General features: G+C 31.9%; 34 protein-coding genes, 3 long non-coding RNA genes, 1 other non-coding gene and 5 pseudogenes across 57 annotated transcripts; 13 read left to right on the top strand and 30 right to left on the bottom strand.

The window, feature by feature from the left end:
• Window positions 1-9,202: 9,202 nt before the first annotated feature.
• Window positions 9,203-12,426, bottom strand: LOC101244798 (uncharacterized). Its single transcript, XR_003247730.2, has 3 exons — window positions 11,036-12,426; window positions 9,674-9,769; window positions 9,203-9,584 (listed from the first exon to the last, which is right to left on the bottom strand). It is a non-coding gene; the product is annotated as an uncharacterized lncRNA (long non-coding RNA).
• A 3,236-nt stretch (window positions 12,427-15,662) lies between these two features.
• LOC101260750 (AT-hook motif nuclear-localized protein 1) lies at window positions 15,663-20,770 on the top strand. The gene is made up of 5 exons (XM_004245650.5): window positions 15,663-16,734; window positions 18,350-18,417; window positions 18,837-18,968; window positions 19,956-20,117; window positions 20,247-20,770. Exons 1-5 carry the CDS (start codon window positions 16,356-16,358, stop codon window positions 20,469-20,471), a joined length of 966 nt encoding a protein of 321 aa, XP_004245698.1. The 5' UTR covers window positions 15,663-16,355; the 3' UTR covers window positions 20,472-20,770.
• A 416-nt stretch (window positions 20,771-21,186) lies between these two features.
• LOC104648953 (uncharacterized) lies at window positions 21,187-21,835 on the top strand (annotated as a pseudogene).
• A 216-nt stretch (window positions 21,836-22,051) lies between these two features.
• Window positions 22,052-27,320, bottom strand: LOC101261350 (ATP-dependent Clp protease proteolytic subunit-related protein 2, chloroplastic). The gene is made up of 9 exons (XM_004245651.5): window positions 26,950-27,320; window positions 26,792-26,835; window positions 26,612-26,684; window positions 24,369-24,489; window positions 23,895-24,032; window positions 23,646-23,762; window positions 22,865-22,933; window positions 22,676-22,771; window positions 22,052-22,548 (listed from the first exon to the last, which is right to left on the bottom strand). The coding sequence occupies exons 1-9, from the start codon at window positions 27,021-27,023 to the stop codon at window positions 22,411-22,413; spliced, it is 870 nt and encodes a 289-aa protein (XP_004245699.1). The 5' UTR covers window positions 27,024-27,320; the 3' UTR covers window positions 22,052-22,410.
• A 160-nt stretch (window positions 27,321-27,480) lies between these two features.
• On the bottom strand, window positions 27,481-29,420 carry LOC101261645 (general transcription and DNA repair factor IIH subunit TFB5). 2 transcript variants are annotated; one of them, XR_742890.4, is made up of 3 exons: window positions 29,324-29,420; window positions 28,024-28,085; window positions 27,481-27,888 (listed from the first exon to the last, which is right to left on the bottom strand). It is a non-coding gene; the product is annotated as a general transcription and DNA repair factor IIH subunit TFB5 (long non-coding RNA). The 2 variants fall into 2 exon arrangements; XR_742891.4 differs by lacking the exon at window positions 29,324-29,420 and adding an exon at window positions 28,282-28,402.
• Window positions 29,421-29,822: 402 nt separating this feature from the next.
• On the bottom strand, window positions 29,823-31,412 carry LOC101261943 (uncharacterized). Its single transcript, XR_011211321.1, has 2 exons — window positions 30,792-31,412; window positions 29,823-30,109 (listed from the first exon to the last, which is right to left on the bottom strand). It is a non-coding gene; the product is annotated as an uncharacterized lncRNA (long non-coding RNA).
• Window positions 31,413-31,865: 453 nt separating this feature from the next.
• LOC101262236 (uncharacterized protein At4g22758) lies at window positions 31,866-34,709 on the bottom strand. 5 transcript variants are annotated; one of them, XR_011211320.1, is made up of 4 exons: window positions 34,174-34,640; window positions 33,254-33,464; window positions 32,469-32,562; window positions 32,273-32,343 (listed from the first exon to the last, which is right to left on the bottom strand). XR_011211320.1 is itself a non-coding variant. In XM_004245653.5 (3 exons), exons 1-3 carry the CDS (start codon window positions 34,501-34,503, stop codon window positions 32,120-32,122), a joined length of 768 nt encoding a protein of 255 aa, XP_004245701.1. In that variant the 5' UTR covers window positions 34,504-34,709; the 3' UTR covers window positions 31,866-32,119. The 5 variants fall into 5 exon arrangements, 3 of the variants coding, with proteins under 3 accessions (XP_004245701.1, XP_010325450.1, XP_025888205.1); XR_011211319.1 differs by having other exon boundaries at window positions 33,254-33,467; window positions 34,174-34,630; XM_004245653.5 differs by lacking the exon at window positions 32,469-32,562 and having other exon boundaries at window positions 31,866-32,343; window positions 33,254-33,467; window positions 34,174-34,709.
• Window positions 34,710-57,250: 22,541 nt separating this feature from the next.
• Window positions 57,251-61,930, top strand: SMO1 (sterol methyl oxidase 1). Its single transcript, NM_001366080.1, has 5 exons — window positions 57,251-57,757; window positions 58,304-58,626; window positions 61,088-61,235; window positions 61,329-61,361; window positions 61,613-61,930. The coding sequence occupies exons 1-5, from the start codon at window positions 57,428-57,430 to the stop codon at window positions 61,667-61,669; spliced, it is 891 nt and encodes a 296-aa protein (NP_001353009.1). The 5' UTR covers window positions 57,251-57,427; the 3' UTR covers window positions 61,670-61,930.
• A 1,156-nt stretch (window positions 61,931-63,086) lies between these two features.
• Window positions 63,087-63,159, top strand: TRNAK-CUU (transfer RNA lysine (anticodon CUU)). The gene has a single exon. It is a non-coding gene; the product is annotated as a tRNA-Lys (tRNA).
• Window positions 63,160-72,974: 9,815 nt separating this feature from the next.
• On the top strand, window positions 72,975-76,293 carry LOC101245086 (uncharacterized). The gene has a single exon (XM_004246091.5). It carries the CDS (start codon window positions 73,448-73,450, stop codon window positions 75,911-75,913), a length of 2,466 nt encoding a protein of 821 aa, XP_004246139.1. The 5' UTR covers window positions 72,975-73,447; the 3' UTR covers window positions 75,914-76,293.
• Window positions 76,287-77,867, top strand: LOC104648954 (uncharacterized). The gene is made up of 3 exons (XM_069288614.1): window positions 76,287-76,417; window positions 76,500-76,677; window positions 77,578-77,867. The coding sequence occupies exons 1-3, from the start codon at window positions 76,359-76,361 to the stop codon at window positions 77,677-77,679; spliced, it is 339 nt and encodes a 112-aa protein (XP_069144715.1). The 5' UTR covers window positions 76,287-76,358; the 3' UTR covers window positions 77,680-77,867.
• Window positions 77,868-86,457: 8,590 nt separating this feature from the next.
• Window positions 86,458-89,938, top strand: LOC101262840 (deoxyribodipyrimidine photo-lyase). Of its 2 annotated transcripts, none has more exons than XM_004245655.5 (9): window positions 86,458-86,911; window positions 87,431-87,771; window positions 87,855-88,095; window positions 88,295-88,452; window positions 88,653-88,689; window positions 88,879-88,937; window positions 89,089-89,170; window positions 89,254-89,325; window positions 89,608-89,938. In XM_004245655.5, exons 1-9 carry the CDS (start codon window positions 86,609-86,611, stop codon window positions 89,779-89,781), a joined length of 1,467 nt encoding a protein of 488 aa, XP_004245703.1. In that variant the 5' UTR covers window positions 86,458-86,608; the 3' UTR covers window positions 89,782-89,938. The 2 variants fall into 2 exon arrangements, with proteins under 2 accessions (XP_004245703.1, XP_010325452.1); XM_010327150.4 differs by having other exon boundaries at window positions 86,498-86,911; window positions 88,867-88,937.
• Window positions 89,939-90,327: 389 nt separating this feature from the next.
• Window positions 90,328-106,755, bottom strand: LOC101263140 (SNARE-interacting protein KEULE). The gene is made up of 21 exons (XM_004245656.5): window positions 106,465-106,755; window positions 101,503-101,561; window positions 101,017-101,098; window positions 99,664-99,742; window positions 97,640-97,690; window positions 96,745-96,841; window positions 96,613-96,645; window positions 96,194-96,319; window positions 95,926-96,117; window positions 95,755-95,838; window positions 95,577-95,675; window positions 95,422-95,498; window positions 94,636-94,732; window positions 93,183-93,308; window positions 93,012-93,107; window positions 92,531-92,650; window positions 92,370-92,447; window positions 91,796-91,992; window positions 91,598-91,688; window positions 91,351-91,440; window positions 90,328-90,674 (listed from the first exon to the last, which is right to left on the bottom strand). Exons 1-21 carry the CDS (start codon window positions 106,535-106,537, stop codon window positions 90,621-90,623), a joined length of 2,001 nt encoding a protein of 666 aa, XP_004245704.1. The 5' UTR covers window positions 106,538-106,755; the 3' UTR covers window positions 90,328-90,620.
• Window positions 106,756-110,790: 4,035 nt separating this feature from the next.
• LOC101263443 (IRK-interacting protein) lies at window positions 110,791-112,949 on the bottom strand. 4 transcript variants are annotated; one of them, XM_026032417.2, is made up of 3 exons: window positions 112,556-112,930; window positions 110,972-112,281; window positions 110,791-110,844 (listed from the first exon to the last, which is right to left on the bottom strand). In XM_026032417.2, exons 1-3 carry the CDS (start codon window positions 112,622-112,624, stop codon window positions 110,826-110,828), a joined length of 1,398 nt encoding a protein of 465 aa, XP_025888202.1. In that variant the 5' UTR covers window positions 112,625-112,930; the 3' UTR covers window positions 110,791-110,825. The 4 variants fall into 4 exon arrangements, with proteins under 4 accessions (XP_025888202.1, XP_069144720.1, XP_004245705.1 ...); XM_069288619.1 differs by having other exon boundaries at window positions 112,397-112,880; XM_004245657.3 differs by having other exon boundaries at window positions 110,791-112,281; window positions 112,556-112,949.
• Window positions 112,950-119,410: 6,461 nt separating this feature from the next.
• LOC101264144 (uncharacterized) lies at window positions 119,411-125,541 on the top strand. Of its 4 annotated transcripts, none has more exons than XM_010327153.4 (7): window positions 119,411-119,584; window positions 122,920-123,387; window positions 123,508-123,674; window positions 123,770-123,850; window positions 123,976-124,051; window positions 124,121-124,213; window positions 125,003-125,541. In XM_010327153.4, exons 2-7 carry the CDS (start codon window positions 122,934-122,936, stop codon window positions 125,224-125,226), a joined length of 1,095 nt encoding a protein of 364 aa, XP_010325455.1. In that variant the 5' UTR covers window positions 119,411-119,584; window positions 122,920-122,933; the 3' UTR covers window positions 125,227-125,541. The 4 variants fall into 4 exon arrangements, with proteins under 4 accessions (XP_010325455.1, XP_004245708.1, XP_069144719.1 ...); XM_004245660.5 differs by having other exon boundaries at window positions 119,415-119,584; window positions 123,505-123,674; XM_069288618.1 differs by having other exon boundaries at window positions 119,579-119,841.
• A 762-nt stretch (window positions 125,542-126,303) lies between these two features.
• LOC101264657 (uncharacterized) lies at window positions 126,304-130,006 on the top strand. Its single transcript, XM_004245662.5, has 7 exons — window positions 126,304-126,714; window positions 128,172-128,231; window positions 128,315-128,397; window positions 128,908-128,972; window positions 129,058-129,091; window positions 129,203-129,312; window positions 129,428-130,006. The coding sequence occupies exons 1-7, from the start codon at window positions 126,402-126,404 to the stop codon at window positions 129,516-129,518; spliced, it is 756 nt and encodes a 251-aa protein (XP_004245710.1). The 5' UTR covers window positions 126,304-126,401; the 3' UTR covers window positions 129,519-130,006.
• Window positions 130,007-131,044: 1,038 nt separating this feature from the next.
• LOC101265157 (uncharacterized) lies at window positions 131,045-132,308 on the bottom strand. Its single transcript, XM_004245664.5, has 2 exons — window positions 131,993-132,308; window positions 131,045-131,912 (listed from the first exon to the last, which is right to left on the bottom strand). Exons 1-2 carry the CDS (start codon window positions 132,050-132,052, stop codon window positions 131,313-131,315), a joined length of 660 nt encoding a protein of 219 aa, XP_004245712.1. The 5' UTR covers window positions 132,053-132,308; the 3' UTR covers window positions 131,045-131,312.
• Window positions 132,309-138,189: 5,881 nt separating this feature from the next.
• LOC101265463 (putative transferase At4g12130, mitochondrial) lies at window positions 138,190-143,714 on the top strand. 2 transcript variants are annotated; one of them, XM_004245665.5, is made up of 5 exons: window positions 138,190-138,948; window positions 141,978-142,225; window positions 142,524-142,622; window positions 142,918-143,076; window positions 143,157-143,714. In XM_004245665.5, exons 1-5 carry the CDS (start codon window positions 138,488-138,490, stop codon window positions 143,393-143,395), a joined length of 1,206 nt encoding a protein of 401 aa, XP_004245713.1. In that variant the 5' UTR covers window positions 138,190-138,487; the 3' UTR covers window positions 143,396-143,714. The 2 variants fall into 2 exon arrangements, with proteins under 2 accessions (XP_004245713.1, XP_010325456.1); XM_010327154.4 differs by having other exon boundaries at window positions 138,210-138,948; window positions 142,915-143,076.
• Window positions 143,715-144,062: 348 nt separating this feature from the next.
• On the bottom strand, window positions 144,063-148,710 carry LOC101265759 (probable LRR receptor-like serine/threonine-protein kinase At5g45780). The gene is made up of 4 exons (XM_004245666.5): window positions 147,980-148,710; window positions 146,857-147,117; window positions 145,864-146,736; window positions 144,063-144,846 (listed from the first exon to the last, which is right to left on the bottom strand). The coding sequence occupies exons 1-4, from the start codon at window positions 148,416-148,418 to the stop codon at window positions 144,368-144,370; spliced, it is 2,052 nt and encodes a 683-aa protein (XP_004245714.1). The 5' UTR covers window positions 148,419-148,710; the 3' UTR covers window positions 144,063-144,367.
• A 5,829-nt stretch (window positions 148,711-154,539) lies between these two features.
• On the bottom strand, window positions 154,540-166,454 carry LOC101266058 (uncharacterized). The gene is made up of 8 exons (XM_004245667.5): window positions 162,569-166,454; window positions 161,391-161,516; window positions 160,007-160,105; window positions 157,807-157,949; window positions 157,449-157,557; window positions 156,493-156,600; window positions 155,245-155,385; window positions 154,540-155,069 (listed from the first exon to the last, which is right to left on the bottom strand). Exons 1-8 carry the CDS (start codon window positions 162,641-162,643, stop codon window positions 154,653-154,655), a joined length of 1,218 nt encoding a protein of 405 aa, XP_004245715.1. The 5' UTR covers window positions 162,644-166,454; the 3' UTR covers window positions 154,540-154,652.
• On the bottom strand, window positions 164,838-166,448 carry LOC101266358 (UDP-glucuronate 4-epimerase 5). Its single transcript, XM_004245668.5, has one exon. It carries the CDS (start codon window positions 166,446-166,448, stop codon window positions 165,111-165,113), a length of 1,338 nt encoding a protein of 445 aa, XP_004245716.2. The 3' UTR covers window positions 164,838-165,110.
• Window positions 166,455-174,408: 7,954 nt separating the features above from the next.
• Window positions 174,409-178,669, top strand: cuAO (amine oxidase, copper containing). Its single transcript, NM_001310065.1, has 5 exons — window positions 174,409-175,152; window positions 175,232-175,911; window positions 176,179-176,292; window positions 177,622-178,172; window positions 178,293-178,669. The coding sequence occupies exons 1-5, from the start codon at window positions 174,543-174,545 to the stop codon at window positions 178,501-178,503; spliced, it is 2,166 nt and encodes a 721-aa protein (NP_001296994.1). The 5' UTR covers window positions 174,409-174,542; the 3' UTR covers window positions 178,504-178,669.
• Window positions 178,572-180,897, bottom strand: LOC101266963 (labd-13Z-ene-9,15,16-triol synthase, chloroplastic). The gene is made up of 2 exons (XM_004245670.5): window positions 179,775-180,897; window positions 178,572-179,329 (listed from the first exon to the last, which is right to left on the bottom strand). The coding sequence occupies exons 1-2, from the start codon at window positions 180,684-180,686 to the stop codon at window positions 178,703-178,705; spliced, it is 1,539 nt and encodes a 512-aa protein (XP_004245718.1). The 5' UTR covers window positions 180,687-180,897; the 3' UTR covers window positions 178,572-178,702.
• Window positions 180,898-183,080: 2,183 nt separating this feature from the next.
• Window positions 183,081-184,409, bottom strand: LOC112942072 (labd-13Z-ene-9,15,16-triol synthase, chloroplastic-like). Its single transcript, XM_026032647.2, has 2 exons — window positions 184,362-184,409; window positions 183,081-184,130 (listed from the first exon to the last, which is right to left on the bottom strand). The coding sequence occupies exons 1-2, from the start codon at window positions 184,407-184,409 to the stop codon at window positions 183,504-183,506; spliced, it is 675 nt and encodes a 224-aa protein (XP_025888432.1). The 3' UTR covers window positions 183,081-183,503.
• An 848-nt stretch (window positions 184,410-185,257) lies between these two features.
• Window positions 185,258-188,235, bottom strand: LOC101245389 (flavonoid 3'-monooxygenase CYP75B137-like; annotated as a pseudogene).
• Window positions 188,236-189,273: 1,038 nt separating this feature from the next.
• On the bottom strand, window positions 189,274-191,685 carry LOC101245978 (flavonoid 3'-monooxygenase CYP75B137-like). Its single transcript, XM_004246093.5, has 2 exons — window positions 190,696-191,685; window positions 189,274-190,008 (listed from the first exon to the last, which is right to left on the bottom strand). Exons 1-2 carry the CDS (start codon window positions 191,638-191,640, stop codon window positions 189,388-189,390), a joined length of 1,566 nt encoding a protein of 521 aa, XP_004246141.1. The 5' UTR covers window positions 191,641-191,685; the 3' UTR covers window positions 189,274-189,387.
• A 1,611-nt stretch (window positions 191,686-193,296) lies between these two features.
• LOC101246273 (flavonoid 3'-monooxygenase CYP75B137-like) lies at window positions 193,297-195,596 on the bottom strand. Its single transcript, XM_004246094.5, has 2 exons — window positions 194,634-195,596; window positions 193,297-194,058 (listed from the first exon to the last, which is right to left on the bottom strand). The coding sequence occupies exons 1-2, from the start codon at window positions 195,576-195,578 to the stop codon at window positions 193,438-193,440; spliced, it is 1,566 nt and encodes a 521-aa protein (XP_004246142.1). The 5' UTR covers window positions 195,579-195,596; the 3' UTR covers window positions 193,297-193,437.
• A 3,137-nt stretch (window positions 195,597-198,733) lies between these two features.
• Window positions 198,734-200,920, bottom strand: LOC101246558 (flavonoid 3'-monooxygenase CYP75B137-like). The gene is made up of 2 exons (XM_004246095.4): window positions 199,922-200,920; window positions 198,734-199,489 (listed from the first exon to the last, which is right to left on the bottom strand). The coding sequence occupies exons 1-2, from the start codon at window positions 200,864-200,866 to the stop codon at window positions 198,869-198,871; spliced, it is 1,566 nt and encodes a 521-aa protein (XP_004246143.1). The 5' UTR covers window positions 200,867-200,920; the 3' UTR covers window positions 198,734-198,868.
• A 1,982-nt stretch (window positions 200,921-202,902) lies between these two features.
• On the bottom strand, window positions 202,903-208,073 carry LOC101246851 (flavonoid 3'-monooxygenase CYP75B137-like; annotated as a pseudogene).
• Window positions 208,074-210,122: 2,049 nt separating this feature from the next.
• LOC101247150 (flavonoid 3'-monooxygenase-like) lies at window positions 210,123-212,265 on the bottom strand. Its single transcript, XM_004246096.5, has 2 exons — window positions 211,272-212,265; window positions 210,123-210,881 (listed from the first exon to the last, which is right to left on the bottom strand). The coding sequence occupies exons 1-2, from the start codon at window positions 212,229-212,231 to the stop codon at window positions 210,261-210,263; spliced, it is 1,581 nt and encodes a 526-aa protein (XP_004246144.1). The 5' UTR covers window positions 212,232-212,265; the 3' UTR covers window positions 210,123-210,260.
• A 1,746-nt stretch (window positions 212,266-214,011) lies between these two features.
• LOC101247452 (flavonoid 3'-monooxygenase CYP75B137-like) lies at window positions 214,012-216,104 on the bottom strand. The gene is made up of 2 exons (XM_004246097.4): window positions 215,119-216,104; window positions 214,012-214,744 (listed from the first exon to the last, which is right to left on the bottom strand). The coding sequence occupies exons 1-2, from the start codon at window positions 216,067-216,069 to the stop codon at window positions 214,124-214,126; spliced, it is 1,572 nt and encodes a 523-aa protein (XP_004246145.1). The 5' UTR covers window positions 216,070-216,104; the 3' UTR covers window positions 214,012-214,123.
• Window positions 216,105-217,687: 1,583 nt separating this feature from the next.
• On the bottom strand, window positions 217,688-219,847 carry LOC101247743 (flavonoid 3'-monooxygenase CYP75B137-like). The gene is made up of 2 exons (XM_010327157.4): window positions 218,882-219,847; window positions 217,688-218,451 (listed from the first exon to the last, which is right to left on the bottom strand). Exons 1-2 carry the CDS (start codon window positions 219,824-219,826, stop codon window positions 217,831-217,833), a joined length of 1,566 nt encoding a protein of 521 aa, XP_010325459.1. The 5' UTR covers window positions 219,827-219,847; the 3' UTR covers window positions 217,688-217,830.
• A 4,085-nt stretch (window positions 219,848-223,932) lies between these two features.
• Window positions 223,933-226,058, bottom strand: LOC101248034 (flavonoid 3'-monooxygenase CYP75B137-like). Its single transcript, XM_004246099.4, has 2 exons — window positions 225,064-226,058; window positions 223,933-224,676 (listed from the first exon to the last, which is right to left on the bottom strand). The coding sequence occupies exons 1-2, from the start codon at window positions 226,006-226,008 to the stop codon at window positions 224,056-224,058; spliced, it is 1,566 nt and encodes a 521-aa protein (XP_004246147.2). The 5' UTR covers window positions 226,009-226,058; the 3' UTR covers window positions 223,933-224,055.
• Window positions 226,059-227,239: 1,181 nt separating this feature from the next.
• LOC101248323 (flavonoid 3'-monooxygenase CYP75B137-like) lies at window positions 227,240-229,562 on the bottom strand (annotated as a pseudogene).
• A 225-nt stretch (window positions 229,563-229,787) lies between these two features.
• LOC101267256 (flavonoid 3'-monooxygenase CYP75B137-like) lies at window positions 229,788-231,866 on the bottom strand. 4 transcript variants are annotated; one of them, XM_026032416.2, is made up of 4 exons: window positions 231,232-231,792; window positions 231,016-231,132; window positions 230,728-230,925; window positions 229,788-230,625 (listed from the first exon to the last, which is right to left on the bottom strand). In XM_026032416.2, exons 1-4 carry the CDS (start codon window positions 231,652-231,654, stop codon window positions 230,005-230,007), a joined length of 1,359 nt encoding a protein of 452 aa, XP_025888201.2. In that variant the 5' UTR covers window positions 231,655-231,792; the 3' UTR covers window positions 229,788-230,004. The 4 variants fall into 4 exon arrangements, with proteins under 4 accessions (XP_025888201.2, XP_010325461.2, XP_010325462.2 ...); XM_010327159.4 differs by having other exon boundaries at window positions 231,016-231,814; XM_010327160.4 differs by having other exon boundaries at window positions 230,728-231,132; window positions 231,232-231,791.
• Window positions 231,867-237,750: 5,884 nt separating this feature from the next.
• LOC101267547 (flavonoid 3'-monooxygenase CYP75B137-like) lies at window positions 237,751-239,744 on the bottom strand. Its single transcript, XM_004245672.5, has 2 exons — window positions 238,654-239,744; window positions 237,751-238,542 (listed from the first exon to the last, which is right to left on the bottom strand). Exons 1-2 carry the CDS (start codon window positions 239,629-239,631, stop codon window positions 237,922-237,924), a joined length of 1,599 nt encoding a protein of 532 aa, XP_004245720.2. The 5' UTR covers window positions 239,632-239,744; the 3' UTR covers window positions 237,751-237,921.
• Window positions 239,745-240,274: 530 nt separating this feature from the next.
• Window positions 240,275-243,517, bottom strand: LOC112940056 (flavonoid 3'-monooxygenase CYP75B137-like; annotated as a pseudogene).
• A 253-nt stretch (window positions 243,518-243,770) lies between these two features.
• On the bottom strand, window positions 243,771-246,056 carry CYP706C2 (cytochrome P450 706C2). The gene is made up of 2 exons (XM_004245673.5): window positions 244,871-246,056; window positions 243,771-244,623 (listed from the first exon to the last, which is right to left on the bottom strand). The coding sequence occupies exons 1-2, from the start codon at window positions 245,822-245,824 to the stop codon at window positions 244,003-244,005; spliced, it is 1,575 nt and encodes a 524-aa protein (XP_004245721.1). The 5' UTR covers window positions 245,825-246,056; the 3' UTR covers window positions 243,771-244,002.
• Window positions 246,057-251,543: 5,487 nt separating this feature from the next.
• On the bottom strand, window positions 251,544-253,845 carry LOC101268127 (MYB-like transcription factor ODO1). Its single transcript, XM_004245674.5, has 2 exons — window positions 253,348-253,845; window positions 251,544-252,333 (listed from the first exon to the last, which is right to left on the bottom strand). The coding sequence occupies exons 1-2, from the start codon at window positions 253,608-253,610 to the stop codon at window positions 251,733-251,735; spliced, it is 864 nt and encodes a 287-aa protein (XP_004245722.1). The 5' UTR covers window positions 253,611-253,845; the 3' UTR covers window positions 251,544-251,732.
• A 7,344-nt stretch (window positions 253,846-261,189) lies between these two features.
• Window positions 261,190-266,587, bottom strand: LOC101268416 (FAM10 family protein At4g22670). 2 transcript variants are annotated; one of them, XM_004245675.5, is made up of 11 exons: window positions 266,271-266,587; window positions 266,045-266,096; window positions 264,548-264,712; window positions 264,371-264,458; window positions 264,193-264,273; window positions 264,018-264,082; window positions 263,315-263,455; window positions 263,033-263,149; window positions 262,656-262,949; window positions 262,392-262,449; window positions 261,190-261,520 (listed from the first exon to the last, which is right to left on the bottom strand). In XM_004245675.5, exons 1-11 carry the CDS (start codon window positions 266,378-266,380, stop codon window positions 261,423-261,425), a joined length of 1,269 nt encoding a protein of 422 aa, XP_004245723.2. In that variant the 5' UTR covers window positions 266,381-266,587; the 3' UTR covers window positions 261,190-261,422. The 2 variants fall into 2 exon arrangements, with proteins under 2 accessions (XP_004245723.2, XP_010325464.2); XM_010327162.4 differs by having other exon boundaries at window positions 264,548-264,709; window positions 266,271-266,583.
• Window positions 266,588-267,373: 786 nt separating this feature from the next.
• LOC101268708 (non-specific lipid transfer protein GPI-anchored 7) lies at window positions 267,374-273,458 on the bottom strand. 2 transcript variants are annotated; one of them, XM_069288616.1, is made up of 4 exons: window positions 273,062-273,458; window positions 270,110-272,906; window positions 269,751-269,795; window positions 267,374-267,663 (listed from the first exon to the last, which is right to left on the bottom strand). In XM_069288616.1, exons 2-4 carry the CDS (start codon window positions 270,417-270,419, stop codon window positions 267,563-267,565), a joined length of 456 nt encoding a protein of 151 aa, XP_069144717.1. In that variant the 5' UTR covers window positions 270,420-272,906; window positions 273,062-273,458; the 3' UTR covers window positions 267,374-267,562. The 2 variants fall into 2 exon arrangements, with proteins under 2 accessions (XP_069144717.1, XP_004245724.1); XM_004245676.5 differs by having other exon boundaries at window positions 272,862-272,906.
• Window positions 273,459-273,967: 509 nt separating this feature from the next.
• On the top strand, window positions 273,968-282,602 carry LOC101243917 (uncharacterized). 2 transcript variants are annotated; one of them, XR_742895.4, is made up of 9 exons: window positions 273,968-274,219; window positions 274,309-274,455; window positions 275,543-275,640; window positions 276,150-276,222; window positions 276,301-276,361; window positions 276,888-276,973; window positions 277,079-277,168; window positions 278,942-279,055; window positions 282,219-282,602. XR_742895.4 is itself a non-coding variant. In NM_001310014.1 (8 exons), exons 1-8 carry the CDS (start codon window positions 274,097-274,099, stop codon window positions 279,002-279,004), a joined length of 741 nt encoding a protein of 246 aa, NP_001296943.1. In that variant the 5' UTR covers window positions 273,972-274,096; the 3' UTR covers window positions 279,005-279,150. The 2 variants fall into 2 exon arrangements, 1 of the variants encoding a protein (NP_001296943.1); NM_001310014.1 differs by lacking the exon at window positions 282,219-282,602 and having other exon boundaries at window positions 273,972-274,219; window positions 278,942-279,150.
• Window positions 281,792-282,343, top strand: LOC101244214 (pectinesterase inhibitor 9). The gene has a single exon (XM_004245679.5). The coding sequence runs from the start codon at window positions 281,792-281,794 to the stop codon at window positions 282,341-282,343; it is 552 nt and encodes a 183-aa protein (XP_004245727.2).
• Window positions 282,603-283,026: the final 424 nt, after the last annotated feature.

Raw genomic sequence — 283,026 nt, 5'->3', positions numbered from 1 at the left:
AACACATAAAACATGCTATCCCCTTCGTTCATACGAATCAACCTCAAATAGGAAAGTGTCTAGGGTTTTATGAATTATTGAAGCGAACACATATAACTAAAGAAAATTACATAATTCACGTAGTTACTTAACTTAATTATCTAATAGATAAAAATGAAAATACACATAAAAAGTTTAAAATTTGAAACAACATATCTACTTAATAAACACTTTATTAGAAGTAAAAATGTTCAATCGAAATATAAATTAGTTCGATTAAATATATAAAATATTCTGATAAATTTAAGATGCTCGTTTATGTATTAAGCATGAAAAAAGGGTGTGCATTGGGGGGTGCCATGGTAGGCGTGGTATCGAAAAAATGGGAATAAGATCACATGCATGCAGATACAGTGAAAGAGAAAAAAAGGCAAAGTCAAAGCATCGATATATATGAAAACTATGTACTAAAAATATTTCATTAATAAATAGAGTAAATTAGAATTAATAAGAATACCTTTTTTCTCTGCTTTTGTTATGTTTTATAGCACAAAAAAAGGGATTTTTTTCATAGTAATGTGTAACTCTAAAAGCTACGTTTGTTTTCATTTGCTTTGTCTCGAGGTTTTCTTTAAGATTCATTCATGCATGCCTTAGCTTGTAATTTCTTTCTTATAAAATAATTTCGAAAAGACGTATTGCGTTTTTTAATTTGTTTCAGCTAACGTCTATATATATTCATTGTAATTCTGAATGCACAAATAGTATGCGCTTAAACTTGTATAAAATTAAATAAACAAACAAATGCGATACTATGAAAAATACAAATAAGTTTGACTGTATCTCTTCTGAGTTTTTATGCATAATGTATGTCTTACTTGTTCAAACGACTTATTGCACACCTAAGTTGTTATGTATAGTTTGATTTTTTTTCTCCAATTATCATTATAAAATTTTATTTGCACACAAACAATTAATATCATAACAAATACAAAATAGACAACACTATATAAGTTAAATCTTTATGAAAGGAAATCAAATAAGCACATGGATTTATGTCTAGAAAAAACCTTTTAAAAAAAATACCAAGAATGTATAAAGTAAGAAACAAATAAGCCAATAATATACAAAAAATTAAATTCTAATGCCTAACAATTTGGGGGAATATAATCTTTAATTGTCAACTCATGGACCATTTGTAAGAATTTTTTTAAGCATCTTTTTCTTTACTTTTGCATGTGAATTTCTTGGAAACAATATATATAATTAGTTAATTAAGATATTAGTAACAAATATTGTGATTATTTTGTATCTTTTTATGACAAAATTGAATCAAAACGAGCATGAAATGTTAATCTTCTAGATTGATTCTTGCAAATTAGAATAAAAATAAAGCATTTAACTTGAATATGACAATCATAAGAATAAATAAATTCCTTATTTGGCACTAACAAAAACTACAAAGAATCTTGATACACACTTTTTTTTGGCTACTTTTTTCCATTTTTAATTACTTTTTAGAGTGGAAAATACGGTTCTTTATTTTTGACTTCACATCATTTAGATTTTTATGTTATTACGATCTTGAAGAAAATGGTGTAAATTGATTCTACCAAAAAAGGAAAAAAGAAAAAAAAAGTGGATAATGAGCTCATACATGATATAACTCAAATTCTTGAGAAAAAAAAATCAAATTGCCACTAGCAATATTTTAAAATGATTAATTTGCCGAAAGATAATATCTATAGGGATTTTATTGACTTAAATTAATCGAATGGCAATGTGACACTTATCTTTCTTCAGGGAGTTCTCGGTATAGGAAAAAATATTTTTCAATTTTATCACGTTAAGTGAAAATTAAATTTTTAGAGATGAATTTTGAAGGTAATCTCTAGCCCGATTTCTGAGGATTCAAAATCTCATGAATACTTTATTTATAATGAACATGATTTGATATACCCCTAAATTTTGTCATTTGAAGCTGATATATCCCTCGTTATAAAAGTGGTTTATATATGCTCTTATCGTTATAACAAACAACTCACATATACCTCTGCCGTTACAAAATCAGCTCACATATATCCTTTATTTAACGGAAGTCAAAAAATTAGTTTTAAATTATTTTTTTTTACTTTTGATTTTTTTTTAAAAAATTATTTAGAGGTATATATGGTTATTCTATCAAAGTTCAAGGTATATTTTAATTTTTTTCATACATAAATTATTTTGACTTCTTTTATTATAATTATTTGAGTTCCTTAATCTTATTTTTTTTCTTTCATTCCTTAGTTTAAAGAAAAAAATTAATTTTTTTGTCTATATTGTAATTTGATTTTTTGTATTCGAAGAAAAAACTTTAGTTGTCTACAATAAGTTTTACAAGAATATCAGTGAAATATAAATAAATTTGATTATCAAAATAATAATTCTAGTCATTGAAACAAAAAAAAATCAAAAAAAAAATGTTTGATGAGGATTAAATTTACTCATATGGAATTATATATTTTAGAAAAAAATAATTAAAGATTAGATTAAATTTTTCTTTTTCTATTTCCGTTAGAGGAAAAAGGTATATGTGAGCCATTTGTTTATAAGTAGGGTATATATGTGCCACTTTCATAAAAAAAAGTATATCAGCTCTAAATGATAAAGTTGTGGAGTATATCAGATCTTTTTTCCTTATATATATATATAATAATTTCTTATCGAGCAGGCTCGAGTGAACACCCTCACCCCTACCCACACCCCTATCTTCTATAATAATTATCTAAATTATATATAAATATTTTAAAAGATAATAATTTTTACTACATATAAACTATAACCATCGATCACAATATTGATAAAAGTAATTCCACTTAATGGAATATTTTGAATCAAAAGATGCAACTTTGTTAATCCTTATTCTTACCGTACATATAGCATCTTTAACAATGTCTTCCATACTATATTAGCTAGCAATTAGCATAACAATAATTAAAGGAATCTAGTGGCGTAGACAAATTAACAAAGAGTCACGTTTAGCAAACTTTAACAAGAAATTCTAGAAATTAAAACACTTTACAGTTGTAAATATTCATCAAATAGAGAATATTATGCACAATATATACTATACTATGCTCTATATCTTCATTCACCTTTATAAATTAAAATTACTATTTTTCTTAGTTAATTATTCTCTTGTACATTACCCATTTTCTTGTTTTCAACTTTGTTACAAATACTCATTATTCTAATCCAAATATTATTTGTGACATGTAACCAAATGTCGAGCTAGCATATGACACCTGAGTTCACGTGAATTCATTCATTTTTAAAAATTATCTAAAATATATTCAAATGTAGACTTCATTGTGAATTGTAAAGTTATTTGTGTTATTCTCTTTAGTCCATATTATCTCTCCAGTTCATATTATGTGAATTGTCAGAGTATAACACATTCCTATCCCTCAAACTACGAGGGTCGAAATATTACACCAATAATTATCATATATGTATAATTTGTTATTTGTTGTCAACAAGGCCGAAAATAATGAATTGTTATATTTTCTATAAATTAGTTGTAATGTCAATTTTTAATTCCTAGGCAAACCATAAATCCATAGTATTGGTGAAGAAAACAGGTGGTATAGTCCAAAAAAATAAAACAATTTAGCAGTATGTAAACACAATGGGAAACAAGTGACTGAACTAATTTAATCTTGCTGTTAATATGTCATTTTCTCTAAAGTCATTTAATTATTTTTTTTTTCACATGCACCCACGTGGACGACAGCTATAAGAAATTTTTATTTTTTTGCAAATATTATTTCATTATGACTAAATTTTGACATTGTAAACCTTAGCTTTGACTAATATTTAGTAGACATATGTCTTTGTTCCTTTTGGTTGTTCTACCTAATAAGAAGGGATTTTGACCATTTTGATAATATCAGGAAATTCTGTTAATCAAAATTATAATAAATTAAAAAAATTATCTAATATTTTACTTCGATTTATTTCATTAATCAATTAATTATTTTTATGATGACGATATTAAATAATGACAATTATTTAGTAAATATACTTATATTTGCACATGTTTAATTTTGTTAGTTAGTACTTAGTATGAAATCTTATTCGTTGTTAATTTCTTGTTTTCTAATAGTGAAAATAATGTTCTCTAGTAAGAATAAGCGTATTTTACATTAGATATAATAATAATGCCAGTAATTTTAATCGAGAAAATATTTAATCCAATTTCGATGTGTGACATTAGCTCATATTCACAAAATAAAATGTCAATAGTTTGTTAATATAATTTTATGATGTTAAAGGACACTTTAAGCAACAACTTCCAAAAGTTTACTATTCTTGGGAAATTTCTTTTATTTCTAAGAATGTTTTTTTTTAAAAAAAATAAATTATATGGACCATGGTATTGGTAGCTTCCTAATCTTAAAAGGTGAAGGTACATTATATATTTTATATTGTTGAGGAAATTTCCTTTATTTGCTTCTAAAACATGGTATACGTAGTTTCCTAATCTTTAGGGGAGGAGGTACATTATATATTATATTGTCAAGGAAATTTCCTTTATTTGCTTTTTGAAAATTCATTTGTCTTTATTCATCAATATTATAGTTTCCAAAGCTAAACGGATCACGATAGTTAATATGAATTGTGGTATAGTGAGACTGTCTCATTCTTAGTTTGAGAGAAAGAATTCGAGCTCTAGGTATGGAGAAAATCATGTTGGGAGCGTCACCTCGAATGAGCCCTTGCAGTGTGTCATTCAAATTCAATCGAGACTTAATGTGAACTATAAACACAGAGTGAAAAGTAAAAAAAGATTAAAGAGATAGGCGTATTGCCAATGAAATTTCCTTTTAAAAACATTGATTTTATATTATATTATAAAATTTTAGTTTGAAAAAGATTTTGAGTAAATTCCTTTTCCCCCTCTAGCTCTGTCTCTGACCACCAGAATATTTTGTTTAAAGCTTAAAATGTAACTTTAATTCGCAAAAATTACTTTAGAGGAGATATTTAAATCATATTTATGAATTTAATATTGAGAAAATTACGCGGCTAAGTAAACTTATACTATTTAATTAGTCATCATAGCTATAGTTTGATATAATTATCAATTCGACTAACATTATACATTAATCATGTGGGATTACTTCGAGTTTGTATAATTAGTCATGTTTGTATATGTATAATTCGCCAGGATATACAAATATATATGTATAATATACAATTTTTTAACCTATATACATATAAAATTCACCTCTCTCCACTCTTTATCCTCTCTCGCTTGCCTCTCTCCTCCCTCTCTCAATCTCGCTCGCCTCTCTCCTCCCTCTCCCAACCCCGCGTGCCATTTATACAAATGTATATGTATAATATACAGTTATATACATTATATACATATACAATTCACCTCTCTCCCGCACTCTGCCCTCTCTCGCTCGCCTCTCCCAGTCTCGCTCACCTCTCTCCTCCCTCTCCCAATTTCTCTTGCCATATATACAAATACATATGTATAATATACAATTATCAAAAATCAATATACATATACATTTCATCTTTCTCCCACTCTTTCCCCCCTCTCTCACCTCTCTCCTCTCTCTCCCAGTCTCGCTCGCCTCTCTCCTCCATGTAACATGTAGCTATAAATTGTAATTATCAAACAATAGCTATGGAGAGAAATTAACTATTTTTAAATAGCTATATTTGAAAGTTTCCCAATATATTTACATATAAAATATAATATTCTTGATGTACGATCCTCCAAGAAAATAGGTGGTATATTGCTACAAAAGAAGTGGATAATTATCTGAAAATCGAAAGTAATATATTCTGTAGGCCACAAAAACATTTCAAAAAATTAATAATGGTCTAGATAATATTCTTAAGGGTCTTAATTAATTAATAACTTAATTGATTAGTATTCTCAAAGATTAAGCCACAATGATAAATCATAAATGTGACACTTATATTGCTTTTGTTTTAAGTTATACATATCTCTTTAATTGGATGATAATACTCCTTATGTGGATGGTTAATTTTACTACTAATAATTGCATCCTTTTCTTTTCTTCAAGTTAAAAATTGAAATAATAAAGTTATTCCACTATAGAATATTAACGAGAATATAATATATTTTTAAATTATGTTAAATGGAATATTTAGTTCAATCATTAAGAATTAGCTCAAAGTGGAATATATAGTGCTAGACAACAATGAGTCACGTTTGTGTAAAACTCAAACAAGAAAAATTAACTTCAAATATTTTTCATCTATAATATTATATAATATAGTAGTATTGAAGGGCAAAAGAGTTCATAATTTTGATCTAATAATATAGGTTATTTCCATGGAGTACGATGGAATAGATGAATTTTCTTTATTTTTATTCAAATATAAAATAAAGAAACTCTTGATATTCTACATATATAATACGATCATATAAATATTATACTAAAAATGATCTTTAATAGTATATTATAAATAACAATAGTTAATTGCCACTATTAAACTCTTTGTAAATGTCGTTAAAAGTCAATAAAGATTATAACATGTCATTTATCTCTAAGTTTGGTTCTTTCTTACATATGCAGCCTCATGGACAGCTATAGAAATCTACTTTAATTTGACCTTTCATAAACAACATTAAAATATATCATTATTGTGAGCCTTTGACCAAAATTTGGACCTTCAATATTATGTCTTTGTCCTCTAATCACTGTATTGTTCAAATTTCAAGGTTTCAGAATAAAATTATTTTCAATATAAATCGAAACTAGTTAGATCTCTCGAAATAAAAATAAAAAAATCGTCTTTGTCCTTTATTCCCAACCCTTTCACTTTCATATGTACCTAATTAGATTCTTCAGCGTTTTGTTTACTCTTATGATGTTGCTATATGTGTGGCACGATGTTCTTGTTCTTGAGCAATTAACAATATTTACATTATCAAGTTGCTTAAATAATTTACTTAATTACAAAAACTATCTGTGATAAAATGACACTACTATTTCATCTTAAGAAAAGTAAAATAAATAATAAATAAATTATATTATCAATTAATATACATCTTTATAATTAAATAAAATAAAGTACAGTACAATACAATACATGGTTCTAGTTAATGTGCTTTATCCTTTACTACCAAACATTATCTAACACACAATAAGCCAAACCTCATGATATAATTATGAAGCACTACCAAATAATATAATAAAATATAACTAATTAACTAACTACTACACTATTTCATATTTTCATTTGAAAATATAATTCGTCGAATATCCAATTTAAATTTAATTTGTCCTCTTTAAAAAATGTATTACTATATTCTTTTTTTTGGCTTTACCATAAGGCCAAAGAATTCATCATTTAATATAAGTTGTCAATTTTGCTAAGCTACACAAAAGGCCTTTTTTGTATTTTTGATACTTCCTCACCAATTAGAGGAAGATAAGATCGTGGTGTTCTTTTTTTAATTTTATGAAAACATTATTTTTCTAGAAAACACAACATAAAAAATTTCAATGATTTTTTTTGGTCATAATTTTCATGAATACAACAATTTTAGGGTTAAAAGATTAATAATGCCGGCTATGGCTATGCAAGCAATGTTTATTTGTTTGGTTTCATAAAACTTTCGCGTATAGCAAATAAAAAATTCATATTTGTATGCTATAGCAAAGTTTGCATAATTGCTCTCCATAGCAAACACAGAAACTGTATAATTCGCTATACATATACAGTTGAAGCAAATTGTATAAAACGAAGTGTATAAAACAAGAAAGAGAAAGACACTTGGGCAGAGAACTGTATAAAACGAAGTGTATAAAACGCATTGTATTATTATAAGTGTATAGAATTATTATATACAATTTGAATTTGTATAAAATGAGAAAGAGAGAAAGACAAAAGAGACTTGACAAGGAATATACAATTGAATCGAATTGTATAAAACGAGAAAGAGAGAAATTAGATACAATTTGAAAATTGTATAAAACGAGAAAGAGAGAAAAACAAAAGAAACTGGGCAGGGGAGTATTTTTATTGTATAATTATAAGTGTATAGGACGAAAATATATGTACTTGCATGTGTATATACAATTTTCTCACGCTTTATACAAACAGAAACGCAATTTATACATTTCGCTTCTGTTTGTATAAGTGAGAAAGGCGAGGGTGGCGAGCGAGATTTGGGAGAGTGGCGAGCGAGATCTGAAAGAGGGAACAAAATATATGTATTTATACATTTTTCTCTGTTTTATACAATTTAAAACAATTTTTATACTCTTGTGTTTGTATAAAAAGTGAGGAAGCGAGCGAGAGATTGGAGGAGAGTGGCGAGCGAGATATTTGGGAAAGAGGCGCTTGACAATTTTTTTGGAGCACAATTAAATCAAACCCTAACTACTCTATTTATTTTAGGTTATTAGTTTGCTATTATATGCAATTTTCCCTTTCTTCTAATAATTTTACAATTTAAAGGACACTTAGAAAAAATATTTAAATTTTCTTTTATAATGTTAACTAGAGGCAAATATAAAGATACCCTATTTATAGAATAATCGAAAGTTATTAACTCAAATTCAAACTTTTAGAAGTTCAGATCCTGCTCGATTTGAATTAGACAGTTCTATTTCATGGAAAAAAGAAGAAAAGTTAGATTATGGAAAAACGTCTTAACTAAAATTCAATAGCATGGAAATCAAGCCTCCTTTTATATTTTAATAATAAACCATTCAAATGACAATATGAAGTTGCCAATACTGACTAAATTTTAAATAGTGTATATCAAAATTGATTATATTTTAAATAATGTAATCACAAATGGCTACCTGGTGTCTTTCCTACCATATTATTATTGGCCCAACATGAAGGAAGGCAACAAAATTATTTTTCCCTTTTGTGTGACAAGAAAAGCAATGGAGTTGAAATCAATCATCATAAGGGGTTATAATATTTTTCTTTCTGGTGTTCCATATTTATATTAGGGCCGACTAAATTTGAAGTCATGGAAAACTCACATTACGACCCGAGATTTCAATTTTCAAAGCATGAGTTAGTTCACTAGTGTTGAAGGACATCCTGCAAAAACTACAACAAACATGCATCAATCCCAAACAAATTGAAATTAGCTATATGAATACTCATTGATCGTGTTTCTCCATTTTAGTTGAACTCATGTGATCATTATACTAACTAAAAGAAAAAGTAAATAAAAGGTTCAAAATAAAATAAATAGTAATATTGGAAGTTCTATACATAAATTTATCATAATGTCAAATACTCTTAGAAAAACAATAGGATTAAAATAGACATACGAAGAGTACTTTAAATCCAACTACTACTCATCTGGGCCTAACTCAACCCTAAAAGCTAGCTCACGAGGGGAGGTTTGTCCAAGTCCATACAAGGAAACCAATTTCCTATCCCTCTACCGATGTGGGACTTCTTAACAACATCATTAGCAGATGAGATAGGGAATACCATGAGCTCAAACATCTTGGTGCTATTTTCCTGTAAAGCTCTACTTTGCACCACTCTTAGACAAGGGCACAGCTTTAGACTAAAGAGAGGAACAATCAACAGGATGCCTGAGATCACAAAGGTATACAATTCGTTATATCTCAAATAAAAAGAAATATTATTCAGTAATTCACACCAAATGCATGAAGGAACTTACCATGATGTTTAGATGTTTCTGATGCTGACTTTCGATTCTAACACATTCTAAATTTCTCCTTTCTTAGCCCCCATAGTATCAAAGAAGCACAGACAACTGTATTTCAAATGAAGAAAACAGTAATAAGATGTTTAATTTATGCCCAAAGAATTTGAAATCTAAGACATGGGGTACCAGTTTAAAGGTTTGCGTAAAATTTCAAAGATATTCTGGTGGATTAACTTAGAGACGTTGTTAGGCATTGATCTACCATGTCTCTCTATAGCTAGCTCATCAAGTTAAGCTAACATGGTTAAAAGCTTGCTAATACAGTTCAATTCTATTACCTCCAGTGAAAAAAAATCTATCTACCAAAAGAAGGAAAGGTAACTTTGACAGTATCAAACTGTAAAATGGAAGTCCTTGCCAAAATCCACTATATTAAAAGTGAAAGTCTCAGCACAGAAGCAACATTTGACATAGAGTAGTCAGTTACTAGTTAAAGTTAACCACAAAACTTAGTATATTTGCTCTTACATACACATCAACTCGGACTAGTAGTGCAGATGGACAAATTGTCACATATACAAATATGATAAGAAAGTAACTAATTGAGCCAACTTATTTTCTTTTTTAAACTTAGAGAAGAAGATTGCTCAGATCAAATCAATCTTCTATTACTCACAACCACGACGATTTTAATAGCATGAAGATTTTAGATGGAATACAAAGCCGCTTACATAAGTCCCTGTTTACAGAAACAATGGGGCTTTGAAAGATGGACCACAAATAAAAAGGGTTTTAACACCTGCCCAGTGCAGACACCCCATCAACCAGGAATATATTCATATTTCACAAAAATAAATGATAGTCTTCAAGTATGAGTAAAATTATTTACCAAAAAATGGAATGTACTGCAACTAAGTTTAACAATAAAGGAAAATGATTTGTTAATGATGCCAAATGCAATCTTCCTTTAACGTAAAGAATTATTTGTAAAGTATACTGTTAAGTTCCCAGTCAATATAGTTTCAAGATGTAGGATAAACTTTGTGACCATGTATCATACGAGAACATTTGGAGTCATGCATCTAACAATGGATTTCCCTTAAAGGCAAGGGCTATTCCACATGTAAAATAAACAACACCAACTACAAGAGGAGGCGTCATCTGTGACACCGATAAGATCAGATGACCAGTAGAGATCAGTGTCATGCGATTCTTAAAATACCTTCCTTGATATGTTAATAACTAGAGGGCAAAATGATTATAAACCAAGAAGCCAATTGTACTACTGCATTGTCCTATTCAGTAAAATCATGATGGGAATCTCTCCACCTGTTTATACAAAAGATGTCTCTAACTAGAATCACACAAAGATACCTGCAATTTATGTCGCTATCATGTTGTGAACTAATTCTTTTAAGTTCTTTAAACTGCAACCTGGCACTCTTTCCATACTTCTCTTCTTGAACCTCTCCTTTGTTTGAGCTGCTTCATCCCAATGACTAGCTGTAGCATAGATGTTGACCAACAACAAATGACACCAAAATATCTCAGGATCTTGTTCAATCAACTTATTCGCAATTTGTTCTCCTAACATTACATCCCCTCTAAAACAAGCTAAGCCAAGCAATTCAGACCGCAACGAGGATGATAGTGGCAAATGCTCTCTATCGGAATGTTCTTTAGTTATTTTATTGCCTCTTGGCTCTTGCATTAGATCAACATGTGCTAGAAAATAAGCCATGCACCAATAATGTGCGAAATTGGGCTTTACACCAAGCAAATCACTCATATAGCCGAAGTATCTTCCTGCTTGTGTCACCAGTCCCTCATGGACACAAGCGCATAAGACACCAACAAAAGTGATTTCATCTGGAAGCACATGATCCCCTTCGCCTTGTTTCATGTTCTTAACCTAATTTATTTCTCCATCTTCTAAACTACAATTCACCAAGTCTGCACACAGATTAAGGCCATCTTTTGATTCCCATGAATGCAGTACCCCAAAATCATCGCATTCCAGCATACTATATTCCTGACCAACATCCTATCAAAAATTAGATGAGCAATGTCTTCTCTTCCGCTTCTACTATACATATGAATCAAAGTTGAACTAACAATCAAATTCAAACCTTTAGATACCTTAATAAGAGACCCATGAACAGATTTTTCTTCATTCATTCGAGCTGACCGAGCACAAGTAGAAAGAGCAACAACTATCGTCGCATTGTTACCATTCAATCCCCGCCTTGTCATTTCTTGGAACAACTTTAAGCACTTCCCAGGTTTATGAAAATCCAAATACCCAGTCATCATGACATTCCATCACGACAACTGATTCACCCACTTTCACATAAAACGCTATTCCAAGACACAACATCCCTCTCAGTCATTTCATCAAACACCTGCCTAGCAATACCAATAAACCCACAACGAGCATAGAAATGCACCAAAGAATTCAAAACCTGCAAACCCCATAACTATTTTGAACCTTTCAGCAATTTTTTGTCTCATTGTTTCTGCTCCACTACACATTCTTGCCGTTGATACTGGGAGCATTTTCCCTCTTTGTTCTTCACTGTTCGACTATGCCTGGAACTCCAAAAGAGGTATTTACAGAGAAAGATGAGAGCTTTAGAAAATCTGCATAATTTTTTTCAAGATTTTCATCAGATTAAGCAAAAACAATACATTCAAGCAAACAAAAATGGAGGCTGTCAATAGTTCCTACAGAGTCGGAGCAAATGAATGTGTATCAGTATTGCATATTTTTGTAAAATGACAAAATGGTCACCTATGTTTTATTGTTTGTTCAAAATAGTCTGTTAAGTATGCATTTAACAATTTTCTTTCTTTAAATTTGTTAAAATTAACATTTTTAGTCTTTTTAATTTTTTATCAAACTTTATTTTGTTAGATTTAACTAGTAGAGAATCTTTTATTATAAATATCAAAAGATCACACTAAATTACGTACCAAAAAGGATTAAATTTGTTTTTAACGATATGAAAAGTTATAAATTATGAAACGTGTGACATTATATGCTAATCTTTTATTATTTAAAAATATGTGTACGTTAGTTTATTTGAATAGCGAGGAGGGTATATGCAATAACTATTAACACAAGATAAATTCCTTTCATATAGTTCAAGAATTTTTTTTAACCCTTTTACGATTAAAAAGTTATATTTTTCTTCAATAATTTAAAAATAATAATAATACTACCATCGAATTATAATATCGAGCTACATATATCATTAGTGATATAACATCAATCCTCATACGTTCTTAAAATTATTAAGCATAACTCATATCTATATCTACTCTTTCTTCGTTAATCCCTATTCAAACTTATACATCAAATTCTCTTCTTTCACAAAATCATTGATATTTAGATTTTTTAGCCATTATTTTTTTATCGAATTATCGATAAATAAGTTTTACTTTAAAAAATAAAAAATGTATAAATGATTTGTGCTACTAACGATGATTACTGTGTTAATGACTTTGGGTAACAATGAAAAAAAGAGTTGATATAAAGAGCTAGCATGTCATTATTTAGTTAAAATAAATAGGTTGATATAATAATATTGAGTTTTTTTTTTAATTTTTGGAAACTATCTTGATTAATAGTATAACATTAAATTAAAAAATATATATAAACGTAAGTGTAACGCACAATAATATTATAAATTATCTTTTTCTTTTATAAATGAACAAATATGACTTTTTTTCTCTTTTATTTTAAGGGAGAAATTTGGCCCTTAGTGGTACCACAAAAGTTGACCAAGGCAATATATATATTTTTGGTAATAATTAGGCCCCTATTAAGGGGAAAAAATTGTTTCTAATAATTAGCTTTTAGATAATAACAATATTTCCTTCCAAAATTGTTAAGTAATTGTTTGATATTTTATCACAATTTATATAATTCATTTTTAATCAATAAAATAACATATTCTTATTATATCTTTAATGTATTGATTTATAACTATACAAATATCTATAACTTATTTCAAAATTATAATTTTTTTTTAAAAAATAATTTATATTTTAAATTTTGTAAAAATAAAATTAACTCATATAAAATACAACAAAAAATATAATATTTGCTGGTGAGTGGATGTAAAATTATTTAAGCTACCATCCATTTTCTTTCTCTCATTATTAAAAAAAAATAATTTTGTACATTTACAGGTGTAATGGCCCATATTTTAATTTCTTGTCCTTTTTCTTATTATTAATTTATTATTATTATTATTATTATTATTTTGGGTTATTGAACCTGGCTTGAAGTTTCTGCAATTTCCACATCATGGTTGCAAGTGGAAGGAAATATATAAATACAAAATTATTCTGATAAGTTTGATCATAACCTCCTACTTTTTTCAAAAAAAAAAATTAATTAAACACTTAATTATTACTTTGATTACCACTTGGCAATTTGGCATCCTTATGCTTCCACTAGAAATATATAAATTATACAATTAGTAATATTTTACACCATAAACTTAAAAATGACTTCTTAATTATTATTTTAAACCAACAACTCCCACAAAAAATACAAAGAAAATGATGGAATTCATAAGTCTCTGAATATTTTAGTGTGGGTTTCCCATTAGACAAGTAATTTATTTTTAAATAGATCACAATTTATTATTTTTTTAAATATAAATATTTAAATACGTGAAAGGTCTTTTACCTATTTCAAAAAAGAAAAATATTCTTTTCATCACCTTCGCAACTAATTTTTATCTATTCAAATAAATTAACCCAAAATATACTTATAGTATCATATGATATTATTTACGTTGAGTTAAATCATACGATTTTTTACAAAATAAAATAAAATTCACACTTTCAAATATCAGTCTGTATACTTTTATGTAGCTTTTTTCTTTATTGGTTATCAACGTGAAATTTTTTTTGCACACCTAATCATCTTCATCTCAAAGTCAGGTTCTACATGACTTGTCTTAAGATTAATTGTGACATCCGTTTCAATCGAGCATATATTCATGGTAGTCAAAAAATTTTAGGCTTTATTTTTGTATGTATAAAATAAATCAAATATTTTTTAAAATGTCGTGTGATATACTTTACTTTCGATGCATTCTCGATTCAAATAAAGTATATCAAAATCAAGTCTTATTAGAAAGTAAAGTAGTAAGAAGACACGTTAAAACTAAAAAGAAAAGAAAACAGTAACAACATTAGATAATACCAACTCAAAGAAAAAAAAATAATAAACAATAATGAAATCAACGAACAAGATGAATATAGTAAAAGAGTAAGAACAACAATACTAATAAGAAAATACAATTTATTATTAAATTGAATACTAATTTTTATTTTAATCTTCGATCTTTCTTTATATTTTTCTAATTAGAAACTGAAAAAAAGTAGTAATTTTTGGAATTACTTGTTGCACCTACAACTTTTATTACCAATCCAAATAGGTTTTATTAGCCAATTTATTTATATTTATTTATTGTTATAAGCTAAGGAGTATTGCTTTGCTTTGCTTAAAAGTCATATCCATTGGGTGATTATGCTAAACACTAATTTACACTTTAAAGATATGCTCACACTGTTATATCTTCATTATATTATAATAAATTAATTCTTTAAGAGAAAAAAAAATTAAAGAAAAAAATTAGTAAAGTAAATATTTTTATTTAACTCACTTTATATTACAGTTTTTTTAAATAACTCAATTTATATGGTGGTGGCAGTGTGGAGTCAAATGTTTTTTTAATTACAATTTCTCAATGATTTTTGAATATTTCGAATTGTGAAAAAGTATAATTTATCATAGATTTAACAAAAAATTAGAAAATAATTTTTAAGATAATTAAAAGGCAAAATTACATTTTCCTCTTATTTCACTTTTTTTTTTGCTTTTTCATGTTCGTACTATTTTGTCTGTATTATAAAAAGAAAAAGCATTTATTAATCACTGATAAGATTTGTTATTAATAAATACAGATGTAATGTTTATGTCATATACAATTTAAAATATATACTTTTATTTATTATTTTCAATACCTTTTTTTAATATTAAAAAAAAAAAGAGTAATGGTTGTCTTCATGCCTTGTAACCTAATTTCACTTTTCCCAACCACAATTTTTCTCTTTTTTTTTCTTCTGAATTTTCTTTTCCCAAACCGGACTCCAAACCATTTTCTTAAACAAAATACATAATTTTCCATCTTCAATATATTAATTATTCAATAAATTATTAATTAATTAACTTTTTTCATCATTATTATTTTCCTTTAATTACGATTCGGACATACTGAGGAAAGTTAGCAACCCCTAAATTAGTTTTTATTTTTATTCTTTTAATAACTTATCAAAAACTCCATATTTCACATTTTCTCAAGAATCTCATTACAATAAAGCCTAAAAATTCAATGTTTTCCCCATAATTTCATCTTTTAATTCTGAAAAAAATCTTAAAATTTTCAACAAAAAATTCTGATAATTTCCATCTTCATTTCTGTTTAACTTTCTTGTTTTCTTATAAGCTCTGTTTTTCTGCTAAACTCTGGTTAGACTTCAAAATTACCACTAATTAAGCTTTTTTTGAGAATTTTTTTTTCTTGGTTTCTTCATTGAAGGAAAATTATGGGGTTTTGAAGAAAAAAAGAGGGAAATTTTTTAATTTTTTTTGGTGATTTTTTTTTTTTGGGCTATGGAGGGGAGTAACAGTGGAGTTACAGTAGTGGGATCAGATGCTCCATCAGATTACCATGTGGCAGCAAGGACCACTGAGAATCCGACAACACAGACTGTGACATCCCAGATTGTTGTTGTTTCACCAACGCCGGCAATAGCTGTGTCTGTCGGCGCCGGCGCCGGCTTAACAGCTCTGAGTGTGAAAAAGAAGAGAGGGAGACCAAGAAAGTATGCACCAGATGGGTCTGTAAATGTTCTTTCTCCAAAGCCAATTTCATCATCTGTTCCGTCGCCGGTGATTGATTTTTCATCGTCGGAGAAAAGGGGGAAAATCCGGCCAGTTGGGTTAGTTAGTAAAGTACATCAGCAACCTAAAGTTGATTTAGAAACTCCAGGTAAAGATAACAACTTTGTGGATTAGTTAATCTTTATGCTGTTTTTTTTTTCTATTAGTTCAAAGCTCTAACCTTTTTCAAAACTGCTTGGAAATGCTTTATTTTATTTCGAGAGTTATCGAAAACAGCCTCTCTATTTGGAAGTACTGGTAAGGTTTGTGTAGACTCTATACTCCCTATACTTCAGTTATGGTCGTTGTTAAAGATCTAATCTTTTTTCACACGCAAGTCGATTAATTAAATGTGTTCTATAGATCTGTGTGCTTAGTTGAATTAATTAGGCTTTTTAATGAAGTGGGATGAGAATAATGAGAGATGAGCTCGGAGTAAAAAAAACACTAGGTTGTTAGGTTTTATTTGTCCAAGCTTTGCTGAGGCAAGGTTATCTCGTACTTGAACTGGTGAGAGATAACATGTATCTCATGAAATAGTTGGGATGTGCACAAGTTGGTCCGGACAACATCACGAAAGAAAAGTGTGATTTTGTAAAGTTATAGGAAAATAGTGTAGGATGTGTAAAGGTGGGGCCTACTGTGAATAGATGCTTTAAGTATGATCTTTGATGCCAATGGGCAGTTCTGTGTGTGAGGTGGTGCTTTTTGGTTGGTTTGGAGTTGAAGAATCTTATAAAACTTATATATGTCATTATGGGAATTTTTCATGGGAGTTATTTAGTAAGGAAAGTATTTTCCTGGATTTCCAGATATAATCTACTGCTTAATAAGGAAATGGTAGTGTGAATTTGTGCTCTTTAAGAACTGCTGCTACTGTTGGAATATTACGAAAGGAGTTATGTTAATAGCATCATTGACCACACCTAATTGCTGAGCTACTTCTATTTTTCCCAATGATGACACCGTAATTCACTATAGTTTTTTTTGGAGTTCCTAACTGGGAGTCTTGTCACATTTATGCTTTTGTTAGCATATCCGAATAGATGGATCTTCGTACTAAGCATACATGTGTATTCTCATGGGAAATTTTACTCTAGTTATTGTCACATATTCTGCTTTTTCCTGTTACTGTTCCATTGTTAGTGCCACAATCTCTTTGAACCTCAGCACTTAGCCCTCTCTTTTTTTCTGTTTTTTCCCCCCTTCTTCGGGTCTGGCTGTATATGTGCATTGAAGTGGTTTTTTCTCTTTTCCCGTCTCTCATTTTTGGCAGTTGAGAAGGTGGGAGTGGGGGGCACTACGTGCTAATGGATACTAACTGAGGGAAACACAGTATTTTTAAACTCGTGGTGATCATCCCCGACGTCTCTATGCAGTGTCCCCTTGTGAACTTCACAATACAAACTAACAGAACTTTGTCTACTTTATGCTTTTCTTTTTCTTTGGAGGAGGTTGGAGAGACTATTCTAGACTTCGATATAATCATCACATATTTGTGACTTGTCAAACAACATGTCATTAGTTATTAGTGTGAAAGTACTTGGAGACGCTTTTTTTAGAGAGGGGGAGGGGGGGGGGGGGTGCACCGTTGGTTATATATAAAATCATGATCTTTTTGTGTGATGAAGTTTCATGCCATATACATGAAATATGTTTCTGTAGTTGCATGCTTTATGTTAAGGTTTGTGTCAAATTACTAATAATTTAATTTTTATGTGTAGGCGAATGGGTTTCATGCTCTGTTGGTGCTAATTTTACACCTCATATTATTACTGTAAATACTGGAGAGGTAAATCTTAGCTTTACATATGAAAGTTTTATTTTTACAACGACTTAAACAAATCTGCGTAAATAAGTCTGTTGCTTGCATAACACCTGTGATAACAGACAGAATTTATCTTCTCTTTCTTTATACCTTAGCACCTCATCGGCTCAACCCATGAGTCGTGTGAATTAAACTAGATGATAGTTGCCAATTTAGAAATTTCTAAAAGTAGAGACCATAGTATATCATCCTCTCCACCCAAAAATCAAGAGAGAAGGGGGAATTTGCTGTCATGTACATATCTAAAGATTTTTTCTTAGTTTAGTAAATTTCGTAAATTGGCAGGATCTTCTCTTGGCAAATATAGACACAAGAATGTTTAAATGACTGTTTCATATTGAACTGAATGTGCATTGCTAATTGCTCTGTCGGTCTTCCTTTAGGATGTCACCATGAAGGTTATATCATTCTCTCAACAAGGGCCTCGAGCAATATGCATTCTTTCAGCAAATGGTGTAATTTCAAGTGTTACACTTCGTCAACCAGACTCCTCTGGTGGCACATTGACGTATGAGGTGCTTGGTTCTTCTCTCTTAAATAAGTATAGCTTATTGCATTCCTCATTTGCTTATCAGTTTACATCATCATGAAATTGGCCCAGAAGTTGCGTCTCCATTTACATGTAAAAGAAACCATAATGAATCATGCAAAAGAAACTAATTAGTGCGAAAATTTAGAAAAAAGAAAAAAAGATCAGTACATAAAAAGAGCTCAACAACAAATTGAATAAAAACCTAGCCTTTGTTTATGATTTGTCTTTTGGTGGTGACTTTTCCATGTCAGGAGAAAGAGATTTAGAATCCACTTTTATTTTTTCCTCGAAAAAACAATTTTCCATTCTCATGTCTTTACTCAATAAAGCCTTGATATTGGTGTATTTCTTCTTGAATGGATTGAAAATAAGAGAGTTAACTTGTACCTTCATAATGGTGCAACGGCAGCCTCGAATTGGAGGATAAGCTTATCATGTTTCTTGAGTAGTGTCAGTTCATAGGAGTAAGTCCACCTATGTTTGTCAATGTACTGAAAGATTGCAGCATCGTGATAGCAATCTTCACTCTACTTGACTTTGAATGAACGGCTAGGTGATACAAATCAATCGGAATAGTATATGCAGAAGACGGGTCAAGTAGAGTATGCACCAGATGGGTCTGATTAAGGCCTTTTATCTGATTTGTGCTTTTTCTCTTTTCTTTTTAAAGGAAGGTGCTTTTTAACTTAAATTTTGTATAGGTTTGGATTCGTCCTGCCTCTGTAGTGTTGGTCCATATGTCTTTTCTCGATTCATGTACAACACGGTGGCATCCCAACTTCTTGATGCCCTTATGTTAGTGATTAGCAGTGTCCATGAAACATGAATTCTTGATGGCACAGATTTGTATATGAACATCTGAAGCTAAACCCTTTATTACATGAAAATTGATGTTTGTGTGTTCTCTGTATGCATATATTGTTATTGATAGACATTTGTGTATGACACTCCCCTATCGCTGTTTCTTTAGGGACGGTTTGAGATACTGTCTTTGACTGGATCATTTATGCCATCAGAGACTGGAGGAATGAGAAACAGATCTGGCGGAATGAGTGTATCTCTAGCTAGTCCTGATGGGCGTGTTGTAGGAGGTGGAGTAGCCGGTCTATTAGTAGCTGCCAGTCCTGTGCAGGTATCAGTTTGCCTAAACATAGCTGTCCTGTTTATGCTTATACAAAAAAAAAGTAGTATCTTGTAGCGGCAAGCAATTAGTCGTTTGCATAATGACATTACGTCTTCTATCTTTGTTGTTGTTAATCAGATTGTTATAGGTAGCTTTCTTGCTGGAGATCAACATGAGCAGAGAACCAAGAAAAACAAACCAGAGCCCATTATTGCTGCTGTTCCTCTACCCGAGACGGAAGACCCTTATCAGTCCTCAGTAAAACAAACTACACCAACTTCCTCTTCTTTCCGCGTAGATAATTGGTCAGCTCCTGATTCTAGGAATAAGCCAGCTGAAATAAATGTATCTCTTCCAGCATAGGGTGAAATTTGAATGTGATTTTACTAGACCATAAGGACTACGCGTCTTTAACGAAGTTCATATTGATCCTTCTCACCTCCTATTTGATGTTTGTTTGAGGTCTGTGCAGTAAATCCAAACTAGTTTTAGATGTATGATGTTGTCATAACGCTTTGGTTACGAAGGTTACCATGTTCTAGGTTCTTAGTGTTTTAAGGGTTTATGTCTAGTTTTAACAGGCATATTCATCCTCTTAATTAAATGCTACATTTTGTACTTTGGACCATTTTATTGTGATTTTCAATTTAGATTTATCCCAATCCTTGATCCAATCTGTTCATTAATGAATCATTTCCCCTGAATTTCTAAGCACTCTAGAATATGAAATTTACTGATTCGACTAATTTGGTTTGAGAAATGCTCTCTATCACGAGTTCTTTCAGTTTTCAAAGGCTCGAAGCCGGATCCTCTGATTAATGATTGTGAAATTCCAATCATCTTATTACACTGGTTGGAAGGTTCCAAAAGAAGTTATTTCATACACTGGTTGGAAGGTTCCAAAAGAAGTTATTTTAAGAACGACTTTTTTTCTTTTTGACAATTCTTTATTTCAACTTTTATCGACATATTTGAGATTGTAAGATTAAATAACATTTTGATACATTTTTTAGGTTTAAGGGTATTTTATATGAAGAAAATCGCACCGTTCAAATGTTGACACACCTTGCAAGATCCCTTTTCGTCTCCATCAGTAACAATCTTTGTAGCCCATTTTCTCACATTTTTGGGTTCTTTATAAAGGGAAAGTTTCTGTTTCCTTTTTTCGAGTTGAAATCTCATGTTTCAAATAAATAACTCGAATGGTAGGAGAAGTGCAGAAGATGGTGACAGTAGGGCTTGTTTGGGGAGCCACAAATGCGCTGATGCGAAAAGGCGCAATCAAATGGGATGAAACCATTAAATCATTGCCACAACCAAACACACATCATGCGAACTCTCAAGAATTGGTTCAAACTTTTGTTGATATGGCAATATCCTTTGCCATTTTGTTGTAAAATTTATCAGCATCAGCTACATTTTTTCGCCATCCTTAAGTGATACACCAATTTCTTTAGCTGTTCCTGTTACTAATGCCACAACTTTTGCTGCTACTGCAGTTTTTGGAATGATTCTTGGTGAAGAAAATCTCGTTAGTCGTGCTTTGTTTGGTACATTTCTTATTGTTCTTGGTGTTTATATTTGTATTATGTAAATTGATTAATCTTGTTGGATATGATAGTAAGACTCAAAAATGGGATACTGATAGCAATATAATTTCTTTTGTATTAGTATTTTGTTTTGTTTTTGAATTTGAATGCATATAGAAAGTTCAGAATTTGCCCAGATTTGAAGAATGTTGATGTTTTTCCTGTCAATTTGGATTGTTAAATTTCTGTATCGGGTGACATCTAGGTCTCGATATGATATTATTTAAAATCAAATTGATTGAAAGTCGAAATTTTAATTTGTATATATTTGAATTCCTTAAGTTATATTTTTTCTCATAAACATAAAAACTATTTAACATATTGTTTTACAAGTACCAAATAAGCAAATCACAATTCATAAACAAGTTTTCGAATATCTTAAACCGACTTATTTGTGATTTACAAACTTTCAATTACACATAATTTTGTAAAGATTCACTAATTAACAATCTAATCCTTTTTTTTTATAACAAATAATGTCCAAATGCTGATTTGAAATCATAGTGTCTTAGCGATGCATTTGGAGTGAAAAATCGACAGAGACATATAACAGAACATTTTTTTTGTGAAAAATAAAATAATATGAAAGATTAAGCTTCAATTCTTTTACTTCAACAGCAATGCAAATTTTTGAATAAGTAGATCAAAAGCGTTCAATATGCAGATTAAACAATTTTCTTGCAGAACAACACTTGCAGCCAAGACTTATAGACTTAACCAAGACCTGCAGTGATATCCCTCGGCGGAGCATCTCCGTCAAGACGGTTAGGCCTAACTATACGGTCAATAAGACCGTATTCAAGAGCTTCTTTAGCAGTGAATCGCTTCACTCGACTCAAATCCTTGTGAACCTACATGGTTCCAGTTACCATGATCAATACTTTGAATATGCAGAGGTAAATTATTACTCGATATAAGGAGAGTCCGTTTAAGGTGGAAACTTATTTCGAATCATAGATTGGAAAAACAATGACATACCTTTTCAATAGGCTGGCCTGTCTTCTCAGACAACTCCTTGAAAAGGTAATTTCTAATTCTGAGAAGTTCTTCTGCTTCATTACGGATATCGTCAGCCTACCAAAGATGAAAATATAAGTGTATGTAGTCTCAGGAAGATTATCAGAAACAAACATTTAGACTTCCAAAATGTCATGGAGGCAAGCAAACCTGTCCGCGTGCAGCTCCAGCTGGAGATTCTAGTGCAATCCTTGCAAGAGGCATTGCACATCGATTGCCCTTCATGATGGAAAGTTAACCAAATTAACAAATACGCTTTAGTTTGCCTTTCCAAACAATCACATCATGATATAAGAAACTAAGCCAAAACAAAGAATCCCTTAATGTGAATATGCCTATCATTTGAGGTCTTTGCATTAACAGTTCTCATCACAAAAGCATTCCTCATTTAGGCTAGGAATGAACAAGTGCTTTAGCATAAGGTGAATCGTATGAATCACATATTTAATGTCAGTGATATACCTTCAGGAAAACAAGAATTGATCTAGACAGCCAAATGAAATCACATGTCAATTTATGACCAAGTTACCATTTTGAAAACTTATATCAAAAAAGGAAAAAAACAGAAAGTAGTCTGATTTCACATTACAAGATAGAATCACAACTTTCAGTGGAATCCTTCGAAGAGACACAAGACCAACTTATAAATTATAATCAGCTAAATACACCTCTAGGTTAATATAAGATAAATTAAATTCTCATAAAAAAGGTTCTTTGGGTTGTCATCACAAGGCCTGATACCGGCAAATTTCCATTCAAGTCAAATGCTGAAAAAAGAAAAGGAAAACTAGCCAAAATGTCCAGACAAGTCAATTGCATCTTTACATAAAATAATCAGCTACAAACAACTTGAACAGCTACTATAAGTAAGACATTGTAGATGAGCACAAGTTTTTAGTCACATTTCATCACTACGAGAGAAGTATCGTACCTTTTCTCCAGCAGCAAGAAGAAAAGCGGCAAGATTGTAGGCAAAGCCCACACAGTGGGTACCAACAGCACTTTTCAGACTTTGCATTGTGTCATAAATGGCCAGGGTTGGAGTTAGCTGTAATTAAAAGTAACTTTAAGCATAACAAGAAGAAAGAAACCGGTCTGAGTACAAATTTTAGAAGAAAAAGGAGGTGTTTCTATTTAAAAAGAAACTATGACAACAAAGCAAAATTGGTGAAGAACTCACATCACCACCAGGCCCATTGATAAACATGTAGAGCTTCTTGGAATTATCAATACTGTCAAGGTACAGCATTGTTGCCAATATCTGGTTGCTAAATTCTTCAGTAATCTCTTCTCCAATGAAAATAACACGTTCGCGGTACTGCATTTGAGAATTCAGTGATATTTTCCCAGATAAAACATATGAATTATTATCCAATTAGTCAAAGAAGAAATGAAGGCACTCTTCGATCAGGAAGTGATCCAGAGAATAATGTAAAGGGCTCTAGATCAAAGTTATCAAGCTTTGATTTAATAGACTTGGAAGTCATATTCAAATAGTGGTTCAGCCAATGAATGTGCTGGCTACAACCACTACTACGAAGAGAGACTGATCCTGGACCTTGACATTTTGAATTACCGCTAAAACGAATAAAATTCTTTATCCAGATAGCAATAATCTGCTAGCTTAACGAGAAACTGAAGGCATGTTACTTACAAGAGCATTCCATATATCAACCCATTGCCATGATGCGTCAACTGGATTTCTATAGGGCACCTTTGGTGTTCCAATGGGCATCATGGTAACTTGTGCACGTGTTGCTTTACCATCTTTAGTTCTGGAATTAGGAATTATGATTTATGGGTCAGGTTAGAAACACAAGCAGCAGCCAAAACTTGAGAAAATATATACAAACTAGATATATCCAAAGGGGAGTTGAGGTTCCACTCATAGAAGAGATGGGATATACTCAGACATGAACAACATGCACTTTGCACAAGCTTGTAAGTAACGATCAATTAAAAATGATGCAAGTGCTACACCTCATTCAGATCTGCTTGTTAGCGAGACACACCTCATCAGATCAACTGATATCCCTGTTTGGGGGGTGAGGGGATAGAATAGTTTAAATCTTCTCATTTGAACTACGCGATGATCTGTAATTTGATTGTAAACAAAGTATACTGACTTATGCTATATATAAGTTCCTTAAAAAAAAGGCAATGTTAATCATAAACTCACGTGAGGGAAAGATCAGAGAGGTATGGAGGAGGTGGGATCGAGGAGAGGAGTGTATGGTGATTTACACGTCATATTTGGAAGTGAAAGCAGTTTAGGAGATAAGTTGGGGATTTGAGCAGGAATTAAGTGAAGATAATCTGGCAAGCAAATCCAACAAGTATAGTTGGAAAACAATGACCAGGTCATTCAGATAGCATCAATGGAATAAGCAGATCAAGACGGCTCATCCAACTCTTTTTGTTGCAGATTTAGGTCAATGATACAGAGAAGTAATTCAGATGATTACAAGTAGAGATTGAGGGAAATGAAGGATTTTGGGGATATTTGGTACTTACGAAGAAGAGGGAGCAAGAGAATAAATCTGGAAGACTGAGAAAAGATGGCATGAGTTTTGGGAAAAAGAAAACCTTTTTAAAAAATTATTAGAAGCGAAAAAACATGAAAGAGAAAATAAGGCTGACAGGTTAGAAGGTTTGAGTTTTAGATTTAAATATTCAGCAGCAAGAAATGTGCAGAGTATGAAAAAAGCTCATCGAAGGGAAGAATAGCTCTGCACAAGTAATTGTTGAGTCATATTCTCTATGCCAATTTTTTATTTGTAAAGCGGTCAAGTCATATATATTTCCTGGTTGCTTGTATTCTGGGCACTCGGCCTTTCCAGCTTGCCTGTTGGGCATTTTCCATTAATAGTTTGAGGAAAAGGATAGAGGCTCTAAGATGAACTTGCACAGAACAACAAAGCTCATACTTCATAAATATCAACAGCTAGATATCAAGACAACTTTTCCCTTTTCAAAACCATTAAATTAAATTAGCCTGCAGCATCTTCCTCTCCCATGGAAAATATCCTCCGCTGGAACGGCCAGAAACTAAAAGAAAACTATGCATAGGTGAGAAAGGCAGATGGAAGAAAATACTACGCATTGAATAATAAGAAACTACACAACTACTAAATAACTCCCTACCTTTCCCACATAAAAAGCGGCAACACTTGACCACTAACTACCCTTCCACTCTAATCTCGACCCCCCAAATCTTCATATCTAGGGCCACATCCTCAATAAGTTGAAGTTGTTTCATGGCTTGTCTAATTACTTCCCCTTATTCTTTTTTGGCCTATCTTTGCCTCTCATAACGCCAACCTCTCACACCTCCTTCCCGGGCATCCACACACCTCTTATTCACATACCCAAACCATCTCAGTCCCACTTCTCTCATCTTGCCTGCTATGAAAGTCACTCCCACTTGACCCTGTATAACTTCATCCTAATCATATGTCTGCTAGTATGCCAACAAATCTATCTAAGCACCGTCATCTCCACTACCTTCATCTTCTAATCAACCAAGACCAAAATACTCGCTCAAAATTATAAAACCAAGAAGTCCATTCATCATATCTACATTCAAATCATCCATAATTCTCAGACATATTACAACTCAAGTCCAATTCTTTTCAATAGTTGGACATAGTGTATGAGCAACGAGTTCATCTGAATCTCATTTCCTTTGTCTCCTACACAAGAGAACATCCACTAGCATTGATGACTATTAGGAAAATCAACCTACTGCTCTAAATCCTCGATTCACCCCTACGGACCAAATACTCTAATTCTAACAAAACAGGTCATATATGCATACATAACAACAACACATCATTATTCAAGACAACAACTTTTTAGCTACAAAATTCACCCAATAATTAGAAAAAAAATAATTACCCGGATTTAATACTTTTATGAACTCTGTTGAAAAAATCAACATTTGAATTAGATGTCGCAACCCCATAAGAACCTGCCCAAAAATATATATATAAAAAAAGAAGCAAACAGTTATTATCCAATTAAAACAAGAGGAAAAAAAAACACAAATTAACATAACCACTATGTAATAAAACATACCTGGAGATTGGATTCTTAATCCGACATAAACTTTGCTGGAGCAGCTGAAAAACAATAGAAGAAGTTAAAAAAAATTACCAGAAAGAAACATTAATTTTGTGGAAAACAAGAAAATTGAATTGAGAAAAAGAAAAGAAGAAGAAGAGGGTAAATGGTACCTTAAAGAAGACTTAGGAATTTTAGTTTTAGAGTGTAGATACGAGGAAGAAGATGTTGGAAGAGCTACTGCCATTGATGCTGCTTTGGTGAAGCAACAAAGGTAGAAGAGTGTGAGAAGGAGTTGTCAATTTTTTTTTTTGACGAAGCACCTTGTTGTTTTTGGATAGGGAAGAGTTCCGGGTCCGGGTCAAAACCCAGATTAATATTTGACCCGTTAGAATAATTATGTATTTTTAAAAAAAAATCGATTTAGGGAGAATTTGCATTGTGTTTTTATTATTACTATTATTATTTTTAGTTTAATAGAGAGAACAAGGAAACAAGTGATAATAGAACTTTTTTCTTAGAGGGTATGGGTAATTTCTTGAATAGCTAGAAATTCATAACTTGAATCTAAGATATAAGAAAATAAAAGTTCCGTCAAAAACAATATTTTATTTATAATTTACATGCAAGGGGATTGTTGTACGACCCATAAACTCCGGATTGAGATAACTATAAAGAGAAAAATAAGTAAACAACAAAAGAGATGTCCAGAAATAGAATATGATATCACTTGTAGTTTTGCCAAATTGAAGGTTGAACTTCAAATCTAAAGCCATAAGTACATCTGTCAAAAGTGACGAATCAGTTCAGAACGAACAACAGGAGACATACTATATGTTCCTTTTTCCGAAAATGGTAAACTTCTTTACTAGGAATTATTTTACATGGTAACAAGGCACACACGGGATGGCTGAACTTCATCGATCAAACAGAACTAAGCAGGCTTCTCATATGTGTTAGCGTCTCTGAAATCTGAAATAGCACTACGAATCATTCCAGCCATATCAGATCGAACAAACAGATGTGTATTGTCCAAAACATGTATGATGAACTTTTGTGATTGTGGCAATGAAGCATTCATATTGATGATAAACTGAGCCATAGGTATATCACTGCAAAAAGAAGAAAGCAAACCTCAGCATCAAAGAAGCAGAAGAAAGATTGCCAAAGAAACTTGGCTGGGAAGTTCAGACCCTTTATTCTACCAACAAATATTGTCATTTGATTATCTTAAGATAGTACTTTACCATGATAGGTACAATCCTTTGACCGCATTCACCATCACGTATCAAAACTCTCCAAGCTTGAGCTGCAAAATAAATGATGAAACTAGCCAAAAAGTTATATGGCCATCCATATGCAAAGGCGTAATAAGTATGATTACAGCTGTATTGACTACTGAAACTTTCCTATTGTTCCAGACCATAATGCATTTCCGCAAACAGTTGTTGACTAATACAATGTTTTAACTTAAAGAAAGGAGAGTGATGAAGAGATCATCGAACCTAAAATAAGAAACCAGAGAGAGGCCGTTAACAGAATTGAGTAAAACTTTTGAGGTCCTTGCACATTCTTTGCCAAGTCCTTCAGATTTGCTGCCTTAACTTTGGAAAGATCGTTTTTGTTCACATTTCTTTTCATATTTTTTCTTCTAGAAGTTGGGAAAGTAAGAAGAGTGAACAAAGACCCCACGGAGTGCTATCATGATTCGTTTACAAGGAAATCTTCCCCCTTATCCATGAAATTGACATATAGTGAATGGACGAACCCCTTGAACTCGAGATTCAGACTTAAAACAGCTAAGACTGAAATTTGGGCCATCTTGCCTCATTTCAACTCTATCGAAGATAAGTCCAATTTCATGCAACTCAAGAAGGCATTGCAGATGTTTCATTTCTACGTGCTGAACACTTTGCTATAACTCGTGTTTTCAAAGGCGTGCTTAGGCCCTGAAGCAACGCACAAACCATGTCGAACATTTCACTATAGTCATCAAGTCTCTAAGGCTTACTTATTACTTGCCAACGAGCATAATCACGAAGAGACCACACTAAACAATTTATATCGATCTCAGTTTCCTTACTTTGTTATTCATGCATATAATTATTAGTCTTCAAGTACGCATACATATTTGCATTGTGCGCTTAAAATCCCCAACAAACCTTCGTCCTTGATCACATTGAATTTAACTAGCTATAATTCATAAATGTTATCACAGAGTTGATCCCTTCTAACAGAATGTTCCTAAAAGTTATGAAATTAAAAAATCAAAACAAAACGAAATCATGTCAACTCGAAAATTAGCTACAAATATAATAGTCTATTTCAGATCAGTCTATCAATAATACTGATTCAGTAATTTAACAAGAATTAATGTGCAAAATTTCATCAAAATTGCAAAAAAAAAAAAAAAAACAGGTATATATAAACTCATAATTTTATTCTAATAAATCATAGTTACAAAAGATTAAAAGAGAAAAACCAACAAAATCACAGTTTTAGGAAAATAAAAATAATAATGAAGGTGCGATTTGAAGTAGGGCTAACCTGGGGATGAATCGGAATGCGGTGAATGACAAAGAGGAGGTTTTTGGGTCTATTTTATGGCTGAATTTCCACATTGTCACCCTCAACTTTGTATAAATGACACATTGCATCTAAACTTAAGTCAAATACAAAACTAACCCTTATAGTACCTTTTCTTAGCGCAGAATCAGTCCCAATTATGTACGCTTTTTTAGTTTTTTGATATACTAACTACGTAAATTTTGATCAACGTTTTAATAATACATTTTTTTATCATATTGACATAATAATTTTATCAATTTTTTTAATTTAATATTTTAATATCTAAATTTTAATCTTAATATACTAAATTGATATGATTCAATTTAATTTTAAAAATTAGTATCGTCATATGCTTAGAAAAAGCAAAAGAATACTTTGGGACCCTTTAAGTTTGACACATTTATTCAACTTACTCCTAAATTAGTTTAGTTATAATTACTATTTGAATTTAGTAATTTGTTAATCTTGACAGTTGACATTTGGCACCTCAAATATAATTGAGTCAATATATTCATTATTTTAGCACATACATTAATTTCAACAAATAATCGAAAAGATGACATGTCACACGTACGTACATTCAATTGAAAATAAAAACACCAAAACCAAAAACAACTAGTTTAAAATGTGGATAAAAAGCTATAGAATGAAATCCATGAGCTTTGTAGATGGAAGTGAAATATCTTTGATGTTAAGTGCTTGGTTTTGGACAAACGAAGAAACTTCGACATCCCAAATTCACCAATTTCTCCTCTTTCCTCAAACCTGCATATTATAAGCTTGAATTTATAAATTACAAATTTTAAATAAATAAAATTTTATTAAGATTTTGATAATTTTTTTATACATATTAAATAAATTTTTAAATATATGAAATATATTTTGAATCAGAATTATTAAATTTGGTTGCATTACACTCCCACCCTCGATAACATAGCTAGTCAATTGTTTTCATTATATAATTGAGGTAGAAAAAAAAGGTTAGATTTGTTTAAAATATACTCCCTAGCAATAAAAATAGATGTCAAGTTTTATTTGATTAAAATTTCTATTCTAACCTTATATTAACTATATCATATTTTTAATGCACATTTGATATGAGTATAATAAACTTAAATTCATAGATAATTATGTCCTCTAACTTAGAGTGTGCACAGGTAGACACTTAAATTTGTAAAATATTAAATAAGTAGATACACTTGTTCTATATGACATAATACACATAGAACACCATATAAGATACAAAATTATCATGTAAGGTGTCATGTAGAACGATTGTGTCTATTTATTTAATTTTATACAAATTTTACTTGTTGCACATCTAAAATTAAAAGTCATAACTATCAAATGACACCAAGTTAAGAGTCAATGTTGCGTGTTAAAGTGAATATGAACGAACGAGCAAAAATAAACTTGAAAATTCAATAGGATGATATTTGAAACTTACTCTCCATACTAAATTGAGAATAATGAAGTTCATAACAAAGCGGATCACTACGACTCAACAACGGCCGCCGTTTCTCCTTGACGTAAATCTCAATCGCCGCCCTTATCAATTCTCCGACGGTATTCTCCGGCGACATCACCAAATTCACCGGGCCCAAACTATTCTGAATATTTACATTCACCAATAACTTCGTTAACTTTTGCTGCTTCTCACGAGCGTCGCTCGCGGTACCCATATTTCCGGCAGAAACATTTATAACGGCCGGATTTGTATGGGCGACCGCGAGTCTCGCTCTACTGCCGCCGTGCATGGAGCTACTAGATAGGTAAACTAATATTACAACGATTTTTATTTATTTTTAATTAATCTTGTCGAACAAAAGAGATGTATACTATTTTGTGTGTGTTGTGATGAATTGTTATATATTACGTAAGAAATAGAGGGGTTGGTGATAATGAATTTTTTGTCACATACTGAAATTATTTGAGTTTTTGTGCTATAGTGGTGGTGTGCGAAATTTCTAGGAAATAGCTGCTGCTGCTAACTCTCATGTCTCAACTTTTCTGTCCCCCCAAGTAGGTAGTACTCCTTTGTCATAATTTATCCGATATTTTTTGAATTTCAAAAGTTAACAATATTATTCATATATATTTAGCAGATAGCAAGCTAGTTATTCACTAAATGAGTAATAATGAAACAAGGTCGATTATAGTCTCTAGCCTTCCATGCTAAGGACAATGATATCTCATCAACACGTGTTGTTTGAAAAAAAATTGATTTTCTTTAACAACCTTTTTGACTATTTTCTACTTTTGCGTTGCTTTTGTATTAAAAAAAAAAGAAAGAAAACCTTTATTGTGTTTGATTTAGCGTACAATCTAGTCTAGATTTTTTAAGTATAAAATATGATATTAGTATATACGTTTTTCAACGTTTAGGTGGAGTGGGATAAATAAAACACGGAAGAAAAGATGCTTACTTGTAAATTAAGTAACTAAAATTGCTTAAACATTTGGGAACATAGTTCCATATTTCAAACTCAAATTAGGGAGAGTATTCATGCGCTTTTGTATCTTTTCAATCCCATGACATTTTGTATTCAAATATTTGATATATATATAAATCTATACAATATTTTGCTTTATAAATGAATGGATCTTACAGTAATCCATTACTGTTTGGAGGATAATGAAAATTACATGGAAGGATAATATCACCATGCAACATATCGTATAATAGGTTGATCGAATAGCAAATCTAATACTCATGCTACTCTATCATATAATAAAAAAAAAGTAAAATTCTAAATTCACCTTTGTTACGATGCGTCATTGCATGCAACCAAGGAATTTCCACAGCCTATATGTTCTTCTAAAGATTTTATTTATCTTGCGACGAAAGAATCCATCGAAGACAATGAGTGATTGGGAATTTGCTTTAACAGGAGCAATTTGATCTGAAGTTATTTCTGGATTACTTCCATTATTATTACTCTTTCGAAGATAAAAACTTCTGCTCCCAACATCTCCAATCACATCTGTGTTGCTCAAGCCTATATAAAATAATAAAATACAAAAATATAACGATCATATAATTGATCCTAACTTGAGACATAAAAAGCATAGTTGTTGTAATCATAGAATTTAAAATCTAATCCTTTCACAAATATATACTTACTTTAGAAAAGAAAAACAAAGGTTGAAATTTTGCAAATAGTGTATTAAACTTATTATTCAAATTGTCAAGTCTTGAAATACAACATGACATTCCCCTGACAGAACATAGGCAACTGTGTCAGACAAACATTTTCTTTTAATCTATGACCAAAAAACAACATTATCTTTGATAAAATAGTCAATATACCACAGACCAATCTAAATAATGTGATTAATTCCAGGGTGAGCCAGATATTAATATTTTAAGTTTCATCAGCTAACCTTACATCAAACACAAGAGAATTGACCTTTCAACAAAGAAAGGGTTTATACACCAAAATTATTTTAATACCAATGATTATATAATTAGATACATTCAATTTTAGTCGTAAAAATCATTAATAGTCCTAATCAACATTTGTTTACATAATAAATGCTTTTTTTAAGGATGGAAGTGCATACGTTAATGTAAAGTTGATAACATTAGCTCACAGAAAACATGATGTGTTTTGACCCGCTTATTAACTTAGCCTATTTGACCAGCTCAATTCAACTCATCTAATATATGGGAGGACTATGACCCGTTGCTTAGTCCATCTCGACTCAACCATCCTAACCGAGGTAACATTTAGAATGATCAATGATCGTTCATTTATTAACTCAGTCTAACCAAACCTGCAAAATTCAAGCTTAGCCCGCTCATTTCAACTTGTTTAATTTAACCCAACCTATACATTTGACACCTGTAATCACTATCTAATCTCCAAAACTAATTTGGATTTAGTAAAGTTGAGGTTTAGGACTTACTTTGAAGACTGAAGTGAGATTGGTACAATTGAAAAGATGAATCATCTCTGTTTTTATCAAGACGAGGAGTCCGGCCTTCTTCACTATATTTGTCAATCACAAGCCTTATTGTCTCATCAACACTTGATCCCAACTTCACCATTGTTCTTACCGCCCCTGGACTTCCTTCAACTGTCACATTAACCACAACTTTTGCATCCTTCTTGTACCCCTTCTGCACGAAATCCTTCAACATATTAGACATTAAAAATAAAAATACACCTTTCGTTTCAATTCCTTTGACCAATTTTGACTTGAAGTAGAGTTTAAAATGAAGGGAGTAATAGTAAGATACTCTCACTTTCAATAGATTGGTTAAATACGAAACACTGTTGATACGCAGAACTTCCTATAAGCAGTGTCGATATTTTAAAAAGTGATATAACCTTAGTTCTATAAGTACAATCATATATATATATATATCATCATGATTGGATTTTACAATGAGATGCAAATATTTGACTATTTCAAGTTGATTTAGCTGTGGTTAGTAAATTACTAGTCATTCACACAACAAAGAATGTGAAAACAAACACTATCAATTGGGCGATTGTTGATTTTCACACAATTGGCATGACTAAACTGCACTCTTTGACTTCGTAACATCATTATAGGTGAAGAAATATCTCCTACCAACACGACGATACTCGTAAAATTTAAATACTGAATCTAATTTTGTATAATTTGGGCAATAATGTTATTCCATTAATTCATTCATGCACCTAGTACAAGTTTCTAATTGAATATTAGTAATAGCATTTTCAAAACTCAAATACGATGAATTTACTCAAATAATGGAATTTCAACAAATAGCAAGCAAACAAACAATTCTCTAATATCCCAAAATTTCCCCAAAAAAATCCTAAAAGGAGAAAAATTACCTCAAAACTGGGCGGAGCTCCAGAAATCAGATAATCCGGCGACACAAATAAGTCCGAACAAGTTTGTGGCCGGAAAAGTATTTCCATCGACTGCGCCGTCGTATCCCGGGGATCGTCATCTTCAAAGTCAACAAATCCAATTTTCAAAACACAAGGCTCCGATTTGCTTCTCTCTAATGCCTTATAATTAGTATCCCTGTGCTGCTTCGATGACCGGCGATTCACCGGCACAGGCGTAAACCTCCGACGACCCGACGGCGACGGTTTTAGTGCTCTGCTGGAAGTTCTCCGGCTCACCGGAAATCTTCGCCGGATATTGTTATCTGACATACGTATAAATGAACTTGGTATTTAGAGTGTACTTAAATTAATTTTGCAGTTTGCTAATTAAAAGTGCGTATATATACAAGTACGTGAAGGCGTATGAATAGAATCAAAGTGAAATGTGTGAAAAATGCCAAAATTGGAAGTTGCCTGGAATTTCAAGGTGGTTAGTGGTGAAACCAAAGGCCGTTTATTCTTTATTCTTATATTCCTCATTCTTTTTTAGTCGCGTAATATTTTTAAGGGTTTAATTTGATTAATTATAAAAATAAAATTAAATTATATTTATTTAATATTTCTCTGTAGTTATTGTACTCTACTTTGGGAGAATTGATTAATTTTTAAATTTAAATTAAATTTATTAATTTATTATTTTTTTAAAAAATAAATATTTAAAAATTATATAAATTATTTTTATATCAATATATAATAAAATAACAGTAAAATTCCTTATGACAAATAGAAAAGAACAAAGTGGTGGTCATTGTTTGAAAATAGTTATAAGAAGATAAATTTTGAAAGTAGCTTAGTAGAATTGAACATTTACCTTATTAGCAATTTGACATAAGTTGAGTTTTTCACATTATAATTTTCTCTCTATTTCAACGCAAGGGGAAAAAATTGCATTTAATTTTTACGCAAATTCAATGATTACGGGTATTGACATATATACCACTCTTTATCACTAGATTTTAAAAGATTAAGATATCTATTAATTGAATCGAATTGAATACTAGCATATGTATTAAGATATGTAATTGAGATTATGATTTTGAATTTATATTTTTATTAAAAGATTTAAAGATACTATTTACTTTTTCTCAAACGTCTCTAAATTTATAAAAGTTAACTTTACTGAATTAATTAAACATAAATTCAAATAAGTTACATATTATATTTATATTTATATATTAAATTCAAATAAGTTACATATTATATTTATATTTATATATAATATAAAGCATTAAAAAATAAATTTATATGAGGATGATTGTGATATATGATTGCGGTTGTTAATGGTGATTAAGGATGTGTTGGTGATTATTTGGGTGAAAAGAATCATAGTCAACCAAGATTTTGAAAAAAAGAATTTACTACGTGTAAAAAATGAGAAAGAACTTAAAAATAATAATTGTTTCTAGTATGCAAATAAAAGGAAATTGAGAATTTTAGTTATATTTGTAATTTTTCTAAATAGTTGTAACATTTTTGATAATGTACAATAAATATTTATTCATACTATCTTTTATTTTTTATAAATAGAGAGATTTTTTCTCATTTTAAATCAACAAAAGTTCTGATCTTATTCTTGTACTTTCCTAAAATTAAATATTCGTATACTTTTTTCCTGTTGAGTGACTTAGTGACACCACTGTTTTTATATCAATAAGTTGGTGAATAAAATTGTTCCATTCAGAGAGGATGTTATTTGTTAAACCTCTGGTATTGGAGGGAAATAGTTTTTTTAAGAGGACATCATGCATTCAGTGGACTCGATTTTTCCCTTTTTGTTTTGTTTTGTTTTGTTTTTAAATATCCTAGTATGTTTTTTTACACTCATTAATTGTTGTTTTTGAATACATGTTTTTGACTCTGTTGTTTATGTTTCTGCAAAGTTATTGTCTCCGGTTATATTGAACACATAAACATATAGTAAGCATATTCATTGTGTAAAAAATACTTATTGTATTCAGTTCTATGAATTCATGTTTTGATACTCTATATGAAACATATACGAATTTTTAATATGTTTCTCCTAAGGCATATATTACAATTGTATCATCTATGCAATTTCAATGTTTCTTTTTATTACGAAATACGTTTGTACAATATTCTTTTTTTATTAGAAAGTTAAGATATAAGATTATTTTACTTGTATAGTCTATTTTATTATTATTGGTGTAATGATATTTCTCAAATAGTAATTATAATATTCTTTTTTCTTTATTATAGATTATCAACTCAAATAAAAAACATAATATAATTTCTATATATTATAGGTTTTCGATACAAAATTATCTATAAAATCATTAAAAGGAATTTAATTAGTAATAAAACTATAAAATTGAATATACATGAGACTATGCCCCATAGATCCATGGGACTTACGCCCCGTGTCTGGGGGGCTTACATCTCGTCCCATACTGTATAAAGCGTCTCGCCTCACGCCCCCACCTTTTAAAATACTGGTCCTACCTTTTGAGATTTCACACTAAAAAAATCATTGAAAGATGAAAATTTATTTTAGAAAACATACGACACAATCATGTAAATGCACATACAAAAAATATTTAAGTTAAATAAGATGAAAATTTTATTTCATGAATGATCAACTAAAATTTGCAAAGGAAATGTAAAAAAAAAAAAAAAACTAAATAAGGTGGAGAATATTTTTATGAGCAAACATCTTATTCTTAAAATTATGCGATCAATATAAATTTGAATATGATTAAACAAACTGCAATAAAAAATTAATCCGAACATAACTAATCAGTAATCACATTCTAACTTGTATTCAAACTAAAGACGCACTACTAATTTTAGTATTACTAATCTTAGCATAACTTATATTCAAACTAAACGACCCCTTATAATTAACCTTTTCTAGGTTTGGGCAGCAGTTGCTTTAGTTTTTACTAAATATCCTCCGCGATTGAATCACAAATATGAAATTTCAAAAAAAGGAGAAAAGTTACAGTGAATTGGTCCGAACTTCCGTACGATATACTTTGTTACGATAGCGAATCGAGTTACATGGTTTCGTTATATTTGGTGCCGTTTGTAAATCATGGGGAACTGCTGCTACCAAAGAAAATTTGGATTTTTCAGCTCCCAACTTCCGTTGCTTATGTTGTTTGCTAATGAACGTGATGATTATCGAGAATTTTACTCTATTTTCAAGAAGAAAGTTTCATACAGAGTTTTTCTCCCTGAAGCTAAAGGGCTAGATTGTTTTTCATGGCTTTGCACAGTAGGATATAAACGTAACACAGAGATGAAGTTATTGCATCCTTTCTCACGTGCCCAAATACAACTTGCTCCTCGTAATAGCTTGATCGAATATTCGGAAGATGAAAAGAATTCTTGTGATAATCAATCTGCTAATCCATCGTTAACATCCGATTATGTTGTAATGATAGCTTATCATTATAAGCTTAAATTTATTTGACAAAAATTGATATAGAAGGTTGTGGTATGCTCGAGGATATCAAATATTTCAAAGGACAGTTTTATACGATCACTAATCGCGGAGTTTGGGTTATTGATAATCATGATCCACCCCGCTTGCTTCTCAAGAAAAATTATGATTGTTCATACTTTACGCGGTACTATCTAGTCGAAGTATCAGGTGCATTATGGATTGTTAAACAATTTTGTGACTGTGTTGTACTATTTGAACGAAAATCTGGTGATTTTGAATTTCAAGTATGGCAACTAGATTTAATCGAAGGAGAAGCAAAAGAGATTAAAATCTTAGGAGATAACGCATTATTTTTGGGGCGTACTGCTTCAACTTCAACTGAACCTTCTATAGGCGTGAAGCCTAATCACATCTATTTTACTGGTAAACGCGGTGGCAATTATTATATAAGGGCTTACAATCTTGAAGATGGAAAAACTACTTGTTTTAATCCTGACATTCATGTTAGTCCTAAGTATCCGTCAACTTGGGTCATGCCGTCGATTTGATAGTTTAGAATCATTTAATTTTTGATTATGATAAAATTATTTTTGTTTTCCACGAAGATAAAGTTTAGGGAATTATTTATTAATCTCTTTCATTGTAATCTTGTTTTTACATATATCTAGTTTCTTTCTTTTGTTATTATATTTTGATTTTTGCATTAATTTGTTGTTGTTACTGTTCTTTTTTTTCCAATTCTTTTCCGAATGTTCTGTATATCGGAGATATCACATTCCACAAACTTAAGTTCTTGAAACTAACTAGTATACTTGGATATCTCAAAGTGGGATGCCCTAGCTTTGCAAATATTCTAATCAAAGGAGAGGCCAAAAGGATTAAATTATTGGGAGATAGAGCAATACTTTTGGGATATAATGCTTATACTTCGATTGACCCTTCTAAGATAAGAGGCGTGAAGTCGAATCACATCTATTTTATTACTGATGATATCAGATATATGTTCGCGGATAGTCTTGAAGATGGAAAATTCAATCTTTTGTTCAGACACAGTTGGTAAACTTTTGGTAGACCCTTTAATTTCACCTACAAACTTAGGTTATACAATCGTTCTTACATCTTAGCATTTTAGATTTAAAATGTTAGCTCTTGCTTTAATTTGCCATTGGCAATTCGTAAATCTCCACCAAATCACTAAATGTAATTTTTTGTACCAACAAAATCTCCACCAAATAATGTAATTTTTTGTGACGACTTTTAGGTGGCGACAGATATAGGTGCCACAAAATAGGAGCAGCTTTAGGGTCGACTTAAAATGGTTACTGGAGAAGGTGAGAGTTGACTGTCGACAATGCATAAGTCGTTACAAATATGAAATAGTTTTTCTAATAAAATATCAATGAGAAAAGTATTTATGGCAACTTATGATAAGTCGCTACAAAAGGTCTTCAGCAGCGACATTTGTTGCCACTAAAGGTGTAATTATTGTAGCATCCTTAAAGTCGCCAAAAAATCACCTTTATTTCATATATTAATTATATAATTTTGTATATAAAATTAAAATTTTCTGGTATAAAAGTAATCTAACCTATGTATCCTCTATTCGTTTTCCTTTTGTTAATATATATTAATTGAAGTAAAATCTCTATAATTACCAATAATAGGGCATTGAGATTTTTACCAAATATATGATACTTTAATAAGCTATATGACAAATAATTAATATTTATAGAATTGAGTCTCATAAATGAAAAAAAAAAATGTTAGTATTCGTTACCAAGTACAATTTTGTTAGTACATTTTTTTTTCCCACAAATTATTGTCCAAACTGGAACTATATAACTAATGCAGGTAAAAACAAATAAATTATTCTCTTTCTGCTATGGCGAATTGGTCCGAACTTCCGTACGATCTACTTGTTACCATCGCAAATCTTGTTACAAAGATGGAGGATTCGGTGTTGTCTGTAAATCATGGCGAACTGCTGCTACCAAAGAAAATTTTGATATGTCATGTCCTCAAGTTCCGTTACTTATGTTGGCTGCTGATAAAGACGATGATTATCGAGAATTTTACTCTCTTTCTGATAAGAAAATTACACGTAGAGTCTTTCTCCCTGAAGCTAAAGGGCTTTCAACACAAGGATGGCTTATATACAGGTATTGGAGATGTGACTTTATTGCATCCTTTTTCGCGCACCCAAATACATCTTCCTCCGGCGTCACAAGATAAGGATGCAGTCATCGACTTAGCTCAAAATCCTTCCCTAACATCAGACTATGTTCTCTTGATTTCGTATTTTGAACAATGTAACTATTATTTTGCTTTTTGGCGACCTGGAGACCAATGTTGGACTATAATTGCTTCTAAAAATTATGGTCCACTACTTTAATGGACAATTGTATTTGACTGCTCACCCTGGCATAATCTTTGTTCTGGACCCTGGAAATCCAGGGATACCGCGCTTGGTTATTGAAATGGAGGAATATGACATAATAGTTAGGCGGTATGGGACTTTGTTCCATCTAGTTGAAGTATCTGGTGCATTGTTATTTGTTACACAAGTTTGTGATTATGAGGATCCAGATGGACCTAATGGTCTCTTCTGAACAAGTCGTAGGAGTGAAGCCTAATCACATTTATTTTACTGATGGTTGGACGGAGAATATGAATGGTCGACTTGAAGGGGGTGGTGGTAGAGATATGGGGGTATACAGTCTTGAAGATGGAAAAATTTGATGGTACTTCTGTTAGTCGTATTTGTCCGCCAACTTGGGTAATACCGTCATTCTGATGACAAAAATGACTTTTTGGCATGATATGTGGAGTATGTTTTATTTATCTCTTTCATTGTAATCTTGTTTATTCTTGAAAATTTCAATCAATTCTAGTATTGACGGTATAATAGATGTGATGAGGCTTCACAATTATAAACTGAGAAGGTTCAGTCGAAGCTTCAACATAATTGTCTAACCTTTCTTCTAATTACTTTTAGTACTTTTTTAACAAATGCTTATTGAGCCTGAATTCCAAAAAATATACGTGATTAGGCTTCACGCCTATAAACTTACAAGGATCAATCGAAGTTGTAGCATTACACGCCATAAGTGTTTAATCACTTTTGCTTCTCATTTGATTACATCTAGTTCCCATACTTGAAATGAATAGGTTATATCTTCGACATCAGTTCCATTTCGTTTATAGTTGTTAGAATATTGTTCAACAAGTAACAGTGCCCCGATACTTCATCAACTAGATATAACCGTAAATGTGGACTAAAATTTAACTTAACAACCAAGTTGGACCCTTGATTACTATCCATAGGCCTAGCAACATCAATAACCCAAACTCCATCAAGTGTGATCATATAAAATTGTCCTTTTAAGTAGTGTATATTCCTAAATTCACCACATTTTTCAATATCAATTTTGTTCCATAAGAGATCTCCAGGTCGCCAACAAGCCAAATAACGTCCATGCTTATTATAATGACTAACTCATCACAACATAATCGGATGTGAAGGAAGGGTTAGCAGATAACACAACGTTGTTAATTATCACGTAATTATTATTTTCACGTATTGGAGGAAGATGGATTCGGGCACGTGAGAAAGGGTGCAACGTTATCCTACATGTTAAGACGCAAAGCCATCCTTGAGTTAAAAAACATACTTTTCCTCTAGCTTCGGGGAGAAATACTTGTGAAAATTTCTTCTTGGTAAGAGAGCAAAAATATTAAGTCCTTAGGTGCCAACATAAGTAACGGAATTTGAGATGATGACACCAAACAAAAACGGAATAACCATACATAGACGCTAGTACATAAACAATTCACAGAAAAATAATAGTAAATTCTATTAAGCAAAATAATAGTGAATTCTATTAAGCAATATCAGAATTATTATTACACGATCAAAGTGTTATTACACAATCAAAGTGTATCTAGCAATATTAGAATTATTATTATACGATCAAAGTGATTTAATTAAGAGAAAGTGTGAATATATCTTATGTGAGGTAGGAGAGTAAAAATTAAAGAAATGAATTTTGATGAAGTTGACTTAAGTCTCATTTGTCTATTCTCATTCCCATAGTATAAAATCATTAGAACTTTGTGGATGATGACATGATTAATCACAGAAATTTCACCTTTTAGTTTACTTATTACCGTTATCCCGTATAAGTTTTACAAATTTTTTAAAATTCTTCATTTTTCGCGCATCAAATTAGTGTATCTCGCGCATCAGATTAGTGTATCCCGCACATCAAATTAGTCTATCAGATATAAAATGTACATCAAATTAGTGTATCATGTATAAAATGTCATGTATCTTACCTAATAATTAATGTATCTCGCACATTAAATTAATGTATCAACACTTATATTATTATATCCGTTTTGAAAGATTTTATAATTATAAACTTCTAAGGGGGGATCTTTTGTAATTATAAACTTCTAATAGATAGATTGTAATATTACCTGAAAAAGTATGTGATATCTGTAATTTGCCCTATATAAATCACTAGATCATATCATTAAGTATCGTTGTTATTTATAGGACCAATTGTTAATATTTTTAATAATGTTTTTTCTCTCCTTCATATATTAACCACTCAAAAATACTTTCATCAAACATCATCTCTACTTTCAAATATCTATGCCAAATACAATGAGGTGTTTGGGGGAGAGGGAAGACAGGTATTATTTTTAAATTAAAGAAAGGAAAAGTATAATCGAAATTTGATTTTTTTAAAAAATTAAATTTAAAAATAAACATGTACCATATAGCAGAAAAACAAAAAACAAATAACCAAAACCAAATTAAAGCATATTCAATTTAAAATATGCTAGAACGATGGCATAACCCAAGCAATTGTTGGGTTAACAACAGGACTGACCGAATCATTGCTAGAACAAAAAAGTCGAAATTTTTTTTCTTCAAGATTATAAGACGACGTATGTTCGATACCCTTTCCTTCGATAGATAAAAACTCTCTAAAATTTTCAGTATAATATATGTGATTAGGCTTCACACCTATAAACTTAGAAGGTTCCATCGAAGTTGAAGCATTAAACCACAAAAATATTGCTCGATCTCTTAATAACTTAATTCTTTTCGCTTCTGCTTTGATTAGATCTAGTTCCCATACATGAATCGCAGTGGTCGTGTCATGTATAAGATTATGTCCATCTAATTTATAGTGTATAACAAGTAATAATGCACCTGATACTTCGACTAGATAGAACAGTTTTCTAAACGGCCAAGGTAGATCACGACTTTTTACCTTAACAACCAAACGGTGTTTTTGATTATTACTCTTAGTAAGATCAATAACCCTAACTCCATCAGATGTGATCATATAAAATTGTCCTTTAAAGCATTGTATATCCTCAAAATCACCACATCCTTTAATATTAATTTTGTTCCATAAGTGATCTCCAGATCGCAAAAAGGCTAAATAATGCTTCTCCCCATAATACGAAATCATAAGAACATAATGCGGAGTTTAAGGAAGGATTAGCAGATAAAACAACTTTGTGGATGACCACATTATCGTTATATTCACGTAGTGAAGGAATATGGATTTGGGCACGTGAAAAAGGGTGCAATAATGTTATCTTCACGATACATGCAATATATTTCAGGGTGCAAAGCCATCCTTGAGTTGAAAAACATACTGCCCCTTTGGCTTCGGGGAGAAATACTCGTGAAATTTTCTTTTTGGTAAGAGAGTAATATACATCATCTTCATTAGATGCTAGCATGAGTAACGGAATTTGAGGCGATGAAACATCAAAATTTTCTTTGGTAGCTGCAGTTCGCCATGATTTACAAACAGCACCAAATACAACGAAATCATCTATCACTGTAAAAAGCTTTGCGATCGTAACAAGTAGATCAATTTGCCATAGACAAAAGATTTAAAAGACAATAATTAAACAAGAATTAGGACTAGAAGAATAATACGTGCATAATTTATACTTTTTTTTTAGCTATGTGAGACCTAGTCCGATTAGATGTTGGTTTTATTTGGGGGCTTTTAGTATCGCTTTAAGTATTTTCACTTTTTTTTCGGATTTTTGTTTTATGTAGGAATTAAAAAGGAAACTATATAATACTAGGAATAATCATGGGATAATAAGGTAAAATTATGTTTATATTAATAATAAATAGATTAGTTAAATAATATTTGAATTAACTATATAGAATTAATTATAAAAGGTTTAATTATTTAAGTATTGATTATTTTTTGAGCAACTTTTCACATATAGCTAACACAAAATTTATATTTGTATGCTACAGAAAAGTTTGCATAAGTGCGCTCCATATCAAACATAAATATGTATATTTCGCTATACATATATAAAAAAAACAATTGTATAATTCTCTATACATATACAAAGAAACCAATTGTATAATTTGTTATACATATATAAAAGAAAGCAGTTGTATAAAAATCAATTGTATGATTTGTATATGTATAAAATGAGAAAGAGAGAAAGATAAATGTAAATTGGCCAGGAGAATATTTGTATTGTATAATTATATATAAGTGTATAAGACAAAGATATATTTATTTGCAAGTGTATATACAATTTTCTCTCACTTAAAACAAACAGAAACGCAATTTATACATTTCGTTTCTGTTTGTATAAGCGATAGAGGCGAGGGTGGCAAGAGCGATCTGGGAGAGTGGCAAGCGAAATTTGAAAGAGAGGAACGAAAATATATGTATATATACAATGTTTTCTCGTTTTATATAAATAGAAACGCATTTTACACATTTGTGTTTGTATAAAAGTGAGAGGGAGTGAGCGAGAGATGGAGAATGAGACGAAGAGTGGCAAGTGAGAGTTTGAGGGAGAGAGGTGACTGGCAAACAATATGCTATATTGTATAATTAAATTAAAGTGTGGTTATAGTATTTAATTGGATTTGTTAGTTTGTCATATATACAATTTTCCCTAATCTAAACTCCAACACTTGTAATAGTAAGGGCCCGTTTGGATGGGCTTAATAAAAGCAGCTTTAAAAAAGTACTTTTAAAAGTGCTGAAACTTATTTTTAAAATAAGCAGTTATGCATTTGGATAAAAGTGCTGAAATTGTTATGTCAAACGTGAAAAGGGAAAAATGGAAGAAAGAAATGTTAGGGTTATATGGGTAATTTGGAGATTGTACAAAAATATTAAGCACAAAAAGATAAAAATGTGGTCAACTTAAAACAGCTTATAAGCTAAAAAAAAAAAAAACACCCCTACCCCAGCTTTTAACTTTTGGCTTAAAATAAGTTTTTTTTAACTTAAAATAAGCTGTTTTGAGTATTGCCAAACAGCTAAATAAGTCAAAAACCAGCTTTTAAGTCAGTTTGACCAGCTTTTAAGCTGAGCCAAACAGGCTCTAAGTCATGAGATCAAATGCATGACATTATTTAAGGAAAAAATTGTATAAAATAGCAAGCAAATTATTAATTCAAATTGAATCTTATAGTTATAGTTTATTTAATTGTAATTAGCAGCAAATATCCCTTTTTTGCTATCTGATTCGCTATACAATTAGTTATTTTCGGTGTACAATTAATTATTTTATACATTTCGATATAAAATGTATAAATGTGTTAGTGTTGGTATAAAGCGAGAAAAAAAAATATACAAATACAAATACAAATACATATATTTTATCCAAATACACTTATAATTATCCAAATAGAAACCTTATTATATAAATTATAATGTATAAATGAATTTATACAAAACTGAACATTTATATAAAATTGATATTTATAGCGAATAATACAAATCAAAAGCTCCATAACAAATATTAAATTTGTTATGGAGCGAAATTATACAATCTATAACTATAATATACAAATATTATTTTTATATTTGTTATATATAAAGGTTGCTCATTATTTGACTATCTATTATGAGATGTTCTTTTGTAGAACAGATATGTATGTTTCAAATAAATAAGTCAAAGTAATTGGTTGATTTTGTTAGTTTTAAAAATTGGATATAAATTAAATCATATTTAGAAAAAGAATATTCATATTCTAAATAGTCTTTAAAAAAATAAGGTAAAACACAATTCAAACATATAATTATTTAAAAAAATGTATAGTCACTTGGATTAAATCTAGTGTGGGAATCAGATGTATAATCGAAGGATATTAAAGAACGGGAAGATAGAGATATCTTTTCGGAGCGTAATAATGATTCTTCTAAGGTTTTTGTTGAATATTTTTTGTGATTATGATGTTTAAATCACATATTTTAACAAAATTAACGAAATACAACATTGTACTAGGTAACTCTATGCTACTCAATTTCAAGATATATGACGATATCAAAAGGGTAAATATTACACTTACCATTGGCTAGCTATTTATGTTTTATTTATTCTCTTTCATTGTAATCTTGTTTAACAAATGTTTATTCTTCAAAATTTCAACTTACTTTTAATCAATTTTAACAGTACTATATACACTTCTGATATATATTATTTCAAAAAAAAAACACACATATGATTAAACAGGATTACAATGTATGGGAGATAATTTCATAAACAAGCAAAATATCTTAGAAAACAAAAACAAATATCCAAAGACAAGTTAGAGCAATAGCTAGCATTTTTAATCTAAAATATCATAATGATGGTATAATCCAAGTTGGTGGATTAACAATAGTACTATCAAAATAATTAATACTAGAATAAGTAGGTTTATTTGTTCCTTCTTTAAGATTATAAGACGACATTTCTTCAATACTCAGTCTGCTCAAAGTATAAAGCTCTTTATAATTATCAGTATAATAAATATGATTAGGCTTCACACCTATAAACTTAGAAGGTTCCATCGAAATTGAAGCATTACATCCCAAAAGTATAGCTCTATCTCTCAATAATTTAATCCTTTTTGCTTCTCCTTTGATTAGATCTAGTTCCCATACATGAAATAAATAGGTCCTATTATGTTGAAAATAAGATCCAACTAGTCTATCATCACCGGAATATTGTATAACAAATAATAGTGCAGCTGATACTTCGACTAGGTAAAATTGCTTTTTATATGGCCAATGTAGATCGCAATTTTTTACCTTAACAACCAATCGGGGTTTTTTGTTATTAAACCTAGCAACATCAATAACCCAAACTACATCACCTTCACCTGTGATCATATAAAATTGTCCTTTTAAGTAGTATATATTCAAAATTTGTTCCATAAGAGATCTATGGTAGCAGCAGTTCGCCATGATTTACATACAGCACCAAATATGAGGAAATCATCTATCACTGTAGCGATTTTAACAAGTAGATCATATGGAAGTTCAGACCAATTAGCCATAGCTAAAAGAGAGATTTAAACAAGAATTTGGAAAAGAATAATACTTGGTACTTTAAATTATACTATTAGGTTTTTATGTGAGACCTAGTTGGACACTGGGCCATGGGTTTACTTGCCCCTTCGACCCGGCCCACAGTTTTATATTTTTGGGGCTACGTGTGCCCTTCAACCCGGAATTATCCGGGTTTTTTTCGAAACCTAGGTATTCCCTATGTCCTATTTTATGTAGCACTATTCGTTTTTTGAGAATCAAATAGTTTAGTTTTGACCAGATATTTGCGTATGGAATGTTTAAATTTTTTGAAATGAAATTTATATATTTGTAACTACGTAAAGAGTACTATAAGTCACAATAATTGATAATTCAAAATATTAAACGGATCTATGAAAAAAATACGATCAAAGATAGATTTATTTGAATCTCGAAATGAAAAAAGTTTCACATAAAATGGAACGGAAGGAGTAATAATATTTGCCTTTTAAATTTACAAAAAAAAAAATTCTAATATTCATACATTAAAAATAACGGAAAAATAGGTTCTTAAAAAATATTAGAAATATTCCAACATGAATTTGATTATTTGTCATTATCACATAATTCAAGAACCTCTAATGAATGAATTACTCATGAAATAATAAATAATTGGTTCTTTATCAACATTAAAAGGAAAATAAAGAAAAAAATAAGAATATATATACAAAGACATTTCGTAATAAAAAAAAATATTTAAGTTGCATAAATTATACAATTGTGATATATCTCTTAGGAGAAAATTTAAAATTTTGTTAGTATATTCAAAAAAAAAATACGCTTGAACATGAAAGTAATTATAACTTTTATAATTTCATAATGCGTTTCTTTAATTGATAAATGAGAAATTTTATATTTATGTAAAAATAGATAATATGTAAGCTTATATATATTACTTTTAAGTTATAGAATTTAATATAAAATATCAAAACATGAATTCTTGAAATCGAGTACAATAATTATTTCTACACAATGAATATACGTACTATATTTGTATATGTTCAATATAACCGAATACAATAACTTACAGAAACATAAAAAATAAAGTTTAAGTACTCAAAAACAACAATTAATATCATAATCATAATTAATGAGTGTAAAAAAATATACTAGGGTATGTAAAAATAGAATGAAATAGAAGGGGGAAATCGAGTCCACTCAGGGGTCGTTTGATACAAAGATTAATAATGCAGGATTAGTAATGTTAGATTAATAATGGAGGGATTAGTAAAGCAAAGGTTATTTTTATCAAGTGTTTGATTCATTGTTTCCCACCTCATCTTGTGTTTGGATTAAAACTTTATAAAAAACTTCTTTCCAATTATACCCTTGAATTACTTATGCAATTGAGTTAAGGTAAATAATTGTTGGACAATATTTTCTCTATGGTCTTCTAACTAGCTACGAAAAGAACAATTTTGTTGTCATGTTGGTCTTTTTTTTACTTAAATTATTTGAGGATAAATAATTGTCATCTTAGTAAATGATCACTTACAAATGTCAATTTTCAATTTTAAAAAAAGATAAACTATCAAATTTTAAAATTGAAAAGACGATAAACAATAGTAAAGCTGAATAATCCATCTAGATTTACGCATAAAATTGAAAGTAATAATTTTAATATGTATTCATTTTTATAAAGTGTTCAAAATACAAATAATTAAAAAACTGTACAAATGTGTGTGTGTGTGTGTATATATATATATATATATATATATATATATAAAATTAAAATAAAATAATTAAAATGTTTTGAGGGATATTTTTGTCTTTAGTAGACTTATTTCATGGTTTTATATCTCATGTATTACTAATACCTCCAAATGGAAGGTATTAGTAATACATTATATAATACCATGTAGGATGTATAACTAATCCATAGACCCAATTTTCTACCAAATATAGTACTCCCTCCATCCTTTTTTATGTGACACCATATAGTTATATATTTACTTATATGATAAGTATTTAAATGTACAATTCCTCTTTTATCCTTGTTGGTTCCACTTAATTTTAAAGATAGTATTCTAATACATTTGTGATCAGGAGAGAGCAAAGTAAGTTTACTTTTTCGAAGGGTAATATGGTAAACATTTCAAAGACTACATTATTTCTTAAACTTCGTTGTCTGATCAAATGTTGCTACATAAAATGAGATGGAGGAAGTACTAAATAATATCATTCATAATACATGGACTATTTCGGCCTACCAAACGACCCCCTAATGCACAATGTCACCTTAACAAAACTATTTTCCCTTTAATACCATAGGTTTAAAGAATTATATTCTCTCAGGATTGAACAAATTTATTCACCAACTTATTGATACAAAAACAGTGGTGTTAGTAAATCACTCAACATAAGTAAAGTACACAAATATTTAATTTTGTGAAAGTAGAAGAAGAAGATCAATTTTTTTGTTGTTTTAAAATGAGAGAAATCTCACTATTTATAGACAACAAAATGTAGTGTGAACAAATCTTTATTGTGCCTTATCAGAAAAGTTACAACTATTTGGAAAAGTTCACAACCCTTCTGTAAAAATCACAATTTTTTATAAAAGTCGCAACTTTTTATAAATATCGCAACTTTTCATAAAAGTCACATCTTTTCATGAAAGAGGAAGACTATTTTTGAAAATAAATAAATTTAAAATGGAATTCTTGTTTGTGGGGGCCCCACGTAGGCGGAGTTAGGGTTCTCTTTTATATAAATATATGATTCTTATTGAATATTGCATTTTAAATTTAAAGTACACTCAATATGTTGTTTTCACTTTTTTTTATTCTATTTTACTTATACTAATTTTATTCTATTTTTTCATTCTTCAATAAAATGTTCAGGATGGATCTGATATACCCTTCAATTTTATTATATAGAGCTAATATACCTCTTATTATCTTAAATCAGTATTAAGGGTTGCTGGATTGGGGCTGAGTTTGGAAAGATAGAGAGGTTCATATAAATTACTATCAATAAAAAATTACACTATTTATCTATGTGATTTAAAAAGAAAATTCATGTAAATAATAAAGTTAAATACCATTTCTATTTTTCTTTTTTGTATTTCAACTTTTTCATATGAATCTCATTTAGTAAAAATCCTAACTCTACTGAATTTTATGTGTCTCCATAAAAATGAAGATTAATCCACTTAGTAAAGCCCAATAGCAAATTATGGCCGAACCTTTTAGTTTCTTCAACAGAGACGTGGGCTTGTGGCTCAAATTTTCTACAAAATGAACTATTTAATTAGACAAATATTTTTTGTATAACTATTAAATCTCACATTATTTTAAGAATAATTTTCACATATAGTACATATAAAATTATATTTATATGTTATAGTTATAGTTTACATAATTATGTTCCATATCAAATATAAATATGTATATTTCGCAATACATACACAAAAAAAGCACATGAATTCGCTATACATATATAAAACAAAACAGTTGTGTACAAAAGATCAATTGTTTAATCTGTGTATGTATAAAAAATGAGAAAGAGAGAAAGACAAAAAAAACTGAGCTTTGTATTGTATAATTATAAGTATATAGGACGAAGATATATGTATTTCATATGTATATACATTTTTTTCTCGCTTTATACAAACAGAATCGCAATTTACACATTTCGTTTTTATTTGTATAACGAGAGAGGCGAGGGCAGCGAGCGAGATCTGAGAGAGTGGCGACCGAGATTTAAGAGAGGGGAACAAAAATATATGTATACATACAATTTTCTCTCGCTGTATACAAACACATACGTATTTTATACATTTTTATTTGTATAAAAGCGAGAGACGAGCAATACTGCCACCAAAACAAGGGTGGCGAGTGAGATTCCACCGGGAAGAGAGGCAAAAATAACAGTAGTTTGCTATAGGGTACAATTAAATCAAACTATATTTATAAAATTTAATTCGAATTAATAATTTGTTATTAAATACAGTTTCACCTTTATTTTAAAATAATTACATAGCCACATGTTATTTTAAATTCCTTCATGAATTACATGAATACATTTCCTTTTATAGGCCGAATTAGTTGGGTAAATTAATAAAATAAGTGTGTTTTTAATTCCTCCAAACTAAACAAGCATGCCATGATTTTATAAATTATTTTTGTCAATCTTAGTTAAAATTAGAAGGAACAATCCCAATGACAAATTAAATTTGATAGATTCTCCCGCACAAAATAAATCAAATGTTATCATATCTCTTAAAAATATAATTGTGTTTTTTTACATATTTAGAAAATTTGTAAACATATAGAAAACACAGTCTGAACAAAAATTATTAAATTTACGTAAACTTGTTAAACATATAGAAAAAGTGTCTGAACAAAGATTATTAAATTCACATGAACCTGTTGCAATTGAACTTCAAACATGTTCATCTAAAGTTTTCACTGTTATAAGTGAATTGCAGACTCCATTAGTAAATCAAACCTATTTTTGAAATTTGCACTGTTATAAGTGAGTAGCAGACCCCATCGAAACAAGATTTTTATAAAAATCAAATAGTGTACAAAAAGACAAAAAAATAAAATAGTATTTCAATTCTTTCGTTTTAATTTGTTTGTCTTAACTATTTTTAGCCTGCTTTAAAAAGGTATCTTTTTTTTTTCTGTTACTCTTTAATTTCAACTTTCTATATGACATATTATTAATGTCACAAAATTAAAAAGAAATGAACTTTTTTTTAATTCGTGTTATGTCAAGTGGAAACCAGACAAACAAATAAAAAAAGAAAAGGCATGTCCATTAGTCTATATTGCAAATGATTAAGATGAATTACATCATCATCACAGAGGAAGTAGGAAGTTCACTTTTTTTTTTGGATGACTCTTTTTCACTTCTTCAAAATTATGATCTTATAAGTTGGCTCCACAACATGATTATTAAGATATCCTAATAATATCACACTATACATTTTTCAACTTTTCTATCTTTGGAGGAAAAAAGTGGACAGATTTTGTACAATTTTCTGAAAGAGATAAAGATGAAATCAAACATATGCCCTTTTTTCTAAAGAAAAAAAAGTCTACTCTCTTCCCCCCCTTAGCTTTTTTACATTTTTATGCAAATTTAGTTTTTCTGGTTCGATATTTATATTTATATTAGAATTCAGTTAAATTCAGAGTTGTATCGAAAAGTTTTAATATTGAAAGTAAAGCACTCCAAGTGACTTTAAAACTAAGGCTCCATTAAACTTGAATCTTTTTATTATAAATATATAAATATTTACAATTTTATCACGATCCTCGATAAGTGGAATAATTGAATATCATTATTATTACATTTTTCAACAGTCCAATTAGTTCACTTCAATCAATTTGAAAGGTCACTCCTACATTTAGGTGCTCTTCTAGTCAAGTCTCTTTCACCATACATTCTTTCGGATTTCGAAGATATATCTTTTGTAGAGTATCAGAAACTTATTCACACCTGATATTTATGTAAAACAAAAATAATTTAAATATAAGGTCACAAATTAGTGTTAGAGCACTACTTGATGACAGTATAACTATTGAAGTATCATATACCGTTAGATGAAGTTTATTTCTCATATTATCATTCAATTAACAATTATCATGATTAATTTACATGATAAAATCTAAATTAATCAAAACGTCAATGTCAATATTAGACATCAAATTACTAAGATAATTGAACATATTGTTATTCATGGTCCAACGGCTAATTTACATGGTGTAAGTCATGTCAAAAAATAAAAAGTGCATGCATGCTCCTTCACATTTAGAATATTGTAAATGATTAAACAGTCACTTAATATTAGTGCTTTTCTTTAATTATTTTGGATTCATTCATGCGTGTGATTAGTGGAAACATAGATATGATCTCTCTCTAATTAACTATATTATTTGATAAGACTGACTAACTAATACAAACATAAGAAACACTCGAAATAAAGTGGATATTCACATTTAATTTTGTATTATTAACTTATTGCACACATATATATACAAAATAGCATATGTCATAACTTATAAGATCAACATAATCGGTCCCCAAAATAATCGATTGAGACATAAAATGAGCCCAAACAATTGAATGGATACAAAAAAAATTTATATAGTTGATGTTAACAAATTTTTGAATCGAGCTATGGCTATTGATTTGCCCGATCTCAAACTCTAATTAAAAATAAAGAATTACGATAGATTAAAGGCCAATATAATTGAATTGATCAACTTTTGATAAGTATTCAACTGTACATGTTAGATCGATGTTTTAATTAAAAGAATTCATATAGTCAATTCTAATAAAATGAAAATGTAGTTTATGATTTTATTTATCTATTTATTTATTTTATTTCAGTCATATCATATGATTCATGATTTTATACACAGCATGCAATTGCCAATTGGAATGTGTTTTCACTTTGCAATAAAGTGTGGGACTCTTTTCTTATCTTTTTCATCTCCACCATATTCAAAATCTCATTATTATGTTTCACGGTGCAGTCAATGAAAGCTACCTCCTTTCATTGATGTTTTACACCCCTTTGTTTTACTTTAGTGTTCGCCATTCGCTATTCGTACTGGAATAAATTTGTGTCATATAACACTTATTTTAAGGAAAAAAACGTTCTTTAATAGCTTAAACATAAGACCTTTGATTTAAAATGGAGAAATTAATCATCTACTAATAGATTTGTTTATCCTTTTCAACTTCCCGTACATTCTTAATTAATTTTAATTAAAGTATGATCATTCAAGGAATCAAGTGCATTTTGATGAAAGATTTGGTTACAATTTTTAATTAATAAAGAGAGGTATTGTACTAATCTCCTATGTTACTACAAGATTATGGTCATCGAAGACCTATGGAGCTAGCATATTAATTAGGAGTAAATTATAATTTTTCAAACTAACCCTATTAGGAAATCTAACTGTATACTTATCATAACTGGGGACAGTTTGAGCATGAGTTTAGTGGAGCTAAGATACATGATTACGTAGAAATTAATAGGGATTTAGTGTCCTATTCAAATGAAAAAAAAATCAATTATCCAAATGATTATGCAGATAGTTTATTTTAAATCATGAGTTCCAAATGTCTTTTTTTTTTTGAAAAAAGAAAAAAGAATTTATGTCAAATTAAACGATATTATATAAATTGAAACGGAGAATATAAATTAGTGTCAATTGATAAATATGTATAGGAAAGATTAATGTCTTATATCAAAAACATGATTAGGAAAATGAGAAAATGGAATATTTGGGAAGGAAAATAAAATCATTTTACCATTTACGAAAAACGTATTATGATGATTTGGTATTAGGTAAGCATCAAGTGGTATTAGGTAAGCATCAAGGGCGGATATAATATAATGCCAATTATCAAGATGGTGAGTTAGCTTAGTTTGGAGCAACGATAAAGTTATTTTTATGTGATTTATAAATTAAACATTTGAGCTACAAAATCAATGTGTTAGTTTGAAGCAGCGATAAAATTATCTTTTTGTTAGATAAATTGTCTAAATTACACTTCCTCGAGAATTGCCTGGTAGAATGCATTATACAGTCTATTTGTATTATGTTATGCATAACTAAAGCATGTCAAATCATTATATTAGCAATGCAAGGAGTTTTCAAGTTTCAATATATGCATATTTATCATGGTTAAATACACAATTATCGCTTTAAACTTTTTTCAAATCCTTTCCAAATCAAACCGTGCACAAAAAATAATCTTATTATAACTAATAATAACATTATAAGTATATCGTATTCAATATTACTTTTATATACCTTATCAAATTAGACTATCCCTTAAAATACAACCTTTCTCCAATACTATGAGAAATATAAAATATTTGATGTATCGAACTGTCTATTATAATTGAGAAATAACTTGGAAAAACTGTGCCATACATTAGTATATGCTTCCAGCTAACACCATACTATATATACAGTTGAGCCTTGAAGTTTTTCCATGCTGTGCACAGTTGACCATCCTATACAGTTGAGCCTTGATCATTCGCAGCAAAAGATTTCTAAAATTTATTTATCTGATTAAATTTAGTATTATTATATTTCGTAGGATTTATGAAAAAAGAAAGTGTTCCATCAAAAACTCTTTTATTTTTCAATTTTAGAGCTTGAACGTGAAATATCTGATTAGAAGTGAAGGAAATTTATTTATTCCATTACACTTTTTATTGATCGGTTAAAAGTTGTATTTGGTATGCATAAAGATATTTTCTAAAGAAAACATTTTTTTTATGGTCTTTCTTACTCTCTCATTTTCTCTGTGCCGATAAATACAAAAAAATATATAATTATTTATATACAATCTAGATAAATATTTTCGAAGGTTGAAATGATCAGAATTGGGGTGTGGATGTCGAATTGGAGTGTCAGTTAGAGATGATACAATAAACATAAAATATTATTTACGAAATTTATTTTCATTATTCTTATTACGAAAGTCATTTTCATAATTTCTTAATAAAATTAAATTCCGAATAACTTTTAAAAATATTTTGAATAATTCATTCGAAAAAAGGTTTCCCTGCTACTGCACACCTAACTCATTTATTTTTGTCCCTAAAGATTCTCTCATGAGTCATGACCAATGTCTTTGATTTGATTTTAATTTTATAAAATGATATAATGAACAAAAGACAAAAACTTATTAATATATTATAATTGCTTCTTTTTTTCCATTCGATAGTTTTTATTAACTTTATTTTTTTGTTGTTACCATAGGAATCAACGAAAAAAATGTCTTTCATCCGTATGAATTGCGATGTAATTATGTAATTATTTTATTTTTAATTAAAAATTTTGAATTTGAATTTTAAAATTAACTTTTAATTTTTAAGTTTAATCGAATTTAGAAAAATAAAAATAAAGAAGAATGATGCGTTGCATGACACAATTTTTTTAATATCAAACAACTGGCATTAAAGAGAAAAAAAGTTAAAAATAAGTGGCATTATCACATGCTCTTCTTTGGACTAATATGGGAAGTAGGCCAACAGCCCAAACATGAAGCCCAACATTGCATGGCTTCCAAGTATGTTATTCTCTGGCTCTCCTCTGCAGATATCTTAGTTTGTTAGCATTATTATTACGGAATGTGTTCGGTAAAATTTAATAATTTTAATACAATTTTTTAAATATTTTAAATATATGTGAAGTTAGAACTGAAAATGAAGTTTTAAAATGTATTTGGTTGTGATTGTTTTAATATATTTCGCTTTTATAAGCTATAAGGATATATAATTGTACCAAACAAACATATATTAAAAAATCATCATTGACTATTCCACGAAGTCAATGAAATAAATTTTCGTACCAAACACACCCCCAAAAAATATTTTATTATTTCATTTATCGAGGGAAACTAAAATTGAATGGAGCTCTATTACTATTAAGCTTTTTTAAAACAAGGCTAAAATTTAAACATAATATTGAATATTTTATTTGTGTAAATTAAAAAGGCAAACTCGTTGTTCATCAAATTCTTAATCATGTGTATTATCTTGACAAAATGAAGTGTATCTAGGATAAGGATAAGGATAAGAATAATTAAGTATTGATGAAAGAATTACTTATTAGAAGAAAATGTGTAACAGACTTCTATAAACTCTTGAACAAGAGATCATGGCAAAAATATTATATTGGGAAATTTGGAAAATTCAAAGAGGTATAGTAATTATGACTATCGTATATGTATAAAAGTTATCGAGGTTAAAAGTGTTGTTTATAGGATGTATAAGGTTAGATCAAATAAGATTTTGTTGTAAAAAACATCGATGGAGCAAATATGAAGTGTCTGACTAAGATGTTAATATATACATTTATTTCGATAATCATGAAACTTATCATTTTTCAATATCAGATATACAATAACACAGTCTATTAAAATTATCATAATTTTCAATATACTTTATTAAACACTAAGCTATACCTTCAAATACATATTTCATTTTTGACAATCTAAGATATCTAATTTAATTTTACGAATACATATCACCTTTCAATAACAATAAATATAAGATAATTTTGTTCATTAAAACCGTCATAATTTTCAACTCATTTTCTTGAACACTAAGTCACACCCTGGAGTGCTTACTACACCCTATATTTTTTGCAATCCTTTATATTCCAATTTGTCCTATTTGCCCCCGCCAGATATGATTTCCATAAGCTCATAAAATAAAAGAATATAAGATACCAACAAAAAATATGGAGGACTTGTCTTGTACTATTTAGCTTATACACTTGTTCTCTTCAATTCTATTAAAAATCTCCCCTTTTTTTTTCTTCTTCCTCCCCTGTTCCTCCATAACCAAAATCCCCCTCAAAACCTTCACCAATTTCCAAGATTCAGCAACAATTCCATTTTCAACCCATTTTACTAGATACCCTTTTCAATGTTGCCCTTTAAAACTCTCCAAGAGGCAGAATCCGCCATTGGAAGATCTCTTACTACTGCAGAAACCATCTGGTTTAACTACTCTGCTAATAAATCTGATTACTATCTATACTGTCACAATATCCTTTTTCTATTCCTAATCTTCTCTTGTGTCCCTCTTTATTATATTTTCCTTGAAATTTTCTTCAGAAAATCAATCCAGACATATAAAATTCAACCAAAGGTCAATCTTTCTTTATCTGATGTGTTTAGGTGTTATAAAGTTGTTATGCGCATGTTCATCCTTGTTGTTGGTCCTCTTCAACTTGTTTCTTACCCCTCTGTAAAGGTACTTACTTTTCTCTTACTTTTAATGCTTTTTTTTAAAACAAAAAAAGGTGTTTTTTTGCAATGTGTTTGATTAGGTTTGTTGAATCTGAAAAGGTTTTTTTTTTTTGGTTTATTTTGTTGATCTTTGGATCGACGGTTTCAAATTTAAGATATCCATTTTGATCTTGTTTATTCTACTTTTGAAATTGGTTGTGCATTGTCCAGTGTGTTTGATTGAGTTGTAAGTAGACTAACATGTCATGCAGTGCGTGATCCGGATTTAGTAGCTCCAATGTAGGCACTGGACATCATGTGGGAAACCAAATAAGAAAAAGTAGACTAACACAGGGAACCCCTATTGACTATTGGAATCAAATAGGCTCAAATAGAGCTCAATGGATATTGAAGATTCAAATTCAACTAGTTTGGATTGATTTGTTGTTTGTTTTTATTTGAGTTTTTCACTTTTCAGTATGGAAGTTGTAATCTTTGTGTTAATTTTAGATCAATGATGTGAAATTGAGATACCCATTGTGATCAATTTTGTGAATTTTTTGCAATGTAGATGATTGGGATTAGAACAGGTTTGCCCTTGCCGTCGTTATGGGTAATTCTGTTGCAGTTGGGAACATACTTTATAGTGGAGGACTATACTAACTATTGGATCCATAGGTTCTTGCATTGTAAATGGGGTTATGAAAAGATTCACAAGGTTCATCATGAATATACAGCTCCAATAGGTTTTGCTGCGCCATATGCACACTGGTTAGAAATCTTGATCCTTGGGATCCCCTCGTTTCTTGGGCCCGCTATTGCGCCGGGTCATATGATTACATTCTGGTTGTGGATTGCATTCAGACAGATTGAGGCTATTGAAACTCACAGTGGGTATGCACGCGTGCTCTTTTGCTTTTGGATTTTTCACACTATGGTAGTAGTACTAAAAAGCTACTTTTTTGGTGATTAAGATTATCTTCTAGTATGATAATTTGACCAAATCATGGTTAACAGTAATAACTATCACTTTATCCCTTTTTTGTTCACTGTTTGCTTTTTTGATCTCTAAATGAATCTGTATGCAGTGAATGGAATTGCATGAGATCTCTTTTTAAGTGAAACAATAGCTTTTTCCATAGAAGGATTAAAAAGTTGTCTTCTTCTGTTCTTTTCTTTCTCAATTTCCACATAGGTCCTTCCCCCCATTGTCACTGTGCTATTTTCTATTGCTTTTGGTAGATGGGGTTGGTAAGGTCTGTGGCTAATGTCTAAATTTGAACTGCATCTTGCACATGTAAAATGGTGCTTATAGCATCTGGTTTTACTGTTAAGATGTTCTTTCACAGAAATAAAATGCAATCTCTCAGAGAGTCTAGATGTCGGTCACTCTCTGTGTTTTATGATATCTTTTATATCATATGATTAAAAAAATGTTAACTTTGAGGTCTCACGTTGAAAATCTCACAGATACAAAAAACACTAAGTGATTTCTTGCCATATCCTACAGCTTTGGTGAGCATAGTTGCCGGTCTGTGCTAATGGAATCTAGCAGGTACCTGGTGGAATAGTGGAGGATGGGCACAAGCTAGCCTGGACACCATTATCAAAAAAAAAGAAAAAAGAATAAAAGCATTGACTTAGTGTAAGATCCTATAGTCCTAGGCAGTAGCTTTGAGAATATTCTTAGGGGGTTTCTCATGCTATATTCCTGGATCAACAAACTAGATTAATTTTCTCTTGTGAGCCATCTTTTTTAGGTATGTGATACGTGCTAGTTACATCTGATTTTCGACATTCCAACCTTTGTCCTTTGGAAAAGATGTAGCATTTTGAAACCATGTCTTGCTTTCACTTTTCAATTTCTTCTCTGATAGCTGGTCCCATTTTTCACATCTTTGGCCTTGCAACAATAATTAATTAATCTGTGGAACTAAAGTTGGAGACAACACTTCATTTTGCTTAGAATGGGACAAGTAATAATATTTTGGTATCAAACTTGAAGATGCTGATAACTTAGTAAATCTGTACAAGCAAATGCTATATTTAGGTATAAAAACTACTAATTTCTTAGTCATAGAAGATGCATGCAGTATACGTATATATTGCAGAATGCACCTCCTTCCCCAATTGATGTTTTAAGAGAAATATTGTCCGACTGGCTATCATTGGATATGATCTAGACTGGACTTTCTTTAAAAAAAGAAAAGAAATTGATAAGGTTATGATCTACTAGTTGGCAAAGTTAAGCAAATTTTCTCGTTTTGAGGGATGGTGCTTGATACCACTTTATACGCCAACGATTTGCAAGTGTATGCTATGCATGTAATAACTACTAGCAGCTTGCTGTAGAATATGATAATAGTGTGTAGGAGTAGAAAAGATGACCTTTTTATGTCTGACTGTATCTCGATGACAATATCTTTGTTTGTTATTCAAATGTTATCTTCTTGCGATCGTTGATATTGCAAGATATAAGGCAATACTCTGAACCACAAGAGTTTTTTTTAAAACCTTATCACAGAAAACTGCTTCTCATTGAATCTTTGTTGGTCTGCCACAACTAAAAACATTGTGATGCTTATTGATATAATGTTTAAAGAATTACATTTATGTGTTGATCTCAATTTCAACAAGTTCTATTTAGTTGCAGCATCTGTAAATTGAATAAAATAGAACACTGAAGTGATGCTTATTTGTCAATACTAAATATTGGAAACTATTGACAGAGATAGTATGAGCTGAGAAGTGACAGGGACACTTCTCTTTTATGACAAGTCCATCGTAAATGTAATCAATTTTGAGCATTTCGGAAATGTGGGATGTGGTATAGTTTAGCATCATAGTCATGTTTGGTCATTCATGTACAGAGATCCAATTAGGATTAGCAGGTGAATTATTGCTAACTATGTTAGCTGGGATCATTTCTTTTCATATTAGCTTGTTTATTTCTTTACAAGATTATTTCTTTTTAACTGCTGGTGTTGGGAAATTGATGTACTCAAAAGCTTACACTTGAGTAATCGCTTAGAACTAAGGATTCCGCGACTAATCTAAATTTAACTTGTGCTGAGAACCAATTGAAGCAACTGGTCAATAAATTAATAATTTTTGAAATAGAGGCTTCGATCTACTGATTCATCTTGCTCGACTCTTTTTTACTGCTTTGATGCTAGTCAATGCTATATAGAGCTGACTGCTGAGAGTCTTTTTTGTCTTAAAAGATTTTCAACGATCTTTAATTGCTTAGTTTAGCTGTATGTAGAGACTTCTTTGACATTGCTCCTACTATACACATGAATTAGTATGGTGATCGAGGCATGTTTTAACTGATCTATTTTCGTCATTCTTTCAGATATGATCTTCCTTGGAGTCTCACAAAGTATGTACCTTTTTATGGTGGAGCAGATTACCATGACTACCATCACTATGTTGGTGGCCAAAGCCAGAGCAATTTTGCTTCAGTTTTCACCTACTGTGATTACATATATGGAACTGATAAGGTGATTTCGGTATTATGGATGTTTATTTTCGGGTTACAAGTTCCTTTTTGTAACCATACTGATTCTTACACTATGCTGTTTCTTATCTCACAGGGCTATCGCTATCAAAAGAAGGTCCTCCAGCAGGTATTGCTACTGTGACTGCTTTTCGTTCAGTAGTTTTAAGGAAAAATTGCTGCCTTCTTGGATGTTTCATTATATAAACACTATATTGCTACCTAACTAACGGTTGTTACTTGTCGTCAATAATGAAATTATTACGCCTTTTCCATATGGTTCAAGTCGATGAAGTTGTAGGTGTTAATGTTTATTTTTGAATCGTGCTTCTTTGCCATAATGATGTATGCCTTTTAGCTGATGATGTTGTGTTTCCGCAGTTAAAGGGTGCTTCAAATGCCAATGGAGGTTCAGCGACATTTGCAAAAGATGATTAAGTCCTAGATCTCGTAAGGCCTTATAGTGTAAAACACTCGGAAGCATCATTTGTTTTAGGTTGACCACATCTGCTGTTCAGATGTGTTAAAGCAGTAGGTAGGAAGTTTACTTCATGGTCGCTTACGAGTAACTACCTCTAGAGTAGTGACTCTTTGTTGTCCATGAGTAGTGTTTGGAACTCAAACTTTGTTTTGTATGCAAATAGTATTCATGGTTCCTTTTTAAGTTGTGAAATGAAGTTTAGCTGAGTGCTTGCATCACCAGTAGGAGGGTTGATTAGGCAAAGATTGCATGTAGGTTGGACTTGTTTTCTGCTGAAAGTGTTACTATGCAGTTCATTTTCTTTTCAAGTGTAACAAAGAATTGCATAATATCCTAATATGTTTTCGACACAATGCTATTCACTTATTTAACAAATGCAGTGTTCTTTTCGGATGGAGTGAAGAGTGACTCTCTCATTTAAGTTCTTATTCTGTTTCCCATCTAGTGTTCGATACTTATGTTGGAGCCCGACTAATCCTGATTCACGTACTGCATGACCCCTTTTTGGGGGTTGCAATCTTAGCAGGAACTTTTCTATTATGGGGCTCAAATATCAGATCTTTGGTTAAGAGCGAAGGAATTTCAATTATCCTTAGTTCAAAATGACTTCTATAGTAGGAGCGGGGAAAACAAGTTTCACACTACTAATTGATTTTGAATAGCTTTATCGAGATCAGCTTCTAACTCTGCGAATTGTGCTAGTGCTAATTTTAATTTACCAGCTATTGGTCTAATGACTTTTATTGAGTTGTGGACCCCACTCTAGGAATAAAGATACCCACATTAATAGCATGATTCCAGAATAGGTCGGCCGATAACAAGATTTGTGATGCAAATTATATTAGTAGGTATATAAGTCGAAATATCTCCAAATCGAGTTTCAAACTATTGGTAAGGATGCCATACTTTCTTCACCTAAAACTAGAACTCTGACATTTGCATATATTATATACAATTACTTTTTGTTTATATATTTGTCAAATACGAGAAATAAGTAAGAAAATCATTTATTTTTCGCAAAATATTTGCCGCGGAAAATATGTTCAAACACATCCTAAATTTGAACTTTTTTCTTTTAAATAGTGAAATATCAAAAGGCTTCATAAAACAATGCTACATCAAATTCCTATAATTATCCTAGGCTTTTATATCACCTTTCATAGGATTCATATAATCGATTTAATTTGAAATTGACGCATAATTAATTAATTGATGTTGTTGGCCTTCTCTCATTGGCACGACAAATGATAATAGTCTTTCCATGAAAATTTTATTTTACGAAATATTTACACTGTGAGAATTCATCACATTAATTATTATCATGAAGTTTTAAAATATCTATATTATTTAATGGTGAACACATTAAATCAAAAAGCCCGTCTAGCTCAGTTGGTAGAGCGCAAGGCTCTTAACCTTGTGGTCGTGGGTTCGAGCCCCACGGTGGGCGTTTTTCTTATAATTTTTTTTTTAATTTGAAAGATGAATTTTTCTTAATGGGCCGACCTAATTCCCATGCAACAACCTCACAAACTAAAGCCCAAATCGGTGGGTCAAATCCACAGCCCAAAACAAAAAGAGTCCGTTTCAATGTCTTTACTGGGCTGTTGTAAGAGATCTCTTTTTATTTATTTTGAACTATTCGATAATCTAATTTACAAAATATGTACAAAGAGTGTATGTACGGTATAGTTTACACTAAATATACATACACTATACTTACCTATATATAACATATCAGTGTATACGTTGTGTATACTTCGACCATATTGGTAAATTAGTTGGTCAAAGGGTACATATCAGTGTATACGTTGTGTATACTTTGACCATATTGGTAAATTAGCTGGTCAAAGGGTGTATATCCGTAACTTAAACCTTTTTTGTGTGTGTGTGAATTGAAGAATACTTACAAATACAAAACACAAAATGATTCTTGGTTTTTTCCTATTTGTTTTGAATCAAAGAGTTGGTTGATGTAGACTTGAATTAACTATTCTTTAACAAGTACAAGTATGGGGCTAATGTATTATTGAATTTTGTGCCATCCCCCCCCCCCCCCCAAACTCAACAATTTAAAAAAAAAAAAAAACTATAGTAAGTGAATAATAATAATAATAATAATAGTAGTAACCAAACCAATTATACAAGAGAGAGGGTGAGTTGCCTAGTGAACACAGGTTGCTAATAAAAGAGCAGACAAAATCAGCTTCAAATTTATTTTTGTTTAAGCCAATAAGATTGTATTGATGGGCCTATTTTTCAATTTTAGGTTCATTCATCAATCAACTCCAGTTTCACCTGCCTTTTCCATTCCATTTATGCACCTAAAAATGGTACACAAATGTCCCATTCCCAATTATTTACATGCCCAAACTCTAGACTTAGCTAAGTAGTAGCCCATGCTCACTTCAACTATGGGGGTTCCCTATAATAATTTATGAGGGTTTGTGATGGAGTTACAATATTAGGTACTCATAAAAATGAACCCAATAGATTTTGTTTAGATTCTGTATGGATTCAGAATTTGAAGTTTAATGGTTTCTGTAACGATTTTTATGTTGATAATTCAACAATACATAATAGCTAGATTTATAGTCAAATATTTATTGGCAATTCGTACTTGTTGAAGTTTAATCTCATCATGTACTTATCTGCATTTCTAAAAAAAATATTTACATGTCTTTGTTAGTTTGAATCATGATATACAAAAATTACTACATGTATTTATACCCATTCACTAAATTTACAAATACAACTAATTAACTTTATACGTTGTATACCTCTGAGATATACAATTTTACATAATTGTATACAATTTTACATAATTGTATATCGTGGAGGTATACAAGATGAAGAATAGGTGAATATATATATATATATCATAGTCATTATATTGTTTCACGACAATGACATGCAAATTGCAAATCATGCAGTGAATTGCTAATGTTTTCCAGGTGATGTTGTGTCTGTGGATTAGAATAAGTGATGTCATTTTCTATCATCTCGGAAAATACTAAAATTATAATTAGGATAATACAAACAATTCACGTGAACGTCAGTACTTAACTTTTATTCAAATTTTATATTTATATTAAAAGACTCATTAAATGTATAAATAAATATTTTGATTATGAATCGAGTATTATTATATACTATTAATTTGTAGTCACCATAAGAATTTATAAATTTTAAATCATAAATTCGGCTAAGAGACAATATTTTTGTATCATTAATTGATTTACTTAGTAATTTGTTTTAACGGTAAAGATTTAGTTTTAATATAATCTCTTGAAACAAGAGGCTTCGTGTCAATCACATTCATATTTATTGAGTCCAATTAGTAAGTTGATGTATAAATCTCATTTTACTATGTGACAAAAAGAAATTATAAAATAATTTGCGTAATAATCAACAAGAAAAGACATAATCTTTGGTGAGTTAATTTGTAGATATCTGATTAAAGAGATAATAATGCTTTCGATTCATTAATTATTTGACAAATCTAATTTTGCTAAATGGTGATATTCAACTTAGCGCATTTAGCTCCTAAGTACACTTTTTGATTCATCAACATCATTCACAAATGATTACTTAATTTTTATTTTTATTATATCAGAATTATTAAATAATATTTTTCTTAATTTTTCTAAAATATCATATAAAATCAGCAGAAAATAAATAAGAAATTTTCTATGATGTTTAGGTGAAGTTAAGTGGCATTTTGAATACTAAAAAGTACTTAGAAATTATTATGACACTAAGGCAAAATAAATAATCTTTAGTTAGAAAAAACATGATGTGATAAAATAACAATAATAATCGAGTATCATCTGTGAAATTACTTGTCAAAGTGACAAAATTTCATTGAAATTACATGTATGTAATCTTTTTTACTAAAGTTTTAGTTACAAGTATGTAGAAATTACTCAATCAATAAGCTTTTAATTAATCGTTTAAAACTCATACTATTGTTTTAACATACTTTACTTAAATTTGAAATTTTATCAAAAAATAAACTCTTTATTTTTATTAAATATGAATAAAGTTTGCATATACATTTATCTTATCAAATTCTAAGGAGTCATCTAATAGTTGGTTAAAATTATGCATGTATTACTAATATTGAGATTAATTATATATTAGTGAATCTATGTATTATTTTATGCAAGTATTAATTATGCACGAATAAATTATTCTACTTCTATCATACATAAAATAATCATAAACTTTCTTATAACCTATACATATATTAATTACACATATTTTTAAATTATTAATCAAACATCATATTACTTTTACACATTTCATATGTACCTATCAAACATCATATAAATTATATAAAAATTAATAGAGGAATGATTTACTCCTCATCCTGCTACCAAACAGCCTCCTAAGTCCCTAGCTATGAATTTTAAGTGCACATCAAATATATTGTTTTGTTGTTGTGGTAATAAACCATCAATACATCACACTACATATTATTATTATTGTTGTTATTATCATTATTATTATTTATTATTTTATTAAGGTGCAATAAAAGAAAGTGACATCCAGGTGGAAGCAAAAATATGAAAAGGGCTCATCAAGATTTTATTGTCCTAAAATCATGTGGTGATGGTTTTTCCCATTTTATTTTGCTTTCTTCACTCATTGGCCATTTCATCCTCTTTTTTTTTTTTTTTCCAATCTTACCTTTTAAAAAGTAAATAAAATTATACACATCCACATATACTATACTTTAATTATTATATTTTTTCATAATAATTTCTTAGGCTTTATTATTCTTTAGCTTTCCTTTTCTCTTTTTTCTTTTTTCTTCCTCTTGGGAGACATCTACAAAGAATGTTGTCATCTCAATCTTAACCATACACATAGTTTTATTAACATAGTATACCACCTATATCATTATCATATTTTTCTACTTTTACCCTACTAGGTAAAATAGCATTCATAGGTTGATTATACAGTTCTTTAATCATTTCAATATGTAATCATAATTGTTAGTTTAAAATACGTGGAGCAATATTGATTTTACTCATTTCCTATTATTTTATGTTACTTTTACAGGACTAAGTATGAAGTTCAAGTATTGACTAAATTTTAAAACTTCATAATACATGCATACTGAAATAATATATTAGAGTTGTTTGTAGTAGTTTATATTTTTTGGTGGGTAAAATGAAAAGAAGACTAAGATTGTCTAAATATGCGAAGAAGAAATTCACAAATAACCTAGTGAGAGGGCTTGAAAGAATGATTATTCGGGGAGATGTCATTAATTAGATACGATATAACATATTTGTAGCTTACTGATGAAATGACCTCAGATAGAGATTATGGAGGTTGAAGATCATATAGAAGATTTGTAGATAGTCAAGCGTTATAGCTATTCTCTTATTCTTCGATATTATTATTGCTCGTGTTCTTTGCTTTGGTTAACATATTAATTGTGTTGTAATTATTTTTTTTATTTTCAGCAAGACTTGATCATCACGATCGTATTCATTTTTTTAACTTGATTTTGAAAAAACTCTCAACCTTCACAAGATAGAGATACAACAATGTATACATACGATCTTCTGAAACCACAATAGTAAAAGTACAATAGATTTTTATTGTTTAGTATACAAGGAATGTATTTTGAGTCTTTTTTCTTCTATTCAAATTGCAATGACTCAATTCAATTATTTTCACAAAAGTTTGACTATTTAAATAGATATATGAATTCTATATCCAGATTTTCATTAAATAGAATAGGAAAAATACATAACTATCCTCTTAATCTATGTCCGAAATCTCAAAGACACACTTATAATATACTAAGATCTCATTACTTCTCTGAACTTATTTTATAAATAATTTTCTCCTCTTAATCTATGTCCGAAATCTCAAAGACACACTTATACTATACTAAGGTCTCATTACTTCTCTAAACTTATTTTATAAAGGGAAAAAGGTCTGATATACCACTCAACTTTGTCATTTAGAGTTGATATACCCCTTGTTATGAAAGTGGCTCATATATACCCTTACTTGTAAACAAATTTCTCACATATACCCTTTTCCTCTAACGGAAATGAAAAAAATATTTTTAATCTAAATTTTTATCATTTTTTTCTAAAAAATATAATCCCATATGAGTAAATTTAATCTTCGTCAAACATATTTTTTTTGACTTTTTTTTGTGTCTATGACTAATTTATAATTATTATTTTGATAATCAAATTTATTTATGTTTCACTAATATTCTTGTAAAACTTATTGTAGATGACCAAATTTTTTCTTCGAATACGAAATTAAATTACAATACACACAAAAAAGATAATTTTAATTTTTTTCTTTAAACTAAGGAATGAAAGACAAAAACAAAATAAGAATAAGACACTCAAATAATTATAATAAAAGAAGTCAAAAAATAATTTATGTATGAAAAAAATTAAAATATACCTTGAATTTTGATAGAAGAATCATATATACCTCTAAATAATTTTTTTTAAAAAAATCAGAAGTAATAAATATAAATTTAAAACTAATTTTTTAACTTTCGTTAAATAAAGGGTATATGTGAGTCATTTTGTAACGGCATGGGTATATGTGAGCCGTTTGTATAACGGTAAGGGCATATATGAGCCACTTTTATAACGAGGGGTATATCAGCTCCAAATGACAAAGTTGAGGGGTATGTCAGACCCTTTTCCCTTTTATAAATTTTTTCTTCCCCTTTTCGGCCTACGTGACACTATATTGTGGGCTCAATGTGTGTTGACAGTTTTCTTTAAGCTAGTGTCACGTAGGCCGAAAAGAAAATTTATTTATAAAATAAGTTCAGGAATTATTAGGACCTTAATATAGTATAAATGTGTCTCTAGGATATCAGACATAGATTAGAAATACTTATGTTTCCCAATAGAATATAAGCAAAATATACAAAATATATTGATGGCAAAATATCAAAAAATGTCACGTAAATGAAGCGAGTAATATTATTTTAATCATGGATTGATAATTATTAGGGGTGATCATTTAATACACGAATTAAATTATCTTAAAATTACAATTTTATAAAGTCATTTAACCTATACGGGAGATGGAATAAAATAATCTCAATATAGATATGATTAATTAGATAGATATTTCATATCATAATAAATTTATATTATCAATCAAATTCAATGTGAATTTTATCTTAAATTTAATTTTATAACATCTCATTTTATGTGAAGTACCAAACAACCCCAAGTGGGATATAACAGTACTGTATTATATGTGGAAAAAGTAGAGTTAATTATATCCCACCTAAAGTTAATTTGACTATTAGATGATTGAGGTTTCAAACAAATTTATATGTCACCCACAAAATAAAAATAAATAGACAGATTGTTTTATTTTGACTATGTAATTGAATTGAGTTTTCAGAAAATTTCTAACTCATTCAAATTTACATCATGACTACAAAAGAAAAGGTCAACAATATTGAATTTCCAAAATTTTGTATTCCAATGGAATTTAATTAAGATTGTAAATTTAGTTTATGAAAATATAGTAGCATATTTGATTTGGACGATATGACGAGTTAATGACTAATCATTTTATCAATTCAAATTTTATTTTGATTCATCTGAATTCAGCTTATTAGATATTATTAAATTAATTTCTACAAAGTATATGACATGTGAAAAACTTTGTTATTTTATACGGGCATAATACATAAAATGCAATCCTTGACTTGGCTTCAACGAATAACTATGCCTTCCAACTTTGAGTGTGCATAAGTAGGTACTTAAACTTGTACAAAATTGAACAAATAGCCACATTTGCCCTACATGACATAATATACGTAGGACGCCATGCTGAAAACAAAATTGTCACATAGGGTGTCATATAGGACAAATGTGTCTATTTGTTCAATTTTTTATTAGTTTAAGTACCTACTTGTGCACACCCAAAATTAAAAGTGATAATTATCAACTGACGTCAAGTTAAGGATCATGTTTATGTTTATATATTATGTCTTTATATATCAGATACAACTATAATACATAATAAAGCATTTGATTATGTCCACAATGAGGAGTCTTCTCAAAAGATATAAAGAAGAGCTAAGTTAATCAAGGGAGATAGGTGTTTCTCCATTTATGGGAGCAAAAAATTGATTTTGATGTAGACTTTGCACAAAAGTTATATTTGAAAATTCCCTAGTTGCTATAACCAAATGCTCAAGTCCAATGATGCTAAAGTTTGAAAAATAAGACTAAATAAATAAAACTTACCATTAATGTCAAACAAAAATTCTTTTAAATTTTAATAATTGAGAGTTAAAAGTCAAAATGAAATGACTCTTAATTTTTTTAAGGAAGAAGTGAAATGACTCTTAAATTTTTAACGAACGAAGATAATTTAGTTACATCTTTATAAAATATATACATTAATAATTGATATTAAACTGTCTTTTAATTTATGAAAAGTTAAAATATTAAATCAACAATAAGTCATACACGTGAATAAAAAATATCTACTTACCATATTTGCCAAATGATACAAATATCATTACATTGAGAATAAATTAAAAAAAAATTGTTTGAGATGAATGAAAATATTAAAAGAGACAAGTAAACCTACAATCACATCCTATCTTAATGTTGTTATGTTATCAAGAACATAAAACACCAAGTTGATTTAACATCTCAACACTAAGCTCAATAATCTCTTATTACTATAATAAAAATAATTTTTAACACTAGTTATAAAATATATATATTAACAGAGAGTGTTAGAGTTACAATTTAACATTAGTTAGTTATTATTAAATTTTGTATCATTATAAATTTTAAAATTTATTACAAAGAATACATATTTTTAGCGACAATTTAGAGTTACAATTTAACATTAGTTAGTTACTATTAAATTTTGTATCATTATAAATTTTAAAATTTATTACAAAAAATACATAAATTTAGCGACAATTAAACTATCACCTTTAATAAATTCCCACTAACAAGTAATGAACAAAATAAAAATTATTTTTCTCTTGAGAGCAAATGTATACATGTATTTTCTTTTTTTTAGCATAAGTAAGTCGATATTTGTAATATCGTCCATATAAAAAATCATTTTTCTTTTTACTCTTTTGCATGAGGGGAGGATGAAAACCTCTTATAATTAAATATATAAAGTAAATCATATAAAATATATATTCACTACACAAAGTCACCATTAAATTATATATAGCACTTGGGAAAAAAATACAATATTACATTAATAAGGACTAGAAGAATGTGTGTTTTTATATATTCATTTCAATAATTGGCTCCTCGTGTGTTAATTATTTCTTTATTTAATTTTTTTAAAAAAGGCATAAAGACCAAAAAAGCCAAACCCATTAAAACTAAATCAATTACCACTGTTTATGTCACCAACTTAAGTCTACTAGTCCTTCCGTCTATTTTATTTGTCATATTTTTTTATATTTTTAAAAATTAGTAATAAAAAAATAATTTTATTAATTTATTAATTTCAGTTTGATATCACTTATTCCTTCACCATATTAATCTTCATTCACATTTATCAAGTTAAAGCAAAGTTAGAAATTAATGTTTAATTATATTTTGATTTTCTTTTTTCTTAAGGAAAAACAACCAATTAACTAAATGAAAAAATAGCTTTTGAATTTCCCTTTTTTAAAAAAAATAAAAATAATGGTATTTATTGCAAGTTGATATGGTGAACTTTTTGCAAGGCACATTTTTTATTGTCTGATTTTGGTCAACACTGCTCCAAGAAAATGAATAATAATTGGTGGGAATTATTTACTAAATTAAATTCATTTTTCATGTATTATTTGTTTTTTTTTAATCAACACATGAGCAACAAGGCAAAAAAAAAAAAAAAGGAAGCCAAATTAGCTCACAGTAGAAATTTCTTTTTGTAGAAAAATATTGTATTTAAATTATTAAGACAATTTTTCTTCCCCATTAGATAATTTGAGGAAAAACAAACAAACAAACAACAAAAGGACTCTTCCTGGCCCACATGACCTTTTTCCCACTAAAAAAGGCCCATGACAGAGACCAGAAATAAATAATAGTAATGTTTTAAATGTTGATGAAATTAAAGTTGAGATATTTAAATATAATAAATGTATTAAATAGTAAAAAAAATGGAAGGAGGGGCATTCACCAAATCCACAAAATCAACGCGAATTCAAATTAATCAGATCTCATTATTTTATAATGAACGAACTCGATTCGATCTTACTCTACTCTATATATCACAACATGTTGGAATAAGGAGAAATATATTGAGCTTTAACTCTTTTTTGATTAAGGATATGCAATCTTATCTTTCGATAAATTTATAATTAATTAATTACGATAAAATAAAAAATTAAAATTTAGCAAATATTTAATCTAAATTCATCATTTTATGACGAGTTAGTATTAAAAATTTAAAACTGAACTCAATAAATTTAAATCTTGAATTTTAAAAGAATTCCACGAGAACTCCCAATTAATGGCATGAGATTCTTTTCACTTAATAAAATTTGCTAATAACATGCCATAATTCTTCAATTATGCACATATTTTTTGGTTTATTTCTTTATACAGAAAGAAAAAAAAGATATTCATGACTCCTCATTTTTAGTATCCTCTACATTAATGAAAATTTTCCTTATATAATATGAAAATTTTCAATTTTAGATTATAACTTATTACAACTCTTACACACTTTTTCCAAATTTTAAAAGAGTAATTCCCATCCAACAACTTTTTTTTTCTTTTTTGCATTTGGAACATAGTAAGTTTTAATTACCTTTTTAAGGGGACAATAATTCTTGTGGACGAATAATAAATTTTGTTAAAGTTATTAAATATATATGTATATAAGGTAAAACTTTTATGAATATCTTTTATACATGTCCAATATAGTTTCTGACGAAAAATGTTCGTTGTATATGACTATGTTATTAAATAAATTCCTTAATTTTAAATTAATAGTTGAAATTATAGTTATGTAAATACTGAAATTTTACTTTGAATTATTCAATTTTGTGTAATATTATATCTATTCTATTTTCATGAGTCACATTATATTTATGCTAAATATGAGTAGGAATTTCATGATAATTCCATGATGTTGAATTCATATAATTTGTTATTTGAATTTATCACAATTAAATTATTTTTATATAGTAATAATTAATAAAATAATTTTTTTTTAAAAAATAAACATTTAAGTGTTAAAACTTAGAAGTTTCCATTCGTTAAACAGTAAACAGGCGCCTTCTCTGTTAAGACCAAAGCCTATTCTCATCTTCTTCACTCTCTTTCTCTCACTATTTTTCACTCTCTCTATACTTCTCCGGCACCGTTTCCGGCGAAACTCCGGCCCGGAACTTTCTTCTTGTCTCTCTGAATCCTTAAACTCCTCGAAGTTTCCCATTAATAGGGGTGAAAAACGTGGCAAACACCAAACACTATGAGCTAGGACCACTACAATCCAAAAAAACTTTTCTCTTCCGATTCTACCGGAGTCTCTCATGGACCACCGGCCGTCACCCAATTTACCTCCTTTGCCGGCGACATTCCCCGGATGAAAATGCATGCCTAATGAATTCACAAAATGCCCCTTGAAAACACCAAATTTACATAAAGCTTTTGCATTTTGATTTCATAAGGATTCAGCTTAAAGAAAAATCATCATACATTAATAATTATAGGGGCTTTTTTGGTATTTAACAAATGGCGTCTGCACCAAATACAACTACTGCTTTAGCTACTGTGGAACCGACCGGCGGCGTTGGCGTTGGCGTTGGCGGCGGCTCAGCCGATGAACTTAATGCTAAGGCAGTGCATAAGAGATATGAAGGGTTGGTGATGGTACGGACTAAAGCTGTAAAAGGAAAAGGGGCTTGGTATTGGGCTCACCTTGAGCCGATTTTGGTTCAGAATTCTGATACTGGACTTCCTAAAGCCGTCAAGCTTCGTTGTTCTTTATGTGACGCTGTTTTCTCTGCTTCAAACCCTTCAAGAACTGCTTCTGAACATCTCAAAAGAGGGACTTGTCCCAATTTCAATTCTGTTGCAAAACCCATTTCGTCAGTGCCACCATCCCCATCAACTACCGTGGCCTTGTCGCCGGTGTCGCCAACTCCATCACATCAGCAGCAGCAGAATCATCGTAAACGGAGCTCTTCCGGTGGTGGGGGTGGGGTACGTGGGGGTAGTTCAAGTTGTGGCGGTAATGGTGGGGGTGGGGTTGGAGGGAGTGTGACGACGTCGTATCAAGTTCCACCTTTAGCAATTGTTGATCCATCACGATTTGCAGTAGAGTTAGCCTATTCTCCTGGTGTTTCAATGGCTACTTCAATTGTCACTGCCGCCGGTACTGGTGGCAGTACGCCGGGAAGTGGTGGTGGCGGTGCTGTGTATGGGCAGCAGCATTTGATGTTGTCAGGTGGTAAAGAGGATTTAGGAGCTTTAGCTATGTTGGAAGATAGTGTGAAGAAGCTAAAAAGTCCTAAAGCATCACCTGGTCCAACATTAAGCAAATCCCAAATTGATTCTGCACTAGATTATCTTGCTGATTGGGTGTATGAATGTTGTGGGTCGGTCTCGTTTTCGAGTCTTGAGCATCCAAAGTTTAAAGCTTTCTTAAACCAAGTTGGTTTGCCACCATTGTCAAGGAGGGATTTTGCTGGTTCAAGGCTAGATGGTAAGTACGAGGAAGCAAAGGTTGAATCTGAGGCGAAAATTAGAGATGCTATGTTCTTTCAGATTGCATCCGATGGTTGGAAGTCAAAGAATTATGGGCATGTTGGTGAAGAAAATTTGGTTAATTTGTCTGTGAATCTTCCCAATGGGACCAGTGTGTTCAGAAGAGCAGTGTTCACTAGTGGATACGTGCATTCGAAATACGCAGAGGAGATTTTTATGGAGACCATTTCTGAAATATGTGGGAACAATTTGCACCAATGTGTAGGTATAGTTGCAGACAAGTTTAAGGCCAAGGCTTTGAGGAACTTAGAGGATCAGCATCGTTGGATGGTTAACGTTTCTTGTCAGTATGAAGCCTTTAATAGTTTGGTTAAGGATTTTGGTAAGGAGCTTCCTTTGTTCAAGAATGTAACTGAGAATTGTTTAAAACTTGCGAATTTCGTTAATAATAAGTCTCAAGTTCGAAATAGTTTTCACAAATATCAGTTGCAGGAGTATGGGCATGCTGGTTTACTGAGAGTACCGTTGCGTGGTTATGAAAGATCAGATTTTGGACCCGTGTACACGTTAGTGGAGGATACTCTTAGCTCAGCACGAGCACTCCAATTAGTATTGTTGGATGAATCTTATAAGATATTGTGTATGGAAGAGCAAATTGCTAGGGATCTCGAAGAGATGATGAGGAGCCCACATTTTTGGAATGAACTGGAAGCAGTACATTCACTGGTAAAACTGATTAAGTCAATGGCACAAGATATCCAAACAGAGAAGCCGCGTGTAGGGCAGTGTCTTCCTCTTTGGGAGGAGCTTAGAGTGAAAGTGAAGGATTGGTGCTCGAAGTTTCACGTTGCAGAAGGACCTGTAGAGAAAGTAATTGAAAGGAGATTCAACAAGAATTATCATCCTGCCTGGGCTGCCGCATTTATACTTGATCCTCTCTATCTTATTAGAGATACTAGTGGCAAGTACTTGCCTCCGTTTAAATGTTTGACACCGGAGCAAGAGAAAGACGTGGACAAGCTCATTACCCGGCTTGTGTCTAGGGATGAAGCTCACATTGCATTAATGGAGCTTATGAAATGGAGAACTGAAGGACTTGATCCTGTGTATGCTCAGGCTGTACAATTGAAGCAAAGGGATCCCAGCACCGGAAAGATGAAGATTGCAAATCCACAAAGTAGTAGACTTGTGTGGGAAACTCACCTCACTGAATTTAAGTCACTCGGTAAAGTGGCAGTTAGGCTAATCTTCCTTCGTGCAAGTTCATGCGGTTTTAAGTGCAACTGGTCTGTCTTGAAATGGGTGAATGCCCATTCTCATTCAAGAGTGGGAATGGACAAGGCTCAGAAATTGATATTTATCGCCGCTCACTCAAAGCTTCAGAGGAGGGATTGTTCTAGTGATGAAGATAAAGACGCTGAGCTCTTTTCCCTGGCAAACAGTGAGGATGATGTGCTAAATGAGGTTTTTGTTGATACATCCTCTGTGTAGTGTTCCTTTTTCTTATTTATGACTACAACTGTAGGAATTTTTTCCTGGAGAAATGAAATTCTTTCCGCACTGTGATACGTGCTTTCCCTTTTTAATCTTAAGAAGAATTTTCGTAGTGCTCTTGGATACGGAGGACTATTGATTCTTGCTTGACCAGAGTTTCAGTCTTATAATCTGCGGTATGAATACAGTAGCTTCTTGCTTGGTAACACAAAGCTGATTGAGAGAAGTTGCATGACAGAAGTATTGTACTGCTTTTGTTCTTAGGTAGTTTTGGAATTCATAATATATGTGGAGGGGAAGGTTTTTGTTTCCCTTTCTTGTAAGATCAGAAATTTTACTCTTTGATAGATCCTATTAATTTGATGAAAGTTCGTTCAGTTTTTGCCTTAAAGCTTTACAGTCATTATTTAGTTATTTCCGGATTAGTTACCTCGAAGTAGTCATGACAGAAATTTGCACGACTTACTTCAATGGTAGAATTTGTCTAATGCTGAGCCGGAGGTTAGTTTTATACAAAACTAATCCTTTAAAATGATTCATTGATTGGTCTTATTCTCAAGATAAATTTGCATCCAATGGTCAGTTCTTCAGACTCCGTTGATAGATGTCAGCTGGTTAACAAAATGCAACATTGCATGGAGATTCTGTACTTGGAAGATTATTTCAGACGAGATTCTGCTGAAGGTTCTGTGCCTATACCATACCTCTCCGCTGCAATCTGGTGTCAATCCACGCTCTCAATATCATTCCGGCTAGGTCTGGTATGAGCAACAAGTGTTTTTCCCTAGTTGTTGAGATTCTACAGTAGTGAAGAGCTATTACTGTTGTCGTTAGCTTGTTAACATGCTATTTTAACCAGTTAGAACTTCTTATCATTTCGTATTTGTTTTCGACCTCTTTAGTATTCTTTACTTCTGCCCTCTTTTTTTTATTTGTGTTCTTGAATACTAGATACTTCTTTTTTATTCCGAGTAATAATCCAACTCAATACCCAAGGGTGTGGTCTAGTGGTTAATGAAGTGGGTTGAGAACTATTGAGGTCTCAGGTTCAAACTCTAGCAGAGACAAAAAAAAAAGAAAAACACTAGGAGATTTGTTTTCATTTGTCCTAGCCTTGGTGGACAGAGGTGATAGATATCTCTTGTCGAGATGCGTTCAAAGTCCGTCCCGAACTCCACCGTCATTAGAAAAAAGGAAGACTATTTCAACTCATTATTATTTACCAACTGAAGTATGACTTTTGTGCAATGCTTATTTCTTGATCCAGAAGCATTTGACAAGGTCCAGATGCTCTGAATAGACCAAGTAAGAAACTATTGGTTTGTTGGCATAAACGTTTGATCATAGATGGAGACGACTTCACCTTGAACATTTTCGGATAAAAGGGACTGAGGTTGTTTCAGTCTAATGTAACCTATGCAACTAAGGTTTTGGTAACTTTAGCAACAACCTCTTTTTGTCAAGGACATTTGATCAATCTTTATAGCTGTAAGAGCACTTTGAACAACTTACTCTTGGCAACCCCACCATGAAAGAAGTGGAAGTCTTTCGAAAAAATGGTTGTTGTTTTGGTATAAAGAAAAAGTTGATTGATTAAGTTAAATCACCTTTAGGTAACTTCTCACTTAAAACATTTTCTTAACTTTGTGATGTTCATGCAGGGTCATTGGATGATGCTCCCCCATCATTGTGAAAAAGTTGTGAGAGGACCCAAAGTTGAAGAATACTGTCGGCATGAAGCAACACAAGAGAGAGATGCTTGATAGCGACATGGCAACGAAGATTGACTAATTTTGCTGGTTACCTGATGACTTTCATTGATGAAAAAACATCATTACCTGGTAATAGTTCAAATTTTTTTATCCGTTTTTCACCGTTGTTTTTACTTTCAAATGATGCATTCATCATAATTTGGATATAGTCTAAAGTAATTTGGATGAATTTGATTTAACTTGACACCTCCCACATTTTTTCATTTGACTTCACTTTTACCAATTGTATTCATGAACAGTGAAAGAACCATATACTCCATGCTTGATATGTGACATTTACTTGCTTTCCATCTATAGTTTAAAGGCACTACAACCACAACAATATACCAAGTGTAGTCGCACACAGTGGGGTCTAAGGAGGGTAGAGTGTATGCAGACCTTACCTATACCTCAAAGGTGAGGTTGAGAGGTTGTTTCCTATAGACCCCCGACTCATAGTTCTTGGAAAGCTCTCGTTTTTCAAATAATCAAAGTGCTGGCATGTTTCAATGCCATCTTTCATGAAACCAGGCTCTTATTTTCTGATACCAACGTTTGGTATTATGTTATTCTATATTGAATATGGGATTATAATCTCGAATTAACCTGGTCCCTAACGATGTATAGATTACGATTAAGCTACCAAAAAGAGATTCTATGACCACATAATAACCGTTGTTAACACTTTTTATGGTGTTTATATGGAACTTATCTTCTTTATTTCTCATCTTAAACTTTAGTATGATAGCACTTATGTGAGAGAAGATAAAAAGGCATATTTCCTTTTTCTCCTTTTTTTTTTCACTATCATTTTTTGGTGGGGTTAAAAGGAGTCTGTTGATTGATTTTTGTACTAGGCTTCTTTTTCTATATATGCTTAGTACTTTTAACCACAGGCAACTAACTATATGGTAAAATCTTATACAATGATGTTTATACCATTTAAAGCAAAGTATGGAGAATGCAGCATAGTGTTCAAATTTCAATGTTTTGAAAAGAAAAATCCACAGTGATCACTATGTAATTGGTGTAAACATTCCGATTTACACAGTACTTGTGTTGGTGGGAGATAGTAGATACTTGATGAAAACAAGTGTATGTTGATCAAATTTAGATTACGTTGAATTGTATTGAATTTATTTAAAATCGAGCAGTTATCTTATAAAACTAAATTAGAATCTTTAGTAATCATGTCGTGAAGTATAACATGAATTTTAAATATACAAGTCAAGTGAAATTCAAATATCATATGATTAAATTCAATATTTTGACGATCTTGTTTATTAAATAAATGGCTAATCTACTTTAAAATCTTTCTATCCTCTAAATATTTGTTTATACAAAAATTATACAAGATAGATTAAATATCTAGGTCAAAAAACTCGAGTTTAAGCTTTATGAATGAAGAATTTTTCTGTAGAAAGTGTTTTTACTCTTGTCATCAGCTGTTTGGGATGAATTCAAAATTATCGAATCAGTAAAATTTGAATATCGTATAATTAACTCAAAGAAAAAGTTAGAAAAGTGGGGTGAGGAGTTAGCTAAAAAGGTGTATATAGTACTAGCTTTAATTTGTGGGGGTGGGGGTGGGGTATTAATTATTATTTTAATTAGTGATTAAAGATTTAAGTGGAGAGACAGAAATTCCTGTCGGCAAGGTTTAGTTAAGCTTTAGTCCAAATACTCTAAAACAGACTGCTCACCAAACTATATATTTTCTTTCGAACTTTTCTTTTTTGAATTTTAATGTTCGTATTAAAATTTGATTAAATCTAAATTCACATTTTGCATGATTCGTTCTTCAAAGCAATGCTTCAAAACCTTCTGAATAAAAATGACGGAATCTAATCACTTTATCACTACTCATGTTTAAACGTTTATTATGCTTCGCTCCACTTAAGCACTTATCTTTCTAATCCAAATATTTTTAAAAGATAAATAAAGTGAACCAAATAATAATAATAAAGAGGTATAATAATCATTGTTATAGGACGACAAATATTTCATCCCTTTTCTACAAGATTCTTTGCCTTTGTAATCATTTTTTTTTTCTCTTTTCCCTTTTAATCATTTCTTTCTCTACCTACCCTTTACACAAACATGTATCGTATTCTTTTGTATTTACTTAATTTTATTTTTTTCCATCGACAAAACGGCAAGTTTGAAAGGATTTTCTTTTTAATAATCACTTAAAATAATTTAATGTCGAAGCCTTTTCTTGTAGAGTCAAATGAATTAATTAAGGACGTTTCATTATTTTTCCGAAACTCCTAAAAGATGTTTGTCGGTATTTAATTAATTGAAAAGGAAAATATTTATTAGGAATAAGTAGCAAACGGTCGTTCAAAATGGTTTAATTAGTTTAGAGAAAAGTTATTCACACTAATAATTTGAAATCGATTCTTTTTTAATTGAATCTGTCACATCAAAAAATATAGCAATTGTGTATTATATTCCAAATTTATAAAATAATATAGTAGCAAACGGTTGTATACGATATGTGCAATGAATTAATAATAATAATAATAATAATAAATTGTAGGTTAAAAAAATGATATGAACTTATAAGTTAGAGATGATTATGAAGAAAAATTGATTTACACGTTACACCCTTTTTTTCCTCTCTTTTCCCCTTTCTGTTGGAAAATATTTTCTTAAGGAAAATAATTGACAACAAAAACAAAATATTTCTAAAAATATCTTTTTCGTCTTAATTGACAACAAAAGCAAAATATTCTTTCTTTGATTTCTTGAGAATTGTTTCGGTCAAATTTTTTAGGAATATAATTTTGCAACGAAAATAGAAAAAATAAGTTATAAATAGTATTTTACTTTCTTCATTTCAATTTGTTCGTTTGATTTTAATTTAACACAATAAATAAGAAAGTTAATGACACTTGTTAAATCTTCTGATTTTAAATATATCATATGAAAAATTAAAATAGTGATTTGTCAAAAAAGAAGAAGAAAAAGATACACTTTTTAAAACAAACTAAAAACGTAAAATAAACAAATTAAAGTATAAAATGTATTTTTACACTCCAAACTCAAAAAAATAAATAAGAAATTTGTTTATTTTATCGTAAAACATTTTCTTTAGTACCGAAAACACCCCTTACCTTAAAAGTTAGATATTTACCCATAAAAGAAGGATAAATTTGAGAATCACATGTCTTTTCTATCCATAGTGGTCCAAAAATTTATTTCCTAGTACAAAATAAGTAAATTTGTTTTGTGAGGTCATATTCATGGACATTTTGTGAGGACTTTTTTAAAATTAATTTCAATATAAAAATTTTAAAAAGGTATATATATATATATATATAAAAGAGGCAAAAAAGGATTACAGTGAGATAGATTCTTAAGGAAAAAAGAAAAGATACGGATAAATAGTACTACAATATACTTTATTATATATAAATAGTACTACAATATACTTTATTATATATAAGTTTAATTTTATACTGTAGTTTCACATGGTACAGTATTATTTGTGCCTTGTGACATTATTGGGACCAGCCATTTTCTTTCGTCTTCATTACGTTCCCAACTATAGTATTTATTTAAAAAGCTCTTTTTCTTTTCTACTACTTTTTGTTGCTTCTCTCATTTCACTTTTTTTTTTCCGGCTAAATTCAAATTCAAAGTCCTACATTAGGAGTATAGGAGTATAACACTTTATAAGTAAAGATGATTTTGTAATTATAAATATATAAACTCGTAAAACGTTCTTCATATTCATGAAGATTCAAATTCAAGACATCTAATTAATGACTAAGAAAATACTTATCAGACCACTCTGTCATAACTCTTGTTTGTTTGTCATTTTACTTTTATCTAGAAAAATACTTTTTATGATTAATGTAATTATTTTTTTTATGTTTGATATATAAGAAAAAATATTTATTTATAATCTTACAAAAAATGCTTAAAAGTGATGGTTGGAGGTAGATCTATGCGTGTCGCGAATGGGCGTTTACTAGACGGAATGAAGATAAAATGTGTTGGACGATACGGTCAGTTAGTAGGATATTGTGGAATTTATTTTTTTAATTGTACTAGAGAAGTTATTTATCTCTTTTATATATATATATATATATATATATATATTATCATTTTTATAATTTAATCTGAAAAGAAAGGGGAAAAGTAATTGGAGGGGCTTACAATATATATTTAAATTGCAGAATAATAAATTGAGATAAAAAGATTCAATCTATGGAATCTCACGTGTATAATATAATATGGCAGACCTACTACAGACAGTACTACTAAAAATGGTCCATATTTATGTATTTATTAAAGGCTGATAATATATTTTTGATAAGTAATGTGTTTATTCGATTTATATATAGAAAAATTAATTTTGGGGGAAAAAGAAACAACAGTTGAGTTTTGGATAATATAGCCTATGTCTTCGAATATTATAAATCACTTTATTTCTATTTAATCTAAACAAATATTAGAAAAAAATAGAGGTATAGGCATAGACATACATCTAGCTTTACAGATACATATTTAATTTAATTCATAGCTTTCGACGTGGAGCATAATTCAATACAAGTACAATATATACTATATATAAACCTATAATTAACTTTAAAATATAATGAGTTCAACGCTAAGAATCTTTAAAACGAACTCATAGAGTTGAACTTCAAAATCCACCTCGGGTAGGGATGACGAGTGGAGATGAGATGTGTTAGAGGGTGAATGTGACACAATTAACGCGAGAATATCACTTGTAGAACTTGTTTTTCCTACTTTTACTGAAAGAAGTCATTTTCTTCATTTTTAAAAGCTCGTATACATTCATTTAAAAAATATCTTTAAAAAAAATTTAAACAATCGTTCTCCGTATTAACCACACCTGACTTATTTTAAACTTTTACCTTTGTTAGCTACTGGGTATATACTAGGTGGTGGTTGAGGAGGACAAAGAAAACAAATTAGATGATACAACATCATTTCAAAATGGAATTGAATGGAAGAAGTCCATGTTATGTAATCTTAAAATTAAGGACAGTTCCAGGGTTCTGGGCATCATGATATCCTAAGTTTGATTGTGATTGAATAAACATTTACAACCTCAAAGTAAAAATAATACAAATCACATGTTGGACATTTGGGACCATAGATATACTATAACACTACACAATTCCACTAAGTTAAATGGTCCTTCACTACATTCATTTCTAGCTCTTCCGCGCAATAATTCGATCAAAGGTGATCCTATTACAGGAATAGCGTCAGGAACACCTGTTATTATTTTCTATCTTACATTACATTTGTGAGTACCCATCTTCCACCAACACTTTGAAAAAAAAAAGTAGTTATTGATAAATCGTTTGCTAGCTAATTTGGAGATACGTTAATTATATATTAAATTTTGTATAGAAAATATCATATTCAATAGTTGTTTAGGAGGTACGTTATTTATATATAAAAGAAATATTACGTTTGGTATATAATTTGAATATCTGTGCATAATTCTAATACATATATAAATTACGAGAAAATACTTTTATAAAAATATCAAACCACCCCGCCTAATTGAACAGTCAAAGAGATTTTGAGATGGCCATTACGTTTACATACTCATTTTACTTTCTAGTGATTAGTATATATAAAATCGAACTCAAAAATCATATTTATTATTTTATTATAATTTGTTAATATTTATGTGACTATATAAAAACATATATATTTTTAAACATGTCAAAAATACGTGTGTGACTATTTAAAATCCATTACTTGTGAAATTTTTCGTCAAATCACTTTATTCGAAATTGCCATCAAACCTATTTTTCAAAAAAAAAAACACAAAATTATTTCAATTTGTAAAGTTGGAACATCTATCAACCGCTCAATCATCTCTTCAAAAGATTATTTTTATTTTATTTTATTTGCTTGAACAAAATATAATTATAGAGGTGAACACTCCGTCTATATATTGACTTATTTATCCATATAAATATATAATCTGTAAAGTGATCAATTTTATGTTAATTTTTCTAATATTTAATCTCCTTAAAACAGAAGGAATAATATTATTATATTAAGTCAATATATTTATTATATTTACTATTTTATTATACGACGATAACTTTTACTGTTACGATGTAAAAGCATTTTTCTCCTAAAGAAATTAATAATATTTATGTAACGTACTGGAGGGAGACATACTCATAGAGGAACATGGTAGTTCAAAATTCAAAATACTAATTTTAGTTAAAATAGAGCTTTCACAGAACAACAGACCAAATTATTACTGCTATTTGGCCTATATTTAATTTCCTATCTAAGTTGCTATCATTATTGTAATTAATACTCCTACTAACACTTAAATTATTCATCTTCCTTTTTCTCCTAATTATACCCCACTCCACGTTCTTGATTAAACATTAATCATATTCTTTTTTAAACATTAATCAATGGATTTATTTCTTTTCTTGAGCAAGACAATTAATTAATTTTTGCTTGAATGGTCTGGGGGTTGGATCCAGAGGTCTGGCTACGAGTTCACGTTAATTCGAACAGGTCAACTTCTCTATATATGTATAGTAAATTTATTTATTGCATTTAAAAAAAAATCAAGAAATAATTTATTATTTTATATTTATTTTATCTTATTAGATATTAAGTACAGTATTAGTTTTAATTTATTTTCCAAATGAGTAAGATTACTTAAACTTTAATGAGTAGTTAAATATGAAGGATAAAATATAAGAATTCTGAAATACAATATAAAATATTAATAAATAAATACAAGAGAAAATATTAAAAGCTTTATTATACCATTTATTAATAAATTATGTATAGGTGCATAATTATACACGTAGAGTACTAACATGAGGCAAGTATTTATAGTGGGGTAGTACTCTATTTCAAAGCAAGCCATAAATAATAATGAAATTATCTTCGTATAATTAATATGTCACAAATTTAAGTGAACTAATTATTGATGCTTGTATTGATATATGTTATCTAAAGTAAATTTAGAAATAATTTCAAAGTTCATGGGATACGTGGAGTACAAAAAACCATTCAAAATAATATCTAATACTCTCTATTTCAAAAAAAATTACTTTTTTTTAACAATTTTCTACGTGGCATGTTTAATACCACAAGATTAAAGAATAATTTTATATATTTGACATAATTTTAATTTAGGATCACATGTATAAAAGTCTTCTTTATTTTCTTAAACTCCGTGTCAAGTCAAACTAAATTATTCTTTATAAAATGGAGAAAATAACCAATTAATCAAAAAGGAGAAAAAGAATGATACTTAGATTTACGTCTAGTGGAATTGAATCTAATAGATATCTCCAAAGACAAAGGATTTAATTATCGTACTAAACTTATATCGATGTCATTGGAGTTGAATATGTGTGATTAGTGTGTGTCGTGGCTAGATAGTTTGAGATTGTTACACACCATTAAATAAGTGCTAAAATACGTTATTTCAGACTAGTCAGGATTCATCGTAAATATTTAAAATCACAATGAAGTCTGAAGAGGTGATGTGTACGTAATCTTACCTCTATCTTAATTTATTTTTTTTTAAAAAAATATTTTTCATACATCGAAGTGAACTAATCAAATATTACATAGAAAATAATACAAAATATATAGATAAGAAATTATTTTTCGTACGTATATTTTATGTTTTAAACAACTCGTAGACAATTTGCTCAAGTAAAACACCTACTCAATCGAGCATGACAAGGCAAATTAAATTTTGTACGTACAATAAGAAGAAATGTAGGATGGCAAATTACATCATAATGTAATTTCAATAATTGTCTTTTTCATCAAGAAGATATTTAAAGGAGATTTGGTGTACAAATCCAAGATTTAGTGGGTTGCTAACCCCAAAAAGTAGTTGTCTGTATTTTAAGTTTAATTAGGTCCACATTATTTCCCTTAGCAGCCCACTTTTTCTATAGTATTCTTAATTATCAACATGTGACATTGTATTTGACCATAATATTACTCAATTAATAATTAATTAATTGTAGCAACTAGTTTGGGATTTGATGATTAATCTTTACGTTTGTGAGTAACTGAATAATAAATTAACATAACAGAAGAAGTTTAAAAGAGTCATAATTAATAAAATAATGGTTGATTAAGCGCTAAGAAAAGGAGAAAAGAAAAAAGAGTAGATAGCTTTTAGTCTTCATCATTTGTTTCAACTAATTGAAACGTGGTTCTCTTTAATTAATTTCTTATTCCCAACATTCATGTATCAAAACACTTATCCAATAGAGTTTAGGTTATACGTATTGACCGTGTATAAAAATATTTATATAATCACATCATTATTATTTAGTAAACTACTAATATTTTTTATAATATTAAATAATATTTTATAGCATGCTCAAGTCGTAGATTTGAACATCGTCCTAAGAATTTTGAAGTGCCAAAGATTATAACGGTAAGTAGAGTTGATGACAGATATAAAATAAAACTTATAATTTTATAAAATTCAATATACTTTTATTTATATCATATCATATCGTATATGTATTCATATATATAATAAGAAATTTACTAGTAAACACTTACTTGGTTATGGACTCGTCTTATCGTATTATAATTAGATATTAATATGTAGGCAACTGGAGAAACTCGTAAACTTTGAATCTTAAATCCGATTAAGAGGTTCAAATATTGGGCTACTCCTATGATATATGGCCCATTTTTTCTGATTTAATGGTTTTCAAACTGACCCGGCCCAAAATCCAACCAATCAGAAAACACTACGTGTCTCGTTCGAATACCACAACGGTTAACTGTTTCATTTTCCCTCCATTAATCCTCAACTGTACCTGTACGGAAACCAAAACACGAAGTTCTCCACTATACTCCGTTAACCTACGCATTTTCTCCGTCCGGCGCACGTTAGTACAGTTTTTGTTCGCCGAGTTCCGCCATGGCTTCTGCAATTCCAGTTGTTCAGTCGGGTCGGATCCGGGTTGTGAAGCAAGGATCAGGACCGTTGGTTGGACCGGTGGTGTATTGGATGTTTAGAGATCAACGGATAAGAGATAACTGGGCGTTGATCCACGCCGTTGATCAAGCTAACAAGGCAAATGTACCTGTAGCTATTGCTTTCAATTTGTTCGATCAGTTTTTAGGTGCTAAAGCTAGACAGTTAGGGTTTATGCTTAGAGGCCTTGAGAAGCTTCAGGGGAACCTCGAAAGTACTCTTCGAATTCCGTTTTTCCTATTTCAGGTAAACGAAAATTTGTATTTACATGTTCGAGCCAGCTTACATGCACAAATATGCATTGCTTATACAATGTTCATTTTGCACTTATATTTGTGTCGTTTACTCCTTCTGGTTCGATTTGTTTGTGTTACTTTAATATTTTGGTCCGTTTTAAAAAAGAATGCCTCTTTTAATTATTGAGCTTTCGACATGACATATATAAGATGAAATGAGTGTGGGCGGAATGGATATTGAAGATTCATATGGCTAAATACTCCAACTAATTTTGGGATTTACAGTTCCATAGATTTGGCTGATTGGTTATGATCAAATATGACATTGTGTTTCATTTCATTTTTCATTGCTCCATTTCAGATACGTATATGCTTGTAGACATAAATATTCCCATGATTTTGAGCTGAACTACTTAAGTAACTGTTGTATTGATCTCTATGATGGCACATTTTCAATATGTTTTCTTTCTTGTCCTTGTTTATTAGTAGTCCTTTTTAAGCTCATTATGCAATGGCTTGTCGTGAACAGGGAGAAGCAATAGACACAATTCCCAACTTTCTTAAAGAATGTGGAGCTTCTCTTCTAGTAACGGATTTCTCACCGTTGAGGGATGTTAGGAGTTGGAAAGAAAAAATTTGTGAGAGGGTTGATGAATCAGTGACAGTACATGAGGTTGATGCACACAACATTGTTCCTCTTTGGGTGGCATCAAATAAATTGGAATACAGTGCTAGAACGATACGTGGTAAAATAAATAAGCTGCTTCCTGAGTATCTGATTGAATTGCCTGCAATAGAGCCTCTTAAGATAAAGTGGTCTTCTTCAAACGCTCCAATAGATTGGCCAAAACTAGTTTCAGATGTTGTAAGGTAAGATAGTCTCGTTGGTCTAACAATCTTGTAATTTTTATATTTTTTAGACAACATATGCTATAAATTGATCACTGCACCAGGAAAGGAGCAGAAGTACCTGAACTTGAATGGTGTGAACCAGGTGAAGACGCTGCATTCGAAGTGTTAATGGGAAGTAAAAAAGGGTTCCTGACTACCAGGTTGAAGACTTATTCAACGGACCGGAACAACCCTCTGAAACCCCAAGCACTTTCTGGTCTCTCTCCTTATTTGCACTTTGGGCAGATATCTGCACAGAGATGTGCATTAGAAGCAAACAAAGTTCGGAAAAACTATACTCAGGTCGTTGAATCATATCTGTCTGTCTACATTTGTGCTATAATTCTGCTTAATATGAAATCCGGTCTTCAGTCTATAGAGTTAGTTGTTTGAACTTAGAATATCATCTTGATTTTCATTAGGTTTTATATTGCCTCGTGATTTACCATCCATTATCAGTATTCTGATGTAAAGCTTATATGGTTGATTGCTGCTTATGCAGGCAGTTGACACATTTCTGGAGGAAATGATTGTGCGCAGAGAGCTTTCTGATAACTTCTGCTATTATCAGCCTCAATATGATTCATTACTGGGTGCATGGGAATGGGCGCGTAAAACCTTAATGGAACATGCATCTGATAAACGAGAACATATATACACGTGAGTTAAATGCTTTCATTTGTTTTCTCAGTAGATCTACATTAACCAAGAAAAGAGTGAGATTCTTAACTATCTGTTCGTCAAATCTCTATCACTTCATAAGAATTTTCTTGAAGATGAAACATAAAGTTTGTTGTTAGATGCTAGTATTTACTCTTTATATGGTATTGAAGTTGGAAAGTGAATATGGTCTTTTGCAGCCGAGAGCAATTGGAGAAGGCACAGACTGCAGATGTTGTAAGTTACCTTTTCATCTAATTCTTACATAAACCAGAAATTTCAAAAGAGTGATAATATGAGTGAAGAGTTATAGATATTATTTGAAGACTTTAGCATGCCATGCTATTTCACCTGTTGCTCTTGGGTTTATAGCAGGATCCTCCTCACATATTTTCCAACTTGTTAATCGTTTAGTGTTTTGGTCAGCTTTGGAATGCTTCCCAATTAGAGATGGTTCATTATGGAAAAATGCATGGTTTTATGAGGCGAGTAATACTTCTCCATACTTCTGCATCATTTAACTTCTCTAGCAAACACGAATAAGGTCGCTAAATTTTACAGAACAGGCAAAAGGAAAAGACAGAAATTTATTGTGTATGTGTTTTCCTAAGTTCCAGATTGCAAATTTTTATGCAGGATGTATTGGGCTAAAAAGATACTCGAGTGGACAAATGGACCAGAAGAAGCTCTGGCCATCACAATATATTTAAATGATAAGGTAATGTAATCTCTCTGCACTAAAAGTTTTGCATTTTTTAGAAATGCATCAGAGTTCTGATCTGAAATCTTGTTGGTTTGCAGTATCATATAGATGGAAGAGACCCTAGTGGTTATGTTGGATGCATGTGGTCAATATGTGGCGTACACGACCAGGTTCTTACTACAACATGCTTAACTGTTGTTTGAACACTTCAAAAATGTTGACGGGTTTCCAAAAACAGTGCATTGCATTTTTGGATGACCCAACACGAGTACAGACAACATTTTTGATGAGGAATCTGATCTATAAAAAGCAGCACACTTTCCAAAATAAACAAATTTTAAGGTTTTGAAAGCTTGTAGCTTTGGGGAAAATTATGTTATACCACATTCTGTATGCTTGGATTCAGTAACTGCAACTGAGTTTTTTTTTTCTTTTTCGTGTTTGGCCTTTAGGGTTGGCGAGAACGCCCGGTATTTGGGAAAATCAGATACATGAACTATGCAGGTTGCAAGAAGAAGTTCAATGTAGACGGATATATTTCATACGTTAAGAGGCTAGTTGGTGAAAGCAAGAAAAGAAAAGCAGAAGTAATTTTGGACAAAAAGGCAAAAGAATTGCGTAATTAGTAATTTTATTGATAGACTTTACTCCTGGATTTTCCAGAGATTGATAAAAGCTTAGTAACTAACCTTTTTATTTCTTTTTTGTAAAACTTATGAATCTTTAGACCTCAGTATAAAGATCCCTTTTGAACAAATCATAATGTAGTTGTATTTGATCAAATTCTAATTGTTGTTTCTCTAGACAATTGAGACTTACGTTACTAAATGAACACATTATTGCATATGTTTTCAGTGATAAACTATGGTACTCCATAAGTTTTTTTTTCCGGTTTATAAATGTTTCAGTGATTAGTGTTTAAAACGACATAATAATCATGGATTAAGGCTAAGTGCTTTGGAGCACAGAAGCATAGAGTCCGAAGCCAAAAGAGTCACAGTTTGAATCTTTTCGTTGTACTTTGATACAAAGTTGGATGTCAAGTATCAATAGGAAACTGGACATCATGCTTCCTAACTCATTCATGATTAAGTAGTAAAAAAATAATCATTTTGGGTCCTGGGAAATTTTTGAGGAGGAAATCCTAAAAAAAGAAAAGAAGATATAGAATGTTTCTTCCAAATGGGGCCTCTACATTAACAGAAATTACATTACACACAATGGAAGTCTTGAATGGAACCTATAAAAATGATACAACACACCCAAACCCCTAATTTGTTGGCACATTGTAACGTTCTGGGGAATCTGAATGTTCCACCAACTTTGCATTTAACCTTTCAATGTACCAGATATCTACCAAAAGACTGTCAAAAATTGAAATGAATCAACGTAGTTTGGTATACAATTGGAATGCTAGCCTGGGAAATAAGAGATTTCGGTCGCCATCTTCCCCAGCAATTTGTTTCTAGATCTGCAAATCATCCAGCGAGAGCTCGTCTGCAGTCAGGAGCTTTAATTTCTGCAACACAATCGACCATCATAAGTCAATAAGGTGTGTGTATCTCTAACTAGAGGTGGGGATGTGGAGGTAGAGATGGGAGTGAAGATGATGTGTTTGGGAGGACACAATCAATGTGAAATGTCATTTTGTGGAACTTGTTTTCACTACTTCCACCAAGTCATTTTCCTCATCTTGAAGCAACTTTTTTCCAAAGAAAATACTTTCCACAAATTATGACCAACCGAAGATGAAAAAATTCGAAAAACAATTTTTCAGAAAATATTATCCCCTGTACAGAACACACCCTGATGCTATACAACCAGTTCTCCAACTAACAAATCAAGGAGTTCAAATGATTTTAAGATGCTATGGCTTTAATAAGAAAACATTGTTTGTGGTCCAAATAATGCAAACAGAAGCATAGATGCAAAAATATGTAAAACAAGATCCAGTTAGGACATGTTTTATTGACATTCTCATAAGGCATTCAATTATCAATAAAACGTCAACAGAGAAGCGATTGCCGTCCATTTCTTTAGAAGGCAGTAACATATTAATAATAACTAAAAAAAAGCTATCATTACTAACTGAAGAGATTAACTACAGTACACAAATATTACCTCATCTATAATGGCACCCCAAATGAGAAAAGATAAAAATGGAGATAGGGGAAGAAGCAGATGAAGTGTCATACCGTAATAAATTGTGGAGGGTCATCGATGCTGGATGAACCAAGAACTACCTCTCTCTTCAGCTTTGTAGATAACTTGTGACAAGCCCGCAACTGAAACGTACAAAGGAAAATGACTTTAAGATTACCATATATGACAAGTGAAGTTAGAACATCAACATGCTACCAAGGAAACCAAATATAAGCCAGAAATGGGAAGGGTAAGTTTATTCTTTTTTTAAAACCATAACGTTAAGTCTGAAAATAACACCTCTGATCGTGTAGCTCCACCAACTATAAATACAAAAATGCGTTGACCCATTTTCTTGAAATCGCTTGATGCATGCCTCAGAATTGAATCACTGCAAGAGAGTGAAGGAATTCAATCAGCATTTCCTTTAAAAGATTGCCTAGTGCTGGCACAGAAATGATATCATGACATATAATGGTGAGGTGCAATAATGTTAACCTAGAATATCCATCATCAGAATTTCGAGGGCGGGCCCATGTGGCTGTCCTTCTCGATCTCATTGAATGAGGAGTTGAAACTTGATTTGCTTGTATTGATGCAGACTGGGAAGTCCCATGGAAAGTTGGACTTGGATCATTCATGCAGGGATAATCATTCTTTGGTAATTCCCCTTTGTTGAGTTTTTCAACAAGTTCCTGCAAGATTAGAATAGATTTGATCAGTTAACCATCTCAAAGAAGTATCTTCGGGCCTCTGAGTCACCCCAACCCATCAACGTGATGAATTACAGTGACCCTGATATTCTATTCTATTCTTGATGTCGGAGCTAACAGTGGTGAACTACTTTTCTGAATTTCTTCAGAAAGCCTTAAGTTTGTTCTTTATCCCTGTTTGTTTGTTTTTCATTTGGAGGGAGGGGGTTGAATCTGGGAGAGAGAACATGGAAGGGACCTATATTGTCAAGTCCCTTGACATTGCTGGCTTTACATGTAGAATCATGACAACCAAAACATAATCAGAATCATCAGTTCATAGATATGATGTCATAACACCCCCCCCCCATGTAGCATACCTCTATCATTGGGTAAAAACGAGACAACTGCCACGTTGATGCTTGATCGGTACGGTCTTTTCTAGCAGCGTGCCTCTTCTGTTATTTAAAAAAAAGGACAATGAAATCTAATCAGAAGGAGCTTATCATGAATGCAAATAATTTTATAGCCAATCACGTACCTTGTGAACGTCAAACTTGAGAGAGAAAGGTCCCAGGGAGCTTTTCTTATGATCTGTTGATCCCTCCAGCAATCTCATATTGTACACGGCATTCATGTCATCTTGGGGCAATCTCGCTAACTAAAGGGGTACAAATGTGAGTGTTCATGTGTACAAAATGGTCTTCTACACAATGAGAGCAGCCTTGTCTACCATTCAGAATAGTACTAAAGTGAAGTTCAAAGTCGATGTAGTTGCAGATGACACAAATTAACATTAAAAAAGAATCAGAATTTAAACAATGCATTATGCCACAGATGAAAACTCAAGTCAAACAGCAAAATTGTGTTTTCGACCACTAGGAAGATCATAACATGCAGTAGCTATTTCTTTATTTAGATTTTCACACCGTTAGTAGTTTAACCAAGAATAAGAAAAACTCCAATATAAGGTGACACTTGTTCGACTCAAGATATTGATACAGCAATAACAAATCACTGACCTCCATTAACTTGGAAAGTTTGTCACTTTCAAACTTCTCAGGATGAATGGACGCATAAATCATCAATAAGCGTAACTTGCTTTCCCGTGTCACATCCTGCAGACCACAGCTAATTGCTCAAATAAACAAATCTAGACATTATGGAGGTTTAACAATCTATACAGTTTCTACCTGATGAACCCTCAGGAAATTGATCAAATCTTTAGTTCCTGCATCTCCGAAAACAAGGTCCTGCTCTAATTGGCCAATTTCTTTTAGACTTGACTCCCTGATAATTCTGTTTAGCTTCCCGGCAATCTTGATTAGGGGACAAATAGTCATCATAGTCAGTCTGATGACTTCTTCAATAAAAGATCTTATCCACCACACAATAAACTCTAAATTGATAGGAAACTGAAAATATCTATATTGAACATTTGCTCAGGTAAAACATGACCGGTAAATGTAATTCCACCAATACACAAAAAAAAAATGAAGTGATTATCTAGAGCTACTCAGAACGTCACTTCAACAGAGTCACAATCGCAATAAAACTCTCGCCACCAAAAATAAAATCACAGATCACACCAAATATTGTGTTAATCCAAGCAAAGCACTAGAAAAATACAGTATGTTCATCAATACTTGCAATTGTGCAAAGGTTCATGGACATTTTCAGCAACCTGTAGATCCTGGGTCCCAAAAACTGGATTCTCTCTATATTACATTTGTTCTCGAATTTGTCAGGGATATCTGGATGTGTGTCCTATATACTTCCCCCTCTCTTGTCTCGTACAACAAAGTTTGATTAGATATAAGAATTGAGACAGTCATAAATTGACTAGCATTGGTAAGCATAAGAACAAGAATTGTTTCTCCAAAAAAAATGATTAGAAGATAAAATCATCTTTTCTGGCACTTGTTTCAGAAGAAATAGATGTTGATCAAAAATATTTGGCCCCATTATTCATATCCTGTTTAGGATAGTTTCAACTATGAACTAAAATTGAGTTCTTTGATATTCATTTTATATTAAAAGTAGTATCAAAATAGTAGGAAAAATAATACGTCAGAGGGAAAAATATCTTAAATTTTGAAATGTTAGATAAATTTGAGTTCTTCAAGCCTGTGGAGATCATTTTTGATAAAGTACAAACTTTGTGAAAATCTAGAGAACATAATTATTATGGAAGCATTCCTAACGTTTTCAGAAACCTAAAATGTAGTCAATTGGGTTAGACAATAAGAATCCCAAATATATGATATCTTTTCATGAACAATTATAAGAAATACAGATGTGATTCAACTATTAATATTAACCATCTTCCTTTCAAATTAATCTTTGATGCCAGAACGATAGAAAAACTCTTAGATTTTAGCCTATCTTGCACACAAGAAGGATCAATATCATGCATATTTGAGTAACCTGCAGTTTGCCACAATACCAGAATAGCCATGATAAAATTACAATGCAAGTAAGAGTCTACAGCAGAATAAGGCCTAATGAATGACGTAAAACAGTGTCTCTTGACCAGAATAATAAATAAAGTAACATCTTTAGCTGCTTTACGTTCAAAGTGTAGATATAAAATCAAACTTAAGATTTCAAAGTGCAACCATCAAGGGAAATTATCAGAAGACTCACATCAACATGAAGGGAGAGCTTCTCAATTTGTTCACTGTATTGAGGTAAAGACTGAACCATCTTTTGCAAATCCCGAGTAGATAATTGACCACCGTCCCTACAATTTTGAGAAAAAAGTAGAGTAAACACATAAGTTATTAGAATCTAAAGAATGGAAAAAGAAAACGGTATGTGCTTCTAAGTCCAGACTTGCAGGTATTTCCAAGTTTACCCAAATAAAAAATGGCAACTCATTCTGCAATTAGTTCTATAATGTATAAGTAAATGGCTTAAGAGGTTTTCTAGTAAATGAGGATAGCCTATCGGAATCAGCCTCTCTACATCACCTCTGAGGTAGAGGTAAGGTATGCGTACACTTTACCCCCCCCCTCCCCAAACTGTGTGGAACTACACTGCGGCGTCTGTTGTTGTTGTTGAGAATAGCCTGGCCGGCATTTTAAAATAGAGTTCATGGATTTTAACTTTGTGCGGCTTCTCGTAGTTGATAATTGACACACCAATTCTTCCATAAAGAGAAACGGGCATCTTTACTAATAAGGAAACTACTTCAGCTGCACACTGGACGAGACCTGGAAAGGTTTTTCTTACTTGAGGGTCAACCTAACAGATCTCAGGTCAACCATTGTTTAAATCAATCACATCCCCAGATTCTTACATCCTATACATCTTCTCTTGCCAATTGCATTAATTTTCGATCGTATCATGACAAAGCATTTCCAAACACATATTCTAGTGGAATTTTTTAAGAAAAAAAGGTTTTGTGAATTGCAAAAAGAGCAGACTAACCTTGAACCTTGATGCATTTGTGCAGCTTTATTCTTTGACACAAAGTTTGTCATCTTCTCATGCAACCTTTCACTAGCCTGACAAACCAATTACTGGTTAGAGATAGCATAATCATGTCCTATTCCTAACTTATACTAGTTATGCACTAGACCTACATCAGCAATGTGTGCATGGCGGAGCTCTAACCAGATAGGATCATGATCCTCCAAAAGAACATCTTTCTTCTCCGGAGGGCCACCAGCTTTGCCAGGAACCTAGCCTTACATTAAAATGTCAATGTTATGGTAGATTCAACAGCATTTCCATTAGAGAGACTCAGAACACACAACTCACCTCATGCACATATTTATTCCCGTCCATGTTTAACAAGTCATGGCACATTGCATCATATGTCCACTCGTGTATAATGGGAGCAATCTGGAAAACAGAGGGAGATAGAGAAGCATGTCAAGGAAATAAGAAATAGACAAGACTACCTGGAGAATAGAGGAAACAAAGTTGAACCTGGTCTACTGATCTATCCACTATAAGCAACTCGCAAGTTTCTGTCTGTGGAAAGTGAGGAAGAGTAGATTTGTACTTTGTAAGAGAATTCCAAACACCAGCTGCAAGTTTTGTAGGAATTAAATCGCGAAAGGTTGTCATGGTGGTAGGATCAAGAGATTTTGCAGCGCGATAGCGCACCAAAGGAAATTCCTGTAGAAATTAATTTTAGCAAGGGTGTCTCTTGTCTCTATGCTTGAAAGCTCCAGATCAAGATCTAAATGCTTACCCGCAATGATGCAAAAACTGTAGCAATACGGTTCGCCATCTCATTCAAACACAAACTACCCTTCCGAGAACCTTCATCATCTCCATAAAGTTCTTCAAGCGCCCTCTCATTATCGGTGGTAAAACCCTATAGGGTAATATGAGATTGTTAGGAAGAGATAAATCAATACATTACTATTCTAGACAACCCCAGCGCAAAATCTGCTGGCAAAAAGTAAGCCATGTTTAAAGCTGTTGCATTGAACTTCTTACTAAAGAACGTTAAAGACAAGAAATTTTGATATATACAATATGATTCTCAGCTTCTCGCAGCATTAGCGATAAGAATTTTCACAGAATTACATTCTCCAATTAAGCACAGGAACTAAAGCAGAAAAATAACAAATTTCATGACTTTTTGGGTGATGCATCATCATATACCTGGCTGTCAATAGCAAAAAACTCCAAATTCATCTGCGCAATAAAACCCTCAATAAGAACAGTGACACAAATTAAAGCAATAAAAGTAAAATTTGCTCAAGAAAAAATTTCACAAAAAAGAAGGATAATAACTTCTCTCAAGGCACCAATGCGTGACAGAACACTTGAATCCTTCTTTATGTGATTAACCAACTCTTTAGCAATAGGTGAACTAAAGAAAACAAATGCCCTGAAAAGGAAATAAAGAGGAGCAGAGGATGAGTGAGAGAGGAAGAAAAAATAACCAAAGGAAATCAGACCCTGACATCTATGATACCTAAGATCCCTCTATCCTTTTGATGAAGTCAAGCTTCCCTAACTCATTGGAAGGGAATTGACCATCAGACTTTAGGATATAGAAGAATAGATCCAGTTGACACCAATAGCTGGCTTTGCATACCATGAATATTCATATGAGGATTGGGACTTTTGGTCAACGTGAAAGTACAGAGGTCTAAATCTGGGTGACTTAAAGGTCTTTTTTTCAGAATGCACTTATTAAACAGAGGTCTTCTCACTCAAATTGCATTTAGGTGGGACTGTACCTTCACAATGTTGGCTCGCATTCAGTAAAAGATGATGTGAAATTTCACATATAGCAAATCTAGCTTTAGGTTAATTACTGCAAGGTGGTCTTGATAGAATCTTTGTTCAGTCTAAATGCAAGCTCCGATATAAAAGACTCTCAGAGAGATTAGTATGGAGTTATATGAGAAAATGCTTTCTCAACTGATACTTGGGCAGCCTATCCTTCTCTCAAAATGTCCTCCACCTGTGTAACATTTTTTCTTTTCCGCCGAACACAAATGTCAATTAATTTCTTCTTTCAATAATATGAATCAGAACATTCATAGGCACAAGCGTACAACACGGGTAATACATTATTTCTATCAACAGAGGCTAGGTAACAATGCACAATTGTCAAAGAAAAATATGTGACCAAGACAAAAGGCATTCAGAATGGAAGTCAAGATATTTCTGGACGTACTTTCTGTACAAAGGTGATTTCCCAGCCATGTCAGATAGAAACATCAATACACTGCAAATAAAAGAAAAGGTTAACATCAAGTGTCTGTATGGATAAAGACATAGAATCTGCATATAGATATTTAGATATAAATAACAGCAAAATTGATATTACTAAGATAAACAAAGAGCCAGCATAATAATAATAACATTTATCAACAGAAGTTCCTGATAAAAAGAACACGTGTACCAGAAGTTCTGCTAATAGTATCACATCAACATATGGTTATAGTGGCAAGACAGCATAAAACCTTCCATATCGAAAGCTAAGTTGAAAAAATAATAGGAAAATTCCTGGATCACCCATAGAGAAGAACCAAAACAGAATGGTAAAACCTCTACTATAAATGGAGTTTCTGATAATAGTCATTAAACTAATTGCTTGTAATATCTGTGTGTTTTTCTCTAAACACAGCATAATAGTTTTGGTGTGAAGAAAATTCTTAGTCAAAATTACCTATTTAAACTATGAAAACTCATACAGAAGATACAGTGCCATACTCCTCCGCGATAAGAGTCAAAATTCATGATACTAAAACAAAAAATATCACATACTTAACAAACTGCAACCTCAAAAGTTTTAAGTGATTTCAGTTAAACTTCTATCATCCTACGATATGGTGAAGGATACCAAACTGAAAGTAGAATAGACAACATATTCATTCATATAGGAAAAAATGGACAAGTCCTCAAAAATCAGATGTTTAAGTCTAAGAAATTAGTATCTCCATCCCATTTCATGTGACATGAGTATGAGTGGATGGGATTATAATTGCTTATCTTACTGGTACATCATATTGGTCATAGTGCATGAGTTGATCAGAAAGCACTACAAGAATCCAACTCTGAGTGGTTCAGAAAGTTTGAATTTTAAACAATTTGTAAAAAGAAAAATTGATGGTTAAATTGTGTCAAACATAAACATTCCAAAATGGAAATGGGACAACCAAATGTAATCAGCTTAGTTAATAACCTTATTTTGTGTAATTTGCACCCTATCCTAATTATTTTATCATGTACTTCTTAATATCTTCATTTTGCTCAAATTTTGAGTTCTTTGAGTTGCTCTGTCAATATATGCCTTTTTCACCCTATCATATTTTTCTCCTCACTATTTACCCTGAGATCAGGGTAGTGCTTCTTTTCCTTTTCTCTATTTAATCAGTTAAGATAAGGATAATATTCCGTGAAAATAAGCATGATCTTTTTTTTTTTTAGTCTATATCATCAGTCTAGATTGTACCTCTCAGGAGAGTAATAGAATCTGAGGTATGTGTTGATATACAAACTCGCACAGCTGATCCCAAGAAGAGAGTTACTCACAGGAATAGGATCAAGTACTTAAGGATGGATGAAACAAGCTGTACAAATAGAGGCTCAAGTCCTAGCAACTATTTCGATTAGGAGTTGCTTGCATCAGTTGGTGTTAGCCATGCAACAAGGTGGGTGAAGATGTAGATTGTTTTCTTTTACAATGCAGCCAGGAGAAGGTGGTGGGATCTTATGAGATGGTTTGGCATGTCATGGGTGATGCCTAGATTTGTAAAGGACTTGTTGTTAAGCTGGAAGAAGCTAGAGAAAGAGCAGTGCATGGAATGTTGTTCCCTTACTTTGTTATGGATTATTTTAAGAGGGAAAATGAGAGCATTTGAAGGGGTAGAAATGAATGTTGGTCAGTTGAGAAGTGTCTCTGATCACTTATTTATTTTTGGTGCACTCATTTAGTTTCTGGTTATATAGATGAAAGAACTATTATCTTTTGGTAGGTTCTTTACCTTTTGGAATACCTCTTGCAGGTGGCCGATTCTGGCCCTTTTGATTAATGAAATCTTGTTTACTTAGATTGATAAAAACAAAAAAGATATGTTCAGGGTGCAAAATGGAAAGAACATAATTTATAACATAGAAGCATACACCTAGAAATGCTAGAGGATCTGAAAGAGTGAACTATGTAAGGAAGTCAAACAAAGAAATTAGCATTAGTACTTCTCTTTTGTTGGTTGGATGAAGTATATCGCATCCATTGATGGGAGCGGCTGCCGACGCTTGTATATGTCTTCAACCACTGCAGAAACATTGTAAACAATAGCTCTTTCAGTCATTCAAGATCAAGTTCATCAGCATTCAAATATCATCCACCCGAAAGACAATAGTGACCAATAAATCACAGGAACGGCACATGCTATGGTGTTGCCCCATGAAATTTCTCCTAATTGACCACTATATTCTAAGGAAATATGAATTTATTATATATTCAGGAACAAATACATGCTTCACCAGCCCAATTTTAGGTTTTGCTAATCTTCAACAGAAAAGGACAAAATCACCAGGAGACCAGTAAACGAGAATAGACTGCACTTGCACCTTAAGAGGAAAAGTTAATAATCCACACAAATGTCATTAATAAGACATGCAATTATTTCCAGGTAGAACTGGAAAATGTGGCCTGCTAAAATACAAAGGCACAAAAGAAAGGGAGTAACAAACAGTACATCCTATTCAGTAATGAAAAGATGAATGGGTTAAAGAGGTAAAGATTAATAATGTAATAGAAACGTCACCCAATACATGATATTACCAACACCACTTATGCACATTAATTCATTATGAGGGACCATCAGCATCATTTGGATACAAAGTTAAGATCACATAGAGGAAAACAAGATAATCTGCACATTCCAATGATATAACTAACACAGAGAGATATCTATTTAATTCAGATATGTACAATTTATGTTTTTGAAGAAGGTTGAAGATTATCATTGAATGGGCATCAGGAAGATGCCAAATTACAAAAGGTGTAATCAGTTAGCTCTAACACAAAGGACAATAAAACATTTCAGCACTAGTGCTAGTTGCCTAAGCTTTAGTTAAGGAGCTAACAAAATAAAAAAAGAAACATGTCGACTCTATCGACAGGTGAAAGAAAATTCCAACTGAACAGTATGTGAAAATCTATATACATATACATAAAGTATGTATCACATCTGAAAGCATGTATGTTAAAATTTATACACAACCATCAATGACTTGATTCAACAGTAAATCAAGATAGAAGTAAGAAATGAAAGGATGTGGCGTCCAAGGGTGTGGCCTAGTGGTTAATATGAAGTGGGGGGAGAACTATGTGCTCTCTAGTATACCTCCAAGGAGACAAAAAAAACTAGGTGAGATCTTCCCACCTGCCTAAGCATTGGTGTGCAGAGTTATCTAGTATATGTGCTGGTGTGGGAAGTAGCAAGTACCCAGTGGAATAGTCAAAGTGTCAACAAGCTGACACGGAAACCATTGTCATTAAAAAAGAATGAATATCCCTAAGAATGGTCTGTAAATACTTACATGAAACTCCTTCCTCTGTGATATCTGCCATCTTGCAAGCATATGACATTATTTTAACAGTTAGTTTATCCATGATGAGTACCTGCAGGATAGAGGATCAATAGAAGAACTATCTATGGGTTTCATCAACCTGCATTCTTGGAATTTAATAGAAGTATTTCAAGCCACTTCAACACAAGTGAAGGCATAACATTGTCGCAAATGGGTATATAATCTTCTTGAAAAAGTTCCAATTTATTTATTTTTGGGAAATCGCAAATGGGTTATAATCTTCTTGACAAAGTTCCAATTTATTATTTTTTGGGGAATAGTTCCTAAAGAATACTTATAAGCAACACAATTAGTTGCTATGAGTTTTAGACGTTATAGCATTGATTTGGTAAAGAAAAAGCTTTTCATCTAAAACCACATCACTTTTTTTTGTTGAAAGTACAAATTTACAAACAGAAGGATCTCTTCAAATTGTGAAACATAATGTAGTTGTACCTTCCATGCTGATTTTGAGTCTTTTGACTTGGCAGACCTGAGCATTTCATATAGTAATCCTACAAATATAGAAGGAAATGGCAACATATGAATAGAATATCAGACAACACACTTCATTGCAAGTGAAAATAAGTACACAGGAGTATATGGAAAATCAAGAATCAGTTGTGAATGTCTTAGGATCCCCTGTAATCTTTTGTCAAAGGAATGAAGATCTTCCTAATAATCGGTTAAAATTTGTAATTAGGAACCTGTAACATGTTGTGGCAGTTTTGATTTTTTGGAAATAGAAATACAAATTGTTACTATCTCAAAAAAAAAGAGGCAACGGAAGAACTCTTAAGTCAGAACTTGACATCATTATTAACTCCAAACGAACACATAATTCATCATGCATTTCTCAAATTACAGGAAAAGGCTGCATTAGTGCAACTAGAGCTCCATCTGTATTTATAGTACAAAACAACTAACTGGAAAGTTTAATAGCAGATCTTGGGGTGCATCAATCGGCGATATGCGGACATGAAAACAAAAGGGTGTCTTTATAAGGCGTCGGCAATCCGCCTACCTTTGAGCTGGGATTTGGGGTGTGAATTAGGCCCAAGACCTAATTTTATATGGTACCAGAGCAAGAGCCATCTCAACCAAAGGGTGTTGAAAGATGAAAAACGTCTCATATTGGTGATTAATAAGATGGGTGGTCTCTTTGTAAGACTTGGGCAATCCTCCTCCACTTTAGCGGTGTGAGTTAAGTGCAAGACCTAATTTTATAGGGAAGCAAGTAACTTTCAATATAAGAACCCTTTTCCCATCATTGCAATTTGCAAACTAGTTTCAATAGTTTATTTGCAATAACCTGATTACAAACATCATAATTAATCAAAAAAAAAAATTAAAAATAGTTTATATTCCAGTATGAATCTTGACAAAGTCCTCCCGTAGACACTCATCTAAAGCTTAGTCATATTTCAATGATTTGTTCTTTTAGCAACATATTTATTCAGTTAGAGTGTTGAGCTAAAAAGCAAACAAACAGGGATGTTGTTATCATAGACTCGGGCAATCAAGTTCACATGTATATCATCAGCGTAGATCCTTCTTTGCACTTCAGTTGCAAAGCACTTCTCTTTACTCCATGGGTATCAATATTTCTTCCTTCTTTTTTTAATGACTGATAAATACGTCTAGAACCAACTATTTGGGCCAACCACAAACTTTGAAACTTAGGAATGGTGGGTTTATCCTTCTACCCCTTCTCCACTTAAATACTGGATATAGTTCGCTTGGCACAGGGCTCGAACTTGTTACCAACGAAAAATTCCACCAACCTTAGTCAACTGAGCAAACCTTTTGGGGGCAATCTTCCTTTTATATGACAGAACCCCACCCTCCCCAACCTCGTGCGCTGTCAATAGTGGTCTCTCCCACTTCACTTACATGTTGACTTGAAATCCCAACCTGTTGATTGGAGCGTTCTTGTCACAATAGCAACCTAACTTGCCTATTCCTAAGGTGAAAAATTAGAGATATTCCCTTAGAATCTTAGTGCAACATAGGAAAACCAAATAATTCACCAAAAGGGATGTTAGAGCATTCATATAGTTGACCTGAACTAGTTTGAAACTAAGGCTAGTTAACTGACTCATTGTTACTTCAAAGTGTTATCTCAATGGAAGCTTTCTGTACACTTTTCTGGACAAAACAAGTGGTTCAGTGATTTTCAACTCCTTAAATGGGCATCCTCTCGTCATAACCTCATTATGCCTAGCAATTGTTTGTTTTCGCTCGGGACTTTGGATTGATGGCTGATGATCTCATGCCATTGCTAGGCAGTTATTTCTCTCTCGCTCTCCAAGATAGGGAAAAGAGAACGCTAGCCACGATTTCATATCCTAGACTACGGTCCACCTTACTTTGGTATCTACAAGTACTCTTGCGATCTTGCCCTACAACTCCAGCTAATGAGTTGACATTTAATTGCTGACAGTAATAGAACTCCACGCCTGTCGACTTCAATTCTAGATGCTTGAACCGATTGTAAATCCAGTCAGCAGAGCCACCCTCTAGCACATATTCAAGCCAACTCCGACTTCAAATTCTAGATTTTGCTGGAATTTGCAACTTGTGGTGCTAGATGAAAAAGAGAGATTCCTAGGTTTGGTTGGCTAGCAAGTCTGAATCTATATAGTCGTTTAAGTTAGTCCTGTAGCGGTAGTGCAATCGGGAGAAGGAATAGCTTTCGATATTGAATAGGAAATCCATTGTTCCACCTATTTGCATGTATTGCTTTGGTAGCATTGAAGGGTGTGACCGTGTGTGTCTTCAATAGATAACAGAAGAGAGACATTTCATTATGCAAAAGATGTGCTTTCTTCGCAGTACTTCTTCAGATAATAGCAACCATTTATTGTTACAGTGCAACTACTAGGCAGATTTGGTCTCTATTTATCAACCTGTTTGGAGAAAGCTAAGTAATGCCACAAGATAATAAGCAACTTGAATTATTTTGGGACAGAAAGAGAGTGGATAACAGATCCAGAAAGACTATCACTGTGTACATCATCTGGACTGTGTGCCTTGAAAGAGCCGGGAAATATTTTGAAGGAAGGAAAGAGAGTGGATAACAGATCCAGAAAGACTATCACTGTGCACATCATCTGGACTGTGTGCCTTGAAAGAGCCGGGAGATATTTTGAAGGAAGGACTGAGCATATTCTTTTGTCGAGCTTAAATGATTACAGAACTTATACTCTAGATGCAAAGGGAACACATTAGGAAGTATGTTACAGTTTTAGGAATTTTGGGACTCTTTTCAGTCAATAGAGAAAATTGAGTATACTGCTTCTTTTGTACCATATCCTGTACCTTCTTGATGCTGATACCAAAAAAATTACTCTTACCGTATCAAAGGAATGTTAGAGCCCTAGGTTGATAGGAGCAAAAACAGTGGAAAAAGAAATTTCAAGCTTGGGTTTGACGGCTTAATAATACGCTGTAAGTCATAAATTTGTTGGGGCTTAGGTGGTAAAAGTCCAAAGGGATAAAAATAAAGTGTGTTCTCAAAGATCACAAATACTGTCTTGGACCTGGGGATATCCTGCCTAAGGCATTACAGAAGGTCTAAAAAACAACAAGGTAGAACGAACTTGCACCAAAATCTAGAAGTCCAAAGTAGGGCAGTTGTTTGATCTAGAATAAGGCATCAGGTTAAACAATGCATTAAAGAGTTGGGTGTTTATTGCATTTTTTATGTTCCCTATTAACAATATACCATATTTAGAAATTATCTTACGCCAGAAGTTGTTTATCCAAGGATAAAAATCAAAATTGTATAGGATTAAAATCCAGAGATAATGTTACTGAAAAAGAATAGTCACGCATTGCAAAACGAATGCAATGCCGGTCTAAAGTGCCGTATGTCCTGAATTTATCCACACCTAACAAGAAATACATCATTCCAATATTATTTCGGTTTCTTATGACTAACAAGTAACAAGTATACGTCTATTATACCCGTTATACCTGATCTTATCAAAAAAATTATCCAATATTATCCCTGTTATACCTTATCTTATCAAAAAAAAATATCTTGTATTAGCCTAACCCCCATCAAAAAGAACCTCTTTTTGCATTTCCTGAAGAACACTTCATACGACATCTATAGCATCCCCACGCTTAAGAATGACATGCCCAGAGCTTAACTTCCGCATTTCCACGTGTATATTGACCACTACTTCCTACAAAATCCCATGTCAAAAACTGCTCTGATAGTATACTCCGTCCAGAATTTATGTCTAAATCAAGAGGTTGTGCATGTTATGATGTGTAGAATAATGTTGGTTTTAGGTTTATTCATTTTTAAAAAATCTGTTGACTAATTTAGATAGTTTCAATCATTTTCACTAATCTTTTGTTGAGGTGGAGTTGCAGAGTCAGTTTATGAGCTGTCAACCATCTGACAGAAAATATCCTACATCTTTTTTAGATAATCCAAAATAGTTGACCTCTTAGGCTGTTTCTATAAATGACAAAATTCCAGTTAGTGCTTCCTGGGTTTTGCAGAGTAAAAATTTCTCTGTTACATTCATTACAAGTACTCCAAAATATTTTCTTACCGTACACTAGAACAGATGGTATAATTCCATTCCAATGATGCTACTACAGTGAGCAACCAAGGAAAGTTACAGTGATCAATGCTCGAAAAAGTGGAAGATAAAAACTGCAACAGTTGCCTGGTAATTTAAAGGGATTTATACATAAACAAGAAACTCAACCATTTGCCAGGTAAGGAAACTCAACACCAAATATCCTGAGGTTCATATGTTCCCACAATATTACGCAACCCATCAGATAACAATAAAAATTTTATCTTTTTATAACCAAGAAATTCCCGTGGGATAGTAACTGCACGTTCAAAGCTCGAGGGGTAATAACGCCTCTCTCTACCCTTCTCCAATTAAATACCAAGCTTTAGTCTGCAGTAGGATTCAAAAATGCAATATCCGCCTAATTTTAGGTCACTAATAGTAAATATAACCTGATGACTTGATTTCACTCCAAACCATTTTGACAATTTATCCTCCACAAAAAAAAAAGCTAAAAGAATCACAAACTTTGATAATTAGATTACCAAATAATAATTCTCAAATGAACATCTCTATCTTTACGAGGTAGGAGTGAGGTCTCCATACACACAACCCTCCCCAAAACCTCACATTACATTGGGTATGTTGTTGTAATTCTCAAATGAACATACAGAAATTAGTACCAATCAATCAACTGACTATGTCAATCCCTAATATCCTGTCTACTTTATTCAGGCACATCTCATTAACAAAAAGCACAATTTACAAAATTGGATCAAGGAAAGTACATTTCTATTCTACTAACAGATTGATTAATACCCTAATAGTTTCAATCAAAGGCCAATTCCAAGCAAAAATGTGATTATAGAATACTTACTGTCACGTATAACTTGCCGGAAGTTCTTGTAATCGCTTCCCTGCGACGATGTATCGGAATCAGACATCGACATGATTGATTTTCCACCAAAAAGTAAAATATATTCCAATTTCCGTTTCTCTCTGTGTGTGTGGCCTTTAAATAATTGATCGATCACAGAGATCGTTGTGATCGAAAAATTGGAAATGAAAATTCTCAGTGGTTTAACAATTCACAGAGAGGGAATTAGTCGTAGTAATTTTCGCACGTTGACTGTTCAAAGGCACAAAGTTGAATTGTCTCCGACGATATGACTATGACCCGAAACCATTTCATCATTTTCCGGGTCGAACCAACCGTCCAAAGGTTCATACCCGGAAACTAATTTATTAACATTAAAAATAATCGAACATTGATTTATTTTGAAATTAGAAGTAAAATTATCCATAAATATCACATTACATACAATATTGATAGACATTTCAAAATAGTAATTATTGCTGAACTCAAGGAGTAATATATAGGATTGTTTCGTCCATAATAATTAAGAGTGTTATTCTTGAATGGAGTAATATTCAATACGAATTAAAACTAATCAAACTTTAATATAAATATTCAACTCTCGAAAAATGATTAAACAAGTTGAAGTCCAAATTCACTACCCGTTATCGCTTCCTTTTTCTGTATGTCTTTGGGCGAAGTTGTACGGAGCTTTTTTTTAATTAAGGAAAAAAAAATGTGTTTAAAAAGGAAAGTGTCAGGAATTTGTAGGGACCTAATTAGGAAATGTTACAAGAATTAGGATTAATTTGTTTGTCTAATTATTGGATTAATCACGGAAATCTCACATTTTAATTTACTTATTATTATTATTTCCTATAAGTTTTACAAATTTTAAAATTCCTTATTTTTTAGCATCACATTAATATATCTCGCACATCAAATTAGTGTATCTTGCACATCAAATTAGTATATCTTGTGCAACAGATTAGTGTATCATGTATAAAATGTACTTCGCGCATCAGATTTTTGTATCTTACGCATCAAACGACTATATCTCACGCATCAAATTAATGTATGTTTCGCATCAGATTAGTGTATCATATATAAACTGTACCTTGCGTAGCAAATTAGTATATCTATATCTCGCGCATCAAATTAATGTATCTCGCGCATTAGATTAATGTATCAATGTTTATATTATTATGTTCGTTTTGAGAGATTTTTATAAGTATAAACTTCTAATAGATATACTGTAATTTTACCTTAAAAGTATGTGATTTCTGAAATTTACTCTTAAATTTGCATTAAGTCATAACCATACAAAAAAATTAAAATGATGAAAGAAAAATATATCGATAAAAAATATGTACGCGTTTGATGTATATTAATTAATTTTTATAAACACGGTTAAGTTCAGCCTAATTCTAGAACAGTAGAATAATTCCAGTATACATATCAAATATATTACAGGGTGGAATTTTTTGTGACAAAAGATTAGCTTGAAAAGTAGTAAAATTTTGAATTTGACATTATTTTCTAGTCTTTAAGTTGGGGCAGAAGGTTTAAAATATGATGCATTTACATGTAAAAAAGAAAGCTCTAAGATAAATGTATTATTTCATATCAATATGTTATATCATTTTATTTATTTATCATATCATCATATTTAAATTAACAAGAAAAATTATACGTTATTATAAGTCAATTTAATTAATTAACTTGTGTGTCATACTGATGATGCAACTATTTAAATAGGTGATGATAAAATTATAAAGTTGACGTTGTTTGTCAACTTTTAAATTGACACACCTATTAAGTAAATAATAATTGATATAATAATTTTACTATTTTATTCATATTAATTATGAAGTAGATGAATTAAAAATTTAAGATTTTCATAAAATTCTATATTTTTCAAAGTAATAAATTGAGGGTATAATATAAAAAAAAGTTGTCCTTTCTTGATTAGTCAAAATGAACAAGTAATTAGAGACAAGTGAAAGTTAAGAAAAAATTACAAGTAATTAGAAACAGATGGAGTAATATCATTTTCCCCTCTTTATATTTATTATTAGGGAAAAAGAATTTGGCCAAAATGATATTTTATCTATGTTATTTTACTTTTTCAATATTTTTACCCTTTTAACTTTAGTATATTTTGATTAAAAATGGAAAAAATATGAGTTTATTTAGCATACTCATTATTATGAGAAACTTTCACATATAGCCACTAAAAAACAACCTGATTACTCTATATAGTTATAATTTGATAATTACAATTTTTACCTACATGTTACAGGGAGGATAGAGGCGAGCGAGACTGAGGAGAGGAGAGAGAGGTGAATTGTATATGTATATTAGTTAGATAATTATATATTATACATATGTATTTGCATATATGACAAGTGAGATTGGGTGAGAGGAGAGAGACCAGCGAGATTGGGAGAGGGAGGAGAGAGGCGAGTGAGATAGGGGCAGAGAGTGGGAAAGATGTAAATGTATATGTATATTGGTTAAATAATTGTATATTATACATATGCATTTGTATAAAAAGCAAGCGAGATTGAGAGAGAGAAGAAAAGCGAGCGAGAGTGGGCAGAGAGTGGGAGAGAGGTAGATTGTATATGCAAATTGATTAGATAATTGTATATTATACATATGTATTTGTATATTCTAGCAAATTATACATATACAAATATAGCTAATTATATAAACTCGAAGTCAACCTACATAATTAATGTATAATGTTAGTCGTGAGCGATAATTATAGCAAATTATAACTATGATGAGTAATTAAGTAGTATAAATTTGTTTAACCACATCATTTTCCATTTTAAGTCAAAATTAACATCCTAAATGTTATTTTGAGCTATGTGGGACCAAAAAAAAGCATGTCTTATTCATATGATGAAAGCAAACTATGTTGTACATATTATTTTATGTGAAAGTGGTCAACTATATTGTATCAGTTACAGAAAGTTATATTAGTAATCAAAATATATCAACTAGCTCTTGATGCTAACTTAAACCATTTTTAAAAATTATGTGTATAAATTATCACATAGGACAAATGTTTGTTTTTCAATGTAACATCACTCCTGAGGATAAAGATTATACTTTTAATACGTATTGGATTTCCAAAGGGTGAGAAAAAGTGTATAATGAAAACGTTTCCCCTTGACCGGTAGTGTTTGTTGTACATGCAAATCTAAGATGTCAAAATATATGAAGATAACTTCACTTAAATGACCTAGCGATTAATGAAATAGACGGAAATAATAAACAATAGAGATTCAAATTCTAACAAAAATAAAAATATTAGATTTTTTATTATAAAAGGTAGATAAAAATCCGAGGACAACTATCGTGATGGACATGAGGAGAGAGACTGACAATCATACGATGAAAGTCATAAAAATGTGTTTCATTGTTATAAAGCCATCCTCGATCTTCTTTATTTTTTATCTCAAAAACTATTTTCCTTTCCCGCACCCTTTTCGTCGTCGAGAAAAATACTCCCTTGTCTGAACTTTTGTGAGCATGGCGGAGGTGCTCAACATAGGCTCAAACATGTCTAAAGAGCTTTGTTAGTAAAATTATTCGATATTTGTATTAGTGAAAGATAGAAGTGTAAAGTATATGTTGTATATGTTGTATATATAAATATGATATGAAAATCTATGAAAGTGATTCTTTTAAAAACTAGTGAGTTGGACTTGTTGCATTGGTCCCAACAAGTACTCAATAAGACAAATTTGAAGGATGAGGAAACCTAGATGAGGGCTGTCAAAGACAATAACAACTCATATACACCAACAAGAAACTTTACTACTTTCTTGTATTGGCTTATATTGGCTTTGTTACCACAAGAAATAAAACTACTCAAAACAATTTTTTTTTAAAAAAAAACTACTCATTCATCACAACTTACAATAAATACATGTACCTTACTATATATCTAGTTGTACATAATAATGAGATTCCATAGGGAAGTTTTTGTCCTAGCTCTTTTTTTAAAGAAAAAAAATAATGGGTAAATCGAATCGAACTTCGCAATGAAAGTAAAGATTTTTTCATGTTCGATATTTAAATTGGGAGTCGCGATTAATCTGAACAATGAAGCCCTAAGCAATCTAGGTTAGCATTGCATACCATATCTGATAAAAAAAAAATTTCACTCGAAACATCTAATTAAGAGTGGGAAATGGGAATCATATCTATTAGACCATGGTACTCCATGGTCATTCCATAAGGATGTTAAGACTCAAATCTATCAAACAAGTAAAGTTTGACAAAGAAACTCACCAATTTGACCAAGTAATGAGTAAATCAATGCAAGAAAACTTACAACAACAAAACGCCAAATATTTCACTTTGCTTTAAAAAGTCCTCCAAAATCTAATAAGTACATAAAAGAAAAACAAAATTAAACTAAATATTTTTCACATGATGTGTATTTTTTGGTTATGTAGGTGATGGGGTTATTAAACCCTCATTGTTATTAATGCCAATATTATTATTATACCTGCAAAGTACCTTGCACTTGACCACATTGTCATAGACATAGAACCCTGGTGTAACCATGATCCTAACCATGTTAGGGACCAACTTCTTAGCCTTGTCTGCACCCATATCCTCCATGTAAATTGAGTCAAATTTCATCTCTTTATCCACTCTGAAAATAGGCAAAGTTGGGTGTAATGAGTTAGCCAATAAATGTACTAACCATACTGCTTTTGATGCACCAAAAAAAGCTTGCAAAAGTGGTTCAGGCCAAGCACGGTTCCATCCTAACATAGCAACAATTTCACTCATTTTCCTATCACAAAACTTGCTGAATTCTTCACTATAAAATCTTGTCCCTTTGCTTAAAACTTCCTCCCATGTTAAGTCCTTTAATCGATTGTACAAACCGAAATTCGATTCACAACGATCAATGGGGTTCAAGATTTGGTTACAACAACTCTTTTGATATCCAATAGATTCAAAATCATCATAAAAGGCCTTGTTTAACAAAGCTTCAAGATACACAAGTAAGCCTCTGGGGTTTCTTGATATTGAAATCTTGATTTCATATGGTTGGAGTAATAATGCAATTCGATCATATACTTTGCTACCAATCTGCCTAAGTTGAAGAGTCATCGATCGACTTAATATCCTAACAGATGATCTTGCCTCAGACACCATAACTAAGAAATGCTCAATTACTTTATCCTCTTCACCAAATTTCACTCTTTGAACCAAACTTAAAGAGGATTTGTTAGTCATCATAACTTTGTTGTTACTACAAACATCAAGACCAGACTTCAAATTATGACAGTAAATTTCAAGTTTGTTTAGCTTTTTCTCAAGCTCAACCATAGAAAACTTCAATCTTGATGCTTCTAAAACAGCCTCATCTCTTTTTCTAGTAGCTTGAATAAGCTTATGTGAAACCTCAGCTAATGCAATTTTCCATTGTTCCTCTTTTGTCGACACTCCACCAACAACAGAAGACTCAACTTCTGATGATGACAATGATAATCTTGGACTTTTTTTAACCAGATTAGAAAGAACAGATTTGAATAAACCACCATGTGGACTATTTAAAGAATTACCCTTGTTGTCTAATGGAACCACAGTGATTTTCTCCCTATTGCTTGGCCTGCACTTGTTACACAAAACTCCTTTATCATCATTTTCTTGCCTCTTTTTGTTACACACTTTGCCTTTATTCTCTGTTTTAGAGTGTAAAGGTGTTGGATGGTGTCTGTATTCACCTTCACTTGGAGTTGTTTCTGCTCTAAAACTGCCTCTCCCTTGTGAATACTCTTCTTCTTCATTCCCTTCTTCAATCTACAACCAAAAAACACAAACCAAAAATCATAAAAATTCAATCTTTTTGAGAAAAAAAAAACATCTAAACAGAGTTTGCTTCAATACCCATAAGAGAAAAAAGGGTGAAACTTACAGGAGTAAAAGGAGAAGATGAATTAGCCATGGAAATTGAATTAAACCAAAAGGGTATTGATTATAAACCAAAAAGATTGTTTCTTTATGTTCAAAATCTTAAAAACAATACAAATCAAGAATTTGCTTGAATACCCAAAAAGAGAAATGGTGAACTTACAGGAGTGAAAAGAGGAGGATGACGAGGAGAAATGGAGGATTTTGAGGAGGAAGAAGATGAATTAGCCATGGAAATTGAAGCTAAATGAAAAGGGTGTATGAGAGTATATAAGAAAAAAGATTGATTCTTTTTGTTGAGAAAAAAAAAAGAAAAAAAACTCAAAATTTGTTTTTTCGTCGGCTTGTAATCATGGTTTTGAATGAATCACAGAACAGATTTGCAGGTTCTTTTTTCTGAAATCTGAAATTATATTTCAGCTTCTTCTAACCTATATAACCCCCAACCCCTTTAGATAAATAAAAGTGGCCTAGTTAATGAGGTGGTTGTTTTTCTAATTCATTTAGAATTTAAGTTTTAGACATAAAAGTTTAATTTAAAAAGAGTGATTTGAAGTGAAGTTTTAGAAAATAAAGAAGAATTTCAAATTTTATGATTTTAAATTAAAATTATGTTAAATATATTAAATTATCCTTCAATTTTGTGGCTTTAAATATGACACATGACAAACTGAAATTAAATTGTTATAAAAAATAAAAAAATTATTTTTTAAAACGAATTAAAAAGGAAATGAGATAACTCTTTTTTAAACGAAGAAAGTAATTAATAAAGAGTATTTTTCTAAATAAGGTCCTATGTGAATTTGAAATAGACAGACTTTAATAATATATTGAAATGTTACACAAAGAATGAAATTGGTATTTTTTAAAACTAGCTTCAAATTTAAGCTCTAAATATAAAAAATTTTTGATAAAAAATACTTTTAATGATGTAATTCAAAACAATTACTCTATATATTCAAAATAATTAATCTATATCGAACATTGAATAATGAAAAAATATTTTATAAGAAAACGCCCCAAACCCCACCTCGTGGAGAAATCAGAAGAATCAGAATTTACCAAGGTCAGAATTATGGAGTCCACGCGCTATGTATTGTTTTAGGGGTTAATTATGGTCTACTATTACGTGACACATGGGTTCGTGAGTTACACGTTTTAATGTTGAGTATGGGTCTTCTTTATGACTTAATAAGTCAAATGTCAAATATAGTTTATTTCCATATAATTCTTTTTTTCTTAATCCTCCTTTTCTAAAAAATAAATGATGGAAAAAAATTTAAAGTAAAAATTTGTTTATCTATCTGCTTTTAGACTTACATTTGATATTATAGCCAATTATCCATTTTTGAAATATTATTGTATGTATAACTAATTTTTATGAACATTTTTTAGACTATAATTTGAAGATTTCGGCCGGGGGGCGGGGAGTGAAATTATAATTTTAAATTGTATAAGTTATTATGAATATTTGACGCAAATATTATATAATCCAAATAGTTACGCTAATTATATTTGTACGACATATAAAATAAGAACAAAATATTTATGTAAAATAATTAATTAATTTACAGTGTATATTACAAGAAAATATTTAACGAGGTTTTAAATTGAAATTCTAGTTAAGAATAAAAAAGGAATTTTATCTAATTTCTAATCTCACTCCATTTTTGTAAGTCTCTCATTCTTATTTGGATACCCATTTAAATGGAGAGAATTTAAATTTAATTTTTTGTTTATAAGAACTTGCAATTTTATACGTATAGAATAGGTAAATGTGTTAAATTAACCAATTACTATAAATTAACCATGATTTTTAAAATGGTTATAAATCATCAAGCGTGTTACATTTTACAATTATAAACATGAAGTAGAGAAATGAATCAATCAATATTTATTTTTTAAAATTATTTTTGTAATTATGTTTTTTGAACTTAGTTAAAGATTATAAGCTCGCAAAAATAAAAAATTCTTCTCTAAATATAATTTGAAAAAAAATCATATGATAATAAATTTATTTATAAACTAAAAAATTTGAATTTTTTTTTTAAAAAAAATCTATATTTGCAGCATTGATGAGTAGGTCCATATCATTGTCTAGAATAATTAAATAAGGACAGTGATCTCCCAAAAAATGGTCGATATTTTTTTTTGGATTTGTCTTTTAACCAGCTAGGCACTATATATATAGATAAAAATAAATATTATATGGTTATATGTTAAATTTCCACCATACTTATTTATACTTAGCCTGTTTGGTCAAATGGATTTTTATCTTTTTCCTTTTAAAACAGCCAAAAAAAAATCACAAAAAACTTTTGAGTTCCAAGAAGGACAATATAACATGATATAATAAATTATAAAATTAAATGAAGCCAAATAGAAACAAAAAAACATTATGTTTAAATTCTTTTTCTTTTGATAAAATTAGTAAATCTCTATGAATTGTCCTTTCTTCATTGTTTTGAAAATTCTAAAGTTTCACAAGTTGTCATTTTTCTTGTGTCACTGCCGTATAATGTCGACCATATTATATATGTACAAAAAAATTTCCTTTTCCCACCAGGTACGCTACTAAAATAAATAAATAAATAAATAAAATAGAATTTTAATTTATTTTTGGGAAATACCAACATCAAATGGGATGATGATTTTATTTTGGAAAATATCGACTTTTGAAGGTAAGTTTATCAGTAACATAATTATAAAATACATTATTCGAAAATCATGACTTCATGTCTTTATTATTTTTACGTTATATTTTTTATTTTTATTATTAGACTGAATATTTGTTGTCTTAATTAGATTTTGATTCTTTTATTTACATTCTTCAAAAAAAAAAATTGCGTTAGAAATCGACCTCCAGGAGACCACAGAGAACGATCAGATTTTTTTAAAAAAAATTTCGGCAATGAAAATGACATCTAGAAGTTGATTTTATTTAAAACATAATAACATTTATTTAGTCAAAAATCGACATTCACAAGTCAAATTTTCAAAAGAAAATTAAAAAAATTTCAAGGGTAGCGGAAGGAGTAGTGAAAGAAAGGATTATAAGGTAGAGAATGAAATTCTCCCAAAGACCGCAACAATGTAAATATATAAAAGTATTCAACCAATTGAACTATTAAAGTTCGCTTTCGATTTTTTTAAAAAAATTGATGTATATTTTATCCCAATTAATCTCAAATTAATGTCACAAAGTCCCATATATTAGGATAAAACTTGACTTAATAAAAATAATTTCGTATTTAAAAATTTAAAATCGAGACTCCTAAAGAAATATTTACCTTATTCACTACTGACCCAAGTTGATATTATGTACACACCATTTTGCAATACGTAAATGAAGACCAAATTAAAGATAGTAATTAATGACACAGTATCTTTTTTCATTCTGCATTTACTACCACCATATCGTACACCTAACAACCACTTTCTTGCATAATTTCTCCCTCTTTTAATTTTATTTTTATGAAATCATTTTCTATTAAAAGAAATTAATAATCAAAGATTGTTCTATTTAAAATCCTTAAGAAATCGTTCAATTTGAGAAATAAAGTATCTCAAAATTATAATACGGAGACTAATATTTAATGGATATATGATATATCCTTATTAAAAATCATTTTTAAAAACCTCTATATATTAATTCGTTTACCATAAAGCTAGTATTATCATGTTATCAAATTTTACAAGCGATTTTTTATTTTTTTTAATAAAAGTACCCCTAAACACTGAAAATGTTATATTTTTAAATTAAATTGTTTATCATATCCTTTTGAGTTCAACTTGATTCTGATAATTAATTAATTAGTTTAACTCACAAAAATAACATTTAAATACGATCACGAATATTCAATACTTCTAATATGAAGCTTAATTTATCAAACTTCCAATAAATATGACATTTGGAATCAAGACTACAAATCTTTTTAAAAATAAAACTCAATATAATATCCAGTTATGCTGAAATTTTCAATCACTTGTAATGAGAGAAATAGTTCACATCCCTAGACCATTTAATTAAAATCATGAAATAATCAGGAAAGAAGTCATGGAAAATTAAATGCTTCATTTAATTACGTACATTCTTGATTTGCATGAGAATCATAAAGACAAAAAAGAATGAAGTACCCATAAATAGTGAAATTAAATTAAATTAAATTAAATTTATCGCGTGAATGCAAAATAGAACCATTTGGAGGAGGACTTCAATCCCACCCTGCATTCGCGGAACCAACATTTATGGTACAACAAATAATAATAATAATAACAAATTAAAAAATTTACGTGTATATGCAAACATATACTAGATAATTAATTAATATAGCTATAATTTATCTTAATAACAACCCGCGACCTACTTTTAGTTATAGTAATATTGCAAAAATTTTTAGTTTTGTGTAATTCGCACGTTTATATAATTCAGAAGTTATATAGTATAATTTATAATAACTTTTGTATAATTATATAATTTGTATAACTGTTTATACTTCTGATATTTGTAATCATATAAAAATTCGTTATTTCAACTTAAATTATAGCTATATAAATTATATTTATGAAGCATAATAAAATTTATCATGAAGGCTATTCGCTAAAATTCTCTTAAAAGAACACATATGAGTTATAGAATATGTGTTTTTATTATAAATGTTAAAGTCTCAAATATTTGAAAATAAATATATCTTAATTAACAATCATTTTACTTTTATTATAGCATACACGAATTCAAACGTCGCTAAAAGGGCCTCATAAAAGTGGTCACCAACAGGTTAAAATCATCTCAAAGCTAAAATAAAATATTATTTTGCATTTTTCAACTATAATGTTGGCTATTAATTATAGAGTTCCATCCTAAATTTTACTTAATGTGTTTTATATATATTTTACTCAAAATCAATTTATGTACCATTTTATTTGCAGTCTCGACTACTTTTAGCATCTATATGAGTTTGTTGACTATTTGAATCAATCGAGCTAATAAACTTCCATATGATTAATTAAATCCAAAACTATTTATACGTATCATTTTGTAAATAAGTATTTATTTTACTTTTCATTAGTGAATCTACCTGTCATGAATCCATATTAATGGAGCTAATTGACTTTCAAAAATTGTATGGTTAAACCAAACAAAATGTTCTTACGTGTAACATTTTGAATTCTTTCCTACAAAATATATAGGAATAGTTAATATACATTCATATAATTCATTTATTTTTGTAAACTTTTCCTCAGCAATTTACACATACTTTGATTAGTTTCACAAAATATCTTTCATTTCCTATGAACAACAATTCAAGTACTTTCTTCGTTCGGTATTGTTTGTCTTAATTTCCATTTTTAAAGTAAAACTATAAAAACTTTGACTAACATTTTAAGATGTATTTTTCATTGGATCAATATGCAAAAATTTGCAATTTATAGTATTTTTCATATAGTTTTAGAATATCTAATTTTTTTATTTTAAATATCAAATTAATGTGATCTAATTCAACTTTAAAAATTAATCAAATTAACTTTCAAAAAGCGCAACATAATAATCAATACCAGACGGAGAAAGTAACTTTATTCACCAAAATTAAATAAATGGCAAGAAATCATCTTAGGACCTTGTGACATACCACTTCATCAATGATCACTAGGTCACACACGGTCGATGATAAGTAACATTCATATAACAACCCTTTCTCATGAAAACATCGAACTTTTAACTTTATCTTTGTTCTGATGATGAATTTACACAACTTTTTAAGTGAAAAAAAGAAAAATGTAGAGTGAAAGGTGTCATTCTCTTCACATTAAAGAATGGTAGGTATGTGTGTTGGTTGTGGTATTAAATATGAAAATGAATAGTAATACTGTCAATAGTAGTAGTATTAACTCCCCTCATCTACCATTCATTAAATTACATAGGCAAAGATGGACACATATCATTAATCAAACATCTTACATATACAGAAGCAAAGAAGGAATAGGGCATGTGAAAATAATAAATGATAGTAACACAATGGGAAAATAGATCCAACACTCATTGTGCACTATGTTTTCTTATGTGATTGTGATTGTCATCATGTGGTCCATCTTCATTTTTTTTTAAAAAAAAAAAATTAACAGGCGCTGACTATTTCTAGTACATCACGGGTATCTGTTTATTTTTTTAAAAAAAAATTAGACCAAAAATAAATATCTTTTTGTAACAAATTTGACGATAAATAGTTTACTAGATAATTGCTTAAGAAACTCTCGTGTACGTAAGTTATTGGTATAGTGGACACACATGGAACGAATTGGTGTCGTCCAAACACCGCCTAAAAAAAACGCGGTGAACGAAAGTAGCGTATATTACACATAACTAAAGAAACGTAAAGGAGAAGTGTATCAAAGGATATTTGTTACAATAACTGATACGTGTGTGTGGGGGTGGGTAGGAATGTGGTGAGTATGTTGTCGTTTTTTTTTCTTTTGAGACAACTGTTTAATAAATGTCCTTAATGTATGACCGTTTTAGATCACGTTCTTAAACATATTTTTCGAAGCAAACTGAAATATTACAAAAATATATCATACCATAATTTATAAGTTTGTGAGTTATTGCATATATTAAATGATAATTTACTGTTTTGTCTGTAAAATTCAATGTTATACATAAGCATAATTCTCAAAAGCTATATTTGCATAACAATTCAAAATAAGAATACAACCAACAACAACATATTCAATGAAAATCGCACAAAGTATGATCTGAGAAGAATAAAGGTATACAAATTTTAGTATTGCCTCGTGAAGGTGAAAAGGCTATTTCCGAAAGACAATATAAGAATACAACCATTTATCTTAAAAAAAAAAAAAGGGGACATTTTGTGTAAATCAACCCAAAACATAGGTTATTTTTTAAATGGTTGGTAGAGAGTACATGATAATAATACCCATAAAGTTGTTGGATTAGATATTGGTCTTCATCGCAAGAAGATTGGGCTTTATATTTCAGAAGCCCAGACCAGCCCAGCCCACTCACACTTTTGCTGACACGTACTAGAACATTCCTCGCGAAACCGTTGGTTAATTAACAAAAATCCGATATCCGTAAATCTATAATTTTCATCCGAATATCCAGAAAAAAAAAAAAAAATCCTTCTGCTCCGATTGAATTTTCGTAAAGTTTGTTAAATTCTAGATTTTGCAGGTATTGTCTCTTCAATTTTCTCTGATTAGGGTCAGATTTTCTTGTATCTACTGTAAAAAAAGATTTTTTTTGGTTTAATTTGAGGATCGATGATAGTTTTTATTGTCGGAACCCTAATTTATGGTTTGTATGGTTGGTGATCTTCTGTTATTGAAGAGTGTGATGAAATTGTTCTTTAAATTTTGAGATGATCGTGGCGATTAGATGAACCGGTGTATGCTTATAAATGACAAATTAGCTATCTTTTGGTTTTGTTGGTAATAGAAATGCAGCGTTTGGTTGATTTGCTCAAACAATTTTCTCCATGACTTTATTTATGTTATCTGTTATGTTGCAAGATCTGTTGTTATCTTAGTTTTTTGTTTTATCGGGTAGGGTTCGTTGGATAAGAATCTATACTAGCAAGGAGGAAGTAACCGCTTTATTTCTTGATGGTGGGGTTATGTACGCTGTATGTTGTATGACATAAGCGAGAATTTTGGTATACAATGTATTTGTGGTTGGACTTTTCATCCTCAAGTTAACATTTTGTGTGTTTGTTTGTTGTTAGCAATTTACTAGAGGTTTGGTTGAAGTTGCTTCCTCTATCCATTTTTATTTGTTCAGTATTGGTTTGGCACATTTCTTAGGAGCAATAATAAAATGACAATTTTACTATATTATTCTTTGAATATAATAAATATAATGTCTTGGAAAATGCATTGGAGAAATGGTTATAGTCAATATAATGTCTTAGAGAATTGCATTGGAGAAGTGGTTATAGTTAATGATAAGGGTAAATTATGAACCAAGCACTTAATCATCTCTTGACATTCAATTTTTAGTATAGTGTATAAACAAAGATGGATGGAGGGAGTAGTAATTTTCCCCTAAGATATTGGGACAAATGATATATTCTTAATTGGCGAGACCAACTAGGAAGTTGAACTCTCACCTCAAGGTGCTCAACTAAAATTAGACAGATTAGTTCCCGTTAGTGTGTCTAGCTTCCGGTTGGAAGAATGGAAGGAGAAGTGCGGTGAACGGTAGTGTTGTGCGAAATGCTAAATAACAAGTCAAGTATCTAGGTTTTATATTTCTATCTTTTAGAAGACTTGTTAACTTTATCAGAAGTGACATAAATAGAAGTAAGGTTGTTGGAGTTTGGAGCAATAAAAGGATGATGTGGAATAAGATCGTCCCATCCACAAGATGAATTTCATTAGAATAATATATGTTAAGACAAATGAACTATCATATAAGACCAGACAAGATTAGAGGGGATCACATTAGAAGTAGGAGAATCAACACATAAAAGGATAGAATGGGAGAAAAGCCACTTCAATAAGTTAATGAGATCGAAAATACGAAAAGGACAAGGTAAACCTACAACGTCTAGAAAGCAACACAAATTTATCGGAATAAGACTACAACAAACTATCCTGAAGGGTGGTCGAGTTGTTTGAGAAGGGAATCTCCCAAATGGGAGGTTTCAAGTTTGAAACGTATTGCATGCTTTCTTAGTCGAGCTCGGCACTCATGGCTTGCCTAGTCTGGTTTACTTCTTAGGTGTGATTTGTGGGCTATGGGCACTCCATGATCTTAATTAATGTGCTTTATTACTATTTTACATAATTACCATATGTTACCATGTTGTAAAACTTCTTAATTTGGATTTGGCTTTTTTTTTTTTTACCTTTTTACTTTAAGCATAAAATATCACTCTCCCCATAGCAATTAATGTGGCACATTCTCTTTTTTGACTATCCTATTGTTTTTCTCTAATTAGAAATAACTTTAATTTATAATTCTCCTTTTTCCTTCATGAAATAATATATAGTCATACAAATCACTGAAGTTTGTTTTAGACCTTCTCCAATTTTTCGTCTTTTTTGTTGTCAAAATGTTGAAACTCGACGCCGAGTTTCTCTAACTCCTTGTTCTATGAATGAAGAAAGAAATAGTTTAGTCTATAATTATTTAAATCTTATCAAGAATTTAAAAATTTACAAAATAAAATGCATCTTACCTTAAAGGACGACATGAAAACCATACTGAAACCTCATATGATTGTGTTGGTCTTTTTAGATTCGTATATTGTTGTGAGTCAATACTTTAACATAAGACTTTGTATATGTAAATTTTTGGCCACTTCATATTAGTCTGTTACATAGTGTGTGAAATATTTATAAATTCTTATGTCATCATTGAGTGCATTTAGACTAAGAAAATTCACCGAGTACAATTATAGAGGATATTATTAGAAGTTTTTTTTTCTTTGCACCAAATTAGAATTATTTATTTTCCGATTCATCTGTTTTATGAACCGAAAAGATGAATAACGGAACTGAATTCCGGAGTTCCTATTTATAAGGTAAAGATATAGGTTAAATATTTGATCAATTTAATCAACACGTCTGTTTAAAGGCAATATGACACCCGTAACCTTCAAATCTTGGATCCACCTCTAATTGTCCTCTTATATCAGTTTCTAAAAGGATGACTGATATTTAGAGAATCTTTGGTTTTTAAGACACCCAATTTGCCTCACAAGGGTAACTACTCAGCAGTAGTGGTTCCAAACTAAGCCTGAATGTAGCAGATTATGTAGCGGTGACCACAATTGTGAGATTAAGGCGCCGGAGATTTGTTGATTGATTAATTGGTGGGGAAGGCTTCAGTCTGGCTAGCTTGTGTCATAGTATTTACCCTTAAGAAAGGAGCAACACCTTATAATGGTCTCTTCTTACCACTGTACAGTCTGTACTCCCCAACTTTATCCAAATGTTTAATATCTTTTGATTTGAAACGACAGAAAATTAGTTGGGAGATTGTTTTCACTTGGATATGCAAAGCTATGATTGGTCAGATAGAAATGAGACACTAGTTAAAAGATTTGCATGCATAGTATAATATATAGAATGCAGTTTACATGCAAGTTGTCTGCCTAATGTAGCAGCAATACACTCTGTTATTATAGTCAAATAGCTGATTTATGTTTGAGCTTCAATGTACAAAGTAGCAAGGGATAGATGTTATAACTACATGGAGGGGAAGACAAATGGAGATTAGGGAACAAGAGTCATCAACCTCGAAAGTTTTCTCCGAGTCACAGTTCCCAGTAATTCTGGTTTCGGGAGAAGGGAGACCTATATAGCTTTTACTTTCATATTATTTCACAGTGGATTACATACTTTCTTGCTTCCATACATTTGAAATGATTGCTTGACTTGTTTGGGTTCAAACTCGTATCTCCAGACTTATTTCACCTTGTTTGCTGCCACCACTGTGCATGAAGATATTGTTGTTTATATAATACGTTTCATTGAGCGAAGCGATCCTTGGTTAATTTTCAGGCCACAAGTTGAAAATGCAGGGAGGCAGAGACCCCTTTTCCAATTTTGGTAATCCTTTTGGTAGTTTTGGTGGTTTTGCCGGATTTGGAAGTTCTGGCTTTTTTGGAGGCAGAGACCCGTTTGATGATCCTTTCTTCACAAACCCATTTGGAGGCATGTTTGGGTCGACCCCTTTTGGTCCTCGCGGAGGTCCATTCATGGGCTCGCACATGACTGGATTTCTGGAACAACAGCCTTCTGTCCCTTTCCAACAGTTCTCTGTCCCTTTCCAACAGCCTTCTGTTCCGTTCCAACAACATTCTGTCCCCTTCCAGCAGCCTAGATCTAGGGGTCCTGTTATTGAGGAGTTGGACTCTGATGATGAGAAGGAGGAAAATGATATTCCAAAAGAGAAGAAACAGAACACGAGAAAGCATGCTAGGTCAAGAACTGAGCCTTTTATTGAATATCCAGATGATGAAGCAGGAGGTGAGTATAGTTCCGTTATAATTATGTGTGTATGTGTGTATAGTTTAATTTCATTTCCAGGGTTGTAAGGTCTTTGCTTGTATAGATATTGATTGAAGAATGATATATTGCTTATAGCAGAGAGGAGTAGTAAGCAAATGGTATTCCAGAATGATTTCCAGAGAGCAAATAATGTTCAACAGCCTCAAGTTCGTAGCTTTAGCTTTCAGAGTTCCACCGTGTCCTATGGTGGTGCAAATGGAACCTATTACACTTCTTCCAAAACCAGGAGGAGCGGAAGTGATGGAGTAAGTGATTTTGATTATAGCATTTAACAGGGGACTATAGAGCTCGGGTTTGCTATGACCTTGCCATATCGTTCACTGTTTGTTTGTATTTGTAGCTGACTTTTGAGGAAAGTAAAGAAGCCAATTCCGCTACTGGGGAAGCAAGTCACAGGGTTTCAAGGGGAATACATAATAAGGTATGTTCTTCTCGCTGACAGTTAAGGTGGAACTACCTATTTATTTTCTTGATTCCTCAAGACCTTCCTCTTTTTTTCTTTTTTTTTTATGCTTTAAATGACTTGATGGAAGCTTGGTAATATAGGGTCATTCTTTGTCGCGCAAACTCGATTCAGATGGCAGGGTGGACACCATGCAGACATTGCACAACCTTAACGAAAGTAAGTGATTGCTAAACGAGATTCCTCATTAATTGGTTTCTGCTTCTGAATAATTGGTGTCTTTGGTAGATGAACTTGATGGATTTGAAGAAACCTGGAAAGGAAAAGCTAGAAATCAGCTACCTGGCCTGTATGGTGGGTTTAATTTACTAGGTGAAACTGGTAAGTATACCAGGATATGCATGTATATCATTGTGTTTGCTCTCCTAACTTTTAAACTCGTCACTATGCAAGTATGTTCTATACCATCCACTTGTGTAAAACATCTTTAAAACAGTGTTAATTAAAACATCCTAATACGTTCTGTAGGTTGGTGTTATGTTCCTCTACTTTTTTTTTTCCATGGAGATAATCGAATATCATCTACTAGTGAAGAATAGGTTTTAGACTTATTAGAGAACGTCAAATTTTGTTATTAGTTATTATAATAATAATTATTATTGTTATAGATATATGTAAACAGACGCATATTTTTTCTACACTAGCATTTTTTCTTAGTATGACTATATAAAATGAGCTTAAATGAACAAGTGGATTTATATATCCGCTCTGGACTTGTTTGGGACCGAGACTTAGTTGTTGTTTAAAGTCCAACTATTTCTCTCTTTTTCTTGGATTTGGTTGATACCGTGCCTGATATTTTTGGTTTTGGATGACGAGAATTCTTTTTCTTTTCCATAAATATAATTGAATATCAAACCAGTTCTCCTTCATCTTTTGTTCATATTGTGATAGAAATTGCATGATATAGCGACGGGTGTGATATTTTTGGTCTTGGAATACTTGGAGTCCTTTTCTTTTCCATTGAGATAATTGTATTGGTGGATAGCCGGATATGGATATGATATATGCAAACCAGTAACTGCCAAATGGTTGAGTTTCTTTTCAATTTGTGTTATATTAGACCCTCGTGCGTTCCATTATTCTAATGTCTCAACTTCTTTGTTCTAGGGTCTGGGAGCAGTGTCCATAATGGTGCAAATAGGGGTGGATGGGCACTTCCTTCGACGGAAGGCGCACATCATTCAGGGAGCCTCGGACCAGGTGTAGGTGGTAATGCTGCTGGCCCTTCCCATCCAATGCATTCACAGAGGGCAAAAGCAGATGCTAGGAATGTGAGGAGTTCTTCAAAGGGCACCACTGCCAGTAATATGGATCGATCTAAGAAATGTTGATGCATCTGTTGCAAAAGTCATTTGCTACTTCACAATGTGTAGTCATGAATAGTAGCTGCTCTAGCATCTTGTTATTCTGCTTTTCTTTTGCAGAAAGACGTCATGCCGTTATCCTTCCTGCATGCTACCGTTGAATAATCATTGTAGCAAGTTTGTGTAGCTGTTATAATGTGTGGCCGCTCCCGCTCCTTTAACTGGGTGGTATGAGAGAGAATGGTCAGGGATGTTTCGACATAGTCACATAATATTAGTACCTTATAATTTTGGTTAATTGAATATGTTTTGCAGCTTAATAAACATAGGTAGGTTATTCTTTGTCTTGCTCGTTCGATTATAGAATTGTGAACCATCTGCAGGCTCGATTCTGTGAAAATGATGTAAATCAACTTCCAAACAATTAAAAAAAAGAGAGGCTATTATACGGTTCTCTGCTTGTTTTCCTTAAACATTTCTAACATTTTGGCCACCCGCTTCATCATAATTGTCGTTTCAATTCTTTTTACGCCGATATAAAGAGTAATAATAATTATCTATAAGGTATGGTTTATCGAGTAGAATGACTGTTTTTTCTCTTAAATATATTTTTTCTTCGTCAGTGTATTAGAAAGTACAATAGAAAACAATAATCAAGTTTGTCATAGACCTTTAAAGGCATAATACGTATATTTGATAATAAACTTGGCTTCAAATTTTAATTTTGATCTCCAACTTTCATAATGTACAAACACACATTTTAACTATCCAAATTTAAATAAATAAACACGTGAGTCTTACATGACACAATACATGTAGGACAAAAAATGACATGTAGGATGACAAGTAGGACATGCGTGTATATTTGTTCAATTTTATACAAGTTTAAGTGTGTACTTGTGCACACCCAAAGTTAAAGGGCATAAATATCATAAAAATGTAATTCGAAGTCAAATTAAAGGGCATATTTATATATTATGTCGATTTTTAAATTGATAATAATCTTGGGATAAACTAGTCTTTTTATGTAGTATAATTTGTAGTGTGGTCAGGTGTGAATCAACTTTTAAACCAACATGATATCTCGAGTAACTTTCACGATTCCAAGTGGCTTCCTGTATGGGCCACATATTTTACAATTAGATCATGGGCTTCTAAGACTCACCATTATTAGGATTGGGCTTCAATTTTTGCACCGGAAAATGGCATCATTCAGAACTACGACAAGCTTTCTCGTCCGGGAAATTTTCCGTCCGTCAATACACTTCCCAAATGTTGTTCGCTTCATCCACATCTCGCCGGCACCGTACCTGGAGACGAACCTTGTTGTGAGTCATCGAATTTTATCACGGAGTCTCTCTTTTAGTCCGGTTAGGTGTGCGGCGGCGTCCAAAGGTGGTGCTGATGATGGAAAGAAGTCTCCGGCGCGGCTTGCTCAGGTTCAACAGCTGTTACATGAAGCTAAGGAGCGATCTCAAGCTGCGGGAAACGATCCTATTCCTAAGATTACTCTTGGTATTTCAAATGTCTCTCTATATGAATTTCCATCTCCAATTTTCATTGACTTCCACTGAAAATGCCTGGAATTTATTAATTGAAAACTTTACTTTTTCGGGACTTAGAATAGCATTGTATGGAACACCTTATCCTGTAAAATGTACATTTTTTTTGCAAGTGTTAAGAGTTTGTTTTGGTCTATTGGAAATGAAGGTCCATTTTTTAAATGCAGTAACTGTAGTTTAGTGGTACAGCCTTGAAGCAGATTAGGAACTTAAAATTAGTTAGTGTATCATCTCACATTGAGATTGTCCCAATGGCGTATCCAATTTATTCTGATGAAGATATAGTTGATCTTCACTTCCATTTCCATGTCAGGGTACTTGATAATTTCAGAGAGTCGAGCAAATGAAAATTGTTTACTGACTGATTGCATATGATATGGTATTCAAGAAATCAGCTGTGTGAATATATTGCCTTACAAGTAATGTAAAAATGGCTAAGCTATAGTGGGCGTTAGCTTGGAAGTTGTATTGTAATCGGTGTCATCAAATATTTTTATGTTGGGTTGAGAGTGCCACTTCTCCACCAGTGATTTCTTTTTTTAAAAAAAAATTGGGTTGGGGTCTAGAGTCTTTGTTTACTTGGTCTCAGAATTATTTGTGATTTTCACCAGAAAGATTTTGAAGAATTTCTATGTGAAGCACAGAGAGTAGGGAGTAGGAAAATTGTCTAGAGTAGCCACAAATGTTAAAATACTTTGGACTGGGACTGCTATTAAAAAGACTGCTAGAATATGTATAGCCTAAGCCTTAGTGAGTAGAGTTGCTGGATACTTGTATTGGTGGACAAAAGCAAGTACACGGTGGAATGAGTGAGGTGCACATAAACTGACCCAACACCACCTTCATTTGAAAAAGGAAAGAAAGAATGTGTATTGCTTGACATCATTGTCAAAGACTATGGGGATACTAATCAAATTTGCTCCACAGGTAGAGTAGGACTAAAGCGACTATTGCCAATTTAAACTTATTCTGGGTTTTCTTTTTAACTTCTTAGGACAGAAGTAGTTGGAACTCTACAGTATGAAATTGCTTAATATGGCTCTTCTGCTCAGTGAAAAGCCGAAAATCATTTGGAATATCTAATATTCATCAAAACCTTTCTTTTTCATGCATATTTTCTAAAGAAAGGCCAGGTTTCATACTGACCTATAAAAGATCTTTGTAACTTTTCTTTGAGAGGACACAAAGGGGGTGGGGATGTAGAAAAATGAGAATGGTTGATCTCTGGTATATTACATGCTCTCGTCTTTTATGTTCAATTCAATTTAGTTTTTCACATGGAAGAAGTGTTGCTTCTGATTAATTATTCAGCTTTTTGATCAGGATGTCTTGTATTTATTGAAATTATTGAACAAAGTAGAAAATTAAGTCTTTTGGTGGTGTTCTTCTTTGTCCTATTGTTTGGTCCAGATCACGTGACTGTCAACTTTGCAAGAAGTGGAGGTCCTGGAGGTCAAAATGTCAATAAAGGTCTGGTGCGGCTTGTTTCAGAAGATAAGATTGCCTTCTAAGTTTTCATTTCCTTCTTTTTCAAGAAATTTTTATCTTTACAGTAAATACCAAGGTGGATATGCGGTTCAATGTTGAAAATGCTTATTGGTTAAGTGACAGAGTCAGAGAGAAGATTTTGCAAATGGTGAGCGAAGACCTTTATTTTGCTCTTTATGCTTTCTTTAGAAAGATAACTCGGTGGACTTAAACAAGTAGTAGGTAAGTTTTCATTTCATCCAACTAGCTAATTTAAGTTGGTACAAGAATATTAAAGTCTATTTAATGGAGAGATACATCACGCTAGCTCGTTGCTAATTTACCATGAATGCTTATGGCGTAGTATGGAGTAAGTGCCTCATCTGTCGTGATTTCATGATGGTTTGAAGGGAAACTTTGCCACTGTTCTCTAAAAATGTATGCAATCATTTTTTACCATACGCTGATAACTTCCCTGTACACTTTTAGTTCCATAATTAGGTGATTGAAGATTTGAAGTATACTGATTAATGATGCTTGTTTTACACCTCTGCATATCTGATAACTGGGAAAGGCCATAATGCTTGTGCGTAATTTGCATTATAATTATTGTTATCTTTCTTTACTGCAAGTTTTAACTCACCTAACACTTGGGCTAAGTTTTTAATATTCTAAACAGGAAAAGAATCGGATAAATAAGGATGGAGAGCTTGTGATCTCTTCAACAAAGACGAGAACTCAGAAGTGAGCCTCTTCCATATATTCTTTTCTGTTTACTTAGACCTTTTTAAAGGCCACAAAGCTGAATGCGTTCTATGATTCTTTTCAGGGGTAACATCGAAGATGCTTTGAGTAAATTACAGGTGAACATTCATTTTATGACTGTTCCCACTTTCTATCAATTGGAATGGTACAAGTCCATCTCTGAGTGGCAGATGATGTTTCAATGAGTAGATTTGTTCCACAATATACAGGTCTATTATGAATTGCTCATTAATCTCCCAGTATCACAGGATATAATTGATGCTGCTTCTTATGTACCACCACCTCCATCTGAAGAGCAAGTGAAAAGAATAACAAAATTGTAAGCATTCTCAAACCAATAACCTATGTTATGCACTTTTTACTTACCAATTACATGTATTTTATGCCAACTTGTAATTTTCTGGAATAACCAATCTCATTTTCCTACTAAAAAGGGCTGCTATTGGGGAGCGCAAACGACTTGACAATAAGAAGGCCCAATCACAAAAGAAGGCTATGCGAAGAAGCAGAGATAGTTATGACTGATTCCAAGAGCTCAAGATGTCTAACACAGGCACTTTCCTATCAAGTTCTCCCAGCACTTTGATCATTTGCTTCATCCTACTTATAAACGACACGAAAATGTTTAGAGAATCCTCTGTAGGTCCTTCAGGTGACACCTTCTTGATATGACTTAACACACCATATTAGCTAAAAGAATGTAGACATTGGCCATCAAAGTATCTTGTACTTTCTGAAGATGTTGATATTGGACAGGTAAACTTAGGTCTTGGGTGAGTATTGCCTCTGTAGTTACAAAGAAAAGAATAACGCAGACGCCCATTTCTTTATGTACCGTATCGTGTGTGTGAGAGGCTGATTCAAGATTTTTATTGTACGAGTTCAACCTTTAAATTTCTTAGCACGGAATTCATTGTACTTTTATAACTATGTGTTCATATTTAGTGATATGTAAGAAACAACAAAAATACGTAAAAGTATCGAATACCATTAAATATTGTTGTAGCATTTAATGTTATTTGCCTTTCTCGAAGACGTGAACAAATTACGTAACGGAAGTTATTGAATCTGGTCAATTCTGATTTCTGTAACAACTATGAAATCTGTGTGCTATTTAATCCAAAAATTTATGATACCTATATACAAACTTCCATCATCAAGATAAAGCACACCTAATTTCACTGGAATGGTCATTTCCGATAGTACAAGATAAGCACTTTCAATCACCAATATAAGCACATCTAATTTCACTAGAACGATTGTCATATCTAATTTCAGTAAAACAATGGTTTTCTAATTTCACTAGAACGACTGTCATATCTAATTTCAGTAAAACAATGGTTTTCGACAGAACAAGATAAACACTTTTATCACCAAGATAAGTAGATCTAATTTCACTAGAACATAGTTTTCCATAGAACAAGATAAAGTACTTTCATCACCAAGATAAGCAGATCTAATTTCACTAGAACATAGTTTTCAATAGAACAAGATAAGTACTTCATCACCAAGATAAGTACATCTAATTTTACTAGAACGACTGTTTTTGATAAAATAAGATAAACACTTTTATCACCAAGATAAGCACATCTAATTTCACTAGAACATCATTTTCAATAGAACAAGATAAGCACTTTCATCACCAAGATAAGCATATCTAATTTCACTAGAACATAGTTTTCAATAGAACACGATAAGCACTGCATCACCAAGATAGACACATCTAGTTTCACTAGAACATCGTTTTCAATAGAACAAGATAAGCACTTTCATCACCAAGATAAGCACATCTAATTTCACTAGAACGACTGTTTTCGATAGAACAAGATAAACACTTTCATCACCAAGATAAGCACAACTAATTTCACTAGAACGACTGTTTTCAATAGAACACGATAAGCACTTTCATCACCAAGATAGACACTAGAACAACTGTTTTCGATAGAACAAGATAAACACTTTTATCACCAAGATAAGCACATCTGAACGATAGTTTTCAATAGAACAAGATAAGTACTTTTATCACCAAGATAAACACATCTGAACGATAGTTTTCAATAGAACAAGATAAGTACTTTCATTACTAAGATAAGTACATCTAATTTTACTTGAATAATTGTCTTTTGATAAAACAAGATAAACACTTTCATCGTCAAGATTAACACATCTAATTTCACTAGAAACATATTTTCAAAATTGGCAAATAACAGGAACCTGATTAGTTTTGTATCATCTAACTAATATACACAAAAACCTAAAAAAGAAAAATAACTAAACAAGAAAAAGAAAATCTCAACTAATTTTGAATTATGGACGTCATCACTTGCGTATCACAAATTCTTCCCCTGAATCTCTATCAAAATGTCTAATCCATCGACTTTCTGTCTTCCCGGAGCCACCCTTTTTTCCGCCGCCGGTCACGGTGGCTCCGATATGAGCAATATCCAAACCTTTACCTACCGGCAGAAAAACCGAGCGAACAATTCTTGATTTTCCGTCAAGAACACTCCGCCACCTGAAATCAGAAGCAATTCTTGAACTTGCATTTTTACAAATCAAAACTGCACCTCTATGTCCTAATTTAGCAACCCCCAAAATTCTACCGAAATCATTTCTTCTACAATCCACCACCAAAAAATCAATCCCAATCAACCCATCCATCGCTTCTTCCGGTTCTCCGATCACAACTTCCGGCGACATCCCTGCGTTTTCCATAGCTTCTACATACTCTGTTCTTGAATCTTCATCTGGTACTACACATATATGCCTACCACCTGTATGATAATTTGCCACAGCCAACCCAATACTTGTAGCCATAACCCCACCTCTCGACCATGTTTCTACAATCATCTGAGCATCCCATCCTGCAGCCATAGCCGATATCATCTCCGCTACACTCGATTCTCGAAAAATCTCACACTGTATCAAAATCAAGAAAATCAATAACTGGGAAAGAAAAAAACAAAAAGGGAATTTGTTGAAATTGTATATATACTTACAGATTTAACAGTATCAATATAAGCTTTAGATGCTTTTTCTGGAGACCAAACTAACTTCATTTTCTTTATCTCTGTTTTTCAAATTTGTTAATTGGTGTAAATGGGGTTTTGTAGTTGGTGAATTCTTGGTCTTTCTTTTTTTCTTTGAGGAGAAGTTTTTGAAAATGGGGATTTGCTTATTACAGTATATGTGATAACAATGGGAGATTTTATAGTGTGAGAGAGAGAGAGAAAAAACAAATCTCTAGAAAGCTAAAAAAAAAGAGGAAAAAGTCAATTTTTTTCGAAGAGAGTTGACATTAGGTTACCATGCAATTCCAACGTGGTGGTATTACCTTTTTTTCTCTGTGGATTTCTTTTGCCTTACTTCTCTTGTTTTAGTTTTTTTTTTTTTTTTTTTTTTGCCTTTCCACACCCTCGGATCGATTTTTCATATTTTTTTGACATCTTAAATATGTGTTAAATCAATCTAAAAATTATCATCGGTCACAATCACTACTCAACTTTATAGTCGCCATCGTCTATCACTAACTATAATCATAATCACATCGTTGCTAACTACTATTATGAGCTACTACAACACTTATCTTTTTCATTATTATGATTATAGCTATTGTCATTAGTTATCACGATCTCTGTCTCTGGAGTTGTCGTCACCTACACTATCAACTACTATAACCACTATAGTCAATTTCTATTATCAACAAACTCTACCATCTCAACTAGGATCGCTTTCAACTATTATTATATAGTTTTCGATCATTATCACTATATATTATAGGTCATGTGCAAAATTATTTTTTCAAAAAAAAGGAGATCTTTCATTACTTTTTTTAATGAAAAATCTATTTTAAAAGAATATTTCTTTTATTTATATTTATTTGACGTGAGTTTAAGAAATAATTTTAGAGATATATAATATAGTCTTTGTTAGAGAATGTTTTACGTCTCAACCTCAAATTTAGATTTAAAATATGTGTACTAAACATCTTGATGAGGAATCAAAGAAAAAGAAGATACTTTCAAGTTTCATTTCATCGAAGATAAGCTGGTGGTTGAAATATAAAAATTGATCATTCTTTTTAGAGGTAGATTAAAAATAAAAGTGAATCATATAATAGAAGTAACATATTTTTAATTTAAAAAAACAATTAGCTTACAATTATTATATTATCTCTAAGCAGAAGCTCACTGCTTAGTTTTTATGATCACACAAACAGTGTCCTAGTCATATATACAAGTAAAATGATACTCGAAATGATTAAATAACATATTTTAGATACCCTTAACATAATAAACTGTTATTTCCAAACAGTTTTAAAAAAATTTCTGACTCTATCACTGCACACGACAAAAACTATATTGATATAACCATGACAATATATTGGTATTTGTTGTCCTTTTCCTTCACCTTTGTCATCGCATACGCGGTGCAATCCCATTTTTCTCAAAAATAATTATTAGGATATGCTATACATCCTACTTATATGTTATCTACACTTGAATTTCTTTTTTTACGTTCACACAAAAGGCAAGATAAATGTTTTCCAAAAAGGAATTAAACAAAAAAAAAGTCTACAATCTTCTTAGTTTTATTTAATGTGACATATTTAGAAATGTCAAATTTGTGTTTTACTATCTGGATATGATGAGTTTGTGTGTTTGGTAGTTGGCGGAGTCAGTATTTTTATTTAAAAATTTTAATAAATGAAAAAATAGATATACAAAGTAATCGAAGGAGGTTTGACATATTTATCGTATATATTAATCACGTATAAATAATATAATTTCCTGCCAAAAGCTTCACCATTGCGTGATAGAGGGGGTGATGGTGCTAGAGGTTGAAGTAAACGTGAAGGTGACATGATATTCATATGTTGTCAATATCATATAAATTTAGACGTTTATCTTAAACAATCATAATACCTAACAACGAAAAACTATATATTTTAACCACTTAACATAAAGAATAAAAAATGTCAAATTGATATTTTTCACACAATAAATGACAATTTGAAATATTCTTTTAATACCATCACATAAATTACATTATACTGTGATTTGAAAGATATTTGGTGAGTGTGCCAAGTTTTTTAATATAAGTTTGTAGAAGCAAAAGTGTATACGGCAATTGATTTATAGTGAAAACAACAAATATTTTTGTGTACTTCCTATTAATACTCAACAGACGTAATAAAAGATGGCACGATATTTAACAACAGCACACTAGGTGGTACGTATGTACAGTAATATGTATAAGTAGGTTGGGGCTAAGTGGTTTAGAAGATGAAAGTAGCAAAAACGAAAATATTAAAATGTTGTGTAAGTATATTAAAAAAATAAGATTAAAAACGAAAATATTTAAGACATGATGAGAGTATTGACTTCAGTGGCGAACATAATAGGAGAAAGACGAATTTGTGATGGTCTAGACATGTTTAGGGTAGTTACCCGTATATATATATATATATATATATATCCTAGGAGTGAAAGTTGACTATTATGCGTCGAAGGAGATGTTAAAAAAGGATATGAAAGTTGAGAACGTGTAATAACCAGTTAGTTTTCCCTATTCATACTTTTATTAATATTACTCGATCTCCTGCTATCTTCGAATTCATTATTCATGTTGTTTTCTTTGCTCCGATTTTATCATATTACTTATTATTAACATTGTTCTTTTTTTCTATTATTTCCAATTTGACTTCTACTTCACTGCTATATCTTTTGTTCATATCGATTTTGATATGATTTACTTAAGTCAAGGTCCATGAAAAAAATAACCTCTCTGTATTTTCAAAATATGAACAAAATCGCATTTTCAGCAAACTCACTTATAAAATTATATATACTCGATAGATTGTTTTTATTGCAATATCTATTTTCGTACACGCTATACTTCATTGTTAAATACAATTAACTAAAGTCGAAGTCGAAGATAACGAATAGATACATTGAAATCAAAATTCTAGATCTCCATAAGACTTTAGTTATTAGTTAGATTTAATAAAACAGGATATACACATTTTTCATCGCATTTGCTAATTATATATGTAATCCATCCCTTTTGACTATTTCCAACTTATATTTGTAAATATATATATATATATTTTTTAAACAAAAAAATGTACTTTATTGTAGTAAAAGATAAATGACAATAATACCGTGTACGTATTCTTTTTTTTTAAAAAAAGAAAAATTAAATTAAAAAATATGACTCTATTTTAGCAGACAATTGCGTTGACTTCATCGTTGGATGGCTATATCACCACGTCATCGTTTGCCGTACTTTTCTCTTAATCTCTTCGTACTTCAAAGTCAACATGTATTATGAAAGAAAATAATTTCTTTAAATAAAATTGTATGTAGAAATTACAAATAGTAATTACAAAAATATTAAACAAAATTATAGTTAATTACTATGTCTTTATCGTATAATTCGCAAGTTATATTGAATTAGAAAAGCTTTTTCTTTAACTATATTATATTTTCAACATTCATTTTACGCATTTTTAATTCATCATTCTACTTTTTAACATATCCAACTAGTTCTTATATATTTCTCTGCCAAATTGAAATTACATAGTAGTATTTTTATTAATTAAATCGTTCCAAGTATTTTTGTTTGATTATTAGGTATGATAGTGAAATATTGTAAAGTCAACTGAAGTGAAAAAATAGAGATTTCAAGACATGTATCGAATCTTTTACGTATTAGCTATAGATAAAATTTTGTACTATCAAATCTTTTTATAATAGCATTGTTTGTCTCAATATTTTTTTAATAGATAGCGGAATGTCATTATGTAGAGCATATAATATAGTATAGCATAACATGAAACAACAATTAAGATAAAATTTAATTGATTGTTATAAAGCGGTCTTAATTATATAATGATAGATAAAGCTTATTAGTTTTTATATTAATTTAGAAGATAATCACCATTGTATTGTATACCTGAGTTTACACTTTAGTCTTTACACTCAACATATATACCATATGGTCAAAAGAGATATACAATACCGATTAATATTGATTATTGACATTTTATAATATGGATGCATTGGCGAAGCTATTTGTACTTACGGGGGTGTCAAATGATATATATCCGTCATCGAAAAATTATAATATAATATAATATATATATATTTTTTAATTTTTTTTATAAATTTAATTAATTATATTTTAAATTTTTTAGTGGAAATTTTTACTCTGACATTATATGAACAGAAAAGTATATATAAACATTTATGTTGTTCTAGTCACAAAAAATATGTCATGGCACCAATCACTTTGATAATTAAGTTGGACTTCGTTAAATATATCAATCTTTGACAAGTTGTATTTATGATTCTTTTTCCCCAAAGTTATATTGCTCTTTTTTTTCCCTTTATTTCTTACGTAGGTACTATAGTAATAAATTAAAATTCACACCAAAATTAATGTTAAACTAGTGCGTTCATATACATTCACTACAATCAAATGAAATGATAAAGTAACTTTTTATGACGAAAACAAAGAAGAAATATTTTAATATATAATTTTTAATAATTAAGAGATTACGTGCGTACGAAGTTTCTTCTATCCTTTAAAAAAAAATTGTGTGCGAACTAACTTTTAGGTCGATTTTTAGGTCATTAATCTTCCATAGCACTAATTAATCCCACTTGATCATGTCACTATAGGTTTCCAACTTCCTTCAAGCCTGTAATCATTAAAAATTGGGTTATTCTTTTTTAATCCTGTGATAAGATTATTAATTAATTAAGACTTTTTAGGTAAGGGTGACGGTGAATATAATCTAAACAAACATATCTCATAGTAATAATTGTTGGGTAGAGTTTGTTAAGTAGCCTATAATAAATTTATTAAAAGTAAATAATAATTAGATTACTGAATTTATCCGAAATGGACCTTATATTACAATAATATATAATAACAGTAACTGTAATCATTATTTTAGTTAATCGGATATGTACAAGCAAATGGACATGATGTAACTGGAAATTAGAGCCTAATTTGTTTAATTTACTATGGTTTCATTAATTATAAATTATTGAATTTTGGTTAGTTATTGGGTTGTTATACTCAACACCATAGTTGAAAATAAGTTAGTTGACTTAGAATTTAGAAAACATCTGGTTTGTTTTAGTACACGGATTTGTTAAAGCTTAAAAGATAATGGCAAATGCTAATTAAATAATTAATCTTAGTTTAGAAATTTAATCCTTCTTTGCCAGCAAGCAATTTGATTAGGACCCAACAAGTAGTTTCTAGTAGGCCAGGTCGTGTTGCACAAGTTAGAGATTTTCCTTTTGGATACGATGTATAATCGTGCATTAAAATAATATTTTCTTCGTTTAAAGAAGAATTATTTAATTTTTTAATCTATTTAAATAAAAAAAATTATAATATTTTAATTTTAATTTTTTCATGTGGTATGTTTAAATTCACAAGATTAAAAAGTATTTTATTACATTTGACATAATTTTAATTTATAACTATAAGATTAAGATATCTTATTTCTTTTCTTAAACTCTGTTCCAAATCAAACTAGGTTATTTTTTGGTAACAGAGGAAGTAGCTATTAACGATATAATTTTATGTATTTTGTCAATAAATTTGACTAATTTTTAAAATTAAATTAGATTATGTTAATTCGTTACTTTAAATAAAAAATTTAAATATTTAAAAACAATAAAAAAGTTACTATAAATTACAATTTTTTTTATATCAAGAAAAATATATTATAAATAATAAATCAAAGTTACTATAATTTAACTCTAAAAAAATCAAGATAAATGAAAATAAACCGAGAGAGAAATAAATAGATTGGATTTCTATTTTTTTTTTTAAAAAAAGAAGCTATTCCCCTAAAAGAAGATGTTTATGGTGTACTTTCCTTCTTTCATTTTTAATTGTCATAATTATAAAAATTTTAACAAACATTTTAAGATATATTTTTATCATATTATATATAAAAACTTATAATTTATAGTACTTTTATATAATTATTTAATATTTAAAATATTAAATTAATATAATTTAATTTAACTCTAAAAATTAATTTTTAAAAAGCAAAACATGATAAATAAAAATATACAAAGAAAATATCATGCACAATGTATCATGAATCAAAACAGTTGGAAACTAATTTTTCTTAGTTTTTTATTTCGTCAACTAAATTTAAATACATATAAGAAAATTAAGTAATACATTCTCTAACAAAAATATATATATTCATACAAGAGACGAGTAGTTACCGCCCCACCGCTCCTCCATTTAAGTTATTCGAAAGCTGTCTAATGTTTTCTCTGTGGGGAATTTCATCGAACACCTAACACCCAACATCTTTTTTTTTTTAATTATTCAACACCTAACAGCTAACTTCCTTCTTTATTCACCACGTAGCACCGTCTAAATCCACGTGTCCGTCAACCAATTTTCATATACCCGCCGTCTTCACCGCTCTGCAACCACCATCGCCGCCAGCAATGTACCGTTTGAAACGATCTCTTCATTTCTTCAAACCCAAAAATTCAACTTTTATCAATTCTTCCATACGCTTCTCTCATCAATCCCAGCTCGAAAATGCCGGCCCCATGGCTTCCCGTCTCAAGACCCGATCCGTTATCCGTTTTACAGGACCTGACACGGTTAAATTCCTTCAGGGTCTTGTTACCAATGATCTACGGAGGTTAGAAAATCCACAACCCGAAGATAGGACCACTTTGGCCACTACCAACGCGCCGTTTGTTTCGGTTTCTCCGGTGTATGCTGCTCTTTTGACTGCTCAAGGAAGGTTTTTGTATGATATGTTCTTGTATAGGCCGCCTCGAGCTGATGAGAAGCTTGATCGAACTGGTTCAGGGCCTGGCCCTGATTCTGGGGAGCTGGAATTGTTTGCTGATGTTGATGGTTCTGAATTGGACGAGCTTCTGCAGACACTGAAAAAGTGAGTTTCCAAGTTTTGAGCTTATGTAATTTTGCATATTAAATTGAAGTTAAATTGTGATAAAAGAAGTTGGATGAGCATATTTGTAAATGTAGCTGTGGGGTGTATCAGCATGGAATTGATTAATTGATTGTTGCTCAAGGATAAACATAGATGATTTGATGCATTCATATGAAGGTATAATAAGTAAAGTTGTTCTCCCCTGACAATGCAGGGCAGTGTAAGGTTGTCTACATAGTAGTTATGAAAAGGAAAACAACAGTGACGGAAACATAGCAACTAGTTAGAAAATAGTAACAACAACAAAATGGTGCGATAACGTAGACACAAGAAACAACAGTAGACAGTAGAAATGAAAAAACAAGACACTACAAGAATAAGGCTGGTACTATGAAAAGCACAATCCCAAACTCGTTGAAAAGCAAGACAATACTCCACTACCTACCAACCTTCTAAAGTAGTACGCACTACCGATGAATGTTCTATAGTAATATGCAATCTCCACACCCTCCTACCTAACATAGGGTTGAAGTAGCTAATGGACTTGACTCACCTCGACTTCTCTAACTCCTTCCTCTCAGATCAAATCCATGTTACAAACATTGCGATAATCAGGGAAACTATTGTAATGAGAATCTATGCAGAATTGGTATCTTCAGTGAGAGAGTCATAGGTATGTGATGGAGCAAGCTGAGTGAAAAAGAGATCCACTCCCTGAGCAAAAATGGAGTGGTTGACTTCAGCTTTATTGGTATAGCTTTTATGTTTCTAAAAGGCCTTCCACTTTAAGGGTATGTGTGGTATAAGCAGGGTAACCATCAAATCAGTATGAAGAACCAACCATTCATAATTACCTCAGATAGAAACCAGGATCAGAACAAAACTTCTGAGAAACCCGAATTAGTAAATGCTAGTCGAATGTTGTATTTATTATGCAGTTAGGTATATAGAGAAGCCTGAATGGACAAAACAGTTCTTCCAACCAGTATATGTTGGAAAGTAAGATGTAATCTGTCGAAGATGCTTCCCAGGAAAGATGTGAGGTAGACCTTAGTTTCTATCATCATTGGCACATTCATCAGAACATATTCAGATATCGTCAACGAAAAGTCTATGTGCAACCACTGGGAAGTATGTATATTATCTTGACACTTCTTTAACTAGAAAAAATGTGAGACAAATATATGTTTACATCACTTGAGTGAATCTACTTACTAGCTTGATTTTTTTTCTTTTGTTGATAAAGTAGCTTCAAAGTTCTCTGCCTACGAATCATTTTATATATCATTCTCAAAAAGTTCTTTGCCTACAAAAGAGGTTTTATGCATGCATATACCACACCTTCTGGCAAAGAACGAATTATTATAATGATGTAACTATGTAATACATGAACAAAAAGACATCTGGAACGGCTGGAGCTTACCCCCCCTTTTTATGCTAGAAAAACATATTGGAAACTTCTTCATTCTAGCAACGATGTAGTTTGACAAATTGTATTTGCTGCAATACAAGGTGCTCTAGCTAATAGTTAGTTAACCTTTGTTCCTTGCATACATTGGAGTGTTATACCTTGTGATGATTCTTTATTTTATGTAGGGATTGCATGAGATCCATCATGATGTCTTGGTGATGTAAAAAGTGATTTTGACTTCTCATACTGGCTGTACTAGTGAATCTAAAATGGTAGCTAGACTGTTGACTGTTGGGTGTCTGATCTGATTTTAGATATAAATGACAGCAAAGAAAGATGTCCCATATTAACTCGGTTTACTTGAATACTTTCAACTCAATCAAAATTAGAAACTGAACTCAAAGCTCCATAAAAAACAAAGCTTGAAGTTCTATGAGATCTTCTCTTCATCCGACAATGATGATGCAAGTGATGCAGGGCCTGATGGGTGAATAATGGATTTCTACCAAAGTTCTAGGAATTTCATCAGTTCAGTCATCATGGAAGCCCTACATCACTACCATCAACAATGTTAGATGGTGAGACAAGTAATGTTTCCTTCACTGCCTGGATTCCCAAGGAAGAAAAAAAAGGGACATTAGAGCTTATGGACTATAGACCAATTAATCTCATTGTGAGCCTTCGAAAAATTTCTCGAAAGTCCTAGAAGAGAGGCTTAAAGCAGTGATGGTGAAGTTGATCTTGGACACACAGAATGCTTTTCTTATGCCTCTTTGATTGTACAAAGTTCTAGACTGGAAATTGAGGAGGTGCAGGTACTCTGTGCAAGCTGGACATCCATAAAGACTTTGATCAGTTGAACTGTTCGTATCCCATTTCACTACTCAAAAAGCAGGGATTTGGACATAGTTGGATTAAATTTAACATCTCTACTGGCAAGTACTCTTTATCTTAGTAACTGAAGCCCTGTGGCTTTTTTTCTCCACAAAGAGCTGGAGTATTCGTACTGGCAAAGGAGGGCCTAAGCAGAATGCTGGATACTGCTGCTAAGCAAATGAAATGGATATGAAATTTATACAGTCTCAATCTCTTATTCTTCTCCCTCGAAATTTTTGAATATTTGGAAGTGTTTGTCTCGTTGTTGCAGTTCAAACAATCTTCAACCTTGGTGTTCAAACAATTTGCAAGTGTTTGTCTCGTTGTTGCAGTTCAAACAATCTTCAACCTCGGTATTTTTTTAACCAAAGGCCTACTTTGACATGGAAATGATCCATTGATTTGGTGACACCGATCCGTCCTCTTATGGGTGGAGATGTCAGTTACGAGGTGAAAGATCTGAGGATATGCAGTCGTGAAAGCTGCAATTCCTCATAGTTAGACTAATGGTGACTAGTGATTGGACCATAAGCCGATGTACCGTTATTTCTTTGGATAAGCTGCTGGAATGGTTCATCTAGAATGCATGCCTGTATTTCCTGGTTCTTAGAAAATAGTTGTTTGAGGGCTTGAAATAGCAAAATCCAGAAAATGTGTTCTTTGGGATACAGTTTCTTGTACTGTTATTATTGCATATTGGTTGACTCTTGTGAAATATGTGTGTATATTATTGGTTATGCAGGTATCGGTTGAGGTCTAAGGTTGAAATAGAGAGCGTGGTTGATGATTTCTCTTGCTGGCAGAGGTTTGGCCAATATTTAACTCAGAAGTCCTCTGAAGAGCCAGATGCTGCCTCCCTTGGATGGGGTGGTGGGTTTGATCGCTCTGGCCAGTCATCTTCACAAGGAAACAATTGTGGGTGGCTATGGTATAGAGATCCCAGATTAGATTGCCTTGGATTCAGGGGCATATTTCCATCTAACACAACTCGTAAGTCTTGGTTACTTCCCTTTCCAATGCTTCATCTCTTTCGTTTACCTTTAATGCTTTCATCTCTTTTGTTTCCTCATTTGTCTAGAAGAAGTTTGCACAGCCCCATATCCTGCTGATCAGTGTAGACTTTTTCTCTTCATCTTTATTGATACGCCTTTTTGATTCAGAAATTTTGACTTCGAACAAATTTAAGTTATAGTTGGTATATAAGCATTAACTTTTATGTCTTCTCAATATGTTATACTAGTCATAGATATTGTACATGATTGCTCATATATGCTCAAATTTGCTTCAGCACCTTTGGTTGAAGCAGACAAAGAGACAAATGAAGAGAATTATCTTCTGTGGAGGTTGGAGAAGGGAGTTGCAGAAGGCTCAGCTGAGATTCCTAAAGGTGTGCTTTGATTGATCTATATTATAGTCTCACTTTCTGCTCGAGTCTTTAGTCTCTCTGTATGCAATTATTCTGTGGGGAACAACAACTCGAGAGTCCGCAAGTATCTGAAATAGTAGCGGATGTAGGGAAATGAATCCTGAGAGAGCTACAGATATTGTAACCTATAACAAACTGAAGCCTTTCATTTATTCCTTCCGTTACTTCCTTCCCTTTTATCTTTCATTTGAAATCTCTACCTTCATTTGTTTGTGAAGTTCATGAATCACTTTCTGATCTATAAATTTGTTAGCAGGTGAAGCTGTGCCGCTTGAGTACAATCTTGCTGCTTTAAATGGAATAAGCTTTGATAAGGGATGCTATGTGGGCCAAGAACTCATTGCTCGCACACATCATCGTGGGGTCATCCGGAAACGGTTGCTTCCCCTTAAGTTTGTGAATGACAGCGGAGAAGGTAGCTTTCTTATTGTTTTCTGGAGTACTTCATAACTATTTCAGAACCATTGACGAGTGTCCCTTCTCCTTCTAAACCAGAGGTGGAACAAAAAGTTGCTCCAAGGTCGGAAGTAATTGATGCATCATCTGGAAAGAAAGCAGGAACTGTCACAACTGCCCTTGGAAGCCGGGGTTTGGGTCTTCTGCGCTTGGATGACGCCTTTAAAGGCTCGTTAACAATACGAGGTTCTGATGATGTAAAAGTCCAGGCAATTAAACCAGAGTGGTGGCCTGCTGAATGGTTATCAGATCAACAAGAACAGAGTGCAACTGCATAGAGTGAACCTCTATTTATCGACTGTCCATCACATCCTGCCAAAGTTGCCTACAACTCCCTTCATGTTTCGGAATTCCCTTTTTTGAGGATCATCAGTTCTTGGATACGAAGAATGGTAATAATCAGACGAGAGTTCTTTGAAATAGCAGTTGATGTTTTTGTTGTACAACTATGTTCTGTTTACTGATGTAATAATCAAACATGTCGAAGTTAGAATCACGTAGTATGTTGGCCGTGTGAGCGCTTACTCAAACTCAACTCATTTGGTAAATACTTTTTAATCTGTTCTCACAGCTTCAGTAAACTTGCTTTTCACTTTATTAGGTATTTTGCTATAACATTACATTCATAAGCCTGTACATTTCAATCATTCTATTTTAATATCATGTATTGACATGTCTATTATTTCTAGCATTTAGGCAGCACAGTCCTATCTTTATTTCTTACATGGGCTTGATATACAGTCACCTACCAGAGACAACATTAAAAAGAATCGATTCAATATATTTCTCATATAGCCATAGATACAATATTGGATTTTGATCACTCGATACTAAAATTCAAGAAAGATGGAACTTATCAAAACACTATATGCAGAATTGCTGTGTAAGTTTGACATTGTGGTATTACGTTACTACCAAATTTAGCCCGTGATTTTCATCAATATATGAGAGTAAAAAGAATGCATTCATCAGAATACAGAAAGACATTAAAGTACTGTCAAAAGATCAAATAATGGTATAAGTTCATTAGCTTCCTCTTATCACTTCTGAGCTAGAGCTACAACAATCAACAACACCAAGTGGTGTCCTTCAAACCATACAAAGAATTTGTTCAATCCGCCTCATTATGTACAGAAGCAAGTGATGTTGCATAATACAATAGATAGATAACTGCAACTCTATCGCTTTGGCACTTGTTTCCCTATGGTTAATAATCATCAACAGCTTTCAACGCGGACATGTTTCCTTTTTCAACCACCACTACATCTGTTCAATTCTTCATTTACTAAAACCATACTTGGCCTGCTATCTGGATCCTCGACAGTGCAACTTACTGCAAGTTTAGTTAGCATAGTTGCTTCACTTATGGGGAATGTATCCTTGATATTAGGGTCAATGAAGTTCTCAAAGTTACAAGATTCAGCTGCAAGTCTCATTGAGCAGTCCAGAAGTCCTTTACCAGAGAGTACTTGAAGGATAATTACTCCAAATGCATATACATCGCTCTTTTCTGTGAATCGTCCAGTTGTGATGTATTCAGGAGCCATATATCCAAGTGCAGCACTGACCTTAAGTGCTGAATAAACAACATCATCAGCAAGCAGTTTTAGTAGGCCACAGTCCAGTATTAGTGGAGTGAACTGTTGATCAAGGAGGACTTTTTCCACGGATATGTTGCGATGAATCATGGAAGGTTTGTCTGCTTCGGTGCTGTGCAGATATCCTAGTCCTGTTAGAAAGATGCATAACAATTGGTATCAGTCAAAAGGAAATATGAAGGAATCATGTTAAGATAGGATGCGAAAAACATGTATAAGTTTCCTTGACTCTCACAAAAACAATATAGTTCGTAAGTTGAAATCATTCGCCATCATAGTGTATAAAGATTTTATTCATTGGAGAGATGAGCTATACCAAAACTTAGCCCAAATATCTGTTGATAGAACAACTGAAGTTAATGCAGTGATGGTGCACCTGTGCTATTTCATCTTTAATCAAATCAAAAGGCACTGGTTTTGAAATAGTGAACATAGGAGAACTATTAAATGCAAATATTAATGAGGTTCTTGAGACATGTCCTACTGCTTTCCTTGATGGCAAGGGAACTTGAATTTTCAATTAAAGCAATAATTTGTACCTTTTTCTGGTTTTCTTTGAAGACACAACAATTATTGTCCCACAACTAAGTTTGAATGACAATAATTCCAGTCTCTCTGTATTCATATTACTCCCTCCGTCCCAAATAAGTGTCGCTTTAGCATAAAAGTTCATCCCTAAATAATTGTCTATTTAGAAGTCAAGACAAAAAATAGTACTACTCCTTGTTTCCAACTATACTTTTATATTAAAGAACTCCTCCTCCATCTAATAACTAGGGGTAACTTAGTAAACTGTGCCTTGCATTTATTACTTTTCTTCTTTATGGGCGTGAAAGGGTGTAGCTAGGTAGGTCGAGGGAGTCGGCAGAAAATTACATGGTTGATACATGGTCAATTATTCTTCATCTATACATTTGAACTTCGACTTCTTCATGTGTTTACTTTTTCATAAGTTGAACCCCCTTAATGAAAATCCTGACTCTACCATTAATTACCATGCAAATGGATCTACAGGCACGTACTGTTCCTGACTCCTGTGAGCACTTTAGTGGTAATAGACTGCCTATGCAATGGAACTTTAAAACATTCTGAGAAATTTGTAGAGAATGTTGAAGATGTAATGATGAACAAAAGCAAAGAAGACCAACCTTTTGCAATCCCCTTGATGATTGAAACTCTTTTGGACCAGTCTAGAACATGGTTGCTGTTTACTTCAACATCAAGATACTGAGAGAGGTTCCCTTTAGAGGCGAAATCATAGATTAAAAAGCACTCACCCCTTCCCTTTGAACAACAGAAACCTCTTAGCTTGACAAGGTTTTCATGCTTAAGGGAGGTTAATAAGCTCAACCCTTCCATGAACTCTGTCTCCTCCGACTTACAGCTTGTCACGCTGATGCTTTTTACAGCTACCATAGATCCATCTTTTAAAATTCCTTTATAGACGGCAGAGAAATTGCTCCGTCCCAATAGATTTATCTCTGTAAAATGCTGAGTTGCTGACTCAACCTCTTCCAAATTGAACTTGAATCCATTTAAGAAATCATTGAACATGCTATTGCAACTCTTTTCAGGGGTCATAGGGTCCCAACGATTTGAGTACTCAACAGTAAGTAGTGGAGAAGGGCTTCTCTTGTACATTTCCTTTGCCTGATCAGTGCTAAGCCTATCATCAGATGCATCACTTGTGTTCCCTACTCTTTGTTTTAGCCTTCTTCGTCTAAATATACCAAAAACTACTGCTACTACCAAAGTCAAAGTGACTGTAATCACAGAAGCAACGATAATTGCTTGAGGAAATTTTGATGATCTTGAACAATGAATTTGATTACAAGGCAACGGACTAATATGAGCAGCTCCTGGGACATCTATAGGATCACCGTTATTATTGGGTACATCAGAACCAACTTGATTCACATTGACATGATCCCAGGCAGTGCAAACTCTCAATGAAGTAAATCCAGTACCACATAAACCAGGATTGCTTTCACAATTGAATTTTTCATTTAATCTCCTTAGAGCTACAAATAAGTCCAGATAAAAAGGAGGAAAAAGAGGTTTAAATCAGAAATCAAAAGATATAACTTCAAGATAGGAAAAAAGGATTCATAAAAAGTTAAGAACTCAAAAAGGGAAACTACCTGGAGGAACAACTCCAGAGAGGGTGTTATTTTGTACTTCTAGAACCTCCAACTGGGGAGCAGCAGCTAATTTTGATGGAATCGGACCAGATAGCTGATTGAATCCCAAATATAGCTTTTTCAACGTCCCGGGGATTCCTAACTTCACTGGAATTTCACCTGTCAGCCTGTTATGTTGCAATTCAAGAACACTCAACTTCCTCAAGAACCCAATCTCTGTTGGTATACTCCCTGTCAACTGGTTACAACTCAAGTCCAGCACTGGAAGCACAAAATGCAACAAATATCTCAGAATACATATCATTGTAAAAAGGGCGGGGTTGGGGGGGGGGGGGGGGGGAGAGTTGTTCTTGCATTCCTATCATCACCTCATTTGGAAAAGAAATTTCAGTATGCTGTTCAGACCGAAAACGTAGTAATTAGCAAGAAGGAATAAAGACCAGAAAAGGAGGTGTGGGAGCAACTATGGCAGAAGTAGGAACTCTAACAAGGTATACTTGGAATTCCAATCTGCAACTTAAAGCAATTTTGAGCCACTTCTCTGTTGTCCTTAAAGCTTTCCTTATGTTTGGAAATTCAACAATTCATACATATACTAGTAACACTTTAATTTCTCTCAAACTTAAACTGTTTAATTTATGGATGAAGGAAGTCAAAAAAACTAGTAAACCATCAATCCCCACAAAGTCCTACGTTTACGCAACTGAAAAATCTGCATAGATCTCTAAGAAACTTTGCAACTTGTCTACTCTGTTACCTAAATTCATGTAGACTCATTAATCAGCAGCACACACACACACACAAAAAAAGAATGAAATAAGCAATTTCCCTGACAGCAGGGGTTGCTCAAGTTGTAAGCACCCTCTACCTCCAACTTTAAGGTTGTTAGTTCGAGTCACTAAAACAGGATGTTCAAGAACAATTACTATTAAAAGTAGAATGAGAAAAGGATAATTATTTTATCTTAAAACTTTTAAAATGACAAATCATTTAATACAACTATTTTTAGAAATCACCATAGACAATTCGAGTCACCAAAGCAGCAAAAAGGTGGGAGCTAAGGAAAAAAGAGAAACAATCTCCCTCAAAATTAAACAGAAAGATGTTTACAAAGGCAACAAACCTTGTAAACTTTCCATGTTTCCAAGTTCTGGTGGTATAATCCCAGAAAGATTGTTCACATTGAGATAAAGATCATTCAACTCAGTCAAATTCCCAAGTTCCTTTGGTATTTCCCCTGTTAAAGAATTATAATGCAAGAACAGACCAGACAGACACTTCAGCTCAGCAATTGCTGGTGACAACTTTCCAGTAAGTCCTTTATCTGTCAGAGTAATATTTGTTACTTTATGATGTTCATTACAAATCACTCCAAGAAAAGAACCACTACATGGATCACCATCACTTGTCCATGAAGAAAGTTTCTTGCTTTCTGGGTCCAAAGCTGATTTAATCTCCATTAAAGCTCTCACCTCAGCATTTCCACAAACAGGTTCTATGCAAGAAAATCCAAGAACAAACAGAGTAAAAATGAAAATAAAAACAAAATCATTAACCCCCATTTCTCTGATCTTTGTGAACTTTCAGATTTGAGTGAAAAGTTGAGTTTTTTATGAAGTATTAGTGAGCTTTTGCATTGGGATTTCAATGGTGCTTCACAGTGGAGAGACAGAAAAATGAGTTTATTGGTGTGAATTGTCAAAGGAGAAAAGAGAGTTAGTTAAAGAAAATACAGAAAGGAAGACTTTTGAGCATAGTGTCTGACACATGCATGCACATTCTTAAATATGCCAAGAGCTAGTGTTATATTACGATTCGATCGAATTTAATAGCTTTGATCGTAAATTTATATTTATAGAATTAAATAACTTTAATCGAATTTAATAGTTTTGACCGTAAATTTATATTATAAATTAAATAACTTTGACGCAAACTTATTTACTTAATATGTATAACTAATTATTAAGAATTCAATAACTTTATCAAATTTTATGAATTTTGAAATTCTAGCATATACTATAATTTTGAAAAGTTAATTCTCTAATTTTAGTATAAACAAATTTGATGTTTATGGAGTTATTCGGATAGAAAATATCCCTATTTTTGAGGAGAGGTTTAAAATAATAATAATAATTGATGTGTTACTAGTCAGAACCAAAACGTCTAATATATATTTTAGTATTTGGTAAATAAATAAAAATATATTATGCCAAGTTATTAAACATCATGAAACTTGTGGGAGATAATAAGTTTGAAGTCATTTATGAAATTTAATTTCTAATTTGATTTAATATTATTTTAATTTTAAAATAACTTATTTATTTTTTAAATTTTTTTTTTCTAAATCACATTTTGACCAACTAAACGTAAATATAATCCTCAAAACTTTAGTCTCTTTCCCATTTTCAGATCCATCTTAGTGCCTTTCACTTTCTCCAATTCAAACTTGTTTTAACTAATAAAATGTGAACAAGTTATCCGTTTTTGGTCGTACAAAACAAATGATACTGAATTCCATTTGCAATAATGTTTACACCATATAGTAAGAGTATTTAATTTATTCATGTGGAAATGAAAGCTTGTTATCGTCTAAAGAATAAAAATGTCCTAACATATCTGGTCTCATCCAAATGGAATTTATTTTAAATATATAAATAGCATATGATATGATATAAATTATAAAAGTATTCAACCACATGCATGTGGTTTTCAAGATTGAGCTAAACGCGGCTTTAAGCTTTTAACTTCTCCACTCACAATGTCGAAATCCAAACCCCCAGCATAAAATATTACTATATATGGTCAAAATTATTTTTTAGATATATATATATATATATATATATATAGAATCCCCTTCGAATAGTTTATATGTTTACTCCTTTGAATTTGGAACTCCTTATTGAGAATTTTGACTCCACCACTAAAAATAATAATAAAATTATCTTTGTGTTATTTATATATAGGTCATGAAGCGTACCATGTAAGTAACTATTAATATTTTTATAAGGATATATGGTCTACATCATACATTATGAGGGGTTTAAAACTGAAGTAACGATAAAATTATGTTTGTGCAACATAAATATAGGTCATGGTTCGAACCATATTGTAAGCAGCTATTCATATATATTTCATTATACACTTTCTAATCACATCTTTTGGGTGCAACCATTCCTCGAACTCTATTAATCTGGAATGTTATTTGTACCAAGAGTTCGAGATTGACCTTAGGATCAACACTATTTTGCAAAAGATTGTCTACATTATATTCTTTTCTCGAACTTTTCTAACGTTGATTACTTTAGGCATAATAATACATATATTGGATCCTAAAACTTGGTTTCAAATTTTAACTTTGACCTCCAACTTTCGTAATGCACAAACAAGCACTTTAACTATCTAACTTTTAAATAAATATACACATGAGTCCTACATGACACAATACACGCAAGACACTAATAGGACAAAAAATGACATGTAGGATAACATGTAGGAAGTGTGTATCTATTTGTTGAACTTTTTATAAATTTAAGTGTCTACTTGTGCACACCCAAAGTTGAAGGGCATAAATGTAATTCGAAACCAAGTTGAAGAGCACATTTATGTATTATGTCATTACTTTATGCACCGAAATGATCCTAGGGTCGAAGCTATTTCATAAATTTTTTTTTGTGTATATATAATAGGTGGACAAAACGGAGTGATCGGACTTTTGATACTCCTATTTAGAACATATTTAATTTTGATATTATTTTTATTATAGTGAACAAGTTATTAAAGATAAATCGAAGGAGTATAAGTTATTTTAAATATGAGACAACAATTTAATATTTTATCTATTAATATTGAGGAAATTAATGGACTTTGGGGCCATTTATTGGTGAAGCATAGCCAGGAAGTACTAAATGGCTTTAATTTGATGTTGAAATATCAGTTTTTTTCCACTACTATAATAATTATAACGCTCCTTTTCATTTTTTCAGATTTAATTTTCCTCACTTTCTCATTTATGTTTTTTCTTATAAATATAAATACAAAATAAATGTACCTGTGGTACATCCCATTCAAATTTTGAAAATTTTGACCCCCCAACACCTTCTCTAAAAAAAAAAAGGCACTATTTCAAAGGTAGTGGATTTCTTAATGATTAAAAATGATTAATATTTCAAAAAGTATGATTTTAATTAAACGGAGCCTATCTCATTTCATTATTTTTTTACTCGATATTAGGTTTTACTATCATATTATCTACATTGTAGATATTCAATATTAATTTTTAACTGTAGAGTGTTGAGTTTCGACAAAGGTGACGATGTGTTTATTCTTGAACAATTACCTCATGATGATGTTATCTCGTTAGCAAATTTTTGAGATAAAATTAGATTCCGGTTCATATCTATACAAACTATTATATCCGATAATTTTTTTAAAAAATATAGTATTGTTTTCAATTGTCAATGTAGGAAAAGTTTTGATCAAAAATTAATTTTTTGTCGATTACTTGAATACTTAATTCCTTCTACGATCACTAATCATGAAATACAAGTCAAATTTACGTGTTAAAATTTATATCCAGTCAAATATCATTTTATCTAAAATACACAAATTCTTTTGCTATGGAAAAAAAAACCAAAATATACAATTAAAACCAGAAAGAAATATATAAAAATTCATGAAAATTGAGGCCATTTTCATCATTTATTGGTTATTATTATTATTTTTTTTTTGGATGATTGAGTTGCAAGTCTAAGCTGAGGTCCAAATTAGATACCTAATTTTGACTTTAATAGTTTTGTCAACAAGTATGGTTGACTCCTTGAGCTCCCTAGCTGCTAGATAACTTTGAATAAGTATTTAATTTTTAAAATTATAGGCTGATATTACAACTGTTAAAATAATTCAATTATTAAATAAGCATGTTTTGGTGGTTTCTTAAATTTGTTTTCAATATATTAAAAGCATTTTTTGTCTTAATAGTTGATTGATTCTTTGCCAGACATATCTAATTTATATCATATTCTTTAACTTTGGATACCATATGATTAACCTTCTTTTTTCAAAGCGGAAATGTATAGTCTATAGCATGTTTGGTCAAAATTATAAAAGAAGTCTAAAGTATTTTTTATATAAAAAAATGTTTTACTTTAAAAGATTAAAATGTTTGGCCAACTTCTTAGAAAAAAAAAAGGTTTTGAATAACAATAGTCGGTTTTTGAAAAGACGAAAAAAAAATATATATTTGAGCTTTGTATATGAAAAAATCTTGTTGAGAACATCACCTCCGAATGAATCGTTCAATGCGCAATATGAATTTAGTCTGGCTTATAAACATAAGTCATTCATTTTATATGTAAATACACATTAATTCTATGTTTGTGTTGTTAGGTATATAAGTTATTTACCTCGTGATAAAAATATATACATCATAGTGATCTAATTCAAGAATTTATAACTAATAGATACAAATTTTCAATTATGTTTTAATCATAGTTTCCTAATCTAATTTCTAAGAAGAAAAAAAGAAATCAAAGAGTCACTCTAATCATGAATTCAAGATTTAATAAAACTGCTAAACCTCGTCTCATCATCTCAAAGCATATCATCATAAATATAACAATAGATATATTTTTACTTTCTAACAATATCAAGATTAAAGAAACTCAACTTTTTTTTAAAAAAGAAAAAGTAAAATAAAAAGTCCTTACCCTTTTTTTACTTTTTTATCAGAGGAATTTATCATGTTTCACTTTTTAAATTTTATTATTATTTACCTATTCACTTTAAAAGGAATATAAAAATTCGCAATGATGGAGATGTTGAAAGTAGATTATCAACTTGGTTATTAATAGTTATATTTTTTTCAATAATATCACCATCAATTGGTCCATTAATTAATTAAAGGTTACCATTATACAACCACCATCCAGCAATAACTTTTACATCAATTACTAATCAAAAGTTATTTTGAAAATGATTAAAAGTTAAAAATTCAATTTTAGTCATAATCATCATAAATATTAAAAGATGACGTGTTATAAAATATTAATTAATGTTTCTACAAATCTTCCCTCCACCACCATTCACGACTTGATTAGATATAAAGATCTAGAAAAAGAGAGATATGATATGTCAATAAGGTCATAAAATTTGTTTTGAAAAAGCCAATATGATTCTACCTAATGAAAGGTTAATCTCAACTAATTAATTATGTATTTTGATAGGAGTTTTCAAGCAACGATAAAGTTCATTTTATAATTTACAGATCATAAATTAAAACAGTGAAATCAGTCATTAATGTTTCTGTCATGAGAAGCTGTTTATAGAACAAACGCCTTGGGGTGTTGTGATCCCTCCCAAATCTCACATGCATGCGAAATAATTTGTTACTTTCAAGGGGAATTTCAAGGCAACGATAAAGTTTTCTATGTTTCTTATAGGTTATGAATTCAATTTTTGTTCGCACAATATAATTAATCGTTAATGCTTGTATCAGAAGAGACGGACTACGAAACACCCCCTCTCGAGGTAGTGCAATTCTTCTTGCGTAAATATGAAATAATTTGTATACCAGCCTGCTCTTTTTAATATTAATAATTCTATATTTTGATCCCAACTAGTTGTACTTGAATAGGTTTATAGACAATTTTCCACCATGTTAGGTAAATTTAGTGCCAGGATCATTTTTCCATATATGCAATTTTCGAAAGCTAGGTCAACACCTTACTATTGATCTAAAAGATTGAATTGGTGGAGTTTCACACTAAACTAGACATGGCTGGCATCTTTAGATTAACCTTTTAAAAGGCATTTAATCAGTCACTTCATTTCATAAAAAAAAAGTGTCTTTTAATAATGCTAGAAGCTAATAAGTAGGACAACTAAATTTGTCTCCACAAAGTTATACCTTTCTATTTTGGCATAGTACATAAACGTATCTTTTAATTTGACCTTATCTGGTATCTATTCCCTCTAACTTTAGATGTGTATTAATACGTAGAGACATATGAATTCCTACGTAGAACACTAGGTGATGAAAATGTATACAACTGTATTCCGGCCCGGTCCAATGTGAAACGAATTTATCATGAAATCGACTCGATCATATCCATATTGTATGGGGACATAATTATTGATTCTAGTTATTAAGAGGGATCTTATCAAAGTTTAGGTAGACCAAGAATTTGAACTTAATGAGATCAAACTCGAAATTCAGAAACAACTTCTATACCTCAACGAGGTAGTTGTAAAGTCTGCATACACTCTACCCTTCTCAGACCCCACTTATAGAATTCCTTTGGGTATGTTGTTGTTGAGTTTAAACTCGAAATTCTACCTCAACCAATATAATTTGAAGATAAAATTTCAAAGTCTGTGATCAAACGTTAGCTAATTTACCAGGTTCAAAACGAACCTGAAACTTCTTCACTAGTTCCGCTCCTATATCATGTAACAACTATGGGGGGAAAGCCCCCTAATAACGCATGCTGAGGCTGCAAAATCTGAAACAGTGAGTTTAGAAACTTCCCAGAAAAGTTACTAAGTTTTTGGAAAAATCTCCATCCATCAAACGAACAGTTTTCCCAAACTTATATTTGCTGAAACAAACATCACTTTACGTTAGATTATCGAATCCAACATTCTGGGACTATGAAAGATTTGCAACTGCTACATGGTATATAAAGATTTTCCAACACAAACTTGAGTCTTCAATTTCATAGTGTCTTTGCAATGACACTTTTCCAACCCATAATGTACAGAAAGAAACTGAGGAACAAAAATTCTATCCCATCAAGCGTCTACATTGCAGCTACATTTTCAGTTAATGTACAGTTCCCTAAGTAAAGGGACAGCATATTAAGAATAAAAATCTCACAAGTGATGTTTAGAATAGCTCTCGAGACTAGTAAGTTCTGCTTGTCACGGAAAAATGAATTTTCTGAAGGAGGTGTGACAGATTCACCTGTGTCATTGGAGAGTTTGGCCATCTTAAGGAGTTGGTTATCTAAATCGTGAGAACCGGTAGCTTCTGGAGCCAAGGGGGGCTCTGCACTTTCTGTAGGAGGAGTTTCTGAGTCTCTTTTATCATTTTCTGATGAATCATCAGCATCCTTTCTTCCGTTGTTTGGCTCTTTGGAACTTCCACCACTATCATCCTTTGGAACACCAGGGATCAAGTCAGGTCGAGCTTCAACACCAACACGTCTCAGGTGTAGCTGTTAAAATGAAAATACAACCAAGTACTTAGTTGCAACGTATTATTCTATCTTATAAATTACTCAACCTTGAAAAACTCTTCGTAGATAGTAGACCTGAATTCTAAAATGAGAAAAGAATAAAAAGAAATGAAAATGATGTTTGGATGAACAAGTAACAAGAAGTAGTTTATACCTGAAGATGAAGATTCACTTCATCAGGCCTAGATAGAAATGGAAAATCACCACCACTTTTCAAGTATGCCCTTCTCGCGCCAGGATACCTTTCACACACTTGATCTTTGAGTGATAGAGGGGTTGCACAATAGTCATTTGTCTTCACAAAACAAAAGTTACAATGCAATAGGAATCAGTCCATCAGACAATTTCTATTTTAGTGACTTTTGTAAGAAAGAAACTAGCGAAATAGCAAAAGGACAACAATATCAACCAATTATGCCTCAATCCCCAAACTAGTTTGCGGGTGGGGGGTTAATTATAAGAATCCTCGACATGCAGCTCTATTCTAATTTTGAACCCATTTCATTCCAACTCTTGCCAATTTCTTTTTAATCAAGTAAAGTTAAGAGGATTTTCAGGATGGTCATGACCTACATATGTATGCTAACATCTTTTTAGGGAAAACAAATCAAGCAGTAAATTAACTACAACTCAATTCCAGATCACTGGGGCTTTGGTTATATGAATCCTCTATATCCATTCAGCTTTGTTCAGGTCCATTTCCCTTGGAGTTAAGAGTTTCTTTTGCGCTCATGAAATCCTTACACACATGCAAAATAATTTAAATGATGACAATCAACCAGTTGATCCGAACTAAAAGATATGCTGAAATTATGTGGTAAGGTCTTGGATCAAACATTCCTATCCCATTAGGTGCGGAAGAAGTAAGTGGAACTCTCCTACCTAAAGCGAAAAATGTCAACTAGTGAGAAAAGATAACAAATAATAGTGAATGGAGAATTTCTTGATGTCTAGCAAGTATATGGTTTCCTTATTTTGATGATTAGTGAAGAGGTGAAAGACCAAAATCTCTACACCAAGAGCTACAGACTTCCCAAGGTCAAAATTTATACTCAGCAGTCTGTTTCCAAGCAAGAAGTGATCATCTGGGTTATCATGACTTTTGAAATAAGCAAGTCCCGGGGAAAGTTAAAAAACAAGTGCCGTCGCAAGAGCAACAGAATGCAGTTGTATCCAGTTAACTAAAATAATTAATGTCCTAAAATTCCAGCGAGGAAAAATGTAAATAAATACATGGTGTACTAACAGTATGATGTAGTTAAAATATATTTGTGTCGACTTATAGACAATACACTTAAAAAACCAAAACAATGAGAAAGTTGAGGCATGTTGACTGCGCATATAACAATTTATTTATTATCTAAAAAAAATCAGAAAACAACTTTGCAGATTAGACACATACATCCATTAAAGTGATGGAAGAATCTGGAAGAAGAAGAGGTCCAACTGATGCAGCATCAGCTGTTAATGTTAATCTGGAAGCCAAGTCTTCTCTCTCGAGAGTCTCAACCTGCATCCAAATCGAATTCACAAGTTATGAGAATAAGTGAGTCAACTTTTTCTATAAGCAAATAGCTTTGTTATCGAAAACATGGTGAACATGTGATGGTCTAGTTTATCAGTTGAATAACTGAAAGAAAATGGACAATAAGGATTAACAAAATCAGAGGACTATCAAGAACAAAAAACTAAGACCAGTTACACTTTGAACAGGGTACAGAAATGAAACATACAACAAAGATACATGAGTATCATTTCAAGATATTGTCATCAAGTATCTCATGGTGAAATAGTAGCATACGAAAGCATCACATGTTGTTCAACATATTAGGCAGCTTGAAACTACAAATCCAAATTCTAGATAGTCAAAGAAAGCAAGAGTGTTACGTAAACCAGATTAACTCAAAAGGTAGCAAAATGACACCATCTGACGGGATGTAATGGAAAATCTGCATCCAATTGATATTCTGGACAATAACTTAAAAGAGCTACGGAAAAGTTTTGGGAGAAAGAGAAGGTTAAATATGTTAGAATTGTCTGAAAAGTAATGCTTCTAGAGCTTCTTCTTATAATGTTTGAAAAAAGAGGAGAAAAAGGTGCAAAATGAAATACCATACAACTGCAATGAACAGTATATGTTAGAAGAATAAGATCGTTACACTTTTTCTTTTGAAAAAATAAATATTATGCATAAACATATATCTGGCCAACTCTGAAGCAGCAAAAGAAATATGGAAGAACCATAAGTTCAATATACTGCTAACAACTGCTTTCTGAAAATAGGAATTTTCCAAACAATTTGTGGTAAGAGTGACATAAAACCACTGTAATATATCAAAAAACTGAGCTTAACATTACCTGAGAAACAACAAAATCTACGGAGTCTGCAATAAAGGGTTCCTGGGGACTATCACGAATTCCACTTAGCACATGCCGTTTCAGTATAAAAGCAGGAGCCCAACCAACACTGCAGTAGGAAACCAACAATAGAAGAAAAACATCTTTTAAAATGTGAAGAGCTACACGGCTTAAATCATAAAAACAATGAGATGCAAGAATTATGATGTAGTACATATACAAAAAGATATTAGATCATCTATAACTTATCAAATAGATGTAGAAGTTATTAAGTATCGATACTGATCAGTCATATATGAGCTATAAAAGCAACTTAGCAGCTCTCATGGTATGCTAAATAAGTAAACTGAAAACTTACATACGAGCCCATGGCATTGAAGCTGAGAAACTAGTGGTCTCCACAAATGTATTTGAAAGTACCAAGGACCTAACACGCCGGGGACGATGCTGAGCAAAAAGTTGTGCTAAGAAGCCTCCAAGGGCTGTTCCATAGAGATGAATCTGCCGTAGGACAAGTTTAATACATCAGTTACTTCCTTTATCATGAACAAACTTAATCTCTGCTTTTATTCCAAATAAAAAAATTGAAATGCATGATTCAACACTATAATCAAACCAATATCAAACAAGTGACCAGACAAAAAGATAAAAACTTATAGATGTATCTTTATATGCACTTCTTTGCATACTATATCTAACTGCATATATAAATCAAGAAAGTCAATAGGTGCATCTTACTAATTCTAAATTGCTCATCTCGTAGATAAATAAGACTAGTCAGATTGCACACGTTACATGATAGCATCCATGGAGGCATAACTCCAAAAAAGGACTTGCATTGAGCTTGTAGGCTGAGGCATAACTCCAAAAAAGGACTTGGATTGAGCTTGTAGGCTAAGGAGATGCTTGACAAAGTTCAGGAACTTCAATGTGAGATCAAGAAGATGTTTATTGGTGCTATCGAAAGCGAAAAGAAACGCAAAAAAGCTCTACGGTCAGTTGGGGCTTTAATTGGAAAGCGCAAATAAAGTGTGGGCTATGATGAAAAAAGGTGCAAATATAAATATACATAAGCATGAACAACAAATATATGGACAAAGAAATTGAATTTTTTTACAATAAAGTGAAATACCATTTGTTTAGCGTCACCACTTCAGGAAATGCTCATTTGCAAGGAAAAGATTGTCGTAGAGCCTTTATGACGACACTGAAGCGCACATAAGCAAGGCGGAGAGCTTAACTTGTTTTGAGCCTTGCTTTAGGGCTTAAGCGCATCTTTGACAACACCGGTTTATCGTGAAAAAAGAGCTCTCGACTAGTAGGGGAAGATTTGACTAAGCGCTACACTTATCTCATGATCCAAGTCAAGTCCAAGATGGGGATGATTTTTTTTTTTTGAGAAAAAAAATACACACCAAAGAGGAGCCCAAAATTAAATACATGCTTCAAAGAGCTAACATACACGCCTACTTAGATGTGTGCTTGACCAAGATGGGCGTGTGCAATTCCATATCATCTGCTACTTCTCTCTTATTTTGTTAAGTAGTTTTGGAAATAAGTGTGACATTAATTTTACTTGTTTTCTTGGTCAAAGTTTCCTTATTTCTTAGAAAATTTTTACATGTTTTTTAGTTTCCTTGGCCAAGATCTCTTGATTTCTTTTTATTGTAGATTTACTAAATTTCTTTTTCCGAAAGGACTTGTTGCCCAAAGTAGTATTGGATTAATTTCCTAGCCTTTTTGGGAGGGTGTTGCATGCCCCTTAGCATATATTGTTTATTTATTTATAGATACATTATTGTCAATTGAATTGAGAGGATTTTTCCTTTGCACTCATGTTGTGAGTGCTCTTGAATTTTTTCAACCTTCAAGAATCAACTTAAAGGTGGTAAGTTTAATTCCTTCTTAAAACTAAGGTTACTTTTAGGTATTCAAGAAAGGTGACAAGTCTTTGCCTAATGTTGTTCTTGATACTCTAAAGGGGGGTGGGTTCCAAAACCTATTTTCTTGATTAATTCTCTATCAAAGGTGATTAGTTCTTTTAGGTTAATTGTTATTGTTAGGAATTAATTTATGACTTTACGCTCATCTTGACATTCTAGATTTCTTGATCCACTTTGAATTAAGGAACTCGTTCTTAAATTTGTCTATCTTTATCTTTCCGTTCATATTATATCTTTTAGCTTACACACATTCTTACTTTTATTGCTTTGATCATGGATCCCTAACATGATTGGTATCACTACATACTTAGGCTTATGTTATAGGGTGCACAAACCAAACTGCAAATTAAGACTGACAGAACAATCAAAGTCTGAACTAGTTTAGTTGATTTATTAGAACTTGATCCCTAACGTGAAATTACTACTACACATATATTGATTTATCAAAACTTTATCTATAACTCGAAACATTAAGATTGAAATAGTATTCACGTGCCAAAAAACCAAGCAAACTGATATAGTTGGTTTGGTTTGGTTTTGATAAAAACTGAACCAAACCGCCCCATGTACACCCCTTGTAGCCATCAAGTAAGCACTGACATAAAGGGAACATACATGATGAACATCAATAGCATCTAGAAACTTCTCAAATGCTTGAATCCACTCGTGGTTGTTCCATGCACGCGGAATATCAACGGAAATTACACGGTAACCCTGAGAAAGTAAACCAGAAGATGTTAGCTTCCTTCAATTGAATTTGGGGGTTGTCTTATAGAAAATTATCCAGTCGCTATATATCGTGGAAAGAGACATATATGCATAGGTTGTAACATGCAAAGAAAACCTTTCAGCCCCAACTAATGGAAATTGTCTTTAGTTAGATCCTAAAATTATGTTGCAAGAGATTCTAACATCATTCAGAAAATGGAAAATTCTATTTTGCTTTGTGTCATCACTTGACACGATAAGTCCATGTAAATACAGTTACCTCGTAAAAATAAAAAGAAGAATAAGGTTGTAATCCATGTAAATACATTTACCTTTAAAAAAAAAGATATTAGTCCATGTAGTACAGAGGGCAAGCCAATGGGGCAAGCGTTATCTATTTTCCAAGATTCAGTGCAGGCCAGTGCTTTCTCGGATCTTAGTTTGACCAGCAAAATCATTAAACAATGAGCAACCTCTGTTACAATTCATACACTGCAGTAGTTATCACTTACACTACTTGATGCATTACTGAGCTTTTATTGGAACATCTTTCCATGTTCTTATCAAAGACCACTTCCATTGTGAATAGAATTTTTCGTTTGCTGTTGAAAACTTTTCATCTAAGAGCAAAGAGATCAATCAAATAATTGATGTATTCCAGGTCCCTCTGTTGTTAGATCTACATCCCAATTTGGGAACTCATATTTAAGTAAGGTCTCAATCAAAAGGAGAGAGACAGAGACAGAGACAGAGACAGACTCATTCACAAGTGATACCTTCTAGTGATAATCCCTATCACTAGATATCATTATTATATTCCTTCCATCTTCTTAATGATAGATTTTAAGCTTTAGGCACTACTAAAGTGCATATTTTGCTCTAACCTATGTTGCTCAGACAGTCAGACTCTTCAAAAATGCCACATGGTGCATGTTGCATCCTCCAAAAGAAGTGCATTTTTAGAGGATCTGTGTGCAAGTTGCAACAAAATTTTTAAGAGAGTCCAAGCAACATAGGTTCTAACACAGTTCTAATCATTTGGAAACGCTCATTGGTACCTTTGACTAATTTTGGAAGTTACCATAGTAAGTAACATGGGAAAGACATAACAGGTGCAAGTTTAAGAGATTAACTGATCCTTTACATTCATATATATTTATGAATGGGTGAAACGATTACAACCACATATATGACCCGTTCTTCACTGTCATTTTCACTCTCAAAGAAGATACACAAAAATTCAGCAATAACTAGATAAAACAAGCAAAGAATCAGGAGTTTTCCTCATTACCTTCATAGACAATGACATTATCTGCTTGTAATATACATCAGCAGTACCAGCTATGCCAGGGAGGCAAATGAGTGGGGGAACTACTTTCGGGCCAAAATCATAATATCGCCACTGCTTTGATCCAATCTGCCCAACAGATCAAAGTGTTAAGAATAATAGTACATTTAACAAAGAGTAGACCAGTCCATTTATGCACCTCTACTACCTAAATAAAGAAGCAATAATCAAAGTCAAATGTGTAGAATCGAACATAATCTTTAGAATAACTGCAAGGACCTCCAAAAGAGGGCCGAAGAACTTAAGATCAATAGACAACATCAAATTCAAGAAAGTAGCCATCTTCTTCATCTGAAAAACGAAGGTAGTCTTCCAACTAGCAAAATTTTCGAAAAGTAAGCAAAAAGAGTAGAATGAAGTGCAGGACCAAATATTTAGAAAGAGAAGAATCTTAATATAAACTTAGATTTGCCATTCCACTGTGATTAGCACGAGACGTTTTTCCTATTTGATGGAAAACACATAAAACACTCCAACATTATTCACGCACAAACTAATCGACCAACTACAAGATAACAGGTTTTGCAAGATTTCCAAAAAAAGTGCAAATTCTATTGCGACTAACTAAATGGAAACTAACCTAATCTGCATAACAGGGAATTTGATAAGGCATCACTACAATTGCCATGATGCCAATTCAGGGCAAAGTTGTTTCAGAGTTAAAAATGATAACTATAGCAACTTAAAGAAATTCAGTTGATTTTTCAGGAACAAAAGCAGAGTCTTATCCAGTACTCACAAGGAACACACTTCATGTTTCCTATAAACAACAGCTATCATGCCAATTTACTTGTGATACTCATTGTCCACCTACCAGTCACATTCATGTTTCTATAAACAACAGCGATCATGCCAATTTACTTGGGATACTCATTGGCCACCTACCAGTCACAATAGATTCAAGCAAAATAGGAAGGAAAAAAAACACATCAGAAACGACTATCCAATTGGGCAAATCACAACATGATCATACATTCAGATTCATAGAAATTCAAGAAAACAAACAAAAACACAATCAAATAGAAAAAAGACACAGACCCATTTGAGAAACCAAACAGTTAAGCAAAATCGAAGAAAACCCAAATCAGAAAAAACTAAAAATTGATGGAATCAGGCATTACAGGGATCTTGTGAAGAGGAACTTGAGACTTGAAGTAGATGTAATCACCAGGAGCCGAAAGGACACCTCCTTTCATAGCTGATTTATTCACCTTTCACTGCATATACCCACCCATTAAAGTTCTTGAATTTGTTCTATAACAAGAAGAAAAAAAAAACTCATCTTCCTCAGAGAGGTGGCATTTTGGGTTTTTGGGTCTATAAAATTTCTTCGTAAAATCAGACAGAGGCGTAATGAGCTGTGTTATGTTGAATGGTGATTAACAATAATGAAACACAAACACGTGGATGGGTCCCTCTTTCTCCTTTGATATGTTTTTAGCCGTACGATTCAAGGATTTAACAAATATTTTCTTTTAATTTATATTTAAATAAAATTATTGAAATTAATAGTAATGAGCAATTGATATGTTTAATAAAAACAATATAACAATTAATTGTTTTCTTTCTTTAGCTAAAAGTAGATGTGTTGGTTCAATCCAACTCAAATTCTAACGAGCCAGAGAGTTAAATTGATTCGGACGGACAGATTCTTTTAATAAAAGGATCTATAAAATAGTAGCACAATCCAATTCTAAGCGAATCACAAATTAGGACATGTTGACCCTTCAATCAAGAAAAGGATAACATTTTTCGAATAGAATGGACACGAACGTTAATGTCCAAACCCCCTTTGACGGAAAATAATACTATATATACATGATTAAAAATATTACTATTATGTGTACATGATTTAAAAATTATAATTATAATATTAGTGATGTCCTCCACTAACTTACGCAATAATATTTGATATTGAAATCTTCAATTTATGGACTTGGATGTGAGCCTAGGAATAAAATTGGCTTTAATAGTGAAATTAACTATAGTCGAAAGCAACAAAAAATTAAGATCAAAAGCTGTTTAGAAACCTTGGTTTAGAATATAGATGATATAAGAGGAAAATAATCATAAATCTGCATATTTTCCACATGACAATTGAAATTCCAAAGTACGCAATAACTGATATTTACAACGAAAAAATCTGGCGATTAGTTCACAAATCATGTCAACTCCAAAAGCTGACTCATCAGATGAAAATTTGTCCAAAATTATGTAATACAACAACTCAGTTGCTCAACTAATGTAAAAACAATCTAACAATTCCTATGCAAAAAGACGAATATTTTCCTCTTTTTGTATCAATAAACGTAGAGTTAATTTGACTAATTTACAACATATATCTGAACAAGCAACCCAAACCAGAAGATTAGTGTCTCTATCCAATATAACTATCAATACTTAAAGCAGCACCAAAAACATACATCATCACCCCAGTTTCCGTAGGGAAAGAGCAGACAGACAATTCAGTATAGGACTAGCTAGTGTACACAGACCTTACCCTTATCTCGTGGAGAGGTAGAAGTTGTTTCCAAAAGACCCTCATCTCGAGTAACACATAACAAAGGCAGTTTAAAGAAGACAATAGACCATAAAAAGCAGAATAATGTGATGCCTAACTAGTTAAGAAGAGGAAAATACCATTAAAAGTACAAGTACAACTGAGAGAGATTACATCCTAAACAAGTACAAGGATCCTAAAATGTCCTTTCAGAATTGGCTATAAGAGCAGATTGTGCATCTGGCACAGCCCTCGCCCGTTCCGCCAAATAATTTTGTTCCTTAGAAACAAAATTCCAAGATTAGAGTCAGGCCCAGCACCTTCTTTGACGGTGACAAAACCAAATAAACAATGTCCATAGCTGTCAAGTCATGTAAACACATGAATGGGCTAAAAGACTACAACTTTTGTTGCTTTCTATCAACCAAAAAAGAAAATGAGAAAACAAAACAAAAGAGGCTAATGCTACCGTCTATAAAGACAGAACTTCCACTAAGATACATACAAAATTCTTTTTCCATAGAAAAACGGTATTAACAAGCTTGTGAATCCCAAAGATGGACGAAAATTGCACAGTAATACACAATTACTGGTGAGTTTAACAATATTTACCATAGGAAAAGCTAAATTTCCAAATTACAGACTATCTAAAGCAATGACATGAAAAATCTAAACTACTCTAATGGAGTCGAAGGGGAAGGTACAACTATAAAATGCAAGGATGAGGAAATAAATAATAAGAAATCCTAGCAAAGTAAATGGAGGAAACAAATGAAAAGTTATCAACTCCCGACTACATTAAAATTCCATCACAGCCTGTTTAATAACTTATTTTTATCATTCTTGAAGTTGAATATTAGTAAACTGATTAAGGACGAATAAAACTGAACTTAGAGGGAAACAGATATGTTTCTTTATAGCAGTTCTGACAAATCGAATAAACTAGAGCTTAATCCAAAGTATTATGAGTATGGTGATTAATGAAACATGAAACCACCATAAGAGGGTCGATAGATCAAACATGCTTTAGTAGTAGCAGTAGAGAATGTACAATGATCACCTACAAATAGAATACCTAAAACAATGTGGCAAATCAATGAAGAGGTATCATCAACGCACAGGAAACATTAGAGAGAAATAACACAACACCAAGTTTAAGAACTTCACCAAGAACTCTTCTTCTTCGATCCATAGTAACTAACATACCACTTCACAAACTTCTTTAACCCCATTTCCAAATCAGTAGTAGGCTTATATCCCAGCTCTGTATGTGCCAAAGTAATATTAGCATGCGTAAATGGCACATCCCCATTCCTCGGCATTTGGATAACCTTCTTCTTTGCCTTCACCTTCAACAACTTCTCCAAAATACTAACAAGTCTCCCAACAGGCACCGGCTTTGTATTACCTAAATTAAAAATCCTCAACTGAGCTGCACCCTTCTTCTTCCCCCCACTCCCTGTGCTCTTTTTCGCAGTATCCAGTGCTCCCAAACAACCCTTTACCACATCATCAACATAAGTAAAATCCCTAGCAACACTACCATGATCAGATGTCTCAAAAATCTTGATTTCCTTCCCTCTCAAAATATCTTTTGTAAAGAAAAAATACGCCATATCAGGCCTACCCCATGGACCATAAACTGTGAAAAACCGCAATCCAGTAATCGAAAGACCATATATATGGTTATATGTATGAGCAATTTCTTCACCAGCCTTTTTAGTGGCTGCATACAAACTAGCAGGCTGATCAGTTCTATCTTTTTCTGAAAAGGGTACTTTTGAATTCAATCCATAAACAGAACTTGATGAAGCCCAAACAATACTAGGTTGTGGATTAGCCATTTTACATGCTTCAAGCAAACTAACAAAACCAGCAATATTACTATGAACATAAGAACCTGGATTCTGCATTGCATATCTAACTCCAGCTTGAGCTGCCATATGCATGACATGTGTAAAAGCAACAGCATCAAACAGCTTCCTCAGCAAAACAGCATCATTAATATCACCCTTAACTACCATAATCCCAGAACGCTCAAGAAGGCTCTGTCGGGCTTTTTTCAGCCCGACATCATAATACTGATTAAAATTATCCAGCCCCAAAACGCCGTCTCCACGGCGTTTCAGGCCTAGAGACACATGGGTCCCCACAAAACCGGCAGCACCAGTAACTAGAACGGTAAAGCCCGTTTTAGACCTTGGTCGGGCCGAGGCCCGAACCCGACGTTCCCAGTTCGGGCCGAGCGCGGGAGATGGCGAAAGAGAGTTTTTCAGACTTCGGCGGCTGTTTCCGGCGGTGGGGTTGGAAGGAGATGAGAAAAAGATGAGCAAAACGATGAAAAAGATGAAAAAAAAGGACCAAAGAGTAAACCTGGGAAACAGAGTAGGGTGAAAACGGAGACGATAAAGATTATAGGGTGAAGATTTATCAGGCTTAAACTTTCCTGGGGTGGAAGGAATGGAATCCAAATGCATAAGAATGGGCTTCAATTGAGTCATTTTTTTCAGTGTGATCAAAATTCAAACAAGTCAACAAGTCGAGAAAATCCTTTCTGGTGTTTACATATATGAAAAACACAAAAAAAGATTGAAACTTTTTGGGTTTTTCCGATAGATTCAGCTTGAAAACTTCAATTGAAACTCAGAATTTTTGGATTTTTGACTCTTGAAAACAGAGTCTGATGGGGAGAACAGGTTCAGTGACTATGGGTTTTCGGGCCGGCGGGGTGCTGTAATGTTATTGGGAAAGTAAAAAGACCATAATATTACTCCCTCCTTACTATTTATCACTATATTTTAAAAAAATAAAATCTTTAATTTAAATTGTATATCTTAAAGTTAATTATTAATTTTATTTTTGATTTATTGCAACTTAAAAGATATTCTTCTTTTTGATTGACTAAATTATACTTAAATTCTTAAATGTCATATGATGTAACAAATGATTTTAAATTTTTATAAAAATATAAATTTTTAATAAAAAGCTGAGAAAAATATTAAAAATACTCAAAATTGTCGCAAGAGTGAAGGTATATTTAAATTTAATTAGTCTAATTAATTATTTTTTAAAATTATCAATAATTTTTTAAAAAAATTAATAATTTATATTAAATATAAAAGTGTTTTTCAATACTTCTCTTTTATAACAAAAACAAAAATTTGAAAATTAAAATATTTTAATTTTTTAAAATGATGTATTTTTTTTTTATCGAGTCTTGTAAAAGAGTGGTACTTTTTATTTATTTTCCTTAAAAAGATATGTAGAATGTGAATGTTTTATGGGATTATGTGTCAAATTTTTGTTTGGTTTAATGATAACGGGTCTCCCCTTTTTATTGACTTTTCATATGGAAAAAATATATTTGAAATAACGTGTAGAAATTGTGATCATATTGACTTTTTCATATGGAAAAAATATATTTAAATCCAGACAGTAGCTAGAAAAGATTTCTTTAATTGTGTGAATAATAAGAAATTAATGATACTTATTGTGTTGAGTTAAAAATCTCGTGAATTAAATGCTTAGTCATGTGTAAAATCAAAGTGATATATTTCATAAAATCATTGTTCTTATTTTTTATTAATCTATTAGATATGTTAATTATTATAACGTGATACAATATAATTTTATGTTAAATGTACGATACTTTTTCCCTCATTATATTAAATTAATGATAATAACTTTGTGGATACAAAAAAGCATTAGTTACTTAGGTTACTATTACAAATAAAATCTTCATAAGCTGGCAAAATTAAGATGTTAATTACACGATTAATGAACCTTTATTCCTATTTCAAGCTTTAAATCTCAAAAGTCGAAGAAAAATATACTATTTTTTAAAGGAGAGTATGAATAAAAAACGTATGAATTTGCCCAAAGATCTTATCTATTTATATATGCATGGATTTTGTTGTATCACAAATTACCAGACTAATTACTTGAGTAGAAAGTCTTTCGAAAATATTTTTTTTTAATTTTATTTTTAAAAGATGAGAATTATATTACTTTGAGTTGTTTTAAAAATTTTAAGGATATTAAATTATTTCCCAAGTAAAATGGATTTTTTTTTTCCTTTAACGTGCAATAGAAAAAGAAAAGGTCAAATAAGGCAGTTTATTATGTAAGCCACCAATTCCCTTTATAATTATGAAACAAATACAGTTACATGATATATATAGGCCTAATATATAGACCCAAAAATAGTTAATCTAGAAATTTATAACACAGAAAATTGACTAATTTTAATTACTTTTCAAATGAATCTAGGGCAGCTCGAACCGTCAAACACTTTGTGACCTAGAGTCAAAAATAAATGAGATCTTAATTTTTAAATAATATTTTTAAAATTCAAATTTTTTAAAAAAGAATGCAAAGTGGTAAATATATTTCTTAAAAAATTTCTTTGAGATGCAGATTTTTTTTTTATTTGTTCTATAAATAGTATTTTATTCAATATACTTTGTTTGATAAGGAGTTCGACATTTAATAAGAAAATAAAGAAAGAAATTTAATTTTATAAATGCTCTAAAGAATACTTAATAATAAAGAAAATAAGGAGGTTCAAATTTGAGGGTCTAAAGCAAATATATTCTTTTTCAAAGCATAAATTCGTTGATGAATGAATAGGGTTCTTGGGCCTTCTTATAAAAATTGTCTATTGTTTTTTAATTAAATTTAATTTTGAGGTATAAATTAAATACAAATTTAAGATCTAATTCGACATGAATGAAATACCTTTTAACTCATAAATATAGCACATAAAGTTATAAAATTAAAAAATATCAAATTAAATAAATATTTAAATTTAAATACGAAAATATAAATAGACTCAAGATCTAATTATTCAAGAATGTTTTTATAAAGAATATATAAACTATAAGTAGGATATTTGAAAAAATATTTTGTGATTACTTCCTAGTAATTTGTTGAATCGAAAAGCTAGTGTCATGTTTCTAGAATAATTGAAAATACCATTTTGTTGGTAGCATTATATTATATTAATAAAAATCAAAACAATAGAAGAGTTATATTAAAGTAAGTAAAGAAAATAATATGTAATTTTCAAATAAAAAAATTTCGATCTAGAGTTTGAGACTCTAGAGTCATGATTGAACGATTTTATCATGAATTAGGTTCCAAATTCTGAGTTAGGATTAATCAAATTTTGAATAAAAATTTTTAATATCGAATGAAATTTTTTTTAAAAAAGGCAAACACAATATTATATTTTTAAATTTTTTTATATAAATATATTCCGTTATACTAAATCAATTTAATCCACCTGATCCTCAGTGGAAAGTCTATTCCTTATACAGCATTGCTTATTTGACACGTTCTTAACTTGCAAGTTGCCATATTGATCAATGGTTTGTAATTATATTTTTTTCGTTTTATTTTATTTGTCTCGTTTTTTCAAAAGTATATTCTAAGAAAATATTGATATAAAAAAATTTATTTACTTTGATATATTGTTTAATGTTATTCTCGTTTTTTTTATCATATATTAATTTTTCTGCATATTTACTGGGTAAGCATAAAAGTGGGGAAAAAATAATTATTACTGCATTTTGCTTTATTTACTTTCATTATTTATTTTTATTTTTGTACAATTTCATAAATAGATTTTCATTTTTACTTGTTACTATAAACATATTAAAAAAGATAATTATTTTCTTTCGTGTTTTATCCTTAACGTTAATTACTTAATTTTCTAAAATATTTTTCAAAATTAATACTAAACATAAACTATAAAATTAGTGTGGTAAAATAGTCATAATAATTATTTTCTTCAGAAATGTGTTGAATTTAAAATGTGACAAATAAAAGTGAACGAAGAAAATAATATATTTCTATTTTAATAAGTAAAAGGATAAGTAAACATGAAAATTTATTGTGACAAATAAAAACAAATGGACTACAAAGAAAATATTTTAAACCATATAATTTTAGTAATTACGATAACTAATATGAACTAAAGAGAGTATAAGTTTAATTTTTTTTTCCTTTTTTATTCTTTCATAACTATTTCAAATTTCAAAGTTTTGATGATATCATATGCTCTAAATTAAGAATATTTAGCAAACGTAATGGATAGGGTTCTATATTTCAGTTTGGATGCAGTCAATCAAACCTCTGGTTACACATGTATTTTGTTAGGGTGCATTTATTGTTTAAATTTGATGAATTCTTTTTTTTTTTTTGTTAGTTTTGATAGGAAAATGATGTTATAAATTTAGATTTGATAAATCAAACTTCAAAGTAAAAATATTGAAAATTTATCAACAAGTTAAACTTCAGATGAATTATAATCAAACTTCAAATGTAGTTTTTTTAATAATAATTTTGATAGCACATATGATATATTACAATTTTTATAGATATTATAATTATGACTTAAATGATAATCTGCACATATGATATATTGCAATTTTTATAGATATTATAATTATGACTTAAATGATAATCTCAAAATCCGCTATATGTCCCCCACCCCATCCCCACCCAACAGCCTTGTCGATGTTTCCCGGAATTTTTTATCAAATTAAGTTACTATATAAAATGATTTATTAAAAAAATAAATTTTTAAAAAAATTACAAAACTAGTATAAACGTATTTCACAATGATGTTTTAGGATATATTTTATTTTTTAAAAGCTAACGGCGTTAGATTGATATGTGTTAGTGTGAGTAACGTTTTACTCCTAAAACGTTTTTTAAGAAATATTTTACTCCTAAAACGTTACTCGCAGTAACGTTTTGATAGTAAAATGTTACTCACAATAACTTTTTAGAGTAAAACATTACTATAAGTTACATACACCAATCTAAACGCCATCAGCTTTTAAAAATAAAATATATCCTAAAACATTGCTGTGAAATACGTTTATCCTAATTTTATAAAATTTTAAAAAAACATATTATTTTGATGAATTGCTTTATATAATGGCTTAGTTTGGTCAATACTTCATGTTTCCCAAGTCCATTCAACATGAAGCCCATTGAAGGTCTGATAAGTATTAAATTTCGGACACAAGCCCAAGAGGCCCAATGTCTATTGGATAATTTAAAGGCCCAACTCTTCAAATAAAAAATGGGCCAATGGTTGTCATTTTCCTCATCTTCCTATGTTCAAAGCAAAAAAAATAAAAAATAGACGATAAAATTTAGAGCAACTTTCACATGTAATAAACGTAAAAATTATATTTGTATGTTGTAGCTATAGTTTCCATAATTGCGCTCCATAGTAAATTATATATTTGCTACCCAGCTTTTAATTTATATAATTCACTAGATACATTCAATTTTATACGGATTGTTCAGTTTTGTATAGATTCATTTATACATTATAATTTGTATAAAAAGATTTGTATTTGTATAATAATAACTATACATGACGAAAATATATGTATTTGTGTATATGCTTTTCTCTCGCTTTATACAAATACAAAACACATTTTATATATTTGTATACCAAATGGTTAATTGTATATCGAAAATCGCTAATTGTATATCGAACCAGATGACAAAAAAATTGAGATATTTACTGCGAATTACAAATAAAATAAACTATGATTATATTATTTAATTTGAATTAATATAATATGCTATTTCCTACAATTTTCCCTAACAATTAAAGTTAGTTTTTAAAATTTAATACAGAACATATAGTCCATACTATAAAGTTTTTGAATTAACAAACTGATGACACTTTAATTTGAATAGTAATTTTTATTTTTACTATATAGTTTTTTTTTTTAATTTCTAAAAAATCTATTTATTAAATTTTTAATTTTTTCTCGAATACATTCTATTCCCTCTTAGATACATCCTCCTCTCTTTCCAATACCTCCCCATCCCCTTTTGAATACATTCCTCTCATCTCAGATACAAAATACATCTCTTTCATTAAGTAAATATATCATTCACAATTTGTAAGCTATGTATCTACAAATTTCTTGATATAACCAAGATCCTATAATTCTAAAGAATTTTTATAATTTGACAAAACATAGAAATAAAACATATTTACCCTATTATATTTATGTAATTTTTACTATTTGAAAAAACAGAATCCACATGAAATCACTAATTACAGACCACATTTGATAAATTTGATCCATAAATATTTACTAGTGTCAGAGTGTGCTATCAATGTGTCCCATGGTCACTTCATATTTCACGTGGATATGAATATTGATGGCCCAACTTAATTACATTTGAAAAGTATTTTTATAAAGCTGTTTTTATTAAGCCTATTCAAACGGGTTCTTAGACCTTCTTTAAGAAAAAAAATCCATCACAAAACAACACCAAGAAGAAAAAAAGAAGCTAAAAAGGGTATTTACAACTAGTTTACTTGATCTTTTGATGATCATATTAAAACATTATAACAGATATAAAAATATGTTATTCTTTTTTAATCATCATATCTAATTACAACTGCGATCATCTGAATCATCTCGACCCATCACTTGACTTTGGAATAAGGATGATGTTTTTGTTATTCAATAACTTTTACTAATAATTTTTTGAGCTAAAGTGACAGCTTAAATAGAACGGAGATGATAGCCTATGAAACATCTCATTTACTAATTTCATAAATATCTTTATCTTTATCAACCTTCTTTAATTTCCATTTATTAATGCATGGGTTTCCACAAATGGTGGAAATCGAGATGCAAGCTATTCATTTGTCAATGTATGTAGTAATTGGAATTTAGACACATCAAACATAGCTCAGATTCCATCATAGGACCCCACCATAAATATTCACTCCAAAAAAAGTTAAAAAAGTATTTTGGCTTCTACGAAATTTTATGTTCTTTTTAAAAGAACTTTTCAATAAAATATGATATATTAGTAATATAAAGCTTAGTTATTATATTGATATAATGATTTAGTTTGATATATTAAGAATTATATATATTTTATAACTTTTTTTAAAATACCTTTATATTTTTAAACTTATTTGTATACTTTTAAGATCAATTGTAATATTCGTTAATAACTTCGATATTACTAATAATATCATTGATTTATTGTGTATAAGTTGAAAAACTACACCTAACAAGAGATTAGTAATATGAAAACTAATTTTAATATTTATTATTTTATGTTTTCTATTTTCTATCAAACGATTCCTAAAAATACTTGTTTAAAATATTTTAATCTCTTGCATAAAATATTTTATCTTAATTAATGTATTAATTTAAATAAGTAAGGGTAAATGTGTTTTTTTAAAAATGAACGACTTCTTGCTTTTGTAAAACGTAATATTATATAGAACAAATCCTGCTTAACAAATGCCTAATATTTGAAACTAAAGATGCATTTGATATATCAAACAATTATTTTAGCTAAAAAAAATTTCTTACAAATGAAATATCCTTTTCCTTCATTATTATACGTGATAAAATATCTTTTTCTCTCTTTTTTTTAAGCGGTGATTAAAATTTCACATTGATAACGATATTAAAATTAGGTGGCAAAAATTGTATTAAGTGGAGAAATACAAAAGTTGATACTTTCCTTTCGCCCATTTAATATTAATATCAAATATGTAAGGATTGTGATGTATCTCAAAGATTCCCCACCTTAGTTTTCCTTTGTCATTTTTCATTACTTCTCCTTAAAATTTTAGAATAACAAAAGAGTTAGGTGTTGTATACTTTCTCTATATTTTATTCCAATATTATATAATCGTCCATCAAATTCATAACTTATATATAGCTAATAAATATAATTATTTTAATTAATAGATCAAGTTTATCTACATGAGTTAGATCGAAGTTTCATTTAAATACAACAAATTCAACTACTATAATAAAAAATTATAATCGTAGAATTATTTGTTTCTAATAACAACAAACTAAAAAGCTAACGGAAATTTAGATGTTATTATTTTTTCGATTCGATTTATTCCCCCCTCCCCCCTGCCTTTTCAATTTAATTCATTGTTTAATAATGGAGTACCAAAATATTAGTAAAGGTACATATGAATAAGGCTATAAATAATATTTTCATTATTATCAGAACTTCAATTATTTTGATGAAAACATGCACTAAGCTTTTATGATACAACAACGTTTCAAGATGAGATACATAAAGACAAAGACGTGGACCCATCTTTAGTACGGTGCATATATATACATTTTAACAAAATTAAAATATAATTAAAGATGCATTCGTGATGAATATAAATTTATTTTTAACTTTGAGTGCTAGTATAAGTCGAAAACTTTTAGTAAGCTCATTAAATTTGACTTTATACTACTAAAAATATGATAAGTTTAATTTTAGAAAAAAATTAAAAAATTATTCATTAATTTAAATTTATAAATTATGTTTTGATCAATATTTTATTATTTGAATTATGGTTCAAAATCAATTACACTATTTGTAATCGTTGATTAATTTTTTTTATGATTATAATAACTGATTAGAGTTATGCAAAATATCGTAGTCAGTTACCACACGCAAAGTTTGCACGTCACTTGATCTTCTCTACGTAGCTAGTAGCTCTGTGTATGTATTTAAACACCATAGCTCACACAGTCGCAGAATAACAAAAATTAAAACATCAATAGCCAGCCATGGAAGGAAGAAATCTCTTCTTCCTCATGAGTATAATTTTGCTCTTAATTTTCACTTTCTTAAACTTACCATCTCCGCTTTCTCACACAACGGATCAGCTATTCGACTGCACCACTTACTCCCCGTGGTGCAGTTCGAAAAAGCCCTTTTTCCTCCGGCAACCGGAAAATTCCAAAAATCACTACGCCGATTTCCCCAATCATCCTTTAGACCCACTGACAATCGGCGAAATTCAAAAAGTGAAGAAAATCGTTCATTCAATTGCGGAATTTAGGATTAAAGGTTGCGTTCTTCACTCTGTTGTACTTGAAGAGCCGGAGAAGGAGGTAGTGTTGAACTGGCGGAGAGGTCACCGGCTTCCACCGCGGAAGGCGGCCGTCGTTGCGCGTGCGCTCGGCGTCGTGCACGTGCTTTCAGTGGATATTGAAACGGGTCGTGTGACCCGACGTGAAACGGGTAGTTATTCGGGTTACCCGATCCTGACTATCGAGGATATGATCTCCGCCACTTCTGCCCCGTTTGCCAACTCTGATTTTAACCGTTCGATTATCCAGCGTGGCGTTGATTTGGCTGACCTGGCATGTCTACCCGTCGCTGCTGGTTGGTATGGTAAGTGTCCTTAATTCAGAAATGAGTTCATTATATTGGTTTTTTTTTTTGAATTTGACTAATTTAAATTTATATTCAGGAAAAATCGAGGAGAAACGAAGAGTGATTAAAGTACAGTCTTTTACATTGAAGGACACTATCAATTTCTATATGAGACCGATTGAAGGATTAACCGTACTTCTTGATTTAGACACTCAACAAGTTATTGAAATTTTCGATGAAGGAGAGAGTATACCAATACCAAAGGCCGCCAACACAGACTATCGCTACTCTCGTATTAAAAAAAACAAACAAAAAATAAACTTACTCAAACCAATATCAATCGAACAACCAAATGGTCCAAGTTTCACTATAGAAAACAATCATCTAGTTAAATGGGCAAATTGGGAATTTCACCTGAAGCCGGATCCGAGAGCCGGGGTGATTATATCCCGGGTCATGTTTGAGGATCCGGATACGGGGAAGATGAGGAATGTTATGTATAAAGGGTTTACGTCGGAGTTGTTTGTACCTTACATGGATCCATCAGATGCATGGTATTTTAAGACGTATATGGATGCAGGTGAATACGGGTTCGGGTTACAAGCGATGCCACTTGACCCGTTAAATGATTGTCCTCGTAATGCGTATTATATGGATGGTGTATTTGTGGCAGCTGATGGAACACCATATGTGCGATCCAATATGATTTGTGTGTTTGAAAGATATGCTGGTGATATTGGATGGCGACATGCTGAATGTCCAATTACTGGTTTACCGGTAAATAGTTTCACTTTTTTTTTTTTTTTTTTTTAATATAAAAACAGTATATAGTACACTCAACGTTATTCACGGTGGAAAAAGTAAATGATTTAAATTTGTGATACAGTATCGAGACTGTTTGCTAATCGGGGTTTTTGTTTTTGGATACAAAAACCAAGAAAAGTAATTTTTGTTATGTGTCAAATACATAACAAGTGTTGCATGACATTATTTTCTAGTTTGATAGAATTGATTTTTGTTGGTTTTGCATGCAACTTTGGACAGATACGAGAAGTAAGGCCAAAGGTGACGTTAGTGGTGAGAATGGCAGCGTCAGTAGCAAATTATGATTATATTGTCGATTGGGAGTTTCAGAACGATGGACTTATTCGACCTAAGGTTAGCACAGCATTCATTGTTCGTTTCAATTTACGTAAATGTTATTTTAAATTATTATTTTATTGGGATATTTGATCAAAAACAAATAATAGTAGACATTTTATAGGATTGTAAGTTAAATATTAATTTTTTTACTTAAATATAGAAAAATATTATTTCTATAAAAAATTGATTTAAAATAATTGATTGTCACATAATTTGGTTATCTATATTCGCACTGCATAGTTCTAATGATTAGTCCTTCCGTTTTATTTTACCCGACCATGTTGATTGATATTATTTTTAAGAAAGTATTAAATAAAAAATTATTAATTAAATTAGCTTTATTAATTATACTTTGAAAATAAAAGTTTAACTACTAATACTATATAAAATCATTTAATGGCAAGGTTAGTATGAGAAAGAAAATGATAAACTTCAATCGCTTTTCTAAATTGAATAAGTAGAATAAAATATCTGTTTTTAATATATAGGAATCAATTAGTTTGATACATTATTTTGTTTTTTTTGGCTTTTAGTAATTAATTTTTTATCTACTAGTGGAAGCATTTATTTTTTTATATTTATTAGATCTAACATCCAACAGCCGATCATTTATTTATTTTTTCAATTTCAAATTATTAACATAAATATTCCCACATGTTTGTTAAGTTAAACATAAATAAATCTTATTCTTCTTATTCTTTTATCTACTGCTTTTCAAATACAGTATACAAGTCGGATCCCACAAAGACTTGGGAACACGAGCCCGTAGAATATTTATAATTGGAAAGTGTTAAATGGCCACAAAATTAAAAAAATTATATTTTTTTATTTTGAAATAAATTAATTTTTTTCTTCATTTTTTAGTTAAAAAGATATTAAAATTAAAAGAATAATTTTTTTTTAAAGGTGAAATAACATAGAAAAAATATCATTCTGATCAAATTCTGACTAAATTTTCTTGCGGAAAAGATTCTTCCATAACAATAATCACCAATTCACATCAAGTTCTTTTTCCTCCTTGGAGGGGTTGGGGGTGGGGTTAGGGGTTGGTCATTAGTCACATTTCAATATCAATTCCAAGTTGAATTTTAGATTCTTGAGCTTATGCACATTGATTAATTTTTAAGGAGTGTTATTTTTTACCTCTCATAAGCACAGGAAACTAGTAATTTTGATCCACATGAGAAAGGTTAAATCGATAGAAATAAATTACATAATGTTTTTACTTCTACCTGAATTGAACATGATACCTCATGATTATTCAACTGACTTCATTTATCGTTAGTCTAAGATTCTTTTGACATTATTTCTAAAGATTCTTTTATTTGTTTTGTTGTTATATAGGTTGGACTAAGTGGAATATTGATGGTGAAAGGCTCTCCCTATGTGAACATGAATGAAGTAAACCAAAATGAGTATCTTTATGGCACTCTCTTATCTGAAAACATAGTAGGAGTCATCCATGATCACTATGTAACTTTCCATCTCGACATGGACATCGATGGTCCATCGAACAATTCCTTCGTGAAGGTGAATCTCCAGAAGGAGATGACTTCTTCTGGAGAATCACCGCGAAGAAGCTACTTAAAAGCTGTTAGAAATGTGGCTAAAACTGAAAAAGATGCACAAATTAAGCTCAAACTATATGATCCTTCAGAATTCCATGTAATTAATTCTAATAAGAAGTCTAGAGTTGGGAACCCTGTTGGTTACAAAGTTGTTCCTGGTGGAACTGCAGCTAGTTTACTTGACCATAATGATCCTCCTCAGAAAAGAGCTGCTTTTACTAATAACCAAATTTGGGTCACACCTTATAATGAATCTGAGCAATGGGCTGCTGGCTTGTTTGTTTATCAAAGTCAAGGTGATGATACTCTTGCTGTTTGGTCTGACAGGTAACTTCATCCGTTTTGATTTTGTTCGACTGGTTTTGACTTGATACAGAGTTTATTTTAAAAAAAATAAATAAGACTTCTAAATCTTATCGTTCTGTTTTTTTTTTTCTTTTTCTGCAGAGACAGGGCAATTGAGAATAAAGACATAGTGTTGTGGTATACATTAGGGTTCCATCATATTCCATGCCAAGAGGATTTCCCAATAATGCCAACAGTATCATCAAGCTTTGAGATAAAACCAGTTAATTTCTTTGAGAGCAACCCAATTCTCAATATTCCACCTAATTCTCCAAAGGACCTCCCAATTTGCAAAGCTGCAGCTTCTGCTTGATCATATATTAATTGTACTATATGTGTATGATATGTAAAAATAATAATGATAGCCGCGCTAGACTTGGATTTTTCGGGTACCTTAGTCTGTAATTTTCATGAATGAAATATAAAAGTTCACATATGTACTATCATTTTATTTTAAATAATACATTGTATACTAAATACACTCATGCTACTCCCCTTGTAGTTTCTTGATTTTACTGATATAGATCTAAATTTGGTAACTTGGGAGTAGGGATAGCAAATAGCCTCTTACTTTTCTTGATGACAAGTCCAAATCCCTCTGAAAGATCAACGTTTTCGCCCTCAGGGAGTTTCCAATCAAAGGAATGCAACAATGAAGCTAACATAAACATGATCATTTTCTCTGCTAAGGGAAGTCCAGCACAAATTCTTCTCCCTGAACCAAATGGAAGGTACTTCATGTTATTTCCAGCATAGTCTAAATTTGTCGAGCGATTCAAGAACCTTTCAGGCTGGAATTCTAGTGGACTTTCCCACGCATGAGGATCCCTATGAATTGCATAAACATTTAAGAATACTTTAGTTCCTTCAGGTATTGTGTATCCACCTACTATTGCAGATTGGCTTGGGCGCTTTGGGATAAGCAATGGTAATGCAGGGTGTAAACGTAACGTCTCCTTTATAACTGCATCAAGATAGTGCAGCTCTGGTAAGTGGGATTCTTCAACAATGTTGTTCATCCCTACTACATGTTTCAATTCCTGCTGCACCTTTGACATTGTCTCTGGATTATTCAGAAGCTCTGTCATTACCCACTCGATCGTTGTGATTGTAGAGTCAGTCCCACCTATAACAATGTCCTACAATGAAGAAACATACATAAAGATACCACTCGACATTCATTTTAGGTATGAGTATGTATATCTTCTTTTTAGGACTTAAAAAAAAAGGCAATCTGGTGCAAAAAACATCGCGTATTAGCAAAGTCCGGAGAGAGCCACACCCTTGGGTGTGATTAGACAATCTGATTGTTTCCATGACTCTGACCAATATGTGGTTAGAGAAATGATTAGAGTTCTTGATTAAGATGCTTGAATCAGATAATTAGCTAAATTAATCTTACAAAGTTTGTATGACTGTTAAATTGAAGTGTGTGACCATCTCATCTAAAAACTTAAGTTGTTAGAGAGAAACACACTTTTATTATTTAATTGTACTTTCAACAGTAATCTGATGGGATTCACAGGATAATAAGGTTAACGAGAGGACGACGATATAGAAAAAAAGAGGAACGATATAACTTACCACCAAGATAGCCTTTATTTTCACCAAGTCTAGTGATATACCAATGTCTTTCTGCTCCATCAGCTCTAACAGGATCTGTATAAAGTCTTTCTTCTCATTCCCCTGGATTTCACCTTCTCTTCTGTCTGAAAGCATCTTCAAGTGTTCATTTATGGCAGGGTCCAATATACTTTCAACCGACTTCAAAAGAGCCTCCGCGTCTTTCTGTATTCCTTGTAAATCAAACCTCGCAAGCATGGGGAAGAAGTCTGATATGTTTGGCCTTCCCAGTATTTGAGGATATTTTATCACTAATTCCCTAAATTCAGTTCCATGCTTCTCCATCTCCTCTACAAAATTGCTGCCAAAGATCATACTCATAATTACATTCATTTCAGTTACAAAGGCTAATTCACCAATATCAGTGAGGCTGCCAATCTTGGTATGCACATTTTTGATTGTCTTTCTGACCTCCTGTCTCCGAAGGCTATAACAGGATTCAAGGTTCCTGTTGCTTAGCATCTCCCTTACAAACAGTTTGCGCATATCACGCCAGTAGGAGCCATAGGGAGAAAATCCAATATCTAGTCCACCATATGTGGCCACTAATCCTGCAATTGGAGGGTCACGGTTGGCAAAAATGGAGTCTTGATCGCGAACAACTTCTTTGGCTAAGGATGGTGAATTCAACACAACACATAGTTTTCCTCCTAGCCAAAACTTGTATATTGGACCATACTGTTGAGACAACTCTGTGAGCTGGTGATGCAAATTGGCGCGGAGGAATGGTAAGAATCCCACAATCGGAAGGCCACGAGGCCCTGGTGGCAAGTTGGATTCCACCTTGTTCAATTTGTACCAAAGAATTGTAAGGAACACAATTGAAACAGTGAGGGCTGCAATCCATAGATCATTTAAAGGTGCAGAAGCCATATTTAATGTGAAGGACACCAATTTTTTTTTTTGGCCTCACAATGAAATAAATTGCTCTAAATTTTAGCTCAATATATCCCTGTCTTTGTTAAGTACTCATTCTCAGTGTCCAAAAGGTCTGTGTCAAGCTGGCAAAGTAAGAATGAAGTGGCTGGTCAATAAAAGGGGATTCCTAATGCAGGTAGCTCTGTGTATCAAGGTTTAGACACATGAAAAGAAATTATATAAAATTCAACATAATTTTGTACATTATTTAGTTAGCTGATAATGTGAATTAGTCGTTATAATCCTTGCATAACTTGTATATCAACCAGACGACTAGTAATGCTGGAATTTAAACCTGAAACCTCATAGTTCTCCTTTAACTTCATTTATCACTATGCCATATTTTTCCATCATTGAACCTGAAACCTCATAGTTCTCCTTTAACTTCATTTATCACTATGCCATATTTTTCTATCATTAGATTTAGATCTCACATCATAACTAATTAAAGATCAGACAGTGTGATCAGTATATAAGTCATTTTTCGCGACCATAAAGATAAGACCTATGTTGTTTGTACTCTCCAAAATGTTGTCCTTCCAGTGTTGGATCCTTGAAACAGGCATTACTTTTGGAGAATCCGATATGCACCAAGAAACATATATATTTGAAAAATCTAGAAACATTGGATAAGACATGAACGGTTAAAGTCAAATGCAACCTCATCACGACATCAACTCATCAATAATGGAGCAGTGACCAAAATTGGTTTGAATTTGAACTGGGAAAAGGAAAGGTTTCTTTGGTCATATTTGAACACCTTAAAAGTTAGAAGGGACCTACCAACATCATATATATGACATAAATAACATACCATAAGAGATTTTTGCCAAGGAAAACTCAATATTCTAACACCATATATACACACACACACACACACACACATTTATATATATATATATATATATATATCATATATTACAAAAAGCATGAACAAAAAAGTTAAAAGTTGAATTACGATTTTACCCTTTTTATAAATTAAATTATTATAAAATATTTAAATATTTGATTGTATAAATTTAATTAAATGTTAATGACTTTTAGACTTCCTAAGATTAATTCCTAATTAAATATCTAATCTATTAATATTTATCATCTATAATCTATATGTATATAATAATTATAACTTTTTTTAAAAAAATCTTTACCTAAATTTCTTTTCTTTTACTCTTCTTATAACTTTTTCCTTAACGCCTTTCATGAATAATATAATTGATGTGGATAAAGTATTATCTTTTATGATAAATAACGAAATTTAATAATTTAAGGTGCAAATCTACAAAATGGAGACGCACATTGATAATGTCCTCTTGATTATTATTAAATATTAATGCTTAATTGCATGATAAGAACTGTGGTTGTTCTTTTTACATGGTTTGCTCACTTTAATTTTTTTTTCATATTCTTCATTTATTTATTATTATTTTCTAATTACTTATTTAACTTTTATACTCTTAATATTCATAACTCTATCTTTTCATATTCATAACCTCCAAATATTTAAACTAAAACTTTAAGATATCTTTTGATATTCCTTTTATTCTATTTATATAAATTTAACTTCTTTATCTCATGAAACCCCTATCAAGATTAATAGGCTATTATTTTTATTCTATAGTAAAAATAGATGATGAAGACTCTTGAATTTTTATAGGATATGAAAGGAGTCGATAAAAACTCAGAGAGTTATGTACTAATTTTGTACTTATTTTTTCATCTATATATACATCAATCTTATAAGAATAATGTCTATATTGTATTTTTTTCTTAAATATTCTGTTTCTTTTTATCTTTTTTTCACTCTGTTAGACTTCTTAATTTAGTTTTCTATGAATGTTTTATTGCCGTAAGTCTTTGAATTTTGTAATTGATACATTTTATTATTCATTACAATTTACATATATATTTCCATTAGATTTTAGTCATTCTAACGTATCTATAAAAATTCACATGAAACACACGTGCGAAGCACGTCCTCAGAAACTAGTATATATGACTCTGCAGAAACACAATATGAATATGACTATACAGTATACCTCCCCAACCTTACTGGTGCTTCAAACTTCAAAGAAAAAACCAGTAAAATAGCTGTTGTTTCACAAATTTCCGAAAACAACCCTTTTTATCTTTTTCTTTCATTTCTTTTGGAGAAACAAAAATTAAAGTTTCTCGTATCTGTTAGATTGATAGTCTGTTTGACCAAGCTTTGGTGAAGCCAAAAGTGCTTATTCAGAGAGTTGAGTTGTCTGACCAAGCTTTTAGGATAAAAATAAGTATTTTCGATTAGTAGCATAAGTTGACAAAAATATTGATCAAACACAAATCAATGATATGGACAAACTGCTATATTCCAAAAAAAAGAAATAAATAACTTCATTCAATGAGCACTTCTAACAAAAAAATACTATTCAAAATAAACAGATTTTGGAAGCTTGACTAAACAGACTATTAGTCATCCTTCCTAAAATAAGGACAAGTCCAGTTTTACCCGCACTCATTATTTACAACAAACTAATGAATATTGTCATACCCGTATTGGATCCTCAGGACCTGACATGCACCAAGCTGACATTTTTGAGAAGTTCAAAAGATAAAAACGGGTAAATGCAACCTCGTCTCCTCAGACCTCAGCAATAATGCAGTAGTGACAACAACTAGTTTGAACTTTGAACAAGTGAAAGAAAGTGACCAACCAACAAATACGTACTCTGATATTATAAATACTACAACCTGTGGGAAAAATCGTGTCAAGGTCCTTAAAGTTTCTTGGTTTTACTGATATAGCTTCAAGTTCGGTAAACTGGGAGTAAGGATGACCAATAGCCTCTCACTTTTCTTGAGGGCGAGTCCAAATTCCTCCGAAATATCAACGTTTTCTCCCTCAGGGAGTTTCCAGTCAAAGGAATGAAGCAATGAAGCAAATATAAACATAAGCATTTTCTCTGCTAAAGGAATTCCAGCACAAATTCTTCTCCCTGATCCAAATGGAATGTACTTCATATTATTTCCAGCATAGTCTAAATTTGTCGAGGGACTCAAGAACCTTTCAGGTTGGAACTCTAGTGGACTTTCCCACACTTGAGGATCCCTATGAATTGCATAAACATTCAAGAATACTTTAGTTCCTTCAGGTATTTTGTATCCACCTACTATTGCAGATTGGCTCGGGCGCTTTGGGAGAAGTAATGGTAATGCAGGGTGTAAACGTAACGTCTCCTTTAAAACAACATCAAGATAATGCATATTTGGTAAATGGGATTCCTCAACAATGTTATTCATCCCTACAACATGTTTCGATTCCTGCTGCACCTTTGACATTATCTCCGGATTATTCAGAAGCTCAGACATTACCCACTCAACCGTCGTGATTGTAGTGTCAGTCCCACCAATCACAATGTCCTACAATGCAGAAACACATATGAAGATAGGGGAAATGAAATTACTTGTAGCAGGAATTTTGTAATGCTTGGTTCTACCTGTAGGCAGAGGTGGATCCAGAATTTTAAGTCTATGAGTTCTGAAACACAACTCTTTTTATTTATGGAGTTCTGGATAAATTATTTATACATATTAAGTGAATTTCTTACTATAAGTACATAGTTCAGGTCAAAGCTACTAGTTCTGCCAAACCTGTAACTTCTTGTGGTTCCACTCCGGTGTGTGTGTGGGGACATTCATGTTTAGTAGGAGTATGTATATATTTACAAGACTATAAATAACAGGACAGATTAGTGCATAAAGTATCCCGCATTAGAAGGGCCGCACTACAAGGGGTTTAATATAGACAACCTATCCTGATGCAAACATTAGTGACTGCTTCCACCGCTTGAATACGTGAGCAACATGTGATTGGAGAATGGATTTGAGTTCTTAACTTAGATGTTCAAATCACATAATTAGCTAAAGTAGTCTTAAAAAGTTTGTAGGACTGATAAATCAATATAGAAAAGATAAAGGAACGATATAACTTACCACCAAGATGGCCTTAATTTTCACTTAGTCCAGTGATATACCAATGTCTTTCTGTTCCATTAGCTCTAACAGGATCTGTATAAGATGTTTCTTCTCATTCCTCTGGATTTCACCCTCTCTTCGGTCCGAAAGCATCTTGACACATTCACTTATGGCAGGGTGGAAGTCTGATATGTTAGGCTTTCCCATCACTTTCTGTATTCCTTGTAAGTCAAGCACAGGGAAGAAGTCTGATATGTTAGGCTTTCCCATCACTTGACCATATTTCACCACCAATTCCCTGAATTCAGTTCCATCTTTACTACACTTCTCCATATTCTCGACAAATTTGCTGCCAAAGATAATACTAATGACTACATTTATTTCAGCTAGAAAGGCCAATTCACCAATGTCAACAGGGTTACCAATCTTGGTATGCACATTTCTGATTGTCTTTCTGACCTTGTGCCTCCGAAGGCTATAACAGGCCTCAAGGTTCCTGTTGCTTAGCATCTCCCTTAGGAACAGTTTGCGCACCTCACGCCAGTATGAGCCACAAGGGGAAAATCCAATATCTAGTCCACCATAGTACCTACTAATCCTGCAATTGGAGGGTCATGGTTAGCCAAAACAGAATCTTGATCACAAACAACTTCTTTGGCTAAGGATGGTGAATTCAACACAACACATAGTTTGCTTCCTAGCCAAAACTTGTAAATTGGACCATATTGTTGAGATAACTTCGTGAGCTGGTGATGCAAATTGGTCGGGAGGAATTGTAAGAATCCCACAATCGGAAGACCACGAGGTCCTGGTGGCAACCTCGATTCTTTCTTGTGTGATGCCAATTTGTACCACAGAATTGTAAGGAATACAATTGAAAGGGTGAAAGCTGCTAGAAAAAGTTCCTTTAAAGGTTCCATATTTAGTATTAAGACACTTTCAGCACTTCTAATACTTGTATCTGTAAGGACACCAGTTAGTTTCGTTCTTAAATTTCATATCAAGTCAAAATCAGACAAATAAGGTGGAAAAAATGGACATATTTTATTCTAAAAATAAAGACTTCTACATCAGTTTAACTAGTGATATCGGCTGCTCTTCTTGGCTTGTAATTTTTTTCCTTGTTCAAAGATTTCCACGTAAAATTCTTGATGTTATTATTTTTCCATTTTATCCCCATTATTTGGACTATGAATATCCTTGTGTTATCCTTCGTTTCCCGACAGAAGGGACCAATGAATAACACATCAAAAGAAAGTGACTTGTCCTATATAGTAGAAAATGCACATGTCACAATTGACATAACATACATAAGGTCCTTTTTGCCAAGAAAAACTCAATCCTTCAATACCATATATAAAAATAAAATATCCTAAAGAATAAAAATATGTTGGACAAGACAAAAAACTGAACATTGAAAGTGTGCAGAACCACACGATGAATAAGAACATACCTGCTCAACTTTACTGGTGCTTCAGCTTCAAAGCAGAACTGATGTGTCTAACTAAGGTTTAAAGAAAAAAAAATTGTTTTTTAGGATGTGATATTTTTACGCGTTATATGACCACTAAGTAAATAATTATCACTGACCATGACTGTAACAGAGCTCAGGCCTTTCATAAGGTTCTGAATTTACAGAATGAAATTGGGGCTTATTTTTATCTTACAAACAGGAGCTTCATGCCTGTATGTTGCCAAGACTCTGGAATAGACCTACTGAACTAGTGGTAATTCAAGCACACTGAATTGTAGGTTTTATATTCTTAATTTCATCACACAGAACACGACACTCTGCAAACACATTTTTATCTTACTCATACAGTGTTGGATTGGATAATCTTGGAGTAGGTATAGCCACCAGAGGTATTTTCTTCTTCAATAAAATACCAAACTTTTCTGTAAGGTCTAATGTCTCTCCTTCAGGCAATTTCCAGTCGAAAGAATGAATGAGTTAAGTCTTCACATATTATCTGATGCTAAATTTGCCGACTCTTTCTTTAATGCAGTCCAATAACATGGTAATAAATAAGCCAATTTTTCATCTATGACAACCTAACATGTAACGAAATGGACTATTTCAAGTAAAAACTTTGTAACCAGGACCACATGTAATGAAAGTAAATTTTCAAGCAGAAGAGCCCAACCAACAGCTCAGGACATGATTCTACAAATCGGATTCTTCTGAAATTCATTTCCCATATTCTTCTATAAATTAACAAGCCCACAATCAGTATCATTAGATTTTGATCCTTTTAATATAAAAAAAAGAGAAGATCTGCCATCATGATCAGTGTAAGCCAGTATGAATAGTGGAAGACAAATACAAACTTGATTCTAGGCTACTCATTAATAATGCAGAGATGACTATTATTAATTTGAAATTTGTGAATTGGGGAGAGGAAGATTTCCTTTAGATTCATTTGGAAAAAGCAAATTTAGTAGAATGCACAACTGATAAACATACCATAAGTAAGGCTTTGATTTCAGTCATGGTCAGGTATTTTGGAATCTGCTTCATCTTTCAACTTTAGCAAAACTTGCAAAAAGTCTTTGGTTTCTTGGTCAACACCATTTCTGTCCAATTTTTGTCTTTGATCAATTATGCTCTCAAATATCTTTGCCAACACCTTCATCTTCTTTGTAACACCCTGGAAATCAAACCAAGCCAAGCCTGGGTAAAAATCGGAAAGATTGGGAATACTGCACAACGCAGCTATCTCAGTCACAACATGCCTAAACTCAGCTCCGAGGCTAGCTCCTTCCTCACCCTTGACTGTGCCACCCCATAACATGCTTGTCATCACATTAAGCACAGTCAAGAACATCTGTTCACCAATATTCACTGGTAAACCCTTCTTATTATAGAAAGTAATTGATTGATTGTCTAAGCTCCTTTTTCCTTAGTGCATAAACAGAATCTAAAGTAGAAGAACTAAGTATATCGCGAACACAAATTTTCCTCAACATGCACCATTTCGGCCCATAAGGAGTCCAAAGTATGTTATTGCCACCATATGAAAATTCGCTTCCAGCAGCAGGGACATCTCTGTTAGCAAAAATGGTATCTTTACCCTTACGAACCTCACGAGCTAAAGCAGGAGAAGTAATAATAATCCCAAGTGTTTTACCAAGCCAGATTCTACAAATGGGGCCATAAGTTTGGGAAAGAGATGCAAAATAGGTGTGAAGTTGAGGATCAAGAGAATGAAGATTATCTATCAAGGGCAAAGCTTTAGGCCCTGGTGGCAATCTCTTGTTTGAGTTACTGATGAAACACCAGAGTAAAGCTAAAAACCCAAGAAAACAGGAGAAAAACACACCCTTTTGCTCAAGATTGAGTTCTTGAAGACGCCATGGGAAAGAATCCAAAAGGGGTTTGAAGAATTTGAGAGACATTACTTGAGGGAAATGAAAAAATTGGAAGAAGCAAAGCTTTTGCATACTTCAGGAAATTTTGCTCATACAATTAGATATTTTAGATCATGTTTGTTTGAGTTTAAGATGATTGAAAAATGTTTTTTCAAATCAGCTTATTTTTTTCAAATTTTAAAAAAATGACTTTCTTCCTAAAATTGAGGAAAACATATTCCAAAATTCTATTTTATCCTTTAATATTTTTTTAACCTATCCATACCCCGTACTCGACCATCCACTTTCAAAAAGAATTAAAAATTTTAAATTTTCTTATTTTTAAAATTTCAAATATATTTTTGCTCCTATCACCAAACCACCCCTACCCTACCCCCTACTTCGGGTGTCGGGGTCGTGTCCTAAATCAAATATCGGGTTTCAAATCAGAATTATTTTCCTAAAAAATATATTCTAGTCTCAAATCAAAAAATAAATGATATTTCCTGAAAAAATATTTTATTCACCAATCAAACATTAAAAAAAATATTTCAGAAAATATTTTTTACTCATCTGCCAAACATAAAAAGTTTAGAAATCCTTTTTTTTTTCAACTAAACATTTTCCTTCGTACTAAACACACCCTAAGACAAAAAACCAGTACTATGAAAATGAAGCACATTTACCTCCCTAGTCCCCACTCATACAGTGGGGTTCATCCCATTTACCAATTTAACTTGGCTAACTTCAATTTCCTTGGAGACATGGAAGAGATTAAAACTACTCCTGTAGCACACTAGAGAGAGGCATCACAAAGGAAAATAGTCCGTGAGGAAAAATATAGTGTGTAAGCGATATTGTAATGAGGTGGGAAAATGAAAAGCGGATTATTTGTTTTGAATATGTTGTGGTTTTTGAAGTTTATTACTGCAAATTTCATTTTTGTGACGGGTTTATTCCCAACATAGACAACATGTTGTGAATCTCACGGTGTTAATTTAAAGATATATCAAATATATTGAAATATCATTTAATTTTGTAGTTGGAATTTAAGTGTTGCTAAAAAGGGCATTTGTTAAATTAAATGAAAAGAAGAGTAGGACAAATATAGTAAAACGGAGGGAGTACTTTATTTGGTAGGATATTCATTTTGTGCAACCTGATTAGTAGAGCGAATAACTAATACATAGTCTGGTATTAGCAATACAAGTGCTATTAATACATGAATAAGTAGGTTAAAAACATAATTATTCTTAATACATCAAACCAAACAATAGATGATAATAATCTTAGATGATAATAATCTTAGCATAGCTAAGTCTAGTATCACTAATCCAAACATTTCTAATACATCTTACTCATAGAGTATTGGATCAGACAATCTTGGAGTAGGTATAGCCACCAGAGGCATTTTCTTCTTCAGAACAATCCCAAACTTCTCTGTGAGGTCTAACGTCTCTCCTTCTGGCAATTTCCAGTCGAAAGAATGAATGAGCGAAGCAAGTGAATACATGAACATCCTCTCTGCCATGCCTATCCCCGCGCACAGTCTTCTTCCAGAACCAAATGGGAGATAGTTGAAATCATTTCCACTACAATCGCATTTATCGTCCAAAAATCTCTCTGGACGGAACTCAGTTGGATTTTTCCATATAGAAGGATCTCTCTGTATAGCCCATACGTTTATGAAAATAGAACATCCTTTAGGAACAGTGTATCCTCCCACAGTACATGTTTCACTAGGAGAATGTGGTGCCAATAGTGGAGCAGGTGGATGTAAACGCAATACTTCTTTAAAAACTGCATAGAGATATGGTAATTGCTTAATATGAGACTCTTCCACAATATTATCCTTTCCCACAACTGTTTCTATTTCTTCTTGTAATTTCCTCAGGATGTCTGGTTTAATCATAATTTCAGCCATCGCAAACTCAATCGCGTTGGAGGTACTATCAGTTCCACCAACAATCATATCCTGTACATAGTATTTGTGAAGTTATTATCATGTACAACAATTTTTGTAATTGTAGAACTGTATATTGGAGTTCAGTTCAAGATTCACCGTCTTAATTTACAGTTAAGTCTTCACATATTTTTAGATGCTAAATTTGCGGACTCTTCTATAAAGGCAGTCCAATAACATGGTAGCATGCCACAATAATTCTTCAATACATTTATGATCCTAATTTTAACTTGTATTAGCATTTGATCCTCTTATTATGACAAATAACACTATAAACCAATTTTTCATCTGTTAACTACCTAACAGGTAAGCAGATGACTATTTAAAATAAAAAGCAAACTTTTTAGGGTATGTTTGGTAAGAAGGAAAATGTTTGGAAAAGATTGTTCGGAAAATATTTTCAAAACTTATTCATGAGATAATAGGAAAAGAATTTTCGGAAAATGTTTTCCTTCATACCAAACACACCCTTAATGAAAGTGAATTTTCCTAGCAGAAGAACGCAACCAACAGCTCAGGACATGAGTTTACAAAGCTGATTCTTCTGAAATTTTATATAAAAAAGAAAAGATGTTTCTGTCATCATGATCAGGGTAAGCTAATACTAATCCATATAGATAAGGCATCTTTGGTTGCATCAGGATGGTTTCTTTTTGGAAAAAAACAAGTTTTCGTAAAATGCACAACTGATAAACTTACCATAAGTAAGGCTTTGATTTCAGTCATGGTCATAGGCATTTTGGGATCTGCTTCATCTTTCAACTTCAGCAAAACTTGCAAAAAGTCTTTGATTTCTTGGCCAACACCATTTCTATCCAATTTTTTTCTTTCATCAATCATGCTATCAAATATCTTCTCAAATCTCTTTAACAGCAGCTTCATCTTCTTTGTAACACCCTGGAAATCAAACCAGGCCAAACCTGGGTAGAAATCGGAAAGATTGGGAATACTGCACAGCGCAGCCATCTCACTCACAACATACCTAAACTCTGCCCCAAGATTAGCTCTTTCCTCACCCTTCACTGTGCTACCCCATAACATGCTTGTAATCACATTAAACACAGTCAAGAACATCTGCTCACCAACGTTCACTGGTAAACCCTTCTTACTATAGAAGTAATTCATCGATTGTCTAAGCTCCCTTCGCCTTAGTGCACAAACAGAATCTAAAGTAGAACAACTAAGCATATCGCGAACACAAAGCTTTCTCATCATTCGCCATTGTGGTCCATAAGAATTCCAAAGTATGTCATTGCAACCATATGAAATTTCTACTGCAGCAGCAGGCACGTCTCTGTTAGCAAAAATAATATCTTTATCCTTTAGAACGTCGCGAGCTAATTCTGGTGAAGTAATAATAATCCCAAGTTTTTGACCAAGCCAGATTCTACAAATGGGGCCATAAATTTGGGACAGAGATGCAAAATAGGTGTGAAGTTCAGGATCAAGAGAATGGAGATTACCTATCAAGGGCAAAGCTTTAGGCCCTGGTGGCAGACCTTTGTTCGAGTTACTGATGAAAAACCAAAGTAAAGCTAAAAAACCAAGAAAACAGACGAAAAACATAGCCTGTTGCTCAACATTGAGTTGTTGAAGGGGCCATGGGAAAGAATCAAAAAGGGGTTTGAAGAATTTGAGAGACATCTCAAGTTTTTGCACCTCTGAAGGAATGAGATAACTTAGATGAATATAAAAGGAGCAGTGCCATGAAAACAAATCAGAGTCACCCCCTGAATCTCGTGATGTTAATTGAAACAGAAAAAGTAGTTTGTTTGGTATCATAAGAAACGTGAAAAGGAGCAAAGTATGTTTGGCATTTTGTTCATCATTGATTTTTCAGCAAAAAAGATGCTTTCTTTCTTTGGATTCCCAGTATTCTCCTGAATCTCGTGATGTTAATTGAAACGGAAAAAATACTTTGTTTTGTATTATAAGAAACATGGAAAGGAGAAAAATTTGTTTGGCATTTAGTTCAGCAAAAAAAAGATGCTTCCTTTCAAAATTAGCAGATTAAAACTAATTGTTAGGTTATTAGCATTTTAATATTAATATTTAATATATTAAATTGCTTTATTTTGGAGTTATAAGAATGATCATTGATAGACATTTGTGTTTTAAACTACCAATTTAATCATGCTATTCATTTTTGACTTGGTAGCCATGTAATGCCATTACTTTCGGCTTTATTGGCTGAATTCATTGTGAGATAAAGACATTCCAATAAACATTGGAATGGATAACTTCTACATCATCCATTAGCATTGGTTATCCATCACTTATTTCAATCTTAATTCCTCCATTACTCTTTGTAACATATGTAACTTCTATAGTAACCTTTGTAACCTATGAAAATCCTAAGACCATTATCTTCACTATTTACTAGCTCCATTATTTTCCTATTCATTGCTAGGAAGACTTCTTGTAGTATAGATAGTGATGGTATTCATTTGGTTTGGTACACACAAAACACAAGAGGATTAGTTGAAGGGAAGTGTTTTTTTTTGTGGAGCTTTGGACTCAATTCTTGTCCAGAGTTGTTGAGTTATACTTTGTGAAGGCTGTTGTATCCTGGAGGGGACAAGTCAAAGAGGACTACTGCTGGACCGGTGAAAACATTTGCTGCAGTGGGCTTGAATCTCCTTAAAGAGAGCGAGATATCTGCCCTCAGCCTGAAGAGATTAATTTTGTCATTTTATTTTCAATTGTAATCTTGCAATTTTATGATCTTGTAAGTTTTTTCACTAACACTAATTATAATCATAATAGAGTCAATTCAAGAACTTAGATCAAAAGTGATCTATACCCCTATTTCGAAGAAACTAGGGACAATAATTAACATAAGACTAATTATCCGAAGGAATGAGATATTTCTGATGAAGAAAAAAACTAATTTGGCGGATGCATACAATGAAAATGAAGCAGAGATATCTTTCCAGTCCCCACTCATACTGTTACAATGTTGATTCAATGGAAATCGATATTTAATCAAGACCAAGAGCCCAAAATATTTAAGACTAACTGTTGACGAATTTCTAGCAAAACCAAATTTTTTATTTATTTTTTCTTTTTAAAGGAATCACTAGTGAATGACTCGAAGAAAAGCAGTAGGCTGTTGCTTTAGCAGGTTTGCTGAATGAATGTTTCAAGTGGAGACAGAATTCCGAATTTACATGTCTAAAAATCTTCTATTTACACGCCTAAAGATATTAATTCTTGATATCTCCTACATATGAAAAGAAATTGAACTATCATTACGCAAATATTTAGAGTTATTAGATTTCAAGTTTAGAACTATTGGAATCTACTGAACATGCTAAGATATAGGAGTATTTGATGTTTATTTCCATAATTCATCATACAAAAGACAGAATCATTATTTTCTAAAAAAAAAAGACGGGAATCATCATACAGAACACGATTCTCTACAAGCACATTTTTATGTTACTCATACAGTTTTGGATTAGACAATCTTGGAGTAGGTATAGCCACCAAAGGCATTTTCTTGTTCATAACAATACCGAAATTCTCTGTCACTTCTACTGTCTCTCCTTCAGGCAATTTCCAGTCGAAAGAATGAATGAGTGAAGCAAGTGAATACATGACCATCTTCTCTGCCATGGCTATCCCCGCACAGATTCTTCTGCCAGAACCAAATGGGAAATAGTTGAAATCATTTCCACTATAATCCCATTTATTGTCCAAAAATCTCTTTGGAAGGAACTCTGTTGGATTTTCCCATATAGAAGGATCTCTATGTATAGCCCATACATCAATGAAAATACAAGATCCTTTAGGAACAGTGTATCCTCCGACAGTGCATGTTTCACTTGGACAACGCGGCACCAATAGTGGAGAAGTTGGATGTATGCGCAAGACTTCTTTCATAACTGCATAAAGATATGGTAATTTCTTAATATGAGACTCATCCACAATATTGTCTTTTCCCACAACTGTCTCCAGTTCTTCTTGTAATTTCCTCAGGACGTATGGTTTGTTCATAATTTCAGCCATCGCAAACTCAATCGTGTTGGAGGTACTGTCAGTTCCACCAAGAATCATATCCTGTCCATAGTATTTGTGAAATTATTATCATGTACAACAATTTTTAATTGAAGTTCAGTTCCGTCTTAATTCACGGTTAAGTCTTCACATATTATCTGATGCTAAATTTGCCAACTCTTTCCTTAAGGCAGTCCATTAACATGGTAGCAACTAACAGTTCTTCGGAACATGAATATATGAATCTAATATCTATTACACAATAATTCTTCAATACATTTGTGATCCCAATTTTATCTTTTATTAGCATTTGATCCTCATATTTTGACTGATATCACTATAAGCCAATTTTTCATCCGTTAACTGCCAACCAGGTAAGGAAATGGATCATTTCAAGTATAATGCAAACTTTATAACCAACACCACATGTTTCCTAGAAGAAGAACGCAACCATATGACACAATGATATTGATCCTTTAAATATAAAAAAATAAAAGATTCCATCATGATCAGTGTAAGCTAATAATTAATGCATAGTATGAATGGTTGATGACAAATCAATCTTGGCGAATAACAATTATTTTTGATTCATTTGAAAAAAAAAACGAATTTCGTAGAATGCACAACTGATAACATACCATAAGTAAGGCTTTGATTTCAATCATGGTTAGAGGCATATTGGGATCTGCTTCATCTTTCAGCTTTAGCAAAACTTGCAAGAAGTCTTTGCTTTCTTGGCCAACACCATTTCTGTCCAATTTTTGTCTTTGATTAATTATGCTCTCAAATATCTTATCAAATCTTTTTACCAGCACCTTCATCTTCTTTGCAACACCCTGGAAATCAAACCAGGCCAAGCCTGGGTAAAAATCGGAAAGATTGGGAACACTGCACAATGAAGCTATCTCAGTCACAACATACCTAAACTCAGCTCCAAGGCTAGCTCTTTCCTCACCCTTCACTGTACCACCCCATAACATGCTTGTAATCACATTAAGAATAGTCAAGAACATCTGTTCACCAACATTCACAGGGGATCCTGCCTTGTTATAAAAGTAACTGATCGATTGTCTAAGCTCCCTTTGCCTTAGTGCATAAACCGAATCTAAAGTAGAACAACTAAGCATATCGCGAACACAAACCTTCCTCAACATGCGCCATTTCGGTCCATAAGGTGTCCAAAGTATGCTATTACCACCATATGAAAATTCTCTTCCAGCATCAGGGACATCTCTGTTTGAAAAAATGATATCTTTATCCTTTAGAACCTCGCGAGCTAATTCTGGTGAAGTAATTATAATCCCAAGTTTTTTACCAAGCCAGATTCTACAAATGGGGCCATAAGTTTTGGACAGAGATGCAAAATAGGTGTGAAGTTCAGGATCAAGAGAATGGAGATTGCCTATCAAGGGCAAAGCTTTAGGCCCTGGTGGCAGACCCTTGTTCGAGTTACTGATGAAAAACCAAAGTAAAGCTAAAAAACCAAGAAAACAGAAGAAAAACACACCATTTTGCTCCACATTGAGTTGTTGAAGGAGCCATGGGAAAGAATCAAAAAGGGGTTTGAAGAATTTGAGAGACATCTAAAGCTTTTGCACTGCTAAAAGATGCTTTTTTTCTTCTTCTGATTTTGCTGAAAGAATGAGATAATTTATATGAAGAAAAAAAGAGCAGCAGGATGAAAAAAAGCAGAGTCACCTGCTGATACTCATGATGTTAATTGAAACGAAATTTTCATGTCGTTCATCATTCAATTTTCCGCAGCTTTCTTTCTTGGAAAATTTGTATACAATGACAACTAATAAATCAAATTAAATGTTATAACCACACTTTGCTTTAATTGTGCCATGTAGCAAACTGTTAGTCAGTCCATCTCTTTCCCTTTAACTCTCGCTTGCCACTCTATCTCTCTCACTCCCTCCCTCCCTCTCGCTTTTATACAAACACAAATGTATAAAATGTATTTGTGTTTGTATAAAGGAGAAAAAATTTATTTATACACATATTTTCGTTCCCTCTCTCCCCTCTCCCAGATATCGCTCGCCACCCTTGCCTCTATCGCTTATACAAACAAAAACGAAATGTATAAATTGCATTTCTGTTTGTATCAAGCGAAAGAAAATTCTACAAACACATGTAAATACATATATCTTCGTCCTATACTCAAATTATACAATTGATTTGTATACAACTGCTTTCTTTTGTATATATATAGCTAATTATATTATTGGTTTCTTTATATATGTATAACAAATTATATAACTGTTTCTTTTTGTATATGTATAGTATTTATTTTTGCTATGAAGCACAATTACGCAAACTTTGCTATAACATACAAATATGAATTTTGTATTTGCTATATGTGAAAGTTGCTCTTCTTTCTTTATTTCATCTTATTTTCGCATATTTGTGGGATGAACATAATGTACCTATGAAGCTAATATAATTTATTGTGATGTTATAGTAATCTTATACTAGTATTAATATAATTCAAGTTTTTCGCCTAATTAGTCTATGTAATAAAAATTGATCTTAATTTCATCTTCTTTTTTGTTCGTGAAGAGAAAGCAACAATTTGAGAGGATAACATCAACTTCACCAAACAAAGTTCAACGCAAAGTTATTGTAATACACAATGTTTATGTATCATTGTATATGAAAGTTTAGACACATATATTATTATTCCGGCATGCAATATTTTAATTTTAGCTTTCAAATACTTTTATTATACTTTTAGCCGTTGTTTCTACTTTATATGTTAAGAGAGAATTGATATGTGTTTTAGTTTCTTTATTTTAGTAAGAATAAGCTTGCATTTTTCAAAACCAATATATTTAACTATTATATACTCCATTCATCTCAATGAAAAAAATTGAACAAATTAATATGGAATACACGTGCACGTGTCTAGATATTAGTTATACTAAAAGTGAAAAGTCATAAAGGTAATACCATTTTACCCCTATCCTAATTCAAATTGTGATAGTATCTATAAATCAAGTATTAATTAATCAAAATATTTTACAACCTTTTTACCTCCTAACTTATTTGCAAACTAAAGAGTTATGAAGTGATCATATTCATATTTAAGTTACAAAGTGACCAATTGATTACCTATTTGATTATGGGAAAGATTATCTCATAAATGTTTGTAACAATAAAAACTTAGAGGACCAAATCAATGATATAGTCGGAATAGGAAAAGAGAATTTTTTATAAAATAAGTCATTATTAAAATTAATTCACAAGGATAATATGCTTTTTTGAAAGTTTACAAAACTAGTATCAACGTATTTCTCTAGAACTTTTTATGTTATATTTTATTCAAAAAAAATTGATCACAGAAAAACAAAAATTCGACAAAGTAAACAAACATAAAATATTATTGTCAGTAACATTTTATAATTTATTATTCTAAGGCACATTTTACAGCTAAAACGTGACACACAATAACATTTCTCTTGAATGACTTAAAATTAAAATTCAATTTTGTACATGCTTCATTCATTTGTCAATTTTTCCACTATTAAGATATATATATATATCTATATGTATTGTACATATATTCACTTGAAAAATATATCATTTTCTACTTCTCTCTCTTTTCATACATTGGCAATACTTTTTACAATAAAAGGAAAAAAAAATGAGCAAGTTTTGCACAGTTTGGAGTTTGTCTTGTATCCTTTTAATTTTAAAATTTATAAATAAATTATATGAGAAATCGTTTTCTAGCCTAGGGTACTATCCCTTTCAAATATTAGATTAATCAATTTCTTATGATTATTAAATATTAGATTATCGATACAAAGGCTATTGAATTAAAACAGATGCAACAACTAAGCAAAATAACTATTAAAAAAAATATAATGGCTACATCATTACAGAAGAAACAAAGGAATTAATTGATATTGTGGTAAAGCCTTCCTCACTCTCGTTTTTCTTGCAAAAGTATTGTTTATGTATGAAAAGGAAAACATGCCTTCGAGTAACGAATTATAAAACGTCAGTGACAATAATGTTATATGTCTATTTATTTTGTCATATCTTTATTTTTTTTGTAATTTAATTTTTTTTAATAAAATATAACCTAAGACGTTACTGAAAAATACATTTATACTAATTTTGTAAAATTTTGAAAAATATATTATTTTGATAAAATTGATTTTAATAATGACTTATTGTGATAAAAAATTCTAGACAAAGATAATATTCTAAATAATTAGTATTTATTATTTATAACATTATAAGTTTGTATGACCTACTGGAATAGTCATTAAGAAAATATGTAATGGTGTATTAATCTATTGGAATTATTGTCATTTAAGTGTAGTTAATTTATTTTATAGCCTTAACCCATAATTTATCCATAAATCTACACCTATACGACTTCAATTACATTTTTTAATTCCTATAACTTTCTTTTATCCGTACATAAAAGAGAAGAATTTAAAAACCTGCATTCAATATATTATTTTGTTAAATAACATAAACAAAATTCATGTGATAACTATCAAAATACATATAAAAAGTCATTGTTTACTACTATAAATATAGAAATTTATGAGAAAAGAGATGATAAAGACACAAAACGACCACTCATTAATGAAGATGAACCATGAAGACTCAGGGAATCAACTTTTTTAATTATGTTAGATAACTTAGTCCAAAATTTTAGCATCATCATAAAGCATGATATTAAGTTATTTCGGTCATAATTAGAAGAAAAGATCACTCATTATCTATAAGTAGGAAACTTAGAATTATTCAATGCTCATTAATATTAGTCTTTGAAAGACATTAGCACATAACACTGATACTTACACATTAGCACATAACACTTAACACTGATACTTTTTTTTTCTTTAAAATCTTACTCATACAATGTTGGATTGCATAATCTTGGAGTAGGTATAGCCACCAGAGGTATTTTCTTCTTCAAAGTAATACCAAACTTCTCTTTAAGGTCTAACGTCTCTCCTTCGGGTAATTTCCAATCGAAAGAATGGATGAGCGAAGCCAATGAATACATGAACATCCTCTCTGCCATGGCTGTCCCCGCACACATTCTTCTTCCAGAACCAAATGGGAAATAGTTGAAGTCATTACCACTATAATCCCATTTATTGTCCAAAAATCTCTCAGGACGGAACTCTGTTGGATTTTTCCAGATAGAAGGATCTCTGTGTATAGCCCATACATTTACGAAAATACAAGATCCTTTAGGAACAGTATATCCTCCAACAGTGACTGTCTCACTAGGAGAATGAGGAGCCAAGAGTGGGAGGGCTGGATGCATGCGCATCGCTTCTTTCATCACTGCATAGAGATACGGTAACTGTTGAATATGAGACTCTTCTACTATATTATCTTTTCCCACAACTGTATCTACTTCTTGTTGTACTTTCCTCAGGACGTCTGGTTTGTTCAAAATTTCAGCCAGGGCAAACTCAACCGCGTTGGAGGTTGTGTCAGTTCCAGCGACAACCATATCCTGTCCATAGTATTTGTGAATTTAGTATCATGTACAACAAGTTTTTATTCGTAGAACTGTACATTGGAGTTCAGTTCAAGGTACTCGGTCATAATTCACAGTTAAGTCTTCACATATTATCTGATGATGCTAAATTTGCCGACTCTATCCTTAAGTCAGTCCATTAACATGGTAGCAACTTACAGTTCAGAAAATGAATATACGAATCTAATATTTATTACACTATAATTGTTCAATAATATTAAAAAAAAAAGATCTGCCATCATGATCAGTGTAACTTTGTAAGCTAATAAATAATCCATATAGATAAGGTATGAATGGTTGCATCTTGGCTACTCAATAATAATGCAGTGATAACTGGGGAGAGGAAGATTTCTTTTTGGTTCATATGGATAAAACAAATCTAGTAGAATGCACAAATGATAAACATACCATAAGTAAGGCTTTGATTTCAGTCATGGTCAGAGGCATTTTGGCATCTGCTACATCTTTCAACTTCAGCAGAACTTGCAAAAAGTTTTTGCTTTCTCGGCCAACTCCATTTCTGTCCAATTTTTGTCTTTGATCAATCATGCTTTCAAATAGCTTATCAAATCTTTTTAGAACCACTTTCATCTTCTTTATAACACCCTGGAAATCAAACCAGGTCAAGCCCGGGTAAAAATCGGAAAGATTGGGAATACTGACCAAATCAACTATCTCAGTTACAACATTCCTAAACTCAGCTCCAAGACTAGCTCTTTCCTCACCCTTCATCGTCCCACCCCATAACATACTTGTTATCACATTAAGCAAAGTCAAGAACATCTGTTCACCGATATTCACTGGTAAACCCTTCTGACTATACAAGTAATTGATCGATTGTCTAAGCTCCCTTCTCCTTAGTCCATAAACAGAATCTATACTAGAAGAACTAAGCATATCGCGAACACAAAGCTTCCTCAACATTCGCCATTTCGGTCCATAAGGACTCCAAAGTAAGTCATTGATACCATATGAAAATTCTCTTCCAGCAGCAGACACATCTCTGTTTGCAAAAATAGTATCTTTATCCTTAAGAACCTCGCGAGCTAAAGCAGGCGAACTAATAATAATCCCAATTTTTTTACCAAGCCAGATTCTACAAATGGGGCCATATGTTTTGGACAGAGATGCAAAATAGGTGTGAAGTTCAGGATCAAGAGAATGGAGATTACCTATCAAGGGCAAAGCTTCAGGCCCTGGTGGCAATCCCTTGTTTGAGTTTCTGATGAAACACCAAAGTAAAGCTAAGAACCCAAGAAAACAGGAGAAAAACACACCCTTTTGCTCAACATTGAGTTGTTGTAGGGGCCATGGAAAAGAATCAAAAAGGGGTTTGAAGAATTTGAGAGACATCTGAAGCTTTTGCACAGCTAAAAGTTTTTTTTTTTTTGATTTTGCTGAAGGAATGAGATGAATATAAATAGATAAAAACGAAGCAGAGTCACCCCTTGAATCTCGTGATGTTAATTGAAACGGAAAAAGTAGTTTGTTTAGTATCAGAAGAAACGTGGAAAGGAGCAAAATTTGTTTGGCATTTTGTGATCAGTCAAATTCAGCAAAAAAATCGTTTCTTTTTTTGGATATATCCCCAGCAAAATTTGACCTCTTTCACAATCATGGCCCTCAAATATCCAATCAGATGCCCTTCATCTAGTTAACACCATATAATTTTTTTTTTACAGGGTTACTTGAATAAACAAAAAAAAATAATGTTCAGGCAAAATTATAAAGATTGAAGACAGAAATTGATAGATTATAAAATTTGAGGATAAAAGTGCTAAGAAACCTAATTGATCTGAATATTCAAAATTAGTCGCCTTAAAACTACTTCTAATCCTAATAGAATCAATTTAATAATTTAGATAACAAGTGATCTAGACTCCTATTTTGAAAAAGCTGGAGAAAAAAATTAGTATAAGACTAATTAACAGAAGGAATGAGATATTTAGAATGAAGATAAATCCATACTGTTAACTGTGTTGACGAATAGTTAACAAAACCAAACTTTCAATTTTTTTTAAAGGAATCACAGGTGAATGACTAAGAAATTGAACTATCATAAGTTTAGAGCGGAGTCGGAATTAGGAGAGGAAAAGAAATTGAACTATCATTAATTCAGAGGTGGAGTCAAAATTAAGAGTTTGAGGTTCTAAATTTTTGGATATAAAATTGATGATAGAGTTTGAACCCACAACACTAGTGTAAAAGACATATCTACGTCCCCTTCCTTACCACTGAGCTATTACAGGATATACATTACCACTGAGCTATTACAGGATACACAAAATAGCTAGTGAATTCGTCCAAACACACAAACGCTCACCTAGCTCCGCCTCTGATCATTGCACAAATATTTAGAGTTATTTCATTATTTAACTATTAGAATCTATCAAACATGCTAACGTATTGGAGAATTTGATGTTCATTTATTTGTACCATTGAACTGTCAGGAGAGCTGCAAGACATGTTTTAGAAGTTTGAAGCCATGTTTTGCAGGAAGACAGTTTAATTATTGAAGTGATTCACACTGCTTTTAACATCAAGCGTGAAATTGCTTAAATTTTTTTTTTGCTCAAACTTCCTCATCTCAGAAAGTTATGTACATACTATAAAATTAATAGTTGTTGTTAAATATACTTCTTATTGGATGCTATAATGACTCTAGCTAATCAGTGATCCCAAAAAAGTCATGGACTCATGGTCTTCGTAACACAGTGATCAGTTAATTATCTAGTTGATTATGATATTATGGATAAAAACTATGTCATAAATGTCACTCTTGTAACTTTAAAAACTTAGAGGACCAAATCAATGATATGTTAGGTAACTTCGTACAAAATTTTAGCATCATCATAAAATCTTTGTATATATGTTGTTGTAAGATAACTGATAAGTTTCAAGAGATCTTGATATAGTTGAGTTACAACCAATTAAGTATATATGTTAAGGTAAGCATTGCTAGACTAAAATGACTCTATAACTTAGTTTTTGTTCTTTTTATACGTTATCATTTTTAGTCCACAGCACAAAGAAAGTGATATAATATACTATATAAAATTTATATTTACAATTTAAGTTTTTGGAATAAACATGCAAAGCACGTTCTCAAAGCTAGTTCTATAAAAAGAGGCTCATTACTTCTAACTTGGTAGAATTTACAATATAATCCTAAGGGCTCTGAGAGTTTTATTTAGGGAGAGATTTTTGTGAGACACAAGTGGTACTTTATCACTAGTGTGAGCCTCTTTTTAAGTTGAGCTAATTTTGTGAGGTTATTTCTCTCGATATTTTATATCTTTATTTATATAGTGGATCCCGTTTTTATAATTCATAATACAAAAGATAAAATCATCATACAGAACACGGCTCTCTACTAACACATTTTTATCTTACTCATACAGTGTTGAATTGGACTATCTTGGAGTAGGTAAAGCCACCAGAGGTATTTTCTTCTTCAAAATACTACTGAACTTCTCCGTAACGTCCAATGTTTCTCCTTGGGGCAATTTCCAGTCGAAAGAATGAATGATCGAAGCCAGTGAATACGTGAACATCCTGTCTGCCATGGCTATCCCCGCACAGATTCTTCTTCCAGAACCAAATGGGAAATAGTTGAAATCATTTTCACTATAGTCCCATTTATTTTCCAAAAATCTCTCTGGACAGAACTCTGTTGGACTTTTCCAGATAGAAGTATCTCTCTGTATAGCCCAAACATTTATGAAAACACGAGATCCTTCAGGAACAGTGTATCCTCCAACAGTGACTGTCTCACTTGGACAATGTGGCACCAATAGTGGAGTAGCTGGATGCATGCGCAATACTTCTTTCATCACTGCATAGATACATGGTAATTGCTGAATATGAGACTCTTCTACAATATTATCTTTTCCCACAACTGTATCTACTTCTTGTTGTAATTTTCTCAGGACATCTGGTTTGTTCATAATTTCAGCCATGGCAAACTCAATTGTATTGGAGGTTGAGCCAGTTCCACCGAGAACCATTTCCTGTCCATAGTAGATGTGAAGTTATTATCATATTCAACAATTTTTTAACTGTAAAACTGTATATTGGAGTTCAGTTCAAAGTTCAGAGTCTTAATTCACAGTTAAGTCTTCACATATAATCTGATGCTAAATTTGCCGACTCTTTCTTTAATGCAGTCCAATAACATGGTAACTACTAACAGTTCAGGACATGAATATATTTATTACTAACAATAATTCTTCAATACATTTACAATCATCTTATTATGACTTATATCACTATATGCCAATTTCTGGAAAAAGAAAATTTAGTAGAATGAACAACTGATAAAACATACCATAAGTAAGGCTTTGATGTCAGTCATGGTCAGAGGTATTTTGGGATCTGCTTCATCTTTCAACTTTAACAAAACTTGCAAAAAAGTCTTTGCTATCTTGGCCAACACCATTTCTGTCCAATTTTTGTCTTTGATCAATTATTCCCTCAAATATCTTATCAAATCTCTTTGCCAACACCTTCATCTTCTTTGTAATACCTTGGAAATCAAACCAGGCCAAGCCCGGGTAAAAATCGGTAAGATTGGGAATACTGACCAACTGAGCTATCCCAGTCACAACATGCCTAAACTCAGCTCCAACGCTAGCTCTTTCCTCACCCTTCACTGTGCCACCCCATAACATGCTTGTCATCACATTAAGAATAGTCAAAAACGTCTGTTCACTAACATTCATTGGTAAACCCTTCTGACTATACAAGTATGTTATGAGGAATTCGAGATAATACGAGAAAATATAAATGCGAAAAACAAGACAACAGATTTACGTGGTTCACCAATAAATTGGCTACGTCCACAGGAAGAGGGGGAGCAGTTTTATTATGGAGAGGCAAAAAACAGAATTACAGAATAGGGTTTGCCATAACATCTATATATAGTGCTAAGCTACGCCCTAAAAGGCTTGGGCCCAAAATACAGAATTGACAGATAATTAAGGGCCCAAACTGACCCCCGTTCTTTCTGTTGTAACAGGTCCGATTCAAGGCATTCAACAAATCTCCACCTTGACTTGAATTCTCCAAACAGATTCTTCAGACGCACTATGATAGTGCCACGCCTCCCCTCTTCCTCAGAATTGCCCCGCAGGGCAATTAACAGCTTCTGATGTTGAGCATTCCCTTCACCCTTACAGAATTGATCAAATTTAGACCAGCAGAATTCCAGCCCATTATCAGTTCGCAACCTCTTGATCTTCTTCCCTGTTTGATTTTCCATCAAAATTTTCCACTCCTTGAACTTCTGAAAAGCTTCACTTTTATGCTTCTTCATGTACACCCAAGTCATCCTTGAGTAGTCATCAATAATGGACACAAAAAATCTGCAGCCTCCCAAAGACTCAACACGGCATGGACCCCAGCAATCAGAATGAATATAATCAAGTGTGCCTTTTGTTCTATGAATGGCCTTTGGAAACTTGTTGCGATGTAGTTTTCCAAAGACACAATGTTCACAAAACTCTAGGCTCTTAACCTTATGACCAGCAAGAAGATCCTCCTTTGACAAAATTTGCATCCCTCTTTCACCCATATGACCAAGTCTCATGTGCCATAACTTAGTCATATCCTTCTGGTGAACTTTTGACGATGCAACATAGGCTGAACCTGTAACCGTGGAACCTTGTAGAAAATACAAAGTACCACGCATGACACCTTTCAGAATCAGATTTGAACCCTTCCAAACCCGTAAGACTCCATCTTTTCCCGACCAACTGAATCCCTTGCTGTCCAAAAGACTGAGAGATATCAGATTTTTCGTCATCAATGGAACGTGCCTGACCTCGTTCAATGTGCAGAAGCTACCGTCATGTGTCCTTATCTTGATCGAGCCTGTCCCAACCACCTTGCAGACAGAACTGTTGGCCATCGAGATGCTGCCTCCGTTTACCTGCTCATAAGTCGTGAACCACTCTCTCTTAGGACAAATGTGATAGGATGCCCCAGAATCGAGAACCCACACATCTGAATAATGAGTGTGCTCATCCGCAACTAGGGCAATGTCTTCTTCAGAATTGGTGTCTTCTTCAGCAACAGCAGCAGAAACTGATTGTTTTTCTGATTGCTTCTTCTTCTTCGGACAATCAAATTTCAAATGTCCCTTCTCCTTGCAGTAATTACAAACATCATCCGGCTTTGCACCCTTTGACATCGGCTTATTTTTTCTTTCTGCCGTTTTTCCTTCCCTTTCCGCTACTGGTGAACAGACCGGAAGGCTGTATGTCCGTACTTGTGCCGTTAGCCTTATGCCGTAATTCCCTGCTATGAAGGGCCGATCTGACTTCTTCCAGCGACACAGTATTTTTCCCAACAATGAACGATTGAACAAAATTCTCAAACGACATTGGGAGAGATACTAACAGAATCAGGGCAGCATCTTCATCCTCGATCTTCACATCAATATTACGCAATTCTAATAACAAAGTATTCAATTGCTCTAAATGTTCCCTGAGTTGTGTACCTTCAGCTATTCGTAAACCGAATAGACGTTGTTTCAGAAGCAGCTTGTTGGTTAGAGATTTTGTCATGTACAAACTCTCCAGCTTCAACCACAGACCAGCAGCAGTCTCTTCATTCGAGACCTCCGTGATGACGTCATCCGCGAGACACAGCATGATCGTCGAGTGCGCCTTTTCCTCCAGAATCGCCATCTCAGGAGTAACGACGGCGTTCTTGTCTTTCGACAACGGCGCCCAGAAGCCTTGCTGTTTCAACAAAGCCCGCATCTTGATCTTCCATAAACTGAAACTGTTCCTCCTTGTGAATTTGTCGATTTTCACGTTCAAAGCAGACATCTCGAAATTCTCCAAGAACACCGATTAACCGAGAGGCTCTGATACCACTTGTTAGGACCGAAAATAAGCAGGTGTAAACGCTGAAGCTAGCAATACAAACCTTGAAAGACCACGAGTAAGAAGACAACGAGAAATATATCAAAAGACACAAAGATTTAACGTGGTTCGGTCAATCGACCTACGTCCATAAAGGAGATGAGCAATCCACTATAAATATGAGAGTACAAAATACAGAGAGAAACAACCTCAACCAATTCACTCAGAATACATGGGAGGTTCACACAAGTGATAACATATCAAGCTTGTGACCCACAGATTCTCCCTCTAACCAAAACTCTCAAAGCTTTTAAGACTACTTTGTGATATGTTGATTAAGTTAGAAGGAACATGCCTCTATTTATAGAGTCCTAAACCTTTTCCTACAAGAAAAGGATTAGTCAATCCAAAATCTTTTCCTACAAGGAAAACCTATTTATGGTAAGAAATTTAGGGCAAATAAAACCCAACAAATACTTGTTAGGACCGAAAATAAGCAAGTGTAAACGCGGAAGCTAGCAATACAAACCTCGAAAGACCACGAGTAAGAAGACAACGAGAAATATATCAAAAGACACAAAGATTTAACGTGGTTCGGTCAATCGACCTACGTCCACAAAGGAGATGAGCAATCCACTATAAATATGAGAGTACAAAATACAGAGAGAAACAACCTCAACCAATTCACTTAGAATACATGGGAGGTTCACACAAGTGATAACATATCAAGCTTGTGACCCACAGATTCTCCCTCTAACCAAAACTCTCAAAGCTTTTAAGACTACATTGTGAATGTTGATTAAGTTAAAAGGAACATGCCTCTATTTATAGAGTCCTAAACCTTTTCCTACAAGAAAAGGATTAGTCAATCCAAAATCTTTTCCTACAAGGAAAACCTATTTATGGTAAGAAATTTAGGGCAAATAAAACCCAACAAATCTCCCCCTTGGCCTGAATTTCTGACAAAATAAATTTGTCCACCTTCTTGACTTAATCTTCAACAACTTGCTTCTCCTCTCCATAATCTACTTTGCAAAATTTATGTCTCAACACAAAGAATCTCTCTGAAACGATTTCTCCAACAAAATCTTCATTACTGTCAAAAAGGTTACTGCTAGAACTACACCGCCAAGATGAACACATCTTTCTAACCTGGTTCAATCATCGATTATCAAACCACTGAACCTGACTTCGTCATTGAATCTGGCTCTGATACCAATTTGTTATGCGAAATTCGAGATAATACGAGAAAATATAAATGCGAAAAACAAGACAACAAATTTACGTGGTTCACCAATAAATTGGCTACGTCCACAGGAAGAGGGAAAGCAGTTTTATTATGGAGAGGCAAAAAACAGAATTTACAGAATAGGGTTTGCCATAGCGTCTATATATAGTGCTAAGCTACGCGCTAAAAGGCTTGGGCCCAAAATACAGAATTGACAGATAATTAAGGGCCCAAACTGACCCCCGTTCTTTCTGTTGTAACGGGTCCGATTCAAGGATTCAACAAAGTAATTGATCGATTGTCTAACCTCCCTTCTCCTTAGTGCATATACAGAATCTAAAGTAGAAGAACTAAGCATCTCGCAAACACAAACCTTCCTCAACATTCGCCATTTCGGTCCATAAGGATTCCAAAGTATGTTATTGCCACCATATGAAATTTCTATTCCAGCAGCAGTCAACATTGAGTTGTTGAAGGAGCCATGGGGAAGAATCAAAAAGGGTTTTGAAGAATTTGAGAGACATTTGAAGCTTTTGCACCGCTAATTTTTTTTTTTGCTAAAGAATGAGATGAATATAGAAAGAGCAGTAGGATGAAAACAAAGCAGAGTCACCCCTGAATTGAAATGGAAAAAGCACTTTGTTGGTATTATAAGAAACCTTGAAAGCATAATTTGTTTGGCATTTCGTTCATCATTCAATTTTCAGAAAAATAATGGTTTCTTTCTATGGATTTGTTGCCAGCAAAATTTGAAGTGTTTGACAATCATGTCCTCAGATACATTCATCTTCTTTACTGAAAAGAAAAGCTCAATATTTAACACCATATTTATAAAACATATTTTTATCTTATTTGTGTAGAGATGAAATTATAAGATTAAAGATATGTGAAATTTGAGAATAAAATTCCAAATTTCAAGAGAAGTGCTAATAACTCTATATAATTTTAGTATTCAAAACTAACATATCAATTCAAGAAGGTAGATCTCTCATAACGCGTAATATATTCAAAATTTTAAAATTCAAACTAGTTCAAGTAAATGGTCCATAATCCTTTTAACTTTGCTGCAGAAGTTCGTAATTTAGAAGAATATTCATCATGAAACTCTCAACGACATTTTGGAGTCTGGATGTCTGAAAATTACAAACGATACAGAAGCGATGAAATCATTGTTGGAGATAATATTTTTTTTTTTACGAAAATGAAATCAGCAATTACAGCTGAATTATAAATTGATGTATTGGGAAAAAATAGACATCAGGTATATACAGCATAGAACTATCTCCAAATACATTAGAACTTAAAGAGTTCAGATACATAACAAAATAACTAGAATCAAAATTTGGTAACTTTTTTTCAGATAAATAACAATAGGTGTATGCATCAGGTACTAAAATATAATGAAGGTTGTCATAGTTATGTATCCGGTACATAATTATAAACATGATTTATACTGATTGGGGTCTTAAATTGAGTTGACGATCAATAATTTGAAACTATCAAAATTCTGATATATTACAAGAAAAAAAAGATGATGAAGAAATTCTTCTATCTAGAATTTGGAATTGATGATAAGTTAACATGACGGTAATTCAAAAATGCTTAGTTGGAAGAAGTTGCTGATACATTGTTAATTAGTTAAACGCGTGATTTTTTCGGGAGTGAAGCGCGATGTAGGGAGAGTTAGAGAGATGTATCCCCATGTTAGTTAATAGAGAGACAGAAAAAGGAAATTTTTGTAATTAATTTAAATGGCAGGGAATTTAAGGTCATTTCTTTTGAATATTTAAATATCTTTGTAGTATATTACTCAGGCCTATACAGGGTAAAATACTCATCCTCTCAAATTGTTGTTTTTTCTGCAAAAACAAAGAAAAAGATAAATTGATAGATCAAATTTATGCATTTACATATGACATAAACACAAAATATATCGTGTCTTCAAACTTCTTATTGACAACAATTTCTTTGCGATTTTCTAAAAACAAAATCATAATCTAACGCAGTGAAAACCCTTAGTGGCAATGTTATGGTCTTTTATGGTGACTTTTGTCGCTGCTAAAAGTTTAATTTTTTTTAAGTAGTGAATATAGTTGGCAACGCTTGTGGAGGAGGGATTAGTCCCACGTGGCTTTTCACATCAATAAAAAAATTAGATTGTTAACTTTTGAGGGTGTTTATGGTCTATTAGAATAACGGCAGGAGCCTTTTTTATCACAAAAATGTAACGAAGGTATAAGGGTTTATTTTACATAGTTCAGAGGTAATTTTGACCCTTTTCCGTACATTTAATTGCTCGATGCGACTCTTCCAATTCTCCTATTCCCTATGGGATATGTCCCAATTTACTTGCCTATTTTTTACTTAGCTCAAAAATTAAGAAAATAATAATTGACATAGTAAGTTTATCATTTTACTCCTATTAATTAAGAATAGGACTAGTAATACCCGCAATCATTGTTTAAAAGAAACTAATGCAATTTCATCTCCTCAGACCTCAGCAATACTATAGTAGTGACCAAAGTTGGTTTAAACATTGAACAAGAGAGAGAAGAAAGTGACATTTCTTACATAGTAAAGAAAATGCACAGATTCGAGATAATACAGAATCATCATACAGAAGACGACTCTCAACAGATATATCTTTATCTTACTCATAGAGTGTTGGATTGGACAATCTTGGAGTAGGTATAGTCACCAGAGGAATTTTCTTCCTCAAAGTAATATCAAACATCTCTGTAAGGTCTGGTGTCTCTCCTTCAGGCAATTTCCAATCAAAAGAATGAATGAGCGAAGCCAGTGCATACATGAACATCCTCTCTGCCATGCCTATCCCCACACAGATTCTTCTGCCAGAACCAAATGGAAAATAGTTGAAATCATTTCCACTAAAATCCCATTTATTGTCCAAAAATCTCTCTGGACGGAACTCTGTTGGATTTCTCCAGATAGAAGGATCTCTTTGTATAGCCCATACATTTATGAAAACACGAGATCCTTTAGGAACAGTGTATCCTCCCACAGTGCATGTTTCACTTGGACAATGTGGCACCAATAGCGGAGTAGCTGGATGCATGCGCAATACTTCTTTCATCACTGCATAGAGATATGGTAATTGCTGAATATGAGACTCTTCTACAATATTATCTTTTCCCACAACTGTATCTACTTCTTGTTGTAATTTACTCAGGATATCCGGTTTGTGCATAATTTCAGCCAGGGCAAACTCAACTGTGTTGGCGGTAGTGGCAGTTCCACCGAGAACCATTTCCTGTCCATAGTACTTGTGAAGTTATTATCATGTACACCAATTTTTTAACTGTAAAACTGTATATTAGAGTTCAGCCTAAGGTTCACCATCTTAATTCACAGTTAAGTCTTCACATATAATCTGATGCTAAATTTGCCGACTCTTTCTTTAATGCAGTCCAATACCATGGTAGCAACTAACAATTTCAAGACATGGATATACGAATCTAATATTTATTACACAATAATTCTTCAATACATTTACAATCCTAATTTTAACTTGTATTAGCATTGATCCTCTTATTATGACTAACATCACTATAAGCCAATTTTTCATCCATTAACTACCTAACAGGTAAGGAGATGTACTATTTAAAGCAAATTTAGTAGAATACACAAGTGATAAACATACCATAAGTAAGGCTTTGATTTCAGTCATGGTCAGAGGTACTTTGGGATCTGCTTCATCTTTCAACTTCAGCAAAACTTGCAAAAAGTCTTTGCTTTCTTGGCCAACACCATATCCCATCTCAGCATTTCTATGCAATTTTTGTCTTTGATCAATCATGCTCTCAAACATCTTATCAAATCTCCTTGCCAACACCTTCATCTTTTTTGCAACACCTTGGAAATCAAACCAGGCCAAGCCCGGGTAAAAATCGGAATAATTGGGAATACTGACCAGCGCAGCCATTTCAGTGACAATATGCCTAAACTCAGCTCCAAGAGTAGCTCTTTCCTCACCCTTCACTGTGCCACCCCATAACATGCTTGTAATCACATTAAGTGAACTCAAGAACATCTGCTCACCAACATTTACTGGTAAACCCTTCTGACTGTAGAAGTAATTGATCGATTGTCTAAGCTCCCTTTTCCTTAGTGCATAAACAGAATCTAAAGTAGAATAACTAAGCATATTGCGAACGCAAACCTTCCTCAACATTCTCCATTTCGGTCCATAAGGAGTCCAAAGTATGCTATTGCCACCATATGATAATTCTTTTGCAGCAGCTGGGACATCTCTGTTAGCAAAAATGGTGTCTTTATCCTTAAGAACCTCACGAGCTAAGGTAGGTGAAGTAATAATAATCCCAACTTTTTTACCAAGCCAGAGTCTACAAATGGGGCCATAAGTTTGGGAAAGAGATGCAAAATAGGTGGGATCAAGAGAATAGAGATTACCTATCAAGGGCAAAGGTTTAGGCCCTGGTGGCAATCCCTTGTTTGAGTTACTGATGAAACACCAAAGTAAAGCTAAAAAACCAAGAAAACAGGAGAAAAATACAGCCTTATTCTCAGCATTGAGTTGTTGAAGGAGCCATGGGAAAGATTCAAAAAGGGGTTTGAAGAATTTGAGAGACATCTGAAGCATTTGCACCTCTAAAAGATTCTGATTTTGCTTAAAGAATGAGATGAATATAAATAGACCAAAATGAAGCAGAGTTACCCCTGAATCTCGTGATGTTAATTGAAACGGAGAAAGTACTTTGTTTGGTAGTATAAGAAACGTGAAAGAAGCAAAATTTTGTTTGGTAGCATATGAAACGTGAAAAGGAGCAAAGTTTATTTGGCATTTTGTTCATCATTCAATTTTCAGCAAAAAATCGTTTCTTTCTCTGGATTCATTGTCAGCAAAATTTGAAATTTTGCATATTCATGGCCTAAAATATCCAATCATATACCCTTCATCTTCTTTGACCAAGAAAAACTCAATATTTTAAACATCATATATATAAAAAATTATCAGTAAGAATTAAAGCTTTCAAAAAATTTCTCCTTTCGTTCCCCGGAAATCAAAGCAGAAGCTAATTTTTTTTTCTTTTCTGATAGCGTAGAGGGATGAAGCCCTTTCTTTTTGTTATTTCAACACGAGTAATGTGAATAATAATCTTATCATTATTTGTGTTTTATAAATTTCATGATTTATACATAGTTTATGAAGTGAATGATTTACCGAAATGTTTTGAACTTACATATAAGACAAGTCTTTTACTTGATATGATACCAAAATAGTTATTTGGGATGAACTCATTTTTATAAGATATAATTAATGGTACTTGATATGATTACTGCTATCAAAAGAGTTTAACATTTACTCGAGAAATAGTATTTTGACATATGTTTTGATTAAAGTGTTATATCCCATGATTTTGATAAGAACTTGAATGTCTTGTACCAGTTTGAATTGTTTCTACTAATTACAAAGAAAAATATAAATGGGAGTATACCTTGATGAATCACGTAGCTAACGGCGGGTTCGTTAGACCTGATGCACCTTTTAGTTATAGATTACCGATAAAGTTCTTGACAGTGGAAAGATAGAACTAGCATACTGTTATCGATATTTCTCGAATAGGGATCTACCGATATGAATATATAACTCCTTTACGAGGAGTTCACTATTATTGACTACTTCATATTGTAGTCAAGTAACTAGTTTAGAACTTTTTTTTCGTATTTGGAGATAAAATGAGTATTATCACGTTACAATTAGATCATTGATGAATACTATGTCTTAATTTGTAGTTTTTACTAGTTGTGTTGTGAATTTTGAGATAAAGAAAAATTTAGAATAGACCCAAAAACAAAAAAAAAACTCCAACCTATATAGGGTCATGACATTTAACCAAGACCCAGAGCCCTAAATGTTAGGACTAAGAATTAAAGCACTAGGCTCTGTTACTTTGTCAGGTTTGATGAATGAATTCTTCAAAGTGGAGAAAGAATTCTGATTTTTACACCTCTAAATATCTGCTATTCCTAAATGTTATATCTCTGAAAATATGCTACATTAATTCCTCATATCTCGTACCTATGGAAAGAAAATAAACTATCATTTCACAAATATTTAGAGTTATTACATTATAACTATTATAATCTATCAAACATACTAACATATAGGAGTATTTGATGTTCATTAATAGGAGAGCTGCAAGACATAGCTCGTTTTAGAGGTTCTGAAGCCATGTTTTGCAGGAAGATGGTTTGATTATTGAAGTGATTCACAGTGCTTTTAACATCAAACATGAAATTGCACATGTTGACCGAATCACGTTAAATATTTATGTCTGTTTTGAACTGTTTCTTATTTATCTTCTCTTCCGAATTTGATTTGCTAGCTTCCGAAAGATACTTGATTGTTTCGGTCTTAATTAAAAGAAAATATCACTCATTATCTATAATAGGAAATTTGGCAGAATTATTCAATGTTCAAAGTATTTGTCTTTGAAAGACATTAGCACATAACAGTGATACATTTTTATCTTACTCATACTGTGTTGGATTGGACAATCTTGGAGTAGGTATAGCCACCAGAGGCATTTTCTTCTTCAAAGCAATACAAAACTTCTCTTTAAGGTCTAACGTCTCTCCTTCAGGCAATTTCCAATCGAAAGAATGAATGAGTGAAGCCAGTGAATACATGAACATCCTCTCTGCCATGGCTATCCCCGCACACATTCTTCTGCCAGAACCAAATGGGAAATAGTTGAAATCATTTCCACTATAATTCCATTTATTATCCAAAAATCTCTCTGGACAGAACTCTGTTGGATTTTTCCACATAGAAGGATCTCTGTGTATAGCCCATACATTTACAAAAACACGAGACCCTTTAGGAACAGTGTATCCACCAACAGTGATTGTCTCACTAGGACAATGAGGAGCCAAGAGTGGGAGGGCTGGATGTATGCGCATGGCTTCTTTCATCACTGCATAGAGATATGGTAACTGTTGAATATGAGACTCTTCCACTATGTTATCTTTTCCCACAACTGTATCTACTTCTTGTTGTATTTTTCTCAGGATATCTGGTTTGTTCAAAATTTCAGCCATGGCAAACTCAACCGCGTTGGAAGTTGTGTCAGTTCCACCGACAACCAAATCCTGTCCATGGTATTTGTGAATTTATTATCATGTACAACAAGTTTTTATTTGTAGAACTGTATATTAGAGTTCAGTTCAAGGTTCACAGTCATAATTCACAGTGAGTCTTCACATATTATATGATGCTAAATTTGCCGACTCTTTCCTTAAGTTAGTCCAATAACATGTTAGCAACTAACAGTTCAGAACAAGAATATATGAATCTAATAATTATTCAATACATTTATAATCCTAATTTTAACTCTATTAGCATTTGATCCTCTCATTTTGACTGATATCACTATAACCCAAATTTTCATCTGTTAACTGCCTAACAAGTAAGGAGATGAACAGTTTAAAGCAAATTTAGTAGAATGCACAAATGATAAACATACCATAAGTAAGGCTTTGATTTCAGTCATGGTCAGAGGCATTTTGGCATCTGCTTCATCTTTCAACTTGAGCAAAACTTGCAAAAAGTCTTTGCTTTCTTGGCCAACACCATTTCTGTCTAATTTTTGTCTTTGATCAATCATGCTTTCAAATATCTTATCAAATCTCTTTAGCAACACCTTAATCTTCTTTATAACACCCTGGAAATCAAACCAGGCCAAGCCCGGGTAAAAATCAGAAAGATTGGGAATACTGATCAACTCAGCTATCTCAGTCACAACATGCCTAAACTCAGCTCCAAGAGTAGCTCTTTCCTCACCCTTCATCGTGCCTCCCCATAACATGCTTGTCATCACATTAAGCACAGTCAAGAACATCTGTTCACCAACATTCACTGGTAAACCCCTCTGACTATACAAGTAATTGATTGATCGTCTAAGCTCCCTTCTCCTTAGTGCATAAACAGAATCTATATTAGAAGAACTAAGCATATCGCGAACACAAACCTTCCTCAACATTCTCCATTTCAGTCCATAAGGACTCCAAATTAAGTCATTTACACCATATGAGAATTCTCTTCCAGCAGCAGACACTTCTCTATTTGCAAAAATGGTATCTTTATCCTTAAGAACCTCGCGAGCTAAATCAGAGGAAGTAATAATAATCCCAACTTTTAGACCAAGCCAGAGTCTACAAATGGGGCCATAAGTTTGTGATAGAGATGCAAAATAGATGTGAGTTTCTGAAGAAGCATCAAGAGAATGGAGATTACCTATCAAGGGCAAAGCTTTAGGCCCTGGTGGCAATCCCTTGTTTGAGTTTCTGATGAAACACCAAAGTAAAGCTAAGAACCCAAGAAAACAGGAGAAAAACACACCATTTTGCTCAACATTGAGTTCTTGAAGGGGCCATGGAAAAGAATCAAAAAGGGGTTTGAAGAATTTGAGAGACATCTGAAGCTTTTGCACCCCTAAAATTTTTACTTTGTTTTGACTTTGCAGAAAGAATGAGATGAATATAAACAGACCTTTTTTTAATTTAATGAATTTTGACCATTCTTTACTTTTGTACTTCTACTTCCAGCTAGACTTACGATGCAACAACACTTATTATTAGCAAGAAAACACTAACAATCTTTACATCTTACATGTACTATAAGTCAAAAGTTGAATTACACAAATATTTTTTAACTATTAATTTATTTTTTCCTGAAATTATTTAAAATATTATTTTTTCATTTGATATTTATTTTGATATTCAATGAATTTTTAACGGGTTCGTATTATGTTAATTAATACTCTTATTTTTAGCCAGACTTACAATTCAATACTCATTATTAAATTGTAAATTATTATTAGCAAGAAAAAATCAACAACCTTTACATCTTCCACATAGTAATAATGATGATTTTTCATAATTATAATTACCATGAATTTTCTAATTATTAGTCATAATGAATTTCATTACACATTTAATATATTTGAATTGTTTTACATATTTTATCCTTTAGATTACAATTTTACTTCTACATTACATTTAAATGTTATAAATTGTTTAATAAATTAAATAGCAAATAGTTAAAAGAAAATCATCATATTAGTATACATAATTTTTATTACCACCAACTCTTCATTATGTAAATATACGTATGTATCTCCCACTAATTATATACATTGTGATTTTTACTCTCATCTCTCGTCCATAATCTCAAATGGATTAATATCATATTCATGACAACTCGTGTTCTGCAATGTTATCCTATAAATAGGAACATTTGACACAATAATGTACACTTAAACCAATTATTGAAAAATATATATGTGAAAATCTTTGTGATCTCTTCTCTTATCTCTTTTTATTTGTTTGGTTTAACATTTATATTTCTTGCTTGTTGTTATTGTACAATTTTCTATTGTTGTGTTATTATTATTTATAATTTACCATGGTTTTTTGTTTTGTATACACTAGCCTAGCATGTGGTATTTTAGTATCTCTATTTGGATATTGAATTTGTGCAATAGCTAATTATTTTCATTTTTAGTCAATTTTATAATTAAAGATATATTCTTTTTATTAGGAAGAAATATGTAGCTCCTTCTTTTAATGAATAAAACCCAAGCGTCATTTTATAATTAAGAATCAAAAGAGTACATAAATCTGGAAAAGATAAAAAGGAACGAATAAACGGAAAACTAAGCAAATATTCCATAAAAGTAAAATAATTACAAACATATACCCATTTATATTTATATTCACTAAATAATTACACTATATACCCCAACTAATTTCGCTTATACTAAATTTATATAATATAATGTATTGGTATCATAAGGGTGATAATTTCGCTTAACGGATACTAATCAGTAACATATATTGTATTGTTATCATTAAGACTGATAATTTCGCTCAATTGATTATATTGGTATCATTAAAATTTCTTGTTCAAAAATGCAAAATAGATATGAAGTTCAGGTTGAAGACAATGGAGATTACCTATCAAGGGCAAACCTTTAGGCCCTGGTGGCAATCCCTTGTTTGAGTTAGGGCACAAACTGTATAGAAACCTTTGAATCAATTTAAAATGGATCCCATTTTCATAGTTCATCATACAAAAGACATTATTATCATACACTGAGCAAGAATGCTCTATTTATAAAATAATAATAATAATAATAATCATACAAAATGCGACTCTCTACAGACACATTTTTATCTTACTCATAGAGTGATGGATTGGACAATCTTGGAGTCGGTATAGCCACCAGAGGCATTTTCTTCTTCATAATAATACCAAACTTCTCTGTAACTTCTAATGTCTCTCCTTCAGGCAATTTCCAGTCGAAAGAATGAATGAGTGAAGCCAGTGAATACATGAACATCCTCTCTGCCATGTCTAGCCCCACACAGATTCTTCTGCCAGAACCAAACGGGAAATAGTTGAAATCATTTCCACTAAAATCCCATTTATTGTCCAAAAATCTCTCTGGACGGAACTCAGTTGGATTTTTCCAGATAGAAGGATCTCTGTGTATAGCCCATACATTTATGAAAACACAAGATCCTTTAGGAATAGTGTATCCTCCCACAGTGCATGTTTCACTTGGACAATGAGGCACCAATAGTGGAGCAGTTGGATGTATGCGCAAGGCTTCTTTCATCACTGCATAGAGATATGGTAATTGCTTAAGATGAGACTCTTCCACAATATTATCTTTTCCCACAACTGCTTCTACTTCTTCTTGTAATTTCCTCAAGACGTCTGGTCTGTTCATAATTTCAGCCATGGCAAACTCTATCGCGTTGGACGTTGAGCTAGCTCCACCGGTAACCATATCCTGTCCACAGTCATTATCATGTACAGCAGATTTTTAATTGTATAATTATATATTTGATTTCAGGTTCACAGTTTTAATTGACAGTAAAATGCAAACTTTTGTAACCAGCACAACATGTAATGAAAGTGAATTTTCCTAGCAGAAGAACGCAACCAACAGCTCAGGACATAAATTTATTAATCTGATTCTTCTGAAATTTATTTCCCATATGACACAATGAATTTTGATCCTTTTTAATATTAAAAAAAACAGATCTGCCATCATGATTAGTGTAACTGTGTAAGCTAATAAATAATCCATATAGATAAGGTATGAATGGTTGCATCTTGGCTACTCAATAATAATGCAGTGATAACTGGGGAGAGGAAGATTTCTTTTTGGTTCGTATGGATAAAACAAATTTAATAGAATGCACAAATGATAAACATACCATAAGTAAGGCTTTGATTTCAGTCATAGTCAGTGGCATTTTGGCATCTGCTTCATCTTTCAACTTCAGCAAAACTTGCAGAAAGTCTTTGCTTTCTTGGCCAAAACCGTTTCTGTCCAATTTTTGTCTTTGATCAATCATGCTTTCAAATATCTTATCGAATCTCTTAAGAACCACCTTCATCTTCTTTACAACACCCTGGAAATCAAACCAAGCCATGCCTGGGTAAAAATCGGAAAGATTGGGAATACTGATCAACTGAGCTATCTCAGTCACAACATGCCTAAACTCCGCTCCAACACTAGCTCTTTCCTCACCCTTCACTGTGCCACCCCATAACATGCTTGTAATCACATTAAGCACAGTCAAGAACATCTGTTCACCAACATTCACCGGTAAACCCTTCTGACTATACAAGTATTTGATCGATTGTCTAAGCTCCCTTTTCCTTAGTGCATAAACAGAATCTAATGTAGAACAACTAAGCATATCACGAACACAAACCTTCCTCAACATTCGCCATTTCGGTCCATAAGGAGTCCAAAGTAAGTCATTCACACCGTAGGAAAATTCTCTTCCAGCAGCAGGGACATCTCTGTTAGCAAAAATGGTATCTTTATCCTTAAGAACCTCGCGAGCTAAAGCAGGAGAAGCAATAACAATCCCAACTTTTTTACCAAGCCAGAGTCTACAAATAGGACCATAAGTTTGGGAAAGAGATGTAAAATAGGTATGAAGTTGAGGTTCAAGAGAATGAAGATTACCTATCAAGGGCAAAGGTTTAGGCCCTGGTGGCAATCCCTTGTTTGAGTTTCTGATGAAATACCAAAGTAAAGCTGAAAAACCAAGAAAACAGGAGAAAAACACAGCATTTTCCTCAACATTGAGTTGTTGAAGGAGCCATGGGGAAGAATCAAAAAGGGGTTTGAAGAATTTGAGAGACATCTGAAGCTTTTGCACCTCCAAAAGATTTTGATTTTGCTGAAAGAATGAGATGAATATAAATAGACCAAAATGAAGCAGAGTCACCTCCTGAGTCTCGTGATGTTAATTGAAACGGAAAAAGTAACTTTGTTGGTATTACAAGAAACGTGAAAAGCAAAATTTGTTTGGCATTTTGTTTATCATTCAATTTTCAGCGAAAAATCGTTTCTTTCTTTGGATTTATCGCCAGCAAAATTTGAAGTTTTTGACAGTCATGGCCTCAAATACCCAATCAGATACCGTTCATCTTCTTTAAGAAGAAAAACTAAATATTTAACACCAATAAAACATAATTTCAAGAAAAGTGATAAAAGCTCTGATCTTAATATTCAAAATTAACGGATTAAAATTAATTATTATTCTAATTGAGTCAATTGTAGAACTTAGATTCCTGGTAATGCGTAACATATTTAAAATTCAAACTAGTTCAAGCAAATCTTTCAAAATCCTTAACTCTGCTTCAAAATTTGGTAATTTGGAAGAAGATACATCATGAACATTAAGACATTTTGGAGTATGATGTTTAAAGTAAATTACGAACAATAAAAAAGCGATAAAATCGTTGTTGGAAACAATATTTCTTTTATGAATCTGAAATCGAAGCTGAATTATAAATTGATGAGTTGGAAAAAAAAATAGACATCAGATAGATACATCGTAAAACTGTCTCCAGATACATTAAAATGTAAAGAATTCATATACATAACAAAATAACTAGAATCACAATGAAAGTTGGTAGCCTTTTTCAGATAAATAGCAATAGGTGTATGAATCGGGTATTAAAATATAATGAAAGTTGTCATGGTTATGTACCAGATACATAACTATAAACATGATTTATACTAATTTCGGTTTGAAATAATTGGGGTTATACATATCAATCATAACATTTGTACTGTATACATTGTACACAAATAAAATTATAATGTATCTGATATACGGGTGTGCATTAGTTAGTTCAGTTCGATTTCGTGTATTATTGGTTCGATTTATCAGTGTTTTGTTTTTAAATATGTTGAACCAATAACATATCAATAATGTTATATTCTAGGTGTTTTGATGATCCTCACAAATGCGGGGACCTGGTTCCTGGCAGAGTGCTCTCGTCCAGATACAAATGGGGTACAGTCATAAAAGTTGATATGTTAGGTGGTAGGTGAAAAGTGCAGTATCCTACACCAATAAGAAGAGCGGACAAGATTGTATGTTTCAGAATCTCACAAATGCAGGGACCTAGTACCAGGCAGAGTTTCCTCCATCAGATACATAATTGGTTACAGCTGTAAAGTTGTCACGTCAGAGGTTAGTAAGATGTCAGTGTACTACACCAATCAGAATGGAGGAGGGTGTTTGTCCAATGGATAATAACTCTTTATATTTGATACTTTTAGCATGACAAACACCATATTATATTCATTTATCCAAAGAAGGAAGTCAGCCAGCAAGCCTTTTCAAGAACTCATATAGAAGTTTGCAAGGGACCTGGTTCCCAAAAGCAAGGGACCTGGTACCCGCAAGACTGTGACGTGAAAAGGACGAAAAGACAGCTGTCAGAAAAGCTGTCATCTCTGATGCGGTAGGTGCACAACTTTTCCAACAGCAGGCCAATGGGATGACTTCAACGAATTTGTGGGAAATTATATTATCTCTTTCCAACAAACATAAATTCAAGACTTGACAAATTAAACTTTGATTTTCTCTGAAAATTTAGAAGCTTGACTAGAAGGCCATCTTCAAGGAAGAACATTGCTCAACTCAACAGAAGGACCTGATAGAGTAAAAAAGAATCTTTGTTGTATTTAGAGCTTTGTGTCTATGTACTTACATTGTAAATCTGTTCCTAATCTATAAAGGATTCAGATATTTGTTTTGGGTTTGTAAAAGTCTAAATCAGTTAAGGTTAACTGATTTAGTGGGCAACATTTGTTTGTTGCTTAGTCAAATTCTAAGTCATCTAGAGTTAGGTGGTTTAGTGGGCGGTGTGGTATCCGCTTAGGCTCTTCAAGTAACAGGTAGATTACTTGATCGTGAGATTAATAACTTTTTCTCACATTGATTGTAACCGGGTTTCACTTTTGCTTGAGAAGATTAGTGAAGACGGTTGTAAATCTTGTGCAATAGGTCGTGGTTTTACTCCCTTGAGCAAGGAGGTTTCCACGTAAACTGCTTGTGTTGTGTTCTTCATATTGTTTAATCTTACGCACTGTTCTTATTGTGTCAAGGGACCTGGTCCGTTGACTGGTAGTGGACACACATATTCTAACAAATAAGATATTCTTTGGTTTTCTATTTATCGATTTTTGGTCATTAACGGTTTGGTTTTCGGTTTACCTAATAAGAAAATGCTAATAAAATAAATATATGATTTTCTTACTTCTCTAACAATTTAGCGCGATACAGTGAGACTAACAAATCAGATGTTAATGCTTTGATATAGTGAAACAAGAAATATAATGAAAAATTACATCAATAAGAGTAGATACAGTTGGAGGCTACAATTACATGTTACAACCAAAACATAATATGATTTTTTTTATGTGAAGTGGAAGTAATGTGAAGTGTATAGATCGTAGTGTAGAGTACTGATATAGTGTCTAGTTCTGTTAAGTTATTAATATTTGATATTTATGAAGGGTATAGTAGTAAATTATTATCGTCTTAATGGGTTATCAATTTATCTAATACTAAAAATCGATACCAAATCGATAACCTAATAATTTTTTTTTTTGAAAAAAACTATCTAAAACCCGCCAACCTAATAACCCAATAGCAATAACTCAATATATTTTTTGTTCCGTTTATTGATCAATAAATATGATACAAAGTAAATACACAATATCGACCATATACATTAGAAATTTGACCGTTGAATTTTCAAAATATTTCCGCCCACAATTTCTTCATCATTAAAGGATCTTTCTGGTGTTTGGATCTATTTTCAGCAAAATCATCATTATTCGAATCAAACTCACTAGGGAACAAGATGTTCCATTGAAGAACTAATTGAGTAAGACAATTCTAAATGATGGTAGTGAACCCACATTTATCGCTAAATTGAACTATTTTGATGCAAAATTCTGATATATTAAAAGCAAAATAGATGATGAATAATTTTTTTTACTTTTTTTAAAATTTGAAATTGATGATAAGTTCAAGAATAATACGATTGTAATTCATAAATGTTAAGTTGGAACGAATCGATGATTCATTGTTAAGTTATAGGCGTGATTTTGGGGGGATTTAAGCGCCATATGGGGAGAGGTAGAGAGATGTATCCGAAGGTTAATAGAGAGAGACGGAAAAAGGAACTTTTTTTAATTAATTTAAATGGTAGGAAATTCAATACATTATATTATCCGCATTTCCCAACCGAAGGGAACAACCAATATCACATCGAAAGTGACATAACATACCATAAGGGCCATTTTAGCCCAGAAAAACTCATGCTCGAGAGTCTTCGTACTATTTTTACAAGATCTGACACACACAATGCGGCATTTCTAAAAAGTCTAGAAGATAAAGAACAGGTAAATGCAATCTCCTCTTCTCAGCAATAATGCAGTAGTAACTAAAAAAATAGATTTGAACTTTGAACAAAGGAAAAGAAAGGTTATTTGCTTACATAGAACTGTTACAAGTTAGAAGGGACAAACCAATTCACATCCAAAGAAAGTGACTTTCACTCCCTGCGTCTCAATTTATGACACGAAGTTCAGGAAAAAAGAAAAGACTTTGAAACTTGTGGTATAAAACCAAATTTTAGACATCTGTGTGACTATTAATCATTTCATTTAGCTGGAACAGAGCCCCTAGTAAAAAGATTCACCTATATGATATACCAATATGGGGACTGTTCCCGTAGTGTTTTTTTCTTTTATTCGGAGAGACAAAAATTAAAGTATCTCGTTGGATATTGAGCTTTTTGAGAAGTCCAAATATTATATTTAGAAAGAAAATGCTTAGTTTCGAGAGTTGATGTGTTTAGTTAAGGGTTAAGGAAAGAAAAAAACATGAACCTCATCTCTAGCCATGAGGAAACCTGAATTCTTCCTTGAGAGAACTTTCACTAAGAGAGAATATAATAATGGTTCCTTTTACTGCATAGAAAGTTCAAATTAATTTCCATAATTCATCATACAAAAGACAGAATCATCATACGGAACACGACTCTCAACAGATACATTTTTATCTTACTCATACAGTGTTGGATTGGACAATCTTGGAGTAGGTATAGCCACCAGAGGAATTTTTTTCCTCAAATTAAGACCAAACGTCTCTGTAACGTCTGATGTCACTCCTTGGGGCAATTTCCAATCAAAAGAATGAACGAGTGAAGCCAGTGAATACATGAACATCCTCTCTGCCATGCCTATCCCTGCACAGATTCTTCTTCCAGAACCAAATGGGAAATAGTTCAAATCTTTTCCGCTATAATCCCATTTATTGTCCAAAAACCTCTCTGGACGGAACTCTGTTGGATTTTTCCAGATAGAAGCATCTCTGTGTATAGCCCAAACATTTATGAAAATACAAGATCCTTTAGGAACAGTGTAACCTCCCACAGTGCATGTTTCACTAGGACAATGTGGTATCAGTAGTGGAGCAGCTGGATGTAGGCGCAACACTTCTTTCATCACTGCATTGAGATATGGTAATTTCTGAATATGAGACTCTTCCACAATATTATTTTTTCCCACAACTGTATCTACTTCTTGTTGTAATTTCCTCAGGATATCCGGTTTATGCATAATTTCAGCCATGACAAACTCAATTGTGTTGACGGAAGTGTCAGTTCCACCAAGAACCATTTCCTGTCCATAGTACTTTTGAAGTTATTATCATGTTACAACAAACTGTATATTGGAGTTAAGTTCAAGACTCAGCGTCTTAATTCACAGTAAAGTCTCACATATAATCTGATCCTAAATAAGCCGACTCTTTCTTTAATCCAGTCCATAACAGGGTAGCAATTAACTGTTCAGGACATGAACGTATTAATATAATATTTATTACTCAATACATTTACAATCCTAATATGAACTTATATGGCATTTGATCCTTTTAATATAAAAAAAGAAAAGATCTGCCATCATGATCAGTGTAAGCCAGTGTGAATGGTGAAAGACAAATGCAATCTTGGCTGCTCAATAATAATGCAGTTATGAATATTTAGTAGAATGCACAATTGATAAACATACCATAAGTAAGGCTTTGATTTCAGTCATGGTCAGAGGCATTTCGGGATCTGCTTCATCTTTCAACTTTAGCAAAACTTGCAAAAAGTCTTTGATTTCTTGGCCAACACCATTTCTGTCCAATTTTTGTCTTTGATCAATCATGCTCTCAAATATCTTATCAAATCGCTTTGCCAACACCTTCATCTTCTTTATAACACCCTGGAAATCAAACCAAGCCAAGCCTGGGTAAAAATCGGAAAGATTGGGAATACTGACCAACTGAGCTATCCCAGTCACAACATGCCTAAACTCCGCTCCAATACTAGCTCTTTCCTCACCCTTCACTGTACCACCCCATAACATGCTTGTAATCACATTAAGAATAGTCAAGAACGTCTGTTCACCAACATTCACTGGTAAACCCTTCTGACTATACAAGTAATTGATCGATTGTCTAACCTCCCTTCTCCTTAGTGCATACACCGAATCTAAAGTAGAAGAACTAAGCATATCGCGAACACAAATTTTCCTCAACATGCGCCATTTCGGTCCATAAGGAGTCCAAAGTATGTTTTTGCCACCATATGAAAATTCGCTTCCAGCAGCAGGGACATCTCTGTTAGCAAAAATGGTATCTTTATCCTTAAGAACCTCGCGAGCTAAAGCAGGAGAAGTAATAATAATTCCAAGTTTTTTACCAAGCCAGATTCTACAAATGGGGCCATAAGTTTGGGACAGAGATGCAAAATAGGTGTGAAGTTGAGGATCAAGAGAATGAAGATTACCTATCAAGGGCAAAGCTTTAGGCCCTGGTGGCAATCCCTTGATTGAGTTTCTGATAAAAAACCAAAGCAAAGCTAAAAACCCAAGAAAACAGGAGAAAAACACACCCTTTTGCTCAACATTGAGTTGTTGAAGACGCCATGGGAAAGAATCAAAACGGGGTTTGAAGAATTCGAGAGACATCTCAAGCTAAAAGATTTTTTTTTGTTTTTATTTTTCTGAAAGAATGAAATGAATATAAATAGACCAAAACGAAGCAGACACCTCCTGAAACTCGTGATGTTACTTGGAACGGACCAAATTTGGCATTTTGTTCATCATTCAATTTTGGGCAACTTTCACATATAGCAAACAAAAAATTCATAATTGTATGCTATAGCAAACTTTGCATAATTGCGCTCCATAGCAAACATAAAAACTGTATAATTCGCTATACATATACAAGTGTATAATTCGCTGGCCTAAATTGTATAATTCGCTGGCCTATTTCCCTGCAATTGTATAATTAGCTTTGCATACAGTTGAATCGAATTAAAATGTATGTATATTGCATAATTATAAGTGTATAGCAAGAAGATATATGTTTTTCTCGCTTTATACAAAAACAGAAACACAAGATATACACTTCTGTTGTATAAAGCTAGAAAAAACTGTATTTCACTGCAATTATATAATTCACAATTGTATAATTCTTTGGCATTTTTCTCTGCAATATTTGAAGTAAAATGTTTGTAAATTATATAATTAAGCGTATAACACAAAGATATACATTTTTGCATGTGTATATACAATTTTCTCTCGCTTTATACAAAACAGAAACAGAAATTATACACTTCTGTGTATAAAGCGAGAGAGGCGAGAATGAGAGAGTGGCGAGCGAGACTTCTGGGAGAGAGACGCCTGGCAAATTTTTGCCAATGTTTGCTATGGAGCACAATTAAATCAAACCCTAGCTATTCTATTTAATTTAGATTATTAGTTTGCTATTATATACAATTTTCCCTTCAATTTTCAGCAAAAAAAAAGGCATTCCTTCTTTGACTGCTAAGAGTTGCTTATTTTATATCTTCATTCAACTAATACTAATTTCATACAAAGTCATTTAACTTTCTTTTATATCTCAAAGTCACTCAACTATTTTTAATATATTATTTAGAAAGTCACCCAAAAAATTAAAGGACCTTTTCACTAAATTATTTTGAAATATTTTTTTGTTTTAAAGTAATTTCTTTTTTTAAAAAAAAACATTTCATTTTAATTATTTTATTAAATTTTGTTTTAAACCATCTTTCTTTTTTGGGATAATTTATTTATTTGTGAGGTAAACAAGTTGTCAATGAACATTTTGATGGTGGATGGATCATTGAAGAAATGTGACTTTTGTTGGTTAACCTTGAAGTGTTGCTCATCAATCACAAAATAATAGTAAATAACTGACTATGACTTGAACATAAAACTGGAAATATCTTTTATCTTACAAACAGAAAATTCATTCTGATGTGCTAATTCAGGTACTCTTGAATTACATGTTTTATATTCTTAATGTGTACTAACTGGATCCAATTTCCACAATTCACCATTCAAAGACAGAATCATCATACAGAACACGATTCTTTACAGACACATATTTATCTTACTCATACAGTGTTCGGATTGAAAAATCTTGGGAGTAGGTATAGCCACCAGAGGTACTTTTTTCTTCAGAACAATCCCAAACTTCTCTGTAAGGTCTAATGTCTCTCCTTCGGGCAATTTCCAGTCGAAAGAATGAATGAGTGAAGCCAGTGAATACATGAAAATCCTCTCTGCCATGACTATCCCCGTGCAGATTCTCCTGCCAGAGCCAAATGGGAAGTAGTTGACATCATTTCCATTATCATCCCATTTATTGTCGAAAAATCTCTCTGGACAGAACTCTCTTGGATTTTTCCAGATAGAAGGATCTCTCTGTATAGCCCATACATTTACGAAAACACGAGATCCATTAGGAACAGTGTATCCTCCTACAGTACATGTCTCACTAGGACAATGTGGCACCAAGAGTGGAAGAGTTGGATGTAAACGCAAGGCTTCTTTCACAACTGCATAAAGATCTATATGGTAATTGCTGAATATGAGACTCTTTCACAATATTATCTTTTCCCACAACTACCTCTAGTTCTTGTTGTAACTTCCTCAGGACATATGGTTTGTTCATAATTTTAGCCATGGCAAACTAAACCGCGTTGGAGGTTGTGTCAGTTCCACCAACCACCATATCCTGTCCACAATATTTGTGAAGTTATTAACAAATACTGTATATTGGATTTCAGTTCATGGTTCACTGCCTTAATTCACAGTTATGTCTTCCTTAATGCAATCCAATAAAAAGGTAGCAATTAACAGTTCAGAACATGAATTAATATAAACCTGATTCATCTAATATATTTTACTCATCTGATGTAATAATTCTTCAGTACATTTACTATCCTATATTTCACTTTTATTTGCATTGATCCTCTTATTATGAATAACATCACTACAAACCAAATTTTTTTTCTGTAATAGGTAAGGAATTAGACTATTTGAAGTAAAATGCAAACTTTGAAACCAGCACCATATCAAATGAATGTGAATTTTCATAGAAGAAGAATGAAACAACAGCTCAGCTCACGACAAAACTTTACGAATAAAACATACCATAAGTAAGGCTTTGATTTCAATCATGGTCAGAGGCATTTTGGCATCTGATTCATCTTTTAACTTCAGCAAAACTTGCAAAAATTCCTTGCTTTCTTGGCCAACACCAGTTCCCATCTGATCAGCAATTCAATCCATTTTCTGTCTTTGATCAATCATGCTCTCAAATATCTTATCATATCTCTTTTCCAATACATTCATCTTCTTTGTTACACCCTTCAAATTGAACCTGGCCAAGCCCGGATAAAAATCGGAAATATTTGGAGTACCTAACAGCTCAGTCATATCAGCTACAACATGCTGCTCCAAGTCTAGAGCTTTCCTCACCCTTCACTGTCCCACCCCATAACATGCTTGTTATCACATTAAGCGCAGTCAAGAACATCTGTTCACCAATATTCACAGGCGATCCCGCCTGATTATAAAAGTAATTGATCGATTGCTAAGCTCCCTTTTCCTTAGTGCATAAACAGAATCTAAAGTTGAACCAATAAACATACGCCATTTCGGTCCGTAAGGATTCCAAACTATGTCCTTTCCACCATATGAAGATTCTTTACAAGCAGCAGGTACATCTCTGTTAGCAAAAATGGTATCTTGATTCTTAAGCACCTCGCAAGCTAAGGCAGGTGAAGTAACCAAGCCAGAGTCTACAAATGGGCCCATAAGTTTGGGAAAGAGATGCAAAATAGGTGTGAAGTTGGGGATCAAGAGAGTGGAGATTACCTAGCAAAGGCAAAGCTTTAGGCCCATAATGGCGGTTGTCCCTTTTTTGACTTGTTGATGTAAAAACAAAGAAACCATATTAAAGCTAAACTGCCAAGAACATAGGAGAAAAATACACCACTTTTCTCAATATTTTGTTCTTGCCAGGGCCATGGGAAAGAATCACACAAAGGTTTGAAGAATTTTAGTGACATTATATCAGCCTAAGAGAAAAATGAGAGAAATGGCAGAAACAGTGTGGTGGGAAGCCATTTTCCACTTCAACATTTATATTTAGTGATGAAGTCAATGGCCCCTTGTTGTTTAACACAAATGAATCTTCACTTTTTGATACCTTGTCTGTCCTGTTCACAAGACAAATAAGAAAATAGTATTAAATTAGGTATATATTGAGCACAAATATGCTCTTTAAAATCCTTTTCAGGATATCATAGCTTTTAGAAATAATTTCACACATCTTGCTCCAGGTTTTGCTTAGTAATAATAATTGCCCTTGTAAATTTAAGTATTATATCTCCATATATAGTTCATCAAACAAAAGATAGAAGCATAATCTCTACAATAAAGTCATACATGTACTATTATTTCAAATTCGATTCAGAATACAATATTTAAGAAGTCATGGAAACTAGGCATTTCACATGGAACATTGAGTTGCTCATAAGACCATTGCCAGGATAGAGCAACATCTTTCATTGATCACATTTCCATAGTTCATCACACAAAAGATAAAATCACCATGCAGAAGCGACTCTTTACAGACATATTTCTATCTTACTCATAGAGTGTTGGATTGGATAATCTTGGAGTAGGTATAGCCACCAGAGGCATTTTCTTCTTCAGAACGAGCACAAACTTCTCTGTAAAGTCTAATGTCTCTCCTTCAGGCAATTTCCAGTCAAAAGAATGAATAAGTGAAGCCAGTGAATACATGAACATCCTCTCTGCCATGGCTAACCCCACACAGATTCTTCTGCCAGAACCAAACGGGAAGTAGGTCAAATCATTTCCACTGAAGTCCCATTTATTCTCCATAAATCTTTCCGGATGGAACTCAGTTGGATTTTCCCAAATAGAAGGATCTCGATGTATAGCCCATACGTTTACGAAAACACTAGATCCTTTAGGAACAGCATATCCTCCAACAGTGACTGTCTCACTAGGACAATGAGGCACCAAGAGTGGGACAGCTGGATATAGACGCAAGACTTCTTTCATAACTGCATACAAATACGGCAAGTGTTGTATATGAGACTCTTCCACTATGTTATCTTTTCCCACAACTGTATCCACTTCTTGTTGTAATTTCCTCAAGACGTCTGGTTTGTTCATAATTTCAGTCATGGCAAACTCAACTGTGTTGGCACTAGTTTCAGTTCCACCAACAACCATATCCTGTCCATAGTATTAGTGAAGTTATTATCATGCACAACGATTTTTTATTTATGAAAATATAGTGTAAGCAGCAAATTTGAATGCACAATTAATAAAACATACCGTAAGTAAGGCTTTGAGTTCAGTCATGGTCAGAGGCATTTTGGGATCTGCTTCATCTTTCAACTTCAGCAAAACTTGCAAAAAGTCCTTGCTTTCTTGGCCAACCCCATTTCTATTCATTTTTTGTCTTTGATCAATCATGCTCTCAAATATGTTATCATATCTCTTTGCCAACACTTTCATCTTCTTTTTAACACCCTGCAAATCAAACCAGGCCAACCCCGGGTAAAAATCGGAAAGATTTGGAGTAACTAACAGCTCATTCATCTTAGTCACAACATCCCTAACCTCTGCCCCAAGAGTAGCTCTTTCCTCACCCTTCACTGTGCCACCCCATAACATGCTTGTAATCACATTAAGTGCAGTCAAAAACATCTGTTCACCAACATTCACAGGCGATCCTGTCTGATTATAAAAGTAATTAATCGATTGTCTAAGCTCCCTTCGCCTCAGTGCATAAAGAGAATCTAAAGTAGAAGCACTAAGCATTTCTTGAACACAAACCTTCCTCAACATACGCCACTTAGGTCCATAAGGAGTCCAAACTATGTCAGTTCCACCATATGTAACTTCTCTACCAGCAACACTCACATCTCTGTTAGCAAAAATGGTATCTTTATCCTTAAGAACCTCGCGAGCTAAGGCAGGGGAAGTAACAATAATCCCAAGTTTTTTACCAAGCCAGATTCTACAAATGGGGCCATAAATTTTGGAAAGAGATGCAAAATAGGTGTGAAGTTGAGGTTCAAGAGAATGGAGATTACCTATCAAGGGCAAAGGTTTAGGCCCTGGTGGCAGCCCCTTGTTTGAGTTGCTGATGAAACACCAAAGCAAAGCTAAAAGACAGGAGAAAAGCACCCCCTTTTGCTCAATATTGAGATCTTGCAGGGGCCATGAGAAAGAATCAAACATGAATTTGAGAGACATTATTTGTGGATAGTAAGTAGGAAATGGAAAATGGGAATAGCCTTTGAAGGAAAGAACCAAAGAGGATGCCCCACATACTGTTACATCATTTCATCATAGAGATAACTCTTGTGTTGCTGGCACTCCAGAATGTTTCTGCAATACTTTAAGATCCTCCAAATAAAAAATGTTAAGACACCAACTCCACAAGTGCTTACTAACTACACCAACATAGTGTCATAGTATAATTATACATATACTATTTGAATACATAACTCTAATAATAAAAAGTATATTAAGTTTTAGAAATAAACATGGCATAAGAACATACATTAATAAAAAATTACATGAAATCACATAAGTAAAAGCTGAGAATGATAAACAAATATAAAATAAACTCTTAAAAAAAGTTTAGAATAATAAAAATAAAAAATAAATCAAGAAAATAATAATTGATATTGAATTTATCATTTTACCCTATTAATAATTTAACACCACACACACACATATATATATATATATTAAGTGTTCGTGCCAGCGCGGCCCAGCGTATGATAATTATTTTCTTCCAATTTATGTGACATGAATGAAAATTGAAAAAAGAACTAATTTTTTATATGTGTTTTTTTACAAAATATTTTAAATTGTTAATGTATGTACCTTTTATGTCATTTTTAAATAATATATGTTATTCCATCTGTTTCATTTTATATGATACAAGTGATTTTAGGAAAGTCAATGAATTTCTTATATGATTCTCACATATTTTTAGTTGTCATTTTACTGTGATTCATAGTACTTATTAGTTCTTACTTCATTTTCAAACAATATATGCAATTTTCTTTTGTTTAGATAAAAATAAAGGAATCAACCAAATTTCATTAAGGTTTTTAATTATGTTTTTCTAAAAATATCTTGAGTTGTTACATTGATATGTTAAGCTTTTTTTTTAATTAAATTTTAAATATGCAACAAATTAGAAATTAAAACGAAGAATTAAAGTTTTCAAATCATTATATTTTTATATTAAAATATTCAAATCTTTAAAACTCCACATATATGCACAAATTAATAGAAGGAAACCAAAAGAATTTTTTTTAAAAAAAATATGAAAGCTCATTTTAATAATAACACAGATATATTTCATTTTTAATTTATGATCCCTCCTTTTCAATATATATGAACTTATTTTTTTATTTCATCTCAAAAAGAAAAAAACTTCTGAATTTTGATTTTTTTTATATCGCATAATTAAGATCACAAAATTTAAAAGTATTTTTAATACACAAAATTTAAATATACATATAAATTTTAGTTTTATTTTTGATTGATTTCATCTAATATTGTATTTGATATAGAATTATTAAGAGCTAATTGTAATCATAATTTATTTACTTTCATATAATGAATAAATATCACAATAATTCATTAAAAAAATGGAGAAATACCAAAAATGAGGTAATACTAATAAGGGAAAATTTTATATATGGCAAACTTATTAGATTAAATAACATTATATGGGTATAGTTTACCTAATTACATAATATAGGTATAGTTAAGTTATTAAAGGTGTCTTTAATTTTGTATATAAATTTTTTTATTATTATTTATACAATTCTATTTTAAAGAGTTGTTTGTAACTGAAGCATTAAATATGGTAACAATAAATCAAGATAATGCCACAATTTTAGGGAAACGTCCCTATTTTCAAGCCATACGTTCAAATTCAAAAAAAAAAATTCTGTTTATAATAAGTCATGTACAAATTAATTTCTGTATATACATACCTACTTATATATACAAAAAAAATCAAAAAAAAAAGTCATTCACAGATTATTTTCTATTTATATATATGAACTTACCTTTTTTGTATATGGTATATACTAGCACGTATTCAATGTCTTTTATTGTATATGCACATCCAATTAGATTGCAATAAATATACATATACAATCTTATTGAATAAATATATACATGTACAAAAATGCATTTTACAAATTTGTATAACAAGAGATATATGTTATTCAGGTTTTTAATTGTATATAATATATACTAACACTTATTCAATGTTTTTATTAATTGTATATGCATATTCAATACATTATATTCGATAATTTATATATAACTACTACAATATACAAAATTATAATCACATATGATATTTTCCCATCTATATACAATCCCTACTACCAGCTATTAAAACAGACATGTACATATCAATTTTTGTATATGTATGAAAACTTAATATATACTAACTTCAAAAATTTGTATATAACTAATAGAATATACAAATTCTAATCATATATTCAATTTTTCCATCTGTATAACTAAGTCCAATTACTATTTTGTATATATATACAAAAACAAAAAATAACATAAATATGCAATATACTATATACAATTACTCACATGGAACATACTATATACAATACTTAATTTAATGGTTTTTGTATATTGACAACTAATTAACAAAAAAATTGTATCTAAATTTGTGTTTTAAGACACTACCTCATGATTATGAAGTTCTTCAGATCCGACTTCACAATCATTTTCCTCTGATTCAAATAGTACAACTTTCCTCTTTCTTGTACCTTGTACAATTTTAATGCCTCTAGCTTTGGCATTTTTAATAACTTATTGAACTGCCATAGGGTCGTTTTTTTTCTTTGATTTCAGCTCTTCCATGGTTTGTTCTTGTATAAGTTATTTTGATTTTCCCAAATACCCTACATTAACCCCAAATTCTTGAGTTAGTCCCATTGAAAAGGATGGTAAAATGTCAACAACATTGACATGCAAAGGACTACCTCTGGTAATCCTCAAAGATGTAGACGATTCGTTCATTGTTTGACGAATTTTAGATCTATCAAGAACAAAAAAACGATTATTTCATCAAAATATATGAAGAAAAAAAAACAAAACACATATACAATTTTTAGATAAGTTAGAAAAAAAGGTAAACAACTAAAATTAAGGATAACTTACGAAATTGACTTCAACTTAGGGAGGAGACTTCAACTTCAGGAGAGATTACTGAAATTTTGGACAAAAATTCAAAATTCAAATCTGATATTGGAGTATTAAATGTAGGAGAAGACGTTAGAATAAGGAAAGGAGAGAGAAAATTAATTGTGAATAGGAGAGAGAAAATTAGATTGTGTATAATTATATACAAAATTAGAAAATAAGATTTTTATACAATTGGTTACATAATAGGTTGTGGGCCCCCATTAATTATAGCAAAATAAAATAAACTATAATTATATAATGTAAATAAATTAAACTATACCCCTAATATATAATTAGTTATGAATGTTTGCCATTTCATATAATTTTCCCTACTAATAATAATAACTAAAGATGTTTCTAGAACCATTTTAATTTTTTTGTTATTGGCAGATTTTGTTTGCATAGTTATATTTTTCTAACATTTGATCATCATTCACTTCATATATAGAAAGATGTTTCTAGAATTATTTATTTTGATAGATTTTTGTTAGAATGAAATTACATTTTAATTCTTAGTCGTCTTTAATACAAGTATATCATCCTATTCATTTTTATTTGTAAAATTACTTTTTAACATTTTTTTCTTTAATTTTAATCTAATATATTATTAATTTTTATCACACTTATTTTTTTTTCAAGTATATTAATTAGAGCCAAAATAAAGATGGAAATAATTAATTCATGATAAATTTTTATGTAAAAAGGAGGCATTTTTTGATAAGCATAATTAATAGAAAAAAATATTAAGAATTAAACAAAAGTAATAGCAAAATAGAGTAATAACAAAATAGATATCACAATAACTCATAAAGAAAAGATAGTGAAGTAATAACAATAACTTAAGATGTTTCACAACTATTTAATTTTCTTGTTATCATTCTAGGTAGAATTTTGTTAGTGCAAAATTATATTTTTACCCTTGATCATTATTCACTTTATATAAAGAAAGAGATTTCTAGAATTGTTTATTATCTTTCTTAATATATTTTTGTTGGAATAAGTTACATTTTTGCCCCTGGTCGTCCTTCCATTCTCTCTTCTATATAATAGAGAGAAAAAAAATATTAATAGAAAAATATTAACTATTCAAACACATTTTATTTTAATTAGTTCAAAATTTTCTTTCAAAAGTATATAAAAACAAGTTTAATATTCATTATTGTTTGTAAGAAGTTAATTAATAGAAACTCTTTATTTTAACAAAATTACAATAATATCCTTATGAGCCCAAAATAAAAATTAAGACATTTATGAATTATTTTAGATTTTTCATTTTGACCATAAATACACAATTATTATTTTGTCTTAAATGATGTTAAAATTATTAAAATGTTATTGATCGTCCTTCTCGTGGCTCTTCTCTATAGTAGTAATATAAAAAGGAAGTAAGCAAAACCACAATATGAACATACCTTCTCAATCCTAATGCTGCTTCAAACTTCAAAGGAGAGAACCCATGAAACAACTATTGGTTCCAATTTGTTTTTTTCAATTAGAGATTTTTTTAAACTAATACAAAAGTATATAATTTAACTAATCTGTCCTTTACGTATACTTTTTTCTACTTAGTTTCCTGAACGTGCGTTGCAGATACAATTATTATAAAGTTGAATTATTCTTAAAAAATATTGAACTTAAAATATTAGTTTTATCAATTTATATTTTATTCATTAAATAAAATTCATAATAATCGAATATTACATTGACCATCAAGCAAGAAATATGAGAAAATAATAATATTATTATAGCATCTAGTAATATGAATATATCTATATGACTAATCCTTAATAATCTCTCATTATCCTTCATATAGTTTACACAACTATGTATCTATTTAAAGAAACTATATCAATAAGGAAAGGATAAAATAAAAAACATATTATAAAAGTACATTTAAAAATGAATATAAAAGTCATAAATTAGTAATTTAGCACTAATAAAAATAGACTTATAATATTCATAATTTCATAGTAGATTAAATTAAATAAGTATAAATCGGTAAAGAATAAAAAAAAATTAAACAGATAAGAACAAATACAACATTCATATCTTTCTTAAGACTTTAATTATAACAATATATATCGTAAAAAGAATTACATAAAGAGTAGAGTTCTTGATGATACCTTCTTATGATACAAAATATCATTCTAATTAGGATCAAACAAATATTAATATTTAAAACAAAAAAAAGTACATGAAAATTGCCTAATGATTCATATAAACAAGAAGCAAGTGATAAAGAAAAAAAATATTTTTTCATGATACATACATATAGCTAAAGATTTATAAAATAAGATGAAAAGGTGAAGAGTTGTTTAAGTTTATTTTGAGAAGTTAGTGATCTTAGACATGGGGGAGAGGAAATGTTGATTGTTTTTACTAATAATTCAATACATTTAATTATACTTATTACATAGAAAGGATAACAAATTCAATCCATTTAACCACACTAATTATAGAGAAAGAATAGAGGACTTTTGTTATAAGAAGGTAATTCCTAACAATTTTCTATGAAATAATTTCTAACAATTTTCTATTAAATATTTTTGTATTCAAAGTTTGACTTTATACCTTCTTATTTTTGGTATTTAGTATAATATAATATAATTATTACTTATTACGTACTATTTAAATAATTAGAATTTGAACCATTGTGTCTAGATGCATGTATTTAAATATGATTATTTTAATGTTAAATTAATTATATATTAATATTTAAATTAGTCTAGAAATAAAATAAGGGTAAAATGGTAATTCAACTTTTAATTTAGGAGCTTCCAACTTATAATGATATATTCCCTCCGTTTAAAAAAGAATGACCGTATTTCCTCTTTAGTCTTTTAAAAAAAAATGACTCATTTCCTTTTTTGGCATCACTTTAACTTTAACTATCCACGTGGCATGTTTAAGACCACAAGATTAAAGGACATTTTGGTACATTTGACATAACTTTAATATAGAACCACAAGATTAAAAAATTTCTTTCTATTCTTAAACTCCGTTACAAATCAAATTAGGTCATCCTTTTTGATTGGGAGGGAGTATATGATACGATGATATGATGATTTAATAAATTTGGTAAACACCCTTTTTTTCAAGCAAATATTGTCAAGAGAACAAGGAAAACACCCTTCTTATATTTATTCATGATGTTTACAAACTATACAGAAAACTTCCAATCCATTTCAAGTAGATCCTATTTTCATGAAGCACATATCCATAGTTCATCATACAAAAGATAAATTCGTCATGCAGAAAGCGTCTCTCTACAGACATATCTTACTCATACAGTGTCGGATTGGATAATCTTGGAGTAGGTATAGCTACCAGAGGCATTTTCTTCTTCAGAACAATTCCAAACTTCTCTGTAAGGTCTAACGTCTCTCCTTCAGGCAATTTCCAGTCGAAAGAATGCACGAGTGAAGCCAGTGAATACATGAACATCCTCTCTGCCATGCCTATCCCCGCACAGATTCTTCTGCCAGAACCAAATGGGAAGTAGTTGAGATCATTTCCACTATAATCCCACTTATTGTCCAAAAATCTCTCTGGACGGAACTCTGTTGGATTTTCCCATATAGAAGGATCTCGCTGTATAGCCCATACATTTATGAAAACACGAGATCCTTTAGGAACAGTGTATCCTCCAACAGTGCTCGTCTCACTAGGACAATGAGGAACCAAGAGTGGAAGCGCTGGATGTAGACGCAAGACTTCTTTCATAACTGCATAGAAATATGTTAAGTGTTGAATATGAGACTCTTCTACTATGTTATCTTTACCCACAACTGTATCTACTTCTTCTTGTAATTTCCTCAGGACGTATGGTTTGTTCACAATTTCAGCCATGGCAAACTCAACCGTGTTGGAGGTTGTGTCAGTTCCACCGACAACCATATCCTGTTCACAGTATTTGTGAAGTTATTATCATGTATAACAAAATTCATACTACCAGTAGAGCTGGATACTGGATTTTTCCTGTAGTAGCATGCACAATTGAGAAAAACATACCATGAGTAAGGCTTTGAGTTCAGGCATGGTCAAAGGCATTTTGGCAGCTTCATCATCTTTCAGTTTCAGCAAAACTTGCAAAAAATCCTTATTTTCTTGGCCAACACCAGTTTCCATCCCACCATTTCTATCAATATCCTGTCTTTTATCAATCATGCTCTCGAATATCTTATCAAATCTCTTTGCCAATACTTTCATCTTCTTTGTAACACCCTGCAAATCAAACCTGGCCAAGCCCGGATAAAAATCAGAAAGATTTGGAGTACCTAACAGTTCAGTCATCTTAGTGACAACATGCCTAAACTCTGCCCCAAGAGTGGATCTTTCCTCACCCTTCACTGTGCCGCCCCATAACATGCTTGTAATCACATTAAGCACAGTCAAGAACATCTGTTCACCTATATTCACAGGCAATCCTTCCTGACTATAGAAGTAATTGATCGTTTGTCTAAGCTCCCGTCGCCTTAATGCATAAACAGAATCTAAAGTAGAACCACTAAGCATTTCGCGAACACAAACTTTTCTCAACATGCGCCATTTCGGTCCATAAGGAGTCCAAACTATATCAGTGCCACCATATGTAGCTTCTCTACCAGCAGCAGGCACATCTCTATTAGCGAAAATGGTATCTTGATCCTTAAGAACCTCACGAGCTAAGGCAGGCGAAGTAATAATAATCCCAACTTTTTTACCAAGCCAGAGTGTATAAATGGGGCCATAAGTTTGGGAAAGAGATGCAAAATAGGTGTGAAGTTGAGGATCAAGAGAATGGAGATTACCTATCAAAGGCAAAGCTTTAGGTCCCGGTGGCAATTGGGGTTGTCCCTTTTTTGACTTGTTTATGAAAAGCCAAAGAAACCATAGTAAAGCTACAATACCAAGAATATAGGAGAAAAATACACCCTTTTGCTCAATATTTGATTCTTGCCAAGAACATGAGTAAAAATCAAAGAGACGTTTGAAGAATTTGAGAGACATTATTTGAGCCTAAGAGGGATATGGAAATTGGCAGAACCAATGTTGTGGGAAGCTAACACCACTTGATAAATGAATGAGTATTCGGCAGATATATGATTCTTTCAAAACTATCAGCAATAAATTAATATATCTGTACCTTGGGTATTCAAATAAGTGAAGAAGTCAATGACCTTTGTTGGGTAGTGCAAATGAATCTTCAGATGTTGATACCTTCCAGCTAGAACTGGTGCATCTTCCTGTGCACAAGACAGATTAAGAGATAATATATAATTAGATATATATTGTCTTCTTGCCAATAGAAATATGCTCTTTAAGATCCTTTTTATTTACTTTCTTTTAGGAAAAATTTCACACACCTTTGCTTAAGGTTTTGCTTTGTAATACTAATTTCACTTGATCTTCTTTATTCCCGCAACTCTATAATAATCCTTGTAACCTTTTATACCATAATACACTTTGACTATTTTGTTTAATTGAATTTTATAAACATCTTTCCTTGAATGTTGGAATGTGGTCCTTCTCGAGTCTAAAAGGGTCTTGAGCCTTCTTGCACACTCTCTATGCTTTCTTATGAATCAAGATATGAATTCATGACAACTTTAATTTGACCTTTATAATATGTTTTTGTTTAATTAATTTTGTAAACTCAAGAAAATATTGTCAAGAGACCTAAGAAAACATACTTTATGTATTTATTCTTGATGTGTACAAACTTTATAGAAAACTTTGAATCAATTTTCATAGAGCACAAAAGACAGAATCATCATGCGGAATACAACACTCTACAGACACATTTTAATATTACTCATAGAGTGTTGGATTGGATAATCTTGGAGTTGGGATAGCCACCAGAGGCATTTTCTTCTTCAGAACAATCCCAAACATCTCTGTAAGGTCTAAATTCTCCCCTTCAGACATTGTCCAGTTGAAAGAATGAATGAGTGATGCCAGTAAAAACATGAACATCCTCTCTGCCATGGCTATCCCCGCACACATTCTTCTGCCAGAACCAAATGGGAAATAGTTCAAATCATTTCCACTATAATCACATTTATTGTCCAAAAATTTTTCTGGATGGAACTCAGTTGGATTTTCACATATAGAAGGATCTCTGTGAATAGCCCATACGTTTACGAAAACACAAGATCCTTTAGGAACAGTGTATCCTCCAACAATACCTGCCTCACTAGGAAAATGAGGAACCAAAAGTGGAAGTACTGGATGTAGGCGCAAGACTTCTTTCATAACTGCATAGAAATATGGTAACTGTTGAATATGAGACTCTTCCACTATGTTATCTTTTCCCACGACTGTATCTACTTCTTGTAATTTTCTCAGGATATCTCGTTTGTTCATAATTTCAGCCATGGCAAACTCAACCGTGTTGGAGGTCGTAGCAGTTCCACCGACAACCATATCCTGTTCACAGTATTTGTGAAGTTATTATCATGTACAACATTTTTTAATTTGTAGAACTGTACATATATATAGGTGTTCAGTTCAAGGTTCTCAATTAAGTCTGAATTAAGCTTTACATAATATTTGATGCTAAATGACTCTTTTCTTAGTACAGTCCAATAACAAGTTAGCAAACAACAGTTCAGACATCTAATGGAAACAATCAAAATGCGCACCGATAAAACATACCATAAGTAAGGCTTTGAGTTCAGTCATAGACAGAGGCATTTTGGAATCTGCTTCATCTTTCAACTTCAGCAAAACTTGCAAAAAGTCCTTGCTTTCTTGACCAACACCAGCTCCCATCTCAGTATTTCCATCCATTTTCTGTCTTTGATCAATCATGCTCTCAAATATCGTATCAAATCTCTTTGCCAACACTTTCATCTTCTTTGTAACACCCTGCAAATCGAACCAGTCCAAGCAAATCGGAAACATTTGGAGTACCTAACAGCTCAGTATTCCATACACAACATGCCTAAACTCTGCCCCAAGATTAGCTCTTTCCTCACCCTTCACTGTGCCACCCCATAACATGCTTGTAATCACGTTAAACATAGTCAAGAACATCTTTTCACCAACATTCACAGGCAATCCGGCCTGACTATAGAAGTAATTGATTCTGTCTAAGCTCCTTTTTCCTTAGTGCATAAACAGAATCTAAAGCAGAACCACCAAGCATATCACGAACACAAACAGTTCTCAACATACGCCATTTCGGTCCAAAAGGATTCCAAACCGCCATATGACATTTCTCTTCCAGCAGCAGGCACATCTCTGTAAGCAAATATGGTATCTTGTTCCTTAAGAACTTCGCGAGCTAAGGCAGGCGAAGTAATAATAATGCCAAGTTTTATACCAAGCCAGAGTCTACAAATGGGGCCATAAGTTTGGGAAAGAGAAGCAAAATAGGTGCGAAGTTGAGGTTCAACAGAATGGAGATTACCTAGTAAAGGTAAAGCTTTAGGCCCCGGTGGCAACGGGGGTTGTCCCTTTTTTGACTTGTTAGTGAAAAGCCAAAGAAACCATCGTAAACCTATAATACCAAGAACATAGGATAAAAATGCACCTTTTTTGCTCAATATTTGATTCTTGCCAGGGAAATGAGAAAGAATCAAACAGAGGTTTGGAGAATTTGAGAGACATTGTTTGAGCCTAAGAAGGAAATGGAAATTGGCAGAACCAATGTAGTGGGAAGCTCAAGGCTTTTTTGATTCAAGAAAGTTTTCTTCCTTTGTCAAAGATTTGGCAGCCATATATATTTAAATTTGGCAGCCATGAATGTTGAGATTTTGCACCCATAAAAGTTGAGATTTGGCAGCTATAATATAATTGATATATTTGGCAGTTAATAACCCAGATGGCCACTCAACTAATACTTCTTCTCATTCAACTTACCGTTTTAGTTTTTACCTCAAAGTCTTAGATTTTTTTCACAGAATTTCTAAAATCAAGTCACTCAACTATTGAGTTTTCATTTAGAAAGTCACCTAATTAATTTAAATAATTTTTTCATTAAATTTTGTTGAAATGCAAATTTTGAGTTAAACTAATGAAAAATAATTGTTGAAATGCCCCAAACATCATTATGAATGACATCAAAAACACTTGCAAAACAACTATCAAAATTAGGAAAAGGCTGAGTTTTATTTTTGCAAAACTTGCATGTGTAAGACAATCAAAGGTAGTTACTTAAAATTGATTTTTATTTCTCAAACAACCGAAAATTCCATAAATGGAACAAAACATTAGAACTTGGATGCCCTAGATGCTTATGCCAAACTTAGTCTTACTAGCTAGTTGTAGAAGTACAAACAAAAATAAAACACGAGGAATGAAAGAGTGTATGGGAAACAATCTTCCAACTTAAGGTCACTTCGCAATTATCATCTCCGACATGTGATTCTTTCATATCTTTCTTCACTTCGAATGTAGCCTAGTTGGAATCATGATTTTGCCATAACACCTTAACGAAGGCTATATCCACAGAGTCACCTATCAATTCTGAATTGTCTTAAGCCTTTCTTGAATATTATTACCTTTTTCTCGGGCTTCATGAACAAAATTGGGCCAATCAGCTGTACTCTACTCGGTTTGAACCAACCTATGGGCGATCTACATTGTTGTCTGTACAAAGGTCGCACACAACCATTTAGATGCTCGTCGGATAGCTGTTGTTCTTATTGAACTTTATCAACAGAAGGTGATCATCCCATTTACCTCATAAATCCATTAGATAAGATCGTAACATATCATCAAGCATTTGAATGGTCCTTCTGCTTGCACGTCTATCAGCTGGTGGAAAAATCATGCTAAGATTAACAAGTGTGCCCAAGCCTTTCTGGAACGACTGCTAGAAGTGAGTGGCGTACTGTACACCTCAGAAATGATCACCTCCGGATGCCATCTGGAACACAGAAACGACCATTGTGAACGAGGAAACTGTCAGCAGAAGAATAACTTGATTAGGTATTATAACTTGTGTTGAGAAGATTTCGGGAAGAAATAGAATCAAATACTGGGGATACAATCATTCAGGCAGACTGAGTTGCAGCTTTCATATTCTTGATGTGTATCAACTTTATAGAAACCATTGAATTAGTTAGAAATGGATCCAAGGATCCAAATTACAGGGAACGCGTCTCCATATATAATTCATCGTACAAAAGAGAGAAGTATAATCACTACAAACACATTTCAATAGTTATATAAAAAACACTAGCAAAAGGTAGGAAACAGGAGATAGCAAACCTCAATGAGAATAATTACAACCATATGTGCTCATTAAAACCATACTTTTATGGATACCTTACACCACAAATTAAAATATACAGATTTATCAATAAGCATATAATAATTACTGCAGTACTGATATATGTTATTGTCCATTTGGATAGAGCAACATGTTTTATTTTACTCATAGAGTGTTGGATTGGATAATCTTGGAGTAGGTATAGCCACCAGAGGCATCTTCTTCTTCAGAACAATCCCAAACTTCTCTGTGAGGTCTAATGTCTCTCCTTCAGGCAATTTCCAGTCGAAAGAATGCACGAGTGAAGCCAGTGAATACATGAACATCCTCTCTGCCATGCCTATCCCCGCACAGATTCTTCTGCCAGAACCAAATGGGAAATAGTTGAAATCATTTCCACTATAATCCCACTTATTGTCCAAAAATCTCTCTGGACGGAACTCAGTTGGATTTTCCCATATAGAAGGATCTCGCTGTATAGCCCATACATTTATAAATACACGAGATCCTTCAGGAATAGTGTATCCTCCAACAGTGACTGTCTCACTAGGACAATGTGGCACCAAGAGTGGAAGAGCTGGATGTAAACGCAAGGCTTCTTTCATAACTGCATAGAAATATGGCAACTGTTGAATATGAGACTCTTCCACTATGTTATCTTTTCCCACGACTGTATCTAGTTCTTGTTGTAATTTCCTCAAGATATCTCGTTTGTTCATAATCTCAGCCATGGCAAACTCAACTACGTTGGCGGTAGTGTCAGTTCCACCAACAACCATATCCTGTTCATGGTATTCGTAAAGTTATTATCATGTACAACAATTTTTTATTTGTACAACTGTATATAGGTGTTCAGCTTAAGGTTCTCACTTTAGTCTTCACATATTTTTGATATGATTAAAGCCTATATATTGTTTGATGCTAAATGACTCTTTCCTTAGTGCAGTCCAATAAATAGTTAGCAACCAACAGTTCAGTCATCTAATGGAAACAATCAAAATCGCATATACTGGAAGTAACAGATCATACCATGAGTAAGGCTTTGAGTTCAATCATAGTCAGAGGCATTTTGGAATCTGCTTCATCTTTCAACTTGAGCAAAACTTGCAAAAAATCCTTGCTTTCTTGACCAACACCAGCTCCCATCTCAGAATTTCTATCCATTTTCTGTCTTTGATCAATCATGCTCTCAAATATCGCATCAAATCTCTTTGCCAACACTTTCATCTTCTTTGTAACACCCTGCAAATCGAACCACTCCAAGCCCGGATAAAAATCAGAAACATTTGGAGTACCTAACAGCTCAGTCATTTCATTCACAACATGCCTAAACTCTGCCCCAAGATTAGCTCTTTCCTCACCCTTCACTGTAGCACCCCATAACATGCTTGTAATCACATTAAGAATAGTCAAGAACATCTGTTCACCAACATTCACAGGCGATCCTGCCTTGTTATAGAAGTAATTGATTGTCTGTCTAAGCTCCTTTTTCCTTAATGCATAAACAGAATCTAAAGTAGAAGAACTAAGCATATCACGAACACAAACCTTCCTCAACATACGCCATTTGGGTCCATAAGGAGTCCAAGTTATGTCATTGCCACCATATGTAGCTTCTCTACCAGCAGCAGGGACATCTCTGTTAGCAAAAATGGTATCTTGATCCTTAAGAACCTCACGAGCTAATTCAGGAGAAGTAATAATAATCCCAATTTTTTTACCAAGCCAGAGTCTACATATGGGGCCATACGTTTGGGAAAGAGATGCAAAATAGGTATGAAGTTGAGGTTCAAGAGAATGAAGATTACCTATCAAGGGCAAAGCTTTAGGGCCTGGTGGCAACCCCTTGTTTGACTTTCTGATGAAAAACCATAGTAAAGCTAAAACACCAAGAAAACAGGATAAAAACACACCCTTTTGCTCAACAGTGAGTTCTTGAAGGGGCCATGGAAAAAAATCATCAAAAAGGGATTTGATAGACATTGTTAGAGGGATATGAAACAAGTGATGGAAAGCTTGAAGCTTTTGCAGGACTTAAAAAGAGAATTGATATTTCGCAAGAAGACAAAAAGAAGTTCAGCATTAAATCTCATCATGGTCCAGTCGGTCAAAATTAATGGAGGAGTATTTGTTTACGTATTTTTTATTGGTTGAAGTCCAAAATCAAATCCTTATGGATCAAAAATTGTTAAATTGAAAATATCTAACTAATTTGGTTATTCATTTAGTGCTAATGGAATTATTTAAACTTAGTAGTTTTGATTTAATTTTTTTTATTTTTAAATATATATATATATAAATAATATCTTTCTATTTTTAAAAAAATATATGAAAAAAATAATTTTAAATCCAATAAATCAAATATCTATGTTAAAGAATGACAAAAGTCTCACATCGGTGATTAATGAGATGGGTGGATTCTTTATAAGGCTCGGGCAATCCTCCTCCTTTTAAGCTAGCTTTTGGGGTGTGAATTAGGCCTAAGACCTAACTTCACAATCTATACTACATTTTTGAATCCTATGGGCAGAGGCCAAACTTATTGGTAAACCACATATATTGTTCCTCCTTTATTATTGATGTTCGAATGTTGTCTATATACCATTCCTTGTCCTTACTTTATTTTACTGTTCGTTTTTTAAATTCAGAGAGTAAAATAAAAAATTGAGTCTCGAATCATCTTCTAAAAATTCTTTTATTCTCTATTTATAGAGAAGAAGTGAAATAAAATCCAAATTTTGGACAACTACTATGTGTCTCCTTTATTTCAGTACGTCATTAATTTAATATTATTTTTATTCTATGTAATTAACATATTATTTTTCATATAAGGCTATTAATTAAATTTCTAATATTGTTAGCTTTAATTAAATTTATATAATGTTTTTTTTAAAAAAAAAATCACCATCATTAAGAGTTGTTTATACTTTTTATAAAGTTTTTCAATTATTTTTAATTATCCCCCTCGTATTAAGTTTCTATGGCACACTAATACAATAGAAAAATCAATATTTGAGATAGATTGAATGTAACATTCACATGCATAAATGAATGAGTATTTTATGGCAATTCAATTTTAGGATAATCTTCTGGAAAGTTAATATTGAAAAGTTATAAACGAAAATTAGAACAAATGAATACTAATTAGTAATAATTGATACGATAAAGTAAATGAATACAAGTGATATTAAAGCGAATAAATATATATACCATCTTTGTTGCTACTTGCTTGTATACACCACTGTACTATATCACATATCTTGACTTAGTTGCATTTGTTGTGCGAGCAAATACAGCTGTAACATGATTTTATTTGTTGTGTAAACGAATATATTGATACATATTACATTTGTTGGGCAAACAAATATAATAGCTATACTCATTTCACAAACGAATATATTGAATATAATCGTCTGACCATCAAATTTTGCTATGAATGATAATTACGGTAACTATTGTTTCATTTGATAATTAGCATCCACACTGGGCAAAGGAATGAGATGTATCGGTATCGTTTCGGTTCGTTCCGGTTTGATTGCCTAGGGGACATCTCGAACCGAAACACGGAACGGAACGAAACCGAGGTTTGATACCGGTGTACTGGTACCAGTTTATTCTGGTCTGGTTCCGATTAATTAATTTATATTATATATTTATAAATTATAATTTAAATTTTATATTATTAATAAATATTACCTGTTGCCAATCTGTGTTAAGAAAATCAGAAATTACTGGTTGTAATAAATCATTCAGAAACACGAAGTAACTGAGATTTTTAGAACCAGTAAATAAGATGAACAGAAATTTATTTGTAAAAAAATAATTTAATCTGTAAAACTTATCAGAATGTTGAATACTCTTTTATTTCTCTTTTTAGGAAGAAAATCAAGTCCACTGAATTCACAGTGTCCCCTTAAGGAAATTATTCCCCTCTAGTATCCGAGGTTTGATTTGGAATATAACCTCCCAGGGTAAAATGATCTTAATCAGTAGAGTATAGATACCAAAAACTCTACTGTCAGCGAATCAATTCCACAGCAGGAAAGTACACGAAGAAATATATGATTTTTAAGAAGAAGGAAGATCAGAAAATTCGTTAGAAAATATTCTGAATACTGAATGGTATTTATAGGCAAGAATAATATATTCTGAAAGGTTGCTACCCTTTCAGAATTGACACGACCATTAATGAAAGGTTGCAAACTTTCAAATGGAATTGACTGTTCCTGAAAGTTGCAACCTTTCAGAACAGTCATGGCGGGAAATTTTGAATATAACGGAATTTAAAACGGGTCACTCGCGCGGATCCGAGTCGGGTCGGGTTAACTAAAAAGTTGAAAACATTTCGGTTAAATTCTGTTATCAACTGATTTATTGAAAATAATTTTTGGCCATTTAAATTAATTAATAAATAATTAAAAATAAATTTTGTCCAAAAAATTATCTCTCGATCGATCATTTGCCAAAGTCGAAGCCGAAGTCGAAGCAAGCGACGACGGCGCGAGGGGTCCCTCTTTTCAACCCTTTTAACAATTAATAGGAGTGTTTATTTATTTAAACTCTACTATTTTCATTTCCATTACCGATGAGGGACTATTGCCTTTTTCAATAAAGCATTAGAGGACTTTTCAAGTTCCCAACCTTTCAAGTTCTAAACTTTTCAAATTCCTCTCCTTCCCTCTATTTCCCATCAATTCTTGCTACATACCCAACATTACCCAAGTAACCCAATTATTCCCATTTAGTATGATATTCGAGACTTAGTTGAAACAGAACCATTCCTAAAAGGTGGTTGCATAAACTATGCACTCTACTAGTAGTTGTAAATTGAAATTGTAATTTATCATACAAATTTAAGTAAATTAAATTGATATTTTTTTAATTTGTGTAATTGTTTTATCCTTATTTTTATTTAATTTTTTAAAATTATAAATTTAATTTATTTAAATTACAATTTATAAATATTACTCATAAATTATAATATATTAATAAATAATAAGTAATAACTTATAAACTTCAAAAGATTTAAATCTTGAAAACTTAATTAGACTTAACTTGCAAACTTAATAAGTAAAATTTTTATAAAAAAAAATATCTTTAAAATAACTTAAGTAAAAAATTACATTATAAATTTAAAAACTATTAATTAAAACTTAGAAAAATAAAAAAACATTCATATTTTCGTAATTCAAAAAAAAATCTTTTTTTTGAAATAACTAGATGTGTCATCCCATTTATCCCATTTCGGTCCATTACAGTTCCATCTCGATATAAAGTAGGACGGGATGGACCGAGTATCCGTCCCGGTAATTCCGGTCCATTCATCTCGGTACCAATCAACGAATTGATCAACTCGTCCCGTTTCGATCCGGTACCGATTCGTTCTGATCCGGTGATTCCATTTCGATCCGTTGCCCAATCTTACATCCACACTATAGTGATTTTCCTCTTGTTTAATCTGTCTTGACATAGATTATTTCAATACTATAATGTTAAGTCAATCAATTTTGATATGTTCAAATTCAATCTAAAAATAACCCGTCGATTTATTAATCAAACTAACATTACTCTCAACTACCTACCTAGTAGAATAGGGGCTATACTCTCAATGTCATTTGTTGTAGATAAAGATTGGTATGCACTTTACTTCCACTAATTTTGTCCAAAAAAGTCTTAGCTACATTAGTTTAGATGACTCTGATCAACGTGTAAATTATGCTACCAAAAGTATTTTTTGTCCTTTTGTATTATGAAGTCATTATAAGGTGTACGCAAGCATCATTAATATCACATAATTTCTTTTTATTTATCTTAATTTGTTGGATAAAGATGTCTGATATTGACTATTAATAATATCAAACCCTTTGTTAAATTAAATTTGAACGAATCAAAATGAATTGAGTTTATAATAGATGAATCATTAATCCGACCTAATCGGTCTTATTCTTATAAAATTTTTAGGTTATCTTTTCACTAATAAATAAATAAGTAAAAATAAAAGATTCAAGTTCATGACATGTATTGTTCCTTTTGGGCTTAGACCTATTAGCTATGCACCCCATTTCAAGCCTCAAATTAAAAGTGTGTGTATCATACGAACGTGAGTTATAATTTTAACTTATTTAAAAAACATTCACCTTTTTCCCTCATTCTGACGTGAAATTTACCTAAGGTACTAGGTGCACTTTATTTTCAAAAATTGTCAGCATATAAATCTATCAATCCTGCGTAATCCACACCCCCATTAGTTTGCCCTCCATTAGAAGTGTCACAAAAGTCAATTAATATGCTTAATCAAATATTACAAAAACTAAAAGTTAGCACGCGCATATATGAATATATATATATATATATATATATATATATATATATAAAATAAAGAATTAAATGTGATACAAATCCATAAATTTATGTAATAATAATCTTAATCTTATGATAATTATCACTAATTAATTAGGTTCCACAACTAGCTAGCAAGAGTAGCATCAAGGAAATGTGATCATCAAATTTAGACTTTAGTCGAAAGATGACATAATTAACTTTATTACTCTATTCTAGCTGCTAGTGCCTTAAGTTTAATAGCTCCATCGTGCATCATATTTTATTTTTTCTTCAAAATATCCTACATTCAACTGTCGACAAATACATTATTGAGGAATTAACTTATCTAATACATATGATCCGATCAAACTTATTTATCAATATGATCGATATATATTTATTCACTAATTCTATTTATTATATGTATGTTGCTAGATTATACCTAAATATACAAATTTTATATATTTGTGTATATGTTCACTAATTTGTACGTGGAGTAGTTCCTCTATTATGTCCTATTTTCAGAAAATAAAATCGTGACCAACTCTAAAGCTACTCAACTGATTAAAATTAACATCAAACAGTTTTCAGAGTATACTTTTAAATTCCCAGAAAGAAAGAATATCTATGAGTGTTTCGCTAAATAAGTTGGTCGAATTAGTTTATGTTTGTTAAATGATAGAAGTGTTTATAAATCAAACTCAGTTAAATATCATAAGTTTTTCATTTTCACGAATCTACTATTATTTGTAACTTATTATAAGCATTTTTTATTTGACCAATAGTTTATCATTTTATTTCCAATATCTTTTGCAATCTCCTAATATACTTTTCCTAACACATAAACTCCTAATTATTTTTCTATTCTATCACCATCTTACGTTCTTTTTATATATAAATATTAAGGACTTTTCATCCATTTAAACAGAAAAAAAAACACAAATGTTTATCAACGTATCTTACTAAACACACCAACTATTTACTATCAATTTCAACTTTTCTTTTTAACATTTTTCAAACCACCTGTCAAAACCCAAAAGAAAGAAAGAGAAGTGGGGAAATGGAGAAATTATAAAGAAGATACACAAAAAGTAAAAGCATCATTAATTATAATTTATAATCTCCTCATAATAATATACAAAAGATAATTTCTTATAATATACATATATGAATCCCTCCAATAATTTGCCTTATGAAGTCTCCATCCTTGGCATAGGGAAATAGCACTAACATCACTACTATACAATATATTCACACAAATTATATATTATTATTATTGTTATTAATATTATTATTATTTTCTTTGGGGCTTTTTTTTTTCTATCATGATTGGTTCATTCGACTGGTTGGTTGGTAGGTTGTCCAAAATTAAACCACTAAATTAAAAGTAAGGCTTCAACTTGGATTCTTCGAGAATTTTCTAAGTACAAGTACTAATAAAATGTGTACAATACAAACAAAATATAACACATGATACCTTTGTAAACATGCATGTAATTGTGAAGAGAAAAAAAAACTAAATTTAATATTCTTTGGTTATAATGTCCCATTCATGACTAATTTTGATAAATCATTTTTTGTTCTCCATGTCATATTTAGTGTTAAAGACCTCCAATTCAACATCATTGAAGCAATTATCAAAACCAAAGTCATGGATCCCAAAGTCTTGACAATCCAATAGCCAATTGAAATTTTCGTCGTCCCACGATGATGTTACGTTGTTGTTGTTGATGATGATATTGTCGAAACTTTTTACTGAAAGTTCCCAAGATGAATCGATAAGAGGAGGAGCATCATTAGATTCCAGTAGGCTGTTAAGGAGTGGATCATTTTCGTTAAACGTGTCAAGAACAAGCTTTGATTCATTACAAGAGTTTTCAGACGAAGAAGCAGAAGAAGATGAGGTAGATGAATTTTCTAATTCCGAAGAAGTGGCTGCTGCAGTAACGCTTGTACTCTCCGGTACAACCACTACCAGCTGATGATCATTATTTTTATTTTGATCAGATTCTGAGATAATTTGATCAATTGGATTTTCTTCTTTTTTGAGTGGTTCATGTGTGACAGGATCAATCCCCATTTTGAGAAGCTTTTTCTTAATATGCGTGTTCCAGTGATTTTTTATCTCATTATCAGTCCTTCCCGGTAATCTTGCAGCAATTTTAGACCACCTAATAAAAATAAATTAATAATATGATCAACAAAGATTTTGTCCCTACCAAATAAATTAATCACATTCAATTATTGTGACAAAAAAGTTTATGCATAGAATGGAGACAAAATTAAAGCAAGATAAAGGAAAAAGAATCAAGTATTAATTATTTTTAAGTCCACTTCAAGAAGACATGAAATTGATTTTGATAAGATAAATAAACACTTCTTTTTGAAGCCGGAATATTTAATATTATAGGTAGTACATTACTTGATAATGTAGGATTAATCATGAATGATTAAAGTAAATAAACAAAGTGATCAAGAAGCTTCATTCCCAAAATTAAAATTGAGGCACAGAAATATAGAATTATTTAATCAGAAATCATGGGATAAGATAGGTTGTTAGTTTACTTCTTTTTTTCACAAAAAGTCTTGCACTTTAAAAAGAAAACTAATAAAACTTTTGAAATAGTAACATTTATTTCAAGTTCAATCATAACTCCAAGAAAATAAACTTTTCCTTTTTGCCTTTTTTTCTGACTCTATATATATATATATATATATATATATATGTATATATATATATATATATATATGAAAAAGAACATGTAACCCAAGAGAGAGTCGAGACAAAGTGATAAAAAGCCTAAAAATAAACCACTAAAACTCATAAGCTTGATTCGAACTGAGAGGATCAAATCAACTAATGTTCGATATGTTAAAATATATAAGATTTATATATTTAAAAACTATGTAAACAAGATACTATATGTCATAATAGTTAGAAAAAATATTCTAAAATAATCATGATCAACAAAAATATCCTTTGACTGTATCTAATAGTAGTAATTGACAAAAACAAAATAATTAAAACAAACAGAGTAATTTGTGTTAGTCACAGGCCATTTGTATGACTACAGATCGTAGTGAAAGTTAATTTGTTCCCAAATAAGAAAAATATGATATTCTTTTGGGAAAGAAATCAAACATAACAATACGTAACGACACACAAATATAGACAGAAAAAATACCTATTCCCAAGACGAGCATGGAGATCAATGACCAATTTCTCCTCAGCTTCACTAAGAAGTCCTCTTTTTAAGTCTGGTCGAAGATAATTAGTCCATCTTAAACGACAACTCTTACCACAACGCCTAAGACCAGCAAGTTTAGGCACAGCACGCCAACAACATTGTCCATTTGTAAGAATAAAATTTATGAGTTTTTTGTCTTCCTCAGCTGTCCATGGACCTTTTTTCACTCCAAGTTTGTCACAACAAGGTTGTCTTCCCATCCCTATTATTATACTAACACACACAAAAATAAATAAATCTAGTGTTTGCTAGAAAATTTGCACTTCTACCCACCTATATATATATGATGATGATTATATCCACCAACTTCCAACTTTTGTTGTAAACTTTATTAGACACATATATTTCATTTTTATGAAAGTGTTATGGGGTATATATATATATATATAGTGAGAGAGAATGTAAGATTCCATGACCCACTCAATGGCTTGTGACAACTACTCATGAACTACAATTCCTTTTATGGTGTTATCAACTCCACCTAAGAGAGTGTGATAGTGAATGATAGATGACCCAAACATCAAGCTAAAATTTCAAGAATTCCCCCACCCATTTTTTTTTTTTTTTGGTATTTGATATTCACTGACTCGACTGATTTAATTAAACTCATATCACATATTTGATATATGATATTTACTGACTGAAGTGGTTTAATTAAACTATCTCATATGTTTGATATTTGATGTTCGGTGACGCTATTCATTCAGACTCGTATCACATATCTGGTATTTAATTCACTGACTCAACTGGTTCAGAGTCGTATTTCATATCTGATATTTGGTACTTACTAACTCGACTGATTCCAATTCGAGTCACATATCTGCTATTTGATGTTCACATACTCGGCTGGTTCAGACTAGTGTCACATAATTTCGTATTTAATATTCACTGACTCAACTGGTTCAGATTTGTGTTACATATTTGGTATTTAATATTTACTGACTTGGCTGATTCAGATTTGTGTCACATATCTAAGGAAATGTTCTATATCTGTATATCTTTATCTAAAAATTACAGAAGGATTTTATTCGTCCTACCATAATCCGTATCGATATTCATCTTTTTTTTTCATGGACCATCTTGCCCCCACAATATTAAAGATTTGTTCTTTTCTTTTTCTTGTTTCTTTTTTTTAAACTTTTTTTTTTCTTCCCATTTTCATACACTATCTTCACTGTAATTGCACGCTTACGTTACCATGTTGTCATCAATACGTTTAATGCACCTTTCAAAACATGGGAAGTAATCTCATAATATGTTTAGTTGTTTACCATCATATCTTTAATTGTCGGCTTAATTACTCCAATCGTCCGATTAGTTTATCTTAATTAATCCAATCGTCCAATTAGTTTACTTTTGATGAGTTGTCAAATCATCCAAAAAAAAATGTAAAAAATTTATCATCGTTTTTAATTAAAATATTAAAATCTTGAATTCGAATCATATGAGGTGTTAAAATGAGTTTTATGGCTTAGAATAAGTGAGAAAGAGTTTAGATATAACATGATCACAATATATTTTTTTTTTGTGACACATCTATTTTTTTTACACGCCCGCCCATATATATACACTTCAAATATGAGAAAGTTTTTACTGATATTAATTAATTATTGTTACTTAAAAATCATTTTTGATATAGTATTAGTCTTTTATTATGTAAAGTAAGGATAATTTTAACCCAATTACATGAATTTACGGGCGTAATTTATCAAAACTATTAACTAAGGACATAAATTTTGAATAATGCTTGGACTTTTTTTTAATTATAAGATTACACAAGAAAATTGTCGTTATAGTCTGTGTAAAACTGTATCCCACTTTCTTGCCAGTGCATCATTTTCGTTTTTTAACCTTGTTCAATGGACAATAATATCATTCTCTTTATTTATTGATAGCCAAAAGAATTTATGAAAGTACTCTTGGATATGCCGATAAAATTTTCAATTATCTTATAATTTAAGAAAAGAATAATGTTTAACTTTGTATAGTAACTTGCAAGATTAAATAAGTGTGTAAGAATTTACAAAACAAACATGAAACCTTTCATTTTTTTTATAACTATGGAGGGTAAAATTCTTTGCAGACGACTTAAATAGTTAATAGGAATTGTAAGTGGTAAAATGATTTTACTGTAAAGATATCTACTCAGACTCAGTCCTTTATGGCTCCATTTAAATAAAAAAACTAATACTAAAATTTTTTAATCATTTTTAAAAAAGGAATTGATCGTCAAAAAAATCCATAGCTAACATGATTTTCTGATAATGTGTTGTTAATATCCAATAATTAAATAGAATTAACGATGACTTTTTATTATTTAGCAATAAAAAGTTTTTATCTTTTATTATTCAAGACAAGAAACGTATTTTCATTTGTTTCATGTATTTAGTTTTTATTATTCTTCCTTTTGGTCTAAGTTCTATAGTTATATATGTTTATTTTCACATTTTTTAACTTAACATGATGAGGCATATTGCGTACTAGGAAGCTATTTTAGTCATACAAAGATGGTGGAATGTCAATATCTTGTCCCCCAGATATGATTTTGTGGCTTGAACACAACTTTGAAGTTATTTTCAAGTATTTTAGGAGTAAATTAAATGACCGTCGACATAATTGAAATTCCTCCGCCCATAAATAGATATCTGAAGTTTGTTTTGTGAAAAAAAATTATATTAATATGAAGTTCGAGTTTTGTAAATGAAAAAATTATATTGAAAATGTTACTTTCTAAATAGACCCTACAATATGCGAATAACACAGATATCGATCACTAAAACGAGAAAAAAACACGAAAATTTAGTGTAAAACATACGAAAAAATAAGTTCAAAATTAAATTCTTTCTGCTTGTTCCTAGTACCTCAAAAAATTAATTACTACTATATTAAGAATTCTTGTTGAGAGAAAGGACTAATTAAGGGTAGTCCAGTACCTTAATTAAGCTTTCACTGTGCACGAGAGCCAGGTTAAGAAAAATTTAAAATTACATTAAATATATTTTGTATGAAACTTATCGTATATTCTGCGAGGGTATGATTCTCTACAATTTAAAGAAAAATAGTATATTAAGATAGTAAATTAAGTCTCATTTCATTACTTTGTCATCTCCATATTCATCTCGTCAAGTCATTGACTCTAATAACGAGCTAAAATAGCTCAAACATACACTTACATGATATAATATCTTATATTTTTACACCTAATGTATGATTTTCCAACAATTAAGACGAAATTTTATTCACACGTCCAATAAAGATACAAATGTCACTGAACCCATGCTTACAAGCCATATGTTAAATCACCACGAAACAAGTACAAATTAAACTTGTCATTACATCAATTAATTTTCGTGCATATATTATAAATCCTAACTTGCTATAAACATAACACGTGGTTAAAAATAAATATTGTGGAAAATGAACAATATATATGATACGTACCTTAATTAATCAAAGTAATTAACATAAATAAATAGCCATATAACCACATGCAGATTTAGAGGTGTCTTAATAAGAAGATTGACACCACGAAAATTGCTAAATACTTCACACAAAAACAACTTTAATTTATGTCTTAAAGAAACAATTAATGAAATCAAAGAGTACGTAATGATCAATTACGAGTAATATATATTTGACAGGTAACATAGGCGAAATCAGGATTTTTAACAAGGGGTTCAAAATCTGTAGAAATAAATAGCCGAAGAGAGTTCGATATATACTATATATACCTACGAACTTATTTTAACCATATATAAATAATATAATATTCCGTCGAAGAGAGTTCGGATGAACCCCTTCATACCAGATAGCTCCGGCCTGAGTTAGGCAATGACATTGTTAGTCTCAAATTAATCTTGTTTCCCTAATAGAGATCAGTTCCAGATTATTCCATTGCAATTATTGATTACTCTAATTAATTGGATTGAAAATAAATTAATTAAACAGAAAATAATTTGGTTTAAGAGATCTTATCCATCATCCATTCTGTTGTTATATTATATTAATTATACAATAGTAAATATTTTTGGGTACTAGTACGTGTCGTAAAAGAGAGATAGCTTGAACAAAGGTTTATTCTCTTCATTTTGTATTGTGTAACATATAATTGTTAATTAGGCACAAATAATGTATTATTCCATTTCGAGTTGTTGAGTTCGAGTTTAAATCTCATTTTTTAATTTATTTTGTGATTTTAATTAATATATTGTGTAAAAAATTAAAATTAAAGAATTGTTAAAAAGGAAAAACATATTTATTTTAAAACACGCTAAAAAAAATACGACATACAAATTGAAACAGAAAATATAGGAGATATTAAACTATACAGATGAGACGTTTATAATAGTGACAATATACTTTTCATTTAGTGTTGTCAAAAATTAGTGTAATCACATTTAGAGTCACTAAAGATTTAATTAATTAATTGAGTAACATTTATATACATAAAGTATTGATTATAAATACTCATATTTATTTTATATTAAGGTTAAATTTTTTTAATTAGTAGCAATTTCATATATAATGAGATCAGCAGCAGTAGTACAGGAGGACAGGTAAAAGCCCAAAATTTTGGTGTTTGACTTTCAGCTCTTAACTAAAATGACTAATGTTTCAAAGTTGACGTACGTACGTTATTTCTTCAAACTTATTTCTTAATATATATCCTCTTGCTATTAGAAAAAAATAGATGGTTTCAAAATTTGAATTCGATTAATTTTTTTTCGATAAAATTGATTGATTAGGATAAAGTAGTATTTTTTAGAAATCATACACACGACATTTTGAAGCATATGATTGGTTTCAGAATTTGAATTTAATTTTTAAATTTATTAAAAGTAGGATTATAAAAAAAATAGATACGAGATAATTTTAAAATTTGAATTAACCGGATTGAATCTTTAAATTTGTTATATTACTTTTTTTGTTTCAGCTTTATTTGGTCTTTTCTCATTTTAGCATAAAGTTTAACAAGATAAACAAGAATTTTAAATTTTATAATCTTAAATTAAAAATAATTACCTTTTTAATCTCGTGATTCTTAAATATATTTTATAAATTAAAATTTTAAAAGTTACTAAACGAAAAAATAGTCATTTTTTGCAAACAAAAAAATCCCAATTCCCAACAACACGTGGCAGATGACTTATGAAATTAGCTACCAATTTTATTATTTGCTACACAATTTTTGTATATCGTCAATAACTAATTTCTTAATAATATGCATGCATCTGATATAGTTTTCCTTGTACACTTTCCCCCTTAAAAGAAACACTAATTAAAAATAATTATATTATATTATATTATTATACTATACATGGACGTCACCATCAAATACACCTACTATTATCATGTGTAATCTTACAACAAAATAAAAATAATCAAACACTTATATATATTTCACAAATTTGCATTTATCAAGATTGATTTAACTCTTTCCACGTATACGTTGGAGTTTATAGAAATTGGATATTGATTAATGAGCACAAACGTGAACCATTAAGCAAAATTAAAATAAATATTGAATTTGCACTTAATAGTGAAAAAATAAAGAACAAATTAATGACCCAATTATTTGGAAACAACTAGAGGTGGAAAATAAATATGTACTTTGACTCAAACTTAATGGATCCAAAGCGGGTCAAATTCAGGGGCGAATCTATAGTATCAAATGCGGATTTTTAAAAATTGAGTATCTTTCGTATAAACGTTGTATGCAAAAAAAAAAATACTAATTGGATCAAGTCATTTTTGTAATGTAATGAGTCATTACTTGTTTAAACCTTTTCTTACTTTTTGCTTTAATATTGTCATGAGATATTTCATGTGGGAGAAGAAAAAGGAATTGCATATATAAATGTGGAATTACTTAACTCTTTCTATATGTCACTTAAAAAGAGTGTCAAATAGGAGTGTGGATTGAGTTAAACTTGAAAATACTAAAATGGATTGAATTAAATGAGCGTAATATTGATACAGTTAAATGTTATTTGGGCTAAAGTGGATTGAGTTAAAATAAGCTAAAAACTGAATCATCACTTAAGTACCTAATAAAACTTGTGCTTTTATATTATGACGATAAAAATATATCAAATACAAAAAGTATTTTACAAATATATATATATATATATATATATATAGTGTGTGTGTGTGTGTAAGATCATTGTTAAAGCATTAATTTGACAGATGAAACTTATATTTAAAGTGAAAGAAAAGTTAAGATCATGATTAGTGTTATTTAGTTCATCTGAACATCACAACTAAATTATGTTTCATTGTTAATTACTTTATAATCCCCTCTAATCCAATGCAACATTACATCATTATGGTTTAAGCACCATCTTAAAGAGACTAATTATCTAACTAATTGCAACCGCAAAATGTGGCTGTAAATATTTATTTAATTTCCAATTGTATTCGATATCCACTGTTGTTGGATTACACAACAAGATCAAGCAAAACTTAATCAACATTAACAACTAAAGCTAATGATGTCATTTATATGTAATACATACATCATTAAACCAAATAAAATACTCTCCAAGTCTTAATTAACATGTTAATGTTATTGTTTTTTTTTAGTTGTTTTTCTTTTTAATTTTTTTTTGAAGGGTGTAAGCCCACTTCAAAATTTCTCAAGTAAGGGCCAGATTAAAGTAAATAGTATAAGCTTTTTGATGATTAATTATAGTGCGCTTTACAAAGTTATTGTTTCACCCATTAATCGACAGATTAAAGTTTATCAAATTCATCATAATTATGCTTTCCTGTAAACCTCTTTAAAGACTCACACAATCAATAAGGGACAAGTATATTTATTTAACACTACCCTTGATGGCATCAACAAGTAAACCAATAAAGTGAAATTCGAAGAGCTAGGATAAAATATAAGCAGACCATATCCTACTCAATAGTGTATTCATAATTTTCATTCAGGAGTTCAAATAATTAAAAATAAAATCATACAGTCCTTAAGAATCGAATCAAGATATTGGGTTTACATTTTGAATGGAAGTCCTCTAGTCCCTCTAGATTCACCCCTTAAAATAGAGAGTTGTTTCTGGTAAACCTTTAAAAACGCTACTCTAACATCCTTGATGACATTTATGAAAATTGACATGACTACTAAATACTAAAGTTACTTTCATTACATTAACTCTTAACTAATTTGGTCATCCAAAATACAGTTTTCTTCAACCTTATACTCAATCAAACACTACAATATGTATAAAATAAAAAATATAAGGACTTGTAATTTTTACACAATATTTGGTCACTGTCACACCCTTTCAAATTAATCATCATTTTGCTAAAAGAAACATGAAGTCATAGGTAGGTAGGATAAGTAGAATCCATTGAATTTGGGTCTAATTTAACTGTGTGGATTGGTTAATGGTCACTCTCACTCTTCCTTGAAATTTGGCGGTTGAATGGAAGTACAACTGAATCTTTGAAATGAGGTGCTCTTGTTGGATGAAGTTTCACCTAACCAATGCCTTACTCGAAATTCAAATTCATGCTATCAACATTTGCTTGGTGCTCTGATTAGATCTAAATTACGTCATGTAAAGTCCATAAGAAATATGAATACTCTCCCTATCAAAACTGAGAATATTTACTTGAAAAGCTTGGACGACTAGGTGACCAGGTTAGACTCTGAGACTCGCCAATGTATCTACCCCAATATATGGCTACTCGCCCATGAAATAAATTTCATCCAAAGCTGATCATCACATCAGCAACCACTGAAATTAGACAAGCTAAAACGGCTAAAAGATGCAGATAGAAAGCAGTTTTTGCATACCAAAACATCAGTCACCAGAAGGAAAAATAGTTGATACACATAACAATAACAAATCTATAAGAAAAGAAGACAGCTATAGTTTGAACCTAAACTTGGATTAGACACAATCTTGGAGAATGACTTTATACTCGATAAAAACAAGCTTACGGTAAACAACATGTTCTCTATCAAACTCTAGAAATTCCTACGGACAAAATCCCAAAAGCTCTCAATTATTTCCAGCAAACTTGCCCATCATTTTTGCAATAATAGGAGCAATCTTAGGATTTCCTTGATGCTTGGCCAAATTAGCTGGGTTCTTCATCACTGCAAAATACCAGGCCACATTCAGTAAGCGGACAAAGAAACTAGTGTCTCTCAAAACATCTATAGTATGTGCAACATTAAGTCTACAGGGATGTGATTTTCCAAATCTATGCAAGTTACTATAGGCAATTTATCAGCAATTATGTTCTAATCTTGCTAGAAACAATATATATAATCCTAGCTATACTTTAGCACAACTGTCAATCTTCTTCTGCTTTACTCAAATAATGGAAAAGTACCAAGTCTATTTACTCTTTCAAAAGCTTAGTGAGAAAAAGAACAAGCAAAGACATGGAGAGAATATGTTTACATACTCCTAGCCAAATTTATTTTGTTTGTCTGTAATTAATAGCATACTTGACTATTTGTTGTTGCAATTAATTAGATATCCATATAGGAGATACAGAACAATCAAGCAGCTTGTGGACAGGTACTATCAAGTGGCATATATGTACTAAGGTAACACTGAAGAAAAAATTTATTGGAGGTGCTCAATTTTTTAACTAGAACAAAAAGGCGATGTTTCTAATAACTTCCACCGATTGGACTGGTAGCTAATAAGCTGGTGATAGCATCAATTTCCCTTACCATGTTTATACCGTGTTGATACTTGCATGTGGTTTTTAATCATCAGACACTAACAAGCATGATAAGGAGATGTTCCAAAATATAAAGCATATACATTTGTCATTCAACAGATTGATATGTTGCAAAGATATTGTGAACTTTAGAGCAGAGCACATAGTAAATATATGTGATAATTGATAATTATCTTCAAGTGAAACAGCTGGATCACTTGTCAAGAAATGAAATGTCTTAATTATCAAAGCAAAATAGACAGGCTAAGAGGTGAGGACAAAAAGGAAAGTACCATCTTGCAGTGCAGCCATGACATCTGGATCCTTGAATGCCGCCATTAATTCAGGGTCCTGCTCCAGCCAAACAAAAAGGAAATTTTAATCTCCTTGCAATGGACAAAAAATGACTTAAAAGAATCATATTCTACAAAAAACTATACAAGATTTTTCTTTTTTATTTGAAATTAGTCTTCACCTAAGATAATACCTTTGTTCAAACATTTATATTAAGACCATAATTTGTTTCAAAGTAAACATACAAAAGTAGATTTACTTACATTCAGTATTTTGCTGTAGTCCATGTTACCGGGCATTCCTCCAGGTGCAGCCCCAGGCATGCCTCCGGGCATTCCTCCAGGTGCAGACCCAGGCATACCCCCTGGAAAGCCTCCGGGCATGCCACCTGGAAAGCCTCCAGGCATGCCACCAGGAAAACCTCCGGGCATGCCACCAGGAAATCCGGGCATGCCACCAGGAAAGCCTCCGGGCATGCCACCAGGAAAGCCTCCGGGCATGCCACCAGCTCTCCTACTTGATGATTCTTCTTGCTTCTTGGCCTTTTCATAAGCAGCCTGAGATGTAAGGCATAACCAAATATTAACATGCAGAAAAGATCACACACGAGCATAAAACCAAATAAGTAACTAAGGGTTACCTGAGCTTCAGCCTTTCTTCGTTGTCTCTCACGCTCAATCTTTCTATCTTCTCGTTCTTTGCGCAACCTATCATATTTCCTGCGGTGTTCTTCAATTCTATGTGCATTGGGCTCAACCTGTGACAGACAACGCATAATCACTTGCAAAAAGTGAAAATTGCCCCTTCAACAAGATATTCAGGGGGCTGATAGTACCACCATAAATTTTTTATACAAAGAAAAGGCCACCAAGCACTACAACTTAATCACGTAGATGTTATGAGATATATCACAGGAAGCAACCTTCTTAAGCACAGCACTTATTTCCTCATCATAGTCCAGTTTCGAAGCCACATGAAGATCCTTAGCAGCTGCCTCCCACTGTCCCAGCATGGCTCTGGCAATGCCACGAGATTTGTAACCTTTAGCAGAATCTGGATTCAACTGCAAGAACAGCCCAGAGTCCATGATATATTGAACACAAAATTGGTCCAATTTTTCTTTTTCCATTGTGATGCAGGACAAAAGAAAACATCTTTTTCCTAAAATCTTGCTATCTACTTTTTCAATTGTTCCTAATATTTATACACTGTTTGCCAGAAGCATTTAACCAGGGGTCAAAACAAGAATGATTTCTATAGCTACCCACATTTAGACATTCAAAACAGGAAAATGAAGAACAATTTGGGAAGACTATAATATATTCAACCACATGCCCAAAATGGATTAACTAGGAAGCATGCAAATCTAATGCCTACATGACTCCATGTCTGCCTCAAGAATGGAAGAGCACGTAAAGAAGATATGTCTGATAAATTATTCAGGGTATCTTCCATATAAAGCCCAGAAGAAATATTACTCAGTCAACGACATTCTCTTAATATTTTACTTGATGAAGTCATCCACTGCAATTATTGAAGGAACTTATCAAAAACTAATTGTATAATTAGAAATGTATACAGAATAGAGACAACATCAGGTAAGCAAATCTGAGAGCAAGAACAACCTCCAATGCTGCAGTTGCATCTCGTATGGCAGCGTTTGGCTTCTTCATCTTGATATAAACACTAGCTGTGTAAGACAAAAAGAAAAAACAGTGATTCGTTGAATGCAAATGAATACTCTAATTACAAAAAAAACAACATCAATAAATCCACTTTGAAAGCATTTGGTAAACGTACCTCTAGTAGCATACATAATTGCTGATTTAGGATTGAGGAGAACTGCCTTTGTAAGATGCTCAATTGCATCTTCTAACTTACCTGATAAACACCAACAACAAAAGTGAGAGGGATCATGCCACTGATTTTGCAAACATGAAGACAGGCATGCCAATATATAGGCATTGAACAACGTCACCTTCAGAAATTGCTTCCATGGCCTCAGCTTTGGACTCCTGAGAAGCATCACGGCTTTCTTCAGTCACCTCCACAGAAGGGTCTCCCATCTAGAAAAAACAGATTTGAAATGTTAAAAATAAACATGAACCTTCAAAATCCAAAACAGAAAAAATGTCAAACAAGTCGGATGGCAAACCTTCTGTGGCTCATCATTGTCAGGTTCCACAGTGTCACTCTCATCAAGCTCAATATCAGATTCAATTATCTCAGGCTCCTCCTCTTCTTCAGCTGTCTCTTTGATATTAGCATCATTCTCATCATCATCCATCTCATCATCACTCGCATCCACCACATGGGACTTCTGCATAGAAAACGTTAGATCAATAGACAATAAAAATCCAGGGAGGGGTGTATAACTTTCCGATTACCTCATATTTAATGAGAAACCACGGAGTATACTAATAAATTAACTAAAGAAACCATATAAAGTTGAAACATGCAGGTAATTTAAGGAAACCCATAATCAGATCAGTTGATGAATCATCTGCATCTCAACCCCATGCTAGTTGTGTTCTGCATCTAAAGATATTCAGTCTATTCAACCCCATTTTACTGCAGTAACAGTCAGTAATTTGCCTTCCAAGGCATATCAGAAGTTTAATAAACCTCACACTTGCCTATGTGGAGCTAAATAAGTCTAACAACTGAGCATTACTTCCCAACCATTTTGAATCTCTTGCTTCTATAATATACTAATTCTTAATTCCTTGAGACCGCAGAATTTTTTAAACAACTTGCTTTCATATGATAGGACTAAATTGTTCGGAAAAATAATTGGACATGTTCAGTAGTATCCAAATATCCAAACACACGATTTTAAGAGTCATCGATCCTTTTTTTGGGGGTGGGTGTTGGGGGTTGGAGGGGGAGCTGTTTCCCATCTAGTGTCCGGTACACACATTGGAGTCCGACTAATCCGTATTCGTGCTGAGTAGGTTCCCATTCAGGGTTAGTGCTCCTGCCAAGGATTTTTCCATACCTAGGCCTCGAACCCGAGGAGGTTGGGCTTTGGATTGATCCAAGAACAACTTTTTTGTGCAACCTAGTGTATATTCATAGATGATATTAAATGAAGCTCTTTAATCTTTGACCTAGAAGATTTTAATTACCCTAACTCTATTCCAAATCACATGAGTAGTCGTTAGACATAAATAAGAGACATCCCTGGTATATATATATATATATATATATATATATATATATATATATATATATATATAGTGATTTGAGCGTTTCTTTTATTAGTTTTAACAATAATAAACTTCCGGTTAAGGGAGGATAACCACAAAAAATTATATTAAGATTCCCTATTGGTGATTGTACAGAAACTTTACTCATCAGAAACAACAATCTTTTATTTACTTATTTTCAACCGTGGTGTCCAAACCAACTTGCCCTCACCTCAGACTAATTCCACGAGCTACAAGCCACCTCCCACCCGCAACAAGTACAAGGTAACTAATGGGGGAAGAAATCACCAACAAGTACAAGGTAACTAATGGGGAAGAAATCAACTAGTATTTTTTAATTGTGCTGGGATTTGAACCTCAGACCCTCATTATTTTCAACCCACGTCATTGACCATTACATCACACTACTTCTAAGTAAGAAGATAATGAAGCAAGGAAAATACCTCTTTGTAATCGCCGGTGTCGTAAGCAGCCGAAGGAAGTTTAGCACCGAGACTGCGAAAACAAAAAAATCAAACAAATGAATCGACATTAAGTTCACTCATCCAAAACTACAGTAACTGAAAGCAAAGTAGCGATCCATCATCCATTCATATGTTCATAATAGCATAAGATCATGGAAAAAAACAAAAAATACTGTTCTCAAATGGAATTAAACAGCGTACTTACTTCTCAATGTAGTCACGGAAAAATGAAAGAGAAGGATCGGAGAGAATGGAAGGATTGGATTTGCACTGTTCAACGAATTGCTTCAGTTGATTCAACTTCATCGGGTCCATAGCTTTTTCCGATTACCTTCAAATACGATTACTACAGATTCAAAAAATTTTGAAATTGTAGAAACTGTAAACCCTAGCTTTTGGTAGTGAGGCGAGGAAAATGGAAGGGGACTGGAGCTGACTAGGTTCTTCTAGTAGCTTCTATTACTGGATAAACTCTTTGTTCCGTTTTATTTGCTTTATTATATTTTCATTTATAAGTCGATTATAATTACGATCAAATATATTGCTTAAGTATTCCATTTTAAAAATTTCATAGAAAAATGGTAAACAAATTATCAAATGTGTGTGCGCTTTTATTTGAACTATTAACAAATTATTTCTTTTTTCTATTTTAAAATACCATTGTCATGTATGTAGAGAGTATGTATTAATAAATAATTAGTAATTAATATGTAAGCAACTTGTATATTTAATAATTTAGATATAAAATTCAAAAATTAAAATACTTTTATGAGCATTTTAAATTTTAAATTTTAGCCTTTCACTTTAAATATTATAGTGATCTAAAAAAAAATATCAAATATAACCCATAAAGAATTTTTGATAGACTTCTTAGAGAATTGCTTTAAAATTATTTTTAAATAATAAATTTAAGAAATCACTTTAAAGGGAGTTAGTGTTATAAAACAAACACCCCGCACTTTCAACTTGAAAGTTGTGAGTTCGAGTCACCAAGGATCGTCTTCTGCCCAATGCAGTACCCCTCGTTTTTTGGTTCCCATTGGGTTTACCTTGTTCACAGGTCGACCCCATGGCAGCAAGAAAAGGTGATCTTGTGCTATATACTCCGGTGATATCTTTCCTACCGAGACACGCAAACTCCCATCGTGTCCCAGATCACATTCCGTGAATCGAAAGGGGAAGCCTACTCATCTATCAGCTCCTCTCGTAGATCGGTGCGGTTTTACGAAGCGTCTAAGCACAGTTCATGATAGAAAAAAGAAGGGAGCTATTAGGGAGGAGGAAACAACATCCCATGAATACACCAAGAACATGCAAACACAACTTATGCAATACGATTCATACATCAATTTAGCTTCATTTCGTTCATCTCAATTGGAAACTTCACATAATAAAAGCGATCAAGTCTGGAGTACAATCTTTCAATTCCCTAAATAAATACTGAAACAAAGAAATTCACCAACATTTACCCAGTACTTGAAGGACACACTCAGTGAACTAAGCAAGCACGAACGAAGCAAAGAGCATGAGTAAGCTTGACATTCCAGTCCATGCAACCGTGCTCACTCCGTTTTTATCTTTTGAAGCTGGGGTGGTGACTGTAAAGTTTCATCAAGAGAAAAATACAGTTAGCAAGAATGCAATGCAAGTTAAACACGAATCATATGATTTAGACAGATGTTTCCGTTCTCCATTTGGCTAATCCCTCATGTCCAGGTTAATGACTAAAATGCCTAAACAAGATACTCCCACACATAATTACTAAAGTTATGATCGTTAGTCGAGTAGCATAACAAATATGCCACATTCCACTCCGAACTGCCACAAAATCTCAAAGCACCTGGGGCACATAACATTAAACGAGGTAAAATATTACTCGGCGGAAGTTGTAATAAATTGCCACCTTCTATCTCTGTTCTTCTTTTCTTTGCCAGCGTTGGAAAAACCTTCAATCGGCATGACTCAAGAGGTGGAAAACAGAAGAAAAGTGAACTTACTCTAGAAAGACAAAACGATCAGGGGTAAGGCCATAAAAGTAGACTTTAAAAACTTATTACATAGCTATGTAGAAAGACAAAAAGCAACATCCAAGAGAAATTGCTCTGCATATTTCCAATGGCTAATTGGTTAAGAAAGAACAAGATTCTTAACATTGAGAAGAATGTCTCTCTTAATAATTACATGAAGTCGGAACATTTTCATTTCCACCATGAACGACTTTTTCAACTTTTCTCTTAAGAAACAGCTTGATTCCTCAAATTAAGCTTTACGAAGTAGGTCAATTTTTTTGGCTGAAGATCTAAGATTGATTGAACACCATAAAATTGATTGAACACCATTAAGAAATAAGAATCAGGGTGAACACTTCAACTTAAGTTTTCACTAGAAACAATTAATGATCGTGTAGGGGGGAAAATGTGAAGTAGTTTGCAACCATAGAGAAACTTGATTAAAACAGGAAGGACAGGAAATTTGAAAGAGAAGGAAACAAAAAACTTATTTGCATGAATTTGATTTCTCACCCGATATAATTCAATATTTTTATTTTGTGTTTTCCCAATAATCGTCGAAGGTGCAAACAAAGAGAGACATCACTAAAAAGGTTTATCTGTCTGACACCAAATTAATTTGACATCTAAGGAAATTTTATCATAACACAGAATGAACAAAACATGTCGAGTGCATCCATAAGTCCAACATAACTATTCTTGTTGGACCACAAATTTATAGTATATCACAATCTACTCACGTTCTTGTTTTGAAAAAGCAACAAAATATTATGTCTCGTCTCATTTCAAAGATCGTATATGACAAGTTACTTGGTGAAAACTTATTTAGTAGTTTGAAAACGTCAAGTAATATAGCTATGTTATCAAATTTCTGAATCATTGAACAAGGACAGCGATATCAAGTCAACCTTTGGATTTTTGTGCTATCATTTAAATTTAACAAAGGCTATCCCATAACGCCATAAAAGCAGGTGTGGAACTAGAAATCTGGATACAACATCATTACATCAACAACAATATACCCAGTATAGTTCCACAAGCTTGAAGCCCGAATACGCATTCTTCAAAGCAGGAATAAACTCGATTTATAAAGTTGAAATCATAGCTCTAAACCTATAAAGTTGAAACCTTGGCTTCGTCCACTACTAGAAGCAGATGTTTTCCACAACGAATCATTGGGAAATTTGCGTTTTAAAACATAATTTTTCCACCATTTCCCACCGAACCAGCTTACTGGTAAAACGAATGGTTGGAAACAGATTCTGACTGAAATAGTAGAAAGCTTTCGTGTGGAAATGCTATTATTTTTTCTTTTCAAACCATTCAATCAAAATATCTGTGAAAATAACTACTGAACATTCTTTTCTTACAAAATTATCTTTTAAGTGACTATATAAAGCACCAGTAGTCAAACTTTTTTTTCAAAGAATAATTAATAAGTACAATTAGCAATACAAACACTACCATATGTGCAAAGTTCAATAAGGCCAAGCAAAAATAAATGGAACTAGAAACACCTATGGATCACGATGCAGTAAAACTTAAAGGAGCAAGGATCAATAATTAACAAAAAAGATCAAATCAAATTGATGCATACTCCGAAATTGTTCATCAATTGACTACTTTTAACTCAGTGTTAACAAAGTTGAAACAAAAAGCAATTTAATCTCAGTTACCTGGTGGCGTTTTCCCAGAAGGAGAACTTGAACTAGGAGCAGCCGCTGCAGAGAAAAAACAACAAATAAATAAATAAACAGCATAACTAATGCTAAACCAATAACGACAGTAACAAATTACAGAAGAAATATTTAAAGCCCCAATTATTTATCAAACAAAATTCCCTACCATTCCCAGATTTGTTTTTTTTTTCTAAATACCCAACAAAGTAAATAAGATGAACAGAAAACCAAAAATGGAAAATTTCAGATTTGAAGTAGAAATTTTGCTTCATTCCAAGTAAAACAGCGGTATCAACTCCAATTCAGCCCCAATTCAAGTCACCTGGGGTTTGAACTAAAAAATAAATAAATCCTACCTTTACAAGCGGAAACATCGCCAGGGATGTTACAGTACTTAGGAAGTTCAATAGCTTGAGTAACGTTAATACCGAGAGAAATCAACAAAGCGGGATTTTCGTAAAGTTTGCAGAGACATTGAAGATCTTTGGTCACGGCTTCTCTTAGTGGGTCACAGCAAGAAGCCGGTGGTTTGGTTGAGTTGAGGAAAGCTGCACAGGGGACAAGTTGAGAAGCACACGACGGCGTTTGTGCCTCTATGGTGGTTGGCGACAGTAGCGCCGCCGTGATCGCGGCCGTGATCAACCAGGAGAGCTTGGAGGAGAGCATTTTTCTCTGTATAATTTTTAACTATGCACGGAAAAAGTGTTCACTACTTTTTTTCCTTTAATTAGTGAGGAGTTTTCTTGTGTGAATTAAATGCTTACATTCATAGAAATGCACATGCACGGTCTATCGTCTGTTTCGTTTAATTGATGTAGGTATTAAAAATTATAGTTACTTTTTTTATTTAATTCAAAAAAATTAGAATAAATTATTAAAGTAAAATACTTTTTAGGGAAAAGAGTTTGGAGCTGATATAACCTTCGTTATAAAAGTGGTTCATATATCCTTATCGTTATACAAACAGCTCACATATATTCTGCCGTTACAAAATGGCTCACATATACCATTCATTTAACACGGAAGTTAAAAAATTAGTTTTAAATTTATATTTATTACTTCTAATTTTTTTAAAAAATTATTTAGGGATATATATGATTCTTCTATCAAAGTTCAAGGTATATTTTAATTTTTTTCATACATAAATTATTTTTTGACTTCTTTTATTATAATTATTTGAATTTCTTATTCTTATTTTGTTGTTTTCTTTCATTCCTTAGTTTAAAGAATAAAAAATTAAACTATTTTTTTTGTGTGTATAGTAATTTAATTTCGTATTCGAAGAAAAATTTTGGTCATCTACAATAAGTTTTACAATAATATTAGTGAAACATAAATAAATTTGATTATCAAAATAATAATTATAAATTAGTCATTGAAATAAAAAAAAGTCAAAAAAATATGTTTGACGAGGATTAAATTTACTCATATGAGATTATATTTTTTAGAAAAAAAAATAATAAAAATTTAGATTAAAATTATTTTTTTTCATTTCCGTTAGAGAAAAAGGGTATATGTGAGCCATTTGTTTACACGTAGGGGTATATATGAGCCACTTTATTAACAAGGAATATATCAGCTCTAAATGACAAAGTTAAGAGGTATATCAGACCCTTTTCCCTATTTTTTATATCTTGCATAGTTGGTTAAAATTTTATTAATTAAATAAAATTTAAAATATAATTATTATGAGGTACGACTTATATATTTTACTAAGTTTTAATATCTAATTTTACTCTACAAAATTCAAAAATTCTATAACTTCACTAGTAAGGAAAAGGTTAATAGCTACTGTAGCCCAACATTATTATAAGAAGAAAAGAACGTGGCCTAAAAAAAAGCGCTACACGATCATGAATGGAATATAAAAGTAATAATCATGATTTGAGAAATAAAAAATGATTTAATTACAAATTAAATATAACTGCTTGACACGATCATGATCAAATGATTGATTTTCTTGCTGGCTAAATTCCAATTATTGTTTACTCAGTTTGCTTTTTATTTCACATGAATAATGATATGCCACAATATCATGTATCATCCAACTCGAAGACATCATGTTCAAATAAAATTATATAACGTATAGAATAGAAATGTATTTGTGATTCTTATTCTACTTTTTAACTCTAAATCCTTATATAAATTAATTATAAACTTAATTCTGATGATTATGTGTCAAGAATAAAGATAAATTGCACATGGACAGAGACAAAAGAATCTTAATCAAATATTTTTTTTTATTACTAAGAATGACAGCTATGCCATCCATTGACAAAACTCCACTCATTAATTGATCATACTCCCTTAATCACTTTATTCTCCTTTGGCTTTTTGGAGTTGTTTAGAAGAAAAAAAGAAGTAAAATTTTCAGATTTGTTCCACTATCAACTATAAATAATTTTATGAATTAAAAATACTATTGGTTCAATCTCTATATTATAAATAAATATAACCGCAAAATATTCTAAGTCTTCAACTATATTTATTATATATTAAAAAGAGGAAAAAAAGAATGTTAAAGGAAGGTATTTTTATTGTGAAGCTTTGAACTTTTTAATTAATTCAAAAAAATTTGAGTTATACGATGTTGTTAGGCTGTTATATTCTAGAGAAAACAAGTCAAGAGCGTTATAACTAGATTGGTATAGATTATGATGTAGTAAACATAAATCTCTAAGAGCGAGATATCCACACCTTAACCTAAAAATTTATTTAATCATTTTTAATATTTTATTTTCAACTATAATTTATATTTGTAATATATTACACTATCATATAATAGGATGAACAAGCCTAGTCACTATCCTTCAGAATATGCATGGATGAATAAGCCTTCAAATATGCATGGAATAAACTCATTCATATGCAATGACTTAAAAATCACATAACAATGTAACTTATACTTGATAAGTTTGATGCGACGAAGAAGACAACAACATTTGGCAAGATGAATCATTGCTGACCTCCAGGAACTTAGTGATTCAATATCATTATATATTCAATCATTTTTCACAAAATGTGATATGAGGAGAAGAGAGTGTACGCGGACAGACCTTCTCTGTGGTAACAAAATTGAAACAATATGAGCAGTTCAATCGCATTTACCTGGTGCCGTTCCTTTAGAAGGAGAAGGAGAACTTGGATCACCAGCTGCAAGAAGTAATCAAAATTGAAAAATATCAGATTTGGAGTATAGATTATGCTTCGATCAAAGTAAAACAGAGTAATCAATTCCAGATCCAAAAAATTGCGTCCAATTCAACTCTCAATTTCAGAATAAATCAATATCCGGGGTTAAATCGTACCTTTACAAGTGTTAACATTGCCAGGAATGTTACAGTTTTTGAGAAGTGCAATAACTTGAGTAACATTAATACCGAGAGAAGGCAATAAAGTCGGATTTTCGAAAAGTTTGCAGATACATTGAAGATCTTTGGTCACGGCTTCTCTTAGTGGGTCACAACAAGAAGCCAATGGTTTCGACGTTGAGTTGAGGAAAGGTGCACAGGGGACTAGTTTAGAAGCACACGACGTCGTTTGGGCATCCGTGATGGTTGCCGACAGTAGCGCCGCCGAGATCGCCACCGTGATTAGCCACGAGAATTTGGATGAGAACATTTTTCTCTCTTTGATTTTTCAATTTGCACAGAAAAGGCGTTCTACGTACTTTTTTTTTCCTCCAGAAATTCTGCATTTCCATCTAATTTTATTTGTTCAATATAAATATTAAATAAAACTGTGCGCTACACGATCCTGAATTGAATTAAAAAAACTAACCACAAATTGAGAAATAAAAGATTATTTAATTAGAAATTAAACCAAACTGCTCTACACGATTATGATCAAATGATTGTTTTTCCTTGCTGGCTAGAGTCCAAAGATGATATGCGTTTACCCAAATATACATTTTCTTAATTTAATTCGTATAACAATATTATTTATTCTAATGCGCTAAAAAAAACATATTTTATATTTATCATTTTACATGTTAAAAAATATATATACTTCTAAATTTTTAGACATAATTAGTTACATATATATTTATTTTATAATGACAAAAAAAAGTTTATCATACATAAATAATTAAATTCAATACTAATTTAAACTATATAAGATTTTTATTAAATTTGTTTATTTTATTTAATCATGAGATTTAAGAAAATAAAAATTTTTGAGATTAAAGTTTTTTATGAAATAGACTATGACACACAAAATAAAATGGTTGGAGTATAGGAAGGAAAATTGTAGATAAGGGTGTGCGCATTTCTAACGGATAAAGCACCGCGAAACTAACTGAACTCAATAACCAGTCATTCAAAAGCTCTCAAAAACGGCCAACAATGGCCGCAGCATTCAGCAGCAGCTTTACTAGTTCCGCCATTGGAGCTCAATTCTACAGGCCCAAATTTGTAAAACCCAAGACTTTTGTAAACACAATTCGCTGTGCTGGTAGACTAGAATGGGTAATTTCTCTTCACTTCTGAAGCTCCTTTCAATTATAATTTTACAAGTGCATTATAAAAGTGGTGAATTTTTTTATTTGTAATTACAGGATCCAGATGGTTTATTGGGTCCGCCTCAAACGGGTCATATAGCCCGACTCGAGTTCCAGAGACGCCTTGAGAACGATGCTGCGGCCAGAGAAGAATTTGAACGGCAAGTTCGTGAAGAGAAAGAACGTCGCAGAGTTCTTCGTGAGGTAATTTTTTGAAGTTATCATCTTATCGAAGAATTTATAATGTTTGGAGCAACATTTTATGGGGCAGAGTAAGGATTTCGAGTTTATAAGTTCATGATTCTAGAAGAAGCAACTTAGAGTATTGTGAATAAATTATTTATATATATTAAGTAGATTCTTACATGAGTTCCACTGAACCTGTAGTGTAAGCAGACCTGTAGCTACACTCTTGTTTTTTATTTATATTAGGCCATTACAAGCTACTCAATGCGCCAGTAATGATTCTCTGTCTTGTGCCAATGTTAGGATAGACACTGACCATCATTGACAAAAGCTAAGTTTGATAGCAAAAGGCACAACTTTATTTCTTAACGAAGTGCACCGAGCAAGCGCCATGTTCGATCATGACTACGACCCGAACCGCCTAGCCCCTCGTGGGCCTTGCCATAGGCAGGTTGTTACCATTATCCAACAATCTCCCTCCCAACACCTGCCTCATGCAGAATGTAGCTTTTGCAAATCAAACTCATGACCTTGGCTCTGATACTACTTGTTAGGATCAAGCGATTATCATCATGCCAAAAGCTATAGATTTTGGCATAATGGTAAGCACACGGTCAACAACCAAGTACGTGGAAATTTTTGTGTGGATAGAAAGTTGAATCTAAGATGTACCACTTGATAACATGTTAAAATTGATATTTTCACTTCATATTAATCTACTAGAAAAGGACATTTTAGTTATGACTCCCTTCATTTCAATTTATTTATCCTACTTCCTTTTTTAATCCGTTTGAAAAAGAATGTCTTTTTTTTTCTTTTTGACAACTTTAATTATAGCTTTCCAGATAACATGGTTAAGACTGAAAGATTAATGAACAATTTAATACATTTACGCATCTTTAGTTAAGAGTACAAGAATCAAAGTCTTTTGTATGCCGTGCCAAGTCAAAATCAAATAAACAAATTGCAATGGAGAGGGTATATATTAGGTCTTCTACAATTTGTGGAGTAGTCAATAAGACATCTTTGTACTCTTTAATTTTGTTATGGATGCAAATGTAATGCATATCTTTCTCTTATATGTTCTTTTCGGTCCTGATCATAGTCACGAGTGATTCCGGATACAGTGGAAGGGCTTGTGGAGTTTTTTCTTGACACTGAAGCTCAAGAGATTGAATTTGAGATTGCAAGAATGAGACCACGGTGAGTTATCTACTCTCCAATGTCACAGCTCAGGTGGCCAAAATTTACTGTTCTGGCTTCAAAGCCAGAAAATGCTATAAGTTGTTTGAATCTTCGCGGCATTAGTTCAGATTCAGCTCTGATAGGTTATTAAACAGTCGAGCATTTAAAGTTGCGACCTTTTGCTTTTGATCATTCTGTGATCATGCACATGTATTTCGAGTCCGTATTTTGTAAACTTGTGCAGAAAAGCAAAAAGCTATAAAAATATAGACTTCATATAAAGATCAAATTTTTGCCTCTTAACAAGATATGAGTATTTCTTTATTAATGGCCATTTTCTTGACATTTATGTTGTTATCAAAATTTGAGAAAGTATTGGTACCTCACCCAATTTGAAGTTTGCAAACATTTTCTAGAGGAACTGGGACAAGACTTTTATAACATCAAATTGCATGGGTTTCTTGTCTGTCCCTACTATAGTTTTTATCTTCTGTACCTGAAAACTTCTAACATATCTTAGTTTGCAGATTGAACAAAGAATTCTTTGACCATCTGCAAGTCGAACTTGGAAAGCTGCGTTTTTCTGTAAACAAAACTCAGGTTCTTACTGAAAATTTGGTTGATTTAGTGTGAGACAGATATGTTAATGAAATGATACCGACCATGATATTTTCACAGGCTGTGGAAGACAGATTATTTGAACTGGAAGCACTGCAAAAGGCCCTGCAAGAAGCAACAGGTCTGATAAATTGATTTTTTAGATTGCTCTTTGATTAGATATTTCCAGACTCTTACATGGAAATGAGTATGGGTATATGAGAAGATCTAGAAGTCGAATTCTGCATCATCTAATTCTTAAGTTTTGGAGAAACATAGGAGTACATATGTGGTTGTGGAGACACGACTAACAAGTGCATAGAATAATATGCATATATATTTTAGTAATATCACATATATCGCACATTAACAAAGTTTTCTTATCCTTATACAAAAATAAGAGAATCTAGGTAACCTATGCTTCTCAACAGTAGACTCAGCTGCAGTTGTAGTCAGCATACCATGTGAATTGGCCATTTCTGAGTGTGTATCCTGCATCACATAACATGGGTTAGAAGGGGGCGGGATGGGTTTTATTGAGATACGCAACATAGGCCACGTTCCACGGTCTCACATGCAGTTGAGGTCTTGAGGATGAAGTCTCAATTATAAGTTATCTTGTAGAGCAATTCTGACATCCTGCTGTATGATTTTTCTTTTTCCTGCAGAAGCCTATGATAAATTACAAGCAGATCTTGTAGCAACAAAGAAGAACCTAACTGAGATTTTGACTTCAAAGGATGTCAAGGCTACTGTATGTGATAGTTTCTAAATTCTGCTGCTTCTTTTATATGTGGGTGTGGTTTGTATATTCTCTTAGCCTTGTTGCTGACTTGGGTTGTTCCGTTTTCTCGAGCAGCTTTTGGATTTGGTTGAGAGGAATGCGCTGAATAGACCCTTGTTGACGCTTCTTGATGAAAACATTGCAACTGCACATAGTGTTAACCAGGTGAGACAAGCAAATTCCACACAATGTAGATAGAAGTTCTGTGGGAGTGATGATGCATATTTTTGAAGATATCGGTGCAAACGTCACATAAATTAACTGTAACTTCAGTCGAAAAGTGTGATTCGAAAAGGAAAAAGAAGTAACTTTTCGAACTGAGCATCAGTAACTGACATAAGAATTCACACAATTTTCTAAATTTTCAGTGTCTTTCAAGGTTAAGCTGGTTTTATCCTAATAGTAATATAATGAACAACATAAAATCATATACTGAAAGCACACCTTGTCTGGGTTGAAAATCTACTTTTTTTTTCTTGATAAGGTACTTTTCTGGGTTGAGAATTGGTTGGATAGGCACCAACGGTGTGGCCTATTGGTCAATAGAGTAGGTTGAGAACTATGAGGTCTCATGTTCAAATTTCTGTAGAGATAAAAATTTCTTCCAATTTGTCTTAGTCTTGGTGGACAGTTACAGGTACCTATTGTTGTTGTCATGTATCTCATAGAATTAGTCAAGGTGGGCCGAAAGCTGGCCCGGATACCATGGTCATCAAAAAAAGAAAAAGAATTGGTTGGGGTAGAAATTGTGAGGCAGCATCTATTAAATGTTCCTCATATCATGTAGTGGCAAGTGAATTGCCAGTATCAGCTTACGACATTCCTGAGCAGTCTTACAATCTTTGTAGTGAAGTTTATAGCCAATCAATTGTCAATCTTTGTTCCGTAAAAGGAGACACCGGAATCTCTGAGTTACATGTAGAATTTCCTATCATTTCTTTGTTAGTTTATCATTGTTTAGACTAATTATGATAAAGTTGAACGGTTTTCCTTCACTCAACTCTTTTCTGGGGTCTGATAGTTTCTCCACCACATCTTTTGGGAATATATCTGGCAAAATATCTTTCATTTACAAATTACATAGATGTACAAAGAGCAGAAAATTATTTCTGAATTTTCCAATTGCACTCCACATAACTCTTATGAAAATGGACATTCAAGTTCAAACTTAACTAGTTCTGTTATCTTCACGTTTGGCTATTTTTCTTTTTGAATCTTCTCTTCGTCGCTTATAAGAGAAAAAGAAACATCCATAATTTAAATTGAACGTGATAAGTACCTTTATGCTTTTGTTTGAGTCTTCTTATGCACTAGTTGAGTATGGTCAATTATTGTTCAAGTGGATTGAGCATTGCTTAAGGAAGAAATTATTCTTTGGGACGATGAATTCAATCAAATAATTGAACTGCATAAGCCGATTACTCTCGTGAAAGTTATTTTCTGGATAAATAAAGCCACAACGGATTTTAGCTCATGGAGTTCATCTAATGCATAAAAACATGAAAATGATTACTAGTAGCGTTAAGAACTGAAAAGATGAGCAAGTATATGTAAGATGAACTGTTCAGAGATGCTATAATATGCACACGCGTTGAGTGTCCACAATGCCTGTCTAATATTTTTTTCAGATACTCTGTGAATGTTCTTCATAAACCTGATAGATGATAAAATAGGATTTTGTAGTAACTTCTCTAGATGTCCAGGCTTGTTAATCTCTGGTTAGAGTTTGACATTTACTTGGATACACTTTAAAATATCTCTAATCATATGTGTTCCTTTCCGATGGATGTGTAAAAGCTTGACAATGGCTACATGTCAACACCATTATTGTAATTTATGGGTGCATAATTTTTTAGTGAAAAATAATGATCACTTTGCTTAGAAGCTTTAACTATACTACTGTCTTGAATTTGAACTGATCTTCTTTTGGTAACGCAGAAACAAGCAGCAGAATACATGGAAAAGCTGAGAGGACTTGTTCTGAAGTACCTAACAGTATAGATTCCATCTCAAGGCTATCAAATGCTTGTCTCATGTTTATACAGAGAAATGGTGAGAATTTCTGGTTATTTATATTTTACTAATATTGTAGTATATTACAAAATTTTGTAGGAATATGAACTTAGAATGGATCCCTTTAATAACAATAAGAAAGTATCCCATCATTTGTGAAAAGAATGAGTACACCATGTAACTGAAAATCCATGTTCTTTCTTCCTTGTCTGTTGGAAAGTGTGAAATCCTATTTTTACTGAAAGTGACAATTACATTGTGTATTGAATGCCTCTGGGGACAGTCCTTCCTTAGATCCTGTATGAATATGAGATGCTTTGTGCATGAGACTACTAGAAATTAATCTCCTTTATACTACAACTTTTAGATGTTGAAATGTAATATGTACCCATTAAAAGTTGTGAAGGCACTATAAAAAATCTTTTAACTCCCTTAAGACTGCAATTTCTGATGTAAAATGAGTGAAAGTGGTATGTTTACTGGATTCTAAACTGTGAAATAGAGGGAAATTTTATTGAGAGGAGTGAGAACTCAGTGAAAGACTGATGGGGCTGATTTCTAGACTTTTGTCCTTTTCTTCCAACTATCACCAAGGCATACTGAGTTAGTGATGTTCCCAAAGCCGGATCTATGTTGACAGCCAACCATAACAATGTCTGCTATATATGTTATGGTTTTCAGTTATTTATAAGCAAGTCTTAGGTCTTGCTGTAAAGTGAACATTTAATATAGGCTATGTTATTCTGACTTTTAAAAGACTCGATGGATGTATGTCGAAATTCGGATCCTCAAAAGTAGTGCATTTTTGGAGGATCCGACAAGGTGCGGCAATAAATTTGGAGAGTCTGAGCAACATAGGAAATATGCACTTTGGATACTTCTTTTGTTTTCTTTGTATACCCTTTCAGCATCTGAAACCCATTGGCTTGGCTAGTTAAAATTCATGTCGCGGAAGGCTCATAAAGGGAGAACACTTTTTCGTTCTCATGACTCAAACCTAAAACTTGTAATTATGGACACAGAAATCTCATTCATTTCACCACACCTCTGAGTGGTTTGTGGATGCTCATTATGTGCCTATTATGATAAAAATTTATCCCATCATGTGCTTCTTGTATTAATTGTATTTATATCATCATAGCTTGCTGGCAGCACTTAATATATGAGTCTATTACCAGACCCCTCTAGCTAAATATGTACGGATTCCTTCTTGCATATTATTGCCTGTACAACCATAAAATAATGGTTAGTTGGTGACCTTCCACATGTATAACAATTAACTACCAACAAGGGTTGTAGCCGCGAATTCAAATTGAATCGGACTTCCGTGTAGATAAAAAAGAAACAGATTCACTATTGTTTTCAACAATTGTTACATTTTGAGACACGAGGCACTGACCAAACTCACAAAAAAAAATGTATTCAATTTTGTCTTTTGTTTTTGTTATCAATTTAAGAATCATCCAGGAAGTAATCAGTTGTGTTTTTGCTACACTATGTTTTTCTAGTCACATGTTGGTCAAAGATTCTCTTTCAAGTCTCTTGTATTAATTGCCTAATAAAAGATTAGTTTCGTAATTTGATTAATTTAATGGACTCTAATACTTATCCTCCTGTGCTGTAATACTAATCTTAAGTACTCTTGATTCTCAAGTTTCTTTATGCCAAGGAAAAAGGCACAAGTTGGTGTGCTTAGACATCTACCACGTTACCTTCAAAGTTTGGTCATGTCTATCTAAGTTGAGATAAGCTTGTGGCAATCAAAAATAAAAAATTAAATATAAAAAGTCAGTTCAGTGCACGTAGTATCCGAACATAATATTTGGAAAAATGTTGCACCTTAAGCCGGAGGCTACTATAGACAGCCTACCCTAGAGGATCTTACATTCATCCAGGATTCGAGTGTGATGTAAATAGTCTACTCTAATACAAATATTAGTAATTGTTTTCACAATTTGAACCCGTGATCATTAGATCACACCCTGCTCACCAAAAATAAAAAAGTAAAAAAAGCAACAAGATTTCATAAACATAGACAACATTACAAGTTAGCACAGAAAAAGAGTATATAATGCAGATATTTGTGAGAAATATAAGGTGGAAAGATTAAAATGTTGCATTGAAAGAAGAAGCAAAAGCAAAAGGGAAGGGGGCATGTGAAAACTTGTAGACTATACCCAAAAGGAGGAAGATATTTTCATTTGTTTTACTTTAGAATATTACTGCTAACTTTTATAATTATATTAGCCAAGTATAGGGCTGCATCGGCGAATCCAAGAATTTGGATGCATTAATATTATCTTAGCTCAAATAATATTCTAGGTGGATTCAAACTCAAGTCTCACGGGTGGATCCTCTAGATTGTATCAACAACACAATGACAATCTTATACTTTTGTATAGTGCACTTTTAGTTATATCCTATTTCTATCAGTTTCTCGAGATAGATACATGATTTTTTTCGAAGTTAACAGATGCACGTACACCTCCACCTTGAGGGGTGAGTCCGCCTCTGGGGTGCAAATGGATGGATTAGATCATATTCGGATGGTTTAAGCCGCGTAGATTTGAAATTTCAGTTGTGCCACGTAAATTGCAACAGATGGAGTGTTTTAAAAGAAAATAACTAGGGACCCTTTTTAAACTCTATATAAAGCTTCACCATACTCTAGTACACCACACTAAAAGAAAGAGAAGAAAAATAACAATGGGGAACCATAACCTTCACTTGCTAATAGTACTCTTATCTCTCCAATGTTTTCTTGTTCACAACACCATGGCTAAATCAGCCATGGCCTCAAATCCAGCTGCCATTAAATTCATCAAAGTTTCATGTAAAGCCACACTTTACCCTGTTTTATGTGTCCAATGCCTCTCTGCTTTCGCCAACACAGTTAAACAGAGCGAGAAGCAACTAGCTCATGCTGCTTTATCAGTTAGTTTAAGCAAAGCAAAATCCACTATCATATTCGTATCGAAGTTAAATAGAATGAGAGGTCTAAAACCAATAGAAAAACAAGCAGTCAAGGACTGTATGGATACTATGAGTGATAGTGTCGATCAGATAAACAAATCAATTCCGGAACTTGGACATACTGGTCAATTTTCAAGCGGACAGGATTTCATGTGGCATGTTAGTAATGTACAGACTTGGGTAAGTGCTGCACTTACTGATGAAAGCACTTGTCTTGATGGATTTTCAGGGCCTGGTGTGAATGTAAATGTGAAAGCTGCTTTAAGATTAAGAATACTTCATGTTGCACAAGTTACTAGTAATGCACTTGCTTTGGTTAATCGATTTGCGGATCGACACCAGCCTAGTCCTTAATGTGACTGAGGCAAGGAGCGTGAATTTGAATTAGTCGATGAGGTTACAAGTTTTGATGTGTAAAGGTTACTTTTTTTTGGGAATTTTCACAAGCATGAAATTGGGGCTTTGTGTCTAAGTGGTAAAATTATATATATTTACTGTTGGAGCAAGGTTTGTGTGAAAAAGTTATCAATTTTATAGCTGCAATGAAGACAGTGCAGCTTAGTTTGTTGTTCTCTATATGTAAATGTAATAATAAATAATCTTCTTGCTTGTATACTTTTTCTCACTTCCTAAGAGTGTCATCTATATTTTCGTTGTGTTCAAGTAAATTTGTCGAATAATGATTAATTTTCTCTTATCACTATAGGTATCAATAACCTTGTCCCCCACCAGCATAGGTATCAATAACCATGTCCCCCACCCGCATAAGTATGACATAACTCTATTTTTAAGATTTGAATCGTAGAAAAAAAAATCATCTCATATTTACCATTTTGGTGGAATTTGAAGCTGAGACTTCACGATATCCACGATTTATTTAATTGATCACTAGACTAGACCGGAAAAAGATGTTTGAATCTAGAGGGCGTGATGTATAATGATTTAGCAGTGCCATAGCAATGGTCCTGCTCAACTACTTTTGTAGCCCTAGGGTCAATGTTCTTGTACAAAGTCATAAAAGGGAAATCGACCTTAAT

Source organism: Solanum lycopersicum, chromosome 8, assembly GCF_036512215.1.
Source record: "Solanum lycopersicum chromosome 8, SLM_r2.1".
NCBI classification, from domain to species: domain Eukaryota; kingdom Viridiplantae; phylum Streptophyta; class Magnoliopsida; order Solanales; family Solanaceae; genus Solanum; species Solanum lycopersicum.
This window is presented reverse-complemented; position numbering and strand designations above follow the sequence as displayed.

Coding starts and splice junctions, on each gene's coding strand:
- cuAO (NM_001310065.1), top strand. CDS start 174,543: ATGGAAGGAAGAAATCTCTTCTTCCTCATGAGTATAATTTTGCTCTTA. Junction 175,153..175,231: donor CGTCGCTGCTGGTTGGTATG/GTAAGTGTCCTT, acceptor ATTTATATTCAG/GAAAAATCGAGGAGAAACGA. Junction 175,912..176,178: donor GTCCAATTACTGGTTTACCG/GTAAATAGTTTC, acceptor AACTTTGGACAG/ATACGAGAAGTAAGGCCAAA.
- LOC101268416 (XM_004245675.5), bottom strand. CDS start 266,380: ATGGACCCGATGAAGTTGAATCAACTGAAGCAATTCGTTGAACAGTGC. Junction 264,274..264,370: donor CATGGAAGCAATTTCTGAAG/GTGACGTTGTTC, acceptor GGTGTTTATCAG/GTAAGTTAGAAGATGCAATT. Junction 264,083..264,192: donor AATTATGTATGCTACTAGAG/GTACGTTTACCA, acceptor TGTCTTACACAG/CTAGTGTTTATATCAAGATG.
- LOC104648954 (XM_069288614.1), top strand. CDS start 76,359: ATGACAGAAATTTGCACGACTTACTTCAATGGTAGAATTTGTCTAATG. Junction 76,418..76,499: donor TGTCTAATGCTGAGCCGGAG/GTTAGTTTTATA, acceptor TCCAATGGTCAG/TTCTTCAGACTCCGTTGATA. Junction 76,678..77,577: donor TATCATTCCGGCTAGGTCTG/GTATGAGCAACA, acceptor ATGTTCATGCAG/GGTCATTGGATGATGCTCCC.
- LOC101262236 (XM_004245653.5), bottom strand. CDS start 34,503: ATGTCAGATAACAATATCCGGCGAAGATTTCCGGTGAGCCGGAGAACT. Junction 33,468..34,173: donor GAGCTCCGCCCAGTTTTGAG/GTAATTTTTCTC, acceptor GATTTCGTGCAG/AAGGGGTACAAGAAGGATGC. Junction 32,344..33,253: donor ATCTCACTTCAGTCTTCAAA/GTAAGTCCTAAA, acceptor TATTTTATATAG/GCTTGAGCAACACAGATGTG.
- LOC101247743 (XM_010327157.4), bottom strand. CDS start 219,826: ATGTCTCTCAAATTCTTCAAACCCCTTTTTGATTCTTCCCCATGGCTC. Junction 218,452..218,881: donor AAATCAAAGCCTTACTTATG/GTATGTTTATCA, acceptor GACTGTGGACAG/GATATGGTTACCGGTGGAGC.
- LOC101265759 (XM_004245666.5), bottom strand. CDS start 148,418: ATGGGGGTTAATGATTTTGTTTTTATTTTCATTTTTACTCTGTTTGTT. Junction 147,118..147,979: donor AAACATGGAAAGTTTACAAG/GTTTGTTGCCTT, acceptor TTGTGCTTCCAG/TGCTGGACTTGAGTTGTAAC. Junction 144,847..145,863: donor CATCAAGGGGATTGCAAAAG/GTTGGTCTTCTT, acceptor TCTTTCTAACAG/GACTAGGATATCTGCACAGC.
- LOC101245978 (XM_004246093.5), bottom strand. CDS start 191,640: ATGTCTCTCAAATTCTTCAAACCCCTTTTTGATTCTTTCCCATGGCCC. Junction 190,009..190,695: donor AAATCAAAGCCTTACTTATG/GTAAGTTTATCA, acceptor TACTATGTACAG/GATATGATTGTTGGTGGAAC.
- LOC101264144 (XM_004245660.5), top strand. CDS start 122,934: ATGCAGGGAGGCAGAGACCCCTTTTCCAATTTTGGTAATCCTTTTGGT. Junction 123,388..123,504: donor TCCAGATGATGAAGCAGGAG/GTGAGTATAGTT, acceptor TATTGCTTATAG/CAGAGAGGAGTAGTAAGCAA. Junction 124,052..124,120: donor ATTGCACAACCTTAACGAAA/GTAAGTGATTGC, acceptor TGTCTTTGGTAG/ATGAACTTGATGGATTTGAA.
- LOC101265463 (XM_010327154.4), top strand. CDS start 138,488: ATGTACCGTTTGAAACGATCTCTTCATTTCTTCAAACCCAAAAATTCA. Junction 142,226..142,523: donor ATTTCCATCTAACACAACTC/GTAAGTCTTGGT, acceptor AATTTGCTTCAG/CACCTTTGGTTGAAGCAGAC. Junction 142,623..142,914: donor CTCAGCTGAGATTCCTAAAG/GTGTGCTTTGAT, acceptor TAAATTTGTTAG/CAGGTGAAGCTGTGCCGCTT.
- LOC101266058 (XM_004245667.5), bottom strand. CDS start 162,643: ATGAAAGGAGGTGTCCTTTCGGCTCCTGGTGATTACATCTACTTCAAG. Junction 160,106..161,390: donor TAATGTCATTGTCTATGAAG/GTAATGAGGAAA, acceptor TTACTTTCTCAG/GGTTACCGTGTAATTTCCGT. Junction 155,386..156,492: donor CTTCCATCACTTTAATGGAT/GTATGTGTCTAA, acceptor TGTTTTGTGAAG/ACAAATGACTATTGTGCAAC.
- LOC101248034 (XM_004246099.4), bottom strand. CDS start 226,008: ATGTCTCTCGAATTCTTCAAACCCCGTTTTGATTCTTTCCCATGGCGT. Junction 224,677..225,063: donor AAATCAAAGCCTTACTTATG/GTATGTTTATCA, acceptor TACTATGGACAG/GAAATGGTTCTTGGTGGAAC.
- CYP706C2 (XM_004245673.5), bottom strand. CDS start 245,824: ATGTCTATCAAATCCCTTTTTGATGATTTTTTTCCATGGCCCCTTCAA. Junction 244,624..244,870: donor AACTCAAAGCCTTACTCATG/GTATGATCTGTT, acceptor TACCATGAACAG/GATATGGTTGTTGGTGGAAC.
- LOC101246273 (XM_004246094.5), bottom strand. CDS start 195,578: ATGTCTCTCAAATTCTTCAAACCCCTTTTTGATTCTTTCCCATGGCTC. Junction 194,059..194,633: donor AAATCAAAGCCTTACTTATG/GTATGTTATCAG, acceptor TACTATGGACAG/GATATGATTCTTGGTGGAAC.
- SMO1 (NM_001366080.1), top strand. CDS start 57,428: ATGTTGCCCTTTAAAACTCTCCAAGAGGCAGAATCCGCCATTGGAAGA. Junction 57,758..58,303: donor TTTCTTACCCCTCTGTAAAG/GTACTTACTTTT, acceptor TTTGCAATGTAG/ATGATTGGGATTAGAACAGG. Junction 61,362..61,612: donor AAAAGAAGGTCCTCCAGCAG/GTATTGCTACTG, acceptor GTGTTTCCGCAG/TTAAAGGGTGCTTCAAATGC.
- LOC101264657 (XM_004245662.5), top strand. CDS start 126,402: ATGGCATCATTCAGAACTACGACAAGCTTTCTCGTCCGGGAAATTTTC. Junction 128,232..128,314: donor AGGTCAAAATGTCAATAAAG/GTCTGGTGCGGC, acceptor TTATCTTTACAG/TAAATACCAAGGTGGATATG. Junction 129,313..129,427: donor GTGAAAAGAATAACAAAATT/GTAAGCATTCTC, acceptor CCTACTAAAAAG/GGCTGCTATTGGGGAGCGCA.
- LOC101247452 (XM_004246097.4), bottom strand. CDS start 216,069: ATGTCTCTCAAATTCTTCAAACCCCTTTTTGATTCTTTTCCATGGCCC. Junction 214,745..215,118: donor AAATCAAAGCCTTACTTATG/GTATGTTTATCA, acceptor TACCATGGACAG/GATTTGGTTGTCGGTGGAAC.
- LOC101260750 (XM_004245650.5), top strand. CDS start 16,356: ATGGAGGGGAGTAACAGTGGAGTTACAGTAGTGGGATCAGATGCTCCA. Junction 18,418..18,836: donor TTACTGTAAATACTGGAGAG/GTAAATCTTAGC, acceptor GTCTTCCTTTAG/GATGTCACCATGAAGGTTAT. Junction 18,969..19,955: donor GTGGCACATTGACGTATGAG/GTGCTTGGTTCT, acceptor CTGTTTCTTTAG/GGACGGTTTGAGATACTGTC.
- LOC112942072 (XM_026032647.2), bottom strand. CDS start 184,409: ATGAATGTCCCCACACACACACCGGAGTGGAACCACAAGAAGTTACAG. Junction 184,131..184,361: donor GGAACCACAAGAAGTTACAG/GTTTGGCAGAAC, acceptor TCTGCATTGTAG/GACATTGTGATTGGTGGGAC.
- LOC101245086 (XM_004246091.5), top strand. CDS start 73,448: ATGGCGTCTGCACCAAATACAACTACTGCTTTAGCTACTGTGGAACCG.
- LOC101265157 (XM_004245664.5), bottom strand. CDS start 132,052: ATGAAGTTAGTTTGGTCTCCAGAAAAAGCATCTAAAGCTTATATTGAT. Junction 131,913..131,992: donor ATATTGATACTGTTAAATCT/GTAAGTATATAT, acceptor ATTTTGATACAG/TGTGAGATTTTTCGAGAATC.
- LOC101244214 (XM_004245679.5), top strand. CDS start 281,792: ATGGCTAAATCAGCCATGGCCTCAAATCCAGCTGCCATTAAATTCATC.
- LOC101261350 (XM_004245651.5), bottom strand. CDS start 27,023: ATGGCAGTAGCTCTTCCAACATCTTCTTCCTCGTATCTACACTCTAAA. Junction 22,772..22,864: donor CTGGAGCTGCACGCGGACAG/GTTTGCTTGCCT, acceptor CATCTTTGGTAG/GCTGACGATATCCGTAATGA. Junction 22,549..22,675: donor CAGGCCAGCCTATTGAAAAG/GTATGTCATTGT, acceptor GGAACCATGTAG/GTTCACAAGGATTTGAGTCG.
- LOC101267547 (XM_004245672.5), bottom strand. CDS start 239,631: ATGTCTCTCAAATTCTTCAAACGTCTCTTTGATTTTTACTCATGTTCT. Junction 238,543..238,653: donor AACTCAAAGCCTTACTCATG/GTATGTTTTTCT, acceptor TACTGTGAACAG/GATATGGTTGTCGGTGGAAC.
- LOC101263140 (XM_004245656.5), bottom strand. CDS start 106,537: ATGTCGATGTCTGATTCCGATACATCGTCGCAGGGAAGCGATTACAAG. Junction 96,320..96,612: donor TTTTTGCTATTGACAGCCAG/GTATATGATGAT, acceptor ATTACCCTATAG/GGTTTTACCACCGATAATGA. Junction 93,309..94,635: donor AGCTCTCCCTTCATGTTGAT/GTGAGTCTTCTG, acceptor CCCCTAATCAAG/ATTGCCGGGAAGCTAAACAG.
- LOC101267256 (XM_010327158.4), bottom strand. CDS start 231,654: ATGTCTCTCAAATTCATGTTTGATTCTTTCTCATGGCCCCTGCAAGAT. Junction 230,626..230,727: donor AACTCAAAGCCTTACTTACG/GTATGTTTTATT, acceptor TACTATGGACAG/GATATGGTTGTTGGTGGAAC.
- LOC101246558 (XM_004246095.4), bottom strand. CDS start 200,866: ATGTCTCTCAAATTCTTCAAACCCCTTTTTGATTCTTTTCCATGGCCC. Junction 199,490..199,921: donor AAATCAAAGCCTTACTTATG/GTATGTTTATCA, acceptor TACTATGGACAG/GATATGGTTGTCGCTGGAAC.
- LOC101266963 (XM_004245670.5), bottom strand. CDS start 180,686: ATGGCTTCTGCACCTTTAAATGATCTATGGATTGCAGCCCTCACTGTT. Junction 179,330..179,774: donor AAATAAAGGCTATCTTGGTG/GTAAGTTATATC, acceptor TCTTCATTGTAG/GACATTGTTATAGGTGGGAC.
- LOC101263443 (XM_004245657.3), bottom strand. CDS start 112,624: ATGGCTAATTCATCTTCTTCCTCCTCAAAATCCTCCATTTCTCCTCGT. Junction 112,282..112,555: donor ATCCTCCTCTTTTCACTCCT/GTAAGTTCACCA, acceptor TTTTGGTTGTAG/ATTGAAGAAGGGAATGAAGA.
- LOC101268127 (XM_004245674.5), bottom strand. CDS start 253,610: ATGGGAAGACAACCTTGTTGTGACAAACTTGGAGTGAAAAAAGGTCCA. Junction 252,334..253,347: donor CATGCTCGTCTTGGGAATAG/GTATTTTTTCTG, acceptor TATTTTTATTAG/GTGGTCTAAAATTGCTGCAA.
- LOC101262840 (XM_010327150.4), top strand. CDS start 86,609: ATGGCTTCTGCAATTCCAGTTGTTCAGTCGGGTCGGATCCGGGTTGTG. Junction 88,453..88,652: donor AAACGAGAACATATATACAC/GTGAGTTAAATG, acceptor GGTCTTTTGCAG/CCGAGAGCAATTGGAGAAGG. Junction 89,171..89,253: donor CAATATATTTAAATGATAAG/GTAATGTAATCT, acceptor GTTGGTTTGCAG/TATCATATAGATGGAAGAGA.
- LOC101268708 (XM_004245676.5), bottom strand. CDS start 273,374: ATGTTCTCATCCAAATTCTCGTGGCTAATCACGGTGGCGATCTCGGCG. Junction 272,907..273,061: donor CAATGTTAACACTTGTAAAG/GTACGATTTAAC, acceptor TACTTCTTGCAG/CTGGTGATCCAAGTTCTCCT. Junction 267,664..269,750: donor TTCTGGGAAAACGCCACCAG/GTAACTGAGATT, acceptor GAAACTTTACAG/TCACCACCCCAGCTTCAAAA.
- LOC101247150 (XM_004246096.5), bottom strand. CDS start 212,231: ATGCTTCAGATGTCTCTCAAATTCTTCAAACCCCTTTTTGAATCTTTC. Junction 210,882..211,271: donor AAATCAAAGCCTTACTTATG/GTATGTTTATCA, acceptor TACTATGGACAG/GAAATGGTTCTCGGTGGAAC.
- LOC101243917 (NM_001310014.1), top strand. CDS start 274,097: ATGGCCGCAGCATTCAGCAGCAGCTTTACTAGTTCCGCCATTGGAGCT. Junction 276,974..277,078: donor CAAAGGATGTCAAGGCTACT/GTATGTGATAGT, acceptor TTTCTCGAGCAG/CTTTTGGATTTGGTTGAGAG. Junction 277,169..278,941: donor CTGCACATAGTGTTAACCAG/GTGAGACAAGCA, acceptor TTGGTAACGCAG/AAACAAGCAGCAGAATACAT.
- LOC101266358 (XM_004245668.5), bottom strand. CDS start 166,448: ATGACTCAATTGAAGCCCATTCTTATGCATTTGGATTCCATTCCTTCC.